General features: G+C 51.9%; 4 protein-coding genes across 5 annotated transcripts; 1 reads left to right on the top strand and 3 right to left on the bottom strand.

The window, feature by feature from the left end:
• Positions 1–4,994: 4,994 nt before the first annotated feature.
• Tarbp1 (TAR (HIV-1) RNA binding protein 1) lies at positions 4,995–42,852 on the top strand. The gene is made up of 30 exons (XM_042686286.1): positions 4,995–5,857; positions 6,754–6,851; positions 7,910–7,979; positions 10,554–10,702; positions 11,660–11,712; positions 13,437–13,534; positions 15,713–15,848; positions 16,542–16,638; positions 18,732–18,821; positions 20,080–20,215; positions 21,065–21,167; positions 22,071–22,243; positions 24,604–24,701; positions 27,332–27,493; positions 28,630–28,841; positions 29,459–29,723; positions 29,812–30,000; positions 31,353–31,543; positions 31,705–31,776; positions 33,667–33,787; positions 34,687–34,797; positions 35,057–35,206; positions 35,689–35,775; positions 36,836–37,032; positions 38,431–38,512; positions 40,011–40,182; positions 40,965–41,153; positions 41,303–41,427; positions 42,122–42,258; positions 42,518–42,852. Exons 1-30 carry the CDS (start codon positions 5,005–5,007, stop codon positions 42,705–42,707), a joined length of 4,806 nt encoding a protein of 1,601 aa, XP_042542220.1. The 5' UTR covers positions 4,995–5,004; the 3' UTR covers positions 42,708–42,852.
• Positions 42,853–44,097: 1,245 nt separating this feature from the next.
• LOC122113164 (cytochrome c oxidase assembly factor 6 homolog) lies at positions 44,098–47,438 on the bottom strand. Its single transcript, XM_042686124.1, has 2 exons — positions 47,087–47,438; positions 44,098–44,435 (listed from the first exon to the last, which is right to left on the bottom strand). Exons 1-2 carry the CDS (start codon positions 47,228–47,230, stop codon positions 44,343–44,345), a joined length of 237 nt encoding a protein of 78 aa, XP_042542058.1. The 5' UTR covers positions 47,231–47,438; the 3' UTR covers positions 44,098–44,342.
• A 16,164-nt stretch (positions 47,439–63,602) lies between these two features.
• On the bottom strand, positions 63,603–203,623 carry Slc35f3 (solute carrier family 35 member F3). Of its 2 annotated transcripts, XM_042686146.1 has the most exons (8): positions 203,571–203,623; positions 203,124–203,350; positions 108,247–108,571; positions 71,820–72,039; positions 67,356–67,481; positions 66,385–66,577; positions 65,782–65,871; positions 63,603–64,303 (listed from the first exon to the last, which is right to left on the bottom strand). In XM_042686146.1, exons 1-8 carry the CDS (start codon positions 203,621–203,623, stop codon positions 64,068–64,070), a joined length of 1,470 nt encoding a protein of 489 aa, XP_042542080.1. In that variant the 3' UTR covers positions 63,603–64,067. The 2 variants fall into 2 exon arrangements, with proteins under 2 accessions (XP_042542080.1, XP_042542081.1); XM_042686147.1 differs by lacking the exons at positions 203,124–203,350; positions 203,571–203,623 and adding an exon at positions 119,797–119,927.
• A 37,382-nt stretch (positions 203,624–241,005) lies between these two features.
• On the bottom strand, positions 241,006–259,707 carry Kcnk1 (potassium two pore domain channel subfamily K member 1). The gene is made up of 3 exons (XM_042686038.1): positions 259,311–259,707; positions 245,114–245,509; positions 241,006–242,245 (listed from the first exon to the last, which is right to left on the bottom strand). The coding sequence occupies exons 1-3, from the start codon at positions 259,663–259,665 to the stop codon at positions 241,986–241,988; spliced, it is 1,011 nt and encodes a 336-aa protein (XP_042541972.1). The 5' UTR covers positions 259,666–259,707; the 3' UTR covers positions 241,006–241,985.
• Positions 259,708–285,156: the final 25,449 nt, after the last annotated feature.

Raw genomic sequence — 285,156 nt, forward strand, 5'->3', positions numbered from 1 at the left:
AGCAGGTTCTCTGAACTCCAAATCTCACTCCCTTTAGGACTCAGACTGTGATCTCTGGTTGCTTTCAGCTTACAAGAATGCTGGAAAAGAGGCCCCCCCACTCTATGCAGGGATTCCTCTAGATGGCTCCTTCGACTCCTTTAACATCTAAGCCAGTAAAACGCTCCCCGCGCCCCTCCTGTGCCGGGGACGGACTCAGGGCTGTGTTTTCTGGGCAGCCATGCTCCTGCCTTAGTTACACTCTAGTCCTGAGCCTGGCCTCTAACTGCGGACACACGGCCGTCTCCAGCTCTTGACCTCTCACAGTAACTAGTTGTGTGACTTCAGGCAAGCTGCTTAACATCTCTGAGCCCAGGCTCCTCATCCGAAAGCCTGCTCCCATGCCAACAGCCAGCTGTTGCCGCCATGCCTGCAAACCACACAGAGAGCGTGGCGCACGGTGGGCGGCCGCTTTAGCGCTGGCTTAGCTGTTCTCTAAGCAAGCCTCTGACGTGTCAAAAATGTAGGTCACAACAAATTTGAATATTGCTCTGTCTTCACTTCCTGGAAAGAAACAGTCACAGTCAGAGCCCCTGGGTGCCCTGGAACGGACTCCCCACTCAGACACTGGCTTATTCATTATTCACTGCAGTTGGAAGCAGAAAGCAGGCCCGGGCTCCGTGCCTGAGACCTGAGCTCGCCGGGAGCAGACCTGCAGCCGTCAGGGCTGGTGCTATCCGGACACAGATGCCATCCACCCCGCGTCTGAGATCTGGGGCCCTGGATGAGAGCCCGGCTTGCATTTACACACACACAGTTCACAGCATGGCCCACTGGAGCGGTGTAGGGCCCTGCGGCTTACTCTAGTGTGCTGGGTCACCACTTTGAAACGCAGGTCTTTCTTTCATGCCCACAGGCCTCAGGCTGGGGTGGTGTGGATGGTAAATGTCCTCTATCCCTCTGTGCTAAGCAGCCCAAACCCTGCAGCAAGTGTCCACCCAGAGGTGGGCTTTCTCCGTGGTGGGTTTTGCAGCCCTGCGCCCCCGGGGGGGGGGAGGACAAATGCACACAGAGGCCGTGCAGGGAGGGCGGAGGGTGGTTCAGCCTCTTCTCAGCAAGGAGGAGCCTCCTGAAGTGCCCTGTGGAAGACAGGAAGACATTTCCCCCGGCCTCCGGGGGCCAGCACTTGCATTGCGGGGTCTGTGCACCATCTGGTGGCCATGAGCTGACATTACATGCACCATTTGGGTTTTTATACCATTGATGAATTCACAGGAGCCTATTTTTCACATTTCCTAGAAGCGATTCGTGGGGTTGGGGTGTTATGAGTGTCACTTTTTTTCCAATTTACCATATTGTTATTATAAAGATGATGTACAGAGGGATTGCAGTTACATAAGCCAGGTAATGAGTACATTTCCTTTGGTACAGTATCATCCCTTCCCTGGCTCTCTCCTAATCCCTCCCTCTGGAATCTACCAGCAGTTGTGTAGTTCACTTTCAACACAGTGTCCAGTGAGCACCACTGCTGCACTTTCTGTGCCCCCCCAAAGATAAACACACAAATAAACCATACAGAAAGAAAAGAGAACAGAAACACCAACCAAACAAGAGATCTCTTGTTTTTGTATGTTGGAGTTTGTTTCAACATATATTATTTTACCTAAACATAAGGAGACATATAAGCATTACACTTTTGTGTTTCTCCCCTAAGAGTATCCTCTTTCAGTTTCACTGTGTCTAGAATCCTGTATAATTTATCATTTCCCCATGTATTTTAGATCTACCTTCTTCATGTGAGACAAAACATACTTTGTCTCTCTGAGCCTGGCTTGCCTCACTTAACATAATTTGTTCTAGGTCCATCCACTTCCCTGAAAATGGCATAATAATGTTCTTTCTGATGGTGGTGTCAAATTCCATTGTGTACAGGTACCGCAGTTTTGGGATCCACTCATCTATTGTAGGGCATCTGATGGTTTCTGTATCTTGGCTGCTGTGAATAGTGCTGAATGTTGCTTCTTATTCAAAGATTGATACTCAGAGCTAAACTTGTCTGCAAGGCATAGACGATGATCTTTCCTTCAGGCCCAGCCTCCTTATGACATCTAGTAACAAGAGTTCTCCGCTCTGTCCCCCTTACCCCTGCTTCACAACATGACCCCAAATGACTGAGCCTTGGAGACTGGGCTCCTCTCTGCCCGGAACACGCATATTTTGTCTTCTCCATTCTTACCAAACGCCACACTTTCTAAGACTCAGCTCATCAAGGTCACCCTTACATCCTTGCAATACCTGCAGTTCTGTTCAAACTCATATTTCCATGGTGAATTTTATTAGTGCATTCTATCTTATGACTCGGAATTAATCAAATTTTGGGAGAAGTGTGAAGTCACAACATTTAACCGTCTTAGATCTCAAGAGTTTCTGAACTGGGTATCAGTGGCTCATGCCCGTAATCCTAGCTACTCAGGAAGCTGAGATCTGGGGAATTGAGGTTTGAAGCCAGTCTGGGTAGAAAGTCTCTGAAACTTTTATTTCTAATTAACTACTACTTCTGGCTAGAAATGGAGATATGGTACAAGTGGTAGTACCAGCCTCAAACAAAAAGAAAAGCTAAAGGACAGTGCCATGCCCTGAGTTGAGGCCCCAAATAAAGAGCCTCTGCTATTTTGGGCAGATGATCTATTCCTGAAGAGACAATCACTGTTGGCTTCCTTTCTAAACACGTTGGGCATTGAACCTTCCTGCCTCATCCCCTTCAGCTAGGTACTGCAATTGATAAGGCAACTGTCCCGCCTGCCTTGATCCACGAAGTCCAGACAGCCCCAAACAACACCTCAGCCGATCTCTGCATGGACAGCTGGATCCAAGGCCCAAGGCACTATGGTGCAAGCTTACGTATGTTTTGGAGGCTCAGTAGCTATGCAGTTTTGCAGGTGCACACACTCACACACGGATGCGTACGTGTGTGCATACACACACACACACACACACACACACACACACACACACAAGGCCAGCTTGACATGATCTTCCTCCAATTGTTTAGGGATCCTCACATTGTGGTGTGGAGACTTGAGCCGCACACCTTGGAGTGGGCAGGGAGGGAAGGCTGTGAGTTTCTTCCAGGTCACTTTGCATAAACATTTGGGAATGGAATTTTCTGCCTGGGTAAGCAAGAAAGGCCACCCTCCCCCTCCCCCCAAAAAGGGCTAGAACTAGGGGAGGGGCTGAGCAGCCAGAGATCTGCTGGGTGGCCCTGTGAGAAGCTCCGCCCCTCAGAGGAGCTGTCTTTCAAAGGGTGCTGCTGTCAACGGCCCAGAATGCTGGGTGTGCAAGGAGCGCTGTGCCCTGCCGTGCCCCTTCCCCCCCCCCACCTTTTGTCCAGAGGGTATTAGTTTGTTATTAGTTTGTGACAGTCAGTCGACTCCATAGTTTAAATGAAGTTATTCAGGGAACATTTACAGAGGAAAGAAGAGTGGAGGTCTGAGGAGGTAACTCCAGGACCAGCAAAAACCCAGCAAGAAAGGCAGCTGGGAAACAGATCTGAAAACAAGGAACGTGAAAGCAGTGTTTCAAGAAAGGAAAGAGCCAGATGAGGTTGCTCATGCCTGTCGTCCTAACTTCTTGAGAGGAAGAGACCAAGAGGATTGTGACTTTGAGATTAGCCAGGGCAAAAAATAAAGATAACCAGACCCCATCCTAACCAACAAGCTGGGCAGTCCATCTCACCCTTAGCATCTCAGCTACACAGGAGGCCTAGGTAGAAAGTTCCAGGTCCAAAGCCATCCCTAACAAAAACACCAGATCCAAAGTAGTGGGTGCTTGCCCACTTTGGTGAGTCAAGAGAAGGGGTGGTTGTGGGAGAAACCCCTGCGAAGACAGCAGTCTGTAGGAGAGGGGAATGCTCTGTGTGCCTAGACCCTGAGCAGCTTCTCGTCTGCCTGACTGCAGCTGGGCACCTGGACTTTATTCTGCAAGGAGAACAAGAACACGGGCCGAAGTTTTCTTTCCGTGGCCATTAAAAAAAAGAGACAGAAATGTACACAGAAAGAAATGCATAGACCCCAAGGATTCAGTCATAGACTATTTCATCATTCAAATAGTCACGTTTCTCCAGAAGCTTCCCTCCAGTCTGGTTCTAGCCAGTCACCCTGGGCGATTACCATGGTCATTCCTATCCCACAGCGTATTCCCGTCTACGCTTGGACTTCATCTAAATGGAAGGGCGAGGATGTAGTTCGGCTTCTTGGGTGTAACAAATGTTTGAGATTTACCTAGTTTTGTTTATAGCTGGTTCCATCATGACATAGATCACGGTGTGAGCATTCGTTACCAGCTTTCTGCCACAGATGGCAAACAGTGCTGCCAAAAACGCCCTACAAGGTTCTCTGCCTCCTGTTTCCAGGCAGATACTTGGGTTGCTTTTGCTTAACCCCAAGTCAGGTTACTGTGACTTTATGAGAAAACAGCCTAGGCAGGACTCATGTCCCCGCCAGCTTTGTGTGAGAGCCTCCACCTGCTCCTCCCTCGGGTGCTCCTCCTCCCGCGGATGCTCTTCCTCCTGGTCCTCCCGCGGGTGCTCCTCCCCCTGTTCCTCCCTCCGGTGCTCCTCCTCGTGATCCTCCCTGGGGGCTCCTCCTCCTGCTCCTCCCTCGGCGACTCCTCCTCGTGGTCTTCCCTCGCGGGTTCCTCCTCCTGGGCCTCCACGCCCGGTGCATCGTTATCTCATTCCTTGGGATGGTGCGGACGTGCAGGCTCCAGGCCTCGAGCGCCGCCGGGTCGGCCGAGGTTTCTCTCCAGAAAACAGGGTGGGGAGGGAGGGCCGAGCCGGGTGCAGGCGGCGTGGGACTCGCGGGGCCGGAGTCCTACGGACGCCAGACGACTCCGCAGCCCGCAGACCGCTCCCCGCGCAAGCGCACACGCGCCCGCCTGCGCGGACCGGCCTGCGCCTGCGCACACGCGCCCGCCCGCGCAAGCGCACTAGCCCCCAGCGCCTCCCCCGGCGCGCACGCGCGGCAAATGGAGTCGGTGCTAGCGGAGCTGCTGCTATCGCAGGACCGGGACCCCCGGGCCGCGCTGGCGGCGCTGTGCCGCGGGGAGGCGTCCGCGGAGCGCGTGGAGACGCTACGCTTCCTCCTGCAGCGGCTGGAGGAGCAGGGCAGCGGCGCGCTCCCCGAGGCGGCGGCGCGGGAGGTGGCGGCGGGGTTCCTGGTGCCGCTGCTGCGCGGGCGCGCGGGCGGCCCCGACGGCCCCGGGCCGCGCCGGCGCGTGCTGCGGGCGGCGGGCGCGGCGCTGCGCTCGTGCGCGCGGCTGGCGGGGACCCCGCCGCTGGCCGCCGCGCTGGCCGAGGAGGCGCTGCGGGAGCTGCGCGCGGGGCGCGGCGCCGAGGCGGCCCTGGAGGTGCTGGCGGCCGTCGGGCCCTGCCTGCGGCCGCACGAGGACGGGCCGCTGCTGGAGCGCGTGGCGCGCGCCGCCGCCGCGCCGGCACTGGCCGGGGACACGCGCCCCGAGGCCGCGGCGGCCGCGCGGCTGCTGGCGGCGCTGGGCCAGGGCGGCGGCGCCGCGCTGCAGGCCGTGTGGGGCGCGCTGGCCGCCGCGGGGCCGCCCCCGGGGCCCGAGCGCCTGGGCCCGGAGCTGCAGGTGCTGAGCGCGCTGGCCGAGCAGCTGCTGCCCGAGCCCGGCGCCCGCCACGCGGGGCCCGACGCACGGTGCTGCGGCCGCTTCTGGAAAACCGTGCGGGACGGACTGGGTCGCGCCGAGGACGCTCTGGCGCGCAGGCGCGCGCGCTTCCTGTTGCGGCGCGCGGTGGAGGTCTCCGCTGCGCCCGGCGCCTCCGACTGCGCCTGCGCCTGCGCCGACCCGGCAGGACCTGGTACGCTGTCGTCCCGCGCCCAGACCCCGGGGACCGGGGCCCTCTGCTTAGTCAGACCAGGAGGCGTCGTGTTAGGTGTCCCGAGGAGCCGGGGAGGGCGCTCTTCTGGAGTCACCTAGAGTGCTTAGCTAGATGTCCTCGGTCCTCCTCTCCTGCCCCTGCGTTATGGGGTCCCTGTGCCAGAGCCCCTGCTCGGTGCCCGCGCCTCCACTGAGGCCCACACGGCCCTAGCACGGTCCCCCGACATTTCTAAAGGTTTTAAAAAGTCCAAAGAAGCATCTGTGCTGAGTGCCAGTGGCTCATGTCTGGAGGCTGAGACCTAAGGATTGTGGCTCAAAGCCAGCCTGGGCAGGAGAAATCCGTGAGATTCCTATCTCCCAGTGAACCACCTAAAAAAACAGAGGTGGAGCTGTGGCTTGAGCGGTAGAATGTTAGCTTTGAGCAAGAAAGCCCAGGGACAGCTCTCCTAGGCCCTGAGCTCAAGCCCCAGGACACACACACCGCACACACACACGTCTGGCAGAATGTTTTTGTTTCTAGCATTTCCATTTGAAATTTTAAAATTGTCTTTCATATCTTAAAATCTCCACCTGCTCATCAGTTTATTCATTCCATTTACCTTTCTGACAATGCCCTGTAGTGTACAATTGTAGTGATTTGCAAGTCTGACCCCTGGACTTGCTAGGACAGCTAAGACTGCTCTCCTTGGAGAGTCCTAGTCTCCCTTTTGTCCCTTGAGCCTTTCCTTCATTACTAAAGCCTGCATTGTGTGGGAGCAGCAGCATTAAGTCTCATTTAAATATTATGGAAGAAAATGGTGAAACTTGCACAAGGAAAAGCTCATTTTCTTTCTCTCTTTCCTTCTTTTTTTCTTTTCTTTTTTTTCTCCCCCTTAGGCCCGAGTCTATTTTGGTGGTCTGAGAAGAAAAATGACCAGCTTCTAAAATTCTGGGAAACTTACATTTTAATTATGGAAACTCTGGAAGGAAATCAGGTAAGTATTCTCCCATTTCGGCAAATGCTTTGATAGATATGATTTCTTTCTCCCATTTTTGGATATTCATGAAGCACAAATACAGAAAGGCTGACTTAGACATAACCTGATACAACTCAAGTACCTTTTGTTTCTGTCACAAATGTCATTTAAAACACGCTAAGTTGTTTCAGGAAGTTAATACTTCAAGAGAACTCAACTTATTCAGAAAAAATGTAATCACATGTCATCTTCCCTTGGTCTTCTTAAACTTTAACATCAGATAAAGCTGACAGCTTGTTACAACTTAGGCAGTGCTGAGTGACACCTTGCTCCAGCAGGGCTGGGGTGGGGCTGGAGAGTTTGGGTTGTGTGCAAGTTCTCAGGTGTTGCCTGGGTTGCGATCCTCCATGTCCCAAGTCCCCATGTGTAAGCTGCAGGCCACCGTGGGGCCCAGCATCTGTGGACTTGGCATGTCAGTCCACGTGTGCAGCACACATGTATTGTGGTAGACAAGTATTCATGTGCAGAGGGTGTAAAATGCAGGAAGAGCAATATAGCATTCTAAGTTCAGATAAACTTCAAGGTTTCTTTGGTCAGTAGACTCACAAAACCCCCATTACTTACTTTAGAGACTTGGGTTTGTGCACGTTTTTGAAGAATTACATCTCTGCCACGTGGGCTCGGTGGCATCAAGAGCATGAGCTCTGCTTCATACCCTGCCACCGTCAGCCATGTGAGTGGCTTGGTAAAACACCAGTGGATTTTTTTTTCCTTTTGGATCTTTTGCATCTTATTAGTTCACCCTATTTCTTGAGTCAGTTGAGGGATTGCATGCATGCCACAACGCAGGCCATTTACCATGTAACTTCTGCACTCTGCTGGTCCTGGGCTATGTTTCTAGACTTGGCCATGCTTGGTCTTACATACCCAAGGCATGCCATGACTCAGTCAAGCTTCTTGCCATAACAATCACACAGGGGTATAAACAGGAAGATTGCTGTTATAGTCATCATTGTCCCTTGAGAGATTTTACAGGTGTGTTTTCATTTCATATGATTTTTTGCTCTTATTTTTAGATACATGTTATAAAGCCAGTCTTACCAAAGCTAAACAATCTGTTTGAATATGCAGTGTCAGAAGAGAATGGTAATGATGATTTTCTTTTTGCTTTAAAAAAAAAATAACATAGTCTGCCCCCCCCCTCCAATTTTATAACTAATTCTGTTGATTACAGAGAGTTTGGGAAGACTATTAAAAGTGTAAGGAGAAAAAGAGGAATGGTCTTGGGGGATGCTTCCACCAGGGAGGGTGGTGGTAAGGCTGTAGATGCTTCCCTCTGGCACCATTGGCACCGTCTCCTCCTAGCAGTGGTGTCCACACCATTCCATTCCAGCAGCCTTTAGTTCTCTTATATAACATAACTTCATGTGGCCTGTAAAGTGCATTGAGGGATGTTATTTGGCTTAACTAAATTTTTGATGACAGGGGTTTCTAATATCTCTAGAAGAGGGGGTACCATCTCCTGAAGATAGATAGAAGATAAGACTCACGCTTTAATGATGGCATGTGCTATGCCTCTCATCATAGCTTTTGATATCAATACCAAATTTCACCTGCTTTCCATCCTTAATATATCTTTCTTTGTATAAATATGTGTATCTTAGCCAGGTGCTGGTGGCTCATGCCTGTAATCCTAGCTACTCAGGCTGAGATCTAGGATCATGGTTCAAAGCCAGCCCCGGCAAGAAAGTCTGTGAGACTCTTTATCTTCAATTAACCACCAGAAAACCAGAAGTGGAATTGTGGCTTAAAGTTGTAGTGCACCATCCCTGAGTAAAAGAACTCAGGGACAGCACCCAGGCCCAGAGTTCAAGCCCCAGGACCAACAACAAAAAATATGTATCTTTTTATTTGTTACACTTTTTGCAGGGAGGTATTAGGCATCTTGGGCTTCTTAGAGAAAGAACATTCCAGAGTGTAGTTTTCAATGCAGTTTCTAAGTCCTCAAGCACTTCTTTGTTATTAGAGCTTTCTAGAAGAAATACAGCAAAGCCAGAGCTTCCTGAAATCGTCTTCTGCAGTTGAGCTTAGATCAGTGAGACAGCTGAAGGCAGGCCGCCAGTGCTCTGTCTCCATCGGGCGACAGGGCTGCTGAGCTGCTGTGTCAGCCTGCAGGTTAGCCACACGCCTACCTGGCAGGTTGCTGAAGCTGTGTTCTGATGTTAGTGGCGTGTGTGTGTGTGTGTGTGTGTGTGTGTGTGTGTCTGTGTGTGTGTGTGTGTGTGTGTCTGTGTGTCTGTGTCTGTGTCTGTGTCTGTGTGTCTGTGGTCCCCCTGGGGCTATGTTTAATTGAATCCCATCGTGACCTCCGCATGCGTGCTTGCTGTTAAAAGCCATGCTCTAATGAGCACGTTTTGCATATAGCTCAGGGCAGGCACAATCAGCAGTGTTTGATTCTGAAAATTTAACTTTTGCTTGATAGTTGAACAAGTAAGTATGTTGGTGTAAATTACAAATAAATAGGCCAATTTGCTCCATAACATCAGGAATTTAGAATGCTGAACATTTTTTTTCTAACAGAGTTAAAGTATATTTCAGGAGTCAGAAGAAAGTATCTCATGTTGTATTTGGTCAGTCATGGGCTCACTTAGTAGCTATTTAGCTAAATAATAGCTAAATAGCTAAATATAAATAGCTATTTATTATTTATAAATAGCTATTTAGTTATTTATGCTAAACACTAGGGACAGGGTTGTGAGACAAGCAGGTTCTTTGCACTTGACGTTGGGCTGTTTTCCATGAAAAAAATTATTTGCTTACAGGTTCTCTCCAGGATGCAGAGAGGGACAAAGGGAGCCCATGGTGAGGGTAGCAGGGAGACCTACTTGGGGGGGCCTGGGCTCATACCATGGGGGCAGCGTGAGCCCCCTGAAAAGTGGCTATGCAGGCGGAGGGGGTGGCAGAGCTGCAGGAGAGCAGAGCGGGTGCGGCAGCCAGGATCAGCCGCCTCCCTTAGGCTAGGTCTCACAGCCAAGGGTTTTAAGCAGAGGAGTGGCAGTTTCAGATTTCTATATGGAAAAAAGGATGGGACTGATACATACCAATAATCGTAGCATTGGGGAGACTGAGGTTGGAAGGACCATCTGACTATACAGCAAAACCCTGCCTTTTAAAAGAGAGAGAAAGAGAATGGGGGTGAAATGTCGTGAGGGAAAGATTGGTTGAAGGGTCCAGGAGGTAGGGTAGTTCAGAGGTACAGCACTTGCCTAGCACGTAAGAGACCCTGGGTTCTAACCCCAGCATCACAAAAATAAATGCATAGCTTACAGATAACAGTAGCATGCTGTGAACCCAGCTGAGACTGAGGCCGGAGGCTCAAGAATTCAAGTCCAGCCCGAGACCCTGTCTCAAAAAAGAAAACAAAATAAAACAACAAAGAACAGGTTGAAACTCCCTCATATATATCTAAAGTTCTCATCTGCATGCATAGAGTAATATTTTACATAGTGTTACTTACAGGCCTAAATAAAACTGTAATTATGAATTGTGAATATTGAATTTTGGTTATTCAGTCAGCACCCCTGGATGTGATGAAAAGCAGCCTTACCTTTGTGGTGCTCTAGTGACATGAATGTATGTGCCTGCACATGTTTGTTTAATCACCATGCAGAGATATAAAGTGAGACCCGAAATTCAGCCTCAGATGTCTTCCTTCCACAGGCTGTTGGCGCTTCCACCCTTCCTGGCACATGTGTATTTATAAAAGAATGTTTGAGAGTGAAAACAAAGTCCTGACCAAAGAAGGCGTTATCCATTTTTTGGAGCTGTTTGAAATGAAGCCTCTTCCGTTTTCCCCAGAGCTTTCTGAGGTATTGACTGTGGTTCCCTTCCTTGTTCTCTGTCCCAGGCAGAGATGATGATGGTGTCACAGACATCTTCGGATTCAGCATCAGCAAGATTTCCTAGACTTGTGTCCCCAAGCCCCTCCTGTATGGAGCATCTCAGCTGTCTTTTTGTGGACAGGCTGAGTGGTATCAGCCTGTCTCGTGGCCACTGAAAAAGTAGCTCCCTGCCCTCATCTTCTGGACCACATGGCTCCAGAGTTAGAAACCTGGTGCTGAAGTTCCCCGGTGTGCCATCCCTGCAGGTCTGGCTGTCTGGAGGGTGCTGGCTTGCAAGGGATGCAGCCGTTCAGGCTGTGGCATTGCTGTCTCTGTCTTGGGGAGAGGATGAGGAGTCCTTCCACCCTGAGTTGGTACACTCCTGTTGTCTCCCAGTTCAGCACTATCTGTTAAAACCGGAGGAGATCTGGAGGATTGCAGCTGGTGTTAAACCTCTAGGTTTAGTATCCCACCTTGTGTTTAGAGGCAAAGCATTTTGATTTTTCTGTCTTGTGCACACAGTTGTAGTGTTTGAGATGTTTGCAGTTTCAGTATCTCCTGTCCTTCTGGCACTTCATATCAGCTTGCTGAGGAATATTTTTAGGATGTAATTTTCCCCTTTTTTCTCCTAGGTATAAGTTCTTACGTGTTCTCTTTAAGGTCTTTTTGTTGTTTTCTATTGCTACCTGTATTTCTCAACATGCATTGATTCCTTTTTATCCCTGACCACACTGAATCTTAGTGTGCCGTGGTGGTTGTGAGGAGGGAAAGTCCAGTGTTTAAGGGATCTTCCTGTGTTAGCCTTCAGTAAGAGACTTGCACTAGTGACCTGCTTTGCTTGTCTGTTCTCTGGTCTCCGTGTGGGGAGAGCCATGGGGGAGCCGGGGCACTCCCACAATTGTGGTTAGAACGTAGCACCACTTACGTGTCCTTCTCTTTTTTCAGTTTATTATTGGCCCCCTAATGGATGCACTTTCAGAGAGTTCTCTGTATGGCAGGTAAGTGGGCCCTGTCACATAGCAGCAGTGTGGATCTGTGTATGTGATCATACATTAGATCTGGGAACAGGGTCACATTGTTTAATGCAGTTAGTGTGTAATCTGGGTTGTTTAGCTTAAAAAACCCCAGTGCCTTTTTCTTGATCAATGTTATTTGTATCACATTTTCTGCTTTCCTTTTTCCTATTTCCTTTGTACCTTGAGCCTCTCTATTTCTGGATTTGGGAAACTATACCTTATGTGGCTTCCATCACCCTGTTATGTTTTCTACCTTTGTGGAAATTGTAGTGGCTTTGCCTGACTAACATTTTGGGCCTTTCTCCCTGCCCTCCTCCCTCCCCCCCAGGGTCTCTCTATGTAGTTCAGGCTGGCCCTGAACTTGTGGTCTTCCTGCCTCAGTATTCTGAGTGCTGGGATTATAGGCATGTACCTCTGTTACTACAGTAGCTCTCTGTTTAACTTTTTATTTTGGCCTAGCCTCACACTTACAGAAAAGTCTCGGGAATAATATAAAGAATTGTTTTTTTTCTGTATTCACCAAATGTTATTGATTAGACATATCCATACCTAGTTTGTTGTTTGTACATCTGTCTATCCATCCATCATTCTATCCATCCATCCACCCACCCACCCATTCATGTTAAGAACCATGAGTTCACACCAATTTTTCCAATTTCTGTCCAGTGCCAGGGTTCTTCCTATTTTTCTTCTTTCCCTAATTCATATAGTATCTACTTACTCCACTTTCCCCTGTGGAAAAGGTCTCAGCGAGGAGTGGCCAGGATTCCACCATAGCCTGTTCTGAGAATTACTTGACTCTCAATTATCTCTTCAAATTTCTCCTGCTTTTAAAATCAGGCTGTCTTTCTAATACTGATTCCCAAAACACATAGCTTTAAGTCTTCTGTTTGGTAGGCCTCTAAATAGGAACCCTTCCCCCCTAACAGTTCCCTTAAAAGTGATTTGATGTTCTAGGCTAGGTTATATTACTGTTGACTTATAATGTCTGTTTAATGAATATCACAAGATATTTTAGGCTAGGTTAGATTACTGTTGACTTATAATGTCTGTTTAATGAAGATCACAAGAGAATGGCGTGTTGCCAGCCTGTGCATTCCAGTTTTCATAAGTGTTCTCTGGTGCGCTGCGCCTGGAAGCCATGAACCCCGCAGCATGGACAGCAGGGAAAGGTGCCTCTGTGCTCTGGGGGCTGATGCCACACTTATCCCCAGGTGCCTTAGATCTCCTGACCTGGCCACACACGTGGCCACTGATGGCCCTGGCAAAGGCCATCGGAGTATGTGTGTCAACAGCTCACTCTCATACAGGTGACTCAGTACTAGCATATCTCTGTTGTGGGGTGATTTCCTGTATTGTAGAGTTAAGGATTTAAGGTCATTGAATTCTTTTGTCAGAAATGATGAAGTGCAGTTTAAAATGAGATCTTTTTTTTTTTTTCATGCTCCTATTTAGCCAGGTTCATGTGTGTGTAAGAGAGAAGGAAAGAGTCCTAGGCAGGTCCCAGGCCTGAGGGCAGGACTGACCACATCATTCTCCCAACAGTCCTGAGTCTTTAACTACATGGGACCTGTAGCTGCACTAGAGACCACGTGCAGGTGTCTCGGCCCTGTGTGCCAAAAGCCTGGGGTGTGTCCCTGGTCTGGCATTGGCCGCTCCTTTGCAAACAGGTTTAAGTAACTCTTTCTCTCCCTCTTTGCCTGTAGGTCCCCAAGCCAGCTGGTAGGAAGTGGTTCTCCATTGGGATTAAAGTTGCAGACGTTTTTAGTCACTTATGTTTCTCTTCTTCCTGAAGATACAAAGAGTATGTGTCAGTAAAGAGGTTTTTATGTTTTTATTTCTCTTTATTTTAAGTGTTAGTATATCTCGGCGTAGGCATCGCCATGAGGGTTTGTCGTCAATGCTCTCTGAGGTCTGACCATGCTGTCAGTCACTTGAGCCATCCGGAGGTGCAGCTCAGGTCTAAAGGTCCTAGGTCCTGGCCTTGGCAGGGCAGGGGTTAAGGAGTGTCGAGAGGCTGCACCTGGCTGATTCATCATGCCTGTCTGGTTCAGGCATCAGTAAGCTAGCGAGGTGGAACACGGACAGCCACAGAGGAAGCAGTGATGGGTCCTTTTAGCCACAGCAAGAAAGAAAGGAGAGGTGCTTCTTTTACATCAGATGTAATCAACCACTTCTTAGGGCAGGCTCTATTTTTCTTCTTGAAGGTGAGCTAGACAGTGGAGAACATAACCACTCACTTGTACTTTTGCTTGCTGAGTGGTTTTCCTAAGTCTCTCTTCACTCTTGCCTTCGTGACCTTGAACACAAAAGTTTTGTTTTTCGTGGGTACTGGGATTTGAATTCAGAGCCCTGAGCTTGCTTGACTGGCTTGCGTGGCTGGCACTTGGCACTTGAGCCACATCTCCAGCCTGGCTTTTTACTAGTTATTTCGCAGATGGAGCCTTATGGACTTTTCTTCCTCGGCTGGCTTTGAATTGTGATCCCATGGATCTGAACATCCTACCAGGTGTGAGCCACCAGTGCCTGCGAGTAATTTTTTCATTTAAAAAAATTTAATCTACAAATAGGGTTGTGAGGTGAGAACTGGTAAAATCTATTCAAAAATCGGGAAAAAATTAGAAGTTTTTGTTTGTTTTTAGTGAGTTATTGGGAAGATAGCTTTAATCGTTCAGTCTGTTGGCTGTGAGCTGCTGGGATGCAGCTGGGCGGGGCGATATGTGGCCAGGCCAGCATGCCTGTCATGACCAGAATTAGGTGACGTGGTTAGGGTTGGCCAGGAAGGGATGATGGGAGCCCTGGAATCTGTCCGTCTTAACTGGGCACAGATCACATTTGGTAAATGTGTTTGTGTAAAAGGGACTGTGGCCATTCCTGTTTTCCCTTGTCCTTGAGTGAGGGCTCAGGCACAGATGAGGTTTGCTGAATTTGAACAGTGCACACAGAAAAGAGAGCAGTGGAGGAAGTGGTGCTGTGGCTCAAGTGGTAGAGTGCTAGCCTTGAGCTGAAGACCTTAGGGACAGCACCCAGGCCCAGAGTTCAAGACCCACAACTGACAAAAAAAAAAGCAATTGAAATGTTTGTGCACAGTTCTTACTGCCTTTTTAGTCACAGATTTGGAGCATGCAGTTAATGCTGCCTACTATGAGAGAAAACACATAACCTTTTAGGAGTTTCTGGAACTTCTTATAAGTCATGCTGTGGTCCTGCTCTGCAATGGAAAGTGTATCCCAGGGCCCCTGTGTATATTCTGGAAAGGGCAGGAACCCTCCGGGAGGAAGGCCTGCCTGCTGTGTGCAGGCATAGGTTTGTCTCTACCAGTACTCCCTGTCCCTCTCCTTAGCATCTCAGAAGAACCCTGCCAGCAGACATTTTTAGTAAATATAGCTGCTTGTTATCTACAGTGCAGTTGAGTATATATCACACTCAGTAGGAACAAAGTGAAATAACATAGGTATTTTAGAACAATTACCTTGTTGGATTTTTTAGGCTTTTCGCGTAAGTGACCCTTTCAGAGTGTTCACCTCAGGAGAGTGTGCACAAAGTCACGGGCACGTTATCTTCACCCCTGAGAGGCCCTGCACCAAGAGCCATGGTTCCTTCTCTTCTCCCCCTGCCTCAACACCCACGTTTTCATCCATTTCATTAATGGAATAATGCCATAGTGGTCATTTAGCTCATGGCTTCCGTCACTTGGCACAGTGTTCAAGAGTCATTAATTCCATTTTTGTGGCTGAATACTGCTCTACAAACGCCACAAAGTGGCGTTTGCAGACATGTGTGCTCTTCCCAGCTTGGGCTTCTGTGGAAGTGTTGCTGTGAATACTCATGGAAAGTTTTTATATGAACTCACATTCCCATCTCTCCTGGGGATAGGCCTACAACTCGTATTGCTGGGTCACATGGTAATTCTATGTGAGATTTTTCTGGGGCATCTTCCAGGGAGCACACTGGCAGGGATAACATTTACTCTGTGTTTCAGGGAGCTTCCTCCTGAAGTTTCTTCAGCGGATGACAGATAGACACTGGTGTGCTGTGCCTATTTTTTTTCTGTCTAAGGCATTGGCAAGCGTCCCTAGATGGAAGGCCCTGGGCATCGAAGGGCTCCTGGCCCTCAGGTACGTCACCCATGCGCATGGCTGGTGGTTTCCCGTGACTTTATATTTGTGTGTTTTGTTTGTCCTTTCATCTATACTGAGTGAATTCAGTTAGTATAATCTTACAAGAGGAAAAAATAAAATACTTGAAAATTAAATACTTGAACTTACTTTGTTATGAATTACTAATTCCTGTGTACCCATGTTTCTGGGCTGTTAGATTTTTTACTTCCTAAAGACTTGTACATTTTGGTATGAAAAGCGTAAACTTACTTTAAAAATGTCTTCAGCTATGGCCTAATTTTCAAAAGAGTTTTGCTTCATATTAAACTTGAAGTGCTGGATGCTAGTAGGCTGAGATCTAAGGATTTCAGTTGGAAGCCAGCCTGGGCAGGAAAGTCCATGAGACTCTTACCTCCAATTAACCACCAGAAAACTGGAAGTGGCACTGTGGCTCAAAGTGGTCAAGTGCTTACCTTGAGCAAAAGAGCTCAGGGACAGTGCCCTCTGAGTTCAAGCCCCATGACTGACAACAAACAAACAACAACTTGAAAGCCAATGGAGGACGTGTGGAAGTCAATATCCCTGAAGTTCTGCTGATGTAGGTGCTGTCAGGAGTTGCAGTGGCAGAGCTGTCCTGCTGATGTAGGTGTTGTCAGGAGTTACGGTGACAGGACTGTCCTAGGAGTATGTATATATTCTGTTTTGCTGCAGGGACGTTATGCAGTGTACCATGATCACGCATCAGACTCTGCTGAGAGGAGCTGCGCAGTGCTATCTTCTTCAGACTGCTATGAATTTGCTGGATGTGGTAAGGTTGTCTTTGGTGCTCCCATTTCTGAGGCCCTCTCAGTGAGGGATGCGGCTGTGGCTTGGGGAGCTTGCATTTGGGGAGGATTTACACCATCCTAGGTGAAAGGAGGAGCCTGCTGTGCAGGAAAGACTTGTACAAGGACTTGGCTCATGGTGACTGCTGTCTCCTCTGGGCCAGAATGAGCTCATGCACAGGGCACAGGCGGTCTGTGCTCTGGGTCTGGCACAGACAACCAGCTTCTCTGGTGGCAGCAGTCCTTGTGCTGTGTCACGGCCTGCAGAGGGTGGCAGTGGGGAGTCAGGAGAGGGAGGGAAGGGTAGAGTGGTGCTCACTTCTGGCTTCCCCCACACCTTCCCTCATCTTCAAGACATGGAGACGTGCGAGCATGTACTGCCCAGAGCAGGGGCACGCACTGTCAGTGAAGGGGCACTATTAGTGAAGGGTCGAATGCTAAACACTCTGGACTTCATGATTGCATGGCCTCGGGTGCAGTGTCTGCATTCCTCCTTGGTACCAGCAGTGGCCTTGGGCGGCTTACAGATAAAAGGGCTTGCTGCATCCCCTTGGGACTCACGAAGGGCTGCGAGTGGTCTTGCTGCCTAGACCTACAGCACAGGACTCACCCTCCTCAGGACGTGGTATACTTTAGCTGATGATTTTTGCAGCCTTGAAAAGAATCACCGTGTGTGGTAATTTTCTTGTACTCAAGTATTTAGGAGACTGAGGTAGAAGGATCTTGAATTTGAGATTAGCCTGAGCTATGTAGTGAGACCTTGCTCAAAACAAAAAACCAAAGTTACCTTTTGATTGAAAGTAATTTCTTCATCCATAAAATTATCATTAAAAGAGACAACAAGAAACACAATCTTTCCCTATAATGGTAACCTCAATTTATTTTAAAAATAAACTTGTGGGCTGGGAAGGTGGCTCAGTGGTAGAGCGCTTGCCTTGCATGCCTGAGGCCCTGGGTTCGATTCCTCAGCAGCACATAAGCAAAAAAAAGCCGGGGGCTGGGAAGGTGGCTCAGTGGTAGAGCACTTGCCTTGCATGCCTGAGGCCCTGGGTTCGATTCCTCAGCACCACATAAGCAAAAAGAAAAAAAGCCGGAAGTGGCGCTGTGGCTCAAGTGGTAGAGTACTAGCCTTGAGCTGAAGAGCTGAGGGACAGCGCCCAGGCCCAGAGTTCAGGCCCCACAACCGGACCCAAAAAAAAAGAAAAAAAAGAAAAAAGCCGGAAGTGGCGCTGTGGCTCATGTGGTAGAACGCCAGCCTTGATCTGAAGAGCTGAGGGACAGCGCCCAGGCCCAGGGTTCAGGCCCCACAACCGGACCAAAAAAATAAATAAAAGTAAACTTTTTTTGTATAATGAAAGATTGCAACAGATATGTTCCAGGTTTTTTTGTTTTGTTTTTGTTTTTTTGCCAGTCCTGGGGTGTCTACTCAGGGCCTGGGCACTGTCTGTGAGCTTCTTTTGAAGACTAGCACTCCACTACTTGAGCCACAGCACCAATTCTGGCTTTTTCTGTTTATGTGGTACTGAAGAATCAAACCCAGGGCTTCATGCTTGCTGGGCAAACACTACCACTGAGCCACATTCCCAGTCATGTTCATTTAAAAAGATTTTTTTTTCTTTTTGCCAGTCTTGGGACTTGAACTCAGGGCATAGGTACTGTCCCTAAGCTGTTTTTTTTTTTTTTTTTTTGCCCAAGTTGTACTATATTCCATTTCTGGCTTTTTTGGTGATGTATTGGAGATGAGAGTCTTAGAGATTTTACTGCCAAGGCTTGCTTAGAACCATGATCCTCAGATCTCATCCCCCAAGTGGATACAGGTGTGTTCATTTTAAAAGTGGACTCTCCTTTTTAAAATATAGGGTTTTTTGGATTTAACTAGTAATATTCTGCTTTAGCCATTTCACTTGTATGCTTCTGCAGAGATGTGACTTTATTAACTGTTTTGGCTGTTGTTCTGAGACAGGGTCTAGCTTAGGGAGTCAGGCTGGCCTTGAGCTCACCACCCCCTGCCTCACCCTCCCAAGAGTTGAGAGTTCAACTAAAAATTCTGAATTCTTTTCTTAAATGTCCTGCTTAGGAGAAAGTGTCACTCTCTGAGGTCTCCACTTTTCTTGTGTCTCTAAGACAAGAGGAGTCTTTGGGACGAGGAACCACGCTGTGGGCAGAGGTGAGAGGGAAAATTGAGTCCTCTAATTTGTAAAAGTTCTGATTGAGCTTTACTGTTTATATAAGACATGATTGCGTGGATGGGAAAGTGGCTCAGTGGTAGAGCGCTTGCCTTGCATGCCTGAGGCCCTGGGTTTGATTCCTCAGCACCACATAAGCAAAAAGAAAAAAGCCGGAAGTGGCGCTGTGGCTCAAGTGGTAGAGTGCTAGCCTTGAGCTGAAGAGCTGTGGGACAGTGCCCAGGCCCAGAGTTCAGGCCCCACCACCAGACCCCCCACCCGCAAAAAAAAAGACATGATTGCTGGAGGCAGGGATGGGAAGGGGAAACAAAGGAGGGGGCAACAATGCTCGATATGAAACGTACTCATTGCCTTGCCCATGTAATTGTAACCCCTCCGTACTGTATTTTCATGCATTTGCTACTCCTGCAGAAATTGTTCAGCATTGTGTATTGGCTTTGAGATGCCTTAATTCAGGCAACTCATGCTTCTGGCAAGAGGGAGGAACTATAGAGGTGGGCCTGCCAAAGAGGAAACAGGCCAGCAAGCAGGTTCTGTTCTGGGTGACCTATGGCAGGAAGAGTCACTGCGTTAGTCTCAGACACTGAGACAGATCTCCTGTTTGTCTGTCTCTTCTCTCAGTTATCTGAGATGCTGCCCAGACAGCTGTTATCTGAGACAGCTGTTCCACTGATTCTTTCTTTTAAAAAAAAGTTAGCATTTACGGATTATACAAAGCAAGTTTTGTTACAATATTTCCGTACACACCCATAGTGTCTCCTGTGATCAGATCCACCCTCTGTGGTCCTGTCCTAACTCTTCTTTATTTTACCAGCATGTCCTCTCTTTCTTGCCTTCAATTCCACAAGAGGGAGGAAGCGTGCAGGACTTGTCTCTCTAAGACTGTATGATGCTCTCTAGTTCTGTCCATTGTCCTACAAAGACATACATGTCTGAATAATACTCCTTTGTGTATAAACACAACATTTATTTAGAACACTATGAAAAGTACACATTTTATTTTACTTAGGAAAATAAAACAAGAGATCATTTATTATTAAGGTTCATAGGCCAGTTCAATGGAAAGAAAAATGTGTATAGACATATAAAGTGACAACTTCCGTAAGGTAATAAATAGCAGACTGTTTAATGGCTTAAATTCAGCCTCTTCAGAAAGAAAGAAGATTGGCTTAGAGAAAGTAGAGCTCCTTTGTTTACTTAGGGTTCTGAAGATGAAATCCTATAACTTTTCTTTTCTAGCTCTGTGAGTGGTTGTGTGCTAATGAGCATTGCTTTAGGCAGTCCTCAGCTGGCTCCGATGAACTCCACGAGACATCTTTAAATGAATTTGTGAAGAGCCTTGTTCATGAGTATGTCAAGTCACCTGCTTGGGAGAGTAAGTCTGAACCATTCTCAGAACCAGAATGTGTCAGAGAGCTCTGCATTAGTTTGGGATTTGGGGTTACACAACTGTATTGTGGTTTACTGAGTTCAGATGTCCTTTTAGTCAAATCAGGTAGCAGTGAAGTGCTGTCTCCTGACTATACTTGGCCTGCTCTAAGATTTGAAATGTTACATGCCTGAAGGAGATGAGCTGAAAGCTTACCAGAGTGAGAACTGGACACAAGTCAATTTATTATTTTTTTTTCTTCTCTTGGGGTTTGAATTCAGGTTCTCAAGCTTGATAGATAGGCACTGTCCCAGTTGAGCCATGCCCTCAGTGTTTTTGTTTTACTTCATTTTCAAATCGCCTCTCCAGCTCCAGCTTTGCCCCAGATGGTCTTGGACCACAAATCTACCATCTGTCTCCTAAGTAGCTGGGGTTCCAGGCATGAAGCATCATCATGTTAGTATATTGTCATGAGCCATCCTCATATTAAGATAATAATATGTTCTGAGGTAGATACGTCAGTGTGTTTGAAATGTGGAAATATGTGGAAGGGAATTAGCTCATCTTTGTTTACAGGAGCTGGTTATATGTGAGCTAATATGAAAAATAATTTTAGAGAAAAAAATCTTGGAAGGATGTTTGCTTTTCTTCCCTTCTACCTCTTCTCTCTTCCCTTTCTTTTTACAAAGCAGTGCTGGGAAATAGAACCTAGGGGCTCTTGCATGCCAGGCCCTCTCACTTTTGTGTGCGTGGACATCCTTCCATTTCCTGGAATTGGTGATCTCTCTGCTGCCAGGACCTGAGAAAGTGTAATCTTTGAAGCATTTAACTAATATGTAAATTTTATTATTGAAGCTGAAGAAAGCTGCTATGTGATGCCTGACTGGTCAGAAGCCAGGCTGACAGCCCTGATGGTCTTGTTGGCTATAGATGTGGAGGGCCTGAGGACATCCTTCAGGTAATTACTGCTTTAATTGAAAAGGAGGGCTAATCATGCCAATGAAGTGACTCAGACTTTCCAGTGATGGGTGTAGAGTTCAATCACTGAACTATTAAAGGTAGAATTAGAGCACTGGTAATATACTATATGTCTTAAATTAACACATAAATAAGCATAGGGTATATTAGCTCTTTCAGAAGAGTAAATTAAATGATAAACAATTTAATATTGATTAGAGAAGGATACAGTAGTCATTGATTTTATTTCAGTGTTAGAAGGATGGATAAAATCCTAGCATAAGATTACATGAGATTAGATAGACACTTTCAGGGTCTAACTCTCCTGAGATTAGATGCACCGTCCAAGACCTAACTCCTTTATAAGCTTAGACAAACATTGCCTGGATCTACTCCTTTGTAAAATTCACTATTTAAAACAAGATTGAGCAACCTCATTTATATTTCCAGAGTGTAAGCAGACCAATTGTTACCAGATTATTGCAGTAAGCAACTTCATTAGATGAATCATGTAATTAATTTGATTCATATCAAATCTCTTAGGTAAAGTTATAATAGTAATGGTTGTGAGTTCTGCATCTTTAGGGTTTTGTGGTGTTTGTGTGTGTGCTTTCACACACCTTGTTTCTGTCTCTGGCATCCGTTTGTCCTTCTACATTGTGGAGGCCGGATCTCAGTAGTGTAATGTGTGTACAAACAAGGTCTTGGCTTTCCCTCCCCCGGTGTGGGAGTTGGACATGGTGGGCTTGCTGGGCTTTCTTCTCTAGCATTAGCCCATGATGCTGGGTGTTTTGGGTGTCCCTAAGATAACTTTGTGTAATTGACTCCATGGCAGATCGTAGCTGGGGAGTAATTCCTTTATGCTGTTGGGATGGTTGACTTAGATGTGTCTTTTGATACCTAGTGAAAAGCGGAGGACCCAGAATGTGTTGAGGATATTCTTAGACCCCCTGCTGGACGCCCTGGGGAAGCTTGGTACCAATGCCTACATGCCCTTGCTCAGGGCAGACCGATGCCTCCAGCTGCTGTTGACACTATTGCACACTTGCACCATGAGAGGTCCCACTTCCCAGGATGGTGAGGATGTCTTGTTAGTGTGGGCGTCTCTTGTAGTATTTGGCTGATATTTACAACGATGAACTCCTGCTCTCAACATTTAAGGAAAAGTTGTTCTTGTAGCCCAGTGTGTAAGCATCTCTGTTGTGCTGGGAATGCAATAGAGGTGCTTTAAATGCATTGATTGCTGTCACGTTTTCAATCATGCTGGCTCATCTCCAGACCATTTATGATAATCGCTGCTGATCACAAGTGTGTAACAGGGTCCAATTTCTGACTGTCATGAGTCAGGATGTTTTAGAATGTTAAAATGTGAGAAAGGCAGCAACTCATGCTTCTCCTTAACTATTCTCATCCCCGAGCTCCTTTGGAGCAGAAGATACTCCAAACAGGAAGTCCAGCAGCTAGAGGGACTCACCAAACTCACTCTTCAACTGAGACTTAAAAACAGCTGAGGCTAGTCCTTAAGGATGAGAATCTGGGGGCAGGGCAGGTCGGGGAAATACACCTTAGTTCTCAGTTTCCTTCTGACCAGTTACATTTGCAGTGTTAAAAATGTTGCCATGTAGGAATTCTAGAGCCTATTGTCACTAAGTCTAGGCCCGGCAGTGCTATTGGTAAGGTTAGAATCCAGTATCTTTATGAAATTCTAAATGTAGCTCCAAATGTGGTACCTTTATAATGGTAGAGAACAGATGGTGTGAACACAACAGAAAAGCATAGAATTTTCTGGTCCCGAGGGGCATTCATGGGGACACATTTGACAGACTATCACTGCTCAGTGTTTTCAGTGCTGGGCCAGGTCCTCTCTGAGTTTAAGAAATGGCATAGCTGGGCACCAGTGCCTTGCACCTATAATCCTAGTTACTCAGGAGGCTGAGATCTGAGGATTGTAGTTCAAAGCCAGCCCAGGAAGGAAAGTCGTGAGACTCTTATCTCCAATAAACTACTCAGAAAAAGCTAGAAGTGGCGCTGTGGCTCAAATGGTAGAGTGCTAACCTTGAGCACAAAGAGGCTCAGGGACAGACCCAGGCCCAGAGTTCAAGCCCCAGGACCAGGAAAAAAGAAGAGGAGGAAGAGAGGAGGAGGAGAAGGATAAGGGATGAGGAGGAATAGGGAAGAGGTAGAAGAGGAAGGAGAAGGAGGAGGAGAGCTGTGAGTACTGAACCTGTACAGCTTGATGAGTTTAGGGATAAGTCTGCACCCACCAAGCCATCACCGCTGTCATGACCTTAGAGGTGTTCCCCCATCCTCACGCTCCCCCATTACCATTCCTGTCACCAGAACGCGTTGCATTTTAGCTGTGCAGCACAGCACCCCAGGGCTCTGCCTTGCTGGTCTCCAGACCTCACTTATTTGCATGATGGATCCTGGGAGCCCTGGACTGTCCCCTGCCCCACCAGTAGTCCTGTTGGCTGCACAGTGTTGTTTGCGCTTTTTCAGTCATGTGTAGAGATTCAGTGCAGAGCCTGAAGTGAGGGAGCTTCATGGCTTCAGGCCTTAGGGTTAAGCCTCTAAGCTATTCCAGTTGACATTTGTGTGTGTTCTCAACAAGGCTCAGGTTCGCTCCTCTGCATGGAGATAAAGCATGTTACAGAAAAGACTCCTTTCTTGTTGAGTGGTCTTGGCACCATTGTGGAAGGTCAGGTGACTGTAGGCATGGGTTTAACAGTGATGTTGAGCTTGCTTTCTTTTTTTTTGCTAGTCCTGGGGCTTCAACTCAGGACCTGAGCACTGTCCCTGAGCTGCTTTTGCTCAAGGCTAGCACTCTACCACTTGAGCCACAGCCCATTTCTAGCTTTTTCTGCATATGTAGTACTGAGGAATTTAACCTAGGGCTTCATGCATGCTAGGCAAGCACTCTACCACCGAGCCCTGTTGTTTACCTTTCTTGCATTTATGGAAATGGTGTGTTACTGTAGGCAGTCTTCTGTGTCCTTTTCCACTCAGACTTTCCAAGGATTAATTGTCCTGAATGAAATCTTGTCAGTCAGCGAGCATGCAGCTTTCCTGTTCTGTTAGTCAGTGAGCACAGGGCTGTCCTAGTCTGTCAGTCAGTGAGCACAGGGCTGTCCTAGTCTGTCAGTCAGTGAGCACACGGCGAGCACTCAGCTGTCCTAGTCTGTCAGTCGCTTCTTGCACATAGCTGCACACACCTTCTGTCAGCCTCATCTTTGTAGCCAGGGAGAAGGGGAGCGGACCAGAGCTTGAGCTGGATGTTTTTAGCCAGTCCCCTGTGTAGTGATGACCACTGTGCTCCTGGAATTCACTTTCATAAGTGATTTGCCCTAGGACCTACCACAGATGTCCCAGAATTTCAGATGTACTTTGTGCCAAAGATGTCTCTTCTGGTGTTCCAGTGAAACACTTTCTCCCCGCAGACGAGGTGCCTACCCTTCTGGAGAACTTCATCCTGCCCGCCACAGAGAGTGTGGCCCAGTTCATTCTCAGGAGACTCACTGTGGATGAGCTGTGGAGTGTAAGTAGCTTCCTTTGTCCTATCAGTCAGTCACTGTATTAGAAAAGAAAGGAAGTGGCACTGTGGCTCAGATGGTAGAGTGCTCACCTTGAACTGAAGATGAAGAGCGCAGGGACAGTGCCCAAGCACAGAGTTCACGACCGACAAAAAGAAAAGAAAAATGACCTTAATGCGATGATGGCTTTAAAAAGAGCTGTCAGCAGTAGAAAGAACCACTGACTTGAGTCTCCTGGTTTTCATTCTACTCTGTAGTTAACTGTGGCCTGGGGAACTACGTGGCTCTTCTGAGTCCATTTCCCTGTCTACAAAGCACAACTGTACGTCTGTCCACTCCCCAGGATTTGGAAGTTTCAGATGACAGGATATACCTGATGCTTTCCTCTTCAGTGCATCTCAGCTCTGTAGACCACAGAGGTTCTGATCAGCAGGCTGGGGACCGGTGTACTTACTGCCCCACCAGTGATTGCTGGGGCGGGAAGGAACGCTAGGTAAACACACAGTGCGCTGCCAGTGGTCTGTCCTCTCTCTCTTGGCATTCCTCACTTGGTTCTTTGCCCAGTGTGAAGAAGGCTTTGAAATAACAGCCTGTGTGTTAATTCAGTTTGTTTGAAGAACTCTAAAGCTCAGAGTGTCAAGAAAGTCATAAGATAAACTTTCCTGAGAAGTTTTGTCTGAAAGCCTGATTACGTGCATTTGTGTGCTCACATAAGCAGGTGTAAAATTTCTGAAAGACTTTTGGCAGTTGGGTAGGGAGACTGACTGACAGCCTTCAGCTGCACCCTGCTTCTCTTCTAGCTTGCAGTCCCATCACACCCACAAACTCTTGTTAGGTTTTGCTCCAAGATCATTTTATTATTCTCAGTATATTATTTTTAGATTGTGGGAAAATACAAAATAAACAGAAGTATAATGAATCCACTTTATAATACACTCAACACAACCCAAATATTTTTGTTCAGAGTATGAAGCAGAGAATTGCTTAAGGAAGTAAACACTTACTGTCACCTAAGGCTTTACAAAGAATATAGAAGAGTAAGCTCAGCCTCTATATGCCACTTTCAAATTGTTGTAAAAATTTGCCCTGATAAGTTCGCTGTGAGAATCCTTAGTGCAGTGAAAGAGTGTGATAGCTTTTAAGAGGAGCCATATTCAATGACTTGCGTTTCTCCAGGAGAATGAGTCCTCGTTTGTCATATGTACTGAAGTCCCTGGCTGTTTTGGGGGTATTGGTGCCAGGCCACTGGGCTGTAGATGGAGGACCTGTCACCTCTGCCGTCCTGACTAGACCAGCATGGGCCTCCCCATCCCTCCCACCCCCTGCCCTGTTCCCAGCAGGCAGTGGCTCCCCCTCCCCCCCTCGTTCCCAGAGAGAACACAACCAGCAGGCAGTAGCCCCGTTTCACGCTGTGTAGTGACCAGAGGCCACCTGGCCCTCAGCCTCCCAGGCCATCCCTGAATGCCACAGCCAGGTGCCTGGCACTATCCCCTGGTCTCATGAGGGCTTCCCCTGCAGGTCATCCACTCTTGCCTGCATGCCCACCTCCTCCTTTTCTCCTGGACTTTCTGATGTGTTTTGAGGCAAGGTCTTGCTGTGTAAGTCAGTCTGGCCTTGAATTCACTATGTAGTCAGGGCTGCCCTTGACTTTAGTGATCCTCCTGTCTCGAACTCCCAGGTTCTGGGGTTGTGGTGAATTCAGTGGTCCTCCTGTCTCAGGCTCCTGGGTGCTGTGGTTACAGTGAATTCCATGGTCCTCCTATCTCAGGCTCTGGGTGCTGGGATTGTGTTGTGCCCCACTATGTCTTAGGAGGCCCACAGTCTGGTAATGATCCATCAACATACCATAGTAATTAGGGTACTTTTTTCCCCCTTAAGTCTTTCAAAATCCTGTGATGGACAGATTATCACTCCATTTTCTTGGTCAGAAATCTGAGGCCCAGAAGAGATTAAGAAGTCACTTGCTCTAGATCCCCAAACTAGTGACTGGTACAGCCACCTGGGCTTATGAGTCACAGCACCTGTGACCAGTTGGTTCTGCCCCTCCCCTCCCGTTAGCGTGGGATATTGGCAGATTGTACTCTTGTTGGGAGGCTGGGCCGCTGTCATCTTGAGGGGCTTGGGGCAGAGGCAGGTGAGTGCTGGGATCGTGATCCAGCCCTGGGCGTCAGAATCGGGGCTGCACACTTCCCGCCACCTCCAGTCTCCTAATGGGTGTGGGGTAGATGATGCGAGTGAGAAATGAACTGTGTGCTGAGAGCAGGGGTGTGAGCACAGGAGGGGCTGTGCAGGGCAGGCCTGACCGCTGTGGAGGTGGCTGTCACCAGTGGCTTCTTTGGGTGGGTAAGGGTTGGACTTGGCCTCTCACTTGCTAGGGCAGGTGCTCTACCATTTGGGCCACAACACCTTTTTTTTGGCCTTGGTTATTTTTCAGAGTGTTTTACATTTTTGCTCAGAGCCAGCCTCAGAATGCAAACCTCTTACCTACATCTCCCAAGTAGCCAGGATTGCACTTGTGAATTCCCGTGCCTGGTTTGTTGGCTCAAACGGGATCTCTTCTAACTTTTGCCCAAACTGGACTGAGCTGTGGAGTCTCTGGCCCATGGCTTGCTCACAGGTTTTTGTGTCTGCCCAGCTTGCAGATCTGGACCGCTGCCAGCTATACCTGCAAGTGTTCACCCGGCTCGCCACCCTCCATGCGAAGGTGGGGTGGAAAAGGGGCAATCCCGTCTGCAGAATTGTTCCTCCTCTGGAGAACGCTTGCATTCGCCATCTTCAGGAGATGGACAGTGGACAGGTAAGCCGCCCATGGCTTTGTCAGGGTATGTGGAGCACATTCTGTTGCCGCACAATACCTTGAAACAATAGAGCACGTTTGTGGAAGTGCTATGTTCAGACACTGCAAGCACTGAGGTGCCTGGCACAGCATATAGCAGCATGTGGAGATCCCACACACCGTCATGCAGACACAGGCAGACTGCCCATGCGGCCCTCTGCCCATGCAGACCTTCTCATGAGCCCAACACCAGTGCCCTCTCTGTGCAGCCCTTGGACGCAGCTTCCGTCCTCATCACCCACCACCCTTCCTCTCAGTACCACAGTGCTCCGTACTGCTCCCAGAACCACTGGGGGACATGGAGGCCCTTACCACAGCCCCCCACCCACTTTTCTCATTGAGCCTCCGTCCTACAGGCCCCACCAGGAGGGCGCTGCCCCTGCCGGGCTCCACAAGACCATGGAGCCCCTCCACAGTGCTCCCTGAATCACGGGAGGCTCTGTTTTCTTGCAGGTCCTTACTTCCTTACTCTGTTCTTCCCACCTAGGTTAGCAGGGTTGACTTCCATTTTCCTTGTGTTGGTGTGTGTGCATGTGTGCTGCCAGAGCTGTGTCAAGGTTCTGTCTAGGTTCTGTGTCTAGGTTCTGCCTTGGTTGCCTCTAGGTTCTGCCTGGGCTGTGTTCTGCTGTCTCTTGCTCTTCTCTGCTTCTGTCTTCACAGTGACCTGTGGTTCTCTATGTGTGGAGTCTGGGCACAGCATGCCTGCACTTGGTGGGGAGCTCCTGCTAGGATTCACACCCAGCTTTTTAAGCCCCAGCTCCATCTCACCCTCTGAGCTTGTGACTGCCAAGAGTACACCCAGCTGGGTGAAGACTTGTTTCTAACCCAGAGCCTTCTTTTCTAAACATGCCTCCATTCTAGGGTAGTATGAACTAGAAGAGGCTGCTCTCTGAACATGCATGAGCTCTAAGGACTAGTCTGTGGTGCTAGTTCTTAGCCCACTTCAAATCCAGTGTGTAGAGTTAACGGTGTGGCGTGTGTCTGGTTTCCTTGTCTCCCCCACGCTCCGTAGCTGGCGGAGGAAGGGGATGCTGGACTGTCAGGTCCCCACCGTGCAGACGTGGTCTGCAGGAAAGCATCTCTCTGTGTCCTCTCAGGAGCCCATGCTCGCTCGTCAGATCCAGAGAGCGGTGAGCATGGCTGCCCTGGCCGCTGTCTGTAAGGCTGCTAACCAGCAGCCTGCACTCCGGCCGGAGTCCCTCGGTGCTGGGCCTGTGGACAGGTTCCTTTCTGCTCTTCCGCTTAACCAGACACTGCAAAAGCCCTGCGTGGAGGAGCAGAGCAGCACGTGCTCCCTAGGAGGCGGCAGGTGGGTGAGGGGCTTCCCTGTGACAAGGTTGGTTTGGTCTTGTTTTGGATTTTGTCATTGCCTCGCAGAGTCTGGGAGGCGGAGTTCTCTGGGATGGGAGCACGATGGCATGCTCTTGTCCAAAGCCTGCTGGCCTGAGCCACATTTGTCAGGTGAAAGCTCCAGTCGCTGGGTAGCTGGAAAAAAGGTTTATGTATTAGTAGATAGAACGTGGTTTTCCATTCTAGAGATAGGAAATCCCCAAAGAAGGGGCTGGCATCTGCTCGGCCCTGTTCACCTCCTGGTGAGGAGACACGGGCAGCAGGCACAGTGGACAGGAGAGGGGCAGCCTGGCCGGCACCAGCCCGCTCCTGTGGGCACTTACCCAGCCTCCAGCCCATTCCTGTGGCTGCCATACCCATCCCCTCCAGAGCAAGAACTCATGGCACTGCCCCAGACCTGCCCCTCCCACCAACCCCTTCCTAGCACTGCCTGCCCAGGAGTGAAGCCCCATGCAGGCCTTGCTGAGGCAGACCATGCAGACCGCAGCACTTTCCTCTTTCTTAGCGTGCTGTGTGTGAAGGAAGGGGAGACAAATGTGGGTAAGTATGGCGTAAACAATTCACTTTTTATTTCAGTTATTCTGAGGAATTCCCTTTATCATCACAAGGATGGGGGAAGATAGTCGCACAGTTTATCCATGACCAGTGGGTCTGCCTCTCCTTCCTGCTCAAGAATCACCACACCCTCATACCTGCCTCAGAATGCGATGTCCCAGAGCCCTCTCTCCCCGCTGTCCAGATGCCAGCTGGGACGCTGCGGGCCGCACTGGATGCGCTGGCGGTCCTGCCTGCTGACCGAGTCTTGCCTGTGTTCTCCTGTATGAAGATGTTAGTTCCCAGGGTGAGAGTGCTGAGTGCAGGCTGGTGCCTGGCACCTTGGGGAAGGGGAGTTCCTGGCATGGAACTAGCACCTCCTGCTCTCCTTGCAGCTCCTGACCTCCTCTGAAGCGCTCTGCGCAGAGTCCTTCGACGTGGCTTGGAAGGTTACGTCATCTTCAAGCAACACTCAGCTGACCTTCTGGCCTAACTTGAAAGCTTTTGTTCAGTTCGTGTTTGATGACAAAGTTCTTACTGCTGCTGCGAAAGTCAAGGGCCGGGCTTACTTGAGAGTAAAGGAGGTGAGTGCCCTTGCTCACACATGTGACCGTGGTCAGCAGCCAGGAGGTGGCCTTGGTGAGGGGCTGCTGCCTGCGCTGTTCAGTCGCCCCGTTCATGCTGGAGGGCATGGAAGGAGGGCATGCGCGGGAGCCTGTCACATACCCACACCAGCATGTTTGGTTCTTGCGGTGTCTAAAACCGTGAGTTGCTGATTGGCAGCTGTGAATTGGCAACTCTGAGTGCAGTTGGCAGCTGTGTGCATACCTGGGTTTCCTCCTGTGGGATCATGGTGTCTGCATGGAGCCGGACTGTGGTGCCCCTGTGCGTGTAGCAGGACCAGTGTCCCCAGAGACTGCACACACCCCTTGCCTGTGCCCTATGAAGCTGAGCTTCATGGTTTTTCTTACATGGAGAAAATATTCAAGGTCAGTCCTCCATATTGACAGATTCAAACAGAAAATCGCATGTGAAAAATGTTTTGTATTCCCTAAACAGTGGGTAATGACTTCTCTAGGCATAGAAAATCATCTTGAGGAGGTTGGAAGTATGAGAAAGGGACTGTGCATGTGTGAAGGCAGCATGCAAATATGCCACATTACCTGAGACTTGAGTTCCTGGATCCACAGCCCCTACCATGGACCCCTCCCTCAGGAGCCTCACCTGGGGGCTCTCGCCTCCTGGGCCAGATGGGGAGATGGAGGTCCAGTCATTCCTCCCAGTAACCCTGCTGCACCGCCTCTCAGGCCCTACCTGCCCCAGGTACCTAGAGACCTGTCCTGCCTGCCTGAGGGAGACAGAGAAAGCCAAGATGTAGCACAGCATGTCCTATTTCCACCCTGCTGCCTTGGCCCTTGCATGGCTTGTGAAGTTCTAGGTGAATATCCACTGTAAATACATCAGTAACATTGTACTTAATGGCACTACTAAGAATTAAAAAAAAAAAATCCATGCTTAGCTGCGCGCCAGTGGCTCATGCTTGTAACCTTAGCTACTCAGGAGGCTGAGATCTTAGGACCATGGTTCAAAGCCAGCCCTCGCAAGAAAGTCTGTGACACACATCTCCAATGAACCACCAGAAAACCAGAAGTGGTGCTGTGGCTCAAGTGGTAGAGTGCTCACCTTGAGCTGAAGGGCTGAGGGACAGTGCCCAAGCCCAGAGTTCAAGCCCCAGGACTGACAAAAAAAAAATCTCTGCTCTGATTATTGATCGTCTTTGCAAAGTTGTGCTCAGTAATGAATTTTACATTTTTAGACCACTTATAGTCACATTGAAACTGTCATTTGAAGCTATTTGAACTGTTTTTAGCAGCATGGAAGTTTTTTGAAAAACTACATTTGTCAAAGGATGACATGATCACTGTACTTATTCTAGATCATGCACAAGGTCATTGAAATGTCAGCTGTGAAAACAGGCGTTTTCAACGTGCTGATAACTCATTGCTGCCGTTCTTGGGCTCTGTCGGCTGCCAGTGCGTCCCGGGGATCTCTGTCGGTGGCCAAAAGTTACTGCGAGCTTGTCCTGGAGGCTTGCGTGTTTGGACCTGTGTTCCGCCGAGATCAAAGGTGAGGTGCTAGTATTACAGTTGTCTCCCTTGGTAAGGGTGGTATCTTTACTTTGTGAGCCCTTCAGTGAGAAGGGCATCAAATGTTAGTTAATTTAACATTGGGATATTCATTGTTTTCTTTCCATACTGATGCTTTTTCATGTTTTTTAAAATGTAAAGACTTATTCAGGATGTCCAGACATTCATAGAAAGCCTGGGACCGGCCTGTGCGGCCAATGTCGTCATGGAAAGGTAAGTGTGGCGTGGCAGTGCTCCCTGTGCCTGGCTGCACCCCTGTATCTGTGTGGAAGAGAGACTCCAGTTCTGACATCACATGGCAGACACTCTGCACTTGTCAGACCTAAGCAGTGTTCACTGGTGACATCTGCAACTATAGCAAACCTTCAAAAGCATATTAAGTAAGAATTATAATCCTTGATAATACCTTTCCTTCATCTCTTTCACTACTAAAATTGAATGAACGTAAAAAAAGAATGCACCAGGTGTGGTCTGTGTACACACCTGGAATCCCAGGTACTTGGAGATGGTGGAGATAGCCAGATCTCAGTTCAAGGCTGGCCCGAGCAAAAGCTCAAAACATTACCTAAAAAGCAAACTACAAATGCAGAAGGATTGGGGCATGGCTCTAGAGCACTGGGTTAGCGATGCTGAGGCCGAGTTTAACCTAAGTACAAAACAAAATGTCGTGCAAGGTCCCATATAAATAAGGCTCTGGCTCTGGAGACCTGAATCCCCACCCTCTTCCTTGGGGAGGAGCTCAGCACAGGCACTTTGTTCCTCAGCCCCTCTACCAGCTGCAGAGTGCACTATGCAGCATTGACATTCAATAACGAACCATGTGCTGCACATGCATATAGCTTCTCCTTGTAGGTAGGTTCTATAGTGTTTGCTTCCCTGCCAGTCCTGACCTGGAGCTTGAACTCAGGTCCTGGTTTCTGTCCCTGAGCTTTTTTGCTCAAGGTTGGCACTCAACCACTTGAGCCATATCTCTCCTTCACACTTTCTGGTGGTTAATTGGAGATAAGAGTCATGGACTTTTCCAGTCCAGGCTGGCTTCGAACCACGATTCTCAGATCTCATCCTACTGAGTAGGTGGGACTATAATAAGCCACCAGCACCTGGTGGTTTTTGTTTTTTAAAACCCCTTTACCGAAGCATGATTGACAGGAAAGGATCCATCTGCAGCCAGTGACTTTGGTGACAGGCTGTAAGGTTTGACTTTGAGGATAGCTTTTTTTTTGCTTTTGGAGCTTGTCTAATAATGTTTTGCTCGTTTTATTTTTTCATCTCAATTTCAAAAGGTGTGTGTGTGTGTGTGTGTGTGTGTGTGTGTGTGTGTGTGTGTTACAAAGAAGATAAAATGAATATTCTGGGCTTAGTGTTTAGGATATTGTATTACTATGTATTCCTGTCACAAAAGCATTTCTTATTCTAAGAATGTGAAATTCTCTGAAATTCATTTAATGTATGCATAATTCTCATTGTTAATTGTGGGGTGTTTTCTTCTTTTGGCTGTTGCAATAAAAATGACAATTTTTTATTGTTATTATAGAAGTGATGTACAGAGAGGTTACAGTTACATAAATCAAGAGTACATTTGTTTTTGGACAATGGCACCCTTTCTTTGAAAAGTGACATTTTGTAGTGGCTGCTTGCCAGAAACTTCAATTTCTGCTGGACAGATAGATGTTCGTAGCTAGATCAAAACATTTCTTTGCATTGTCAGAGTTGAAATAGCAATTAATTGGGTGGGAGAGGGTGCTCCTAGGGAGGGCGTTTGGGAGGAGCATGGAGCTCATTGTGCACCTCCAGCCCCCTAGCAGGGTGGAGCTTGGTCTGCATCCCTAGCCCCCTAGCAAGCAGAGCTCTGCCTGTCTTCTCTGAGCAGTCCTGGAGCTGGGGTCAGAGGCCTGGGCAAGTTTGTGCATTTGCTGCCCACATTCTCCTGTTGTGGGGTTCCTGTCTCCTACATCCAGAATTCCTGTGAAGTGTGATCTGGTTAGTGGTAGACTCTGTGTGTGGGGGGGTGGGGGGGGGGTGGTGCTGTATTTTGAAACTGGTAATCAGTGTGTTTTTTCTTTCTACAATGTACTAACATAGTTTATAATTTTGTATTTTTAGCACCAGAAGAGAAGACTGTTATGTGAGAATTTGTGTTGTCAAATTCTTATGTTTATTGGATGGCTCCAACATTTCCCACAGGTCATTTATGGAAGAGCTTGTAATCAAGTTATTGGATAAAGTAAATATGCTTTGTTTTACTTTAAATTACTTTTGCTTTTAAGAAGTCATTGTCCAGAGCTTGCTTTTTGTGTTGCTAGAAACTGTCAGAAGAAAACATGAATTTGCTGTTCTATATTTTCAGTTATGTCTTAGTAGTAACTATCTACAGTGTCAGATCCTTACAGTTTTGTGTAAGAACTTTAACAGGGCTGACTTCAAACCCCAGTGCTAACAAAACCCAAAAAGAAATAAATCTGGAAGGGTTGGGAAATGGCAGTGTGAGGGCTGCCCTCTAGTTTGGGACTGAGAGCAGCCCACCTGGGGCTTTGCTGCCTGCTGTGCCGTACCACGTGTCATCCCATAAGTGTACTGTCATGGAAGGCTTAAGGATGGTGCTCCCCATTCAGAGGCAACGGGCAACTAGATTTCTTTGAGCCTGCTAAGTCATTTATAAAGGACTTTATGCTGTCTGAAGAGTGAGTTTGTTACATCCTAGTAGAGATGGAAAGGGGGTGAAGCCATGTGTGGCTCTGTTCCCTTTAGTAGGACTTGAAGCTGAGCCTTGAAGGCAGGGTTAGGATGCTGCCATCTGGAGTTTGGAGGTGGCACTGCGCCGCCCACTTGGTGTCTTCCTTCTGCCTGTCAAATTACAAAGGGTATTGCAACCAAATAGGATGGGGGTATACATGGGAAGTCCCTGTGTTGTCTCCCCACCATATCTCTCCCTCCCCCCCCCCATCCCAAGCTTAGGGCTTGGTGTTCTGAAAGATTTTCAAAGTCATCATTCTTTATCTTTTTCTCCTGTGTGAGTGGAGAGAAGGCCTCTGTGCCCAGGTGAAGCCAGTCAGTTTCAAAGTGGTGTTCACTTTGTTCTCACTAGTCATGAATGAGAGTTTAACCCAGCCCCCCTCCCTGTAGGATGAGCTGGTGTCCACGTCCAGAACTCGGTACTATGAGAACTCATTGCAGCACCGGGTGAAGAACCGCATATGGCAGACGCTGCTTGTCCTTCTCCCCAGACTGGACCAGGTAGGAGTCATCCTCCTCACACTTTTGGCATATCTCTTCATACGAACCAACCATGCCATCCAAATTCACATGCTGTCTTAAAAGTAATAGAGTATTCTGCTTAAAAAATTACATTTTTGTGTTTGCCATGGGGCTACTGAGATGTTTTGAGGACCCTGAGCTGGCATTATAGGATGGTTTACATGGTTTCACTTCAGCTAATTTTCACTGAAATCAGTTAAAAATATCCCTAACAATGCATGGATTTTGCTTTTCTTAGAACTTCTTGAGTGGAATTATTGACAAGATTTTCCAGGCTGGCTTCACCAACAATCAGGCTTCCATAAAATACTCTGTGGAATGGGTTATCATATTGCTGCTCCATACATTCCCTCAGTTTCTTCAAAAGTTCTGGGATTGCTTTTCATCTGTAAGTAAGGAAATGGTTGTATTGTTTTGAACTGGGGAATGGTTTTGACTATGTCACTTTAGTAGATGTTCTTGGCTCCTGGTCTGCCTATGTGTTTAACGGAGCCTTACCCTGCTGTCTTGGACCATGCATCCTTGCGCCCTGCCCACTTGCCTTTTATTTGCCTCTGTGCCTTTACTCATCTTGCTGTCTTTCTCCTGTTCCCTCACCACTGGGCCCCCTATTCCCCTCCAGTCACCCCATGGGCTCCCTGAGGAAGCCACAGCCAGGAGATGCACGGGGCTCTTGTGCACTTTGTTGTGTCTGCACTGCTGGGTGCTTCGTGGGCCCCCACTGACTGAGGGGAGCACCTCCTCCTGCTTGCTTTGGTCCCTGCAGATCATGGTTGCCTCAATTGGGCTGCCTCCCGCCCCTGCCTTCCAGAATCCAGCCCCGGGCCTCAGAAAGTGGCTCGAATTCTTGTCTATCAACTCCTCTTTCAGGGTGAAGAAAAACTGAAAACAAGCGTTTGTACATTTTTATCTGTCCTGTCACATTTGGGCATCATCATTCAGAATATTCCAGAAAAGGTAAGTTTGGAATGTGCAGGGTGTTCGTTATATTTTTTGTGATTTGTTTTTCCTCTCTTCTGGCCATGATGCACCTCCGACACAAACACACGGTGACATCAGCACTGCCTGCATGTCAGTCTGCCCGAGTTTGTGGACTCGTGGGTTCACCATGTCCTGCACGTGGTACTGGGATCTTCAGGACTTGTCTTACTGGGCCCAGTGGTGAGGTGGGTGTCATCTCACCCTTTTCCACAGGGGAGCGGTCTGGAGAGAACCCTTCCTCCCCTGGAGGTGACAGGAGGCCTGGGCCCGAGGGGTGGGTGAGCAACCGGGCCGCGCCTAAGGGCAGTTTGGCCCAGGCAAGAGTTCCCCTGGCAGAGCCGGGGCCGGGGCACAGCACAGGAGGCCAGCTGGTACACTGCCTCGGGACAGGCATCCTCTTGCCTCGGTGCTCAAGCTGGCCTCCCTCCCTGTTAGGGAGTAGATGGATCATTGGAAGGACAAACCCATGCTGTCAAACCGTGCAGATTGAAAGTAGTGTAGGTGAAATGCCGTGCTTGGCCCTTGGGGCACAGCAAAGGTCCTGAGTGGTAGGCACTGGTGAAGAGGTCACGTGTGTGCTGCAGAGCTCTCTGAAGGGCCCTCCCGTCCATCCTCTAGGCTTCAGGGACCAGGGTTCCAGGAGGGGACCCAGGGATACTGCCTCACTGTCTGTGGCCCCATGACCGCTGACAAGGACAGGAGGAGCTCAGAATCAAGGATGAGGGTGGGGTGGTGGGGTGGGTCTTGCGTGGTGACCTTGAGATGACCACAAGGTCACCAAAAGCTGGGTCTCTCCGGGACATTGCTAACGCTGGCAGCCCAGGGTTGGCACTGAGAGATGGAGGAGGTTGGCACTGGCTCCACTCAGGCCTGTCCAAGGGGCTGACCCAGGAGTGCTGAGAAGAGGCTCAGACCTGAGAGCCAGTCTGCAGGAGGGAGCATGGGAGCCCTCCGCCTCATCAGCAGGCTATCGCTGGCGCAGCCCGCGGTTGGATCCATCTTGGTCCTTGGTGACACAGAGACGCTTTCTCTCCAGAAGCCCGCGCTGCGGCAGGCCCTTGCCATCGCCCTGCAGTGGTGTCTCAGCCACAACTTTAGCATCCGGCTGTATGCACTGGTCGCCCTCAAGAAAGTCTGGCAGCTGTGTCGAGCGATGGGTGTGGAGGAGTGTGCCGCGTGGACCTCGGTGATCGAGTGCAGCCTCAGCCAGGCAGAAAGCTTGCATGCTGCAGGGTAGGGATGCCCCAGCCTGGAGGAGTGAGAGGATGCTGGCCTCTCTCCTTCCTGGGCGTCACTGTGCTACGGGCCAGCCCAGTGCCAGCCGCTGTCTTTGGGGTGCAGATTTGTCACAATTCCTGCTCTCTGCCCCCCCCCCCCGATCTGTTGTGAATCTGCCCCTCCCCGTTCCCACGATGACTGCTGGCTTATTGGCAGCCTCTTTGTGCTGCAGCAGGTACTCTCTGCCCCTGGCACCACCGAGCGGCTCCCTGGGCTGCTCTTCTCCTATCATTGGCCACACCACTTCCACTGATGCCTTTTCTTCTCTGGAAAGTTCGTACATACTTATCCAGGAGCTCTGTGCTAAGCAGGCAGAGGCTGCCAGAGGGTTCTGTGCAGTCTCATAGTGTGGGATGCCCGCCCTCCCCCCCAACCCCCCCTCCCCCAAGCCTCTGCTGCCACCTGAACGTACCTTCCTGTCTACAAGGCGTTGTCTCCTACTGCTTATTATGTTAATCGCCTCTCAGGGCTGCTGGAGTTCATGAATTTGAGAATCACATGAATCAATGTCAGATGTTTTTCTCAAGGGGCTCACACAAGCAGCATGTGTTTGTACATACAGACAGGTAGGCAGTGGATGAGTGCGCATGCACACATACAAATGAGCATACCAGGCCTCAGGCTTGAACCCAGGGTCTGGGCGCTGTCCCCCAAGATTTTTTTGCTCAGGGCTACTGCTCTAACACTTGTGCCACAGCTCCATTTCTAGCATGTTTGGTACTTAATTGAAGATAAGTCTTACAGGCTTTCACTGTCTTTGAACCATGATCCTCAGATCTCAGCTTTCTGAGTAGCTAGGACGGACTACAGGCCTGAGCTACCAGCACCTAGCTTAGTTACTTCTGTAATGGCTTTCCCTCTTGGACATAGAGCTCTTCTGACAGGCAGAGCTAGGGACTCCTCCCCAAAGTTTTCCTGGTGTTGGCAGGCCACAGGCTACATCTGCATCTGCATCCCCCACACTGGGTTTTAGTTTCACACCCAGCCAGACAGATGGCTGAGGGAAAGGCTTGCTGAGTTACTGGCTTTTGTGTCTTCAAAACAGTTACTTAATTTCACTTTTCGACTTTGAGTTTCACTTCAAGATGTGAACTTTTCGTGGTTGGGGACTGTGAGCCCCCATGAAGGGCTCCCTGCAGGTGAGGCCTGGGAGGTTGGGGGCTGGGTTTGTCCACAGTTCTCACAAAAGTAAAAATAGTGAAATATTGAAGATATGTGGATATTAGAGACAGGTACAAGCCTAGGGTGAACATCTCTGGAAATGGGGCAGTACCTCATTAGGATGAGAGATTGCGTCCTCCTGCCCAGAGCCCCCACCTCAGCCCAGCTGTCCCTCTGTCCGTCCATCCGCAGGAATGCCAGGAGAAACTGGCAGCGCATCCAGGAGCACTTCTTCTTTGCACGGTTCCACCCGCTGGAGGACTATTGCCTGGAGGTAGGCAAGTGGAGGTCGTGTACAGATTCTCCCGGAGTCCTTGACCCCAGACTTCCCTTCTCCCCCACTGCCCAGAGTCCATGGCCAGCCCCCACCCTCCACCCCCTACATTCCCAGAGCATTGTAAAGTTGGTGAATTTTGTCAAAGTGCTTTCTCACTCCTAAGCACAAAGTTGGCTAGTCATTTCCACTTGGTATTTCTCTGGCAGTGTCTGTAAACCAGAAGGGAAGATTTAACTAACAGACCAGATTGTACAGAACCTTTGTAAAGGGGAGATTTTGTTGTATTGAAGCCCACTGTCAACGGACAGATCGGCCCTTTGTTTAATGGCACATTAGGATCTGGGTGATAAAAATTATGCGGCCAATAACAGCACCTCACCAGCCATAACAGTGTTTACATGACTGAGAGCCGTAACCCTTACTACACCTGATACAAGTTAATTCAGTGTGTACTCACTGAAGTGTGCATGAAGCATAGTGCTTCCTCTCTCACCTCTAGTCACAACAGGCTGCATTTGATCAAGAACTTTCCTGTAAAGAACTTGCACAAAAGCAAGGCTGTGTACACTTGCACCTGGCGCACTCCTAGTTTATCCTCCTGTCCCCCCACAAGTTTAGTTCATTTTCAACGTAGTATCCGTGAGTACTGCTGCTACATTTTTGTTCATCCTTTGTCTCTCAAAGACAGACAAATGAACTAACAAGACAAAAAGAAAACAAGAAAGAAAAAAAAACCTCGTTTCCATTTCCTGGAGTCTATTTTGAAATGTTTTATATGATCAGAGCTTGTGTTTTGTTCTTGCCAGCTGTGCTTCGGTTGGCTCAGACTCCCAGTCTTCCTCCAAGTGGCTGGGATTATAGATGTGCACTTTCATGCTCTCCCAGCTTCTCGTGCTGTTTAATCTTGTTCTATCCTTCCATTAAAAATGAGAGAGTTGAGCTGGAAACAATGGCTCATGCCTATAATCCTAGCTACTGAGGAGGCTCAGATCTAAGGATTGTGGCTCAAAGCCAGCCAAGGCAAGAAAGTGTCTGTGGCCCTGAGTTCAAGTCCAGGATCTCTCACACATACACAGCCAGAAAAGGTTACATGGCTCACCCAGTCACACGGCAAATCGTAAAATTAAGCAAGAACTCAGATTCTGAGTTTTCAGGGTGGTGAGAGGAGCTTGAATGTGAGTGCTCATTGTTCATGGAGATGTTTGGTAGTCTGGCTGTGGGCAAATTTCTTTTAACCCAAATGTGTCCCTCACTAGAAAACGACACATTCCCTTGAGGAGTGAGCTTTACTATATTAGCACAGTGGGGTGTTCCATAAAGGCAAGGTGCCCGCATAGACCCCCGGGGTTCTCAGGACTCCCTGAATGAATCCTCTAGTTCCTTAGAGTTGATGAGGAGTGAGGGGGCACATGTAAGGGAGTGGATGCCATGGCTTGGAAAGAGTCCATAATCATAATTAGCTTGCACCTCATGTTCAGCACAATTCTCTTTGCAGACCATATTTTACACCCTCCCGCGGCTGTCGGGCATGGTGGAGGAGGAGTGGCTATCCCTTGGCAAATTTTGTAGCTTCCCAGACGTGCCATCTGATGCAGGCTCCCAGTGGTACCTCTCCCGGACTCTGCTCCAGGATCTAAGTCCAGGAGACTGCTCTCAGCAGGATACAGGTGAGACGCTCCACTTCAGCGATTTCAGTGACCTAGAATGGTGTTGGTAATTTCACTTTAGCACTGACCTGGACGTGCTGCCTCTGGGTAGAGAGGGGGCAGAAGAGCTCACAGCGTGGCTCGGAGCAGGACTTTTAGTTGTGAGTTAACTTTGCTGCAGAAAGCTTCATAGGGCTGAATCTGCTCTACATAAAACTAACTTCTCCTTCCAATAGGATTATCAATTAGTATTTGTTCTGCTAGGTAGATCTGTAAATTACAAGTTCTCTGAATGGCCAAACTGACACCTGTATGTCCTCAGGAGCAGAGTGGAGCTCTTGGTCGCAGTCGTCTGTCTCCACCTCCATCTCCATCCCCACCTCTGCCTGCCCTGTGCTGTTAACCCTCCCCCTCCTTCCCTTTTTTTTTGGGAGCCCTGGAGGCTTTGCTTGTTAGGCTGGTATTCTACCACTTCACCCATGCTTCTAAGCCATTTGAAGATTAAAAATTACTGTTAAAAATGACACATTGGAACCCAAGTAAAGCTCTTCTGTTAAAATTCAATTAAATCTCATTGAGTTGGGCATGGTAGTGCATGTCTGTAATCTCAGTTATACTGGAGACAGATTGGGAGACCAGTGTAGGCAAAAACACAAGACCTGAAGTTGTGGTTCAAGTAGTAGAGCACCTGCCTAGCAAACATGAGGCCCCGAGTTCAAAGTAATACTTTTCCCCAAAGAAGTCATCTTGTTCTGAGCCACTAAACCTTCTTGCACATTGGTGCTGCTTCCCTTCCCTGCCAGGCTCTCCAGCTGGTGAGGACAGCCAGGTGGAGGGGACCAATGTGCAGAAGAAGATCATCCCATGGAGACTGAGCGCCCTGGATGCAGAGCTGGAAGTTGAGGCCCAGGACCGAGCTGCCCGGCTTGGGAAGGCTGTGGGTAGACTGATTGTGGTGGCCTCTCTCATTGACAAGCCCACCAACTTAGGAGGTGAAGTGGTAGTCTCCAGGAAGCTTGTTTCCCTTCCATCACCCTTTCTGGCTGTGCCCATGCCTCGCCCTCTGGAGAGCTGCAGGGAGAGGGGACACAGCCAGCCTCGCGTGGGTGGGTGCCCGGGGTGACACGGCTGTTCCGGGCAGGGTTGTGCCGGACCTGCGAGGTGTTCGGGGCTGCGGCGCTAGTGGTGGGCAGCCTCCAGTGTGTCCACGACAAACAGTTTCAACACCTCAGCGTATCAGCAGAACAGTGGCTTCCTCTCCTGGAGGTGGGTAGGAAAAGCTTCACTAAATTGTTTGTGACAATACTTGGCATGGTTGCTATCTTTCTAGACCAGGCCTTCTGTAATAATTTTAAGGATTCAGCTTTTTTCTTCTTGCTAGTACTGGGGTTTGAACTCAGGATCTTGAGTTTACTTGGCTTACTTGGCTAATGCTCTACTTGAGCCACACCTCCAGTCTGGCCTTTTGCTGGTTATTTTGGAGATGAAATCTGTTTAGATTTTTCTGTCTGGGCTGGCCGTGAGCTTCAGTTCTCTAGATCTCCTGAATAGCTAGATTACAGGTCTGAGCCAGCAGCACCTGGCTGAGTCAGCCTTCGGTAAATTAAAAATAATACACTACAGGGCTGGCAGAGTGGCTCATCTGCCTGGGAAGTGCAAATCCCAGTACTGCCCCAAAAGTACAGTTTCACTTTGTTCTTGGGTTCCTTTATTGCATTTCTCTTGTATTTTTAGAAACCATCAATCATGTAGCTCTTTTTAAGATAGTAAAATGTGTACTATTATACCTCTATTTAGGCATGATTCTTAGAAATCTTTGATGTTGAGGGAAATTCTTTTGAATAACATTTAGTTCTTGTTTAAACAGTTTAGTTTCTGTTGTCACTGCCCTGGTCTTAGTCCAAACAGCTGTCATGAAAGGGTTTCATTAACGTGCCTCTCCTTTCACACCACTGCCAAGGTGAAGCCAGCACAGCTGGTTGATTATCTGCAGCAGAAAAAGTCAGAAGGCTACACCATCATCGGAGCGGAGCAGACGGCCCAAAGCTCAGGCCTCGACCAGTACTACTTCCCCGAGAAGTCGGTGCTCCTATTAGGGTGAGGCGCTTCCCGGGGCCTGTCCCATGGTGAGACTCCATGTGGTCACCCAGACCAGATGGCCGTTAGTGGAATCTGGTTCTCCTCAGTTCACCGGCAAGCTGCTCTGGTGACAGCCAGGCACGTCAGCCTCTTGCTCTCACACCTCTGGAGCTTAGCTACTTCACCTATCACACTGGTTCTCATTAAAACCTTCCAAGAATAGAAGGGAAGACACTAGCCTGTGGTGTGAGGGAATTGACGGCTTCTTCTTCTACAGAAATGAACGGGAAGGGATCCCGGCTAGGCTGATCCAGCAGCTGGACGTGTGTGTGGAGATCCCGCAGCAGGGTGTGGTCCGGTCCCTGAACGTGCACGTGAGCGCGGCGCTGCTGATCTGGGAGTACACGCGGCAGTGGGCAAGGCAGGCTGGGCATGCCCCTCCCACCCCAGAGCAGAGCGCCAGCTGAGACCGGACTCAGTCTGAGGACAGAATACCAAAGCCTTTCTCGTGCCTTATTTACCTGTGCAAGTCACCCTTTTGGGTGTCAGTCCTGGGGCCAAACTCAGGGCCTGGGCACTGTCCCTGAGCTTTTCTGCTCAAGACTAGAGCTCTACCACAGCTCTACTTCTAGGTTTTTGGTGGTTAGTCTCAGACTTTCCTGCCTAGGCTTGCTTTGAACCTCAGTCCTCCTATCTCAGCCTCCTGAGTGGCTAGGACTGTAAACATAAGCCACTGGTGCCTGTTCTGCCTTTTAATAACACTTAGCAAACTTGGAATGCCTTTTTAGTAGAAATGTTAACTGTGTAAATAAACGTTTTTTTAAAAAAATGTGTCCTTCCTACAAACTAGTTTTGGGCAGACAACTTTTACCCTGAGGGTCCCCAGAGTTAGCAGGGAGGTCCTGAGTGGCTCTCTCAGGGGTCAGCTGTCTCTGGCCCACACTGGTCAGGTCTGGCTGCAGGGCCCAGCTCCATGCTCTGCACTCTTAATTCTCGTCCTGGAAAATCATTTGGCAAAGTGCCAGGCCGGCTCCCTGTAAGGGTTAACGCTTAATTCTAAAGTCATGAAATTTCTCCCACACCTGTGCTCACGAGGGGTCTGATAACAAATAATACCTGTAACGCACACCCAAAGGACCAGAACTGCTCTTACACCTCATTCTTCAAATAGACCCAGGATGCCAGGTGTGTGTCCACCATCTGCAGTTAGCAGTGCCACTCAGCCCAGTCACACAGGGGAGGGAAAGCACCCATTACAGGGAGAGGTAGCAAGGTACTTGGGGTGTCTCAAGACTACCACAGTAATTAGTTACTATTTTAGGGGAGATCCTTGGGACAGATAGAATTCACTGACTTAGGCTTTGTCCTCTGGCTTTCCCATGTGCAGGCACCAGCTATAACAGTGGTGTTCTAATGGTGATACCACCTCACTCATTTCCTCTACACTTGCAAGAATTCTAATGGAAAGATGTGTCCTCACCTATCATTTCGGTAGGGCATGATTTCCTAGCACCTTCTCTCTACATTACACAGTGATGCTCCAAGCTCATCCTGCCTTCTTCCAGGAGCCTTGCTAGATGCCACGAACTGGAGCTGCATGGCTCTCTGCTGCTGCGTTGGCTGCTGCAGTCACTGCAGGCCCTGTGCACACACGGGGTGAGGAGTCCTCATGTCTGTCCCCTCCGCCCATGTACGCCTGTCCACATGGGGTTCTGACACAGAGTTCTAACGCCAATCCAGCACCACTGTTTTTGTTTAAATCCAAACTCCAGCGTACATGACAACCTACCCAGTGTCTTAAGTGTCAACTACAAATATTTGCCTAATTCTTGTTCCCATTCCAGAAAAAGGAAATGATTGTTTTTATAATAGACTTTAATTTTTTTCTTAAATTTCTTACTAGATGACGATTAAGCATATTTATTATTCTTCAGTTCATTTGAAAGATGGGCATCTTCTTTCTGTTCCTTGGTGATCTCAGTTCCCGAGTGCCTTACACAGATCGCAGCGCTGATAGGAATCGAGTCGTGTGACCACTGCTCCAGAATTGGCACCACATCTCTGAATGAGCAGAAAGAATCACTTCAGTCCCCGTGGGAAGTTCACGTTGAAGGTGGTGTTGAAGGCTGGAATTCACCTGCTTCAAATTTTTCCTTAAACTTCAAATAGTCTCTTCTTTTATCAAAGTATTTGATCTATTGAGACAAGATTTGACAGCAGGGTGAGCTATGTGCAGCATAGATAAGTAAAAGCACAAACTTAAGTTCCTTGGTATAAATTACATACGAATAGAAGTGATTTGTGTTCTGGAGCTGCAGGGGCCGCAGATGGGAGCCCAGCCCCAGCTGGCCCTCCTACACCTCCAGTGAACCTGAGGACCAGACTTGTGCGCACACAGGCCTGCCTGTAAGCTAAGTCCACAAAGCTGGGACAGGGAAGCAGACTTCAGATCCAGACACCCAGCTGTTCATGGTCAACACGTCTTGTAATTTATCACTGTGACATCTCTGGTGTCTGTCCTACCCAGAACCCACACAGGAGGACAGACAGATCTCTGGTATCCATGGATGCATGAATCCAAGAAGACCGCCAATGGGGAAAACCATGAAGCTCAGGATGTACAGCCATTACTCAAGTTGACCTATACCATCCATACACACAGGTGTGAGCATCCACAACTTGAGAGACAGCGTGCTGTAGTCTCCACTGCTGTCAACAACTACAGCCATGAATACTGCTCACCAAAATCCAGATCTTATTTCATGTTCCTTTATTTTGAATACTGCAGATGACGTGCTTTTCCCACAATGCCACCCAACTTCTAGAGTGACACCTTTCACTGTATCTCAACATAAGTCACATTCAGTTTTACCTTGCTATGGAGGTGCCATGTGGGAGGCAGACTTTTTCCAGAATTAAGGGCAAGGAAATGCTCAGTGGATCATACAATTTTAACACGTGTTGATAAGTGTTTATATACTTAAAATTATATGTAGGGTTAATTCATGGTAAAACCAGAATATTAAACACTTATTTTTACTTATATCCTATTATCCTAAGGAATTGGAAAAAAAATAGTGTATCTTCATATAAAATCCTAGAAGTAGCAAATCAAAGCCAAGCAAGATGTATATGTGCTAGCCACCACACTGTTGTAGCGTCTCTAATCTGAGCGCCTCACACACAAGGCAAGGGAGGTGCTACACATCTGCACTGAGGGACCAGAGCACTAGATTGTAACACCTGGTAATACTCAGGCTCTAGTCCTTGGCTCTTTCAGTAGGGCTTGGAGAAAAGACAACTTGGGCTGCTGAGATGGTCAGGCCAGAGGCCATGGGAAATGGTGTAGTCAGCATTCTTCCCAGGGCATGCTGTACCCATCCTCCTCTGAATCACTGCTAATCTTTCTTTTTGCCAAATTCAGCACCTCATACTTGCTCTGCATTGCTTACTTGGCCTATCTGCTCTACCACTTGCCTCTAGCCGCACCTCTAGCCTTGCTTTTTACAAGTTATTTCATTCAGTAAGAATGAAACATTCTCAGAAGATCTAAGGGACATTCATAGAGGGGAAGCCTGAACTCCAATGACTTGAAGAATGAGATTTATGACTATGAAATTCAATCTTTAACTTGATGGAACTTCAACTTAGAACCTGGGATCCACTTCTCAGCCCAGAACTGGCCAGGACCTCTTTCTACACAACTATGCATTACTCTAAGGCTGTCAGAACAGTGAGAGCTCCAACCTTCCCTTAAATCCTGTAACACTCGGTGGGAGACCCTCCGTCCCTCTACTGTGTGATCTCCCTGATGACAATTTATTCATCAATCTCAGTGACAGCTGTCACATGAAGGCGCGCACCATGCCCTCATGTTTGCGGCACCTCTAATTGCTTAGTCGACAACTCGAGGTCCTTCCCACACTGGGTTTGGGCTCTGCAGGTGTGCTCCTCAGCCTCCTATACCTGTCCACTCACTGTGCACTGGCTGGCTTTCCCCGCAGTACACCACCCAGGTCCTCAACCCTTCTCATCTGATTACTGTTCACACAGTACTGTCAGAGACCTATTTGTGACATGTGAGTCCCTTCACTGCCTCATCTTGGTCAATGGTTTTGCTTACCTGAGGCCTGGCTCCTATTGCAGAACTATACCCAACAGGACTAAGTGAAAACAAGGGTGGGTGGAGCCCGGCGCCTGCTATCACAGGCATGCACCCTAGGACTCCCCTGTTCCTCACACTGCTACTATGTCCCTGGACCAACTCCAGCCTTTACAGTGTGCCATCTGGGCAAGGATTCCAGGAAGTTGTTACTGGAGAAAACACCACCTGGAATGGTAGGAACAGGGCCCCAGAGCCCCAGGTGTGTGAGGAGAGGGAGGGGGTCGGGGAGGGGTAGGGTATGAGAAGGATGGGAATGTGGGATGGAGTGTGAGGGAGTCTGAGGGGGGGTATGGGGAATATGGGGGCGCAGGAAGGTATGGGGGAACGGCAGGGGTGCGGGAAGGTGTGGGGGGATGGCAGGGGTGCGGGAAGGTATGGGGGGACGGCAGGGGTGCAGGAAGGTGTGGGGGGTCATCAAGGAGAGGGAAGGTGTGGGGGTCGTCAAGGAGGGGGAAAGTGGGGGGGATGTCAGGGAGGGCGGGAAGGTGTGGGGGGACGTCGGGGGGGCTGGAAGGGGCGGGGGACGCTAGGAGGGCGGGAAGGTGTGTGGACGGCAGGAGAGGGGCCGCGCCGTCACACACCAGCTTGGGCCAACAATTCGCAGGTCGCCGTCCCCACCCCGTCCCGGGCGGCGGGCTCCCGGCCCCCGGCCCGCGCCGCCCCTCGAGGGCCCGGACGTACCCACTGCGGCGGGCAGCTAGCCTCGAAGGAGCTCCTCAGCGCCCGGCAGCGGGCAGCGTCCTCGGCGTTCTCGTCCAGGCAGCGCCAGTAGTGGTCGCGGGCTCCCCAGCACGCCTGCCGCTCCTTCATGGTCGGGGCCGCCATGCCCGCGGGGCCGCGCCGGGCACGTCCGCTTCGACCCCGGCGGAGGAGCTGCGGCCGACCCGCCCGCCCCGACGACGCGCGCCGCCGCCACCGACCCCGCCACTACCCCGCCGGGAAAGCCGCACGGCGAGACGGCGGGGATGGACCCTTCCGGGACACCGTTCTCCGGGCCGCGAAAACGAGACTTCCGGCCCCGTCCTCACACATCCGGGCGACTTCCGGGCATCCAGGGCGGGGCTGGCGGCGCGGGGTGTGACGGCGGCGGCGGTGGGCGGGAACCCGCCGCTTTCTCATGACGTCGGCCGTCATGGCCGCGCCCTCTCTCGAGGGCCCGGGCGGCCTGGGGCCTCGCAGGGGACGAGGTTCGCTCCTTCCCCCAGGGCTTCAGCGCCCCCGTGTGCCCGCGCGTCCACGCGGAGCAGCTCGGCTCCGGGGACGAGCGGAGTGCTGACTGGGATACTCGTCGGACTTGCTCGGCGCCACGGGTCGCGACGTCCTGTGACCTCCAGACGACCCCGCAGCCATTGGCGACTGGTGCCGGCCGGCTTTAATTTGCATGCGCCGCTGTGATTGGTGCAGACGATCTCGACCCGTCCCCTTTCTGGCTATCTAAGGAGGCTATTGGCTCACTTTGCGAGGCCGCCAAGAAACGTCCTCCCCTGCTGCCCCCTAGTGTTGCAGTGCTGGCCCATTACAAACGTGCGTCCCTGCTTACCTGAGATGCGCTGCGCCGAGAAGCCGGTCACGTGATCGGTGGGATAAATTATGACGGAGTCAAAATATTGTTTAGCTATATGAAAAAGATCAATACATTAAGCTACGTAAAAACGAATGATTCGCTTACCAAGCAACATCAGATAGTTGAAATGATAGTCCCAACGCAGAAGAAGTTTCCAACTATATATGAATTAGTCCACAGGATTTGTTAAAAAACAATATAGATAGGAAGTTGGAAACCTGATTTGAAACAGCACAAGTCTTAAGTAGCACTGACGAAGACATGTAAATGACCTGTATTTGGAGATACCTCAGTCCTCATTAGTAACCACAGAAATGAACAGAAAAGACCCAATGCAATACTAGTAGACTAGGAGAATCCTAGCTATTTGTGGTAGTGTAAGCTTTCTTAGCTTGGAAGACTGAAGATAGTATTGACATTGACACAGCAGTTCTAAAGCCTGTGGCATATACTTGTCATAGCTTTCACCAGCGTACACCCCAGACTTGGATCTGAAAGACTCAATGAAGGATCCATCACATCCATGCCAGGGGACCACGTGGAGGCAGGCAGGCATAGGAGAAAGATTATTACAAGGTTTATTAGAGGAGCCATATATGCCACAGAGAGAGAGCACATGGCGACCTTGCTATCTAGGTAGCAGCAGGGTCTGGGGGAAGGAAGTGAGGTAGGTGGGAGTTCAAGTGGGTCTTGGCGGAGAGCAATATGATGGGAACTGCAGGGCAGTGATGAGCTCTGGTCTGGGTGGAGCTAAGGACCAAAAGTGGGCATAATGCTTACAGGATCAACAATCAAATGCATAAAAGTAGAATTATACTGTGAAATGGGATACGGCAATGAAAAAGAACAAATCCTCAATGTAATAACACAATGAACCAGATATTGAGTGAACGAAATCAACAAAGAATGAATGTGGCATGCCCTCCAATATAGAGTCCACAACAAACTGACAAGATTCAACTTCAAGACACAGCTATAAGTTTTACTAAAATTATTTTTTTAAAGAAGTAAAGAAGGAGTGATCACAAATGTTTCTCTCTAGGACAAAGAAAGTGAGTGATGTGATCAGGAAGGCCTGGATCTGGATCTGGAAAAGTGTTTGCTTGTAAATTATTATTTAAATAAAGTATATGTCCTATTGACTTTTCTTTTTCTTTTTTTTCTTTTTCTTTTTTCTTTCTTCCTTTCTTTCTTTTTTTTTTTTGCTGGTCATGGGGCCTAAACTCTGGGCCAGGGAGCTGTCCCTCAGCTCTTCAGTTCAAGGCTAGCACTCTACCACTTGAGTCACAGCACCACTTCCGGCTTTTTCTGCTTATGTGGTACTGAGGAATCGAACCCAGGGCCTCATGCATTCAAGGCAAGCATTCTACCATTGAGCCACCTTCCCAGCCCCCTATTGACTTTTCTGTATGAATGTATGCCTTCGTTTTTAATCAAACAGGAGTAATTGGATAAGCAAAGGTATCTTTAGTAGAATTAGACCCACAGAGAGATTTTTTAAAAAGCCATGGTCATACAAAACAGTTTTAGAATGATTATTAAAATTTTGATGAATTTAGCAGCTTACATGCTCTACAAGGTCAAAGGTCAGTAGTTCACCACTTCCAGCTGTTCTGTGGTGGGGCTAAAGTCTAGACGGTAAAGTATTACCAAAGACATTCAGTGGATTGTAGCAAGGCTGCCACCTTCCCTTCAGGAGATTGTGGTTTGCCTATTAGCATCACTAGTTTAACCAACTGATCAAAAACTACCAAAAGAGAGCAATTTTGAGATGTTGTTGATAAGAATTAATGCAAGATAATAATGTCACCAACCATTCCAGGAGTCCAAATTACTTAATCCGCAACTTCCCCACCAATGCACAAAAGGTGTCAAAAAATTAAACAAGGCAAGATGTGACCATAAAGGTGATAGTAAAATGTGGATACTGGGTCTAAGTGGTGCCATCTTGGCATCTTGGTGGCTGAGGGACTTGCCAAAACCTCTTGGAAGTAGAATCCCACCCCCAGATGATGAGCTCCCCTGAATTCCTAGAGGCTAGGGTGGGGATTTGGACAATAGGTTACTGGACCTGCCAGACCTACACCATGAACTCAAGAGACTCTGAACTCTCTCTAGCTCCCTGTGAGCCTGCCACCTGACCATGATCCTATGTAGGCTCCAACCACAGCGGCTGTTGTGCCATGCCTCCTCTATCTGACTCTCCTCTGGTCACCTCCATTAGAGTTGATCTGGTTTGTTGAGATTGTTTTTCTGGTCTTTCTTTACTAACCTCATGGATCAGTTTTCCAACAGTATTAAGTGTATTTGAAGCTGCAAGTTTTGGGGGAGATATGTCCGTCTACAGTCACTAGCTTTCCCATAAAGACTCCAAATTCAACCTCACAAAATATGGCTTCTTTGTATTTCATGATCAAATTCCCATATAACAATGTGGCCACTTGCAGTCACCAGCTGTCTAATAAAGACTCCCAGTTCAACCCCTGAAAATGTGGCTTCTCTGTATCTCATGTTAAAATTCCCATATAACATTAGAAATGTTTATTCAAAGAGAAGGAACAGAAAAGCCCAGTACCTGTGTGCATCTGGGGGAATTCGATCAGCAAGATACAGGGAAGCACCACACTTTGAGAGTTGCATCAGGAGTCTTCATTAGAAAGCCCAAAACCTGCAGTCCCAAATGTGTCTCGCACAGACTTTATAAAGGCAAAAACCACATCAAGGCAGATGTCACATGGTATGTGTAAGGGTTAGAGAAAGGAGACCACCATGCAGTTTAGGCAGAAGAGAGCTTATTAGGAGAACCAAACCACTTGCCTGCACCAGATATAGAGAGGGAACTAACTAATGGAGAGAGAGTATACAGAGGAGGGTGAGAAGGAGGTGTGGCTGTAGCCTATGAGGCTGGGGGACCTTTCACTTCCCAAGGAGGCATGACTGGAGTGGACGAGGAAGCAGCCTCAGCACCTGGGGGACTCCCACTGGCCCTAGGTGTGCCAGTTACCTACATTACAGGTGTTCTGGGGAGGGACTTCTAGGGAGGGCAATGTGTGGTGGTGCAAATAGAAGAGAAGGGGCCATTTCTCCAGATGGACCTAATGGTATGGGGACTAGCAAAGCATGTTTTACTGAAGAAAAGCAAGCCAGTTAAAGGTTATCCAAGAGGCAATCAAGGGCATGTTATTTAGGGGGAACAATCGAGGGCAGTGACTGGCAAGTATTCCCTGAAGCAAGACTTTCCTGGAGTTAAGAACCCAAGGCACAGCTGCAGTTCTGAGAATGACCTATATTGCTGGTTGAGTTCTCGGAAAAGAGTCCTCATCCATTAAGATGTCAAGATGGCGGGCAGGACAAGATGGTGTTACTTAGACCCAGTACCCATATTTCAATCTGATCATATAGAGTGATATTTATTGAAATGAACTCCAGGAAATGGAAAGAGGGTTTTTCCCCCCTTTTTTGCTGTTTTTGTTTTCTTTTTGCTTTGTTTGTTTGTGTACCTGTCTTTGGGAGTGTAAGGGAAGGCACAGAAATGGAGGTACAAAGGGTGAACAAATACAGCAGTGGTACTCACTAAGCTATGTTGAAAATGAACTATAGGGCTGGGAAGGTGGCTCAGTGGTAGAGCACTTGCCTTGCATGCATGAGGCCCTGGGTTCAATTCCTCAGCACCATATAAGCAAAAAGTAAAAAGCCGGAAGTGGTGCTGTGGCTCAAGTGGTAGAGCACTAGCCTTGAGCTGAAGAGCTGAGGGACAGCACGCAGGCCCAGAGTTCAGGCCCCACAACCGGACCCCCCCCCCCCCTCCAAAAAAAAGGAAAATGAACTATATACAACTTGTGGGTGAGGATGGGAGGGAAAACCGGAGAGAGTGAGGGAAGGGGCTACATTGTCCAAAAGGAAATATACCTTTTGTCCGACTTACATAACTGCAATCCTTCTGTTGAATAAAGAAATTTTAGTAGACAAAAAAAGAGAAATATGATCAAGAGAGCACATAGCACTGATATGCCTCATGGAAGTCAGAATTCAGCCGCCATCTGCCATCTTGGTTGTCCACCGTCTTGGGGATCTCCCAGGTCTTCCTTTGTTACAGAGTTAACCTTGGGTTTCCAGGAATGTTGTGTCAGCAAATCCTTCCTTTCCTCCTACTTTGGTCTTCTTACTTTCTCATTCCTCTGTAGCTCCTCCTTCCAGGCCCCCAATTCCACAGGCAGATAGGTCTATCCGACCTGGACCACAAATTCCCCACCTACCTGTCCTTACCACTTTTCCATTCTTTTGTCCTTTCTCCATGTCCTTCCGTGTCCTTGTTCTCTTCCATAGCCTCTGCCTCCACATCCTTGACAGGCAGTTGTTTTTTGGAATATTAGCTTATCTTGCCATCTGCAGTTGCCTGGGCCACGATTCTCTGCCGGCTGATTAACCATGAACCAGAAGCAAGGGGCATCTTCATTCTATACGGTGAAGAATAGGAGCCAATAGATGAACATGGGTGCCATAGGATTAGATCTAGTGTGTTATTGGGCAAAGGAAGAGGGTGAGTTCTTTGTTTTTTTTGGTCAGTCATGGGCCTGAACTCTGGGCCTGGGTGCTGTCCCTCAGTTCTTCAGCTCAAGGCTAGTGCTCGACCACTTGAGCTACAGCACCACTTCCGGCTTTTTCTGCTTATGTGGTGCTGAGGAATTGAACCCAGGGCTTCATGCATGCAAGGCAAGCACTCTACCACTGAGCCACCTTCCCAGCCCCAAGAGGGTGAGTTCTTTAGCGTGGGTTTGCGGTGGAGGAGGCAGAGAGAAGCTAGTGTGGCTGCTGGCGGCCTGGACCCTCAGTGTGGGAGTTCTTCATCTCAACCAAGTAGATCCCAGGTCTTGGTGGGCGGGGCCAGACAGACCCAGTCACGCTGAAACCAATGCGTTGTTTTTCTGTGGCTGCCCACAGACTTTTATTTATAATCTGTACCATTTTACACAGCAGGCATCACAGCCACCCACTCAGGGGCATAGCAGGGGGAAAATTGGTGGTATCTCAGCGCCACGAGGAAGAGCCCCCTCCAGACTCCATGCGGGTCTCTCTCCACATACGGCCTTCCTTCCACGACACCAGGTGTGTCCTGGTGCCCGGCCTGCTCCTTTCTTTGTGAGTAGATCCACTCTCAGGGCTTCAGTGAGCGTGTTTGCCAGAAGGACTTGTGAGACTTCCTTCTAGTTTTGAAAATAATCTCAGTTCCACTTTTCTCTTTCCTGGTCCCTGTTGGACATGTCTGTTTGCACTTTGATCAGTCTAGTAAGTTCCAACTGGACTCAGTATTCCTGCCCAAACAGTGGCTCCTCCAACCAATCAGTGCTAACACAAGTTCCAGCCATCAGAACCCTTCCCAAGCCTGGGGCCTGCTTCACTCCCATGAAGCTGCTTTCCCCAAGGGTATGAGGCTCCAGACTCATAGATAAGGATAGACCTCAGCCCCAGAGATGCTCAGCACAGCAAGGACAGAGATGGAGTGAGGAAGGCTCACACACAAAAAGAAGGGACACAGAGGTCTCAGGGTTCTTGAGCTGGGAAACATTACAGTGTCCAGGGCCAGGTGGCTGGAATCCTCCCTCCCCCAGATCAAGCAGTTTAAAGTCAAGGTGACTCAATGCTCTTCCTCAGCTTTTCCCACTCAAGTCTGGTGCTCTACTACTTGAGCCACAACTTCTGGCTTTTTTGCTGGCTAATTGGAGGTAAAATTCCCACAAGCTTTTCTGTCAAGGCTGGCTCTTCCATCCACAGTCCTCAGATCTCAGCATCCTAAATAGCTGGGATTATAGGTGTGAGCCTTCAGAGCTAGCAGGAGTAGGGTTTTATACACGTTGCTTTCCTAATGACACAAACCTTAGGCTTCATGTTAGAGCTAAACAATCCACACACATCTAATAGAGGCACATCTAAGAGACTTTATCCTTCATCCATCACCCAGCATGAATTAATCAAGCACTTACTATGTGTCAGGCAGCATGTTTGGGCTTGGGAAACTTCAGGAATAACATAGGTGAGAATTTCTGCCTTCATAGGGCACGTGTCCAGCAGGGAGAGGACAGGTGAGCTCCATTAAAACATGCGTCCTGTTGCAGTATACAGGTCATTCCATCGTGGACTTAAAGAAGAAAAGTCATAACCAAAAAACCAGAAGAATATCTCAGCAAATTTAAGATGCATTGATCAGCGAGGTGCTAATGGCTCATACCTGTCATCCTAGCTACTCAGGAGGCTGAGATCTGGGGATTGTGGTTCAAAGCCAGCCCAGGCAGGAAAGTCCATGAGACTGTTATATCCAAGTAACCACTGAAAAAGCTGGAAGTGGAGCTGTGGCTCAAGTGGTAGAATGCTAGCCTTGAGCAGAATAAAAAGCTTAAAGACAGTGTCCAGGCCCTGAGTTCAAGCCCAGGATGGAATGTCTTTGCGTGTACTCACACCACACACACACACACACACACACACACACACACACACACACACACACACACACAATGATCATAAGATGGATCATTATTTTATATGTCACTAAAAAGGAAAAGTTTGTCAAATACAGAACAATGCTTTTAAAAAATTACCTGGGGGGGGGGGGGGCGCGGGTTGGGAAGTTGGCTCAATGGTAGAGCGCTTGCCTTCATGCCTGAGGCCCTGGGTTCGATTCCTCAGCACCACATAAGCAAAAAGAAAAAAGCCAGAAGTGGTGCTGTGGTTCAAGTGGTAAAGAGCTAGCCTTGAACTAAAGAGCTGAGGGACAGCGCCCAGGCCCAAAGTTCAGGTCCCAGGACTGGACCCCCCCAAAAAAAATTACCTGGGATTGTTAAATGTATTCAGCATAGTTATACATATTTGGGCTTGGAATTTTAAAAGTATCACACTTATATATAAGTAAGAAAGAAAATAAAACAGAAATCGACTATGACATTCTCAAACTGTTTCCATTTAGGGTACCATCATCTGAATCACCGATCACTTACCGACAGTATCCTTTTCCCATCTGATAGCTATAACCGTGGCCAGGAGGAGGGCTGGAGTCTGGCACAGCAGCTGGCAGGCCCTCATCCCCAGGCCGCAGGGTGGGTGTGGTGGACAGGGAGGAGCCGCTCCTGCTCACCGAGCCAGGCTCTCCCTGTTCTCGCTCTCCAGGTCTGCTTTCCCCTGTGGAATCCACTTGCAAAGCTTTCACAGATAGACTGGGAGAGGCGGTATTTATCTCCCTGTACCTGACTTATGTCACTGAACAGGCATGAGATAAAACTACTGGCTGTGGCCGGGTGCCGGTGGCTCACACCTGTAATCCTAGCTACTCAAGAGGCTGAGGATCACAGTTCAAAGCCAGCATGGGCAGGGAAGTCCATAAGACACTTATCTCCAATAAACCACTAGAAAACCGGAAGTGGCACTGTGGCTCAAGTGGTAGAGTGCTCACCTTCAGCTGAAGAGCTGAGAAACAGCGCCCAGGCCCAGAGTTCAAGCTCCATGACAGACAAAAAATCAAAACAAAACAAAACAAAACTACTGACTGTGCTCACGTTTCTAATACACGTCTACAAATCATCTACATCTGCTCAGACATAATACTCTCATCCTCACTGGAAACATTCAGCTCCTTTCTGCAGCCCACGGGAAATGGCTATCATTTCCTCTATCCACACCCTGGAGTCACTTCAATGGCTTCTAGAGCAGTTAAGAACATGAAAACTAAAGCTGGGTGCCTGTGGCTCACACCTGTGATCCGAGCAAGTCAGGAGGCTGTGATCTGAGGACTTGGGCTTGAAGCTAGCCCATTGGAAAAGTCTGCCCGGTCCTTTTCTACCTAGTAAACTTCTAAAAAGCCAGAAGTGGAGCTGTGGCTCAAGTGGTAGAGCACTAGAACACTGGCCTTGAGCAGAAAAGCTTAGGAACAGGGCCCAGGCCTAGAATTAAAAAAAAAGAAAAAGAATGTGAAAAGTAAAATATTTTCCTTTGCTTTCATACAAAAAACCATCTGTCGTGAGACATCCAATCTCCTTTTTTACTTACATTGTAGGAGCTACTGAGGTGGAGCAAAACAGAAATGCTTACAGACCACACAGCCGAACCTCCTTGCTGCCCCATCCACTGCGGCCCCGCTGCACCATGCCTGCCTTCGTGGACAACTCCTTCAAGGCTCCCAGAAGCCTGCGTTGCATTGTTTCCCACACATCACTTGAGGCTGCTCCCTCTCCTCTCCAGCCACAGGATGCTAGTTCTCCATCCCTGCAGGTGTGAGACAGGTAGCAGGGCAAAAGTGAGGGGTGACGATCATCACCTGCCTGCACTGGCCCATGTGACAGCGATCCTTTCAGCATTGGCACACCGGAGCCCGGTGGGTGGCATGCCAGGGGCCTCCCACCTGGGATGCCAGAGCTGTCTGTCCGGGGTCTGGAGGTCTGGCCTGTGTTCACATCTCTCTTAGGGGACACCTTATTGGTGCTCACTCTGTTTATAGTCAACCACAGTCCAGCACCTAAGAACCACCTGTCTGGGCGCCTGCTCCTCGGTGCCTAGACGTAATGGCAGATACATGGCTGACTGACTGTTTTGTCAGTATAATTGATGTGGGTTTGTTATTTCAGACCCAGCACCAACGGTATTTGTTAAGCAAAGCTCTTGACACCTCCTGTGGGTTTCTTTAAATCCACCGAAAAGCCAAAGGAAGCACAACTTCTCCTACTTGACAGATCCTCCACGCAGTTTTCAGGCTAATGGAATTCCTTTAAGATCAATCTTGGTGATAGAAAGAGTTGGAGAACTCACAAGATCAATTACAGACTTCATTTTTGCTTGCACATTTTTAGGTAAAAATGAAACGTTTGTAATGCAGCGCAGGAGAGTAACAAAGCAGGGCTTTAACTTAGCCAAGAAGTGTGATTTATTTATTTATCTATTTATGGTCTAAGTAGACCTGCATTTTCTAAAAATTTTAAAATAATGTAACTGCCGCATGCGCCCTCGGTTGCCTAGGCAATAGAGCAGGTTTCCATGGAAACACATGGCTCTGTATCAAAGAAATACCTTGACTTTTTTTTTTAAATGGTATAAAAGAATATCATAGAAAGAAAACAGATGTTCTCGGCCATTTGAAGCCCCGTGGTCAGGAGGTGAGGAGTGGAGGGGGGTGTTAGACAACTGTGACCAGATGTGTTACACGGCAAGGATGTCATCTCTTCATGTGCTAGTGTGTGTAGAGGCCAACATTCAGTCTCATTTCCTCCATACTGTAAGGAAAAAATAAAAAACCAAACAGCAGAAAGGATGAACGTAATCAACCAGAGCTTTTATTCTGGGAATGGCTAGGAAGGGCCTCCAAACCTCCTTCACCTGGCTGAAGGGGAAATGGTGCCGCGCTTACTGCTAAGATGATCGGCCGCCATGTCTACATTGATTTGGGATTGGTCCAAGCTGGCAAGACCCCTGGCTAGGAGGGAAAAAGCCTCCTGCCCTCCATCTTACTCTTTCTCACCAGGTGGCTACTTATTTAGGAACATTCTGGTTACATAAACGAATGCCTGGATGCACTCAAGTCATGTCTCTTCCTGGATTTCAGTTCTGAATTGCAAGTCAGGCTTTCCAGGGGTGATGGGCAGTGCTTGCAAAGAATCTGTCTTCCCGGGGTTTTTAGCCCCGTGGAGTACGTGGCAGGTGACAGGCATGGGCAGACATGAACCCAACACAGGGCTGAGGAACGCAAGGCCCCCGGGGCCTGGCACATGCAGCCCGCGGGGCGACACCCTGGAATCACAGCAGCACTCGGACTTATTCAGCCGAACGATGAACGTCATTGACAAGCTCTAAAGTAGTGAGCGACAGGAAACTCTTCGTGCTTAAGATATCACTTTAGTCCTTGATACTAAGTGTTTAGAACACTCAAGAGTTATCCACAAAGTGAAAAGATGGGTGTGTGAGGCCTTGCAGGCAGGCTGCCCTGCAAGGGTCGACTTCAAGGTCAGCGAAAGGCATGCCGACCCAACGGTGCCACTGTGGGAGCTCGGCCGTGCTTCCTGCAGGCATCTATTATTAATTCTAATGTGAGTAAAGCCCTCCACACGCGGACAGCTCCGACTGCCCATCAAACTTAAAAGAATATCTATTTTTGGTGTTGACTTTTCCGTGTGCTAGCTTTTCATCCAAAATTCACACTGGTCCCTCTCAGGGAGCTGAAATGCCCTGCTTATTGATTCTTTGCCCTGCGCTGTTGCCTGCTTGATTGATCTGGTCAGCTCTCTCTTTCGAAAGCAGCCTGACCTCATTCCATTAGCTATGTCCATGAGCAGCAGTGCCTGGGACTTGTCCCACATGGAGCTCAGGGCCAGCTGCCTCCTCCCCTACCATGCCCCTGGGAAGGGAGGGAGTGTTCAGAGCCCTGCTTCTTCTCAAAGTCCCACCCTCAGAGTCCCAGGGATGTTGGCTCAGGCTTCTGTTGGGAGCAACAGAACAGACCATAACATGAACTGAGGGACCAGGGAAGTTGAGGGGGCCTTGCTGGGTGAGCACTGCCTTCTCTCTGATTTAAATAAATAAATAAAGTTCTGTCAGCTTTCACCTGTCATCCTAGCTACTCAAGAGGCTGAGATCTGAGGACCACAGTTCAAAGCCAGCGTGGGGAAGGAAAGTCCGTCTCCAATTAACCACCAAAAAGCTGGAAGTCACGCTATGGCTTAAGGTGGGGCAATAGCCATGAGCAAAAGAAGCTCAGGGACAGTGCCCAGGCTTTGAGTTCAAGCCCCAGGACTGGAGCTTGAATGAAATATAATTTACTATTATAAATTGAAAGAATGTAGGTAAAAGTAATCTGTGAAAGCAGTAACACCACCAGGTAAGCCAGAGCCGGGGAGCAACTAAAGAGTTAACTGTCCCAATGTGCTCAGGAATTTTAAGCATGGAAAAAGCTCTGAGCTGCCATCCTCAGACCTCAGACTCCTCAGTAGCTATGATTGCAGGTGTGAGTCACCAGTGCCTGACTACAGAGCTGAATTCTAAAAATTCAGTTTTGGCAAGCTCACTGGGTCAAAGACGGAAGGCAGCAGCCCATTGCCCCTTGATGATGACGTCTGTCAACAAATGGTGATTGCTCTAGGAGGATTGGTTTTCATGGGTAACTCATCGAATTGAGCTATTAGACAATAATCTGATGGGCTGGAGAATGAGCTAACCATTGTGGCAGTGACTGAGACCAATGAGCACACAGGTGTGTGATGGGTGTGCACACGTGCACATCTGTCATTGAGGGATTCCAGCACACACAGCCCTCACCATCGAGCAAAACATACGCACTTGCAAAACTCGGGCAAGATGCTGGCTGCCTGGCGGAAGTTCAATGCTCCCACTGGGGGAGGGGGTTGTGGAATGAGATCACAGGGAACGCAAACCCTGGGTGAAGGAGTCCTTCTCAGCAGTGCAGTCCAGTTGATGGTGCACAGAAATGGAGAGAAAAGAGAGCAGAAGAAAAATCAAACTTCTCCTGGAGAAGCAGGTGTCCATGGAAGAAGAACACCACAGCAATGCTCATAGGATTTGTGCCCTGTTCTCCGATGATCAGCAGGATGGTGGGTCTTCCCACTGAGCACTGGTCCAGGCCAGTTAAAGATGGGAGACATGGCAGAGAAGAGCCGCCTGCCCACAGTATGCCTGTGTTAGACGTGACGTGCATGAGCCATTTGGCACCCATGGGTGTGTGCCTGCAGTCCAGGTTCACAAGGTTGGGCCCCTGGCCGCCAGGTTTTCTACCATGTATGTGGACAATAGATTCCTGACAACCAAAGGCTCAGGTGGCAGCCCATCTTCAGTTTCTAGCAGGGAAGAAGCCCAGGTGTCCTGCAAGCCTTGCCATTTGTAGTAAGAACTCTCTCTGCAGCCTGCATCGCTGGTGGAAGTTACCTGGAGTGTCTGTTGGCTCTCCATAACTGTGACAAGCACCCAAGATGACCCACTATGAAGAGGCCAGGTTGCGCTGGGAGGTTCCAGTCCAAGGTCACATGGCTCCCATGGTACGGTTCTGCATCTTAGTGAGAGGTCTGGCACAGTTGCAGCTGCACAGGAAGAAGGAGCTGGGGTCCCACAGTGCCCTGCAGAGACCTAAAGTGCTCTCACGAGGCCCCTTCTAGTGTGAGCAGCTGACAAAGCTCTCAGCACCCTGCCTCACATTCCTGTGCACTGGCCTCTCTGTTACCTTTAAGGAAAAGAAATACCAGGTGTGTTCATTCCTCAGGGAGATGCCTGTGGCCATTTCTGACCAGCTCCTTTCCTGGCCCCACTGTTCTGCTGCCCCTGCTCCATGGTGGGCTGTGCATCATGCACATTTCGAGAGTCTCTGTAGGAAGAGTACACTCTTTTTACAATGAGAGAGAGAGGATAAAAAGAAAGGCTTGACCACAAATTCATCACATGTTGTGATTACATAAAAATCTCATTCCCTCTGAGTCTAATAACCCCAAGGGTTTTGGTTTTTTTTGGAGGGGCAAAGGGGGATTTTTATATGAGAGGAAATGTACTTCTTTTGAAAAGGATTTTTTAAAAGAAGTCTGCAATGCTAAGTTTTGAAAAATGATAATACTATTGCTTAAAACTTCTTCAGAAATACCTTAAGCTCGGGCTGGGAAGGTGGCTCAGTGGTAGAGCGCTTGCCTTGCATGCATGAGGCCCTGGGTTAGATTCCTCAGTACCACATAAGCAGAAAAAAAAAGCCAGAAGTGGCGCTGTGGCTCAAGTGGTAGAGCGCTAGCCTTGAGTTGAAGAGCTGAGTAGCCTTGAGTTGAAGAGCTGAGGAACAGCGCCCAGGCCCATGACCAGACCCCCCCCCCTCCCCCGCAAAAAAAGAGAAATACCTTAAGCTCTCTGTACTTGGAAAAACTCTATACTTACGTTATTGGCACCTCTCTTATGAGTCATTTGTATCCATTTATCAAGGCAGTTTGACCTTGGAACCCTTCTGTAGCCCAGCTCCCCGAAGACAGGAGGGTCTGGCCATGGGGGAGGAGGCCCTGCCTGGCCTCGGATCCCTGGCTTCCTCCCCACGCCATCCACAGCTCTCTACCTCAAGTGGTGGAACTGCTGCCTTGAGCTATTAACAAAGCAGAATTTGCTGGAAGGAACTTTGGGACTGTGTGTGTCCAGAAGATCTGTTTGTAAAGGGCAGGAATCCCAGAGCCCGAAGGTGGAGGTGCAGGGCAGGGCCAGGCTGGACTGGGCTGTCTTCTCGGGCTGCCCCTTAGAGTCCAGAGCTCGCTCCAGTTCCAGCCCTGCGCTCCTCACCTCCACCATGCCGCATCTCTTCCTTTCTGCTTTTGCAAGCAACACACAGCAAGGCGGTGTCTTGGGCACCGTCTGGGAGTTGGTCCACTCACAGCACAGTCTGCCCAACAGGTGCGTGCCTGCGTGTGACGGCTTACAGAGGGAGTGGGACTGCACTCATGTGTTACAATGCTTGTTCTGGATGGAGCTCACATGGTGCTGTCCAGCCGGGCAGGTCAGCACAGTCTGAGCCAGCAGTCAGGGCCGCCTGCCACGGTTAGAACAAGATGAAGAACTCCCTGTTAGCCGGCCTTGGGCGGGGTTGGAGCGAGTTCCACAGGCCCGGTGTCCCTGGCCTTGAGTACCTCCTGCTTCACCCTATCTCCTTAGAGGCACAGGAGGAGAGCAGCCATGGTTCTCAGAGGCAGCCCCCATTTGATGTGGCAGGACAGCTGCCAGCTTGCACCCCTCGGGGCCCAAGCAGTTATGTTCTGAGAGAAAGAGGGGCTGGGGAGGGCTGCGGGAGTTTCTTGCCCCCTCCCCAGTGCCCTGCCCTCCACCCTGAGTTTGGACAGCTGCATTCTGAAGCAACCACCAGACATTCCCCAGTGCTACCCAAAGCCCCTCACCGCCAGAATCTCTTTCCAGAATTGTCTGTGCATGGGTCTCACTAGGTTTGTAGTGGTATACCCCAGTGTGTGTGTGTGTGTGTGTGTGTGTGTGTGTGTCTATATTCCTGTCCCTGAGCCTCTCTGTGTTCAGGGCTAGCACTCTACTACTTAAGCCACAGCACCACTTCCAGGCTTTTCCAAGTAGTTTATTGGGGATAAGAATCTCGTGGACTTTCCTGCCTTGGCTGGCTTCAAACTGTGATCCCCAGATCTCAGCCTCCTGAGTAGCTAGGATTACAGGAATGAGCCACCAGCATCCGGAAAAATTCATTTTTAAAACTATCTTTAAGTAGTTGCACAAAGACCGAGGTGAGCCAGAACAGACGCCCAGGATGGACGCCTCAAGGGGGACAGGAGAGGACCCAGCAGGCGAGGAAGAAGGGAGCAGCTGTCTTGAGACTGGCTCTGCACAAGCTGTGGTTGCTCTGTGCACCGTTTCTGTGAGAGTCCACTCTGCCCCCACCCTTGCTGTACCAGGCGGGTCCACTGGCCCAGCTGGGGCAGGGGCAGAGGCGTGGGGGGCACATAGTCTCCCACAGTCAGCGGGAAGCGACACTACAGCCACCCAGACGGCATGCCATGCTTCTGTTTCAAATATTTTATTAATTGATTTGGCCAAACAGGGAATGGAAACTGAGAATAATAATTTGCTAAAAAGTTTAGGTCATGAATGCCCCTTCTAGCCCCTGCCCCGCCCCCACCCCAAACAAAAGACGCCATTGCCACAGAGTGCACCATTGGCTTATGACAACATTGCAAAATAATGTTTCTGTTTCATATGTAACAATGTAAACTTCAAAAATAGTAAACTCTAACCCCATCCCTCTTTATAGATCTATCACAGATAGAATTTTCTGGCAGACCTAAATTGTGTAAGTAAACAGCCAGGTGCATAAAAGTTTCATAAAAAGGTTTATGGATTCAGTAAATAATTTTTCAGACTGGTGTCGAAGTAAAAGCCACCTGCAGCCCCTCCCCCCAGTCTACCGGATGCCCGCATGGCACGGTACACCAGTCACATTCTAGAGATGCCGGTCGCCGGCTGTGTCAATGCTGAATGCAAACACACACGGATAGTCTTGTTCCTAGAGAAGTCTACATCTAAATGATAAGATAGCGCCAGTGACTTACAATGTCACCTCGCTTCACACAGGTAAAGACGAAAATTCTGTAGAAGGCACTGTAAATTCTCCTGCATGAACTTGTGAAGACACAAGAGAGAAGGCCGGCCAAGGTTGGACTTTTCTTGCCTTTCTGTGACCTGGTACGGGCCTGTCTTCTCATGGTTTTTATGTCCAATGTTCTTTCCTGCTTCATTGTTTCCCATCCCACCCATGCATCTGTTCACCATCTGTCCATCCATCCATCCATCCATCCATCCATCCATTCATCCATCATCTACTCATCCATCCATCCATCCATCCATCTATTCATCCATCCATCCATCCCTCCACTCACCCATCCATCTACCCATCCATCCACCCATTCATCAGTCCATTTATTCAACCATCCATTCATCCATCCATTCATCCATCCACTCACCCATCCATCCATCCATCCACCCACTCACCTATCCATCCACCCATCCATTCATCCATCCATCCATCCACCCACCCATCCATCCGTTCATCTATCCACCCATTCATCTATCCACCTATCTACCCACCCATCCATCCATCTATCCATCCACCCATCAACCCAGTTACCCATTCAGACTGACAGTTATCTTTTGGTTCATTGAAATTCCTTAAAATTAAGAGTACAGCTCTGGTATAAAACAAAATATGACCTACTACAGCTGAAAAATAATCACAGTGTACAATGTCATTTTCAGTTGTTAAGATTCAGGACATGTGCCCTGGCTTGTCCAGCTTGCCTGTCATCCAGACGACCGATGTAAGGCTCATCTGAAATGACTTTACATTCATTGAAGAAGCGCTGAGGAGTTCTTCCATCTTCCGTATGTCATCGGAACCCTTAAGTGGAAGGTCTGATATGGAAAAGTGCAAGCAAATTGGACATGCCAATAAATACCATAGAATTTACCGCAGATTACCAAAACTGTACAGGTATGTACACCTTACCCAACTGAGGGGCCTCTGTCAGGAACAGGCCTCCAAATCCTTACCATGGGGGCATCCCCCAGAGTCCCAGAGGAACAGCCTCAGCGTGCAAAGGACGGGCGAGCTCTTCTGCCCCTGCTCTGGGGGCCAGAGCTCAGGTCCCCGCCGCTCTCTGCCGTCTCCTCCTTCTTCCTCACTTTGAGGCGCGTGAGCAGCGTGATCAGCCAGACATCCCACTCCTCCGGCAGCAGCAGCAGCAGGAAGCCCAGGCCGATGATCACGATGGCAATGACCCTCACGCCATTGAAGACGATCTCACTGGTGTAGTGGTCCACCACTGCGGGAAACAGAGTGAAGTCAGCAGCTGAGCCACAGACCAGGCGGCCGCTGCACTGGGCATGGAGGGTCGGCCAAGAGGGTTGGGGTCCTCCAGGACCCCAGAATCCTCCACCAGGAGTTTGTGCCAGGCAGGCTGGGGCCGCGTGCAGCAAATCATCTTGAAGTTGGTTCTGCGTATCACCTCCAAAATCCAGCACCTGAGTTTAAACATTAATTTTTCGTGTCTGAGAGAAAAACAGCTCAGGAGTAGTTGGGATCTTTATTTAGATGGAAGTGTAGCAAAGTTTAATTCTAGCTGCCTCTTGCTGTCCTATAGGGAAAATGGTACTGATATTTTTAAAGTTCTTTTTTGGGGGGGCGGGGATGGAGGAGTTGGGGTAGGCTGGGTACCAGTGGCTCACACCTGTCATCCTAGCTACTTAGGAGGCTGAGATCTGAAGATCAAGGTTCAAAGCCAGCCCATGGAGAAAAGTCTGTGAGATTCTTCAATTAACCACCAAAAAGCTGGAACTGGAGCTATGGCTCAAGTGATAGGACACCAGCCTTGAGCAAAACAAATAAGAGCTCAGAGGCAGCCTCCAGGCCCTGAGTTCAAGTCCCAGAATCAGCACACACATAAGAAAAAAATTTTTTGGTCCTTTTCACATTGTCTGTAAGGACATACTTTACTTCAATAGTTTAAAAACAGAGTTTCACCTATTTGATTTGAAGAGCAAACTTGACCGGGAGCTGGGGATGAGGTCAGGAGATTCTGCGCAGACAGTCCAGAACTGAAGCCAGCATGAGCCAGGCCGAAGGAGAAGGTAAGGGGCAGGTGGACAAGTTTTGGAAAAGCCGTCCACTGTGTGTGTGTGTGTGTGTGTGTGTGTGTGTGTGTGTGTGTGTGTGTGTGTGTGTGTGTATGTGTGTATGCCCCAGAGCAAGCTAAGTCCTAGCAACCAGGCAATGGTGCCTGGCTTCCTTCTGGGGCAGAGGAACTGGGCTGTCCACGCCTGCTCAGTTCAATGTGCTTCTGCACCGCACCCGACCCAATGTCTCACCAGAAAGTCACTTGCAAAAACCGAAGCATAGTTTTCTGTATCTAATAACACTGAGACTCAGCTCTGCTCTCCTCCGTGATTAAATCGAGACAACTGCAGACTTTCTGTGTCTCGGCAGATCCCCGAGGCTCAGTCCTCCTCAGAGGCACCGTGTATGTAGCGTGCAGCACCATGAACGTGCTCTCTCGGCAGAAGATTAACCACGCTTCATACACCATGGACAACAGGAAATGGTGTGAGTGCAAATGTGAAAATGTGTGTGTGTGGATGTGAGAACATGTGTGAGCGGGGTAAGCCTGCATGTGAGCATGTATGTGTGAGTGGTATGTGTGAGCCTACATGTGAGAGCGTGTATATAAGGCCATCTAAGTGAGCACATGCGTGTGTGAGCTGTGTGTGCACGTCGGTGACAAGCAGGCAGGTGGGCACAGCTTACCCGCATTTACAGGCACACTGAGGACGATCCCGAGGGACATCAGCGTTGGGTACGTCACAGCAATCCCAAAATTTAATACGATATTGAATGCTGAAATGGAGGTTGCGGAACACAGGAGTCATTGGCACCCAGCTTCTCAAGGGGTGAAGTGCCTGGCCCGGGGTGTCAGTCAGGCTCAAGGCAGCTCACTCAGCTGGCCCCCCTCCCCTCCTCCCTGCCTCCTCCTCCCCCTTCCCTGCTGTGGCTGGCCAGGAGGACTTGCTGGGCATGGGGACCGGCCATGGGGACAGGGTCTCCTCCCAGCTGTGCTCCTCTCCTGCTGTCCCATTCTCTGCTCTGGCTTTTCTGCTCAGCAGGTGGCCTTCGTGGAGCCCTGGTGACCTTGTCAGGTGACCAGGGAGATGGAGCCTAGTCAAGGCGGTCTCTATGCCTGACTCTCCTGCTCCCTGTCCAGCTGTGATTTGGGGGACAGGCCTAACACCGTGGCCTGGGCAATCGAGGGGTATTCGAGGGACCCTTTTCCTTTCTCCTTTAGGACATGGCCTCCACACCAGCCTGCCTCTCCCCGGCTTTGCTGGGGGCTCGGGCCAGGGCCCCACTTACTCAACAAGAGAAGGGAAAACCCGCAAAGGTTTCCCCACGGTATGTCGGCGAAGGAGCTCCAGTGCTCCACTTTGGTGAAGTAGAGGACGACGGGGACACAGGTGACAAAGACAGCGTTGAACACGGCCAGGATGGACAGGAAGAGCGCGGCCTCCCCGAACTTGGCGCTGCCCAGCAGCAGCTTGAACAGAACCTGCGGGAGGGGGTGGGGGCAGAGGGCATGAGACCGGCTGGGGTGGGGCGTGAGGCTGCCTGGGCCCCGGCTGACAGAGGTGGGACCTTTCTTTTTCTCTTATTGTTGACAATCACATTTCTATTGTCTTTAGGTAGTTGTACAAAGGGGTAAATATTCCTCAAATCAGTTTATAAGTACAATGCATTATAATCGGTATCACCCCTTCCGTTGCTCTCTCCAGTCCCTCCTAACCCAACCCTTCCCCTCAATTTTCCTAGTTTCACGGGCTAGGTATTAAATATTATGACGGTGTTCTCCCACTTCTTCCTCTCTGAGATGAGACCTTGAAAACTGGGCTGAGCTCCAGAGTAACGAGGACTACAGGTAGGAGCCACTGTACCAACTTCACAAACATTTCAACCCCCATACCATAGCAGCTGTATTTTTGTGTATTCAACCCACAAGAAATGAGTGACTTCCTTGTGGATTCACGCTGGCTGGTGGCCACAAAAATCTGCGTGGCCAAAGATTTACCTGACCAAGCTGCACTAGATATTCTAGTCTCCAACTCTCCTGGGGCGGATGAGAGTTAGGCCAGCGGCTTGAACCCTAAACTCTAACCACTGTGAGGGTGCGTGGCCACTGATGGTGTCAGGGCCCAGGTGGCAGGGCCCAGCACAGATGCTGTCCAGCCCTCTTCAGCCCTTGGTAACGCTCTTCTTCCCACACCCTGGGGCCCGCCAGGAGCTCCCTGGGTGAAGGGCCAGCATGGGCAGCCTTCCCTCCCTGTGTGTACCTTGTACAGGGCTGACATGGAGGCGGAGCCCACCACCAGGGCAATGCCGATGACAGAATGGCTGTGGAAGCCGTCGGCGTAGGTCATCATCACGATGCCGGCAATGGCAAGGATGGCGGCCACAATCTGCAGGGAGGAGGAAGGAAGTGGTGGTGAGGCTGGGGCAGGGAGGCTGCCAGGCTAGAGGTGGGGGGAGGAGGGGAGGGAACGCGGCATCTCGTCCCGGGCCTCCTGTGGGGTCAGCAGAGGTGGCCCTGCGGCCTTCCTGTTACTGTTGAGGGACTTGGCCATGTGCAACATAGCCACGGAACCCAGTGGGTGACGTCGGCAGTGTGGCCCAGCTCTGCCGCTGGCCGCTGTGCCTGACCGTGTGGCCCAGAGCCTGTGACCGTATTCTGGCACCAGCTACTTCCAAAAGTGCACTTGTGTGAGCCTGCCTGCGCATCTCCCACCCACGCTCCCTGGTACCAGGTTGGGACACAGAAAGGGACGCACGCTTTGCGGGGCAGGCGCTCTTCCACCTGAGCCACACACCCACAGCCTTCTGCTTTTATTTATTTACATAACATGTTTGTGTTTGGGCTGATCTGGGATCACAGATCAAAACCTCCACCCCTGGCTGGCTGGTTGAGATGAAGCTTCACTGTTTGCCCGGGCTTGCCTCAAACCAGGATCTTCCCACTCTCCTAACCAGCTGGGATTACAGTCATGAGCCACTGTACCTGCCTGGCTGCTTTTATTTCTGTTTCATTTTGATCTCATCAGGGAATTCAGACCCCCATATTCAGCAGCCCCTGTCCCCATTTCTCATACCACTAGTGGTTGCTGAGCACTGTCTGTCAGTCAGGGCTGCGAATGCCCGGACCCGATAGGGAGTTACCCAGCCTCCCCTCCCACTGGCCCTGTGCTTCCTGGAAGGGGGCATATTGAGATTACAACCCAAGGAGCAAGGGCTCAGCACACACGGCCAGGTCCAATCAGAAGCAGCCACAGAGCTATACCATTCTTGGGGCGGGGGGGGGGGGAGGGCAGGGGGAGGGCTGTGTGCATGTACACGTGTGCATGCATGTGTGCGTGCATGCGTGTGTATGTGTGTATGTATGCACGCATGTGTGCTCAATTCCATTCTTTTCACCTTGTAGGTGGGACAACCAGTCTAAGAGAGGTTAAGTAAGCAGCCTGAAGTCACACAGGTGATGGTGATAGAGAGCCACAGGGCTGGCCGTCTGCGTGCAGCATTGGTACACTATGTAAGGCAAGCATCTCACACACACACACGGAATATATATATATATATAATATTTAGCAGGTAGGCTGCTGCCAGCTGCTGGCTTGAAGGTGCCCGGGGCCTCGGATTGCAGTGCAGTCTTTAGGTTACTAAAAGGTGGGGTGGCTGTGTGCTAATGTCACCCTGTGTCCCAGTCACACACTTCTGGGCACATTTTTGCAGCATTCCTGTAGAATCCTGTATCAACTCAGAGACTGTTACAGTTGTGCATGAAACAGATACCCTGGGCTCAAGCCTGGCCTCCACTGCCCGCCTGTCCTTCTGGCCTAGCAGTCTGCTTGGTGTCAGCGGCGGCCTTGAGCACCTCCCCCCCCCCCCCCCTCCATCTAGCACACACTTCACATTTGAATGCTGAGTGGATAGAGGTAGCTCAACAGGCATGGTCCCCTCTCTGGAGAGTATGACAGGCCCCCGGTGGAAACTGAGGGACATGGGGTAGCTTTGGCCACAGGGACACATGTGGCACAAAGTTGCGGCTCCACTGATGGTCCAGGATTGGGGAGGGTAGGAGCCAACGCTCGCATGCGGGGCTCCAGCCTTCCTTGAACTCAGGAAGTCAGGAAGTGGAGAAGAGCTATCTTCCTGACTTCCAACACCTCATCTCTTCCCTACTAGCTGAACAATGAGTCACTGAGAGCCTGCCCCAGGGCTGGCCGGAGGGGCACCAGAGAGGCCAAAGGGCTGAAGGGGAAGCGAGAGAGAGGATGGCTGCCACCCCACTTCATCACCCCAAGAGACCAGCCCCTGACATCCAAGGAGCTGCAAAGCCTGAGGCCTCACTGCCAGGGGCACCAGAAACATTGCTCCCTGTGGGGCCAGCACAAGTCCTGGGGACTGAGGCTGGCTGTCCGGGCTCCAGCAGTTCTGCTGTGAGGTCAGGTACGTGGGCAGCATCTGCCTCACATACTGGACCCCTTGGAGCAGAGGGCTCAGCCCCAGCAGGGACTGCAAGATCCTGGCCCTGCTAGCTGGCCATGGCCCTCTTCCTTCACACCTGGACAGAGCAAAGCCCACAAGTCCTTGCCGCTGTCCAGCCCACATCCCCCCAAATGCTGGGCCTACGCATGGGGGGGAAGCCCCAGAGCGGAGGCTGAGAGACAGGCCTCGCGCCCAGAGCACATAGTACTCCTGGATCTGGGTACACACGCTGAGATCTGTTAGAGGTGGGGATGGGGCCTTAGGTCCATGGGGTTACCCCCTGGCTGCCTGGCTCCCCCTCAATTCCTCCTCACACTTAAGCCCTCACCACATTGCGGTACATGACCGGCTGAGAGCAATCAGAGGCTGGCGCGCTCTGCCCAGTGTCCCGCCCAGCCCGGCCCTCAGCTCTTCCTGCCCGTCCTGCTACTGCCTCGGACACTGTCAAAAGAATCAGGCTGGTGCATCCACCTCTGTGGATTGACAAGGAACAACACTGAGGAAGGAGAGCAGTGGGCAAGCTCCATAGGCACAGCAGACATCAGCTCAACTAGGGCCAATGCCATCCACACAGAGACCAGGGAAACGAGGCCCCAGGGACAATTAACGTCCTGCAAAGGATCCAGAGCCAAGCTGGGATCACACCTATAATCCTGGCTAGTTGGGAGGCTGAGTTGGGAGGACCACAGTTCAAGGTCCAGGTAAAAAGGTCCATGAGACATAATCTTCATGAAGAAGCCAGGCAAGATGTCTCTCTTACCTATCACCCAAGCTCCCACCATCAATACAAAGTAGGAGGACTGCAGTCCAAATGCATGTCAGAGCAAGAAGCAAGAACAGGGTGGGTGGCACGACGCAGGGTAGAGCACCTTTCTAGCAAGCACAAGGTCCTGAACCCACACCCCAGCTCATGTTGAGAGGACGTCCAGTCCCACAGGCCACTGCCTCTCCTGTCTGCGAGTTCCAACACCCATCACATGCCACAGCCCCCTCGGCACCCACTGGTACCGCGGCCTGCCTAGAACTTCGGTGTGCGGCTGTGAGGTGGACACCCCGAACAGCAGTCTGGGACTCAGGGTGTCCTTCGACTTTCATGCCTCCTTTGCCTAGTGAGCCCCAAAGACACCCTGTCTTCTTCTGCTAAGTAAGTTGCAAACGGACCCCGAGGCTCTTCTCCCCTGTCACAAGCTCTCATGTGGAAAGTTCCACGGATTCTTTTGGCTCTTGGCACCAAAGTAAAGCCGGGAAGGACACCCGGGACGCAGAGACCCCTGGATGGCTGGCCAAGGGTGGGTGGCAGGCGGGGAGCACCTGCCGTCCCCACAGAGACACATTGGATCATTTGTTTACTGAGGGCTTTTCTGGAGAGCAGGTTTTTATCCCAAAATTAACAGCCTCAAAACAATTCTCCCCCTGCTACAAGCTAAAAATACAACCCGACCGTTGAGTCACAGTCCCACGGCTGTGTGAATAACTGGGGGGAGGGGGACGCCCTCCCTCAGGTGATGTGATGGCCCCAAGGAGGTGGCCAGGGCAGACAGGGGGCTTGGGGTCTGCCCCACCCCCCCTCCCTGCCTCGGGGCAGGAGGCCACAGTGCCCTGACCAGCCCTCTCCCTGGTGGATAGTTACAGCTCCCAGCCACCAGGGGGAGCCAGTCAGAACCCCGGCCCCTCCCTCAGGGCTGACCACCACATGCCAGCTGGTGTGTGCTAGGGTTTCTGTCACGCTTCACACATGCCTGTGGCATCTGACTAGCCCTGAGGGAAATGTACTACGTCTCCTGTCACATACAAGGCAGCCCGTGGGAGTCAGGTGACCCATGACCTGCTCAGTTCAAACTCAGCACTCAGACTCACATGGGCCTGGACACCCAGGTCTCAGACGCACCCCGACCAGGAAGCAGCGACATCAGCGGAGAGCTCAGGGCCGTGGGACACAGACAGGGCGCCAGGAGTGACCCCGGGGTCACCGGCACACAGTGGCACGAGGAGTGGAGAGCCAGGCCTCACACCGGCTCCGGAGCAAGCTGGGGGCATGCGTGGGGTGATGAGTGAACACACGCGCGTGAGCGGGGAGCGCAAGGCGGGCTCCGGTTCTGCTGCAAGTTAGAGGCCAGGGGTTAGCAGCTGGTCCTCCCAGCCGAGCCCAGGGAGCCAAGCAAGCCAATGGGTGGGTGCAGGGTTGGGGGTGGGTGGTTGGCGGGGAGGAACAGGGCTGTGAGCCGAGAGAAGGGAGACAGACAGGGAGAGGAACTTACCCTCACTCCCATGAACCTGTCCCTGAGAACGGTCCATGAGAGCAAGAACACAAATGCTTTGTTGCAGCAGAACAACACGGAGACGTCCGTAGTGTTTATTTTCTTTATTGCATGTAAGTACAGGTAGTTTGTCAGAGTCCAGAGAACCCCGAAAGGGGCAGCCTTGGTAAAAAACACCTTCAAAGTCAAGCCATTCTCTCCAAACAGTCCACAGCAGTCCCTAGAACAAGGAGAGAGAGGCAGTGTTATTACACTTGAGGGCTGAGCAGACTGGCTTCCTCTACCGAGTTACTTTATTTTTTGTAGAGAAAATGTAGGAAGGCTCAGGGTCTATTTCTTTATTCTCATTTTAATCAATATCATCAATAAAGACTTTCTGGGAAAGCCCTAAGACCTATTGCTTTTGTCAGCTGAAGGGGCTCACAGCCCAGACATGTGCTTCTGTCGCTCCATGGTACTGGCGCTGATGGCTGTGCAGGGAAGGGCTGTTGGGGCTGTCTGCTCTGAGAGCCAGTGGCTCTGCCCGCGGGCTGAGAAGAGAAGGAAGTCACTAGACTATGGATATAGGCGAAGGGGGATGGGGAAGGATGGACACGTGTGTGTGTGTGTGTGTGTGTGTGTGTGTGTGTGTGTGTGTTTGTGTGTATACCGGGGTTTGAACTCAGTACCTGGGTACTGTCCCTTAGTTTTTTTCTATTCAAGGCTAGCCCAAAGCTCACTTGTGTCAACTGTTCCTGGTGAATTATCTCATGACGCTGCAGGTGTGGTGACATGAGCCAGTAGTTCTAGCTCTTTGGGAGGTGGAAACAAGAGGATCATGAATTTGAGGCTAGCCAGGCAAAGAGAAGAAAGAACACGGTCTCCAAAACAAAGTAAAGGCACAAGAGCTGGGAGTGTGGCTCCAGTAGCAGAGCACTTGCCTAGCATGCTGAAAACATCACGAACCAGTGAAATAGGAGCGAGAAGAGACAGCTGTCTTTCTTTGATCTCCCTATCAAACTTAGGCTGCGAGTGCCCAGGAAGAGTCTGCGGAGGCGTTGAGCTCTGTGAGGCCAGCCCAGGGCAGAACTCTGTCTCTCAGTCTCCTGCCACTGGACAAACACTCCTGTCCCACTGCCCTCTGTGGACTCCTGTGATTTCCAGTCATTTAGTTCAAACCAGTGAACACCTGCTGAGCATGTGCTCCCGGGGTCTCAGTGGGGGAAGGAAGCACACAGCCTTCTCAGATCACAGCCAGGAGCTGTGATGGCCATACCACAGCCTCCCGAGGAGCTAGGATTACAGGTGTACACTGTCAACACCCACCATAAAGTTCAGATTTTATTTTGTTTTTGTTTCTGTTAGTCCTCTAGCTTGAACTCAGGAACTTGGGCTTGCTAGGCACGTGCTTGGCCACGGATCTAGATCTCTAGCCCCTAAAATGACTGAGTCAGTTGTTTTGTACTTAATTCCCAAAAACAGTCTCTGCTCTTGGGAAGTTCATGGCACCATGAAAAGACAAGACTGACATTTTGGCAGAAAGCAGTGCAAAGGTAACTATCAAGCCGTGCTCACTGTACAGACCTAGGTAACTCTCCCCTCCAGGCTTCCTACTCAAGGTGGAGCTGGGTGCTTGGGAAGAAGCTCACGAAAAGATGTTGATTTTGCAGGGCAGGTGAGGCGCATAGGAGAGGAGGAACAGAGGAGAGGAGAAACAGCCTCTGTGAGAGAAGGGCGCATGGCTATCCACAGACATAATCTTGCACACTGACAATAGGATAAAAATGTGAAACTATGAGAGCTGGAGTATAAATAATCTTCCAGAGTGTGACAGAGAGGAGAGCGGGAAAATGAGAAGAGCCAGCCAGAGTGTGTGACCTGGAACTCAGGAAGCCCCACAGAGAGGAAAAATGAGGAAAGATGAGGTGGAGGAATGACCAAGGAAAGAATCCCCGGAAGTTTCTTAGACGGGAAGGACTTGACTGCTCCTGCCTTGAAGATGTGCTGGGGACCAGGGAGAGTTGCCAGCCTGTGCCTTCCCCACGCGCGCGCACCGGCCCATCTCCTGGCCCTCCACCTGTGTCTCCACCTTCCCACCTGACCCGGCCCTCCCAGCCCTCCTTCCCCTGCCCCACACCCTCACTTTCCTGGGTCTCTCCGTGTCCTGTGTTCCCCACCTCTCCCCCTCCTGCTCTCTGCTTCCTGTCTGTCCCCTGCCCCCCTGGAGACCCCAGGCCCACTGCTCAGGACCCCATAGGCATATTTCAGAGGTTTACTTGCTCCAGCAAACCTCCAATTGTGGACCACCCCAGGATCGCCCCCTCTGTGTAACTCAGCCTGCTCCCCCAAGCTCCCTCCCACCTCCCTATCTCCAACTCTTCCCACATCTCCACGGGACATGTCCACTGCTCCCCACAGCTCCCTCCAGCTCCTCTGCCTGCCCTGCGCACCCCAAGTCATCATCAGAGCCTGTCTCAATGCTGGACACCACCTTGGTCATGGACTTTCCTGCACATACACCTTCAGTCACCTGCCCCCATCCTCACAGCCGCGGGTGAGCCTGCACTCTTACCCTGTAACCCTCCCTCCCAGCTCCACCCTTCTCTTGCTCACACATGGGCCAGGCCCTGGTATTTCTCCTAGGCAGGCACCATGGCCTCCAAGCCTGTCTATCCCCTCTGCTACCACCACGGGGTGGGGGTGAAGGGGGCTAGGGAGCCAAATGCTGCAACCCAGACTCCATTTTTCCCCAATAAACAGATTGAGGATCACTGTCAGTCTCTATAAGATCCCCAGCCCCTCACTGGGTTTATGAAGTCCACAGCCCCGGCAACATTTCTTGGTTCCCAATTCCTAAATCATGGCCTAAGGGTCATCCTCCCCATCCCCCCCCCCCCCCCCCCCCCCCGCCCAGCAGCTCAGTGTTGATGCCAACAAGTATGAACACTCACCCAGCACCTGAGACCTAGGCTGTGATGCTTAATTTAAACAGGTGAGTGGGTATTTTATGCATAAGGTATGAGTATACTTAGGTTTTGTTATTACAAATTTGCATGAAAAAACGTGGTAACAGGAACAGACATCTGAATACGCTCACAACTGTCGTTTTACCTCCCAAACCAGCCAAGACACTTTCCGTGCCCAGGTTTCCACGTGTGTATTTTGTGTACAGTCCTGGGCTGGCACGCAAGGGCTCACACTCTCACTCGGTTTTCCACTCAAGGCTGGCACTCTACCACTTGAGCCATAGTTCCACTTCTGTTTTTTGCTGGTTAACTGGAGATAAGAATCTCCCAGACTTTCCTGTCTGAGCTAGCTTCACACCCAAATCCTCAGGTCTCAGTCTCCTGGGTAGCTGAGATTACAGGCATGAGCCACTGGTTAATACACATATTTTTATGATAATTTTTTTTCTTTCTCCTCCAACCCCTGCCCTTCCCCACAAGAAGGAACTGAAGGTTTTTATAGCTCCAGGCAAACTTTTCTCATCATTGCCAGGAAAGTGAGCAAACACGTGGGTCAGGAAGGAACTCTACCCTGGAGACCACACCAACACATCAAGAAATCAGTGGCCTGGCCACCATCTTTTGGAAGTCCTGCCTCAGCTTTGATATGCCCACCCCCTCTTCCCCGGGCCTCCCTATGAAACCTGCCCACTCCCCATCTCTCATGGCCAGCATCATGCTTCCTTTACACTGTGTCTGTGAGCCATGGCCTCTGTGCCCTTCTTCTTGCCAGTGCTATGCTGTTTTGATTTCTTACAATGAAGTCTTCAGCTTTGCTCCTTCTCAACATGGCTGTGGCTATTTGGTGTCCCTCTAAATTTGATAGAAATTTTAAGATGAATTTGCCTACCTAGGATTGAATTAAACCTGAGGATTGCTTTGGATAATATGATATCTTAACAATACTAAGTCTTCCAATCTATGAACACTGGCTATAGTCCAGTTTTTTCTGTCTTCTTTAATTTCTTTCAGACATGTTTGATAGTATGTGAATGTGTGTGTGTGTGTGGGGGGGGGGTGGTTCTGGGTCTGAACCCAGGGCCTCGCGCAGGCAAAGCAAGTTCCCTAGTGCTCTTTCCTTGAGGCCCACTGGCAACCACTGCTCTGTATTTTGTTTCTGAAATGGAGGCATCTTACTAACTTGCCTGGGCTGCTCTGAATCATAATCCTTCCGTCTCTATCTCCTGAAATGTTAGTGTGTTTTGGGCATGTGCCACTCTTTTCTGTGTGTAATGTTTTATAGTTTCTAATATTCAACGTCTTCATCTCCTTAGTCGAGTTTATTCCTAATTATGAGATTATCTTGGTAGTAGTAAATGGAACTATTCACAAGAAATACTAGAGGAAATTTTATATTAGAAGATTTTTTTGGAAGTATAACACACATTTGTTAGAGTGCACAAATTTCTATAAAGCGAAATGACGCATATAACACCACCTCTACCAAGATACAAACTGTCCCAGCACTCTCGAATCTTCCAGTGTGTTCTCTCCAAGTCATTGCTCTTCCCGCCAAATGTAATTATTCTGACTTCTGTCTCATAGTTGATTTTTTTCCTTTATAAATATGGAGCAACACATTATGTACATTTTGTGTCATTTCTTTCATGCCATATGATGCCCAAGAGAGTATCCAAATTGTGTGCATAGCAGGCGCTCACTTTCTTATACAGCATCTGATTACAAATCCAGCACACTTAATTGCCCATTCTATGGTTGGTACTGAGTGCCTTGGATCACAAATAATGCTGTATGGAACATTCTTGAATATATCTTTTAAAGCACATATATAGGCTTTTTGAGGTGTATACCGAAGAGTAGAAATAGGGGATCAGAGAGTATGCACATTTTTAGCTATAGAAAATAGTGCCAGAGATTTCCAATATAGTCCTACCAGTTCATGGGACCATTAATCTCTAAATTAATTTTAGTCCATTTCCATTTAATGTAACCATTGCTATATTTTATCATGTTACTATGTTTTTTACAATTTTTCCCATTGTTACTTACATTTGTTGTGCTGTTGGTCATGAAGCTTGAACTCAGGGCCTGGGCGCTGTCCCCAAGCTCCTTTGCTCAAGGCTAGAGCTCTACCACTTTGAGCCACAGTGCCACTTCCAGTTTTCTGGAGGTTAATAGGAAATAAGTGTCTCACAGATTTTCCATAAGGGCTTTACAGCACTTTAATTCCACCTAGCTCACTTAAAAATATTTATTTTACTATATTTTAGGCTGCTAATGTCCTGAGATGCATTCTACATATTTAAGCACTCTGTGACACTCTATTGTTTTAGATGCCAATACTCATTTACATCTAACCACATGTTTGCTTTTCACAAAGTTCTCCAACCTTTCTGAACTGTTTCCTTCCATCCAGATTTTTTGCTTTTATTTTTTTTTATTATTTTTTTATTTGCCAGAAGTCTATTTAAATATTTCTCATAGTGTGTGTCTGTCTTCACAAAAACATCTTTATTTTCTTCTCGTTCCAAAAGGTGCTTTCAGTTGGAATTCCATGCTTACACCTGCTCCTTGCCCTTGGATGCTCTCTTACCATTGACTCCCAGCTTTCAGCTTTCCTGCTGAAAAGTCATCCAAAATTCTTACTTTTTCTCTTTTGGTGAGTGTGCATCACTTTTCTCTGGCTTCTTTTCAACACTGTATTTTTTTGCCTGGGTAGATTTGCTATGCCTGCCTAGGTAATGTCTCCTCTAGCCAGCGGAGTATCTAAGAAACCTCTTCTATCAGAGGCTGCTTCATTCTTCCATCAGCTTTGGAAAATTCTTGACCAATATATTCTCTCTCATCTGCTCCTGGGCCTCCGCTGATACCAAGATTGGATGTTTCCATTTGCCCCACACATTATTCAGCATTTTGAACAACTTTATTCCTTTTTGATATCTTTTCTCCACCTGAGTATTGGTTGGAAACATGTTTTCCACTTAACAAATCCTCTCCTTTGTTGTGTCTAACCTACTATTAATCCTATGCCGCACTTTCTAAATTTCTGCTATTGTTTTATTTCTAGGGTATCCCTTGATTGTTTTTTTAAAGATCCCAGTTCTCTGCTGAAATCCTTCCCACTTTCGCATGTTCTCTTGAACGTTATCAGAGTTATTTTTACAGTGTCCTTGTGATAACCCCAAAACACAGAACATCTCCAGAAATGTTTTTTCCTTTGTGCAGAACTGGGGATAAAACTCAGGTCTTTTACTTGCTAGACAAGTGCTCTGCAGCTGCCTTTACCGCTTTGGTTATTTTTCACATAGGATCTTTCACTTTTTGCTCCAATGACCTTAGATTTCTATCCTCCTCCCTACACTTTCCAGATAGCTGGGGTTACAGGCATGCACCATCATATCTGGACTGTTTGTTAATATTAGATCTTTTTGCCTGTGCTGAATGCAAACCATCATCCTTTTAATCTCTTCCTCTTAACTAGCAAAGATTATAGGTATGAGCCACTGTAGCTGGCTCTCAGAACACATTTCTAAACCTAATTTTTTTTTGTTAGTCACGGGGCTTGAACTCTGGGCCTGAGTGCTGTCTCTCAGCTCTTCAGCTCGAGCCTAGTGCTCTACCGCTTGAGCCACGCACCACTTCCGGTTTTCTGGTGGCTAATTGGAGATAAGAGTTTCACAGCTTTTCCTGCCTGGGCTGGCTTTGAACCTTGATCCTCAGTTCTCAGCCTCCTGAGTATCTAGGATTACAGGCCTGAGCCACTGGTGCCTGGCCTTAGTTAATTTTTACTTGGCTTCTGGTTCTCTAGTACAGTTCTCTGGCTTTTATAACAAAAGATCAATTATAAAATTTGTGTTGCTCTAGATGATGTTATCTTCTAGTGTCGATTTATTACCAATATCATCATCATCATCATCATCATCATTATCATCATCATCATCATCATCATCACACTCCTCATCGTTTTGACGTGGAGATCACCTTGACTAGTGGATGAGAGTCAGTTCTGTTTTCCCTCCTTACTCTCAGTTCTCCACTTCTCAGTGGGCAACGGAAAGCAGCAGTTGCTTACCAGAGCCTCTCCTGCTGGCTGGTCTGGACTCCAGTTTTCCTCGCAGGACTTGGGGGCCCAGGACATGACACTGTTAGAGTCCTCGCCTTCTTATTCCCTGTGTGACCCGAGCAGCTACAGCCTGCAGGGAGCTGCCCATAGAAGTCAGGCTCACTTCTGTTCTCTTCCTCGGGGTCTTGAACCAGCAGCCTCGAGTCCCTGGTTTTGTCTTCCCGGCCCTGTGAGTGCCACAGGCTTTCTCTCTGCGCTCTGCGGCTGGTTGATCCTGTGCGGCCTGGGGTCTCCTCTGTGAACAGGAGAGCTCTGCAAGAGGAAAAAGCAGCAGCACACGTGAGCCCTCGAGCACTTCCTGGACAACAGGGCCTTGGTGTTCAAGTCCTGGCTGCACTCACTGTTCTCTGCCGCCCTCCAATAAAATTCAGATTTAAACCTTCATGATTCTTCCCAAGGGTGGATCAGTTTGATTTGCTCTGCCACACAAGACTGTCTCCTGGGTTTCGGGGCTTGAAGGAGGCTGAGGAGTGGCCTGGCTCTCGCCAGAAGATGACTCTGGGGCCCTGATCCAGAGACTCCGTCTGCAGTCTGGGAGCAGGGCATGAAGGTCACCAGTTAAAAGATGCTCAGGAGACTGGTGTAACTCCAGGTTTGGAAGGTGTGTCCTCCCCTCCCCCTCCCCCTCTCCAGGGAGCATCCAAGCACTTGTTACCACCTGGCCTAAGCCACCAGTAGAAATTGTGGCTTCCATCTCCCTCCCACTCAGAAACGGTCTAGACTGGGGTCAGTGTTTCTCTCAAGCCCTTTTAACAACTGCCTATTGGAGTCCCAAGAAGCAGAATGTGAGCCTGGAGAAGACGTACACGCGGCCTTCTGTTCAATGGTCAGAGGCAGAGCAGACGTCCAAGGCTGTGCAGATGTCTGAGGCTGCGCAGCTGCCCTCTGTGCATCTGGCTCACCACCAGCACATCCTCCTGCACATCACAGCCCTGTCACCGAATACAGGGTTCATGCCTGGAGTCCCAGCTACTCAGGAGGCTGAGGTCTGAGGATCGAGGTTCAAAGCCAGCCTACCAGGAAAGTCTGTAAAACTTTTATCTCCAATTAATCACCTAAAAGCTAGAAGCTGAGGTGTGGTTCAAGTGGTAGAGCACCACCCTTGTGTGGACGGTGCCCAATCCCTGAGTTCAAGCCTTATTATTGGCATAAAAACACAAAACAAAACCCAAAAACAATAAACTTCTATCTCCAAAGCCCTCTCTTACACCAAAGCCTTCTCTTGCTCTTTGTGAATGGACATTAAATCCAGAAGCCTGCGTTTCTGGTATCAACATCCACCTGACATAGTGATGACAGAAATGAGGGCCGTCCAGAACCAAAAAAGACCCCCAGGGCCCTCAGCTGTGGCATCTCTGTTCGTGGGCCACCTGCCGTGTCTCCTCCTGTGGGTGGCTAATCGTTTGTGGCTTTTGCCAAGGAAGAGGTCAGTGTGTTTAGCTCATGATGAGAAAAAACAGGCTGGTAACCAGCCAATAAGAGATAAACCACATACCCCGAGGCTGGGCTGAGTCTGGTTCCCTGGGATCCAGCATGAAGCTGTGCCCAGCACGGAGTCCCCACAGGCATGGCTGACGGCTCCCCTGTGCTCCCGAGGTCTCCTCTCAAGATGTGTGGCCCCAGCCCAGGCTCCTGCAGAACTCAGGGCAGAGGTCCCTGGCCCTGGGTAGGGCCGTTTCCAGAGAGTTCCTGGCCACAGTGGCCCAGGAGTGTGACCGTGGGGTCATAACACGTGGATTTCAAAAGGCCCAGGCCTGCCTTCAGTTCCTGCCCTGGACCTTCCTCAGCCCAGCCTGAGCCAGGTCTTACTCTGGAGGTCCAACTGCCTACAACTGGCCACAGACACAGAGCATCTATTCTAGAAGCTTCTGCCTTAGCTGGAGCACTTTGCCTCACCACGACCTAAGGCATTTCTTCACAGTGTGCTGAGCTTGGGCTCTGCCATGGCCATGCATCTGCGGGTTTCAGATGCTGGGAGCCAGTAGCAGCTGCCCTCTGCACCCCCTGACCCTCATCTTCACCCTTGGCACCCTGGCCTGGTGGCCTGCCCAGAGTGCTCTGGTCCTCGGTGCTGCAAGTCTGCATGCTCCAAGAGTCGGTTCAGCACCGTCGACACCACTGTCTCTTCCAGCCAACAGCCACCTCGTACTTCGAGAAGGAGCCTGGGTCAGCTCACTCTAGACCCCCAGCAGCCCCAGAGAGAAAGATCAAGTAAAAACTGGAAACTGGCTGATGCTGAGGGCAGGTTTTGCCCCCGCTGGCACATTTGTCCTGCCAGAAAGAGTCACGAGTGGACATCCTAAGCGAGACCCTCAAGGACGGCGTGAAGCATGCCGGCTGAGCTCTGACCGTGCGCCTGGCTCTGCTCCGGTGCTCTGGTAATGCTGGAGGACCTGGAGAGAAGGCAGGAGGTGTGGGTTTTCTGTTTTGTGCCAGTACTGGGGCTTAAACCAGGGCCTCACGCTCTTGCTTGGCAATTTTTTTTTTTTTGCTCCTGGCTAGCCCTCTACCACCAAATCCACATCTCCAGTTCCAGCTTCGTGCAGGTTAGTTGGAGATGAGTCTCTCAGATTTGTTTGCCCATACTGGTTCTGAATTCCGATTCTCACCTCAGCTTCCTGAGTAGTTAGCATTACAGGTGTGAACTACAATGCCCGGCCAGAGTATTTTTTAACTGCGATTGTTTCCAGTATTGAAGAATTCCAAGGAATGGGGTGTGGAGCATTGGAAGACCACTGAAGGTCTAGAGCAAAAGGAGGGCAAGGAACTCTTAGCTGCTCCAGGAGCGAGTGTGTAGGGGACCTAGTGCAAATCCACCAGCGGCCCCAGAAGTCCTCACACGAGGAGTGAAGAGTGCAAGGGAGATGGTCAGAGGGACCGACAGGAGCCGACCCAGAGCAGGTACATTGTGCAGCAGGCACGGTCTTGTGCACATACTTGGAAGTCAGGGTTTGAATCCAGCCCAGATCACTTCCTAGCTATGTGCTCTCTGAGCCTCAGTGTTGGTATGTGTAAAGTGGAGAGAATAAACCTCCATTACAGATTGATCACCAGTGAGCAAAGAGGTGCTGTTGAAAGGTTCCTGATTCACTCCTGCCCATCTGCTGATCAAAACAGCCTCTGGACATTTGCAGGTGCAGAGGTGGCTGTCCTCTTGATACAAGGTCTGGACCCCATGGGTCACCACATCCACCATGGAAGTGGAGCGTGGGCTCATGGTGTGCTGGGGAAGAGCTTTGATGGCTGCAGGCAATCCTGGAGTCTGCAGGCTGGGTCCTTCTTCCTCTGAAGTCACTGCTCTTCTGAGGATCCAGGCTCCAGCCCTCCCCCAGATGCCTCGGCTTTACAGAAGCCACGTACGTGCACTCATCCCGAACCTACCACTCTGCTTCAGAGCAGCTGGCTGGTCCAGGGTTCACTTGATCTGTGGTATTGGTGCATTTTGTGTTCATAAAGCACCAGCAGATTTGAACTCATAGCTCCTGATTAGCAGCCAGTTAATTACACGCTGGTTTATTCATAGGTGTTAATAATGGCGCTGGCCACGGAGTGCTCAGAATATCGTGCATTGTATGTTCTGAAGGGATGGTGTTTGGCCTCCAGTCACGGTCAGTCCTTGCGGGGCAGCCTGGTGGCCATCAGGTACAGAACAGTTGGTGCTCAGGATGTGTGGGTCGGGGCCCTGGACCGGACCACGGGAATGTTCCTGCACTGTCCTCTAGACTCTTTCTGGGTGACAGGAAGCTCCTCTCTCTGCTGATGGAAGAACAGCAGGTCTGGTGTGGTCCCCTGAGCATCTGGAAGCCTTCTCTGGGCTGCAGCCAGCTGCAGGAGGAGCCTGCTCCAGCACCTGTGGTAGCCACGCCCCCCTGCCCCGCCCCCCCCCCCCCCCCCCCCCCCCCATGACTTTGGACTTATAGGAAAAGACAGAAGACATTGCAAAGGGCCTTTCACAGCCCAGGACTCACTGAGCCAGGAATGAGGTCTGGGGGTTTCCGCCAAAGTGGAAGTGGAGCCCCAGAGTCAGCTTTCCAGGGAGTATGTGGGGTGCTAAAGGAGGGGAGCTCAGGGAAGCCCTGACTGTGCCCCCTTCCTCCCTCCGCATGTCACCTGACACGCTTGGGCACCTGAGGCCCCACATGGTAGGGCTTCCTCAGCAAGCAGGGTTCCACCTTGATTCCAGAGCAGCCTGGGTACTGGCTGACGGGCCAGCACAACACCCTCTGATGTCGTAGCCTGGGCAGCAGCTGTCTGAGAAGGAGCAGGGCTACTTCTCTGCAGTAGGGAGTAGCTAACAGGGTGGTACGCATCTGGGCTGAGGACATCAGAAAGAACCGGCCAGGGCCTCGCTCTGCCTGGCAGCTTGCTCTGCAGCTGGGAGACAAGATCCCACTCCACAGTGCTTCAGAGAAACACAAGGGGCTTACGCTCAGCCACAGCTTCATAGCCATAGCCCGCTTCCTGTAAGCGGCGAGCTGGAGCTCTGATTGTAATTCAACATGACACATAATAGACAAGAAAGGCGCCGGCAGGGCCTGCACAATGCCCCATAATCCCGAGGCAGAGGGCATGGGGTGCGCACCAGCGGGCACCGGCAGTGACTCATTCCTTGGGTCTGACAAACTGAGTTTTCTTCCAAGTGAAAGGCTTGGCCCTTCTGAAGGTCATCCGGGGAGATCTGAAGGTCATCTGTGGAGAGACAGATTATTTGACCCCTAATTATGGACCCTTCGTTCAAGAGAAAACTGGAGATGATGACTTTGTTGGCACACATCTAAAGATTCGAGTATCAAGTGCCAGCTAGATGTTCTGGGCACTGTCCCCGAGCTTTTTTGCTCAAGGCTAGCACCACAGCTCCACTTCTGGCTTTTCGGGTAGTTCACTGGAGGTATAAATCTCACAGACTTTCTTGCCCAGGGCTCCGCCATCCCCAGATCTCAGTCTCCTGAGTAACTAGGGTGACGGGTGTGAGCCACGAATATCCAGCCTTTTTTCTGGGCTTTTTGAAATGTGTTTTACCATTCATGTTTTAAGCTCTCCACTGCTGCAGGATGATTTTGAGTCTACAGGGGCAGGTGGTGCAAATAGCTCTCCAGGCAAGGAGGAGACAGTTCAGATTCATGGATCTTGATCCTTGCGGCCTGGGGGGCAGACAGCAGACATTTCATTGCTCTGGAGTCTGGGAGCTGGAAGTCTCAGACTGAGATGTCCGCAGGGCTGGCTGTGCTTGGCTCTTTCTGTGCTCACAGGTGACAGCTCCCTCCTCTCCACCGCCCCCCCCCCCCCCCAGCCTCACATCTTTCTGCATTCTCATCTCCTGTTCTTATAAAGACTAAAGGCACCCTGGGACCTCTTAGTTCTGTTTTCATTTAATTTGAATTTTGTGAGCATGCAAGGCGTGCTCGGTGCTGCAGACCCACACTGCCAGCCCACTCCTGGACTTCGTTACTTCTCATCTCCGAGTACACACTAGGGCCTGGGGCCTTTGTGTATGGGCTAGGGGCAAAGGTAAGGCCTCCTTTGCCCGGGAAGGCACTGCCGTGTGCACTGCCCCTGCTCACGCAGTCTGAGGAGGGCAGAGCCCCACGCACAGGCCGCCCACAGGGTGTGCAGGTCTTCGATGGAGCCCCAGAGCCTGGCCATCAGAGACAGAGCCCGCAGTCTGGCTAGAATGAGCACGGGGACACAGATGCCCCCATGGTGTGGGGGCCTCGTGTTGACACGAAGTCCCACCGGGGCCTCATCACACTGCTTTCTCTTTCTTCAATTCAGCTCTACTAAGCCATGTTTTTCCTTTGCATTTTTAATTCTTTGAGATTTGACTTGACATGCGTTCACGGGGTGCAGTGTGATATTCCAATGCATGTGCTCAGTGGGCGCTGACCACAGGGGAGGACGAGGCCAGGCACTGGGGACAAAGTCTGGCTGGCTGGGAAGACCAGTACTAGTGTTAGCCAGCTCAACGCAGTGACGATGATTGACAGCACTCACTGTGTGTCTCAGTAGAGCCGAGGGACTGGACTCTGCATGTTCTGGGTACTCAGCCCTCCCCATGTTCCGATGCCGTCCCTCTCAGAAAGCTGAATAGCACCATTAATTCCACTTCCCGGTCACCAGCATTCCCTAGCTATTCTCCTCTACCCTGGCTTATAATAAACACAGCAAATACATTCACCAAGAAAGTTAAAGCTTGGCCATCCTCTGCTCTCAGTGTGGCCCTTCTTCCCAGCTGAGGGGCCAGTCACTGGGTGGGTGGAGAGCTGTGTGGTGCCAGTCACTGGACAGGTGGATGGAAGGTTCTGGATGGAGTTGGAGCAGGCTGCTCTGAGGTGGCCCTTGAGCTACCCAAAGCGATTTGGTGGGCCTCCTGTTTTGGTGAAGTCACAGCCCGAGAAGTAGCAGGAGCCCTTTCCTTGAATGGACAGCGGAGGCTGCTCAGGTCTGCCTGTGCAATACTGGAGAGGTTCCGGGGCAAAGCTGGGCCCTGCGTGACCCCTCAGTAAGATCCCAGGCCGGGGTGGGAGGGACGCAGATCTCTTTCACCCAGGATGGAGGCCACTCATGGGCTCCAGGCTGTCGCCTGCTCAGCTCTCATCCAGCCAGGATGGACAACGTCCACTGCCCAACTCATCTGGGGAAGTGGAGCTAATGAGCCTGGGAAAGGAAAACAGCTCCATGTTGACACAGCTCTGGCCTCAGAGCAGGACAGACAATGGGAACAGCTCACATCTGCGCCACCAGGCTTCTGCTACGGTCCTTCCTCTGCTTCTAGACCCACCTTCAAGGGACGGGCAACCCAGATCCCTCTGCAGGCAGCCCGGTGACTCCCTGGCTGGGCCTGCGGGCTGGGCCTGGGCTGCCGCTGCCTCCTAGTCTCCCTGTGTGACCCTGGGTATGAAGTGGACAGCCCGGTTAAACTCTTGTCCTAACTCTGCTTCTCCTTTAAAGCAAGAGACAGAGCCCTTAGTGGCAAAACTAGTTGAAACCAGCTAGCGCCAAGATGGCCACCAACCAGACCCGTAATGGCCTCTGTTCCCACGGTATCCTCTCTGTGGGTGGAGTGGCACCCCCCCTCCCCCCGTGGCATGACATTGACAACTGCCATCACAGCAAGGGGGACTGCAAGGATGACAGGTGGCTCTGAAGACCCAGAAGGCGCGGCCATCTCCGGAAAACAAGCACATCTCTCCCTCTCCCTGTCTATCTCTCTCCCCATTCCTCTTCCACCTGCAGCTTCCCGGCTCCGGCAGACGGGCGGAGATGACTTGTGCATCTCTGTTTCTCCGCTGAACAGATGTGGCCCTGGCGTTCCGTTCTGGCTCCATCACCCTGCTTCCTGATGCAGTCGGACAAACCATTCTTCAGGAGAGGGAGGAGGAGGGGACCCCTCCCTTCCAGGGGGACCCAGGGTCTGTGGGCATCATCTAGATGCATGGATGCTCTTCTCTGACCTGCCAAGCACCCAGTGCCTGCTTTCAGACTTGCCCCCGGCCCTGGCCTCACGTCCATCTTCCCTCTCCAAATTTGCCGGGCTGATGTCTGTGTCCACGTTCATATGTGAAATCTAAGCACAGTGTGAGTGGGTTGGACACGGGCCATGGTGACAGGTGTCCTAAGGATGAGCCCCGCACATCGGAAGCAGAGGTGGAGAGCTGCACGCTCTCTCTCCCCCCTTCGTGTCTCTCTCCTCATCCTCTGCGGAGGCAGTAAGTAGGCGAGAACAGGGGTTTGCAATCTGAAGAACAGATCTCACCGCAACCCGGATCTGCTGTGGTCTTGCCCTGGACCTCAGTCTCCACACCTGTGAGAAACCCACACTTAACCCTTGAGACATTCTATCTGGGGTCATTCATCATAGCAGCTCATGCTGTGAGGGCCCACCCAAGCCCCACTCACAGCCACCTTGGTCACTGAACAAGACAAGGCTACGGAGCTTGAAGACACCCCGAAACTATGAGCTTACAATATTATCCAAGGCCCAACCTCAGCGGCTTTAACATGAAAAAGCTGAGGGCCGGGTTTTTATGGTTAAGCCAGGCACCTATGGTGCACACCTATAATCCTAGCTACTCAGGAAGGTGAGATCTGAGGGTCACAGTTCGAAGCCAGCCTGGGCAGAAAAGTCCTCAATTAACCACTCCAAAAAAAAAAAAAAAAAAAGCCACAGCAGTGGTGCTATGGCTCGAAGTGGTGGAGTGCTGGTCTTGAGCAAAAGAGCTCAGGGACAGCACCCAGGCCCTGAGTTCGAGCCCCACAATAACCAAAAAATAAAACATACTATATAACAAATAGTATGTAAAGTACTGTAGCCTCCTGTCCATTTCCCCACTTGTCTCCAAGTATTTCACCAAGCACAGCACTGTCCACAGAAGGTAATGGAAGGGCTACTGCTTCTATTTTGTAAGAGGAAGCAACGCTGAGCCAGAGAAAGTCCTTGACTAGTCATGAACCTATGGGGACTGGCTTGGAGGCATTTCCAGTGAGTGCTAGCATTCCACAAGACCACAATAGCACATATTTCAAGGATGTTGTGACACTAAGGAGATGGTGAAGGCTGCCACCGCCCCCCAGGGCTGTGCTCAGGCTGGGGGCTGGGGGCCTCTCTGCCTGCCTGGGCAGCTGGACAGTGGCTGGGGTGAGAGCAACAAGACCATACGCTGGGCCATGCAGACCATGTTCCCCCCGCCTTTAACTTTACAGCTAGCCTCCCGCAACTATTTTAGGAAGCCTATGATTTGGACTCCGTCCAGTTTTTAATTTTGCAATACAATTCCCCAGGCAATGGGCACACCGTGTATTGAAGAAGGGCACACCGGGCTCCGGCCTACAAGAGATTGTGCTGCCGGCCGCAGCGGCAGCAGAGCTGTTGAGAGAGGGCTGCACCCTGGATAGGTGTCCACGCATGCTGACTGGACACCGGCAGGCGCGACTGGAGTGTTCCAGCAGCTTCTCCGGGCTGCCACTGCACCTGCCTCTACCTTCCCAAGCCACGCAAGACAAAGGCCTCAAGTGACTCCCAGACATCCTACATAAACATCTCTGTGTCTAATATATGCACAATATGGGTTGGGTTTTATTGGGGGAGGGAGGGTGATACGGAGGCTTGAACTTGGGGTATCACACATTCTAGACAGGCTCTCTACCACTTGAGCCACGCCTCAGCCTTTTGCTATTAGTTTGCTTTCCAGATAGGGTCTGTGCTTTTATATCCTGGGCTGCCTGAGATTCTTGGACCTGTGCCACTGTGGGTGGCTTGTGTTTCAGAGAGGGTCTCTCTAACTCTGCCTGGGCTGGCTTTGAACTGTGATTCTCCTGTCTCTGCCTCCCGAGTAGCTGGGATTACAGGGGTGTCCCCTGACCCGCATGCTTTCTTTTGAATACAGAAAACAGACCAGAACATCTCACTCCCCTCTGGAGTCCTCACTCTTGCCTTACTCCTTGGGCACGAAGCACCTCCCTGGCCGCTCATCTGATTCCCTGCCACGTTCTGGGCAGGCAATGACCATTGCTAGTTCTTCTTCTCATCATACCTCCTTCCATCCCATCTCTTGGGGCTGTATTTTGGGTTAAATTCTTCAGCCTAACCTTGAACTTATTAACTTTTCCTCCCCTCACATCCCCCAGGAAAGTATAATCTACTTTTCAATGTGCTTACTGTGTTTTCAACTTCAATTATTGTCATTTTCATTTATAGATTTGGTTTGGTGCTTTTCCAAGTCTGTCCTTTAACATATGTGATATTAGTTTTCTCTTGCTACAAACTGCCATACATACAGCAGCTTAGGCCACATGCGTTTCTTCTCTGCTAGGCCAGGGGTTTGGAAAAGTCCACAGCAGACCCGACGCCCCCGAAGTCATTGCACTCGCAAGCTGTATCCCCTCCCCAAGGTTCTAGGCTAGGCTGCTTTCCCTGTCCAAAGCTGTCCTGAGCACTGAGACCCCACATCTGCTGGGCTGAGCCAGTCCTGGTTCAGAGGCTGACAGAGGCTTCTAGAAGAAGCCAAGTCCCCAGGCAAGGGAGACCTCCTTCTCCTCCTCTGTCCTCTCCTCCCCAGACTCCCCCTTCTTCCGCCTCCTCCTCTTCTTCCTTCTTCTCCTCCTGCTCTTCCTCTTCCTCCTTCTAATCCCTCTCTTCTTCCTTCTCCTCCTCCTTCCCTTCCTCCTCTTCCTCTCCGTCCTCTGTCCTCTCCTCTCCAGACTCCCTCCTCTTCCTCTTTCCCCTGCATTCCCCGGCATGTTCTCCCAGCCCCATGGTCCTGAGTGATTACGAACAGCTAGAGTCTGGCAGGCATGGAGTGGGACATGGCCCCCGTGTGGTAGCTCACAGAAACCGGTGAGGTCATCTCAGCTCGCGTGGTTTTCCTTGTGGTGAGGGCCCTGTGTCCTCCTCGATCTCCTCAGACATTAAGTGCACTGATGTTGGGGTTATTTTGTATAGAAAATAACATTTTGTGTTGGGCTGGGAAGGTGGCTCAGTGGTAGAGCGCTTGCCTTGCATGCATGAGGCCCTGAGTTTGATTCCTCAGCACCACATAAGCAAAAAGAAAAAAGCCGGAAGTGGTGCTGTGGCTCAAGTGATAGAGTGCTAGCCTTGAGCTGAAGAGCTGAGGGACAGCACCCAGGCCCAGAGTTCAGGCCCTACGACCAGACCCCCCCCCCAAAAAAAGAAAATAACACCTTGTGTGTGTGTGTGTGTGTGTGTGTGTGTGTGTGTGTGTGTGTGTGTGTGTGTGTGCGCGCGCATGCGCGTGCGTGCACCAGTCCTGGGGCTTGAACTCAAGGCTTGGGCACTCTCCCTGAGCTTTATCGCTCAAGGTTGTTGGCATTCTATCACTAACTAAAAATCTAGGTTGGCTTCGAACTGTGATCCTCAGCTCTCAGCCTCCTGAATAGCTGGGATCACTGGCACGAGACACCGGTGCCTGGCAACTTTTCATAACTGTTAAAATTCTTATCAGATATCACTGTCCTTCAGAATTCTTCCCAGTTAGCCTGGGCCATTGGCCTCTTATGATTCTTCCTCTGTCTTCTAAGCTCCCTGTCCCCAGCGGCCCCAGACCTGGCCGGAGCCCAGAGCTTCTCCTCCCTTCTTCCATGCTTCCTCTCCTTTGCTGGCATTAGGCTTGGCCTGGCTCTGCTGGCAGCGCCCGCTTTGCGGGGGGCAGGGTCAGTTGCTTGCATGGTTGTATTAACAGCCCTTCCTTTGTTGACAACTGTGTGTGTGCATGTGTGTGCACATGCATCTGTGCGTGCACATGTGTGTGCACACACACGCAGGGTACCCATGTGCAAAGCTGCACGACCAAGGCCGCACCTGCTCCAGCCACACTGCAGACCAGCACAGTGGCAACTCGGGAATGTACCCCGTCAATCCCTGCGCCACGGCCAAAGCCAACAGGCTGTTTCCTGGATACAGACTCGGCTGTGAGGCAGAGCGAGGCAGGCAGTCCTGGGCCCCCATGACCCCGCCAGGGGCTGGGTGGGGAGTGGAGGGCAGGGTGCCCTGCTGGGCAGTGCAAGGGTTCTCAACACCGTCCTGAGCTCACAACTGGACCAGGTCTGGCTGGGGCAGTGCCTGGGACCCTGGAGGGACAGCCGAGAGGCTTCACAGTACACAGTACACGTCGGCCCTCGTTCAGCCAAAGTCAGACAGCAGAGGAGCTGGGCCAGGGGGTGAGGGACAGCGGAGGAGCTGGGGTTGGGGACAGCGGAGGCAGAAAGAACCGGAGCTACTTCCTCCGTCCATAAGAAGAGCCAGCCTTGGGCCACCACCACCTCTGAGATGGCCCCTGAGCGCCAGCCCCGCTAGGCCCTGGTGAGGAGCGCACATGGACTTCCTATTGCTGCCTTTGTCCTCAAGCGATTTCAGATTCACAAATCCCTCCTGAGAGGTCAGAAACAGGGAGGCTTAGAAGAGTGGATGTCTGATCCAGAGCCCCAGCTGGTGAGCGGAGGCCGCAGAGCTTCCCACCCTCCACCATGGGCCTTCTTCTCACCTGTGCTTAATGTTTTCCTCTACTCAGTTCTCGAGCACACCTGTAAGCTACAAGAGAGAGAGGGAGGGAGGAAGGGCGGCCTTAATGTTTTCCTCTACTCAGTTCTCATGCACACCTGTGAGCTACAAGGGAGGGAGGCCCCAGAAGACTGCGTACCTTGTTCTTGCCTTTGGGTGGCTGCAGTGCAGGAGAGGAGGTGGAGCTTCTCTCCCGAGTTAAGTGCTCACTACAAAACGCTGCTCCCCTCCACACACCCGAGAGTTGTCATTCTTCACAGAAATGGAAAAAAAAACCCACCCAGGATGTTTGTTCAGTAACACAAGAGACGCTGAATAGCCAAAACCATCTTGAACAAAAAGAACAAAGTTGAACATGTCACAACTACTTGACTTAAATACACGCTAAAACTATTCAGTCACTCAAACAGCACAGCCCTGGTGTACAAACAGATGCACGGGCCACTGAGAGAGAAGAGAGGGCCCAGGAATAACCACACACATTTGCAGCCAATTGGGTTTTAACAAAGGAGCCAAGAATGCACAACGGGGCAAGTGCGGTCTCTGGAACAAATGGAGCCGAGAAAGCTGGATGTGCACATGCAGAAGCATGGAGTAGGGAGCAGTTAGCAAGGCCGCCACCTTCACAGGGGAAGGCCTGCACAGAGGTGTCTTCCTTTTCTTCCAGCTAAAGCTTTCTGGAGAAAGCAGAGCCTGCCTAGAGGCACTCCTGGCCTCCATCTTCACCCAAGCTAAGCAAGCCCAAAGAGGCTTTTCTCCACCATCTTTGTGACACAAGCTGAGTGATCCCAGGCGGGGCTATCCACCATTTCCACTGTTCAGATTTGTGCTCCATTACCTAGACATATGCCCACCACCTTTCCTTCTTGAATTCTAATATTAAAGCAAGCACGCTCAGAAACACACTCCGTAATCAAGTGTGCCCAGGAAGGTACTTCTGAAAGAATGCGTTTAAACTCCCCGAATAGAGAATCCACACTTCCTTTTTGTTGTGTTGGTCTTTGGGCTTGAACTCAGGGCACAGGTGCTATCCCTCACATTTTCAGTCAAGACAAGAGTTCTACCTCATGAGCCAACCTTGAGATGTAGCCTCCATAGTAGAATGATGCAAATTTAGGGTGATTACTTTAACATAATAATTACCCAATGTATACATGGATAAAAAAAACACCGTATCCCATAAATATTACCATTACTCTATAGCTAATCAAGAGCATTTCATAAATGACTGGTTCCCTCTATAGCTCAGAACATTGTACCGAATGTCTATAATCCAGGTGTTCAAATCCCGAGTCCCTGGAGGCAGCGTTGATCCCTGGGCCTGGCCTTGCTCACAGCCCAGAGAGGTAGGTAAGTTCCTCCCACAGCAGCCTTGGAACTGCTAGGGATTCACATGGAGCCAGCCTGGCCCACGGTTCGCCCCAGACTTTTGCTGACTCCCTGAATCACACCATAGACTTTGCTTCCATTCAGCAACGATGTAAGAGGAAGTGGCACTGTGGCTCAAATGGTAGAGTGCTAGCCTTGAGCTCGAAGAGGCTCAGGGACAGTGCTAGGCCCTGAGTTCAAGCCCCATAACCAACAATAAAATAAAATAAAATAGTGATTCTTTAAAAAAATGTAAGAAAGAGCTGGAGCAGATTTCTGCCTTTGAACCAGAGCAAAGCCACTGCCAGGCTCTCTCATAACAAACGCTTAGCCCTGGGCTACTCTGGGAAGGAGGCATCAGAAAGCCTCGAGCTGAGCCTCAAAATCAGCATTCAGCCAGTCCCTGGGGGCTCTCCCCACACTTGGCGCTGGGAGCTGAGTCTGCTCTACAGAAGAGGGAATATTTAGTTATCAGACCAACTCACTTCAAGCAGAAGATGCTACAACATGATCCCAGGCTTGCGTCTGACTGGAGGCTAAACAGCCCACCCCAAACCTCGCAGCCAATATCCATTTCCCTGGCAAACTTTCCCAAGAGTCTCAAGGACGCTGCCCACCAGTCGCTCCCTACGAGCGCTCCCAATGGAGTGAATGGGTGTGATTTAGTGAACTTGTCACTGTGGTCTCGCTCGTTCCTGGCATCGGCATCCCAACGGACAGACAGACAACTGCCAGCAGCCCCGAGGTCCAGCAGAGGCCACCAGCCCGCGCAGACCGCGGTGCCAGGGCAAATGGGGAGGTGGCTCCAGCCCGAGCACCCCAGCCCCCCTGGAGGGGCAACTTGAAACCGCTCATTGGTTCAGGTGCACACACAGCTCTGACTGCATAAGAGCTTTCTTTGCCCTCCACCTTGCCCTGGGCTTTGATTTGTTCTTAGGGAGGTAGGAGGCAATTACATCACTGATGGATGTCAGTGACAGGCTTCTGTTTCAGTTGCCTGCAGAACTCCGGGGGGGGGGGGGGAGCGGGGGGGGGGAGCGGGGGGGGGTAGAGGAAGAGTGTGGCAGAGGACTACCTTCTTTTACTTTTTTTTTTGTGGTACTGGGATTTGAACTCAGGGCCTCTCACTTGCTTTGCTTGCACACCACCAATGCTGTACCACTTAAACCATACCTCCAGTCCTACTTTTTGCTGGTTATTTTGTAGATAAAGTCTAATGAACTTTTGTGCATGGGCTGGCCTTCAACTTGGATCCTCCAGATCACAGCCTTCTAAGCACCTCCGATTACAAGTATGAGCCACCGGCACCTGTTTAGAATGCCTTTTGAAGTAAAGAACACAAGAGCAGCATTAAAATCTTCCAAGGAGAAGGACTTTCAGAGGCCACCTTATTCAAGAGAAAATGCTAGAATGCTTCTCTTCTAGCTTGAAGGCCTGAGGATGGCAGCTCTTCTCTAGCTCTACTTCCTCCAGAATCAACCGTCTCAGGGCTCGCTGCCCTTCTGCAGATGCAGGGGCCCTCCGTCTCTCTCCCCAGTTATGCTGCATGTGTTCCGTGGGGCTCGTGTTTGCCAGCGCCCTTGTGAGAGCTCAGAGAAACACCTGGCATTGCCAGTGGAGAGCCAGCGTGGCCCCGGTCCCTACTAAGGAACAACGTGGCCCTTAGTTAACCCAGACAAGAATGGTGACAGCTCAGGTTTGATGTGGGCTCTTCTTGGTCTGGACAGGAACTTGAACAAGGTGTGTTCTGCCAGCACTCAGACAAGTTGCAGGCCTGGGCTGCCTACACATGTGTCAGTAGCATTTTAGTCTTGAACAACCTATTATTCGCAGTCACCTGCAAAGGGAATGCTTGCTAAACCTCCCTTCTCTGGTTCAGACCCAGCTCCTTAAGGTCGACTTGGGTCCTCACCATGGTGCCTCCTCTATTAGCCGTCAGTACAGCCTCGTTTCCTTTATACAGTTGATACTCAGAAGGCTCTGTCTCTAAATAATCCTTATACCTTCACAATAGCACTCTCTGTCATTGTATAGGAAAGTCATCCTTGCATGAAATGGTTTTCTAATTGCAGCCACAGCATGATATAAAAGTATTTTCAAGCTGGGCATGGTGGCTCATGTCTGTAATTCTAGCCACTCAGAAAGAACTGTGGTTCTTCCTGGGTTTCTTCCAGCCCAGGGAAGAATAGCTCTGAGACTTCTTCTCCACCAGCAGCTCCCAGGGTGTGCATGTTGGCCAGTCTAGCTGTGTGGAGTGGGAGGGTCATTTTGCCCATGCCGACCTGGACAGAAAAACACATGCAACTCCTCGACATCTCAACAGAAGAAGGTGGACGTCGTGATACACACTGGCCATCCCAGCCATGGTGGGAGGTATAAAATCGGAGGTGTGTACTACGTAAGGTCCGAGCTGGCCGAGGAGATGTCCACACCAGTGAGTTTCAGAGTAGCTTATTCAACCGCAACACAGAGCAGAGGAACCATTTGGAATCTCAGGGTGAGTTGAAGTGTCAGCTGGGATTTATGCACGTCCATAATCTCTCTCTTCCGGAGTGCCAAAGAGAAGTAGTGCAGGGGCTGAGGCTGGGTGGGGTGTGTTTCACTCTCACGAACACGCAGAGGTGAGAGGCGGGCCTCCCTGTGCTCATTGCAGACGAATTTCCAAACAAAAATATCTCGGAACCACACCGCTTCAGATCTCAGCACATCCTCTCTGACCACAAAGGCGAGAAGCTCCCAAACTGCCACCCACGCGGGAGATCTTCCTCCCACCCCCCACCCCTCCCCCTGCCCTGCACCCCACCCGATAGATACAGGGAGGAGGGAGAGGTGCCAGGACTGGAGGAGGGCCACAAGCCAGACCGCTACAATCCCTGGCTTTGTGCTGTTAAAACGCGGCCACTTCCTACAGAAATACCTTCCTTAAAACATTATATTCAAAATGAAAAAAAAAAAAACCACGGAAGTTGCATGGAGGATTCTGGGCCAAGGGATTTCTGGTACACATGCCTGAGGTAGGTTCTCGGTTTGACGGCAAGCAGAGGTTGGAAGAATGGAATGATGTTTAGTGTGATGTCTGCTGCATGTCAGGCTCCCAACCTCTCACTGTTACAGGCGGTCAGGGGACACTTTCACTCCTGCGGATTCTTCTTCCAACATCTGTCAGAAGACCTGAGGATCCTGTGAGTGAATCAGGATGGTGGTAAGGGGAGGACGGCAGTGCCACCTGCTTCTTTCCTGGCATGCCTGGCACTGGGCCTCCCCGGAGAAGCTCCTGATATGCAGTGATCCCCCCGCCCCATGGCTGGAGAAGCTGGGGTCTTGGCTGCTGGCTCCACCCCTGCCTCAGGAGGCCCTGCTTTGTACCCACTGGACCCCAGCATCCTGTACTCCCGACACTTGGGGGTGGGGGGGAGTGTTGCCCAGGACTTCCTGACAGCTCCAGCTCTTTTCTGGAGAGGATCTATCACACTTTGCACATCTAGGGGAAAAAGAAAATAAGCCTCTGCAAAATGCACATGTTCCAGGACTGGTTCTGCCTGTCTCGTCCATGCCCCTTCACTAGGAGGGACGCAGGGCGCTCCCTGAGGGCTCAGACACACAAACTTCCACTCCGCCTCAGTAAAACCAGATGCTGGAGTACTACACAGCCAGCGAGCTCGAGGGAGACTTGTTCCACATCGCTACCATGAACTGTCGTCCGCCTGGCCCCAACTGTTGGTGAAACAGAGTAAAATCTTTCTGTGAAAGAATTATGTGCTTTTTCTCCTCTAGAGAAATGAGTAGGAAACAACGCTAATGCTTCTAACAACAAGGGAGCTTTCGTTTCCCCAGTGCTTTTAATTTGCCCTATGGTATAAATTAATAATGTATGTATGATTGAGAGTAACTCATTAAACGTAAGCATTATAAAATAAGGCACTCAGGAAAGAAAAGCGCAAAACCATCCCAATGCATTTCTAAATGTTGCATTAAGTACATAAATCACATTTGTTTTTCTCTTTGCCTGAAGCAGGAAATGGCCAGAGAGATACTAACGTAATTGCTCTAATTCTATTTCAAAAGGTACAGAAAGCACAAGAATAGGATTTGCATCAACATCAGAAAAGCAAATTATTTTGGCCAATCAGATTCTTTGTTTCTAGTGGTAACCACAGGTCAGTGTGCACTGGTAGTCACCTAGGGAATTTGGAGGCTAAGCTTGTGGGCACTGACATGGGGAACGCTTGCGAAGTGGGGGTCTGATGCCCCGCACCCGGTGATCTGGGCTGAAGGGTGCATCCAGGGATGCTATGTGGAAACCCAGCCTCCTCATCTCTCAGGAATAGCCGTGAAGCCCCTGGGGGAGCCCCTAGGGGAGGACCAGCACCAGGGGTCTGTGCTCTATCATCCCCAGGTGGTGCTCACAGTAGGTGCAGCTGTGGCCTGGGATCACTGCGATTCTGAGTCCCTTGGTTCAGACACTGGCTATTAGAGGACTTGGTTAAACTTTGCTTTTTTAAAAAAATCAAGCCTAGTGAGAAAATTACCGTGGGAAGATTGGGGTGATTGGAGTGACCCATCAACAAGCCAGCAGCCCCAGACTGTGGTAATCACACACAGGCCCCTGCAGGTTTCCCTGCCTGTATCTTGATTTGGGACTCCTAGCTCGAGCTCAGTGAAATAGCGTACATTTCTATTGTCTTAAGGCATGGAAGAGGCAGTCAGCAAGCCTCAGTGATTGCTTTCCCACTGGCTCCAGACTTCCCTACTGAGCAGAGTGGAAAGCATAACAAAAATGTCGGGGAAGAAGGCCACTGTGAGTCTGTTCCTTTGCTCTGTGGCCCAACGAGTTCATTAAAACCAGAGAGTACGGTGGGCACCAAGAGGCCAACAAGGGAGAGACTACAAGGGAGCGGTGCCAGCAGCCAGTAGCAAGGACTTGTGGTCTAGCGGCAGGAGGATGGTGACCACCACCTACTCTGCAAGGTGCTTCGTACCCCAAGCCCTATGAGGGGCTTTCCTGCCCCCACTCAGATAGGAGAAGTCTGAAGATAAAGGAGCACTCGGCATGAGCTTACCACGAGCACACAGAGACCGCGAGTGGGGGTCTGAGGATCTGAGTCAGCTCCCCTCCCTCCACACCCGGCCTCCTCCTCTGCCACCCTGGGGCCTGCGTGAGCGCCACACTTGCACTGCGACAGGGCTGCTCGGGACAGGAATTAGGCTGGCATCAGTGGGCGCCACCATGGTAGCGTCTGCTCCTGGGGCAGCCTGGGCTGGGGGGGGAGGGGAACGGGGAATATGGACAGAAAGACGGATAAGGGACAGGTCTACTCTGCCCCAGCATGGCGGCAGATTTCTTCCCTTTAAAAAAAAATGTGTATTGGAGATTTCCGAAAATAAAATGCACTGCAAGGGCTTGACAGCATCCCTTCCTGGACCCGCGAACCCCCATGGGCTTCAATGGGCCCCATTCCCCTCAGAGCTGCCTCAAAACTCAGCGCCACATCCCCCAACCAAGGCAGCCTGAAATAAAATAAACACACAGATGCATCTTCACGGGGACGAGGACAATCGTCCAGCCTGTCATCACCATCAACCAAACGAATCATCGCCGTCACCGCCACCAAGGGGTGTCCGTGCATGGCCGGCTTTGTCCTGTCCCCTGCCTGGTGACCCGAATGGGGCTCATGGAACCCAGCAGAGTCTGGGTGAGCCCTGCATGCCACTGGGCTCTGGGAGGGGGAGCGGAGGGCGGCAGCACCACTGGATGCGGGTGAGGTTGGACAATCCTCGGGCGCCATTACACCAGGCCACGGCATGGGAATAAGGAACAAAGAGCCCGTGAGCCACGGGGCAGGGGATGCCAGGCAGCCAATGGCACAGACGAAACAGGCTCCAGCCTGAGGTTAAATCCCAGCCCCAAGCACCCCAATTCCATCTTTGCCCAGCTGGGTGCCACAGGCCACATCTGACTACTTGTCTGGTGCCTTTCCACAAGGATGGAGACTGTCACCACCCTGGGGTTGGTAGGGGATTTGGGGGGGGGGGGGGAATGACAGCCAGAGGAGGAGCCCTGATAGCTTGTGTTCCAAGGAGCTCTGCCCTCTGAAGAAAGCCTGTGGATAGGAAGCCATGGCTGGCACACGTCCAGGGCTCAGTGGAAGAAAGTGGTGTGGGAAGTCAGTGTAGGCATGCACGTAAGGCCTACTTGCGGCGAGGGCGGGGGCATAGATGGTCACCGCTGCCCAGGCCCTATTGGCATTCACCGCGGTGCCTGGCACGCTTGCACAAAATGCTCCCTGGAAAGAATGTCCTCCATCTTCACAAGCTGGAGTTAGGTGACTTGGGAGGATTAACACGATTTCTACCCTCACAAGTGTTCGCCGCCGTAGGCGACGTGGAGGCTGCCGGTGCAGAGCAGGAGACCCACAAGCCTTCCAGATTCGCACTTGAACTTCTCGCTGCAGCTCGGGAACACCCCCCCAGACACCTGACAGTCATCCCACCTCCAACAGAAGTGGGAACATATGCTGCACCCGGTTACATAATAAACTCCAAAGCCTCACTCTCAAAAGCTGCTCTGACCATAGGGACTCTCTGCTCAAAGACTGGGCTGTCCATCACCTGGGGAAGAACCCCACCCGGGACTGTGGCCAATGCTGGTCTCCTCCAGGCCTCTGCCGGACTGCAGAGCCTACCGCCCGCTCTGTGGATGCCACACAGTGAGCTCCCACTCCAGCCATTGCCTGCCTCCTCCCACTCTACCCCGTAATTTCATGGGCCCCTCTCCCACTCAGCTGGGAGTCTCCTGGGGTCCGGAACCCTGGCTGCATCATCCCCGGTGCCCTGGGCACACAGACATCCGGGGTGGTTGGTGAACTGCGCTGACCCGTGGCTGGTGCCATCCGTCCTACTGTCCACAGTTTGCGGGCCGGGCCCGGCTCAAGACTCAGCCTGCCTGTCCCGGGAGGGTGCGGGCCTGATCTGTGCTGAGGCTGAACAACCTCTGCACGGTGCGAGCCTCTCATCTTACCCCAAGAGCCCCCAACATGGGCCGCTTACACTCAGAAGCAGCTCCCCAGACCCCATGCTCTTAGCCTTCCCAGAAGGCCCTTCACCCCAGCCCTCAACACCTGGAGAGCCATCTACCCGCTCAGGCTCATTTCCTCTTTGAAACCCTTCCACTGTGGCCTGGAACATGTGCTCTGAGCATGTGCTCTGTCCCCTTGCCTCACCGGCTATCTACCAGGCTTAGGAATCCTCGAAGGCAAACCCCAGGGCCTTCCCTAGACAACACACACACCCACTGTTTCCAGACACCTACAGATCACAGCAGCTCCCTTGCTCCGTCCCAGCAAAGTGCAGCTGCGGTGTAATCCAGGACTGCCCCCTGCATGTAGTTGTGTGTCCACACCAGATGTGTGTGCAGCTGCAAATCCACACCAGACCCTGTGCATATCTAGGTAGCCACACCAGACCCTGTGTATGCTGCGTATTCACACCAGACCCTGTGCACACCTGGGTAGCCACACCAGACCCTGTGCACGGTAGGTATCCACGCAAGACCCTGTGCACATCTGTGTATCCACACCAGACCCTGTGCACATCTGTGTATCCACACCAGACCCTGTGCACATCTGTGTAGCCACGCCAGACCCTGTGCACATCTGTGTTTCCACGCCAGACCCTGTGCACATCTGTGTATCCACACCAGACCCTGTGCACATCTGTGTATCCACACCAGACCCTATGCACGGCTGTGTATCCACACCAGACACTGTGCATGGCTGGGTATCCACACCAGACACTGTGCACATCTGGGTAGCCACACCAGACCCTGTGCACGGTAGGTATCCACGCCAGACCCTGTGCACATCTGTGTTTCCACGCCAGACCCTGTGCACATCTGTGTATCCACACCAGACCCTGTGCACATCTGGGTATCCATTCCAGACCCTGTGCACATCTGTGTATCCACACCAGACCCTGTGCACATCTGTGTATCCACACCAGACCCTGTGCACATCTGTGTATCCACACCAGACACTGTGCATGGCTGGGTATCCACACCAGACACTGTGCACATCTGTGTAGCCACGCCAGACCCTATGCACGGCTGTGTATCCACACCAGACACTGTGCATGGCTGGGTATCCACACCAGACACTGTGCACATCTGGGTAGCCACACCAGACCCTGTGCATGGTAGGTATCCACACCAGACCCTGTGTATGGCTGGGTATCCACACCAGACCCTGTGCATGGCTGGGTATCCACACCAGACCCTGTGCACATCTGGGTAGCCACACCAGACCCTGTGCATGTCTGTGTAGCCACGCCAGACCCTATGCACGACTGTGTATTCACACCAGACCCTGTGCACGGCTGGGTATCCACACCAGACCCTGTGCATGGCTGGGTATCCACACTAGACCCTGTGCATATCTGTGTAGCCACACCAGACCCTGTGCACATCTGTGTATCCACACCAGACCCTGTGCACGGCTGGGTATCCACACCAAACCCTGTGCACGGCTGGGTATCCACACCAAACCCTGTGCACGGCTGGGTATCCACACCAGACCCTGTGCACGGCTGGGTATCCACACCAGACCCTGTGCACGGCTGGGTATCCACACCAGACCCTGTGCATGGCTGGGTATCCACACTAGACCCTGTGCATATCTGTGTAGCCACACCAAACCCTGTGCACGGCTGGGTATCCACACCAGACCCTGTGCATGGCTGGGTATCCACACCAGACCCTGTGCACGGCTGGGTATCCACACCAGACCCTGTGCATGGCTGGGTATCCACACCAGACCCTGTGCATGGCTGGGTATCCACACCAGACCGTGTGCACATCTGGGTAGCCACACCAGACCCTGTGCATGTCTGTGTAGCCACGCCAGACCCTATGCACGACTGTGTATTCACACCAGACCCTGTGCACGGCTGGGTATCCACACCAGACCCTGTGCATGGCTGGGTATCCACACTAGACCCTGTGCATATCTGTGTAGCCACACCAGACCCTGTGCACATCTGTGTATCCACACCAGACCCTGTGCACGGCTGGGTATCCACACCAAACCCTGTGCACGGCTGGGTATCCACACCAAACCCTGTGCACGGCTGGGTATCCACACCAGACCCTGTGCACGGCTGGGTATCCACACCAGACCCTGTGCACGGCTGGGTATCCACACCAGACCCTGTGCATGGCTGGGTATCCACACTAGACCCTGTGCATATCTGTGTAGCCACACCAAACCCTGTGCACGGCTGGGTATCCACACCAGACCCTGTGCATGGCTGGGTATCCACACCAGACCCTGTGCACGGCTGGGTATCCACACCAGACCCTGTGCATGGCTGGGTATCCACACTAGACCCTGTGCATATCTGTGTAGCCACACCAAACCCTGTGCACGGCTGGGTATCCACACCAGACCCTGTGCACGGCTGGGTATCCACACCAGACCCTGTGCACGGCTGGGTATCCACACCAGACCCTGTGCATGGCTGGGTATCCACACCAGACCCTGTGCATGGCTGGGTATCCACACCAGACCCTGTGCACATCTGGGTAGCCACACCAGACCCTGTGCATGTCTGTGTAGCCACGCCAGACCCTATGCACGACTGTGTATTCACACCAGACCCTGTGCACGGCTGGGTATCCACACCAGACCCTGTGCATGGCTGGGTATCCACACTAGACCCTGTGCATATCTGTGTAGCCACACCAGACCCTGTGCACATCTGTGTATCCACACCAGACCCTGTGCACGGCTGGGTATCCACACCAAACCCTGTGCACGGCTGGGTATCCACACCAAACCCTGTGCACGGCTGGGTATCCACACCAGACCCTGTGCACGGCTGGGTATCCACACCAGACCCTGTGCACGGCTGGGTATCCACACCAGACCCTGTGCATGGCTGGGTATCCACACTAGACCCTGTGCATATCTGTGTAGCCACACCAAACCCTGTCCACGGCTGGGTATCCACACCAGACCCTGTGCACGGCTGGGTATCCACACCAGACCCTGTGCACGGCTGGGTATCCACACCAGACCCTGTGCATGGCTGGGTATCCACACTAGACCCTGTGCATATCTGTGTAGCCACACCAAACCCTGTGCACGGCTGGGTATCCACACCAGACCCTGTGCACGGCTGGGTATCCACACCAGACCCTGTGCACGGCTGGGTATCCACACCAAACCCTGTGCACGGCTGGGTATCCACACCAGACCCTGTGCACGGCTGGGTATCCACACCAGACCCTGTGCACGGCTGGGTATCCACACCAGACCCTGTGCATGGCTGGGTATCCACACCAGACCTTGTGTGCAGGAATCCCCAGTGGCCCTAGCCCTTTCTGGCTCTGAACATAGCTCCAAGAGGAGCAACAGAATCAATGTCTGAGGAAAATATCCGTTAAAACATCTGTCGACACCCTTCCCCACTGCTGGCAGCAGGTCCCAACATTTGCTTTTGGAAGCAGGTCATTGTGTCAGCAATTCCTGGCAGGTTGGCCAATTAGATCACAAATGCCCCTTCGACTCCAGCTTGGTTTCTGCCAAACACAGCCACCTCTCAGGTCCAGGAAGCACATCTTCCTGGCCCAGGGTGGGAAGAGCTGGGGTGTGCTGTTGCCTAGCCCTGGACAGTGTCTCCAAGCTCCCTGCTGTACTGCACCTGTACCTGCTGTGTGTGCAGGAGCCTGGGTTCATCACATCACTGCCCCGAGCTCTGGGAGCCGCTTCCTTAGGGTACCACAGCCGCCCTTCTGGGCATCCTGGTTGGGAAGACCCAAAGGCAAAGGCTGAGCCCCCAGGCTGGTCGAGCCAAGGCTGGTTCATGCAGGCTCCAGGTCCCAGCCACCTGATCTGACCGTGAGAACCTGCTGGGTGCTCTAGGACTACGCCGGGTCTGCAGGCTGATTTCTCCACAACGAGCGCTCACGTGGCATCTCCCTGGTCAGCTCTCCTGCAGGCTCAATAGTCCTCCGCATGACAGCCAGTGCCCAGAACCCAGGCCACCTCCTCCTGTGTCGCCCTCTGTGGTCCACCATACAGGCTCTGTCCTGCACTTGGGCATCAAGCCACCTGTGTGGAGGATTTCAAGGTGCTTTCCTGTACATGTCCTCCCCCCCCATGCACAGTGATCTCTCGTGCAAGATGCCGTGCACACCATCCACTTACGAACGTGCATCTGAGTCTCCCGACACACCTTGTCTCACAGGTGAGAGGGGAAGGGGCTGGGCTCTGAGATGATGTGCAGCCAGGGTATCCTGGTTCCTACACAGGACTAGACTCAACAGCACTTTGAAAACCTGTCGATGAGCGTCAACAACCATAAACCATGTGTGCTCACGGCACAGCCCATAGGCCGGCGGCAGCTCCAGGCTCCCCACATGCTGGGCATGCTCTTAGAAAACCAGGCACGGCTCTGTATGGCGCCATATGCCTGAGCCTCCCCAGGAGCTGGGAGAGGACACTTCCGTTCATGGTTCCAGGCCAGCATGCTGCCCCAAGCTGTCCAGACTTTCTCTCTGAGCAATGGCCTCTGCTTCCATCCAGGCCCCGGCTCCCTGCTGAGGCACCTGGCCCAGAGACCCTTCTCTGTGGCCTGGGATGCTGGGTCTGGCTTTGATTTTGATTAAAGCACAAAGATGAAAGATGTGATCTTGGTTCTCCTCCATCCTGGGAATCCTCAAGTCTGTTTATCAAACACTCTCCATCTGAGCCCTTGTGACTCCTCTAGGGAAGTCTGTGATCTCTTTTTGCGCAACCCTCCCGGGGTGGGGGGCTGGCTTCACCCCTCAGGGGAGAGCTGGGCTTCGCTGGAAACCAGAGGCCCGGTTCAGCCACAGGACCCACTAGCTTATAGCCAGGAAGGTGTCCCTTAAGAAGCAGAGCAACGCTTTGTGATTGAAATGTGTAATCAGGGTGTGAACTTGATTACAAATCAGAATTGTCCTTCCTCCCCCATCACCCCCATTTGCACGGCAGCGAGCAGATCACTTTCTCAGTTCTTCTTGGACGTAAAAAAACAACAGACTGACATCGGGGTGCCAGTGATTTGTGTGTGTGTGAGGACTCCCCTCGAGTGGACTTCCATTTGGCCCATGCTGACCATTTCTTATTCTTTCCCAGAGGTTCTTCTTTTGGGGGAGGTCATACTGGGGCTTGAACTCAGAGCCTGTGCATGTGAGGTGGTGATTCTGCCACCTGTCCAGCCCTTGTGAATTTACTTTTTCAGACCGAGTCTCACACTAACTTTGAGCTCATGCTGTCTTCTGTTCCCATTGTACAAACTGCAATCCTCCTGCCTTGGTCTCCTGAGTAGCTGGGATTACAGGTGTACACAACTGTACCATCCAACCCTCTTCTAGTAATTCTTTATCAAGAAAAGCACATACCTCAATTTTGGTCCTTTGTTAGAGGTGGCAAGGCACTGTTGGAGTTGGATGAAAGAAAGGCAAACTCCTAATTATACCCCAGGCACACTGAGAGCCAATACATGTCCAGTACATCCTTTACCAAATCTCTGCATTTCTCTTGACTCAAAGCAGACCACTGTCCCTTCTGTCTTTGGTGGTATCTTGGATCCTGCCCTGCGTCCTAACTCTATTCACTCCCTCTATTTGGCTGCTGTCCAGCAGTGTGTTAAGGGCCATTTCTGACTGGCCCATGAGCCATTGGCTTAGGGGCTGTGCCAGGCTGGACCTCTGGGGTCTACACCCACAGCTTCTTTACTGAGGGGACATGAGAGGCTGGCTGGGATGCTCAGGCCAGCTCACATGGGGCCCTCCTAGAATCCATGCCTGGCTTTACAAGTCCACCTTTCACGAAGCCAGGTTATGTCCATCTGAGCATCCTCAACGCTGACTCTGCAGGGATGGTGGGGGAGGGGATGGCGTCCCCAGAGAAAGTACGTCTCCGGCCTCACTTCCTCCCCCAGGCCTCACTTCCATCCCCGGGCCTCCCCGCCGTCCCCCGGCGTCTTTCCTCCCCGGCACAGTCTTGCTCTTAGCTACCTCCTGACTCGTAAGGGGTGTGTCAGCGGGACCTGGCAACCCCATGAGGACCTGGGCCATGCAGTTGTGTGGTGGTGTGGGGTATGGTAGGGTGTGGTGGTGTGTGGTGGTGTGGTGGTATGGAGTGGTGTGGTGTGTGATGGTGTGGAGTGGTGTGGTATATGGTGGTGTGTGGTGGTGTGTGGTGGTGTATGGTGTGTTGATGTGTGTTGGTATGTGGTGGTGTGGTGTGTGGTGGTATGGAGTGGTGTGGTATGTAGTGTATGGTGGTGTGGGGTGTGGTAGGGTGTGGTGGGGTGTGGTGGGGTGGTGGTATGTGGTATGTGGTGGTGTGGTGTGTGGTGGTATGGAGTGGTGTGGTATGTGGTGTGTGGTGGTGTGGGGTATGTTGGTGTGTGGGGTGTGTTGGTGTGTGGTGGTGTGGTGTGTGGTGGTATGGAGTGGTGTGGTATGTGGTGTGTGATGGTGTGGAGTGAGGTGAAGTGGTATGTGGTATGTGGTGGTGTGTGGTGTGTTGGTGTGTGGTGGTGTGGGGTGTGTTGGTGTGTAGAGTGTGTTGGTGTGTGGTGATGTGGGGTGTGGTGGTATGGAGTGGTGTGGTATGTGGTGTGTGGTGGTGTGGGGTGAGGTGGTATGTGGTGTGTGGTGGTGTGGTGTGTGGTGGTATGGAGTGGTGTGGTATGTGGTGTGTGGTGGTGTGTGGTATGTTGGTGTGTGGTGGTGTGGGGTGTGGTGGTATGGAGTGGTGTGGTATGTGGTGTGTGGTGGTGTGGGGTGAGGTGGTATGTGATGTGTGGTGGTGTGGTGTGTGGTGGTATGGAGTGGTGTGGTATGTGGTGTGTGGTGGTGTGTGGTATGTTGGTGTGTGGTGGTGTGGGGTGTGGTGGTATGGAGTGGTGTGGTATGTGGTGTGTGGTGGTGTGGGGTGAGGTGGTATGTGGTGTGTGGTGGTGTGGTGTGTGGTGGTATGGAGTGGTGTGGTATGTGGTGTGTGGTGGTGTGGGGTATGTTGGTGTGTGGTGGTGTGTGGTGGTGTGGGGTGTGGTGGTATGGAGTGGTGTGGTATGTGGTGTGTGGTGGTGTGGGGTGTGTTGGTGTGTGGAGTGTGTTGGTGTGTGGTGGTGTGGTGTGTGGTGGTATGGAGTGGTGTGGTATGTGGTGTGTGGTGGTGTGTGGTATGTTGGTGTGTGGTGGTGTGGGGTGTGGTGGTATGGAGTGGTGTGGTATGTGGTGTGTGGTGGTGTGGGGTGAGGTGGTATGTGATGTGTGGTGGTGTGGTGTGTGGTGGTATGGAGTGGTGTGGTATGTGGTGTGTGGTGGTGTGGGGTATGTTGGTGTGTGGTGGTGTGTGGTGGTGTGGGGTGTGGTGGTATGGAGTGGTGTGGTATGTGGTGTGTGGTGGTGTGGGGTGTGTTGGTGTGTGGTGTGTTGGTGTGTGGTGGTGTGGTGTGTGGTGGTATGGAGTGGTGTGGTATGTGGTGTGTGGTGGTGTGGGGTATGTTGGTGTGTGGTGGTGTGTGGTGGTGTGGGGTGTGGTGGTATGGAGTGGTGTGGTATGTGGTGTGTGGTGGTGTGGGGTGTGTTGGTGTGTGGTGTGTTGGTGTGTGGTGGTGTGGTGTGTGGTGGTATGGAGTGGTGTGGTATGTGGTGTGTGGTGGTGTGGGGAGAGGTGGAGTGGGTGTGGTGGGGTGGAATGGGGAGAGGGCAGTGGATGAGCAAAGTGGCTTCAGCTTTCTCACTGTGTCACCTATGGGGGGGTCTCTGTGTCACCTGTGAGGTTTCCCTGTGACACCTCCGGGGTCTGTGTCACCTCTGGGGTCTCTCTGTGTCACCTCTGGGGTCTCTCTGTGTCACCTCCGGGGTCTCTCTGTCTCCTCCAGGGTCTCTCTGTCACCTGTGGGGTCTCTCTGTCACCTGTGGGGTCTCTCTGTCACCTGTGGGGTCTCTGTGTCACCTGTGGGGTCTCCCTGTGTCACCTCCGAGGTCTGTGTCACCTCCGAGGTCTCTCTGTCTCCTCTGGGGTCTCTGTGGGTCACCTGTGGGGTCTCCCTGTGTCACCTGTGGGGTCTCACCATGTCACCTCCGAGGTCTCTCTGTCTCCTCTGGGGTCTCTCTGGGTCTCCTCCGGGGTCTTTCTGTGTCACTTGGGGGGTCTCACCATGTCACCTCCGAGGTCTCTCTGTCTCCTCCGGGGTCTCTCTGTGTCACCTGTGGGGTCTCTGTGTCACCTCCGGGGTCTCTCTGTGTCTCCTCTGGGGTCTCCCTGTGTCACCTCTGGGGTCTCACCTGGGTACCTTCCTAGGGTCTGCCGGGATCACTCAGCAGCAGTCTTTCTTGCTTTTCCTGATAAGGCGGATTTGGGCAGTCCTGGACACAGCCCATGTGGCCCCAGGGTGCACTGTGGTCAGCACCAGTGTGGTCTTCGGGCTGGGGAGGGGAGCTGGGGTGCCCCGCCGCACACTGGGGTGGCAGCTGGGGTCAGGGAAAGGGATCGCCTTCCTGGGTGAAAAGAAGTGGCTCATGACCACCACCCCTGCCAGGTCCTGAGGCTGGGCACTCACACGGAGAGGAAATGGGAGAGGAAGCGGAAGAGGAAGTAAGCCACAGGCAGTATGAAGCCACCCGGCTCTGGCGACTCCTGGTCCTGCAGTTCTTGTGTGAACCACACCTCTGTGCTTCCTGGGTCCCCCACAGGGCGTGTCTGGAGGAGCCTGCCCACCTGCCTGCCCTTTCTGACAGGTGGCTGGGGCAGGGGCTGGAGTGAGGGCTGGAGGTATCATCGCTCAGAGTAGAAAGCGTCCATCTCACCCCACAAGAGAGCGTCCCTGCGCAGAGCCACCAACCCGGCTGCCCACCCAGTGCTGGCTTCACGTCCAGCCCCGGGGCCCCAGCCTGGGGGTGCAGGCCCTGGGGCCGCGCCAGCCATCTGCAGGCCCTACCTGTATCTCTGCTTCACAGACTGCTTCTCCGTGGACTTGCACACACGCCCCGCGTAGTACAACGGGAAGAATAAAAAGTTCCAGTTGGTGGCAAACCAGGTCAACGTGAAGGGTGCATCGAATGTCCTGAAGGTGAGTCTGGCAAGCTGCGTGGAACCCGCCCAGGAGGCGCACACGCACAGCACCACGGCCACGCCCCACAACGTCTTCTTGAGCCGAGCCCGTGAGCAAGTCCAGCGTGGCCGGCTCGTCTTCCCACCGGCCTCCACCCCGGCCGGAGCCTGGACCTCTGCCGGGCCCGGGGGGTCCCGGGGACGCTCCTCCCCTGGGGGAAGAGAAAGAGGTTAGCTGGGCCTGCAGACCTCGGAGTTCATGGGGTAGCTGGGCAGGGGTGAAAAGAAGGGGACTCGGGGCAGCCCCTGGACAGCTGGCTGTACTGGTGTGCCATGAAAGTGGTCATGGGCCTTCAGGTGTGGCCCGCAGCAAGGCCACAGTAGGGCCTGCAGCAAGGCCACAGTAGAGCCGGCCCTCTTCCCACAGCCTCTTGTGAATGGAGTCTCAGACCCCACCCAGCCCCGGAGCCAGACCCTGGCAAAGTGACTCCACATATCCGGCTGGGAACCCTTTCTCAGAGCAGTCGGGTCCCCACTGCCACCAGCTCACGCCTGCTGACTGCTCATGTGCAGGCCCTCCCTCACTAGAGGCCGGGACTCCCACCTCTGGAGGCAGGCAGGTCTTGGCCTCTAGAAGGCCCAGGATCTTGACCGGCAGGTGCTCTTCCCCACGGAAGCCAAGGCCCTGGGTCTCTCGCACTGCCCGCTGAGCAAGAACAGCCTACCTTTTCCCATTCCCTCTGCTCCAGTTCACTTCCTGCCCTGGTCTCCAGCCCTGTGTTGAAGCATTGCTTATAAGACCACAACTCCTGGCATGTATGTGTGTGTGTGTGTGTGTGTGTGTGTGGCCACAGGCAGACTCTGCATTGTGGAGCTGGCTGTGGCCGGAGCCAGGGTCTGCCACTGCGTTCGTGCAGACTGCACAGGGGAAAGTGATATTTTCCAGTGTTTGCTTTTCATTCATTATTGTGTGTGCACTAGGCAGCTGGAAACTTAAACAGAGCTCCAAACCTGTGTTCTATAGCTGCGGACAGAGGCGGCCCATGTCCTGTGGCTGTGGACAGAGGCAGCCCAAGTTCTCCCTCAGCTCCAGGGCAGGTAGCTGGGAAGGCCATAATGCCCTGTGGAAGCCACCTCTGTCCAAGGGCTGAAGGTGTCCACTTCACCAGTATGATGGGTGCTAACTTAAATAACTGTCATCATCTCAAACCACGGTCTGCATGCTTTCCTAGACGCAGCACTCTATGTGGCAAACCTGAGGGGAAGTGGCATGCCGTGCAGGTCTAAGTGAGTCCTGCCATTCACCAGCAATCCCGGACTGTATCTATTTTAAAAAGAGCAACCGACATGTTTTGTGGATTGTCAAAGAGCCATGCAAAACCTCTCTGCTGGGAATGGAGGCACACACCTGTAATCTCACCACTGGGGAGGGGGAGGAAGGAGGAAGGAGAAGGTGAGGCCAGCCAGGGCTACACAGTGATGCCAGCCTGAGCATCACAGCAAGACCTTGTCTCAAGAAAAAAGAAAGGAGAAAAAAACAACCTCAAATGTGCTTCCCTACCCAATGTGCTAACACTGAACTCATGATCTCCTCCTCTTTCCTTCCACATGTTTATGAGTCCCCACGCCGCTGCCCGAAGAGCCCCTGGAAACATGAAGGTTTACTTCCCACTCTCCCCTGCTTCTGACCAGTGTCTGTTCTGCAAGGGCTGGGGGGAGGGGGATGCGTGGAGAAGGGGGAGGATGAAGCAGAAGCCAGAGCCTCAGCCTTCACTTCCTCTTCCCACAGCGGCTCCTGGGGCCTTCCCACCTTCCCACCTTTGCACCTGCAGCCAGAAGCATGGTCACCGTGCATGCTTGCACACTGTGCACACACCTGCCCTGTTTGCTTGGCCTCTGTGAGTCTTGTCATGGGGATAATTGGGGGTGCGGTGGGGTCTGGGCTGTCCCTCACTCCCACCTCACTCCTGTAAGAAAACCACAGCTCTGGAGCCAGAGCCTCCAGCTTGGGCGGGGGGTGAAGGGGTGGGGATTAATGGGGGGGAGGATGCACACATGGAGGCCCAGGCTGGTATTTTGCCTTGAAGCCAGCTCGGCGTCACAACTTGGGGAGCCAGGCAACCCACATGGCATCCACCACATTGCCCGATGATCCCACGGCTCTGATTCAAATGGCCGTCCCTAACTTTGGAGCCGGTCTGGACAGAGAGCTGGAACAACTCACCCACTAATCAGAGCACACAAGGAAACAACCCGCATGAGACAAAAAACATGTTTCCCAAAGTACAGACATCATAATTAAAAAGGGTTCCATGGCTGAGCAAGTTTGGAAAGGGCAAGGTAGACACCATGGACAGGTGCCCGCCTACTCAAGAGTTTAATTGTGGTGGGGGCTGGTGTGCCACGGGGCACACTTTGGAAACACTGGAGGAGCCCCACGAAGAGCAGCGGATGGCTAAACCGAATTCACTACAAACCCATCATTCTGCTGTAGCAAATCTCTTGGGAGTCATCGCCGCATCAATCTCCTCACCTCGTCCTCAATGCCTCCCACTGCACGGAAGAGAAAGATGTGCTGAGGGGCAAAAGTGAACAGCAATCTATAATAACCTGAGCACCAGAGCAGCCGCTGCATTTCCTGGGGTCTCATTTGTGCCGCCATTGTGCGTGCATGCGTACATGCACATGCACTCACATGTTCTTCTGCCACACGCAGAGACACAGTCTAGAGCCACACTGTGCTGGGTGCAGTGTTTCGTGAGTCATCCAAGACTGGAACTCAAACTCAGACTCTGATGCATTTGCTCACTGGCTGGTGCTCCCACCTGAGCCACGCCCTCTACCCTTCGTGTGATGATTTGTCCCATATCTACATAACCTAATACATCGCGGCGTGGACCTCGAATGCGTCTCTGGGTGAATGGTGTCCGGTGATATTCCATCTGGCCAGGGTGCTCCACAGAGGGTCAAGGGTCCTGCCTGAGTCCGGTGCTCCCCTGGTCTGCGACCATGCATTTTGGAGCAGTTCCCGCTCTCCCGGAGTCTTGGGGATCACAGGGAGGGCTCATCGAAGGACTGCAGAGCTTACCTGTGGAGGGGAAGCACCCCCACCATGATTGAAGTGGCAGTCTGAAGACAGCCATGCGCTGGGACATTCCTTGTAGAACCAGAGCAGGTCAGCGGCTGGGGCAGGGCCCTGCAGAATGGTGCAGAGCTCTAAGCGCTGAGATCTAAAGCCCTCGGTCACCCCCAGCATGCTGCAGGGGAGGGGCCGGGCTGCCAGGGGCCCTGAGCACATCCTGAGTCAGGGGACGTCCTTTGTTCAGCACTCATTCAACGGAGAGAACGCTGTGCGGACCGTGAAGTGGGTGGGTGGGGGCACTCTGGGGCTCGACGCACCCACACACTGGGGGAGGCTCTGAGCCTTCCCCAGCTCACATTCACACAGACCTTGAACCCGAGATCCACACTGAAGAGAGCACCATCCGAGCCTTTCACATCTTCAAGTACAGGGAATGTTCTCCAACTTTCTGCCAGGCGAGCCACGCCTGGCTCGGATTTCAGAGCCACCAGGCCCAGCCTGGGATTATCTCCTGCTTGGACCCTGGGACGGCAAGAAGCACACAACGACTCCTCTTCCTCACCTGTACCCCGGCTCTCCTGCACCCCTCTCTGTGGCCAGTCCCAACGCTAATCGCTTCCTTGGCCACCAAAGGATACTTGGCACATGGCAGGCAGTCTGGAGAGTGGAGCTGGGCTCTGCCCAGAGACTGTGCGGCGGATGCTGCCCTTGGGGTGTGGGTAGCTCCCCGTGGGGGGGTTACTTTCAGCCTCTGGGCCACGGAAGTGGCACTGCTGCAGCGGGGAGCATCTGCAGAACCAGGGCTGGCGCGGCTTCCATTGAGCGCTTGGGAGGAGGGTGTGTGTGTGTGTGTGTGTGTGTGTGTGTGTGTGTGTGTGTGTGTGTGTGTGTGTGTGTGTGTGTGTGTGTGTGTGTGTATGCACGTGCGCACATGCGCGCGCACGTCCACATGGCCTGCTTCCTGCCTGAGACTTGTGAGAAATTCTTCTCTGAACACTCACAGGTCTTTGTGGACATGAGTGTACACTTCTCCTGGGCAGGCTGGGTGAGCGTTAACACCATGCATTTACAAATCTTCACTGATCCCCTAATTTGGGGTCGAATGATAGACACAAGCCTTCCCAGTGTAGCGGGGTCTGTGTGAGTGGTGGTGTTTGGAGCGCCACAGCTTAGAGAGGGAATCGTCCTGATTCTCTCGGACCAGAACTCTGCAGAGTGCTGCTCCTGGGAGCCAGCTCTCTCCACTCACCTCCCCTGTGCTACCCAGTGGAAGAGAGTCCTGGTGAGTCCTTCCCTGTACTGCCTGGTAAGGGAAGCATCACCCAGGGCCTGGCCACCAAAGCAAAGACATGCCTTTTGCCAAGGGAGGAGACCTTTACTTCATGGCTGGTGTAACTTCCCTCACCGTCCCCCGGTGCATTGTGGGCTGTGAGAATCTCTGCTCGTGGAATACTCTTACACGGTGAATTCTATGTGGCTATGTTTTATTTTGGCAGCCATGTGGGAGATGGTATAGTTGGGGGGGGGGGGAGAGAATGACCAGAGCTTGCTCCAGATGTCCTGAACACACATCTCCTCAGCCCATGTGTACCATGTGTACTGCTGGTCTGTGAGTTGCTATTCACACACAGCACACAGCCACTCCTCCTACCCCTCCCCTGCTAGCCCTGCTCCCAGCAAAGCCCGGCCTTTACGGACAGCACAGGCTGCATACTGACCCTGTGCAGAGGAGAGAAGAGGGTGTGGAGGCACGAGGAGCCTGAGATGCATAAGGACTCATGGTATACTACATGTCGTACTCTGCTGGAAGATGCCTGCACGATCCTGACCTAGCCTCGTTCACAGACCTGACAACCAGTCTCCACGAGCCGCCATCTCAAGGTCACAGTTAGGATCTCAAGATCTCAAGGTCAAGGGTGAGTGGCTGGGACACACCTCCCTCCCAGGTCAGGCCGACTCCAAAGCATGCTGGGAAAGGAGGTGCTTCTTCCCTCTCCCCTTGGGCTGCGCTCGCTCTGTGGTGCGGAGGGTTCCATCTGGGTTTGCAGATCGCAGACCTGGCTTCTTCCTTCACTTGGAAGAGCGTGAGCATGTGTGCGTGTGTGTGTGTGTGGGGGGGGGGGCCCTGGGCGAGATCTGCTCTCTTGGAAGGAGGGTGTTGAGGACTGCACGGAGGTTTGACTCCCCTCATGTTTGTGGGGCGAAGCCTTTCCCCCGCCGCAGAGGGGCTGTGGGAGGAGGGGGAATGAAGGGTGGGGGGGGGGATGGGGCCTCCGCACCAGTCACTAAGGTTAAATGAGCCGTCGGGGTGGGGCTCCATCTAACAGGATTAGCATTCTCAGCAGAAGACTCAGAACACTGGGGCGCCCTCCCACTCAGCACACATTCGGGAAAGGGCCAGGTGGGGACACGCGAGGAGGCGGCCACCCGCAAGCCAGCCTGCCCACATCAGAAACCAAATTTGAGATGAGTGCCGTTGTTCGTGCCTATCACCCAGCTGCAGAGAACCGGAAGCTTGGGGTACAAGGTAGCCTGGGCCAAAAAAGTTTGAAAGCTCCCCCTCTCAGCCGACAAGTAGCTGGACATGGGGGCACAGGTCTGTCATCCCAACCCCACTAGGTAAGGATAAATAGGAAGCTAGAGTCCAGGCCTGCCTGGGGAAAAAGGGAGTGAGACCTTATCTGGGCTCAGGTTTCTACCCCACCCGCCCCAGCCTGAGTGGCCCCTGCCTCTTCACTGTGCCTCTCACACAGTAGGCGCTCAGCAGCTGCAGATCTAGAAGCAGTCTGGCACTACTGCTAACCTTACCGCAGGCCCAGACAAGCACCTTCCTCCCTCAGCTCTGAAGGTTCCCAGGGAGTGAGTATCTCCGGATTCTCGGCTTTTGTATAGACTGGAGTTCTGCCCACTGGACCTCCTGGGGCAATTGTGGTTTTGCAAGAGGGTAGATCATATTCAGAACTGCCCCTCCAGGAACAGGCTGCCTCCCTTGCAGTCCCTGGGCCCTTCCGGAAGTGGCTGAAGTGGCTTCTGTCCCCACTAAACTCAGCATGGCCGTGTGGGGTGGCTGCCAGGCAGGGCCGAACCTCCAGCCCTCTGACGCTGGCTGGCGCAGCATTTGATGAAAATGAGCTAAAGAGACAACGCTAAGCTGGGGGTGTGAGCTACTGCACGCTTTGTTTTGAAGGAGAATCACTTTTCTAAAGCAGACTGCACTTCTCGGTAGAGTCTGTGTACAAGGCAGGACCGGGCCTGCTGGGTGGCAGAGGGAAGGGGTGGTCAGGCAGCCTGCTGGCAAGGACCTGACCCAGCATGATCTCCTACCCTGCCTGTCCTGAGCACAGAGGGTTTACCACAAAAATACCAGGGCTGCCCCTGCAGGGCTGGCAAGTCCAGCGGCTGCCCAGAGATCTCTGCCTCATCCCCTAGGGTCCCACCTCGGTCCCCTCTTGTGCCCAGTGGCTTCCTGATGCTGAAGATTGGCTGAGCGAGGGGTTCCGGGTAGCTAGAGCTCCACTTCCAGCTCTGGTATCAAGACTACACCCCCGAAAGTACCTGTGCTCAGGCCTGTGCTCAGGCACAGCCCCTCCACTGCCCTGGGCCTCCGAGCTTCAGTGTGCTTCTCTGAGCAGGTAAGGGCAGAATCAGATGCATCGACCCAGCTCCCAAGTAAGTCACTGGGCGGGCTGCACGCTTTGCCGTTCAGATGCAAGTTCTACTCCGATCTCTACTCTCCAGGAGGTGAGGTGGCCAGCCTGCTGTGCTCATTTGCTACAGGTTCCGACATCTAGAACTCTTCCTTCTAGATTATTCCCTCCAGCCACAAGAGGTCTTAACCAGTGGGAAAGCATCACTCGCCAAAAAGGCTTTTAAGAATTAAATCTCTTCTTGGCTCTCCCAGCAGAGCTCCTCAGAACCCTTCCCCCACCTCTCCAAGCCTTCACGCCCATCCATCATGTGCGGTGGACAGTTCCACTTCCTGCCTCGCAAAGATCTAGCATCCGGGCGAATCGCTGGGCTGCCCGGCGGAGGCGATCGAGCTGGGCTGGGCTGTGTGAGCACCTCCCTGGTCCTCTCCCACCATCCCACCCCTTCCTCTCACCCTGTTCTTCTACTGGGCAGGGATGCTGTAGGTCAAGCATGGGCTATGGCATGCAAGAAGCCAGTGTGAGGACTTCACTGAGCCCATCAGCCTGTTCCAGGGCCTCTAACCACGCTGCTCCGCTCCACTAGATCCTGTCCAGCAGGAGCTCTCAAACCTTCCTACTGCACATTCAACACTGCGCGCGCGTGCGCGCACACGCGCGCGCGCACACACACACACACGATAAAGGAACTACCTGTGGCTCTCATGACATGGGATAGACTTTGTATCCTAAGTGGCCTGATAAGAAGTACTTCCTGTGGCTGACGAATCAGAGCTCAAGTGCCACTCTGAGCATACCTTCTTTCTTCCCTTCTCTGACTCCCTCCTGGACTCTGGCAGCCTCTTTCCTATAGGAGCCCAGCATTCAAGATGCCTCCATGGTCTGCCTTGGCTCCCACACCCGCTCCAGCACCTGTGGGAAACTTGAGCTCCACCCCACAGCCACGGGGAGCTGTCCAGTGAGCACCCCACCCCTTCCTGGTGCTGTTCCTAATGTGTCCTTCTGCCGGCAACTCTGACTTACACCTCCCACCCATGACGAGGCACAGCACGGCTCCTGTCTGGTGCCTTCCTGACCCCTCCACCAAACACAATACCGACGCTTGAGCCTGGAGAGGAGAAGGAGCCAGAGGATGCGGGGCCGCACCGGACTCTGCAGGAAAGCATCACTCTGGCCAAGGCGCCAGCAAGGGTGGCAGGATGGCAGCCTCGTGGCACCTGAGCCACAGCCAGAGGGTTTGCCCTCTGCACCGCCTCGTGCACATAGTCCCCAGAGCTAAGGAAATCACCCGGCAGTGGGTGTCCCTGTGTGAATTTTTGCTGTCCCTTTGTCTGGAATCCCAAGGGGTCAAGTGTCACGTGATTCCTCACGGAATCGCTCCACGTGTCTGCTTCATTCTCTTGCACGTGATGGAACGACTCGTGAGTACCGTTGGTCACACAGGCCTCAGGTCTAGGAGGGGCCAGCCAGGGGTGCGTCTTCAGGAGTCTTGCATCTTGTCTTCCTCAGGACTCCTCTGAGAGTGGACTGGCTACCAGCTGTAAGGTCTGAGCCTTGTCAGACAAGCCCAGCAGAGGAGATGGGCTAGATAGATAGATCTGCTCCACGTGCTGCTCGGGCCACCTGGCCCCCCAGGAGCAGAGGGGCTGAGTATCAGCAGCAGCCAGGCTCCTGTGAACCTTGGCAGGATCCAGACCACTGTGCCACAGTAGGGGAGTCCCAGAGGGAAAAGCTGGGGACCCACAGGAGCCTGGAGTGTCCCTCACTGTCTCCTCCCCAAGAGAGGCGTGTGAACAGGTCTCTGAGTTCCAGACCCAGGCAGATTTGGGTGTGAAGCCAGGAACCTGTGTCCTAACTCTATGACTGAAAGGTAATGATTTTTCTGAGCCTCAATCTCTTTATCTGTAAGTTGGGGCAACAATATCTGGCTCTGCTTTGGAGGCACAGAGCCCACATGACCTGTAGCGTGGCAGGCCTTCGTTAGCAGGAATGATCAACCTCAGTTTTAAGAGGAATATGCCATTGACCTACTGTCGTATGAGAGAAAGGGTTCCAGAGACCTTCAGCTGTTATCCTGGTCCCTCCGCACACAGGCGCTGAGCTCATCCATCGGTGTGCACTCCTCCCCGCCGCACCCTCCCTTCCCCTGGCTCTCCAGCCATACTCTCCGCCAGCCTCTTGGGGGAATTCGGTGTGCTGTTCTCAACTATTAATTCTCATTGACTATAATTGTATTGGACATAAATTAGCTGATCGGGAATTCAGGAGATCCTAACAAATGGTTCACTTGGAGAGCCATGCTCCCCGTCAATCGTCAGTGTGTGCCTGTTTCTGCTAAGAAAGCCGAGACAAGGACGAGAACGCAAGACGCGTGGGGAAGGTGGGAGCGTGAAGCTGGCCAGAAGCCACTTTTTAGCTTCAGCCCCTCCTGGAGGCCCGGCCCACTCTCCTGGTGCTGTGGGGCAGGGCTGGGCCTGGGCACACACAGTCTACCCTCTTGAAAGAGCCTCTCCTTCCTCTGGGCCTGACATGGTTTCTTCCACCCAGCCTCAGGGCCGACCCCTCCACCTCTCAGAAAGGCCTCTCCCTCAGATGGGCTTCTGCTCAGAAAGGCCTCCACCTCAAGCAGCCTCCACCCCAGCCAGGCCCCTCCTCGGCAGCCTTCTCCTCAGAAACACCTCCTCAGATCGCTCAATCTTCCATCTCCCTGTGACCATGAGCGCTGTACCAGAACTTTCTACCTTTTATTTGTTTATCCATCTCTACGTCTCTTTCCTACTTGACTGAAATTTCCATAAGATAATGAAGTCATCCTTGATTGCACTTCCAGGGCCTGGCTGGAAGTTCACGGGGCACAGAGTCTGGACTGATGAGGCATTTTGGGGAGTTAAGGTACTCCCCTTGCCCATCTTCCTGGGCTTGAGTTCAAACACTGCATTTTCTATTTCTAGTTTTTATATGTACCTCATGCCTCCCTTCTATGACACACTCCACTCGCTAATGAGTGTTTCTTGCTGGCTGCAGTCCATCCCTGTGGTCTGCCTGCCACTGGCTTGTATACACACACACACACACACACACACACACACACACAGCCACAGCCACAGGACCCAGGCCACCTTGCCCGGTACATCCAAAGCAAAATAAAGTGAGTCAACACTTCCAAAATAAGCAGCAAGGATGCAAATAGCTCTAGAAAAATAGACCCCAAACCAAACGGAACACAAACACCAAGGAGAAAGCCACACAGAGAGGGAGGGCACTGTGTGGTCCTGGGCACACAAACAACTGGTTTTAGCAGAAAGGCCCTGACCTGTGCACTTGGGCTGATATACAGGATTCACATACAGAGAGGGGTGGGGGGGGTGGGGGGGGGCCTTGAACTTGCCAGTAATGGGCGGGTGCTTCTACCTACTGCCCTCTGCTGTGAGCAGAAGGGTTGCTGAGCCAGCCTGTTTGTGACGGGCTGCCAGGTGTTCACCAAGTACCCATTCCATGCTGGACAGGTGCTGGCCGCACCACCACACCCAGTGCTTGGTGGAGGCAGCTGGCTGTCCCCCTTCTTGGTGGAGGCTCACAGTTTACACAAATCGCATGGTCTAAGGGTGGAGCTGGGTTCTCCACTTGTCGGTACCCTTGGACGTGTACGTGGAAATGCCCGACCCACAGACCAAGCCTGAGGGAAGGCAGTTGCCCCAGGCTGCTGGATGTGAAGGGGGCTGGGTCCTTGCTACCCTTCCTTCAAAGCCGCTCCAGGAGGAGCCTGGGGCTGCTCGAGGCTGGGAAGCTGGACCAAGCAGCCTCACCTCCTGGAGCTAGCAAGTGCAGCCCTGTCCTGCCCTGGTGGACAGCCCTCCCTCGGGGATGCCCTGCTACTAAACCGGAGAGCCAGAGGCCTTAGGGGCAGGGAAAGGGTGTGATTACCATGGAGCCAGACCCCAGCTCTTCCTTTCCCTACCTCACTGGAGCTAGCTAGTGGTGGGTAGGTCGTCTGAAAGGAAGCTGAGAACTACGCATGCCAGCAGGGCACCCATGGCTCACGCCTGCAGTCCTAGCCACTCAGGAGGCTGAGATCAGAGGATCGCGGTTCAAAGCCAGTTTGGGCAGACAAATGCAACAGAACCCTGCCTCCAGTGAACCAGCACAAAGTGGAGGTGACCGGAACCCGGCTTATCCCGACCGGAGCCCGGGAGGAGACAGACACGGGGAGAAACAGGGGTTACCTCCTCAAGATGGGGACCGGGGAGCGCAGGGCTATGGCGAATTCCGAAGGAGCATGTGCTGAAGGCCTCTGCCCCACCGGCCCGGCCCTCACCGGCCCCGCAGGAGCCCGCACAGGGCCCCCAGGCCCAGCCATCGGCCTGAGCCAGGGGTCCCCACACCCGGCCCGGGGCTGAGCACGGCTCCGAGGGAGGCTGGGCTCCGCCGAGCAGAGCAGCGCGCCCAGCCGGGGCCCCAGGCAGCGTGGGACACGGGCCGAGCTTGGGGCCGGCCCGGGGCTCACAGCGCCCCCACCACGCCTGGCCCGGACCGTGTTTCCGGCACCTGCCCGCCCCGGCGGCCCCGCGGCTGGCGTGCCAGGGACAGCGCCCCAACCCGGCACCTGGGCCCCCGCGACCCCCGGCGCGGGGTGGGTGCGGGGCCGGGCACGGGGCACCGCGCTGCACTGCGGACCGCGTCCCGCCAGCCCCCGCGCCCCGCGCGTTACCTTCCACTTTGGTGAGGGTCAGGACCGGACTGTTGCAGGCGCTGAGCGGGGCCACCCGGGCCGAGTGCTTCTTCATGGTGAGCCGGCCGCCTGCAGAGCGCGCCGCCGCCGCCTACATCCTGGGGCCGGGCCGCGGCCTCCCGCCCGCCCCGCGCCGCCCCGCGCCGCGCCGCGCCCGTCCCCGCTCCGCTCCGCGCCTCACTGCGGCGGCCGCCCCGCCGAGCTCATCGTCGGCCGCGCCGCGCTCCCCACGCGCGCAGCCTCCCACTGCCGGCCAACTCCAACGTCACGGCCCAGGGCGCTCCCCACGCCCACGGCTCCCCTGCTCCGCCCCGCGCCCGGGCGGCCCCGCACCCCGCCCGCTCCCCGCCGGGGCGCCCGGGACGCCCTGCACGCCCCGCACCCCGCCAGTGCATCCTGGACTCCTTGCACCTCACGGCCCACCAGTGCCTTGGAAAGGAGACCTTGGCCAGCCCCAGCCCCAGGGCTGCGCAAGTTTGCTGGGGACGACTGCCCCCTGCGCCCTCCTGCCTGGCTGGCCAAGCAGTAAAGCTCCCTTCAGCTGGGGCTGTTTGGGGGGCCAGAGGTGCATTGTTCTGCTCAGGAAAGGAGATGTGAAAAACCCCAGAAGCAAGGCAGGCACAAGGGAAAGGAAGATAAAGTCTTGGGGTGCTGGGCCCCGGGGGAGGCCTGAGTCCTGGGAAGGGGGCCCAGCTCACACCTGTCATCCTAGCTACTCAGGAGACTGAGATCTTAGAATCACGGTTCAAAGCCAACCTGGGCAGAAAAGTTCCCATGAGACTCTTATCTCCAATGAACCACCAGAAATCAGAAAGTGGCTGTGGCTCAAGTGAGAGTGTTCACCTTGAGCTGAAGAGCTGAGGGACAGCACCCAGGCCCAGAGTTCAAGCCCCATGACCAACAAAAGAAAAAAAGACAGTGGTTAGGCAGAACCTAAGGGGCAGCCTGGTCAGGTAGGGGTGGTGTTTGCATCACTGTTGTTAAGGCCTGATGGTATACCGTGACAGGACCCTGCCATCACCCGCAGAAGGGACCCAGAGTCTGACCTGTGACCCCAGGGAGGGTGTCTGAGGGCGGTGGCACAGGTGCAGTGACCCTGGACCAGCAGAGCTTCCCTGGCATGGCCCCTCGCGGCTACTTGTGGTACTGCCTGCCCTCATAGCCTGGGGTCTGGCAGCAGTGGTTCCTAGAAGTTTCTCTGCTTTAGGACTTTTGCTCTTGAACACCTAGGACAGAGAGAAAGGCGCTTGGAGGCACCCATCCCCGCAGCGCCCTCTGGTGGAGCCCTCCCAGGAGACCAACGCCAGCCCTCAGAGAGGGGTCTGTGGAGAAGCTATTTCCTTCTGGGGAAGAGTAACTCTAAAGCAAAAGGAATCTCAGACCATCGATCACAACATAGTATTTCTCTGGGTTGCTAGTCAATAAGTGATTGTCATCGACATTCTAACTAACTCAGAGATCACCTGGGAACTTTACCCCTTCTGAGTATTTGCCAAGTGATGTATATTTCAGAAAATGTTCCTTTAAAATTTTTTTTTTTTTAAATCGTTTCACAGGTATCATGACCACATTGTACAGAAGGGGACACCAAGGCTAAGAGAAGGTAAAGGAAATACCTCGGGCACAGTTAGATGTTCACTATTTAGAAGCCTGCACATGTGCCCATGATGCGATTCTCTCCCATACCGTACTTCATATGAAGTGCAAAAGAGCCACACGGACCCATTTTGAGGCAGGAAGGGACACATGTCCAGCCGGCCAGAGCCCATGTCCTTGCACTTCAATGTGGCTGGTTGTATGTGCTCTGGTGTTCACGCACACTCCGAGGATGCTTCATTTGTGTGCTCCGCAGTACATCTCACTGGCCCTGCATCCTCGTTCCACTGTGCTCAACCAAGACTCCCTGCTTATTGTATTGTGTTGTTCTGCGTAAGTCAAATCACTAACCACCAAACATTGCCAACCCCCCCCCCACCGCTAACTTCCCTTATTAAATAATTGTTGAGTGTCTTCTTTTTTCTTTTCCTTTCCCACAACCCGCCCCCCCCCCCTTCCCCAGCCCCTTGGAAGCTGTCTCTTTCTAATGTCTGCTCCGCAAAGCTCTGCTTTCTGACGGTCGGCTCATCTGTCCACCCACCTCTTGTTTTTCTTTGTGGCGGAGGTGGGTTTTGAACTCAAGGTTTCATGCAGGTGTTCTGCCATTTGAGCGGTGCCTCTGGCCCTCCACCTCTTCTAAACCCTGCTGCCTCCAGTGTACGAGTAATTTCACGTCCACACTCATCAGCCCATGTGTGTGCAACTTGTGTTTGAACCAGAAACCTCCCCCCATCTACCCCTCCCCCCTGCTAAACGTGTCCCCCTTGGTTCTCAGGTGCAGAGCTTTCTGCAGGTCTGGCTATGTAAACATGGATGTGACAGAGACCCACAATTAAAAACACAGACAACCAAGCAAGCAGCGCCCCGACACACACAAGACTACACTGGCATTAGAGGGTTCCAATAGCTGAGCATGGTTTGGGGCTAGGCTGCAGCGGCCTAACTCAGCACTTCATGCAATGCTGCCCTAGCTGTCCAAGTGAGAATCCATATTGCAAATGGAGGGGGAAAAAAAAGCATGGATGATCCTAAGAGAGCACGATGGGATTTCTGTGGCCGTGGGATGTGGGATGTGTGTGAGCCAGGCTCCGAAGGCCGTGGCGGAGCTTCAAGTCTTCAAGTCAGCATCAGCAGTTACCGTGGAGAGCTGGGGCAGCCGGCCAGGTCCCCCCGTGCAGAGTCCTCCCTGCGAGCTCCTCCCTGCCGGCTTTGAGGGCACAGTGCAGCCGTTTGCCCATCAGAGCCTGGCAGCACTGGCTCTGCTCCGTGGGAGACAGTGCAGCTCCCGCTCCTTGTCACGGAGCCTGCTGTTCCATCTGTCCCGCTCTTCATCAGCATGGGCCACCGGTGGATGGAGTAGCTCGTGACGGTTTAAGGGAGCTGGTGTGTGTGGCAGGCTTGTGGCGGTGCTGGCACTGTTCACAGCACTGCTGACTGGACAGGGAAGGGGACACAGGGCCGTGTGCAGGGTGGAGTGCCTTGCCTTGGGTGTGGGGTCATGAGCATTGAGTTTTCCTTGTAGCCTGCCCCTGCTACTCCCAGGCAGAGAAGGGAAGTCCCACCACTGGGGACACCAGAAATAGCCCCAAGCAAGGCCCAGCTCTGGTCCTCATGCCCTGGATGCCGAGCTGGGCTGTTGGACAGCCTCAAGAGAGAAATAGAGACTGTGGCGTATTTACATAAAAAACATAAAATACATTACCTCAGAACACAGGGAGCAGCTCATGGGAGAAACATGACACATTCCCTTCACATGTAGGTCACGGTACATATGTGTGTGTGTGTGCACGCACACACAAACACACACACGTGCACACACCTGGCATGCATACTGTCTCTGCCCATTTACTTTGCAACCAGAACAAATTGAACAGACTACTGCTTTTTTGGGGGGGGGTCCAGTCATGGGGCTTGAACTCTGGGCCTGGGTGCTATCCCTCAGCTCTTCAGCTCAAGGTTAACGCTCCACCACTTGAGCCACAGCACCACTTCTGGCTTTTTTTTTTTTCTGCTTATGTGGTACTGAGGAATTGAACCCAGGGCCTCATGCATGCAAGGCAAGCGCTCTACCACTGAGCCACCTTCCCAGCCCCAGGCTACTGCTTTTGTCTCTTTAATATTTGTGGTTTCTAGTTACCAGGAAAACCCGTGAGTCTGTCGTTTTGTCCCGAGAGTGCAGTGAGGCCCGGGCCCTGGCTGGAGAGCTCAGCTCCCTGAGGAGGGGTGAGGCCGGGGCCCTGGCTGGGAGCTCAACTCCCTGAGGCTAGGCCAGGCTCTGCACAGGAGCTTGGGGCAGCAGATACAAAGGCAGACAAGCAGGAAGTGTCTTCAGCACGGGCGGACACAGGTGCAGGACAGGACTGTCTTCCCCTGGCAACAAGACCACTGCTGTTCTTTTCAACTCAGTGGTCTCATGGCCTTCGAGCATTTCTGGCTGCTGATGTTCTTGGAGCACAGCGACAAAGACACTTGGAGGTGCATGAGGAAGACGCGGGACAGGTGCAGAGACGGAGGGATGCCTCCGGAGCTCGGAGAGGGACATGTCCATGGGGCCATTGCTCCCCTACGGCTGCAGCTGTCCATTGGGGTCAGGAGGAGTGGTGGCCAGCTTCCTCTTCCTGCTGCTCTGCAGGTGTCCGGCCTTCCCCAGGCTCCCCTCCTCTCCCTCTCTGCTCGGCTGAGGCAAGGTTTTGGCTTTGCCTTTCAGACTGTATGAGTGGAGAGGTGACATGCCACCCTGTTTTGTTCTGGGCCCCTGGGGGCTGGACGTTTGAAGGCATGTGCAGGAGCCCAGAAAGGGGGTGGGGTGGGGAGGGAGAGCGGGGATAGGAGGGAGCATGGCAGACACTGTGCTGGCACTCTGGGCTCCTTTCTTTGGCTTTCTGGTGTTTGAACACAGGGCTACTGACTGGCCAGGCAAATGTTCTACATATGAGCCATGCCCCAGCATTTTATTTCCCTTTAGTCCATTTCAAGTAGGGTCTTGTGTTTTCACCCAGTGCTGGCTAGACTGTGATCCTCCTGTTGACATTTCTTCTGTGGCTGAGATGACAGGAGGCTACACCTACACTCAGCTTATTGGTGGAAGCAGAGGTCTCTAACTTTTTGCTTAGGTTAGCCTCCAACCCTGGTCCCCCTAATCTCTGCCTCCCAAGTAGCTAGAATTTCAGATGTAAATATGCACTACTGGTGTGGATACAGCTCTTATGCATGGGTTTTCAGTTAAGACCCCGAATCCTCTCAGAGTACATATATTCGGCGTGATAGTATAAAATCCAAATGGACAAATGGATATACTTCCATGCCTGCCCTTTTCCCAAATTGATTTGCTCATCACCATCGAAAACATGCCTCTGTCTGTCCCTTCACACACTCTTAGCTCCTTCTTTCGACCGATTCTTCATGTTAAACACCATCATTGGAAGCCACCACCCAGTGCCACTCTTGGGACTCGTGTCCCAGCTCTAGCCCTCAAGTGCTGGGACCACGCTGGGCTGTGGACAGCCGAGCTGTGGGCTGCGCTGAGCTGTGGACAGCTGAGCTGTGGGCCATGCTGAGCTGTGGGCTGCACACACAGAAGCAGCTTGTGAGTTCTGCTCTAACCTCCAGGTCTACTTCCACCGAGCAGGCATCCAGTGCCACCTGAGCAGCGGGTTGTAACTTAGGAGCGAGTGAGAGAGGACATCTAAGACAGGAAGGAAGGACACCTGCATGGGTCCCTGTACCCCTCACAATCCAGGACCCAGTTCCCCCATGACTGTGGAAGTGAAGAGGGCTACAAGCCATCCTCAAAGCTGAGTAACACCACAAACACATGAAGTGAATGGTTTGTTCACATCGCCGGACTCAACAATCACTCCCACTGGGGAAGTCCATCTGCAAGTCTGTCTTGAAGTCGTCCAGGTAATCGCAGTCCATCCGGACAGAGGATGCGGATCTAGGGGCTGTGGTAGTGGGGATGAGACCGCCCACACAGCCCCACCGATCACAGCTGTGGCTCTGGCGCCCTGGGGTCTGGGGACAGCTGCAGGAGGGGCACAGACATGGGGAGGGAAGGGTTTCAGAAACCATCTCGTATGTCACGCTCCATTTGGGGCAGGAAGGGAACAAGATGAAGAGGACGATTGAGAAACCCAACACAAGGGCTATTCTGGGAGCACTAAATAGACGCAGCCTAAATATACCTCTGAGCTCCGGTCGTGAGAAGGATGGGCGCGGGGCGCCGGCAGCTGCAGCGGCCCTGAGCCAGCAGCATTGGAGGTCCATAGGCCCCGCCACCTCTCCTGGGCGTGAGGGTGGGTGGGGGAGCCGCCCCTGCTCCTCCGACTGCACTGTTCAACTCTGGACAAGAGTCAGGAACGGGAAATCCAGAGTGCCTTTAAAGTGGCTGCCTTTGTGATGGAGAGAATTGTGCCTCTGGGGGAAAAGAAACCAGGTGATGCTAAGGCCTGGGAGGTGGGGCAAGGGGACTTAGGACTCTGGGCAGGGCTGTGAGGATACCTGTGGAAGGACATGGAGGTTGTGAGGATACACAGCAGGCTCAGGACTCTCTCTCCTTCACACATGGAGCAATCTGCATCCACAATGTACAAGAACTTCATTAGGAAGCAGCCCCCAGCGCAGCAGGGATCCATTCAACCATTTTATAGAGGAGGCTGACAGCAGTGGCGAGTAAGCCCAGGGAAGACACACAGCTTCCCCAGGCACTAGGGAAATGCGACACGTACCAACACCACAGCGAACATTGTTATTACTGTTAAGTAGTTGTACAAAGGAGTTGCCATTCAGCAAAGCAGTTTATGCACATAACACATCTTGATCAAATGCCACCCTCTCAGAATTCTCACCCATCCCTCCCCTGCCCATCTTCCCCCCGCAACCCCCACCTTGTAATTTTGTAGGATATATATCAGATTCTTGTCTGCATCTTCCTCCTCTTCTCCTCTTCATTCATCTACCCCCTTTTCCCTTGACTCTAACCCTACCCCCTTTCAAGAACCTGCTTCCTGGTGTTTTATTTTTGCTGAACTTTGATTTTTGGCTTTCCAAAGAATTACGCTATTTGAGATTTCCCTTGAATCTAATGTATTTCAGTTAATATATTTGTGCACACTTGCATACCACCCAATGTATTTATTTATGAGCTTGTAAGCTAAATCTACCTTCCACATATAAGGGAAAACATGCATCTTTTGTCTTTCTGGGCCTGACTTACTTCACTTAACGTAATTGCTTTCAAGTCTTTCCATTTCTTTACAAATGGTACAGTATCATTGCTTCTAATGGATAACTAAAATTCCACTGTGTACATATACCACATTTTCTTGATCTATTTGTCCACTGAGGATCATCTGGGCTGATTCCATACCTTGGCTATGGTGAATAGTGCTGCAGTGAACATGGTTGTGCCAGTGGCTTTACTCGATCCTGATTTGTAATATTTTGGGTAAATGCCCAGGAGTGGAATTGCTGGATCTAATAGAGCCGGTTAACAGTAATATTGCTTTGTAGTTTTAATTTGTATTTCCCTGATGATTAACGATGCTGAGTCTATCCCGTGGTTATTTGTCTGCTTTCTTTGGAGAAACATCTCTTGCAGGCCTTCCTATTGCATTGAGTGTCTTACAGTTGGGGGTAGCTACGCTAATCACTTCTTGCACTTTCCAGGAAATGAGACTCTCCTGCTTTGTGGGCAACCCAGGTTGTTTTTCCGTCCATCAACTTCCCGGGAATGGTGCAGGGTTTGTGGAAATCCGGTGCCAGGGGACCCATATGGAAATGACCCAAAGGCATTGTAGGAGCCAATCACTCCCATGATCACAGGTGCTCATCAGCATGTGGGGACACTGCTGATGGCTGTCCTAGATGTCTCCTTCCTCCTCCCTTGTATTTATGCCACACCTCAGGGGAGGGACACCGGGTGAGGGTGCTGCCCCAAAGGGTTTCTTAGGCTTATGCTGCTCTGTAACTGTGGGAAGAGTAAGCTATTTGATCTCCGTAGGAATGGAAATTGTGGGCATCTCCAGGTGCTTCTGTTTTCCTGGTGGGTGTTTCAGCACCACAGATGTGTTTTTGCTCCAAACATGGTCACATTGTTACCTGAGGCTGGCATTGGGCACATTTCTGTTCTCTCCAGTCAATCACATGGAGTTAAAGTCAACAAAGGTCAAGAGGCAGATCTGCCACCTTGTCCTGAGCAACCTGTGACTGTGAGAATGCTCACCTCCTGTGTGCTCCTCCCATGCCAGGCCTAGCCCAAGGCCCTTCACTTTCCTCTCCTCCCCTCTGTTTTGCACAGATTCTGGTCATACTTGCTATGGACAGGCACTAGCCTGAGACAGACCAACACTTTCTCCCTGACTGAACCCTAGCCCCACTCCTGAGAGCCCTGCCTCATCACTGGCCTACAAAGACTTGAACAAACACTGGCATTGTCTCCATCAGCTCAGAGGTGACTCCACCTCCACCCCCTCCCACCCCATATTGTGCCTACTTGAAAAACCCCAGCTGCCTGAAGAAGCTGGAAGCTCCGAGTTCCATGATCAGCACTATAAAACAACAGCAAGTGTACAGGAAGTGACGCGGAGGGTGGGGGAAGGTGTCTGATCAGAACTGTCCGCAGCTAGGTCCCTCCACGCCTCTTCTTGCCACCTCCGGGGCTCAGGGCAGACGCCACTCACACAGACAGGGCTTGGACCCACTCTGCTGGTCTCATAGCTGGAGCTAAGCCAGCCTGAGCTCCGGGCTTGCCGGGATCCTCTGAGACCCGGCACTGTTTCCCCACAGAGACTCCGCCTGCCAGCCAAGGCATAAGCCACAGAGCTGGCCGGTTCTGGCAGCTCTCCGTGCTGACAGGTGACCCTGGCGTGGGCGGCAGCACTGCCGAAGGCTGACTCGGCACAGAACCCTGCTGCCCCCTGCCAAGGCGACACTCACGTCTTCGCTGTCCTTGCTGGGTGACTCACACGCATGCGTGAGAATCCAGACTAACCATGCACTCAGCACTGTTCACACCACACCCACCACCTCTGTGGCACCTGCTACACAAGAGGCTTTGCCCAAAGTCCTGCCTCCTGTTACTGGACTTGAAACCACCAGGACGGAGTTGCTTGAGAGCCACAGAGGATGAGAAGAGCTAGCACTGGAGTTTCAAGGGTGTGTGTGTGTGTGTGTGTGTGTGTGTGTGTGTGTGTGTGTGTGTGTGTGTGTGTGTGTGTGTGTGTGCGCGCGCGCGCGCGCATTCCTTCTCTCCTACTGTAGCTGGGGAGTATATGGACATCCAATACGCATTTGAATTGAATGTCTCTTTTGTTATATCTGATATATCTTTTGTGTGTGTGTGCCAGTCATGGGAATTGAACTCAGGGCCTGGGCTCTGTTCCTGAGCTGTTTTGCTCAAGGCTAGTGCTCTACCACTTGAGCCACAGCTCCACTTCTGGCTTTTTGGCAGTTAGAGATAAGAGTGATGAATTTTACTGTCTGGGATGGCTTTGAACTGTGATCCTCAGATCTTAGCCTCTTGAGTAGCTAGGATTATAGGCATGGCCACCAGTGCCCAGCTGATATACCTTTTGATATGTAAATGTAGGTTAACAAATAAATAAAAATGAATCATTGTGAAAAGTTTTGCTTGTGCCCAGCATACACTACACATTCATCAGAGGAACAGGCACTAAACAACAGAGTGAGCGGAGGGACAGAAAAAGGACAGAAAGGAGCTGGGAAGGTGGCTTAGTGGTAGAGTGCTTGCGTAGTATGCCTGAAGTCCTGGGTTCGATTCCTCAGTACCACACACACAGAAAAAGCTGGAAGTGTTGCTGTGGCTCAAGTAGTAGAGCACTAGCCTTGAGCAAAAGAAGCTCAAGGACAGTGCCTAGGTCCTGAGTTCAAGCCTCAGGACTGGGGAAAAAAAGAAAAAGAACAGAAAAGGTGCGAACCTGCACTCTGAGGACTGTGTGAATGTGCACAGCTTGGTGGTTTTTACTTGAATTGTCAGCTTCAGAATATAAGTCAAAACCAGACTTAGGCTCATGGTCACCATTATTCGACAGATGGTCCCCATTCCCTTCCCCCACACCCCCGGCTGAAGGTGAGGGCTCCCAGCCACTGGGGGTAGGAAGGCAGGGATGGTGATGGGGGAGGGAGAGGTCCACCACTAGCTTGGTGGGGGGCCATCACACCAACTCTATCAAAATTTCATGCTGTACAACCCGAACGTGTGTGCTCTTCCTTTGCCAATGACACCAAAATGGGGTCGAAAACCAGATTAGGAACTGTCAATGTCCTGGTTTGGGAGGCCAGCGGGACACTGCTGTTTTTATAAAGCGGCTCCCCTCCGGCCACCATGCGGCCCACACACATGTACCCACCACGCCTACCCCTGCAGACCACGTCCCACCGGTGCCTGGCTTCTTCGGATCTCCACACAGAATACATTTCCTTAGCAGAAGGTTTTCCCTTGAGTTTCAGAGAAAATCAGAAACCAGTCAATAAAGGTGTTTACATTTAAGGTGTTCATCAAAGTAAAGATGCAATAAAATTAGGAAAAATTTATAGATCATAACTCAAAGAGTTAATTTCTCTAACATCGAAAAGGCTGTGAAAATAGAGAAACAAAATCATCTATCTTTGGGGGCTGGGAAGGTGGCTCAGTGGTACAGCGCTTGCCTTGCATGCATGAGGCCCTGGGTTTGATTCCTCAGCACCACATAAGCAAAAAGAAAAAACCCGGAAGTGGCCCTGTGGCTCAAGTGGTAGAGTGCTAGCCTTGAGCTGAAGAGCTGAGGGACAGCGCCCAGGCCCAGAGTTCAGGCCCCACAACCAGACCCCCCCCCCCACAAAAAAAATCATCTATCTTGTAGGGATGTGGTCAGATGTCAAGCTGCCTGCAGGAACAGAAATTCAAACAACACCTAGCCATCAGCTCGCTTGCATGGACAGTAGAACTGAAAGAAGACCAGAGATCGGAGGCTGCCCTGCGGTCGGCAGAGCTTCGAGGAGGGTGAGCTCTCACTCATGGCTGGTGGGAGCTAGGAAGGGGTTGGTAGGAACCCCCTAGAGAGGAGCGTGGCACTGTCCAGCAAGGCCTCCTGCTCCAGCTGTAAGTGTGCTTCAGGAAATCCATGTGAAGAAACACAGAGGACAGACGCACAGGCTGGTTCCATGCCACACAAATGCCCCACGGGAAGGGCGGTAACCCAAGGCATGGCCTTGGGGGTGCTCTCCTGGCACCTGGAATGGGGGTCTCTAAACATCACACAGGACTCACTGGAAAAAATACGACACAGAGCTCCTTAGAAAGATGGCCACGTATGGGTCAATCCCAGAACATGTCATTATATGAGTGGAGGGGGGAAGGTTAAAGAAATCAGGCCACAAAAGAAGCAAGATTCAACTTTATGAAGCTCATGGACAACTGGAATATCATCAGGGCCAATAACTATGGCGAATTCCAACCTACAGAATTTGTTTACTTATGATTTGTTTACTTATTTACTTATGCCTGCATGTTTGTAACCAAGGCTTGAACTCAGGGCCAAGGTTCTCTTGGCATTTTTCATATTCAAGGCTGGTGCTCTACTAGCTACAGATCCACTTCTAGCTCTTTTGCTGGCTAATTGGAGATAAGAATACCACAAACTTTCCTGTCTGGGCTGGTTTCCAATCATGATTCTCAGATCTCAGCTTCTTGGACTAGCTGGGTTTACAGGCATGAGCCACCAGTGCCTAGCAACAGAGCACATTTAAGTCGATGAATTAACATGAGATTAGGAAACATTTTATTGCTTACCTTTTGCCATAAACACACAAGTTAACTAATATTGAAAAGTAAATACGTGTAGAAATGTTTCAAAGGCAGTGATGATGTCCGGGCTTTTTCTTGAAGGCATCTGCTGGGCCAGGGAGAGGCAGGAGGAGGGGAGAGGGCACGGGAGGGCATGAGATGCTCACGGCTGCATCTGATGACCGGCATGTGATTCCCTTTCTACTGTGCACATACCCCGTTCCCTGTGCACAACAGAACAACTACTCGGTGTAGCATGCCACAGAAGAACAGTTGTTCTGTGTCTGCCTTTCCTCTGCCTGGTGCGTGGCGGTTGTTTTTATTTCTGAGTCTCTGAGCTCTGAGGATGCTGTAAACTTGGGGGCAGGGGATTCACATCAGGCCTCAGGGGTCTTAGTGGTAGCGGTGGCTGGTGGAGGAAGTGAGAAGAGGTGAATAAAGACCTCGACTTCAGAGAGATGATGAGGATTAGGGATGTAAACTCAGCACTGGCAGCTCTACCCACCGGACAGCTGGAATGGGGTAACGGGTGTGTGTGTGTGTGCAAGTGTGTGCACGTGAGCCTGTGTGTTAAGTGTGTATGTGCGTGCACACTGAAATATCCTCACGGGACGGGGGTTTCCTGCTTGTCTCCAGCCAGGCTGCACTCATGCTGTGACCATGATGCTCCCCTCCTGCCCGCTCCACCTCAGAAAGGGGATTTAAGCAGACCCGGCCGTCCAGCAGCTTCCCCCACCCCTGCCTCAATAAGCTCTAAGTGGACACCGACACCCCCTTGTGCAGAGTCGGCTCCCCCTTCTAGAAAGGGAGTGGGAGAGACAGCAGGGCTGAGCTGAGCCCAGAGCTGGCCTCCAGAGCTGAAAACACACCCGGGGAGAGCCACAGACCAAGGCTTCCAAACCACGAGCGTGCGCCCATGTGCCTCGCCCTCCCCACCCAGAGGTCGAGAGTGGGTTAGGAAAGTCCCTGCACAGAAATCAAGTCCACACTGGGTTGGGCACAGGGACAGGAGCAAGAGCCCTGGTGAGGCTGGGACTCAAGGTCACAGCACTCCGAGGCCAGGCCCTTCCCCGGTCCATTCTCTACGTTTTTAAGGACGGTTGCTATAGAGGGGAGGCCCGGAGGAGTCACCTTCATGCAGGTCAGGTCCTTTGTCATTCTGAGCCTGCGCCAGGTTCTGCCCTACCTCTGCCCCCACTCCCATCGCACACCGCCAGCCTTCCTTCTATCCTTTTCTCGAATTTGATCCAAATTGAGAAGTCACTTTCAGCACCCTGGGTAATAATTCAAGAGCCACTGCCATGCCCTTGGGCTCTTAAAAACCCTGCTTTCTCCCGGCTGCTGAGCTTTCACTCAGTGCTGATAACGCCAGGTGTCACCCATGGAATTCGTTCCTTCCCAAGAGGGCTGCTTCGCTGTATCCTTTCTGTTTGCCTTGGTTTGAAAATGTTTCCAGGATCCATCTGGGGGTCTCTCTGAGGGCAGTGAACACGTTTCCCCAGACTCCAGCAGGAGGGAGCATGGCCGGCACGACTTCCCAGACCCCCCACTGCAGCTCTGACCCCCCCACCGCAGCTCTGTCCCCCACCGCAGCTCTGACCCCCCCACCGCAGCTCTGTCCCCCCCACCGCAGCTCTGACCCCCCACCGCAGCTCTAACCCCCCCACCGCAGCTCTGACCCCCCACCACAGCTCTGTCCCCCCCCAGCTCTGTCCCCCCACCGCAGCTCTGTCCCCCCCACAGCTCTGTCCCCCCACCGCAGCTCTGTCCCCCCACCGCAGCTCTAACCCCCCCCACCGCAGCTCTGACCCCCCACCACAGCTCTGTCCCCCCCCAGCTCTGTCCCCCCACCGCAGCTCTAATCCCCCCACCGCAGCTCTGACCCCCCACCACAGCTCTGTCCCCCCCCCAGCTCTGACCCCCCACCACAGCTCTGTCCCCCCCCCAGCTCTGTCCCCCCACCACAGCTCTGTCCCCCCCCCAGCTCTGTCCCCCCACCGCAGCTCTGTCCCCCCACCGCAGCTCTGTCCCCCCACCGCAGCTCTGTCCCCCACCACAGCTCTAACCCCCCCACCGCAGCTCTGTCCCCCCACCACAGCTCTAACCCCCCACCGCAGCTCTGACCCCCCACCACAGCTCTGTCCCCCCCCCAGCTCTGTCCCCCCACCGCAGCTCTGACCCCCCACCACAGCTCTAACCCCCCACCACAGCTCTAACCCCCCCACCGCAGCTCTGTCCCCCCACCGCAGCTCTGACCCCCCCACCGCAGCTCTGTCCCCCCCACAGCTCTGTTCCCCCCACAGCTCTGTCCCCCACCGCAGCTCTGTCCCCCCCACCGCAGCTCTGTTCCCCCCACCGCAGCTCTGTCCCCCCCACCGCAGCTCTGTTCCCCCCACAGCTCTGTCCCCCACCGCAGCTCTGTCCCCCCCACCGCAGCTCTGTTCCCCCCACAGCTCTGTCCCCCACCGCAGCTCTGTCCCCCACCGCAGCTCTGTCCCCCCCACCGCAGCTCTGTCCCCCCCACAGCTCTGTCCCCCACCGCAGCTCTGTCCCCCCCACCACAGCTCTAACCCCCCCACCGCAGCTCTGTCCCCCCACCACAGCTCTAACCCCCCCACCGCAGCTCTGTCCCCCCACCACAGCTCTAACCCCCCCACCGCAGCTCTGTCCCCCCACCACAGCTCTAACCCCCCCACCGCAGCTCTGTCCCCCATTACAGCTCTGTGCCCTCACCGCAGCTCTGTCCCCCCCCACAGCTCTGTCCCTCCACCACCACTGAAGCTCTGTCCCCCCCACAGCTCTGTCCTCCCCCCACAGCTCTGTCCCCCCACCGCAGCTCTGACCCCCCACCGCAGCTCTGTCCCTACCACCACCACTGCAGCTCTGTCCACACCACCACCGCAGCTCTGTCCACACCACCACCACAGCTCTGTCCCTACCACCACCACAGCTCTGTCCTCACCACCACCGCAGCTCTGTCCCTACCACCACCACTGCAGCTCTGTCCACACCACCACCGCAGCTCTGTCCACACCACCACTGCAGCTCTATCCCCCTCACCACAGCTCTGTCCCTACCACACCACAGCTCTGTCCACACCACCACAGCTCTGTCCCCAAGGTTTGGAAGCTCCACAGTGGAGGTGGAGCTCAGCAGGGCCAGATGGGAACAGAAATGGAGGAGAGGAGTGCTCAGAGGCGAGGCCTATGGGAGCCCCAGGCCAGTGATGGAGGGGGGACCCAGAGCGGAGCCCCTCACACCAGAGATGGAGGGGTAGGGAGGGTGGGGCTGGGAGAAGAGGTCTGGGGTTCTATGGAAACTTTTCTGCCCCGTTTTTCTCTGGACCCCAAACTACCCTGTGAAAGCACTGTTTGAAAGGAAAAGGGTAGAAGGCGTTCAAAACCCGAATGACTATAACTCTGGCTGGAAAGCCCAGGTGTTGGTGAAGGAAGGCAGAGCAGGGCCCCTGTCTGAGGATGAAGGCCTCGGCGGGATAGGCGTGGTAGCAGGTGCAGGGTGGGTGCTGTCCTTGTCACATGCACCATCACCCCAACATCCCAAGGCCCCAAGGACAGCTCTCACTCCAACAAAAACACTTCCAGCTTGGCAGTCATTTTGGTGCTGGGAAAATCTTACTCAGAACCTTCTAGCAGATTCAGTGTTTAGGAAGCCAGGGGCCAGCCACAGGGGAAGAAGTTGGTGCTAAGCAAACACATCTCCTCCTTTTCCTGACCAAAGGGGAGAGAAACGGCGCGTCTCGTCTGCTGTCTACAAAGGAGAACAAAGACAGCATTCAGCAGAGAGAAATGTGAAGATGAACTGTCCGCCCGAGGCAGTCACGCTCTGATCTGGGGACCCCGTGCCCCACAGGGGTATGTCAGTACCCCAACCTCAATCCAGACACAAGAAGCAACTCCCTCTTCGAGGTGACAGCCAGCCTTGTCCCCAGACGTCACTGCTGAGTGCCCTGGAGGGGCCCGGTCGCTTCCCTCCCCGGGAAGAACATGGCCTGGGCCCCTGAGGGTACCAGTCACCTGTTGTGGGCAGAGGCTAGAATGGTGACATCCCAGGCTCCTTGCCCAAAGATTTGTTTCCTTGGGGTTGTGTCTAACCATCATCCAGGTGTTGGCCAGCTGCGGAGACCCGGGAACGGTGCCCCATGGCAATGTGGTGGCCCCTAACACTGTGACAGAAATGACGGTCCTCGGGTCCACTCCGTGTCCCAGGTTAGATGTTTTGGGGAAAGGCAGGGGTTCCATGAGCATCCAGGGGCTCTGATGCAGCACAGACCTGCCCTGGCCATGGGCCCCGAGGCCTGGTCCCAGGAGGTGACAGTCTGGAGGGACTTCATCATGGGGTACACGTGAAGCACGGCTGCTGAGGGATAAAGTGCCAGGACCGCCTTCTGGGGGGCCACGTACTGGTTTTGACTTGAGCAGGGCTCGAGGAAGACAGTGAGGGGCGGCCTGCCCAGCGAGCAGGTGTCTTCCCAGCCCACCTCTTGGACCCTGGCCACCGGATGCCCGGCATCCAAGAGTCTTCCTGGCCACTCTACAGAGACCATCACACTTGAGAACCAAGCTCCTGCAGGCAGGACTTGGATGCTGGGCAATCTTGACACTTCCTGTCTTGGCTGGGAAGGTTCTAAGTAACTTGAAATGTCGTAGGAAGAAGAAAAGTCAGGAACAGGCTGGTAAAGGTGGTAGGAGCCCTGTGTTTGTTGTGGCTACATCCGTAGGCATTGCCAGGAGACAGCGGTCTCTGGCCTGCAGGCCGAGTCAGTGCGCATCCAATCAGGGACGCCCCATTTCCAGCACACAGGTGAGGGCCTGGTTCCACCATCATCTTCCCAGGAGCTAAGCTTCCCCATGCCAGGAATACCACATGTCACAGGGATCGGGTGGGGCCAGGCAGCTTCCTCCTCCACAGGGGACTTCTGGGAGAACCGGCCCTGCCTATACCCTGGTCTCAGGCTGGTCCAGCAAGGGAACAGGTGTCTGCTGCTTGGAGCTTTGTTACTGTGGGCCCCACCGGCCATCATGGTGTGTGTGAGAGAGAGAGCCATGTTCCTGTGCAATCTCACAGTGCAGCTGAAGAGGTGGCAGTGTGGAGGAATGAACTCATGGTCCAGGACCATGAGGCTGGAAGCATGACCAGAGCCTCGGACTTCTGGCTGACCAGGCCGGAATCTTTCCCTAAGTGACCTAATGGTGAGTCTGCAAATTAAATTTCCTAACTGCACTTTTGGCTTCACCCACAAAGACGGCTTGGCTCGCCAAGATCCTGAGAGGCAGACTGTCCCCATGGCCCAGCCACGTCTGCATGGCCTGGGATGGAATGAAATGGCTTTGGTGCCGCTGGGAAGATGATGTAGGCCAGCTGCTCCAGCCACTTCCCAAGGTTGGGTGGGGTGACCTGTGTGTGTTCTGAGGGCCGGGACGTGCTCAGGGCTAGAGAGGGCAGGGCGAGGTCACCAAGATGAGGTGTTTGCTCTGTGTCCAAGAAGATGGCATCAAGAGAGGACAGCATGTGCTTGGTGCCCAGGAAGCGAGGGGCTCTTGGACCAGGGTCACCTCTGGCCTCACCAGTCACCTGGGACTATCTTAGTTGGAATGGTCATTCTACCTCTCGGGGTCTACCTGTCAGTAGGTGATTGACACCCAGGAGCCCTTTAAGGAGGTCGACCCACATGTGCGCTACAGCGGGAGGTTTCTATGCATGCTGGCCACTGGACCCCTCTACTTCTGTGGCAGGATGGCTTGGCTATCCACATTAAGCCCAGGTTTCTTTTCTTCCTCTACTAGTAGGTGCTCTGACCTCTCAGCCCCTCTGCATGGGAAGCGGCCCCCTGCCCACCCTACGGCTCCAGTCAGAACAAAGACAACAGAGGCAGTGCCCAGCACGGGGCTCCCTGGCTAGCCGCTCTCTCCACCTGTCTCTGGGCGATGCAGATTTACAGTAAGTACCTTTTTCTCCTTCAGTATGGAACCCGGGGGCTCTGTGTCCACCCCCTGCCCACGAAAAGGTGAGTAGCCTTTGTAGAGCCTGGCTGGCCCTGAAGCAGGGCGGCAGACTTACGTTTAAGGAAGCCCCATGAATGGCAAGGTGCTCACAGACCCGCCAGCATCCCTCTGGCTGTGTGCTGTGGGAGAACTGCAGAATGCCAGGGCTCGGGGGAAGCTGGCAGGGAAACTGAGGCCACGTCACTGCTGTGGAACTGGGGGAGGAGCCCATCCCTACATGGTGACGGTACCTCTCCGGGGTCAGCTTGATGAGGCAGAGGTTCACTGAGAGCTGAAACTCTGTTTCTGAGTGTATTTGTGAAGATGCTTCCAGAAGAGAGCATTTGCATCCATGGGCAGAGACCAGCTTCAGCAATGTGGGGACCAGCGTCTGACCCTCCAGGGCCTGCAAAAAAACAGGGGCAGAGGAGGAAAGAGCTGCTTCCTTCTCCTGACCCAGAATGGCTCCACCGTCTCCTGACCTTGGCCAGTGTAGCTCCAGGCTCCTGAGCAACCTTGGAGCTGAGGTTGTGGTTCTCAAATGAACGCCAGGCTGGGTTTCTGGCTTCTTAGCTTGCAGACAGCAGACCCTGGCACTGTGTAAGGGACTCTAGAACCCGGGTGCTGCAGTCCTTCCTCCTGAGCCGGGGCCGGCCGGGAGACACCGCTCCCTTGGGTGATAGCTGGGGGGGGGGGCGGGGAGGGAGCTGGAGGTGACTCCCACCCCAACGACCACAGCAGGCAGGAGAGGGACTTTGGGCCTTGTGTCTGCTCCAGCTCCTCAGGAACGTCTCACAATCGGGTTCCCTGGTCTGGAGGTCCTGCCTCACAGGTCTGTCCCCCGCTGGGCATGGCTGACCAGCTTGGCCCCGCCCCTGTGCTTCTGGCCGGCAGTCAGCAGCTGTCACAGAAGCCAAAAGCCATTAACAGCCACTGCTGTAAATAACAGTGACCCCCTGGCCGGCTGCCCAGCCCTACCCAGCTTGGGAGGCTGCTCAGAGACACTGCAGCAAGGAGACGCGTGGGATGAGGGGTGCAGCCTTGACACCTGCTCCCCCCTCTCACCGAGGGAGAGGGGAGCAGGGGCTCCCAGGCCAACAGAGAGGGACAGGCATCTTTACGGCTGGGTGCGGGGAGAGGTGCACCTGCTGGATAGAGATCTGGGAGCCAGGGACACACAGACCCTGGGGAACTGCCCTGGCCAGCATGGGTCAGTATGGACCTCAAGAGGCATCTGAAGGTGGCAGTTCAGCCCTCAAGTGCAGGTAGGGTGCTGGCTCCGGGCTGAGTACAAAAGCCTTTGATCCCAGAGACCAGGGCAGAGCTGGCAGACCCAGTGCAACCAGGCCTGGCCACTGTAGCCCCTCCCCCCCCCGGGCGACTCCTCCAACCCTGCCTGACCCGTTCCTGCAGGTGTGGCCTATATGACTTCAGTGCCAGGAAGCTGGCCCTCCAAGCCAGGCGGTGATAGTGGGGCCCGTGGCCCTGAGGTGAGATACACCTGCCCCTTCCAGAAAGAGCTGGGACCAGGGGACCAAACATGGACCCAGAGGCCAGGCAGCTGCTCTGGGAACCTGAGGCAAATAGGCCTGGCAGGGCCTCCCAGTGCCCGGCCCTCCTCTGCATGATGACAATGCCCGAACATACTGCGTGGGGACAAAGCAACGCGTTTCCATGGTGACCACAAGGCTGGGACTTAATGGCCTTCCCAGCTGGCCCAGGTCCGGTGAGTCTCTGACACTAGGCATGACTGCAAACCAGTTGATGGTACTTGGTAGTAGTAAGACCCCATGGCAAGCACACTCGTGCTGAGAACTCAGGCACAGCTGGCCAGGGGTGGTGGGCCTTGTGCCTTGGATTGCTGGGGGTGGGCCCCCGGCCCCTTTCCCGATGAGACATGCTGAGGACAGCCACCCTCCGAGGAGGGGCGGAGGCGGCAGTGTGGGTGGGACTTCCTGGGTTCTCTTCCATTGCAATCCAGGCTTCTCATGACGACGCCACGGTGGTCAGATATGGGGCCATCGCAGGTCAGTCCAAACCCACAGGCATCCACTGCTAGTGTGGCCATCCCATGGATGACACCAAACACTCTCCAGGCCTGGAAGATAGGTTTAACATGAATGCCTTCCATCGAGGCGGGAACCAACGCATCTGCACCCTCCTGAGTGTCCATGGGCAAAGGTCTCACACACACAGAACAGAGGCAGCCGCTCTGCTCTGCCCAGCCTCCACGGCTCATGCTCGCCCCTCTGGGGGCAGACACCACTCGGGAGTCTCCCTGAATGTCTCTCACGGGGGCCACACCCATTCATGGCTGCTCCCGCCATGTCTGATTCCCACCGGCGTCTTGTATCCCCACCAAGCCACACGTCACGGCTCTGTTTAGTCTTTCCTAACTCCATAAGAAGGGAGAAAAGCCACCTCCATTTCTGTTCTATTTCTTTGGTTCATTGCTCATTTAAAGTATATTCCGAGGTTCATTTGGGCTGTGGTAACCTTGTCTCACAAAAGGAGCACGTTGATGTCTATTGTTGAGTTATTGAACTAGAGTCGATTTCCTGATGCAAACCACCTCTTGCATCTTTGCATTAAGCCTTCTCACTGTTGTCTTGCTGAGTCTGTCTGCTGGCTGCGGTGTAGAGTCTGCACACCTGTCTACCCTGGGTTGTGTGCAATTCTCCCTGCAGGTCTGGGGCATCTGGTCGCGGCCTGGGCCCTGCTTTCTGCGGCTGCCTCATCTGCAGCCCTGGAGTGGGGGTGTTGAGAGCCACATCTCGAGCTTCAGTGCCATAGTGGGGCCTGTCACTTTGAATGCTCTCGCTTCCCATCCACGAGAGGAGAGGGGGAGACTAATTTCTCAAAGCATCCTGAGGAGGGACTGGAACGTGCCTTCAATTGGAAGCCTTGATGGCAGGTAGCTCGTAGGAGTTGGAGCGATCCAAGCAGGCCCAGAAAACCCACACGGGGGACTTCATGAAGACTCCAAGGAGGGAGCAAGAAATTAATCCAAGAGGAGCCATGATCCACCGATCCGTCCACAGGTAGTGCTTTTCCCCCTCAGAGAGAGCTGTCTTCGCTTAAGGATGCCAGGCAGGAGGCTGGCTCTCCTGGTCTCTGGCGCTGGCCTACTTCTCCCTCTGGTGGAATTTTTGTGTCATTACACCAGATGGGAGTCCTGCCCCTTCCTGTCCTGCACTAGTGGCTCACACCTGTAACCCTAGATACCAAGGAAGCTGAGGTCTGACGACTGTGGTTCAAAACCAGCCCCGGCAGACAAATCTGAGAGACTCTTGTCTCCAATTACCCAGTAAGAAGCCCCAAGTGGAGTGACACCCAAACCAGCTTGTTGAACAGTAACTTCTTTGTACAACTACTTAAAGCAATAAAAATATAATCTGAAAAGAACCTGCTGGAGTGAAGAAGCCACAAGTAGAGGTGTGGTTCAAGTGGTAGAGAGACAGCCTTGAGTGAACAAGCCAAGCAGGAGTGTGAGGTCCTGAGTTCAAGCCCCAGCACCTGCACAAACCAACAAATAAACGCTTTCCTCCTTTTAAAGTTCATATTTTTGAGTATTTGTTCTAGCAACAGAATTCGAACCGAGGCAAAGCAGAAGAGGAAGCAGTGGCCTTCATGGAACAATGACTGCATTGGTTACTTTTTCCCTGCATGTGGAGCAGGCCCAGGTGAACTCAGCACAGCCACGTCAGCGTCTGAGGTCCCAAAGCCTCCTATCAATTGGAAAAGTTCATCCATAAAGAAAAATAATGTCCAAAAACCCACGAAGAGGTTCTAAATGATATGGAAATACTTAAATCACAGGCCTGTGTTCCCTTCACCAAACAGAAAGGAGGTGGGATCTCAGCACACAGGATATCCTGTCCAGCCAACGACCCGGGAACCATCTCAGCTAAAGGCTGCCCTGCCAATGGCCCAGGTGCAAGAGCACCGTGTCCACACACTGGCTTAACAAACGAATCGCAGGGGTACAAGGAAAGCTTGCCAGGGCTGGCTTTCAGCAGCAAAATCTTGTAAACAAGCTAAATATACAACAAAAGGACACAATGTAAATTAGATGATCACGCCGTGGTGAGGAAGGGTGTTGGGGTGGTGTGCTCTTTAACATGAGAAGTGTGGAAGACATTTGTCCTGGTAGACAAGCAATCAGAAGACAGAATGCACACAAAGAAACTCTGAAACTAAGCAAGTATGAACAGGAAGAGATGGGGGGGGGGGGGAGAAGGGGAGCCAACAGGGCTCTCTGGGAACAAGGAGGAGGGAAGTGCAATGTTTTGTTTGTTGTTTTCACATTCCCTCCACTGGTTTTGAATAAACAAACAGTTTGAGAGTAAAGGCAGAAAGGAAGAGAGGGAAGGTGGGTGAGAATCAGAGCTGAGAATCTCAGTAAAGGAGAGAAGAGGTAGCAGAGGAGGAGGAAAAAGAAAAGAGGAGGAGGAGGAGGGAGGAAGAAGAGGTGGAGAAGGAAGAAGAGGGGGAAGGAAGAAGAGGGGGAAGAAAGAGAGGAAGAGGAGAAAGGAGAGAAAGAAGGACAGGAGGAAGAGGAGAAGGAAGAAGTGGAGAAAAAAGAGGAGGAAGAGGAAAAGCATAAGGAGGAGGAGAAAGGAGAAGAGGAGGGAGGAGGTGGAGGAGACTCGTTCTGACTTTGCCCTGGGACAGGCGTTGCGTGCATGCCTCCTACCCCTCCCGAAGCCCATGTTTGCTCTCTCCCCACTGCGGGAGCAGCAGGGCGCCGTGCCCCCACCCATCCACGCATAGTCTAGAATACACAAAAACCGTTTCCACTGGAGAACCCTATCATTATCGCTTATTTGCTGAGCATCAACAGCTCTTTATAAAGAGAGATGGGCGATCTGTGCTAAACCAGGCCTTGTAACAGGCACCTGGCTCCTGGGAGCACAGCCGCCTGCCAAACGCTTCCTAGTCTGGGGTCTGTTCAAGGCAAGCCCCCTCCTGTGTCCTGCTCCAGCGAGGCCCAGGCTGGACTCCCTCCCCTCCCCCAAGCCTTCCCTGGACACCACGCTGGCTAGGAACTGCTCTCCAACAAAGACAGGGATGTGGAGTGCTTCCTTCCCTCTGTCCCACTGGGAGCGGGGACCACACGAAGGGCGTGGCTAACCCTCATGCTTTGCTCTTGACCTTGGCTTCAGTGACTCAACAACTCATAAACACTTACAATGCCAGCAGGAGAGCGCTGCTCCTGAGGCAGGACTGGGGTGGGAAGCTGGATCACACCAGCTGGCTGTGTGGAGCTGCTGAAATGCTCCAGCTTTTCCACAACCTTCAGACCTACAGCTCCAAGGTCAAGGTGTTTTCACGGTTGTAAAGAAACAGAAACATGCAAATCCTCAGTTATTTTCCATATTCCAAAATCTTAAAAGTCTTCTTTCCTTTCTTCTTCGTCTTCCCTTCATCTTCGTCTTTTTTCCCCTCCTCCTTTTTGTTTATTCTGTGGTACTGGGAATGTAGTCCAGGACCTCACACCCTACAGCACCCTGCCTTTGAGCTCTGCCCTCGGCACTCTTGTTTCTGTTTTGTTTTTGAGTCCCGCTAACTTTACCTGGACTTGCCTGACGTCACAATCATCAGCCTTCACTCACAAAGTGGCTGGGATTACAGGCATGTACTACTGTGGCTGCCTTTGAGCAGTTCTCAAGAAGGTATTAGTGACAACATTTTGGCGAACTTTTTATTGCAATGTAACATGCACCTAGAAAACTGACAAGTCATAAACACAGCAAGGTGCAGACGGTCACCAGGATTCCAGAAGCTAGAAGCTCACCCGTGTTCCCTCTCACACTCCTGCCTTCTTTACAGAGTTAACCTATATCTGGACTTCTTTTGCCATAGATTAGCTATGCCTGGTTTTGAACTTTTAAAAATGAAATTGTATAGGCTGGATGCTGGTGTCTCATGCCTGTCATCCTAGCTACTCAGGAGGCTGAGATCTGAGGATCGTGGTTCAAAGCCAGCCAGGGCAGGGAAGTTCATGGGGGGTTTTATCTCCAATAAACTACTCAGAAAAAGCCAGAAATGGTATTGTGACCTAAGTGGTAGAGCACTAGCCTTAAGCAAAAACAAACTCAAGGTCAAGGCCTAGGCCCTGAGTTCAAGCCCTAGGACTGGCAAAAGAAAAAGAAAAATTGTATGGAGTGTTTTGTAGGAGGTGGCACCCCGCCATCCTGACTGGAAAATGAAAAACCTAAGCAATTCCATTTTACTTAAGACCCCATCTCAGTTCTGCGACTTAACTTGTGGCCCACTTTAGCCACAATGCTAGGAATTTATGACAGAAAGCCATGCATAATTCTTGGAGCCATAGATGGCGTTTGCTTAAGGCAGGTGTTGCCCCCCAGTGACCTAGGGCTAAGAGTTTCAGTTTCGATAATTTTCTGACCAATCGGTTCTTCAGAGCCCAGGGGGAGACATGCCATGCATTCTATTGGTCCAGGTGTGACTCATAACCATTTTTGGTCAAGATATGGACCAAGGACATTTTTCTGTAAAGCTCAACCAATCATATTTGCCCAGCTTAGCTTGCTTTAAATGTTAACCAATCATGTAATTTCTTATGTAAAAGTTCCTTAAAGTTGTTTGTTTAATACTATAAAAACTGCTGATTCTATGCTCAGGGCCTCTTAGCGTCACCGGTTACCGAGTGCGTGGAGGACCAAGCTCAAGCTTGCAATAAAAGACTCTTTGCTGTTTGCATTGATCGTGGTCTCTGGTGGTCTGTGAGGGGGCATCTGAAAACGGGGTATGGGGCACTTCATGACCAGAACCCCTCTCCTTCCACGTGGTGCTGTGCCGCATGTATCTCACAGCAGAGGTCATTTACCCACCTGTCATTGCTCACACCGAGCACCTCCCTCCCACGCTAGCTGTTACACAGCTGGGACATCTCGTCTGTATTTTTGGTCCACATGGTGCCTTCATTCTCGCGGTAGCATGTCCTTCCTTACGGAGTTCCTGGTTTTTGTTGTTGTTTTCCATGTGTTTTTCTGTGAGTATATTCAAGCTCCAGAGCGCTGTCGCACAGTGTGTTGATTTTTACGAAGGGGTTGTGGGAAATGACGGTCGGCCTGTGTTGGGTGGAGTTTCATTTGTACCACATCCTCACCCACACCTGATAACCATGAGTTTCAGAATGTGAAGTTAAGCCTGTTGGGGTGGTTTACGCCTGTAATCTGGGCTCTCAGAAAGTTCACCTGGCCAGGACAGAACTTCCAGGTTAGTCCCAGCAAGAAGTGTGCAAGACCCCATCTCAACCACTGAAGAGCTGGTGGTACGAACATGCCTGCCATTCCAGCACTGTGGGGACATAAACAGGAGGATGGTGGTTTAGGCCAGCCAGGGAATGAATGTGAGACCCTATTAGAAAAATAACTAAATTGAAAAGGGCTGGGTGGGGAATGACTTGAGAGATAGCCTGTCTAATAAGTGGAGAGCTCTGAGTTCAAACTGCTAGAGGCTTTGTACTTTCAGCTCTCAGCTCTTGTCGGACAATTGAGAAGTGTTGGGTGTGGTTGGAGTGGGGGAGGCACCATCAAGGGGAGGAAGCATGTGGGAGAGGTGGGTGAATATGAGCGACAAGGGCAGGAAAGGAAAGGGCGATCCTAGCAGACACAATGGCTCTGAGGTCAGAGTTTCACATCCATGACGGAAGTACTAACATAGACATTTGTCTTGCTGTTCCAACAGGGCCTTTCGCCTCCAGAGAGCTTGGTGAGAGGCAGAGCGGCTCATAAATGCAAAGGAGGAAGGCGGACACCTGGGCCTGGACTCGGCCCCCGGCCTAGGGCTGACACCCCCACCCAACCTGCTGTGTCGGTCTCCATGGAACCAGGTCACACTCCACAGGAGCCTTCTCAGGTAACCGATGTGTCTCATTATGATTAGGTTTGACTAATCCCTGGCATGCCTGGGTTCCTCCAAAAACATTCCAGCTTGCACTACATGCAGAAAGTAATAACTTTCTACAACTAGAAGTTAAAAATCATGTGCCTTGGGCCGGGAAGGTGGCACAGTGGCAGAGTGCTTGCCGCGCATGCATGAGGCTCTGGGTTCCATTCTTCAGCACCACATAAGCAGAAAAAGCCAAAAGTAGCGCTGTGGCTCACGTGGCAGACCGCTCGCCTTGAGCTGAAGAGCTGAGGGACAGTGCCCAGGCCCAGAGACATTTATCACCAATTTTAACTAGCAAAAGCCCAAAGTGCAGTTGTGGTCCAAGAGGTAGAGCACCGACTACACACACACAGATATGACATCTCAAGGTCTTTTTCCAAGGTGTTAGTAGAATTATGAGATTTAGCAAATATTAGATGCAGTAAAGACCCAGCAGACCTGGGATTAGAAGCACAGTGATGAGAACTTTCAGTAGGACCAAGCAGGGAAGACATGAGCAGATGTGAGTTTCCAGTAGGCCACAGGTGTGGCTCACCCGGGAGGTGGGATTCTGCCCATCTCTAGCATAGGGAAGGAGTCTGGTGTTAACTTCAGGGTCCAAGCCCTTTGCTCTGCCAGGGGGGCCTGGTGTATCCTGCCCTGCGTGGGAGGGGCCTGTGGCTTCAGGCATGCTTAGTGAGGCTCTGCAGGGGCCCAGCTCACCCCCTCTCCCTCCCGGGCAGAGGCTGCAGGTGCTGGTTCCCTGTGCCCCCGCAGCCTCCATCCCCCCTCCCCTGGCCCCTGGCGCTCTAGCTCTGCCTCTGAGCCCAGCCAGCCTGCGCCCACCTCATCACCCTGAGTAGAAATGAAGAAAAGGAGGCAGGAATCAACACACTCCAAAGCCAGTCCTTTAGCACCATCTTGTGTCTGACAAAAATTCCTCGCCCACTCTCCCCAAACAGCACTCACAGGTGGGCAGACTCCTGCTCAGGCCGCCCCTCTGCCCGGCAGCATCTGTGGCTCTTGTCCCGAGCCGGCATCTTATTTTTGCACAAAAACATCAAGTCGATGTCCTTAGCGAGGACACAGGAGCCTTGTTTTCAATGCTCACTGGAGGTGAATCCGAGGATCATGTATGGTTCTGTCCAAGCAAGGCCAAATCAGCCAGCCTTGCCAATAATGATCGCATGATATTTTGTGACCCCTCCTAGGAATCCTCCTTTGAAACAGAAACTCTCAAATACACCTGCTTACGATTAGAGGGGTCCTACCGAATAGATGGTTTCAATTTCTTCATCTTATTTACATCTGAAAGACCTAAAATAAGCAATTGAAAAACAAAAACAGCCAGTGGCTCAGTGCCATAATCCTATTCAGGAGGCTGAGATTTGAGGATCACAATCCCTGCCCACCCAGGCAGAACTGTCCAGGAGACTCTTACTTCCAATCACCAAAAGGCCAGAGGTGGAGCTGTGGCTCAAGTGGGAGAGCACAAGCCTTATATAAGCTCAGAGATGGTGTAGGCTCCTTGTTCAAGCCCCAGGACCAGCACAAACACACAAGCACACAATCAAAACCTTCAAGGCATGATAACTAAGCCTTTCACAGAAACTCGAGTGCCTATTTGTCCGATTTGTTCTCCTTTCCGAACTCAAGCAAAATTGCACATATTTCCATCAGCAACAGATATTCCGATACAGGCTCCCCATGAACAGCGGGGGCGGGGGAGGGGTCTGACACTGCTCCAGGGCCTTGCGGGGGAGACAGCCTGACTTGGCTTAGAGCATGTGCACCGCTGCCCAGCATTGTACGGGGCATTCGATCAGCAGTTGGAAACCAGCGGTGGACCAGAGCATCTGTGCTATGAAACTGGGAGGGAAACCAGGCCTCCCCCCTCCCTGAGAGAGCCAGGTGTTCAACATTTGCTCTCGCAACTGCACAGGCAGGTGAATGGACAGACACCTGTACTGTCTTTCCTTAGCAAGAAGCATCTCACCTGCCCACTGGGCTACGAACCAAACCTGTGACAGGAAGACAGCCCATAACTAAACGACTAAACATCTTCAATCATCAGTACGCCCTCAGACACTGTGTTTACACAGACCGCTTCCTTTCTTTCTTAGCATCTTTTCTTAAAATAATCTCGTAAATGGAGAGACCATAAATGCTGGGCCTCTGGCCTAAAACAAACTTTCTGGAAAAAAGAGCAAGAAGCAGATGTTCTGGGGAGCTTCAGGCCCTGGCCCAGCCTTGCAGGCTCCAGCCTGATTTCATTATGTTCTGGCCCGAAGGCCGAGGTCCTATTCTGATGACTGCGATACACGACTCTGCAGTGGGGCAGAGGGTACAGCGCAGGACTCCACCGCAGAGGCTGCGGGCCTTCTTTGCCTCCCGAGAACTGTAAGTATGTCAGAGACAGCTGCTCCTGGACCCAGCCACTGGGGATGCCAATACTGACCCTTCCCAAAGGGTCAGGTAAAATTTCTAGATACGGAGCTGGGCACGGTGAGGGACACCTGCCATCCCTGCACACCTGAAAATCCCAGCACTCGGGAGTGTTTGAGTTTGAGGTCGGCTTGGGCAATAGAGTGAGACTCTGTCTTCAGGATCAAAACACAAACAAGCAAATAAAACCCCCCAAATACAATGCAGAAGAGCGGTAGTGTGTGGCCTGGGGTTCCTTTAGGATTCGGGGCAGAGGAGAAGCTCTGATCTGTGTCGCCGGAGAGTGAGCGGTGATGTCGCGTTTCTGGGGAGAGCCGGGGCAGGCCTGGCGGCAATGTGCATGGAACGGCTGGAGTGTAAGCACACTTCCCCGCAGAGCAGAGCTGGACGCACAGAAGTCCGCAGTACTGGAAAGGGTGTCTAGTGCATGTTTCTTTCCCCACAATCTTACGGGGATCCCCAGAGACAAGGGGGACAGGGCCAGCCCCTCTAAATGTGTTCCTGCACCTTAAACCCTCCCATCTTATCATCACCTCTTTTCCTAAAACGAGTCTTTTGGTTTTCTTTCCCAGCAGTAGTTCTCACTTTCCGCTGGCCTGGGCGTGGAGGCCTCTGTCCTCCACAGCAGCCCCAGTGGGAACGGACCCCTGGCCTCTGGATGGAGGGACTGGGCCGTCGCTGCCTCCTACGGCCGACAGAGGGCGCACAGAGCCCACACGTGTGGACGGTTCTGCAAGTTCCACTACATCTACCCCTTCAGTTACTGGACCCATGTCCTCATGCTAGAACCTGCTATACACTTCTCAGAGGCTTCTTCTCCCCTCCACCTTGTCCTCAACTCCTTACCCTGCGCTCTGATCGCAGAAAGGTGAGGACAGGGAACAGCGATTGCCAGAAATGTCCAAGTTCCAGGGTGGGGGGTCCTAGGCCAGCTGTCCCCCCGTCCCTCCCCAGCCATGTGGACAGGGACGGAGCAGGCTGAAGGTCCACTTGCTGTCCCAGAGCCAGGCGGGTAGTGAAAGGATGGTCACGATGTCATGACCTGTTGTTACAACCATGACCCCAGCACCTCCACCATTATACTACTTGTAATGACGTCCATCACCATCTCCACCATGTCCAACAACGCCCCCTAACCACCTCTACCCTCCAGCGTCACCACCACAACACCACCACCATCCATACCTTCACTTGTCAAGTGTCTGGGCTCTCTTCATCTCTTTCACTGCTGCAAATGACCTCCACCCAAAGTATATTTCCTGAGATGGCTCCATTTGCCACCTGGGCTGTGACTCCCCATTCGGGAGCAAACCCTGGATCCTCCAGACTCCGTTCCCCATGCCTTCGTCCACCTCAAGTGGAGTCAGCATGCCCGCCGTTGCTGCCCCTCCTCGTGCTCCCCTGTGCGGTGTTTCAGCTCGAGCCTGGGATTCCCCTGCAGGGTCGGGAGGCCCACTGTGGTAGGTGGTGTGCAGCGAGGGGACAGGTGTGTGTCTGGGCTTTGGTTCAAGCCCCAGCTCTGGCCCTGTGCTCCCTGCTCACTCCCCAACCCCAGGACTCTCTGTGAATGGGGCATGGGGCACAGTGCCCCCCCCCCCCCCCCCCCCGTCGGCTCAGCCTCCTGCCGTGTAAGTAGTGCTGGTGAGAGCTCACCCCAGGAGTGACCACTCCTTCTCAGTGGCTCGTCTCCCCACCCCCACCCAGGCACCGACCCCGAGACTGGGCAGCCTCCCCAGTGCCCACTCAGACTGTGGTCTGGGACCTCCTAAGCCTCCAGTTTTGCTCCCACCACTACTCTTGGGCTCTTTGTTCAAGCCGTGCAGAGCGCTTTATGGTTCTCCGAACGCCTATAAAGACATTCACACGCTGTTGTGGAGAGATGAAACATATCAAAACAGAACCGAGCCACATCCCGGCACGCTCGGCAAGAAACACGTCGAGCACTGCTGAGGGACCGTCCATCGGGTCCATCCTCCAGGGAGGGGCGGGGCCCTGGCTTGCTCCCGCGGGAGGAGGAGAAGGCTGGGACGAGAGGATTGGTGAAAAGAGAGACGGACATCTTGCCAATGTTTTCTGATTTCTTCAGAGACAAAGTTCATGAAGGACCTAAAGGCTCTGTGGGTAAGGGAATCTCCTGAGAAGAAAGGAAATGGTCACAGAACAGAGAGCGCCAAGGACAGGTTCAGAGACAAGAAGAGATGCGGAAGCCACGCTTTGGCAGACGGACACAGGGTCTGCACGTGCTAAGCATAGATTTTCTTCGTTCTTCGTCAACACAAACATATACATGTCGGCACCTGAGGTCTACAACTTGAAAACCCATATGCTCTGATGGACAGAATGTGTTGGGCCTTGACAGGATGCTGGACATGGGGAGTTCCACGCATTGCCCCATGTAGCTGGGGCAATCAAACCCCAGACCCTGAAAATATCCTCTGGAATCTCCTCAGGTCTGGAAGGTACAGATGATGCCCGAGTGAACTGCGTGGTGTAATGTGGGACCACCCCCAAAGTCTCCCATACACACACAAGTGTGTATTAAAAATTCCGGAATCCCAAACCGTCCAATCCATATTCGACTTAGAGTGGTGTGACTGATTTGTGGAACGGTCCCCCCTCCACCGAGAACCCTTCATGTTTAGCACTGGTGCTCACACCCCTTTCACACTGGATTTCCATTCTCATCCAGCGTGGCCCACATGGCTCACCACTACCGGCATGGCCTTGGGTACCCTCCCCCACAGGCTCACCTAGCAAAACCCAAACTCCAGCCAAGCCAGGCATCCTCCCCCCCCCCCCCCCCGCCCTGCCAGCCCCATCTGGCTCCACTTTAAGCCAGAGAGCACCATTAGCTTCTTGTGGTCCTGGCGCTCTTTAGCCATCCCACGTTTTCCCCATTAGCTTTCCTTCCTCTCCAGAGGACTTCTATGTAGGTATAGCGGGAGAAATTAGTGGGGGAAAGATGGCAGCCTAAAGCAGGGAACATCATGGGTGAGATGTAGCTCTGCCACCCCTCCTTCCAGTTAAGATGTGGGAAGAACAGGAGTAGCAAACAGGACTTTGTGACTAGTAGCCAAGTGAGGATGGCAGGACTTTTTTTTTTCTATTGTGTGTGCGCATTAGTTTTGTAGGTGTAAATGTATGTAGATGGATCCACACGTGGAGAGAGAGAGAGAGAGAGAGAGAGAGAGAGAGAGAGAGAGGCACACACACACAATGGGTCACTGACTATTTCAAGCCATACTTGCCATTCCATCCTCTGGGGCTGGTGCTCCCCTTCCATGGGGGCTCTCAGAGTTCTCTGAGCCTCCTCACTCTGCTCATCCCTCCATTCTCCCAGACTAGCAGGAAGTTCAGAGGAGATGGAAGAGTTTGAAAATCAAGGCCTTAAGACCGGGGGCTGGGGGTCAGCTCGCCACGGCTCATGGTTGGTCAGCCCTGGGCTAGGACACAAGCTGTCAATCACATGCTGTCCCCATGGAAACCTTTCAGAAAAAGACTCACGGAAACCATCTGCCTGAACTGGGAACTGCCTGAGGCACCAAGTGACCTCTCTGATGGCAATGTGCCACTCCACGGACGCGGGCTTCACGGGAGAAACTGCCCCAAGCATGGAGTTCTCTGGCTACAGGGAGCCCTGCTTCCAACAGCTCGTTATGGGGAATGTGCAGTTGGCGGGTTTAGGCAACAAATCAATTTCCTCCCGTCCCAGTTGGGCCAGGAATCCAAGTGTTGTGGCGTTGGTTCCTCTCCAGAGCAACAGGCGGCATGGGAAGCCTGGACAGACTCTTCTGTCTTGCAGGTAGCAGGCTTCCAAGTCTCTCTCTGAATTGCAGTGAGCGGTAGAACGGAATCAAATTCTGGGCAAGGCCCAGAGGCAAAGGCAGGCTGGCCCAGGAAGGCAGACTCTCAGGGCCTGACCAGACACCTGGGCTCTGTGGACCAGCTGGCCCCGTGGTGGTCTCTGCTTGGAGTGAGTCCCCTCCAGGGCCAGAACATCTACTGAACCCCCTCTCCCCCAGAGCTGAAGGCACCCCACCCCCGGGGCTCTTGCTTGTCCCAACCTATTTCTATCTATCTGTCACCATGCGTGCGGGCAGTGGCATGGCAGAGAGGAGCTGGCCTTTGTGTCTGCCCAGAAAGTAGTCAAGAGCTGCTCTGAGCTGGGTGCAGGTGCACAGGCTGGGCTTGGGGCTGCAGAGACCAGGACAGACAGACCTCTGAGCCTGGTCTCCCAGGCCTCACCCAAGAGCTCGGGTGGGGGTGTTGAGGCGGACGCAGGGAGAGTCTGGGCTGTTAGAAGGGCCATATCATAGATGAAACGATGTTTGTCCTCTCTCTGTGAAAAGACTGATTCTAAGCGGAGATCAATGCTGGACAGTCAGAGCCCTGAGGCAGGGCTGTGCGGGAGCTGAGGAAGGACCAGACTGGGCGAAATCTCCTGGCTGACATTTTGTACACTGCTCCATTTGCAAAACGGAGGGAGGTTTTGCAGGGGTGGGAGGTTCTCCAATGCCCAGACCCACGATCTCATCCACAGGAGGTGGGCAGGACAAGTTGGGCATGTTGTCTGAAAGCAGAAAAGCCCAATGTGAGCCTCATCATGCCTCGTGTGCCCAAACACACATTCGGAAAGCACGAGCACCTTGGTAGGGAGGCTGCGTGTTACAAGCCAATGTCACCCTGTCCCTGCTAATCACAAGGCTGTTCTCTGTGGCACATGAGGGCAGACAGACACACAGCTGCACTCACTGAAGAGCTGAGAAACTTCACAGAAACTGAGGCCCAAAGACATTGAATGAGCTCCCACCCACCCATTTGGAAACTCTAAGGGAAAAGGCAGGACAGGGCTCTATCCCCAGAAAGAGCCCTCACATGGGGAAAGGATTCACCAAAAAGTATACACGGATGCAGCCCAGCCCACTGAGCTGGGGGAGTGGAGGCCTGGCCGTGGCAGGCACTCTGTCTCTCCTGGACGAGCATGTGTTTCAGCTGCTGCGCTCTGAATAGGCAAGGTCAAGCATGCCACAGTCTAACTGCAGGTTATAAGTCTGCAGACCAGGCCAGCTCTGAGCAGAGCTGTGTGTCCTCCACTGAGCTGTGCGTCTGCTTACCACTGCACATGGACATTCTCAAATGACACTCGTCCACCTTGGCACTCATCAGCATTCCTGGCTGATGTGACAGGCGGGAAAGTTTCGGTGGTGACAGCTAATCACGCCTAATCATCTCCCACAGGTGTGTGGACACAGACATCTTCTATTACCTATAAATGCATCCCAGCAATCAGGCAATCTGCAATTATTAATCACGGGTAATCAAGCTTATACTGTGCTTCAAGGATGATTTTTGTAGGTTTGACTGCAGATAAATTCTCCCTTTCCTTGAGACACACACTCCTTTCTTTTCAGTAGTAGCATCCTGTCCACCAAACGAAGAACACAGGCTTTCTTGCTCCCAAAAGAATACAGGCATGTTCAGCTAACAAAACCTAGCTGAGTTTCTGTTTCTAATTCTAGAATTAAACAGCACCTGAAAGGCCACAGAGGCTGGTTGGAATCAACACAGGCTGAAAGGGAGTCCAAGCACCCAGACAACCTCCCCCAGGACCACGGCACCACCCCAAAGAGTAACAGCTGCTGAAGTCTCTGAGCTGTCAGGAGGGGAGAAGGGAATGTCCTTGCATGTGATTTTAAACCCTGGAAAGAAAGGCGAATCTGTGAAGGGCAGGCACAGTGTACAGAGGTGTAGATATAAGGAAGCCCAGATAGGAATCGCTCCTTCTATGGTCTCAAAGGTAAGTCACAGCAACCATGTGTCATTCCAATTAAAACCAGGGGGAAAGAGAGGGCCTTATACAATGATTGTTCAGGGAACTTCGATCTTCACACCTGACCGCTCAGAAATCTGAATAGGACTTAGAAAACAAGAGCTAAGTCTTGGTGGCCCAAGCTAACCACAAAGGCCTGAGCACGGGGAATGCCTGCTGCAATGGCTGGTGCGGAACACCCATGGCTGCCTCCTGGTGTCCCGTGTATATCCTCTCGCAGGCCACAAGGCTTTCCTCCACTCAGACTCACTGGGCTGCCAACCAACGCCCTGGGCAGCCAGGAAGAGCCTCGCTTTGAGCCCAGAGTTGGGAATCTTTCACAGGACAAAGCCCAGAACACCCCTGGTGTTCTAGACTCTTCTCTGCTTTCTGTCTACCCTCCAGATGCAATTGAGGTACGCTTCTGCTCCCATCGCCCCTTCCTCCCCCACCCTTCTCAGAGCCAAGAACCCCACATGCAGACAGGCTGGGCATTTCCCCAGTCCGAAGGCAGCCTCGTGGTGTTCGGTATGGCAGGGCTGGGGCCAGGCCAGGGGGAGCACTGTTTATGAAATGCATTTCCCACTTAATTTCCCTGTTCCCAGGAACAGGACAGGCGATTTCATATCCCAATACCTGGAGTGTGCAGGCCGGAGCCGGTCTGCAAGCTAGGTCTTCTCTGATAATTTTATTGCCACAATCACACTGAACTGGTCTCTGCCACCTCCCTGTTCATTTCTTTTTCTTCTTTTTTTTTCTTGTGCCAGTCCTGGGCTTGAACTCAGGGCTTGGGCACTGTCCCTGAGCTGCTTTTTGCTCAAGGCTAATGCTCTACTACTTGAGCCACAGCACCACTTCCAACTTTTTCTGTGTATGTGGTACTGAGGAATTGAACCCAGGTCTTCATGCATGCTAGGTGAGCACTCTACCACTGAGCCACCTTCCCAGCCCGCCCCCATTCATTTCTTAAGAGTAATTTCTTTTCTTTTTGGGAGATGGTAGTATGATGCTGAGGTTTGAACTCAGAATCTCCTGCTTGCCAGACAGGAGACTTTTATTTTTTTGAACATGGGGGTCCTATGACCTAGAACCACGATCTTCCCAATCTCCTGCCCCTGAGGAGCTGGGATTGCAGGCGTGAGCTGTGGGCCCCTGCTTGGAATCATTGAGAGGCATTCTATGCTGTACTTCCAAACACCTTGGGCTGCAGGAGTTAGCTGTTTCTGAGCGCGGGAAACATATTTTTCACTGTGCAACCTGTACTTTCTGGACCTGAGGACTGTACTTCAGACTGCCTGGCTCATAATGACTTGGCGAGCTGCACGTAATTACCCAGGGACGCTGGCCTACCCTCCCACACAGGCACACGGCAATCTCCACGGCAGAGCCGCTCGTGGAAGCAGGCCCGCTCCACCGCCCACACACTCTTTCTTCTCACGGTCCCCCGCGTTGCTTACGACCGGCAGCTGGAGGAACGCCTTGTGACAGCGCCAGTCACTCACTTCAAATGTTGTTTGTACCAGGAAGCCACTTCATCTCCTCCCACGGCTCAGTGCTTGCAAACGGCAGGAAGTTCAGAACAGGGGCGATTTAGGTGACCTGAGCATGGGCTGGGAACAAAGTGGGATGTGGAGGAGGCATTTCTAGGAAGAAGACGGAATCTCATTCGGGCTTTCACAAGAAACAACTGGAAAGGCGATGGCGGTCACCTCGTAAGCACGCTGGAGCAAAGACGGCAAGGTGACGAGGGCACCTGGATGTGGCCCAGGCCCTGAGCCAGCCAGTCTGGGTTAGTGACTTTGCTCTGTGCACAGGGGCGTGGCTGATGGGACAGTCCCACAGGCAGCCGGCCAGGTCCAAAGCTGGTGAAGAACGTCACAGAATTCTGTGGGGCCCAACCCGAGATCAGCCCAGAAAAAGAAAAGGAGGTACAGAGAGAAGGAAAAAGCCTCCAACTCCTCTGTTCTTCCCAGTAACAGCTGACCTGCGTGCAAAAAAAAAAAAAAAATCCATCGGTCCTCTTCCAAGGCTGGGAAGTGTGGGTGGGCAGCCCACAGTGTGACCAAACCGACAGTGGCCCGCAACAGGCCAGTTAGCCCTGCCATCGATGGGCATCCCTGACACAGGTGACCAAGCAACGCCATGGAATGGACTTCAGAATACAACAGAAATGCAAACAAGTGGCATGGCACCTAGTTCAGGAGAGGGCTCTGTGGCATGGATAGTTTTAGCTCTAGGCACGCAGTGGACTGGGAACGTGGTCTGACCATGCGTGGACCAGGAGTATTCACGAGAGTTCTCGTTTATACATAGCATCATCTAGAATCATCTGTACGCTTCTTGGAGAAGTTGCCTATGGCGTAAGATTATGGAGGAGCCGGAGGGGAGAGACAGAGCCACCTGCAGGCCAGGTCTTCTTTTGCTGTCTGCCATGGGCATCACAGGTTTGCTTTGTACATGAAAGCAGAGACTGCTGGACAGGGAGGGTCCAAGGTCCCAGCCTGCTCTCAGTGGGAGAGGTCTGGACATCAGGAGACTTCACGGTGTGGACAAAACAAGGGCAGAGAGCGTGGTGAGAAGCAACAGGACATGGAAGTATGCAGCAAAGTGAGGACCCAAGCAGAACAGAGAGCTCCAGACAAACGGGGTAAGGGACTACAGCAGAAGGGAGTCTGCCCATCCAGGGACTCAGAGTGGCCAGCTGAGCCCTGCCTCAGGACCTGACGGGACCCAGAAACCAACACCAGCAGCCTGGATGGAGCCCAAGAACTGTCGGTTACCACCCAGCTTATTTCCCACAAGAAAACTGACCTGTGATGACCAGATTCTCCTGTGCCATTAGAACGAGCCACCGGTTATAGGAAGATTCAATACACAATTGCAAGTTGCCTGCAAATTCAACCACCACCTAGAATCCAGCATTCTGCCTCTGGCCACAGCCAGGCAGATCACTAACAAACATTTCTCTGCCTGTACACCATTTCTAAATTGGTCGCCACCAGTCATGTTGAGCTGGGCTCACACGATGTTTAAGAACTCTGGGCAGGGCAAAGATGGGAGGTAGAGGAGTTAAATATCACTCGCAAGGTCTTTTCTGCTGTTTCGTTCTTTTTTTTGCTTTTCAGTACCAGTGTTTGTGTTCAGGGCTTTGCACTAGCTGGGCGGGGGCTCTACCACTTGAGACAAGCCTCTAATCATGTTTTTTGCATTTTTCAAATGGCAATTGAAATCCTCATTTGAAAAGATAGACAACTAAGTATCACATATTCACAATACCGTGCAACCATCGCTGTTACCCTTTGTCCCCCCCCAGTTCGTTTGGCTTCCCCCCGCCCCGACCTGTCAGCACTCACCTGTAACTCCTCTTTGCCCATCTCTACGTGACTTGCCCATTCCTGCCTCCCCTGTCTATAGGATCATGGAGACCGTAGCTTTCTTTGCTGAGCACAAAGGTGGCAGGCCCCACCCACGTTATTGCATGTGTCGTTTCCAGTTCCCCTAACGTTGGAACAATAACTACCCCATTCCCCCGGTTCATCCATTCATCACTGGAGTTACGTCTGAGATTAGCTATTGTGAGCGTTGTATGAGTCTTCGTGTGTACATTCCTCTGTGAACAAGCTTTCGGTTCTCTGGAGTAGATGCCAAGGGGAACCACTGGGTTCTGCCCTGACGCCACATGTAACTCTTGGAGGAAACTTCTGTGATGTTGTGAGACAATGAAAAGTGTTGATGACAAAAGTCAGGGGGTGTCTGTGTCTGGGCGCCCCACCCCCGCCAGCACGAACTGGGTGTGTGCGTCCATCTGGAAGCTCTCAGGAGACTGCATTTTGGGGCTGTGCTGGAGATGCCACGTGTGGTGTGAACTTCCTCTCCGTCTCCATCTCCCCACCCTCCCTCCCATGGCCTCACTACCTGCTCCTCCACCTCTCAACCAACCCCTCATGGCAGCTGCTGCTTCCCCTGATAGGTGATGGTAAGCCTCAAGTTCAATCATTGTTAACTGATGACAGATTGAAGAGAAGAACATGCTTTCCATACAGAAGAAGGAAGAAGGTCCAGAGAGATGATGGGACCAGTGGGGACAGAAGTGGGCCAGCCATCAGGGCACACGCCACCGTCCAGCTATGTGAGCTTGGCCATCTGACCATGTGACCTAAGCCAACATCATCAATGGGCACTTGCATTCTGGTAGGAAAGTGTGAGCATGCACACTGCTCTGTGGAAGACACTCTGAGCACCCATGGCACGTGAGCAGCAGTGGTCAGTCCCCCGCAGGTCAGAGGCCAGTCACCCACTGGGACCAGGAGCCCTCCCCGCTCCCATACTCACTCCCCTAGGTCGGGGGAAGGCTCTCAGGCCCTTCCCACTCCCAGGGACCATCTCCAAGGGCAACCTTGCAAATCAAGGGGCTGAAAGGAGCACTGATCAGTGACAGAGCATCACTAAAATGAACTGATGGGTCATGACCTAAGTGACAAGGGTACCAGACACTTACAGACACAGAGGAGGTCTGTACATCTGAAAGTGGTAATGATGCTCACCAGTGTGGATTTGGAAACGATGCCCTGGGCCCAGCTGGGTAACAAGTGCACCTGGGCCTGATGGAGAAAGTTAATTAGGAAGAAGCCAGGGACACAGCAATACACCATTACGTTTGCCTGAAGCAGAGAGGAATGCTGTGGGAAATGGGAAACACACTTGCCAACCAGGAACCAGTCAGCATGCCTGAAAGCAGGACAAAGTATGTGAAATACAGGAGTTCCCTCCTAAAATCCCAGCTGCCCTGGGCGGTGAGTGAAAAAATATCCACTCAAGTCCAGCCAACCCCAAGGACAAAATCGCAAGTTCCTGTCTGGAAAATGAGCAGCTGAGGGGGTGGCTGGAGTGGGGGGGGCTCCCCTAGCAAACATGTTCAACCCCCAGTATCACCAAACAAACTGGAGTAATGAGCAGTTATACTCAGGGAGAACTTCAGGAAATGACTACTGTCCTTAAAACCTGTTGGCTCACAGCTGTAATCCCAGGCACATGGGAGGCAGAAAAATGAGGAGGATCATGACTGGAGGCCAGCATGGGAAAAAATTGGTAAAGCCTCATCTCAATCAATAAGCCAGGTATGGTGATGTGAACCTGTGGTTCTAGCACCCAAGGGACAAAGAGGGAGGATTTGTGGTCCAGGTTTGCTCACGTTAATGAGACCCTATCCAAAAAACTAAAGCAAAATATCCAAAAAACTAAAGCAAAATGATTTGGGGAATGGCTAAAGTGGCAAGGAGTCTGCCTAGCAAATACAAGGTCCTGTGTTCAATTCACAATACTACCAGAAGAAAGAGAGAGACAGACAGACAGACACACGACAGACACAGAGAGAGATAAAGACAGAGAGACCAACAGAAAGAGAGACAGACAGAGAGGGACAGAGAGAGACAAAGAGAGACAGAGACAGATAGACAGAGACAGAGAAACAGAAGGACAAAGAGAGGAAAGAGAGAAAGTGAGAAGGAAGAAAGGAAGGAAGGAAGAAAGGAAGGAAGGAAAGAAGGAAGGAAAGAAAAAGGAAGGAAATGAAGAAGGAAGGAAAGAAGGAAGAAAAGGAGGAAGGACGGAAGGAGATAACTGCTGATCAGGGGTGCTAAAGCCAGAACTAGCTCATTGAAAAAAGGCTGTATTGGGCCGTTGCTATGTGAAGCCCATCAGAGATGATGTATCTGTTTTTCTCCTAGCATTCATTCGGTTTCATATATTATGATGTAGAAACTTCATTATCAAAACAACAACAATGAAAGCAAAAATGTATAAATGTCAGTTTTCCATTTCCAAGCCTTAAATCTTCTTAGATCTAAAGACGTAAATGTCAATCCAAAAGCCAATTTCTGTTTAACAATAAATAAATAACTGCTTTTTTTGGGAAAATGTCCCATCTTCTCTCACCATTGAGTACTGTGATTACTTAATAATCTGCTAGAGACATGGGCCAGCCATGCCGCCTCCCTCCTCCCCCACAGGTATTCTCTATTCTTCCCTGCTTTCTTGTAAAGTTATTGAAAAACACAACAGAATTTTCTGTTCTTTGATTCTGAATTATCTAAAACTTTCACACTGGTCACCTTTGAGTCTGGTGCCTACACTGGCATCTGCAAAGCAGTGATCCTGAGCTGCCAGGAGTCACCGTTGGGGAAGAAGAACTCTGGCACCAGCCAGTCTTCGCACCAAGACACTGTGATGATGGAAGGACTCAGGAACTCTGCTTGGATGGACATCTGAGGCAGTTCAACAATGGTCATCTTGTAACTTGATAGAACGGCATACACTAAATGGCAATTTTCATCATGTGATTATGTGTGTCAGAGTGAGCCAAGGCCCCTGCAGGGGAGTGTGCAGTTGTGTGACATGAACCCTGGCTTTGCTTGTCATCTTGGAGTAGAATTATGGGGCTAAATGGTGGAATATTCAGGATCATAACAGAGCTTAGAGGAATTTTTGACAACCCTGCAAAATAAATGAAAATTGAAACAGGGTACCTTTTTCTGGCTTATTAAACTATTAAAGTAACCCTACAGCCAAGGGCTCTTATTCTCACATTTACAGACCAATTTCTGAGAGCCAATTTCTCACTGGAAATACTCACTGGGAAACAAAGTGCAGAGGGGCCAGCCATTCCTTCCTCAGAGGTGGGCATGGGACAGCAGGAGAGAAGGGGGCTGGGTTTATAAACAGAAAAGTAAAGTTGGGTGTGGTCATACACCTCTGAAATCCCAGCACTTGAGAGGCTGAGCTGGGAGGATCACAGTCCAAGCTAGCTTAGACTATATAGCACCAACTTATCTCAACATAAATAAATATATAAATATCAGCAACTATTCTTCCCATTTCAAATCAGTAACCTAATATCTCTACCATCGTGCACTGTACAAAGAGCAAAGCAAAACTTGAACAAGCAGCAAGAAGGAGAAAATATTACTTTCTTGATAGAATAGAAAATAATAAAGTCAGAAACCAAAGTTATTTCTTTGTAGAAACCTACTCGATTGACACACCTGTAGCTAGACTGACTAGGGGATGAGAAAGAAGACTATAATCATAGGTAACAGAAGCCTGGATGCACAGCTCAAATGGTAGAGTGCTTACCCAGCAAGTACAAGGTCCTAAGTTCAAGCCCCAGAACTGTCAGAAAAGAAGGAAGAGGGTTGGGAAGGTGGCTCAGTGGTAGAGTGCTTACTTTGCATGCATGAGGCCCTGGGTTCAATTCTTCAGCACCACATAAGCATAAAAATCTGGAAGTGGTGCAGTGGCTCAAGTGGTAGAGCACTAGCCTTCAGCTGAAGAGCTGAGGGACAGTGCCCAGGCCCAGAGTTCAGGCCACAACCAACAACAACAACAAAAAAAAGGAAGAGAATAAAAAAAGAAAGAACAGAAGAGAAAGAGGGACATTGAAATTAACCTGACAGAAATAAAATGGATTACAAAGGACCTCTACCTCTGTCAAAGCTACATGTCAATAACCCAGATAAAGATGAAATGGAGAAATTTCTAGGAAGACACAAACTCCTGACACTGACTAAAGAAGAAATAGACCCTTTTGGATAGATGTATAATGACTAATGAGAGTTAATTAGCAAGACAAACAAATATTCAAAACACTGCCTACAAATGAAAACCCAGGACAGATGGCTTCATGGCTGAGCTCTACTGAACATTTTGACATTAATGCACTCATGCACAACCTCTTCCAAAATCTAAAGAACACAACTTATTGTATTATACCAGCACCCCCAATACCAAAAATAGATGAAGATATCACAGGAAAAGTACAGAGCTCAAAAAATCCTCAATAAAACATTAAAAACTCAAATGTAAGAACACACACACACACACACACACACACACACACACACACACACACACACACATTGGGCTATATTATAGGAATGCAAGGTTGGTTCATTCCCCCCTAAATTAATTAACGTAATAAACATATATGAAATACAAAAATTCCATAGTTACCTCAATGAATGCAGCAAAATTTATACAAACACAATAAAAATATTTGACAATATCCAACATTATGTAATGACAAAACAATAAGCAAAGTAGGGATAACCATGAACTTCATCACTGTAACAAAGCATCTGAAAGACCCCACAGTAACTGTCCTGTTTCTGTGGAGTACAGAAAGAGGACCCAGTGTCTTCTCACACCACCGCTTTCAGCATTGGGCCACAGTCTTTGTTCAGGGAAAGTAAGCAACCAGGCAACCAGGTGAGAAAAGAAGAGGCACAGCTGTCTCTAAGCACAGATGTGTGGTCTAGTGTCCAGGAAGTCCTAATCAACCCACTGAAGAAAAAATTCGAACTGACAAGTCCAGCCAGTCTGTAGGACACACCGTGTATATGTGAAATGACTTGCGTTTCTATACATCAGCAATGAACGGTCCAAAACTGAAATTAAAAAAAAGTAAAAAACAATTCTTTTTACCATGGCCTAAGAAAATGGTATATTCAAAGAATGAAGTGTGAGAGTTATGTTTTGAAAACTGTAAGGTGTTGCTGAAATAAATCTCATCAGATGTAAGGCAATGGGAATGCATCAGCTACAGTGCGGGTCTGCAGGCCCAAGGGTTAAAGGCTCAGATCCCTGAGGCTGGGCTGACAGGGAGGTCTTCCATCCTCTGGAGTGTGCCTTGAAGAGCACATGGGACCCTCCAGACTCTTCCTCTCTTTCTTGCTTGGCCATAAGGTTACAGATCTCTTCCATCTCATGTTTTCACCACAAGGAGCCACCTCACACAGGCCCCAGAGAAATAATCTTTGGGTTGTTGTTGGGTGCTTGTTTTGGCAATGGAAAGGTTTCTAAAGGCTCCACCGCCTCCCATACCACGTGTACCATCAGAATGCACAGGGCCACATGAGCCCACCCCCACAGGACAACTCAGTTGGAAAGCAGAAAGACACACAAGGCCTCTGTTCACAAAGGGTGCGTCTCAGGGGCCCACAGCCCACAAAAAGCCCTCCAGAAAGCAGGAAGTCACCTGTTAAAGCAACAAAACACACCATCAATTTCATGAGTGTAAGTTTAGGAAAAAAAATACTCTAAATCTTTTATACCAGATGCCTGTAAGGATCTGGAATAATGAGCTTTATATTCGGCCTATCCATTCCCAGGGTAAATGTAACTGACATATATTCTGGTGTACTATTTAGCAGTATCTCTGCAACCCTAAATCTGCTCATAACTCTAACCACAAAACTCAACTTTTCCATGCACGCTCTGCAGAAAATTATTCATGCACAGACAGATGCATAAAATGCTTCCTGCGGGGCCCCTTTACTTAACAAAACACTGGAAATAAACTAAATGTCCACTGACAGGAAACCGACACAGAGCCAAGTCATCCATCTACAGCAGGGCAGAGTATCTCACAGCAGAAGAAAAGCTTAGTGATGCATCCTCACGAAGTAATGCAATGACGGTGTTCACGGCACAGGATGGCACTGAAAGTGAGCACAATTCATGGCATTAATTTTGAGGACACACACGCTAAGGCTGTGCAATTTTAGTGGATAATTCTAATGTGCTCTCTTGCAAATGGAGCAAGTCTGAACTGTGTCTGCAGTATTCTAGCTCACCAAGAACACCTGCAAGTCAAAGTACAGCAGAGATGGTTCTGGTGCTGGGTAGTGAGTTCTGTGCCCTTCCTGGGTTTCTGTTCTTTCTCCTTTAACCTGTTTTAGGGGAACAGCTACAACAGGTGGAGTACCTGCCTCTTGGTGGGGAATCTTGGGTCTTGCACACAATGACTGAATTGACTTTAATGTTCCTAAACTGACCTTCATTTTCTTCATTTGCAATACAAAGGTAATAGCCATAGTCACTTGGGACAGCCATAGTGAATGCTGGATGAGGTAGGTGTAAATTCACAGAGCCCCATGTCTAGCACTCGATCAACTCTCAATAAAGGTGAAGGTGAGCTGTTATTATACTGAGAACTGAAATATATTATAAATGGTAATTAAAAAAAAGAACCAAGATGTAGAATGGGCGCATTTTATTCAATCAATGTACAGTTGATGTTATAGAAAAGCTTACCACTAAGATAGATGCAGGAAAGCATGAACGATGGAATTCTAGAACCTTCAGTGAGCACACTGGGTGCCTCTGGAGATTGTGGGGGGCGGCAGAGAAGGGGATAGGTAATCAGCATTTCAGGTGTCTGCAAAAACAGCTAAGGGTTAAGACGCTGCCCATGCCAGGTACTGTCTCAGTACATGATTCCCGGGAGCACATTCAGGTCCTCAGCTGCCCTGAGCACAGGAAGTCTTGCCGGAGGTTGTCCATGAGCAGATTTTCAATGCAGAAAACTGATGAGGGCATGAGTATTCAGAGGCTATGGCAAAGATTTACAGATCAGAGTGTGAACTTGGTGGGACTGGCTCTGGGGTTAGGCTCTGGTTCTCTCTAGATGCTGCCTCCTTCTAAGTAAATAAAGGTGTACAAAATAGTGATTCTATGACTAACAGGGATTAGAAATAATCACTTATGAAGAGTTCTGACAGACTCATGAGAAAATGGCAAATAATACAACTGAAATAATAGCCGAGCCGAGAGACTGCAGTGATGAGGACAGTTCAATAGTGCCAGTGATCTGAAAGCACATGCTGTATGTAACATTATACCCACAGAGTGGTCCAAAAACGAAGCATCTGAACATGGCAGAGACTCATAAAGGTGTCTGTGCACAGGAGGCCGGTTCTCAAAGGGTCTGTGACTTTTGTTCCTCAAAAATCTGAGACAAGTTAAGGAGCATGTGCATTTGTAGTTGTTAACACTGTAGTTTTGTAGCTCTTGATAGATGTAAAACAATGCATTTTTTAAATTTTTGAATGTATGCAAGTAATTACCAGAAACAGTCACAGCCAAAATAGTGAGGAAGTTTTCAGCAGCGTGGGAGCTGGCTGTGGGCAGTGAGCTGCACATGTGGAAGATAGGGGTTCTGCCCACTGCTCCACCTGTACCATGGCTGTGTCGACAGGGACGCCTACCACAGCCCCACAGAAACAGAACCTCCGAACCAGTCAACAAAGAAACGGGAATGAGTACACGGACGAGGCAAAACGTACAAATGAGGATAAAAATTGAGAAGAAAGATTAAAAAAATAATTGTGTTAGGAGGTGGGATGGTTCATACTGTTTTCCTCTTTTATTTCTACACTTTCTGGGTGTGTCCTCACATTGTTCTACACTATAAAGTTATTTTTAGAGATAGCAGTACATCCAAAAAGACACAAATTACCTTTTCCTCTCAAGGGAAGGCACTGAAGGTGGCTGTCTTTTTTTTTTTTTACGTTTATACTCTTTATACATTTTTAGGTTAGCAGCTGCCAACCATTTTTCCCTTCAGGACTATGATCAAGAGCACTATTTTGTAATCAGAAGAACTCTCTAGAGACCATCACTGAATAATGCAAAGTGGGCCAGGTGTGATGGTACACACTTGTAATCCCCACTGGGAAAGCTGAGACAGGAGGATGGTGAGTTCCAAGCCAGCTTGAATGACACAGTAAGACCTCTTCTCAAAAATAAGCCAACCGAAGCAGGTGTAATGCTGTCAGAATTGGCGGGCCCCCAGACAAATAACTTGGCAATGACCCACGAGGTGGGTCCACTGGATGATTGACGTAGGTCAACTCCTGGCACTCAGGCAGAGTCTGGAGAGAAGGAAATCCTGAAGACCTCTCAGGAGAGGGTGGTACCCGGGTGGCTGGCCAGGCTCTGTGAGCTGAGGTCTGTGTGTGAGTAATGGGGGTGAAGAAGTCCAGAGGGTCAGGGTCTACTTGAAAACCTTGCCCCAAATGTCTGCCTTTACTGCCCAGACAAGGCCACTCCCAACCTCCCACAGCCCCAAGCTGGAGGGGTTGCCCACCCTGGCAGAGGCCCTGGTCTGCTATGGTCGGGAGCTCTGTCCTGGCACCTGGGCCGTGAGCGGGCCCTCGTTTCCTGCACTCACCTTGTATTTCTAGAACCCAAAGCAGCAATTAGACACTCTGGGGCCATCTGCAACATGCTGCCTTTGAAGAGTGAATGGTGGAAGCCTGTGCTCAGCCCAAGGACAGCCCTGAAGACGGCGTAGGGGGTTCCGGGCAGTGGAGGAACCAGAGCCCTGAGCTCAGCCTCTGGGGCTGCTTCCTGGCCTGCGGTCGTGGGCGCTTAGTCTATTCATAAGAACGAACATCATGCACAATGAGAAATTTCAATAGCACACAAAGAATTGCTGCTACCCACAACCTTCTCAAGCTGATGAGAAAGAATGAAAATCAAAAGAACGCAAGCAAATTCTCCCTTTTTCTTTCTTTCCTTCCTTCCTTCCTTTCTTTTTCTAAAAAATACATTCTTATTACCATCAGCTAGTTGCATTAGGGAATCTGGTTTTGGCATGTCACATAGGCATCAAGTGCCTTGGTCAGACCCATCCCCTCCATCATCCCCCTCACCTCTTCCCTCCTCCCAAACCCATCTCAAGACGGGTGCAAGAAGTCCTCCATCATTCATATTCCTTCCCAGGATCTGCTTTAATTCCTGTTCTTCATTCATTGTAGTGTATGCCAATTGTTCAAGGGAGTTTCACCGTGGTATTTCCCGCATGCTCACACAAGGTTTACATTGGATTGCCCCCACCCCCATATATGCTTTCTCCATTCCCAGCTACCCTGCATCCAACAGATCTCAGAGAGCTTCTTTTTTTTGGCCAGTTTCCTTCATACATACAGCCTATTTCAGTATCGTCAAGCTAGCATTCAGTGAGCTAATCCTTCAACTGCAGTTTAGAAAAAAAATATAGTTCCTAAAAACAAATTTTAAATGGGAAGGAAAGGATGGAAAGAGAAAGGAAGGAAAAAAGGAAGCAAGGAAGAGAAGAAGGAAGAGAGGGAGGGAGGGAGAGGCAGAGGGAAGGAAGGAAAGGAAAAAGAGAGGGAGGGAGAGAGAAAGGGAGGTAGGGAGGCAGGAAGGGAAGAAGGGAGGCAGGAAGGGAGGAAGGGGAGGCAAAGAAGTATACTGCCTGAGTTGGCTTTTAGATGTTTAACTCTAGGAAGAACAGGAGTTTATAATAATAAAACAGCTTGCCTATGTCCTGGTTTTATCTTGATTTGTAAGTACAAACAGCAATTTTGTTAGGATGGAAGTACAAATAGATCTTGTTAGGGGATTCATCCAAGGGTGAACAAGTAAGAGCTCCAGAGCAACACGAAATCCTTGAAAGCCAGTGAGTAATGACAGGGACCCCACACAGTAGCAGTGAGTCAGAATGACTAAAGCCACACCGCCAGGCAGGGTCACCCCCGCCTGACAGCTGCCCTCGATCTCCGCCTGCTGCCTGCTGGAGAAGCCATCCGTATGCACTGGGCCACGTGGCTCTGGGGTGGCCCTGAGGCACATCTCGCCCTGTCATCTGACTCACTGGCATCACACAAAACACACATGTTTTCTCTAGAGAGTTTCTTCGAGGGACAAATGCCAGGCGATGGCAAAGCTTCCCTGGCTGGGGGTGGACCAGAGAAGATGCCCTCGGTTTCACACCCCGCCCAGCACCCTCAAGGCAGCAGAAGCGGACAGGACGCTTCCCTGCTCAGCTGGTGCCTGTAGAGTTCACCATGCAGGGGATGCCAGCATTTGACTCTTGTCTAGAGAGGCATCAGAGCCGCAGCCAAGGAGGACGGGACATCGAGGAACAGGAGATGCTTAAGGAAATTCACAGGGAAGTTTAAGAACTTCCCAAAGACACCCTCGACTCATCTCCAAGATGGGCTGTGACAGGGGACTGTTAATAGAAACCAACACTTGCAGAATGAGCCCAGAGAGGCCGGAGCACAGAGAAGTTTCTAGAAATCTGTGGTCTGACTCAGCCATATGGCCGCATGGTCACCGGTTCCTGGCAGCCTGTGGAGCATATGTCTGTCTTATTCCCCTGGTACTCGGGGCTGTGGTTCTGGGAAGAGAAAGACACAGAACGGAGGAAACCAAGTTTCAGAGAGCTCAGTGCTGTGTCCCAGGTAATCGGAGTCAAAGGCAAGAAGGCAATCTTGGACTAGAACGAGCATTTTCAAGAAGATGCTGTGCCCTTCTTGCTGCCCTTCCAGCCACACAGACACAAGCTTCATGGAGTTTAGTACACAGTGCTGGAATTCCACATGAAGGTGAAATAACTTGATAATGAGTGTTCAAGAAAATTAAACTCCACAAGCATCTGCTGGCAGGTACTGGAGAGGTGCTGGCAGGTACAAGCGGCAGATCGCAGCACTTCACAGACTTCCCTTGACAGGTAGAGAAGAGAAAGCCGGTGCCTGCTTCCTGGTCAGCTGCCTCTCCTCTGCACAGCACAGTGTTCTCTGCCTTTACTCAATAGCAGGAATCCGGGGGAAACACAGAGGGGAGCCACCCTGGCTTCCATGATACTTTGGGCACTGACCAAATGAAAGTAGCAAGATGCCTTTTACATTCACTTCATCTAAACCATAGAAGCAGCCTAGAGCGCCAGCCTTCACCTTCCACAAAGGGAAGGAGAAACCTGAGAGTCAGTCTGTGACCCAAAGGAAGGTCTGGCGGCGACCTCACACCTCCCTGTGAATTACAACCTGGGAACGAATCAACTGGGCAGTGCCCAGAAATCTGAAGTGTATGTGGAGATGACCAGGACTAGATGGGAGGAGGGGGCCTTGAGAAGGGCGGGGGGCTGGTGCTTGCCCTCTGGATTGGCTGCAGCTGCCGAGGGCTCCGTGTCTGCGCAGATCGTGGCCTTCCTTAGGTTGGATAAGCAAATACGCCTTGTGGGGGGTGGGGGCGGGGAGACACATGGAACCCATCTGCAGTCCCTGGGGAGCCGGCCGAGGTGAGCCAGGCTAGGGAGGCTTGGCAAGTGTCACTGGCAGGAGGCAGATTCGCACAGAGGAATAAAGCACCTCCTCACCACCAGTCCCGCTTCATTTTAGGACATGTTGCGGGTGTGACCCATGCTTCATTGCCAGAGACTAGTAAGACTCGTCAGCAGTTTGGGCTTGGGTTTGGGGGAGGCTGAAATGGCCTGTTCTCCCGTGGGTTCATCCATCTGGAAGGAAGGATATGCTATATCAATTTTCCTTGAAAATCTGGTTTGGAAGATGCTGGGGTTTTCACTTTTCCTATTTTGCTCTTTTAATTGAGACCAAAACATTTTTAATTTCTTGCTTAGGATTTTTTTCCCCTTCGAGTGCTCTTAAGTTTCTCTTTTCTCTAACAATCATTGCTTCTATGATTAATGAATTTGTACCCTAATGCATATTGAACAAATGGTATATTTGTTACCAAGGAAGGTGACTCAAGAACTAAAAGGCAGAAAAGCAATTGAAAATAAGAAAGAAATGAAAATTATAGTGACGCATGCACTAAGGATATGAAAAAAGGGTTCTTTTATCCGAAAATTACCTGATTTCTAACCAAGAAAGCAATTTTCTCCTTAGAAATAAATCCCAGCTTTTGGAACTTTGACAAACATGGTTAGAAAAACAAGTTACCATTGTTAAGAGCTAGGCTTTTTTTTTCTTTTTCAGTGATTGGGTAAATTCTTTTCTTTCTTCTTAAAATGGATGTTTAGTTTTGCTGTCAATAGAGGAATCTGCTCTACTTACTACAAGTTAAGCATTTCAGAATGCATTCAGAAACTCCGCCTTTAGAAACCTGTTCCCATTTTTAGGGCTATTCTGCACCACTAGCAAGTAATTTTATATCCACATAGAAAATACATTACACTGTCTTGTGCATTTTATTTTATTTTTTGTTTTTGGGTCCGGTCGTGGGCCTGAACTCTGGGCCTGGGCACTGTCCCTCAGCTCTTCAGCTCAAGGCTAGTGCTCTACCACTTCAGCCACAGCGCCACTTCTGGCTTTTTTTCTTTTTGCTTATGTGGTGCTGGGGAATTGAACCCAGGGCCTCAGGCATGCAAGGCAAGCGCTCTACCACTGAGCCACCTTCCCAGCCCGTCTTGTGCATTTTAATCACAGACAGCAATAATAATAACTCACAGTAGTATGTTTCATCATGTGACTTGCTCTTTACAGAAATATTTTTTGGAACACATTCACTGGGGCGAGCTGATCAAAGTAAACAGATTTTACTCCTTTCTTTTGGATGCTATCTAGTTTTTTTTATGACAAGAAGCTTCTATTTTCCTTTCTATAGTTGTAGTTTATTTGGCAGTCCTAGAACTTGCACTCAGAGCCTTGTACTAGCTAAGCAAGCATACCACAGCTCAAGCCACATTCTCAGCCAGAGAGGCTTCTGCCTTTTCTGTGCTCACTTCTCTGTGATGGGCATGTGGGGCGGGGTGTTGATGTTACAATGCTGTAGGGAGCCTTCTTCTTGGCCCTGATCTTGAGGGAAGCACGGTAGCATCTTTCTGGAATACACGTGGGAGCGAAGCGGCGAAGACATGGAGGACCAAGCAGGGAGGAGTCATAACTGTGGAGGCTCTCTCTATAAATCTCCTGCCCTGGCCCTGTACCCTATGGTCAGTGTGTGTGTGTTGCCTTTCTTGACCTTGAAGTGCTTCCCCATGGCCCATCCCCTGATTCCCGGATAATTGTGAAGCCACCTTTCACTCACACTGTAAGTCTCACTCATTACTCACTGGTTACTTGCTCATTGAGTGGATTGGCCATTCTGATTTTCCTGTCTGACCTCCCAAGTGCTTACATTTCTAACTCCCCATTCCTTGATTAGTCTGTGCTGGTGAAGAGGTCTTCCTATAGTCCCCTCCCCACAGAGCAGTCTCAAGTTTGAAATGTCAGTGTCATTACAGTTAACAATATTTTTCTTTTAAGAATTTTGCTGTTGAGTGTGTATCTGTTTAAAAAGCTGTCCCTTCTCTGAACTGTGCAGCTAAATGCCCACATGTTTTTCCAATCAGTTGCTAGTTCTTTTGCATCTGGCTGTTGGCCTGCTGGGCTTGTGTGGGGGTTGTGACCAAGTACAGGCCCCCTTACTGTGTGATCCCATCTTTCAAAGCATCTTAATCTTTTCTAAATGTTGGCAAAGCAATCGACCATATCCTATGCTATGTCATCTGACAGCAGAATCCCAAAACGACCCTGCTTTTCACCTAATGTCTGCAGGCCCAAGGCTCTAAAGGGAAGACTATTTGGACTTGATTAGACAACCTGCAAGCTCCCTATCAGCCTTAATCGACTGAAAGAAAAATATCAATACTTTTCACCTATTATTTTTTATTGCTTTGTTCAAAATGGGAAGATTTACTTGATCTTGTTTTCCAATCTAATCCTGTAGAAAAAGAAACCCAGGCTCTTTGGAGACATGGCTGAATTGTGATCCAGGGCAAGAAACATACAAAACATGCCCAGAGCATCCTGCAGTACTGAGCAAGAAGTGCTCCAAAGGAAGCAAAACAGCAACAAGAAAACCCTACATTGTGATGGATCATTTCAAAGGAACATAGCAGCCAATAGAAAAGCCAATAGAAAGAGCTCCCAGTGGGCAAAACGGCCAATAGAATGAGCTCCTGGTGGATAAGGCAGCCAATGGAAAGAGCTCCCAGAGGGCAAAGCAGCCAATAGAAAGAGCTCCCGTAGGCAAAGCAGCCAATAGAAAGAGATTTTTCTGCAAGAATAGAGTTCTGTTTGTTATTCCTACCTCCTGGATTCAGACATGTTCCCTTTCTTTGTCTTTTCATAAATTAACGTGAGGAGCTCAGTGGGAAAGCCACTGTTACTGCGGAAGAGGGGTGGCTGTCCTCCCCTTATGTCCTGTGAGGCGGCGGCAGCCTGAGGAGGCAGAGTGCACAGTGAATAAAGAAATCAGCTTACCCATAACTCCACACCCACACTGGCCTGGCCCCCACCAGCTCTAACAGAGGCTCACAAGCTCAATAATGTGCTAACTCACTTCTCCACCATATAAATCAGGAACAGCTGGATTGCAACAGTCCCCTTGGCAGCAAATTCAGATTTCGCTTAGCTTCTGTTCCATTACCAGCCTTGGTCACAAAGGAGCACTCAACAGGTGCTTTACAGATTGATCAAGAAACAGACAGCCTTCCTTGTTCAGTGATGGATTATAAAGCCAACACGGCACGGTGCAAGGGGTCAGTCTGTCCTTCTTAATAATTCCCTGCAGCATATGCATCAGGGCATCCAGTGAAGATGCTTCTGACAGCATGCTGGCTAGCAGTTTAGCCCTTGATAATGCCTAAAACAGGAACAGAGTCATGCCATTAGAAAACACCAATGGAAAGCAAAATTAGGGCTGGGGGCATGGCTCAGGTGGAAGAGAGCCTGCCTAGTGGGTTCACAATAAGTATCACCCAAAGTCAATTAAAATTAAAATTAAAAACAGAGCCAAATCCAAGTGAATATAAAAAGCTGAGTCCCAAGAGCTCCTGCTTTGGGTTTTAATCCTGACAAGCCATGTCTGTACTTTATTGAACTGAGCGAACAAAGCTGCTTCTCACTAGCTGAAGGAAACGCAGCCCACATATCTGGCCATTAGCGAACATGAATTCTCAGCTGGGTTAAGAGCTTTGCTGCCCCCACATCCATCCTTACTTTTCAAATATTCAGATGCCTTTGTTATGCAGAAATCTGTGTTTTCATGATTGATAGTTGGCTTTGCTAGGAAAACCACCATATTGTGAATAAGTGACATTCTCATTAGGAAAAAAAAAAAAACTCCGCTAAAGGGAACCCATCCTGAGTGCTAAGATGTCTTTGTTTATTCATTCATTTTACCAAACTTTTGATGTTTATCAAGTGTGGTTTGATGCTAGGAGGGATAAAGTTGGAAAGACTCCATCTCTGTCTTTGTGGATTTTAAAGTCTAGACAGGAAATGCCTGTAAATAAACACACCGTGAGGAAGGCTGCACAAACATAGGGCTAGGAACTGGTGTGGCCAGAGGCACAGAGCTCTCACAGTTGTACAGCACAATGAGTCCTAATGGGGTGCTGAAGTGTTAAGGCCTCAGCGGGAGACAGAGGCTCAAGAGGAGATCACCAGGACAGGCCAGGGCAGGAAGGGCTGGTAGGGCCTGGGTGGTGGTAGACCCTCATGCCTGGGACCCATATGAGAACCGAGGCTTTACCGCTAGGAAGGAGCCCTGGGAGACTTCAGAGCAGCAAAGGATCCAGATGCAGCTACACTTGGGACAAGTACACTAAGGACGGCAGGGGACAGGTGAGTCCTGAAGAGGGGACAGGCGAGAGGCCAGTCCTGAACACCGTGCTAAAGGAGGCTGAGAAGGAATGAGCGATCCAGAGTCTCTGCCACAGATGGCAATGTTGAGGCGACACTGAAGGAGGAGAGCCACAAGCCGGTGGGCGAACAGGGCTCAGGCTGGAAATCACCGCTACCCCAAGCTGCCAGAGGAACAGGGCTGGAATGGAGGCAGCCTGGATGCCCTGTCCCCTCTGTGCGTCCGCCCCAGAGTGGAGGCTAGAAGCGGCGAAGTTGTAGACGCATCCCCAAAGAGCATGTGTAGCAGCAACAGAGGGACGCTGGCTCTCACGAGGACTGGGCAGGAGGGCTTTGCAGGGTTGTCTTATTTAATGAAGCCTGTGCCAGTCCCCCAGAGAAGGCATCGTAGGCCCCGTAGGCTGATGATTGCTTAATGTTAGTAAATTACTCTTGGTGCATAAGTGTCAGAGACTGGGCAAACGCTGAATTTCCACTACCAGCAGATACTAGATATTTCTTGCAATCGTGTCTCTATAACCAACGGAGTAGGCACTGACTACATGTGGCTATTTAAGTTTAAGATCATTACGTTTGTTTTTTAAATTGAAATTTGGTGTCTCCTACAGCGTCATACCGCCAGAGCTAGAGAGCAGACAGGACGCCTCCATTACTAATTAGTCCCTCTGACAGCCCCCGGGAATCAAGCTCAATTTCCTCGGGAAATGATCTCCCAAGTGCCAAATGGCTCCTCCAGTCAGACCAGGCCCAGCACCCACCCTGGCCACATCACCTGTCCACACATAACTATTCCCATCCATTCTACATCAGGTACCTGGCTGTCAGAACACAGAGGAAAGTCAAATGTGACTTCTATCCCTGAGGGCTTCATAGCCGAGGAGAGGCAGAAGGAAGTGTGTTGACGATGATCACATGATATCCTACTTGTAACATGGAGAACAAAGCCCTCTATTCCACACACACAAGACGTTGGTGGGTGGGTGTCAGAGCTGTGGTTCACATCTATAATCCCAGCTACTCATGAGGCAGAGAGTGAAGAGGTTCACAGTTCAAGGCTAGCCTGGACAAAAAAAATTACTAGGTACTGGCACAAAAACAGACCCGAAGACCAATGGAACAGAATAGAAGATCCAGAAATAAATCCACAGGCCTACAGCCAGCTGATATTCGACAAAGGAGCCAAAGACATACAATGGAAGAAACACAGCCTCTTCAACCGCTGGTGCTGGGAAAACTGGGCAGCCACATGCAGAAAACTAAAAGTGGACCCCAGCCTATCACCATGCACCAACATCAACTCAAAATGGATTAAAGACCTTAACATTAAACCTGAATCTTGAAACTACTGCAGGACAGAGTAGGAGAGACACTTGAACTAATAGGCATAGGAAGGAACTTCCTGAACAGAGTCCCAGGGTCACAACAAGTTGGAGAGAGACTTGACAAATGGGACTACCTTAAAATAAAATGCTTCTGCACAGCTAAATCTATCGCAACTAAGCTAGAAAGACAACCAACGAATTGGGAAAAAATATTTACCAGCAATATAACAGACAAGGGGTTAACATCCTGTATATACAGGGAACTCAAGAAACTAATCCCTCCCAAACCTAACAAACCAATTACTAAATGGGCAAGGGAACTAAAGAGGGACTTCTCAAATGAAGAAATAAAAATGGCAAAGAAACACATGAGGAAATGTTCATCATCCCTGGTGGTGAAGGAAATGCAAATAAAGACAACCCTGAGATACCACCTTACCCCAGTCAGAATGTCCCACATCCACAAATCAGCCAACGACAAATGCTGGAGGGGATGTGGAGAAAGAGGAACCTTATTACACTGCTGGTGGGAATGTACACTTATACAACCACTTTGGAAAGCAGTCTGGAGGGTCCTTAGAAAGCTAAAGATTCACCTCCCTTACGACCCAGTCATACCACTTCTAGGCATCTACCCTGAACAACAGGAACCAATACACAAGGACACGTGCACCTCCATGTTTATTGCAGCACTGTTCACAATAGCTAGGATATGGAAACAACCTAGATGCTCCACCACAGATGAATGGATCCAAAAATTGTGGTATCTATACACAATGGAATATTATGCAGCCATTAGAAATGACAAAATAATGGCATTTGCAGAGAAATGGATGGAGCTAGAAGGAATCATGTTGAGCGAGGTTAGCCAAGAACGAGGAGACAAACGGTACATGGTCTCCCTGATAAGGGGATGCTAAATCCAAATTGTTAGGTGATATGACAAAACTAACAGGACTTAAGAAACAAAGAACTCCCACTCATCTGGTTGAACCACTACTAAATATCCCCATGCTGCTGATCACATATATGGTATATAACATGTGAACACCGTTATACATTACAGACTGATAGACAATTTGCTCCAGGAAAGTTAGAATGAACTTGTGACTTTAAATGAGCATCATTATTCCACAATACTGTGAATTTCCGGAAATTATGTAATCACTTAATCACAATCAAAAAAAAAAAAAAAGAACCTCGGGGAAGGGAGCGAGGGAGGGGATGGTAGGGGGAAAACAATGGAGGGGGTAACAATGTTCAAGAGGAAGTGTACTCATTACCTCACTCATGTAACTGTAACCCTCTGTATAGTAGCTTTACAATAAAAAAAAATTACTAAAAAAATTACTAAGACCTTATCTCAACCAATAAAGCTGAGCATGGTGTTTGCCATTCCATTCCAGCTCTGCAGAAAGTATGGTCTGAAAATCCTTGCTCTGAAGTTAGCAAGGGCAAAATGCTAGACCCTTTTTGAGAAATAACCTAAAGCAAAAAGGTGTGGCCCAAGTGGTAGAACACCTGCCTACCCAACTCCAGGCTCCAAGCGCAAACCCCAATACCACCAAAGAGAATCAAAAACAAAGACAAAAAATGAAAAACAAAACAAAACATAATCCACGTAAAAACACGGGAGCAATGAACTGCAGTATGATGCCGCTGAATCTGTGGAACAAGAACTAAATGTACATCGAATATAGAACAATGCGGACCAGCCACAAAATGGAACTACGGAAGAGGCAAACAAAGCTCAGGGCAGTCTTTAGAATCGAAGGTACTAAGGTAAGAATGGCATGTTGACGGGGAATGTGTCTGTCTATAATGCTGTAGTTTAATGTCAGTTCACATGTTAAAATGGTTACAATGCCATTTTAAATTTTAGAAGGTATCTAAGGCAGGATTTTCCTTTTTTAACTGGAAGAGCCTTATAAATCACCCATCCAAGTTTTTTCTAAGCTGGGGCTGTAGCCCTGGGATTCATTTTCCACAGCATCACAAAACCGACCTCCACCTCAGAGATGAGGAATGGGGGCCAGGGGCCATCTTCCACAAACGTGTGCAGATGTTAGCAGTCAAAGTGACTTCTTCAGCTTCCATCAGGCACATTTTTATTTATTTATTTGGTGGTCCTGGTGATCAAACACAGGGGTCACTGCTTTGCCGTTGGAGCTCTTTTTGCTTTGTTTGCTTTTGTCAGGTAGGGTCTCATGACATTGCCAGGGCTGGCCACAGACCCAATCCTCCTAACACCTCAGGAATAGCAGGGATTACAGATGTGGACCACCATACTCAGCCCCCCACCCCCATGCAAACCTATTAAATCAACACCAAGCGTCTCCAGACATTATGATCATGCTGTGAAAGAAGGGGAGAGGAGGATAGAGCAGCCCCGGGAATCCTCAGGGCTGACTGAGTGGTTCAAGAAAACACGGCCGAACCGCTGAACATGTCACAATGGAACCACTGCTCCAGCACTTTGGAACGAGGCAGATTTCCTATGGGAGGGTCAAATGCCACACCCCCACACAATGATCACAAAGAAGGCATTGTGTTAACAGTTCACACTCCACAGTTCTTGCGTGGGCCAGGGGTATTAGGGTGGTCCATGTCTGTGTACTTAACAAAATCTGGTCCAGAGCAAACACTCACAGTTTATATTACTGCTACCCTCTTCCTTGCTGTGTGTGTGTGTGTGTGTGTGTATGCATGCGCCAGTCCTGGGACTTGAACTCAGGACCTTACACTTTCCCTTGGCTTATGTGCAAGGCTAGCACTCTACTACTTGGGCCACCCCTCCACTTCCAGCTTTTTGTTGGTTCATTGGCGATAAGAGTCTCGCAGACTTTTCTGCCCAGGCTGGGCTTGAATTGTGATCCTCAAATCTCAGTAGCCAGGATTTAGGCAAGAGATGTGAGCAAGAGACATGGGCCACCAGCGCTCGGCTGTCCTTTCTGTTCATGGGGTTGTGAACATGCCCCCAGTTCTCTGGCAGGACAAACTCACCGCAAGTAACTAATGTTCCCCTCTGTCAGGGCTGTGGCCTTTGACTCCACTCCTCAGACTTCATGGGGACAATTATGTTCCCTCCCTCTGCAGTCATTTGCAAGCAAATCACTCTGTATTTCTCCCTCTGGTAACCAGGCAACAGCAGCCTTTTTACACGGTGGAAAAGACCATCGAGCCAGCTCCGATTTGTCACTGTGAGCAGCAGGTCGGGCGGCTGAGTCACCGGCGCTCCCTGAGAGTACAATTAGGGACCCCGGGTTCCAGCCATGCACTCAGCCGTGCCCAGGTCTCAGCTGCGCTGAGCACAGAGCAGCTCCTCCCTGACTCGCCAGGAGTGAGCTTTCTGGAAGCCTGGTCAGGACTGCACACGGCCACCTGGGGCCCCAACTTCCTGCCTACCCACCTAGGACAGGCAGACCCACAGGGCCTGCAGCTCTCCCGATCGAAGGCCCCTCTTCTCCAGGGCTCTAAGTACCATCCTCACGAGCTACTTTGTGCATTTACTGAGAGCGATGGACAGATGGTCTTGAGGGAGATAAGCAGAGAAGAGATCCTGCCCCCGGCCAGCCAGTCCAGTGGGTAGGCTCCTCGCACCCTGGTCCTCCAGGGCCAAAAGCCTATTGGGCAGCCAAGGCCTGTTCCCACCCTTGTAGGTCTCTGCGTCCCCTTGTTCCGTGGCCCTGCTTCCTCGAGGCTCCGGCAAAGCCTTGGCGGTCAGCCACTCCACACAGGCGGCCAAGAGGAGCCCCACTGGAGGCTCACCGTGCTCCTAGGCAGTATCGATCACACAGAACCAGGCTGTGGGTGTTCCGTGAAATAGCTCGATTTTTAGATTTGTATTATTTATGAATCCAATTTCTAAACGTAACTGTCACCTCCCTTCTGGAAATGGCGCGCTTGTCCCACAGGCCAGCGGAACAGCATACACTGCCTTGGACTGGGTCAGGCTCTCATCCGGTTTCTTAATGAAGTGAGCTTCGCAAGTGCAAAACAGATCTGAAGTGTGTGTCTGGACGCTGGGAAGCAGAATGGGGCAGAGAGGTGGAGGTACTGGCTCCCAGAGGGAAATACGGGGCCCCACAGAGTCCTTAGCACTACGCATGCCCTTCCTCTCCAAGGACTGCAGATGAGCTCCTGGCCAGAGCAGGGCTGATGGGCAGCTGCTGAGCGGGGGGGGGGGGGGGGAGGGGGGGGAGCCTCGGGGCTTCCCTGCCACGTCCTGTTGCCCCTGACTCCTTATGCCTTGGCACCTGGGCAGGCCGAGGCCTCATGCCACCTCTACTGTCACAGCACCACCTGTCCCTTGTCCTGGCCCTGCTGGATGGCATGAGTAGCGGATGGGGTCCCCTTCCTGCTGCAGGGCTCATAGAAAATACTCACCCAAGCCCATGCTGGGGCTCTGTGGCTACCCTGATGCACACAGGGAGGGCAGGGCTAGCAGGAGGAAGCGAGGTCATTTGAGGTGGGGCCACTGGGGGAACAGGGACCCAAGCGTGCCTCTCCCCAACCTGCTTCCCAGTTGCCATGAGGAAGAGGTCTCCCATGCCACACTGGAACACATGTATTAATTTATTATCTAGTATCATTATCACTGTGAGCATGAGTGTGAGGGAGAAGGCACAAACATCTCATGCGGGAATCCTCAGCCGATTTCAAGCTGAGGAACCGTTGCCTGTCTTTGGTTATGTGCCTTCCCTCCCCTAGCAAGGCCCACAGAAGAACCTCTGAGGGTTCTGGACAGAAGGACCGGCAGCCATCAGGGCAAATGGTCAGAAGACCTGCAAAGTGGGCCCAAAGTATCCCAGACCGGCCTCAAACCCTAGATCCTCCAGCCTCAGCCTCCCAAGTGCTGGGATTACAGACATGGCCACCACACCTGGGTACTGAGGCTTTCGAAGACCAGGTTGCTCACTCCTAAGACCCTAGGACCTAATTCACAATGGGACATATAGTAAGCACAAAGCCAACACCCACTAAGTCAACCCCTGCTGTGTGATAGACCTGTCTGTCTTGTCGCTGAAAGAAGGTAGTAGCAGCCATATCCATCAGACTCGAGTGACAATAACATCATATAATGTATGTGTTCACCACACAGCCTCTTCACCTGGCTCATCCAAGTAACGAATGCAAACAGAGACACAAGAAAGCAACCTCTGTGGCCCACTGTGACCTCTCCCTGAGCCAGCTGTGATCATTATAATGTTGGTGATAATGATAATGACTGCTATTTATCTGACTCACCCGGGCCAGGCTGTGGCCTCTGTGTTGGGAATGAGCCCAACCCCCTGCTCTACACCAGCACATGAGGTTGCTGCTGTCTGCCCTCCCTATTTCTCCAGAAAGGGACCATGTGTGGAAATAGAGCCGGGGCTATTGTGGGGGCTGGGACTTCACCCTGGCTGCATCTTCACAGCCACCTGTCTTTTGACCCCGGCCTGGAGAGGAGGACGGCACACAATTAGAGCTTGTATGCTGGGCGTCTGCAAGTCTCAGGAGCCCTGGCACAAGTTTCATGAGGCATCACGCCACCCCGTGTTCAGATAAGACCCTGGGGAAGCTGGGCACCCCAATGCCAAGGCCGAGCCCCCACCGCCCGGCTCTACTTCCTGAACGAGTCACGGATTCCGAGCCAGCACTGGCAGCAAGTGCCAAGGAGCTTTCCACGTGCCTCCCAGAGCGGGCCGCAGGCACAGAGTGACGGCTGCTTGCCACTGGGACCCCTCAGAACTAAGAGACTGCTTTACACTCATGACTGGTGTGGGGTGAGGCATCTACAGCTGTCAACAGCTGTCCACAGCTCAACTGAGCTGTCATGGGGACAAGATGTGAGGGAATCGCTGGCTCTTTCTGGAACACTCCGGGACCTCCTGGCACCCGGCCAATGCCCAAGCTGACCAGACCTAGCCCAAGATGGTAGCCTACCAGAGATGGGCTGTGGGAGGCACCAGGCAGCCTGTGGCCACTCTCCTGGGGAGCGAGTCCTTCACCTTCTTTTACCACTGCCCCAAGTAGAACACCCACACTTTACCTGCCACCACCCAGCAATGGTTTTTCCCATTCGTACTGCTGCCCTGCTGGCGGCAGATAACCTGTGGCCTAGGAGACAGGACAGAGACTGCCTTCCCCCTGGCATTGGTGCTTCTTGCATGGATTCTCAGCTTGGAGGAGTGGGGTGTGGGACACACTGTCATTGGATTCACAATCAAGTCTGCCCTGGCGGGTGGCGCTGGGCATCGGGCTCTGGGCATGAGAAGGACCATCCCTTGTAGACACCCTGTCCTCCAGACCACAGCTTAGACATGAGACACGAACGTTGAGGCTGGGGTGACACTGCAGGTTTAGGAGTTCGGTTCTCACTGGGGTCTAACGCAGAGCCGAGAGGCCTACCTCTTCAGCTTGGCCCACCTACCGGGAGGGGACACTTGGTGAGACACCAGAGGCTGCTGTCGATGTGCGGAGGGGGCTCAGCAGGAGCAGTCCGCCTCCCCAGCACATCAGGACCACTTTGCCTGCCCAACCTGTCCCGAGAGAGAACCAGAGACGGACGCAGTTCTGGGCTTGACCTTCCGGGGCTGGGGCCGAGTTGCGGTACACATGCACTACTTCACTGCCTTTGGCCTTTCTGTGGCCATTCTTCTTTGAAGAGGCAGGAGAGCTCACCGAGAAAGGCTTTGCACAGCTAATCCTCTGCCCGCTGTCCTACTCATGCTGGGGACAGGGCAGCAGAGGGGCAGGAGGCAGCCCCAGGCAGGCAGCAGGGACCCGGGGAGAAGAAAGGCGAGCGGAAGGGCAAAGCCAGGGCTCCAAGGCACCATGGCAGCATCCCCTGGGGCTGCACCACCTGCCAAAGCGCATTGGCCCTCCATGAATAGCCTCGTGATGACCCGCATGTAAGGAAACACTCGGCCCCAGAGCGCAGGGCAGTGGGGCCCGCAGAAACCCAGGCCTTGCTGCAGCACCTCCAGGCGCAATGGTGCTCAGGGAGGAGAACATTCAGTGGCACACATGTCAAAGAGGCAGGAGGCCACACGTGGAGTGCTCTAAACCTGAGGTGAAATTGCAAGAAGTAGGAACACTAGGCAACACATGTAAATCTTGTGAGGCTGCAGCGTGTCACAGTCTGAACGGTGTCCAGTCCTGGCCCCGAGACCCCACGTATGGCCTTCCCTGGAAACAAGGTCATTACAGCTGTAGTTAGACATGGTCCTGCTAGAGCAGGGGCCTAGTCCAACGTGTCTGATGTCTTAGAATGTAGTGTAAAGATGAGAAGACAGTGGCCAAGCTGGAAACAGGAAATCAGCAAACCAACACCAGAAACCAGGCAACAGTCACAACACTGACTCCAGAAGCTTCTCCCTTACAGCCCCATCCAACCCAGCTGACTCCCTGGCCTTGGAGACAGAGCCTCCCAGCATATGAGACAACAATCTGTATCATTTGAACCTGCAAAAATCATGATACCTTGCTTATGTCAGCTCTAGGAAAGTAATACATCCTATATTCCCCAAACTTCCCACTCAGAGGAGATATTACAGTTTCTGTTCAGATGCACTTCCTCCCCAATCCCCTTTAAATCAAAAACATGAGTTATAATGAAAACATGAAAGAACTTGTGCTCTCTCCAAAAGCAATTAAAGCTCTCTTAGGCCTCTTCAATATGCCTTTCCATGCTGAAGAATGAAAAAATTGATTGAGACATGAACCATTGTTTCTCAGACTAAATTAAACCTACTTTAGAGAAGATTCTTTAAATGAGAAAACAGTTTCTGGCATAAGGTGTCTCTCCATATTGGTAACAATCCACAGAATGCTGCTCTATGGACTAGCCTCTTGGAAGGGAGGCTGCCATATTGAATAGAAGGCAGCCATGTACACACTTCAGTGACCAGTGTCAAAGGCTGTCTTCTCTCTCATTAAGCAGACTGAAGCACGGTTACCATGAGATTCCCACCCTCCAACGCATTGTCCATGAGATTCCCTCAGTCAGTTGGTCCATCTGCAAATACTTTTTCATCCAATACAATAAAACAAAGGCTATGCATGAACCCAGTGTGCTCCCTCCCAAGGAGTCTGGGACTATATCATTAAATAGAAAGAACTATATGGTTAAATCCATCTCCAGTGGATTTCCCACCGAAACACTGCGGTAGGACTGCAGGATGGAGGACAGGAGTCCCGATGAAATGTGGCTTTCCCACCAACAAGGATTTCCTACCCAAGTGTGAGCATGGCCAGTGCTATACTTAACATGTAACTACTGTGAAATTATGCGCTTTTGATAGCTCTGTGTAAGAAATCGTGCACTTTTGATCTGCGATGAAAATGTATCCACTGCTTGTATTGTTCATTGCCAGCACAGGTAGGGATCTGAGCCACAGCCATGAGGAAGTGCCATGGACAAGGCCTCTCACCCAGGGCAGTAGGGCTGCAACACTGTCCACGTCTCCTTCCCAAAGACTACAAGGGAGCCAGAACACAAGGGCGTTCCTCCTAAGGTTCTAACACCACCCATGCCACAATGAGCTGGTGAGAAGGAAGGATTTCTGCAGCTCAGAAAATCACCAGTTTGGGGCTGGGAAGGTGGCTCAGTGGTAGAGCGCTTGCCTTGCATACCTGAGGCCCTGGGTTCGATTCCTCAACACCACGTAAGCAAAAAGAAAAAAGCCGGAAGTGGCGCTGTGGCTCAAGTGGTAGAGCACTTGCCTTGAGCTGAAGAGCTGAGGGACAGCGCCCAGGCCCAGAGTTCAGGCCCCACGACCGGACCCCCCCCCCCAAAAAAAAGAAAATCACCAGTTTGAGATGGGTGAGTGCTCTTTTCCAAAGAAACCCCAGGAGTGGGCACACGTGAGTCCCTCAAGGAAGACCAGCAAGGTGACTTCAACCCTTCAACCACGAAAGGGTTCAGAGTTGTCTGGTCCCAGGCAGGTTTATAGTCCTGGCCTCAGGGAATGTACAGTGAGTAAGTCAGTCCTCAGCAAGCTAGGAGGGCCTGTCCAGAGACACCTGGAAGCTTGAACCCCTACAGCTAAACAGAAATGATGGCAAGTCCCTCAACCTGTTCTGAGTAGAGAAACACTGATCCTGGACATGGGCCACTGTGGACATCCACTGACCTGGTACTAGAAGACCTGGAGTGTCTCCAGCTGCCTAGAGACAGAGACATGTGCAGACAAGGGGCAGCGCCGGGTGGTGGGCATGACTGCCTTTGACATGCGGCAATGCGCACTGATCCAGCCCCACCCTGCACAGAGTCCGCACCTTCACTTCCCCAAATAGCTCAGCAGGAAATGCCTGTGTTACAGAAGTCAACGGCCTCCCTGAAGCTCTCCACAGTAGAGAGGACCAGCCTGGTGACAGGAGAGGAGAAAAGGAAGCTTAGGCTGTCTGAGATGGTGGATTCCACATGCTCAAAGGTGAACTGTCATTGCACCGGCTCCTTTAGAAATGCTGAGTGAAGCCACACGTCCAGGCAGAAAATACACACGAAAAAAATTCACTGGACACAGTACTGGTGCACCAACGCGGAGTTTCCTTGCAAGTTGCCAAAAAGCTCCATCCAGTTCACCAGCGAACGTGCATGAGGAGCCTGTGAGCAACCGAGATTCCACGGGGCTCAATTTTTCAGCACTAGCAAACAGCAGAAGTTCCAGAGGAACTTCTGTGTGCCCAGAGGACCTTGAAAACAGCGATCATTACATCATTACTTATAAGACAACTGGAAATAAGAGGCTCGGGTAAGCCTACTCTATCATAGTGTACGCAAGGCAACAAACCAAAACAACATCACGGTCTCAAAGCACAGGTCAGGAGAGATAAACACTGCTTATAAAATGAAGTCAAAGTGAAGCCAATGTACAAATCCATGTTATATAAGCCTTAGGCTTTTCACAAAACAGTATCTGTGAGGAAATACAGGAAATGGAAAGGTTAGCAATTGTTTGGTTTCTGCACAGTGTAAATACAGATTGTGTCAATGTTCGGACATTCTACTTCTACATGGAACAGAGGTGCTGTGGATTGCTCGCCCCCTCACAGTGAATGAATGGGTGAATTAATACGTGAATGAGTGCCTTCAGAAATGGCTCTCTGGTCACACACGGCTCTGTCCTGTGCAACACCACTGGCTCCTCTGATCCCCACACCTGCAGCTGTTTGCTTCCTTGCTCTGAGTTAGGCGCCATCTCCGCCTGGTTTAGACACACCAAGTTTCCACAGAAGCACGGGGCCCTCCAGGGAGCAGTCCCCTGGCAGGAAGCAGGGCTGCTGGCCTCCTGGGAGGAGACAGGTCTGTCTGCAAGGTTGGGGGACCGGGGGGAGGGAGTCTGAAAGCCAGCCAGCCAGAGATGGGGAGGTGTGGGTTTAAGGGCTGCATTCCTAGCAAGTGCAGGTGGGGCCTGGGTAGCTGCCTTGTGACCAGACACTCGGTCCCCAGAACAGGGTGAAGAGCCTGGGAAGAGACAGCGGTATGAGAGACAGCAATCAGCACTCGCAAGCAGAAGGTAGACAAGAGGAAGGACTTACAAGTCACACTCCCCTTCTGTCTTTTTCCTCTCAGGACCCACATGTCACTCTGTACACATCCGGGGTCCTTCCTGGCTTTTATTTCAGCTGTCCTATCCACAGCCAGCCAACATGAACCAGAAGCCTCACAGGCCGCCAGGGGCTGTTTGAAGGAAGATCTGGGGCGTCTTTCCTGTCTCACAAACACCCTGCACCCCAGAATGCACAGGCAGTCTGGAGTCTGTGACACCCCTAGGCTCAGCACGGTCTGGGGAGGGCGCCCACCTCCATGTAGTTGTTTGGGCTGGGCATGGAGACGAAGAGCTCCTGTGCAGGATGCAGCTGAGGTGCGGAGAGCAGAGGTAGAGGCCAAAGGAATTTAGAACTCTGGAAGCAGCCCATCTCCAAGGGTCTCGCCGTGGCCATTCCAGGGAGGCTGGGCTGGGGCTCCTTCCTGTCACCTTCCTTGAGGAGATGGCGTGTTAATGGCAACACGGGTGGGATTTATATGAGAGGCATGTGCCAGGGAAGGATGAGAACTGATCTAACCCAAGGAGGTGGGCTGACACCTAGCACCACCAGACAGCTGGACGGGCTGGGCTGGAACAGAACGAGCTCGCTCCTCAGTGGGTATCCGGTGAGCGGGGACAGCCATCTGCCACCACGTAGAGAAAAGATCTTTGCTCAGCGGGACACAGAGCCAGATGACAATCTGTAAGGACTTCTCTAAGGCTAAACCCCATGTTTCAAAAGACATAGGGTGAGCTGCCCGGAAAGACAAGCAGAGTTTGGCATTGCAAGAGAAGGGAAACAGAGACCACTGCTTAATTGCCACACCTTCAGACCAAGGGGAGTGTGCTTACTTGCAAGCCTTTTTCCCCCACCCCCACACACACACTAGCCAAGGACAGACCACATCTATGATCTAGATCTCAACAATCGACAATCATGTTCAGTCCTAGCCCCAGAGATGAGTCTGCGAAAAGCAAGAGAATGGAAACATACAATGACCTGAAGAAGGGAGGAGGCCGCCCAGGCCCCCCCCACACAGACGGACCCAGGGGTCCACTGGAGTCCGCCAAGCCGCCCCGCCAGGCCATCCTGGTCAGCTCCCCTAAGCTCCTTGGGGCTCCGCTAAAACTCAGAACCGGGGACAGCACTCCAGCAAGGGATTCAAGGTGCATTGTTCACACAGCTTCCCATCTTAAGGTTTGAGAGGCAGACAGGTCACGTACGGGGATCTAATCACAGAATTCCCTTTGTTTCCTGGTGTGACCTGTTATTTTAAAATATGCCTTTTCCCCCCTTCTTCAATACTGTGTACTGCTAATGTTCCACATCTCTCTTCCCTAAGGCTCAGAGGAAATGAAAGGCCATTGGGTGAGACTTCTAGTGTGCACACTTATTGCTTCTCTTGATTTCTGGAGCTGCTGTAGTGCAGGCAAAAAGCCGTTAAGTATTCTCAAATATCTGGCTGTCCCAGTATTCATTCCTGGAACTACAGATAAACCTAAGCTGCCGTCTTTTTTAAAGAAAAATAAAACAACCAAGTCAGTGATCAGTAACTTTAATCCAGGGCCGCTGTGCACTGCTGTGTATCTGAGAACGAGTTAAACGATTAGAAGCAGCTCCCGAGTTAGTCACAAATGCAAATGTCACTCAAATCTACTCCATCAGCAACTGGAACACTTCCTGCCTTGCCAGGACTCTGGGGGTATCAGGCGTGGAAAATTAATCACATCCCTGGAGGATCCCAGAGTGCTTGCATTATTTGTTCTTTTCTGAGGTACCCAGTCTTGTGTATGGTTTGAAAAGGAAAGGGGCAACAGCACAGATAGTGGCTTGAACAGTTTTCTTATTTTCCACCATGGAAAAAGGGGATGGCTGGGAGCGGCAGCTCACGTCTGCAAAAGGTCGAGCACAACTCCAGCAAGGTCGAAATAACTTCCTCCGGCTTTTCTTCTGCATTCTTCCACTCAGAGCCAAGTTTTACCTCTGCCTCCTACAAAGTCCACAGGGTGAACTTGGACTGAGGCCTGTGGTATAGCCAGCAATTGGGACGAGACAAGCAGCAGCCTGACTGTGGAATTCTGAAAACACTTCCCCTCATCTCCACTCACCACACACTCATACTTCTGCCGTGAGGCTTGTCCTCTCTTGAAAAAGACTACAGACTTCCTGCTGAGGGTCAGCCGCTCGCTCAGGAATGAATGGATTGGTTCATTCGTTTATTTAATGAACATTTATTACCCTGCCTCTGTGTATCCACCTGTCCTTCCAGGAGGAGGAGGAGGAGGAGGAGGCGGCGGCCAAAGAGAGAGAGACTTGTAGGGGACTCCTGCCCACTAGGAAGAGCAAGTACACTCTGAAGGTGCTGATCAGTCCACGCTGTTCCGAGGTCACTCAGGGGGCTAACAGTGGCACCGGCACAGGCTCATGACCAGCAGGGTCTGGCCACCATGGCCCAGTGTGGGAAGGCAGCAATACACAGAACCCCCCGGTGCAGTGCCTGCTTCTGCCTCAGCCTCCTGGAGGTCACTTCCTCTCCTCCCCCTGGGAGCCACAAGGCAACACCTGTGCTATGCAAGGTACTGACCCAAGGATGACGGTGCAGTCATCTGACACAATCACGGAGCGCTCAGCGCTGGCCTTCCCTTGACCACAAGCCCAGGAGAGAGGCGCCACCGCGTCCAGCCAGCCCACAGCCTCTGTGGCATTTGGGCCACTCCACTTTAGCGTGGGTGGTTTCAGACCTATGGAAATGAAACATGCAGGAAACCATGTAATGTTGAATACCAGGGAATCCCGAAAGAAGAGAAAGGGGGTGAGTTGGGGAGGGGTGTGGATCAGAGAGCCTGTCCCACAGGCTCGGACGGCAGAGTGGTGCCCCTCCTGGCCCTTTCTGGCCACCATGCTCTTCTGTGCCACTTAGCCTCTGTTTCCAAACTATTTCATGTCAGTATGCAGAGGCTCCTGCGCTGAGGGGCTGGGCTGTGGCCTGGGGGGTGGCAGCCTGCGGTGGGGCTCTTCCTTGTCCTCCTGCTAGTCTCTCTTAGGGGTCGCCAGGTGGAAGAGGGAGAAGCGAGGTCAGAGGAGCAGAGGCTTGTCACTCCATGGGAACCTGCTGTGCACCGCTGCCTCCGCTGGGCAGTGCTGACTCCCCCACCCAGCATTTGGGTACTAGCCAGATGGTCACCTCCACCTACTCTGTGTGGGAAACCTCAGCTCCAGCCACCCACACAGGCTACTCCAGCGGCCCCCCCACTGCCAATGCTGCCTGTCTTTCTGCCCCGACGGAGGTCCAGTGCCCAGCAGATGTGCACGCTGCCTCTGTGGCTGCTCCTCTCCTCTCCTCTCCTCTGGTACCAGAGGGAGGAGGAAGTACCAGAGGGAGGGAGACAGAGAGAACACAGGTCTCAGCACAAATGTAGCCTCACTCCAAGGGGAAACCCACCATCCACCCGGCACTACCCACCCTCCACCGCCCATCTGCCACGGTCCACCCTCTACTCTCTACCCCCCACTGTCCACCTGCCACCATCCACCTGCCAGGCCTCCCCTATGAGAACTGGAGCCACAGAGCCCAGTTGCGGCCGGACTGCTGCTGACACCTGATTGGTTGCACCTCTGGATAGTGGGGAAAGTCAAGGGAGAGGGGACAATTCTGGAACTTTCTTTAGCATGTCAACGCTGTCACCAATTCCAGGGCAATAGGAAATGTCACACTGAACTTTTAGCTTTTAAACCAAGTGGCTACAGATTCATGAGGCTTTTCAGGAGAGAGGGAGGAGCCGGGTTTCCTCTCTGCAGAGGCCGGGATATCCCAGGCAGTGCAGGAAAGAGGTGGCAGGAGCCTGGACCAGCACAGCTGGAGGAGGGGTGGGAAGGGCAGAGCCGAGGTCCTGTGCCAGATCCATGGCTCACCATAGGTATACAGTTGACCACAGCCCCCCTAATGTCACAGAGGAAACCACACCTGGGTCTCAGTGGCAGAAGGGCAAATCGAAGTCACCAGAGAGCTGGTGGAGACACACACCAGCCCAGGGCGTGAGGTGGCAGGGAGGAGGAGCAGGCTCTGAGAGGAGGAAGGAGAGACGTGCTCTGTGGTGAAGTCTGAATCCATAGAAAAGCCTTGATGGAATTTAAATCTCTCCCATCAATTCAGAATAGTGTAGCTGTCTCCATTCAAAATGAATTCCGCTGCCAACAGCCCTTCTCTATCCTGGCTGCAACAGATAAGGATGCTTTCTCTCCTGTTAAGAAAGGACTAGGAAGCGGGTACAAATGGCTTAGTTCTTTCATCCTCTCTACTGGAAAAGCTGAGTGCTCCAGCTGTTGAGCAAGTACTCGAATTACGTGTCAGGCCTTGAGTTCAAGCCGCGGTCCACCCTCAACATACAGCGGAGCCGTGTGCAAAGCCTGGTGTGTCTGTGGATGGACATCAGCATCCGTGTCTGACTCTGGGGGCCCTTCATGCCCTTTGAGGGGCTCCTCCACGGGCACTGCCCCACGCTGGCACCAGCCCATACCAGGGTTCTATTCTCTTAGCGTCAAAGGATGCTCAGAGTCCAGGCTGCTGCCCCGTGGGGCAGGCGGGAACACGGGTCGGCACCATGGTTCTTCTGTCTTCTGAGCCTCTCTGCAATTCCTGTTGGTGTTCTCCTCTGACACGGCTCTTGGTCCTCACCCAACTTCAGAGCCTCCAACCTTGTCAGAACCTCATCATCTTTCTTTCAAAAGAGCCCAGAGTGGGGTTTGCCACATTGGACGGGGTGGATGACCGGTGGCCTTGGGGTCTGTCATCGAGGGCTGCCTTCCACAATGCAGCTACAACCTCCTGCCGTGGAACCCCTGCCGGTGTGGCTCACATTTCCTGTGGGCCACACACCCCACTAGCACCTTCCCTGCCTCCTGGGCTGGATTCTCAGCCAGGTCTTTGTCTCTCTACCCACTCTGTAAACATCATGGCTCCAAACTCTCTCCTTTCTATGCCATGAAACCATGCATGGCTTCTGCCTGTGCCACATAGTTGACCCCTCCCCTCTCCTTTCCTCTCCTCTCTGCCCCTTCCTGCACTTGGCTTCTGCCAGACAGGTGCTGCCAGCCAAGACAGTAGCACAGGCAGCGGGCACATCCTCTCATCCCGGGCTGGCAGAGCTAGCAGAGCTGTGACGGATGTCCATGCAACTCCTCTTCTCTGAAATGAGGACTGAAGGGCAGGCAGAACTCTCCGCTCGTGGCCGCAGTCTGTCACTTGAAGACAACTGCACAGAGCTCCACCATAACCGCCTTCACACTAACCTTCAAGCTAGCTCTTGAGAGTACAATTATTTCCCTTATCTGAGGTATCAAGCTTCGGCCAAGTCCCTGCAGCTGTTCTACAGCTCTATTAAGCCGTACCCCACTTAAGTTTAAAATGCAAACCACCCCTAAGTCTCAACACTTTCAGGAATTATTGATGTTTCCTTCTTCCATCTTTTCTTCCTTTGGAATCTGATCACCAGTAGCTACTCCGGGGCTATTTCAGGTCATTTTCTCCCACTTGGCTAGCATCATAAGTTTCCAGTGTAACCCCCCTCTCCCTGCCCCGACCCAGACTCTAATCTTCTCCTGTTTTGAACTCAGCCTTCCTTCTAGCCGCAGTACTAATTTCCAAGTTCTCTTTTCATATTGCTCCATTATTCAAGCATTTTCATGGTTATGCGTCACCGGCAGGCTGAAGGTCAAAGTCTTCCATTTTAAAGATGGTGGCAGAAAGTCAATATTTTCCCCTTATCTTCTTGGAAATCATTCAAAGGCAACAAAAAGGAAAGGACTCCATTTGGGGTGAAATGAAGAGTTAAAATCCCCAATTCCCCAAACGAATAGAAAACGTACCACTGATGAATGGTACAGGGCCAGGGGGCCCTGTGGAAAGGGGGGCGCTGGGAACACAGGGACAAAAACAGCACACAGAGCCCACCAAGCCAGTCCTCAAGGTTGGAAGGGTCAAAGGTGCCACCGAGAATGTTCTGTTCACTCCAGGAAGCTCGGGAGCGGGACGATGAGGGAAAGGACCGGGAGAGTCTCGGCAGGATGCTGGCACACGGGTAGGACACAGGCAGGACAAACACCGACAGGACACACACAGACGGGCAGGACAAGGGAAGGACACACACAGGCAGGACCCACATGGCAGAAAGCTGGCCGTCCCTGCGGCGGGGATGGTGGGAGAGTGACGTTCCACTCTGAAACCCACAGCTTTCCCGCTGGCCAGGAAGGGCCCCTTGCCCGTCTGCCTCTGTCCCTGGCCAGTCCGAGGTGAGCAGCCTCTGCCCCAAGCTCCCACTGCTGTGAGCTGTGAATAATCCTCCCTCCTTTTCAGTCCTCCTCTCCATAACCGTCCTGGTGATGAAAAGTCTAAGTAACATGGGGAGGAGGAATTCTGGAAGGGCTCAAGGGAGGGAGGGGGGAGGGAGGGAGAGCTGCAACACTGCTCAGATCATGTTCTGCCTCATTCTTTCTTCCTCCCCCAATGGCTTTCCTTCTGAGAACAGATCAATAGGGTACAAACAGAAGCCTGTCCTCTACATCCCCACACCCATGCCCTGGGCTTCCTGGACACCATGCAGAGGTGTCTGGGAGACTAACAGGGGCCCGCCATCCCCACCCCAGCACAGAGCAGGAAACCTGACATCCTGACCCCAGCCCAGAGTGGGCTCCTGCAATCCTGACCTCTCCTCAGCGATGAGGGTCCCAGAGATCTACTCAAGCCTCGGGCATCACACAGGCTGCCAGTAACGCAGCCCACGCTGCCCAAAGACCGGGGGTGACAGGTGCGGGCAATGGCTGGAGAACCGGAGGGGTCCTCTCCCAGCAGCTTCTCTGCAGCCTCCCCTGTGGCTGGTGGCTTGCTCTGCTGACAGCCAAGTCCTGCAGACATTCTCGCCGGCCACTCAGTTGAGCCATCTTGGGTCCTACAGAGCCCTCCACCCCTGGGAAATAAGAGGGCTCTGGGCTCGTCCTCTCCCAGTCCATCACCGGGGCCTCCTTCACCTTTGCCATGACAACCACGGGTCACAGTCCATAAGCACCACCACTTCTACAAGATTTCTTGCGGCCACTTCTCTGCCCTCAGTTCCCCTATGAGGGGGATGGCGGGAGAGGTGCTGAGCCGGTGTCCATGCGAGGAAGCCCCGCCTGGCAACAACCCCTCTCCCCGCCTCACCTCTGCTCCCACCTCCTAAGTTTTGTCCTGGGGCTGAGCTACTACAGTGCCCTGCCCGCTTGCTTGGGAAAACAGAACCCCCAATCGCAGACCCCAGAGGGCCAGGTGGAGCCCCGGGGTCTCCCCAGAACCAAAGAAGGTGCTGGAGGAGGGGAGGCTTCAATAATGGCCTGCAAAGCCGCGCTGCCTCTCCCTCCATGAGCCATGCATGGGTATGCATTTCCTCTCTCCTCCCTTCCATCCCCGCAGCACGCTTCTCTCAGCTCTTCCCAGGGAGCCTGGGCATAAGCCTGTGGGAAATGTGCTGGCACTCCACACGTCCCCACTCAAGCCACAGCCAATGGAGGAGCCCCTTTTCCATGATTAGGTGTGTGTGAGGCTGGAGCAGACTTTTCAATCCTTGGAAATCTGGAGCCCAGGCCCCAGAGCTTCCAGGGCACAGAATGTTCCTTTGAAAAGCACCTTCTTCAAACTTGAATTCCTTGCAGGTATTAAAATTTGAGCACTTCTTTTTAAACCCAGAAATCTAAATTTTTAACCATCTCTTGAAGAGCTCCAGGCCCTCTCCATGGTACCAGAGCCAGAGCTAGCAGCCACTGCCATGCACGGGCCTTGGTTTCATTGCTGATGTCCTGAAAGGGACACCTGCCCTGGACACCCCGCCCCCCACCCCGCCCTCATCTCCCTACCAAAATTGAAGCCAAATGCTGGTGTCTGCTATAACTGAGTTTCTACTGTCTCTTTTATTAGAATGAGACAAAGAGCAATGTTTCCTTTGCCCGGGACCTAGGAGCCCACACAAAGCAGTATAGCACAGGTTAGTGGGGGATTCCAGACCCCACACCACGGAATGAGAGATGTTTGGTGGAGTGAAAATTATTCTTGCCCAAGAACCACTTCGATTGTGTACTTTGCTTCTCTCTAGGTGACATTTGAAAACTTATTTGCTTAGTACATTATCCACGGCTCCATTTTGCAGGTGTAAAATCAATCAAAGGGGAAGGAACGTGGTGTGGTGGTGGCAGAAATGTCCCTGCGTCAGATCTCACCGCCAGCTCTGGGTGAGCGTGCACTGCCAGCCATCGGTGTTGGGGGACATGGGGACACGTCCCACGGTGACCTCATCCTCACACAGCATGCATGCTCTTCCCCCACAGAGCACCTTGGGGTGGAGTGTCCTGGATCACCAGGCCCAGGGCCACGCAGGGCCACCAGCAAAGGACTTGGCCTTAGGTAAGCTGTTCTGCAAGATTCACCCAAAAACGTGACATCAGAAAGCATACTAAGTGAGTCATAATAATTGTTTCACACTAATGAGAGAGAAGGTGTCAGCAATTCTACTCTGAACACTTGGCTGCCTGCGCCACGCATGCTTAGTATCCTCTTTCCTCCTCTTGCCATATTGCCTCTCTCCTTCCTTCCTTCCTTCCTTCCTTCCTTCTTCTTCCTTTTGTACGTTGCCCCGATGGTATATTCTCTTAATTTTGATTTCTACTCTAGTAGAAGGTCCAGACAGAATTCTAGGCCACTTGCAATGACGTCATGTCATGTCAGCTGGCTCTGCCGGGGATTTCTGGACATGTGACTTAAACACATATCCTGGTTTTTATGGAGCAAGAAAACAAAGCCCACTGAGGCGATCTTTCCTTTGGGAGATGCTCCAGGGACAGAGTGCCAGGGACCTTCGACGGCTGGGGTCCGGGAAGCAGCACCAGGCGAGTCCTATGGTGCCACTTAACTAAAAGGAACGCAGCCACAGTCCTGCTTCCTCTAAGGTCCTAGCAGCGGGCCCATCCCTCACCACACAGCCAGTTTTACAATCTCTGGGCCAGTAGCATCCCTGTGTTTCAGGAAGAGGGCATAGGGCACACTTCTGTAGTCTTCATCTCCTCGCTGCCATCAGCACCAGGGCCATCCCTTTCCCTGTGTTTCCTGGGAGCCATGGGGGTGGGGGGGAGGCATACGAGAAGCAGGAACACTGTTTTAGAAACTGACCACCACCACGCTGCGGGTTTGGTAGATGTGAGGGTCATTGTCATCATGGTAACGGGAGTCTATCCTGCCTCGGTGCCAGCCCTGCCACCCTTTGGTGAGCCAGGCATCCTCAGGCCTCCAGACTTTATATCAGGGAGGCAGCATTACGCAGCAGAGACGAAAAGAAGTGAAAAGTCAGTAGACATGATACCTGGAAAATGACACATACATACACCAACCAAATCTACTCATGTCTCACTAATAAAACACAACTTGTATATTGGTTGCCTGAACTGTAAGGTACAGAATAATGAAGACTATATGAGACTATAGGAAAGTCAGGTAGAATCTTAGTTTTCAAGTTGAAAAAATTTATGACCAAGGTGATGTTCTACTTTTCCCCCTGAAAAATCCCCAAATTCCCTTTGTAATTGAAGGCAAGCTATAGACCACTGTGAGAAGTTCAGCACAGCCAGCTGTCTTCTTATTTTAGAGCAAGGGTGTGCTTTCAGTGGCACAGGACATAGTGAACAGAATGCGTCATTACCAGAATTGCAAGATGGCATTTGGCGATTTCCTAACACAAAACCTAGTGTCTGCTCATTGGGATACCGACTCTGGGTTGTATCCATATCTAGACTGTTATGAATAACAGGAAATCTTGCTGTTTGAGAACATCTGTGAACCTACAGGACATTACAAGGCCTGAAATGTCATGCCCGCAAGGACCAGTACTGTGTGACTCTGTCTACCCGGGAGATGGAAAGTGGCCAAACTCATGGATGCAGAGGGCAGCTCGGTGCTCCCATGCTAATACGTTCTGATTGCCGTACAACACAGGACCTGTGATGAGCAACTCCGCATTTGCACTTAAACACAAGAGAGCAGAGCTTGTGCCATGGGGTTTTGCAATGAAACAAAAGCCAGGAGGCGCGAGGAGCCTGCTGGGGGCCATGCTGCCCAGGTATAGTGCCTGACTGAGGTGATGGCTCCAAAGGCTCTGCCTGTCATTCTCATCAAGCTTCAGACAGTGTGTGTGCGGGCACTGGGCATCGGTCAGGTCTCCATGGTGCAGTGTACAGTGTGCACCTGCCATCCCAACATAGGGGAGGCTTGGCTGGAGGATAGGGAGCTCGAGCATGGTGAGTTGAGATTCTTTGTCTCTCTTTTTTTTGGGGGGGGGGTCCGGTCATGGGGCCTGAACTCTGGGCCTGGGTGCTGTCCCTCAGCTCTTCAGCTCAAGGCTAGCACTCTACCTCTTGAGCCACAGTGCCACTTCTGGCTTTTTTTTTCTGCTTATGTGGTACTGAGGAATCAAACCCAGGGCCTCATGCGTGCAAGGCAAGCGCTCTACCACTGAGCCACCCTCCCAGCCCATTCTGTCTCTCTTTCTCAGTCTCTGTCTCTGTCTCTGTCTGTCTCTCTCTCTCTCTTTCTTTCTCTCTCACACACATGGTATTACAAAGTGACAACTCAATGGAACTAATCAAAACAAAATCAGCTGCAAGGGTGATCAAGTCAAACTACTTCCAAGGAGCATCTCTGAGGAACACTAAGGGAAGGGGCATTCCTTGAAAAGAGCTGTGGGAGAAACACAGCCAGCAGAAGCCCTGTGGACGCCACCAGGGTGGATCCTGGTGTCACTGCCGTGGAGTTACAGCGACTACTGGGGTGTCTACCTGGTTTTTAAAATCTCTTACAACTTCATCTCATTTTTTGGTGATGGATGCCACGAACGAGGCCTGGGCCCAGCCCATGGGTCAGCGATGCTCTAAGGGCCTCGGTAGAGGCGGGCGAGCTGCCCCTGCCTTTCTGGAGGTTTCCATGACTTTCTGGAGGTTTTCTTGCCTTTCTGGAGGTTTCCCCCCTGTGATCATGTAATGACAGCTGTGCTCCAGTAGCTTTAAAGACACATCCTCCAACTCTGTCCAGCAAATCAGCCACAAGGTAATGAATCAGACATGTGGTCCAGTGCAAAGCTCCAAATAAAGACTACCTCAGCTCAGATAAAATGGATTTCTAGAAAAGGGGCTTAATGTCCTGGGTAGAATACCTGAAGTACCAATAGATTCCCATAGGGGCACAAACACCACAGGTACAGAAAGGAGAGATGGGCATGCTCACAGGACCTCGGCACCTCCGCTGCCAGTATTCAGTGGATGGAAAAGGACCCCTGCTGCCCCGCTGCCAACCATAAATGTAAGCTCAGCAGGCCAGCAAGGAAGGGATTCTTAGTGATCACAAGTGGGAGAAAATGAATGATAGGTCTGTGCCTATCCAACACCCGAGGAGCTAGATGTCTCTTGCACAGTGGCCAAGTGTTAGAATGGGAGTATCCTTGCTGCAGGGCATTTTGTAGAGAGACTACTTATCAACAGTACAATATGCACTGACTACCTTATTAATAGTATAATATGCATTCCCCCCTAGACAAATCACATGCTGACAATCTACCTCACAAAAACCTTGTGATGAACGTACAAGGGTGGTTGTTGCTTTCCTCTGCTGTTCGTTATTTTCAAACAGTCGCACAGAAGTCTCCCTTTATGTACATTAATGTGCACAATGAGCCTTGATCTGGGTCACCCCTTCCCTCATTCTCCCTCCGACCCCATCCGTCTCCCTGGGGTTTCCTACTTCCATTTCCACACATGTACAGTGCATGTTGTAACTACACCTGCCCCCCACTTCCACTATCAATTGTCCATGCCCCTCTCCTCAATTCCCACCTTCATCAGACACCTGTCATCTTCCTGGTGTTCACTTGGTTACACCACCTGTGAGCTGTTCATGCCATGGAAACCCACCCTGGCACGTACCAGGCATACCATTCAAAACCTGGAGACAACCACATTGTCCCCAGCAGCAGCAGGCTTAAAGAAATGGCAGTACAACACAGACAGGGAAACACACTGCAACCAATGTATTTGGGGAGGTAAGTCTACTTTCATCAGAAGTATAATTACTTGGATTACCATTTCTTGAGTGAGTCTCAGAGGAAGGACTAGGCTTAGGAGCGGCCTGCAGATTGGGTCACCCCCCAGGCTGCAAACAGAGCCCCCTTTAGCAAGATGGGGATTAAGGACACAGTAGCTAGAGCAGGACAGCTGCGGGACGGGGCGAGGGGGGTGGCAGAACCATTTCCATTTTGTTTCATTCCTGGTCTTTCTCCATGTGCTGTGTACGCTGGAGCATTTCCCTGTGTTTTCGCCTCTCAAGTTGAGAGAGTTAAACAGAAGGAAGTCCTACATTCCTGTGCTGACACGTCACCCCACAACTTAATGATGACTCTGGCATTGAAAGATGTTGAAAGCAATATTACATTGAAAGCAATACTACGTGTGTGCAATTAGATCCATGACAGACAAAACCAGATAACCATAGCCTATCACTTGTATAATTAAGCAAAAACAAAGCAAGCTGCAAAATAATGTGAAAACTTTGATCCGATCCTATCAAGAAATACACGTGTGAATGCTTGAATGTAAATTCCCATAGTAAAACAGGCCAGCCCATACCACACCCATTTATAAACACTGGTCACACCTAGGAGGAGTGTTAGAAGTTGTAGAGGAAACTTTGTCATTACCCTTTGCATCATTTAAATCTGATATCGTAATTTCAACATTGAAAGGTGTCTGAAGATTGGAGGAAAGGACCATCTGTGAGCTTCAACTTTTGCACTCTGGTTTTCTTAACTTCTGAGAACCCCTTTTCCTGTCTGAGCGTGCCACGCTGTGCCTCAGTCCACGAGCCGCTCAGCCAGAGAGAACAATTCACTCATTGGAACACGCCCCGGGATCCGGTCTGGATGCGGTCTCCCAGCTGAGCATGGTGTGCGGCGGCAGGCGTGGACAGGCATCAGCCTGCCAGGACTCCGGGGCCCACGGTCTCATCACTCCTCATGCAAAGCACATGAAGCCACCTTCCCTTATACCGTAGGCCACAAAGATACAGATGCCGTGACCGAAGAGGTGCCCCACTCTCCCGGGACAGCCTCACCAGCCTGAAAGGCATCGAGAAGCCTGGCACCCTGGTGTCCATCCCAGAGGCCCAGACTGCCTGGTGATCACGAGGAGCCAATGTCCCCCCAGCAGCACTGCGCCCTCACTCTAACGGAGAAAAGGGGTGAGGGCCAAGGAAACAGGTCACAAATCAGGAGGCGAGGCCGTGGGAGGGAATGTCCACCAACACCCAGCCTCGGCCTGTCCCGTGACCTGGCCACAGCACTGAGCACACACAGAGAAGTGACCGCAGGACGAATGAAAGCAAGCAACTGCCAGCCAAAACTCCAGGTCTTTCCATCAGCAACGGGAGGGAGGGAAGGTAACAGGATGTTTTGCTTCATATTCATATGAGAAGGTAAAGCAACGCCTCTTCTACTTATGGGAACCGGAAGCTAGTGCTCTTGTGCCCAATGGCCAAGAGAGTGGCTTCCGAGGATCACTTCCCAGAAGCCGGGGAGACTCCACAGGGCAGAGCAGGCATAAGGCAAGGGAGCAGGCGCAGGGGGGAGCTCTACCTGCGTCTCTCAACTCTAGTCCGTGCTATTTCTGCCAGGCCCCTCATCAGAGAAGAAGGAAAGTCTCAGGCAAGCGTCCTTCAGAGCTGGAAAGACAAAACGCCCGCAGCATAACACACTGGGGAAGAAATGTGTTCGTTTAGAAGCTTGGCTCTCCGTAGGCCCATCAAATATCTTCATGGCTGCGTCATTTCAAAGGAAAATTAAAAAGTACTTCATGCCCCAGTTATAGCAGATGAAGAAGTCAAACTCTAACTCCAGCAGCAGAGGCTGTGAAAGGTCATTGTTGGCCCAGGTTACCACCAAGATGTCTAGAAAGAGAAGGACCAAAGATACAGATGGCATGGATTCACGGGAGGGCCTCAAACCAGAAAGGTATGAATGAGGCTGACGTAGCTTAGGAGCCGATGTGTGTGTGTGTGTGTGTGTGTGTGTGTGTGTGTGTGTGTGTATGTGTGTGTGTGTGTGTGTGTGTGTGTGTGTGTGTGTGTGTGTGTGTGTGATCTCCCCACACTGTAACTTCCTAGCAAACAGAAGTGGCACCATCCATTTTGTGGAGCAGTAGACTTGTTCATGACTGAATACGTGAATGGAAGACGAAAGATGGCCAGGTGAGCCAATGAGGGCGCATTCACAGCGGAGGTCACTTGTTCATCTGCCTCAAAAATCATCTCCAGATGAACCCGTCCTCAGTGAGGAGAGTCTGGAACTTCCTTCGGCATGGTTGGAAGCCCATGCCCGGTCCATGGGCTGTCCACATGCATGCACAGTGGTAGCTACCAGTGAAACATGCTCCCTACTTCCTCCTTCCAGCCCCCACCCTGAGACTCCTCAGTGTGCTGTCAGAGAACCAGCTAACTACGAGGCTGCTGGTGACTCAGGCCCACAGACACATGTGCAGCGCTGGGCTGCATGTTGCCTTGCACAACGGACTCCCAGTGGGGCTGTGGTTCCAGCGTGCGTGTGCCCGCCTTGAGTGAAAAAACCCGAGGGGAGCGGGAGGTGCTGAGTTCAAGCCTCGGTACTGGCACAGAACATGACAAATAACTTCTCCTGGCTTATATCTTATTGATGCTGACTTTAAAACCACGCTGCATAAAGTCAGATCGACCTCTGCGAAACCTTTGTGATGAATATTTAATAAGATGGAAGGCTGGCAAAGTCCAAGTGTCTGGACAAGCCCTTGAATGTCTTGCTCGGGGTTCTGCATTTGCACAGGCTTCGAGCTACCTCTTGATCCATTTCTTAAAGAATGAGAGAGGGGCAAGGGCTTGAAGTCACCCCCAGGGCTGCATGTCGATGTACCACGCTCCATGTGGCATGTGAAAAGTGTTTTCCCCGTGACATCATCATTGCAATCATGTTTTGAAAACACAGGTCCTGTTTCACAGCAATTGAAAATAAAGTGGTTATATTTCTTAAGAAAAAAAAAAGAACAGAGTAAAATGGCAGACATCAAGACACACCTTTGTCCTGATGACTGTGAAGGGAATTTCCAGGACACTGACAAACGTCTGTGAGACTCCATAGCTCTGGGCAGATGGTGGAGAAGGACACAAATGACCTCTCATCGATTCTGATCTTGTCAGGCCTTGGCGAAGATGCACAGCAGCTTGACAGGGAGAAAAGCTAAATGCCACAGAAATGCATTTGTCAACCCCAGAAGGGGTTCTGAGAAGTTGCACAGAACAGCTTCCATCTCTGAACCCAAAACAGCCATCACTTCCCCAGTGCAAATCTTGTGGGTGCACGATGTACTTCCCCCATCTCCAACAGCATCAGCTAAAACTGCTCGAAACCACGCAAGAGAAACATCCGTGTTCATGGCCCAGGCCACTGTTTGAAGGCTGCGCCATCTTTACCCCTTGGCCTACCAGGCTCAAAGTGCTCACGCTCCTGTCTAAGCTCCATGGTACTTATAGTACTTTTGCCAAGCTCTGCTCTAGAACAAACATTGGCAACCCGGTCACCCGTCTCTCACTGAGGGTCACTTCCGAGCTGCTGCCCTGACCTTTGGCATTCTCAGGGTCACACAGAACTGTGCACTGTGACATCAGTGGCTGCAGGGGTCAACACTGCCCCTCCGGGGTGGCCACCAGCTGCCTGGGCATATGGCACAGTCCAGTGGCACAGCCAACAGGAAGACCATGCCCCCTCCCCAGCCTCTACACAGAGTGCCAGCAGTGCTGCGGTTCAGGGTGCTGGGCTACCCTAAAACTTATCAGGAATTCCATTCTAGTTAGTCAGGAAGGAAGGAAGGAAGCCATCTAAACTAAGCACAGAGAACATAAAGACGTAGTGATGTGAATCGCAAAGAGAGACGGTCAAAGGTCCACGGCTCCAGAGACCGGAGCTCAAGCAGTGTCCATCCATTCAGCTGGTATTTACTGAGCATGACTGGGCACTAGCATCGCCACTTCTGGGCTGTGGTTACTGATCCAGATCTGCACAGCTGTAGGGACTGTAGGGCTGTCCCCATGGCTGACAGGTGCTCGCAGAACAGCAGCATGCCATTTAGTTTGAGAACACTCAATGGAGAGCCTGAAGACCGGAACTAAGCATTATGAGAGTCGGGGATACAGCCCGCTCATGCCTGCGGGCTTCCTGATTCTCACCAGTGAGCAAAGATCGTTTCTGCACAAAGACTTCATTTATCCAGACATGACGCCAACACAGTTCATAGTTGCTCACTTAGATGATCTCAGCCACTACACAGTGTCTGGTAGTCCCCAAACTTAGTCTGGAAATGGTGACCAGCATTCTCACTAATCAACTACATGCAGGATAACTAAAAGGTGACAACTATGGTTAGGACCCCTGCCCTGGAGACCACAAGCACAACTTTTCCTGCTGCAATTGCTTGTCTTCCCATACGTGCATGCACACACGTACCCGTGCATGTGCATGTGTGTGTGTGTGTGTGTGTGTGTGTGTGTGTGTGTGTGTATGTGTGTGGTTTGATTATTAAGAACAAGCAGTAAGAAATGAGTACCAGACCTCCTTGCAGATGGATGAGCTTGGCCCTGTTTTCTTAGTTGGGGGAAGATGGCAAATGGCTCGAGCACTGCCCTAAAACCTCTTCTGCTCCATGAATAAAACATGAGTGTCTCTAAATTTAAACTTAAAACCAAATTAATTCATCAAAATGTCAGTTGTCACCTACAGCATTTTAGGAGCAGGGAAAATACCTTGGAACACAGAAGAATCCTCACAGGACCAGAGTGGGTGGCATTGAAGGATTTTATCCACATGCTCACAGTTGTCATCCTGTTTTTGCAGCTATTTATCCCTACAGAGAGGCCTGGAGCAGAGGGAGCTTAAAAATCTTGCTGATAGCACAGCAGCTCATTTGTCACGCACCTTTCCCTGGTCTTAATGATAAAGTATGCTCTAAACATGGTCCCGGAGGCCTGGTGACCCTCCAGCAGCCAGAATTACAAACCTTGGTAGTTCTCTTCCCACAGAGCTGGGCACAAACAGAATTACAAAGACAAGCCTTCTGACAGCATCTGGGACTCACAGAAGATGCCACATACAAAGCCTGTGAGTTTGGGGTTTGTTTTTTGAAAAATCATATTCCTAAGTTATAAAGAAAGCAGAGAATGGAAAGAGACTGAGACTTACTTTGTTCTCAGTGAAATTCAAACTCCAGATATCAAAATGGAGTGGTACCCTGGCCATACCTAGGAGAAAACTGGTTTTCTGAGAGTTTCTATTCTTTTCCATCTTACACTCAGCAACACTATTCAACTCCCAAAGAGAATATGGTCCCTTGTTTCTTCTGCTTTCAAAAGTAATCTGAAAGGTTTGTTCTGAGTTAAATGCAATCACCACAGTCCAGGAAAGACAACTCACAGCAGGAAAACTGAACATCCACACCATGATTCTTTTTCTAGCAAACAAAGACTACCAAGCTGGCCGCTGTCCTGCTGACCTCTAGCTCACCACTGCTGACCTTAGGTCCTGTTCCTGAAGGTTTAGGAAATCACTTAAATGCAGGCTGCAGACTTTCAGGAGTCAATGTGACTATGGTACAAAAGCGCAATCTTTGTGCCTGGAGACCCGTAAGTGATGTTGCCTTGAAAGCAAGAAAAACACCAGAGGCACTCAGCTGTAAGTCCAGTCTTTCCTAACAAATGAATGAGCCTGGGGCCTGACCCACCTCCTACATGGACAGAAGCTGCAACCCACAGGGCCTTCCTCTGCATCCAGCTACAGCCAGGAGCCCCTCCATCACCAAACCTCTGCTTTGTGGTGGCCAGCCCTGCCTTCCAAAGGCAGCAGGAGAAATCTCCACTAAGTCAGCCCAGGTGATATCTGTGTGACTAACTCCACAGCCCACCAGCTGAGACCCCTGCAAGCACCTACCGGCCTGGGCCGCACTCCGGGGTACTTGTGCCAGTTTCTAGAACCATTCCTAGGGAAGCGCAAAGCCGGGGAGGCAAAGCGAGGGCGGATGCCAGGAGCAATGGCCCCCCACGCCTGGGAAACGGCCATACCCTAAGCCTGCCTCCTCCGCCATTCTAGCAGGGTGTGAGCCATACCACACATCCGGACCCCAGACAGCCCCACAGCGCTCACCGCTGGAGTCCTAGGAAGGAGGCGGAGGGCTAGCCTGGTGGGAGACGCTGCTGTGGGCCCCCAGCCGCGAGGGGTTCACAGGAGGCTGGACCGACGCTGAACCCAGGGGGTCGGGGCAGGGAGAGGCCCCGTCAGTGTGCCCGTGTGCGCCCGTGTGTGCCTGTGCGTGTTTGCACATGCGCGCGAGTGTGTGCGTGTGCCCTGAGTGCACGTGTGAGTGCACGTGTGAGTGCCCGTGTGTGTGCACATGCGTGCGAGCAGGCGTTTGCACGTGTGCACGCGCGTGTGTTGTGCCCGTGTGTGAGCATGTGTCCATGTGTGCACGCGCATGTTCGCACTGCACGCGCGTGTGCCCTGTGTGAGTGCGTGTGAGTGCGTGTGTGCCCGTGTGTGTGCGCGCGTGCGCGCGGGGCGGGCGCGGCCTTACGTGTGCAGCGGGCTGCCCAGGGCTGGTAGCCGTAGTAGCCGGTGATGCGCAGGATGCGCTCCTCGATGGACGAGAGCCCCGCGGGCGCGCTCAGGTCCTCCACGGAGCGCGACCAGCGCAGGTCCTCCTTGATAGCCTCGTCCACGGCCAGGTACTTGAGCTGGCGCAGCTGGGGGCTGATGTCCGACAGCCTCCGCGGGCTGACGTCCGGGGACCTCCGCATGCCGCTGCGGGACGGGGCCGCGGTGAGGCGCGGACCGGGCGGGGGCGCGGGAGGACGCCGCCAATCCCCGGGGCCGCGCGTCCCTGGGGCGGAGGCCCCGGCCCGGCGGCGACCTTCCGGGCTCAGTCCCGGCTCCCGTCCCGGCGGCCCGCGCGTCCCCGACCCCCGCCCTCCGACCCCCGCACCCCGACTCCCGCTCCCCGACCCCGGCCCGCGGCACTCACGTGGCGATGCCCTTGCCCCGGGGCGCGCCGCCTGGAAACTCTCGGATCCCCATAGGCGACGTCGGCGGTGGAGGTGGCGCGGGGCCCGGGTCGGGGCCGGGGCGCCCGCCAAGGGGCCGCCCGCCCGAGCGCGCCTCCTCGCGGAGACGCCCAGCGGGTCCGCGGCGCCCACCCAGCCCCAGAGCCCCGAGCGCCGAGCGCCGAGCGCCCAGCGCAGCGGGCGCGGGATCGCGAGGGCGCGGGGAGCCGGGGCGCGGGGAGCCGGGACGCGGGGATTGGGAGGGCGCGGGGAGCCGGGGCGCGGGGATCGGGAGACCACGTCCCGCCCAGCCCCAAGATCCGCTCAGCTCTGCTCTGATCCGACTCTGCTCCGCGCGGCGGCGGCGAGGCACCTGGCGGGCGGGGAGGGGCCGGGTCGGAGCACCGGCCAGGCGGGGGCGCTGCGTCCCGCTCCGTGCTCCGAGCCCGGCCCTGTCCCCCGCTCGGCTCTGCTCCGCGCTCTGAGCCCGGCCCCGCTCCCCGCCCGGCTCCGCTCCGCGCCCGGCCCCGCTCCCCGCTCCCCGCCAGGCCCCGCTCCGCGCTCTTCCCCCGCCACCCGACCTCAGGCTGGCCTCGGGCGCGCTCCCCCGTCCACAGGCCGGGCGCTCCGGGACGTCTCGCCGCGCAGACCCGTGGCACGCGCCCTACAGGAGCGCAGCGCCCGGCTGAGGCACCGCACGGCCCGCAGGCCCGCGCGCAGGATCCCGGCGCGGGCGCGCAGAGCACCGACCTGGTGGTGGTCCCGGCAGGGCGGAGCGACCTCCCACTGAACAGAATGGCGGCCTCCCGGGGTCTACCTACCCCAGACACCCCACTCCGCGTAGCCTCTGTGCTTCTTTGTTGGATTTGGGTGTGTTTTTTTAGTTTTTTAGGGGTGTGGGGTTGAGTTTTGTCCCGTCCACAGCCCTTCTCTTCAGTTCTTCTTGTTGTTGGGTGCAAACTAGGAAATACAGAAATATGTGGGAAAAAATACACATTATCCAGCGCCACGGATTTCTAAATGTAGGCCATTCCAATCTTTTCTATAAAACAAAATCCAATTGCACACATTATTATCATTGCTTTTTTGAATTAAAATTGTTACTCAGAATCTGAGGGTAACTTTAACTTGAGAAGGAACATTTACAGTGGGTGGAAGTGTGGCTCAAGTGGTAGAGCATCTACTTTGTGGAATACAAGGCCCTGAGTTTAAATTCCAACACACATACATACACACACATGCATACACACACACAAACACACTCCAGTGGTCTTCCACTGGTGAGAAATGATAACATTTTCCTGCCAGGGATTCCTCCCCGTGGCTCTTTACTGTGAGAAACGATCAATCTCCTGCCAGAGATTCCTCCCATGGCTCTTTTTCAGCATCCAGCTGGGTGCTCCCAGCTATTGAAGTTTGACAAGAAAAGGAATCAAAGTCATGCCAATTGCAAGAGGAAGAAAAGGAAAGAGAGAGCTGACTCCATTATCTTCTGCAGATGACATGACTGTTTATGTGGGGGAAAAAAATCTCAAAGGATGAACCAAAACAAAAACAACTGCAGAACAAATAAACACTTTCAATGAGGAAGGAAGCCTAGTTAATTGATACACAAAACTCAACTGCTTACCAGCAATGACCAGTTGGAATCTGACGCTTGAGACATGATGCTATTTACCTGGGCATGCCTCAAAAGCGAATTATCTAGGTACAAATACCACAAAATGTGCTCAACACCTGGGTGGGGACAATGACAAAGTTCAGGTGAAAGAAATCCAACAGGAACTAAGTACATGGAAAGACATCCCACCTTCATGGAAGGAACAATGCCACATTGTTCCCATGTCAGCAAAGGGTTTTTTTTATTATCATGCTAGCTGATGTCACCACCACCACATCTTCCCCAGTCTTATTAAGGTGTAACTGATGCATAAAAATTCTGCGAGTTGGGGTTGTGGTAGAGTGCTTACCTCACATGCATGAGGCCCTGGGTTCGATTGCTCAACACGTCAGCACCAGCAGAAAAAGCCAGAAGTGGTGCTATGGCTCAAGTGGTAGAGTGCTAGCCTTGAGCTGAAATGCTGAGGGGCAGCACCCAAGCCCAGAGTTCAGGCCCCATGACCAACAGGAAAAAAAAAAAAATCTGTAGGTTTACAGTTTAGAGTGCGATGTTGTGATACACATGAGCGTTGTGAAGTGATTGAAACTAATTAGCACATTTAACACCTCAAATACGTTTGTGGTATGTGGGCGAAGAATGGTTTTAGGGTGCATGGTGCAGACAGGGCATGTAGAGGCTGGCGGGGCCTATAGTCACCACCACCAGTTCCAGGACACTTCCTTCTGGCACACCTGAGCCACTGACCCTTTCAAAGACCAAGGTCAACAGTGCTGATCTCCAGTGAAAAGCTTTCAGTTGCCTCTCGCTGCTGCTTTAAGCCAGAGACCCCAATCCTCACCACAGTGCCACTTGAGCTGCTCCTGCTCTGTGCTCCAGGAAGCCTTGGCCAATCCTTTCTAGAGTAGAGGCACTGCCCCCACAGCCTTGAGTTCAAAGCCTTGCTCTACCACTGAAGACTCCATGAGCCAGGCATGCTTTGCTTTCACTGCGACCCTATGGCCTAAGGAAACTCACAAGTGAGTGTTAAATGAATGCGGGGGGAGGGGGGGCGGGTAGAATGAGGTTTAAACTTTAATGGACACCAAGAGCTGTGGGGAATGAAGCACACAGGTTCCCTGCAAGATTGATTTGGGCTTTCTGCTCCTGTGGGTAATGCAGGACTTTCCCGAAGAGGAGGCAGGGCTGGGGCTACCCCTTTCCTCCCAGCTTCTCTCGCTGTGGCTCCTCTTCTGTCCTCCTGGTTCACCCAGGGCAGGTGGTGGAGCAGCAGATGCTCCTGATTTCTGAGCCAGTCACAGCCCAGACATCCCTTGCTGTTCCCAGAGAGCACCTGCCAGTATTTGCTTCCAAAGATGCAGCTGTGGGGATGTGTGTCTTCAGCACACGTGTGCAAAGTATATGGGTGATGCAGATAGACAGGTGATAAATACACAGGCAGAAAAATGATAAATAAGAGATATCAGATAAGAACATGACAGATAGATAATAGATACAGAGCTTGATAGATGGTAGATAAACAGGGGATAGAAACATATTAGATAGACATATTGAGATAGATAATAGAGGATAGAAATAGGTGGATAGATAATATAGGACAGATAGATGATAGGTATTTAATACATGGCTCTGGCTCTCCTTCACCTTACATCTTGTTCTCTAATAATTCCCGCTGCCGCTGTGTACAGCAATCCTGTGTGTAAAAAGGCTCTGCCTCACGCACCACAGTGCCCCCCATCCCTCCACTGCATCCTCCTCATCCCTCCATAGTGCTCCCCCTCATCCCTCCACAGTGCTCCCCCTCAGTCCTCCATTGTGGAGCAGGACCAGATGCTCCCTGCATTGGCCACTCCATGTTGTACACTGTGGCACCTGGGAGAGTCAGGAGGTGCAGCCACTCATCCCATGCTTCCAGGCTGCTGCATGGAGGAGTTCCAGCTCCCGCCTGCTCAGGTCTGCTCCTTCCAGCCCCTGGGGAATCCCTGGCCCAGCACACACATTCCACACACCTCAGTCCTCCTCGGGGGTATGCTAGTGCTTCTCGCTCAGAGCTGCTGCCTCAGAGAACTGGGTCCCTCCTGGAGAAGCAGGGAAGTACAGGATACACTTACGCGCACATGTATACACACACACACACACACACACACACACGTACAGGTTTGAGAACAGGTACAGGGAACACTGGGACCTCATGGAGATGAGATGCTGCAGTGGCTCCAGCTTCTGTGTTCACCAGAGGCCCCGCACTGAAGGTTTGGTGGCCTGTGTCACTCTTGAGGGTTGTAGCCTCATGGAAAGAAGCAAGGTCACCAGCAGTGGGTGGCAAGGGACACATATGATCTCTTCCACCTCATCCACCTCTTCCCCTCCTCTCCTTCTGCCTGCCAGCTGCCCCAGGGACAGCGATTCTGTCTGCCATGTGGCTCTCAGTTGATAGCTCCCCACCCCCTCAGCCCCAGCACAGAATGAAACCCCTAGGAGACCACAGCTAGCTGGAAGCTAGCAGAACCTTCCGTGCTTAGGAGCATGCATGGTCCAGGCTGGTCACTAACAGAAGAGAGGACAAAGGGCATGGCTTAAGCGGTAGAGCACTTACTGAGCAAACGCAAGGTTCAAACACAACTGCTGAGAAAAAAACAACAGGTCTGATGAATAGTCCGGTAAATCCTGCAGCAGAATGCTGGCAGATAACAGCGTTCAATCTCATCTCCTTCCCTCCTGGCCTGGGAGGCACGCAGGGCAGAGACCAGGCTGCGCAGAGACGTCCAGGACCAGGGCTTGGGTTCCCTCCAGATCTGGGTCAGTGTGTCTGGCACTGTGGAGACTTCCTGGCAAGGACAGGAGACCCATGGCAGGCTGGGCTGGGTGGGGGCACATTTCCCAGCACCTCAGAAGAAGGCTGTGGAGTGCTCACATGGAAGGCAGCGGCTTGGGTGCTTCTGGAAGCTCATGGACCTGAGAAGTTCACTGTGTGCCTTGCAGAGCTGGCAGTTTTGTACAGACAAAGGAGTGAGGGAGAGGCAGGGAGATAGACAGTCAGACAGACAGACGGACAAGGAGACCACAGAACTGGGAGAGCTATGACGTCTCTAAGAGACTGCTGAGGGCAGATCCTTGATGAGGAGTTGAGGACGAAGTAAGTCATTGGTCAGTAGCAATAGCTGCCTTCCGGTGGGTAGGGAGGGGAATGTGGGGGGCAGTAATATGCTCCACAGAGGATACTGGCCCCGCCCACCACCCTATAGCAGGGACCCCAGGAGACTCAGAGAATGCTCCTGAGCTGCAAGCTGGCCACTGCCCTCACAGGCCAGGTACCTCCTTCCAGGGGAAGCGGAAGAGGCACAGACCTCCATAGCCGTGGCTTTAACTCAAAAGGAGACTGCTTCACCAGGAAAGCAGAGGCACCGTTGACCAGAGGGAGGAGAGATCGATACAAATGCCAATTTTCTATGTGCACCTGAGGAAAGAATGGAACCCGAGTGACCCAGTCTGCTAGCTGTCAGGGAAACGATCCAGTGGGAAGAGTGACCAGGACAGCACATAATTCAGGGAGGGACTGTTAGCTGTGGGTATCTGGCACCTTCTGATACACACAAGTGCCCACCACCCCTCAGAAGCAGAGGTTCACTTCAGGATGTCAGAAGACATCAGCACAGAGGTGAAGGCAGAATTCACACTGAGTCTGCCAGTGGATTTGATCCTCATTCTTCTCTACTCAGCATTAATCTTACACAAATGTCTGGAAAATATGAGTCCCATCTAATATCTTCACGGACAGGAGCTGACTTTGTGTTCTGTGTCTGTATGTCCATCTTCACCATGCTGCACCCAAAACAGCTCTTAGAATCCATAGCTCAATTCTTTCTTCCAACGTGGACCATTGTTATTCATGGAGATTGGCTGTGGCTCTGGGAAACAGCCAGAAGTCATTTGGAGCAAACTGTGGTTGATTAAGCTGAAGGAAAATCAATTTCAGTTTTTTTCTTGCCTTTCCTTACCCTCCCAACAACTCTCTCCCGGATAATTGTTAGGAGACAGAAGAAATCAATGGGCAGCCTTTTTTCCTTTGCCCCAGGTCTTAAGCTCTTGAAAAACAGTTTTGGCAAATGGTGTGAGGCGAAGAACAAAGCGGGCGTGAACAGGGCCTGTGTGAGAGGGCGGAACGCCCATTGCCTGTTCTGCCAGGGTGAGGTGATGGGTCACCTGGGCAGCGCCATCTTCTTCTTGATAATTCAGTTCCAGTGTCAGACTAGCATCAAAATGGTAGCTAACACAAGCAAGAAAATCCATGAGACTTTGTGTGTGTGAGTGTGTGTGTGTGTGTGTGTGTGTATGTGTATGTGCATCTGTGTGCCATCCTGCTGCTTGTGTGTGCCATCCTTGAACTTGTGCTGGTTTGTTCAAGGATAGAGCTCTACCACTCCCAGCTTTTCAGTGGTTAATTGGAGGTCATAGTCTCATGGACTTTCCTGCCCAGGCTGGCTTGATTCATGCTAGGCTTTGCCTCAGACTCTTATCTCCAATTAATTGAAAATAGAGACTGTGGAAGACAGTTCTATTTGTTGGGGTCCTCCAGAGAGACAGAACCAATTAATTAACACAGAAATACCAACAGGAAGAGATTTGTTATAAGGACTTTTTGGCTCATGCTATCACAGAGGCTAGTAACCCCACAGTCTGCAGAGCTGACGTCTGAAGGTGGGCAGTGGAGACTTCTCTTTACTTGAGTAAGGTCAGTACTTGGAGCCACATAACACCTTCAACCCATTGGGGAGCCCCCCCCCCCCACACACACACAAAGGAGCGTGCTCTGCTTACTCAGAATCCAGTGGGTTTATGGTAATCTTGTCCCAAACCATCCTTCAAATGGCTCGGTCAGGGGACTATTGCAAGTATCCCCCATCAACCTGGGGTCCTAGGCCTGTCCTTAAGCCATGCTCAATTTCTAACTAGAGCTATGACAAGGTCACACTTGTCCCCAGGTGGTCACACTACCCGTGCACACCTGAAAGTGCACCGCACCTTGCCGAGAGACAGATGCACGGCCTCTTGAACCATGTCCATTTTCCCAACTGCCTGCATCTCACCTACTGTGATGTAAAAGCCAACATCTCCCAAACACTGTTGCAGAGTCAGCTCCTCTGACGCCACAGGGAAAAGGGATAAGAGATGAAGAATATTAAGATATTTGACAGATATTGGTATACACACATATTTGGGACGAAATAAGAAAACAGAGACTTGGGGCAGGTGTGGCCGGCCCGGTCTGTGTCACAGCTCACACACAGGTGCATTCAGAGCCACCAGCCCTCTATCCTTGCCTTCAGTGAGGACCTTGGCTGGAAATGGCTCCTCGCCAGTGGGAAGAGCTGAAACTTTATTGTCGGGGATTCTGGGCCGTTGGGGTCCTGCTGGACAGAGCTGTTAGTTGCAGGCCCTCCTTTGAGGGCAGTGAGCGCGGGAGGCACCGTCAATCTTCAGTCTCCTCATCGCACAGACATGTTCCTTTTCCATGGGCCTGCGTCTTTTATCTATTTTTGTTGCCTTGAGTGTCATTGTTACGATTCATACAATATTTGAATCCATCAGACCGCTGGCATTTTTCACACCTAACAAGGAAGACACAATGAATCCAAGCAAGGCTGTAGCATCTTCTTGAATGTCTCCCAGCCTCGTTGTGGGAATCAAAAACGTTCGCTTGACATTTTTATGGATGCGTATCTCTAATCTGCCAGTGGCCTGCTTGGCAAATCCACTTAACTCGCTACACATCCGATGCGAATTTCTTGCCCCGATGAACAGTTACTCATTTGTACCCTGACACAGGACACCGCGCTCAGGTTTACCCTATTCAAGCCCAAGTGAGTTGCTGGGCCGGCTCCTACATCCATTTGGACTGCAGAGGGAACAATCAAAAGAGGCTGGCTGTGCAAGCCGGCTCACTGCCCATCCTGTGCAGTGGTTGTCAAGGCTGCAGGCCCCACGGCTGGCCCCATGGCTGGTCCCATGGCTGGCCCACAGTCCTCCTGCAAGCTGCCAGCAGGTGCAGGTCCTAGTGTGGGAGAGGGAGCAGGCTCACCGGCACTCACAATGAAGGACATGGGGGACGTCCACGGTGAGCTGGCCAGCTCCTCCTAGTCCCAGAGCACGGCAGAGGCTCCAGAGGGCGGTGCACAGACACACACTCAGGAAGAGCCCCCCTGCTCTCCGTGGGAGGACGGCGTGGGGAAGAGCATGCCTTTCCACCTCCACCCCGAACATCCCAGCAGGTGTCTGCACGTCAGTGTCCAACTGCTTTCTCAGGCTGAAGATGTCAAAGCCACCATCACCTCTGCCTTCATCACTACTGTTATCATCAGCATCCTCACCATCTTCACCACAACCACAACCCAACATCATCACCACCATCACCATCGTCATCTCCATCCCCACCATGACAGCACCACCATCACAACCACCCCCCAAATCCGGATACTCCCTGACCACCATAAATCTACTCCCCGATAATCTTTCCTTGTCAATTTGCAGCCACTTCCTCTCCCTTCCCCTGGTGTCTGGGGCTAAAATGTGTGTGCAATCCTGGTATAAGTCAGACAGTGTGACTGTCCCCACACTAGGGACCAAAGACCTCGCAATGGCTGACCCCCCCAGTTCCTCCTCAGCTCTTCCCTGTGCTCCTGCCACTTCCTGTTGCCCCAGAAGCCCGCACATTCTGGGCGAGAGCAGACGCAAGCTGCTCACACATCTGGGCAGGCTTTCTTCCCACCTCCGTGTTGATGTGTGCAGGAGACACCCCACGCCTGGCCGGGCGTCTGCCAACCCAGACCAGTCTCACCAAGCACAGAAGACCCCTCCTTCACTTCCAGGAGCTCCCACAGGGAGCTGGAGCCCTTCTCCCCACGTTCCCGCCTCAGATTAGCTCCCAGGAAAACTCCACAAACATCACTTGTTTTACTTGAAGAAGCACAGGGTTGGTGATGAGTCCCAGGGGGAGGAGGAAGGAGCCACGGAGCGGCTCTCCCTGCGTAGGTGCCAGGGTGGCACCCTCCACGTGTCCCTAAGGGAACAGAATGCTGTCCAAACCCACCTACCCTTATGCAGGCCGGGCCCGCAGTGGGAGGGAGGAAGCCTTCCCCGGCCTCCGGCTTCTCCTCCATGCAGGCCCCAGGAAGGAGCAATTGACCAGAGGGTGTGGCCTGAGTCACCTGATCCTTGGCACTGCCGAGCACGCCGGTGTCTTCTATGGACATCAGCTTTGGTGCCAAGAGCCCTGGCGCCGTCTCCAGAGGCTGCCGCGATCCCAGATTTTTAGTAGGGCAGAAGCGCCGCAGGAGCACGGCAGGAGCACAGCAGGAGCACCACGAGTGCTCCTCCCAACACCATGGGGGCGTCAGAGGCCAACGGCCCCCTTTGCAAGGGGCAGGAAGGTGGCTTGGGTTCCCTAGGGAGGCCCGTTTCTCTGTAGGCCGCTGGCTAGCATGGGACCAGGGGGCTGGGCATTGTGGGGTGCTGCCAGGCCGTGGCGTGGGAGGGTTTGGTGGATGGGGGGCCGAGCTGGAGAGGTGACAGGCACAGAGGAGAGCCACAGGGAGAGGGCACGCAGCCCACCAGGGCTCCCTGGGTCTTTCTCTACCAGGAGCCTACGGGAGACACCGGGCTCCAGGATTAAACACTTTTCTGTGTACATCGGCACCAGTTTGTTTTTGTTGCTTTGGAACACGAAGTCTAATTAGAAGAACGAGTGGGTGATTCATTTACCACTCCGCTGTGCGATTTTCACTAGGGAGCATGGAGGTGCAGCTGCCTTGGCCACACAGGCCAGGGCTCTGGGCAGGATGAACAGGACGGGAGAAATAGGAGTCAGAGTGGCTGGGGGTGGAGTGACAGGGAATGGCGGGCAGGATGGGCCGGGCTGAAGCCAGGAAGGCCGAGACTGCAGTTTTGGGTGAGGAGAGGACCCTGGCTCCAGAGGACAGAACTGCTGACAGGATCATGCTGGCGGAGTATGCAGGGTGGGTTGGAGGCAGCTGGGCAGAGGGCGGGCAGGGGCAAGGAGAGAGAGCGCAGGCCAGCCGGTACATGCAGGGTCCTGGCGTGGGTGGGGAAGGGGAGAAGCCGGTGGAAGTGGATGGTTTCCAGCACAGCACACACAGGATCAACTTCCTGTGGGTGGAATCTGACATCTGAGAGAAAGAAAGATCGGAGAATGACTCCAAGAACATTGGCCCATGAACACCAGAAGGCCGTTGCCAATGACTGAGATGAGAAAGACCTGTGGAAAAGTTCATAGCTTGTGAGGAAATGAATGGTTGTGTTCTCGCAAGTGAATCCGAAGGTGGCATCAGGTGTCCGTCCAACGGAGATGTTGAGGTAGCCGCCGCGGCAGCAGCTAGGGCTTGGAGTGGAGACAGAGAGCAAGTCCACCTGCACACCACCGGGTGGCTCTCACAGAATGGGATCCCCTGGGAGGGAGACCAGAGGGATGAACCTTCTTCTAAGACCAAAGTGGGTCCTGCTGAGGCCAACAGCATAGGACCCGGGAGCCTGCTCTGCCTGGGGTCAGGCATGTTGGTGGCTGGAATAAAAGTCTGACTGCAGGAAGATAAAGAGAAGCTGTGGTAAAAGGCGAGGCCCAGTTGTGGTGATATTGTGGTGAACTGGTATGCAAAGCAAGTGCGTGAAAAGTATGAAATTCAGCACACACGCCGCATCATCGATGGGGCACCGGTGGTGTGCATCAGCTTTCCAAAGGGAATCAAGTTTGAAGAAAAGCAGTCAGCCAGAGAATCGTGAACTGCAATCCTTACAGAGGGCCGGACAAGCTGTAAACCAAAAACTGCCCAACAACCACATGGGAGCGAGGGCTACAACAGTCAGGAAGGAGGCCGGCACTGGCGGTGAGTTAGCTACACCACACCATGAGCTTCAAAGATGTATTTGAAAACTACCAGGTACCAGGGACTCCTATCTGTCACCATTGCTACTCAGGAGTGGAGATCTGTGCCTTATGGTGAGAAGCCAGCCCAGGCAGGAAAGTCTGTGAGACTCAAATCTTCAACTAATCACCAAAAGCCAGAAGTGGAGCTGTGGCTCAAGTAGTAGAGCACTAGCCTTGAGTGAAAAAGCTTGTGTGGGACAGTGCACAGACCCTGAGTAATGGCATATGCAAACACACGTGTACATGTATACACACGTATGCACACACATGCATACACACAGCATACATGTGCACATGCCAACACAAGGCTGGGGGAACATTTCATATTTAAAATGTCATAATAAATAGTGTACACATAATATTCTTTATTATCTTTTGCATCTTTTTGCCTGACACAAATGTTACAGTGGTTGTGCTTACTCCGTGACTTTAAAAATAATAATTGCAGAACCCCAACAAAGAGGGAATGAGAGGCAGTTTGGAGGTTAGTGACATAATCCTAAATCGATAAAGGATCTCAGATATTGCTTCACCGTGAAACTCCTTACATTACCCTTACTGCATCATTTCCTTTACAAGTATGACGTCTCTTGTGGCCAAAATGAATACAGAAATCTCTGGAAGAACTTGGACCTAAGAGAGCAGAGCATGTGGGCGGGGGGCTGGCAGTGGCGGGGTTGAGAGTGCAGCAGCGAGGCAGGGGTGAGCGGGAGTCCAAGGAGCGCCAGGTGATGTGGGCTATGTGGGGGGGGGGGGGGAGAGGGGAGTGGAGGCCATTGCCCGCAGCTGCCAGGGGCTGAGCAGAGCCTGCTCTGGCCTTAGGAGAACAGGGAAGGGAGATCACTAAGTGCTTTCCAGCAGTATCACACATTAGAACATAGCAGAAGCGTCTGAAAACCTCCAAATGCCTGGGCTTTGGGAACCAAAGCACAGCCAACAAGAAGAACCAGGCCTGCGCTGTGGCGTTTAAAAGCTTTCCAAGAAATTACAACAGGTGCCCAGGGTTGAGAAACAGAGTTCTAGCTCCTGAGGCTTCTGAGTGACTAAAACAGGAAAGCAACATGCTACTCTCACTGATGGTGTCACTTTAGTGCAGTAGAGCAGCAAAATGGAAGGTCCCGGACACAGGGAAACTTGGCAAGCCACCCACTCATTTCATGGGATTCTTTGTCATTGTGCAGGAGGACACGGTCATGTACACATGGAGGACACAGTTGTATACACACGGATGACACAGTTATGCACAAACGGAGGACACAGTCATGTAAACATGGAGGAAACAATCATGTAAACATGGAGGACACAGTCATGTAAACATGGAGGACACAGTCATGTACACATGGAGGACACAGTCATGTACACACAGAGGACACAGTCATGTACACAGAGGACACAGTCATGTACACATGGAGGACACCGTCATGTACACATGGAGGAAACAATCATGTAAACATGGAGGACACAGTCATGTAAACATGGAGGACACCGTCATATACACATGGAGGACACAATCATGTAAACATGGAGGACACAGTCATGTATACACAGAGGACACAGTAATGTACAAATGGAGGACACAGTCATGTACACACTGAGGATACAGTCATGTACACACAGAGGACACAGTCATGTACACACAGAGGACACAGTCGTGTAAATATGGAGGACACGGTCGTGTACACACGGAGGACACAGGCATGTACACACGGAGGACACAGTCATGTACACATGGAGAACACAATCATGTACACACAGGGGACACAGTCATGTACACACGGAGGACACAGTCATGTACACATGGGGGAAACAATTATGTACACACAGAGGACACAGTTATGTACACACAGAGGACACAATCGTGTACACAGAGGACACAGTCATGTACACACAGAGAGTACAGTCCTGTACACACAGAGGACACAGTCATGTACACACAGAGAGTACAGTCCTGTACACACAGAGGACACAGTCATGTACACACAGAGGACACAGTCATGTACACATGGGGGAGACAGTCATGTATACACAGGGGACATCGTCTTGTACACACAGAGGACACAGTCATGTACACACGGAGGACACAGTCATGTACACACGGAGGACACAGTCATGTACACACAGAAGACAGAGGCATGTACACACGGGGGACACAGTCATGTACACACGGAGGACACAGTCATGTACACACAGAGGACACAGTCATGTACACACGGGGGAGACAGTCATGTACACACAAGGGACACCATCATGTACACAGAGTTCACAGTCATGTACACAGAGTTCACAGTCATGTACACACGGAGGACACAGTCATGTACACACAGAAGACAGAGGCATGTACACACGGGGGACACAGTCATGTACACAGAGTTCACAGTCATGTACACAGAGGACATAGTCATGTACACAGAGGACATAATCATGTACACACGGAGGACACAGTAATGTGTACATAGAGGACAAAATCATGTACGCACAGAGGACACAGTCATGTACACACAGAGAACATAGGCATGTACACAGGACACATTCATACACACAACGAGGACGCAGTCATGTACACATGGAGGATACAGTCATGTACACACAGAGAACACAGTCATGTATACACGGGGGACACAATCATGTACACATGGGGGACATGTACACACAGAGGGCACAGTTATGTACACACGGAGGACAAAATCATGTATACATGTGGGACACCATCATATACACACAGGAGGCAATGTCATGTACACACAGAGGACACCATCATGTACACACAGAGGACACAGTCATGTATACATGGGGGACACAGTCATGTGCACACGGGGGACACAGTCATGTGCACACAGAGGACACAGTCATGTACACATGGGGGACACAGTCATGTACACACAGAGGACACAGTCATGTACACACAGAGGACACAGCCATGTACACACAGAGGACACAGTCATGTACACACAGAGGACACAGTCATGTACACATGGGGGACACCGCCATGTACACACGGAGGACACAGTCATGTACACACAGAGAACACAGCCATGTACACACGGAGGACACAGTCATGTACACAGTCATGTACACAGAGGACACAGTCGTGTACACACAGAGGACAAAGTCATGTACAAAAGAGGACACAGTCATGTACACTGAGGACACAGGCATGTACACAGGACATCATCATGTACACACAGAGGACACTGTCATGTACACACGGAGGACACTATCATGTACACACAGAGGACACAGTCATGTACACACTGAGGACACAGTCGTTTACACATGGGGGACACAGTCATGTACACACGGAGGACACAGTCATGGACACACGGAGGACACAGTCATGGACACACGGGGGACACAGTCATATATACATGGGGGACACAGTCATGGACACACGGGGGACACAGTCATGTACACAAGAGGACACAGTCATGTACACACAGAGGACAGAGTCATGTACACAGGACACCCTCATGTACACACGGAGATGGAGGACACAGTCATGTACACATAGAGGACACAATCATGTACACACGGAGGACACAGTCATGTATACATGGGGGACACAGTCTTGTACACATGGAGGACACAGTCATGTACACACAGAGGACACAGTCATGTACACACGGAAGACACAGTCATGTACACACAGAAGACACAATCATGTACACAGTCATGTACACAGAGGACACAGTCGTGTACACACAGAGGACATAGTCATGTACACAGAGGACACAGTCATGTACACACGGTGGACACAGTCATGTATACACAGAGGACAAAGTCATGTACGTACAGAGGACACAGTCATTTACACAGAGGACACAGGCATGTACACAGGACACAGTCATGTACACACGGAGGACACAGTCATGTAAGAACAGAAGATGGTTAATTATACATGGGAGGACAGAGATCTCATGGAGAAAGGAGAGCCAGTGGTTCCCGGGCACGTGGGATGACAAAATGGAACAAGTCTCTAGTTTTCAGTTTCTCCTCCAGCCTGTGGGGCTCACACCTCTTCTCTATAGCAAGTTCTGGGAACCGGAGACATCTTGAAACCATCTATATTGATGGTGTCAAACGTCCACAATGGAGGGCAAAGCTGTCAGAAGAGACAGTGGTAGGTGTGGAGCCCAGTCGTTCGTCCATTTCTTCCTCTCGAAGGTTCTCAAGAGAGCCGTATCTGAGGGTTGTCAAGAGCTGAGGGAGCCCAATGTGGTCTTTAAAACCAGCAGTGGTATGAGCCAGTTGGCCCTGCTAGGCCTGGGGCCTTGTACACCAAACAGCCTTTCTCACTCCCTGAGAAACCACGGTAGCCAGAATGAAGTACATTGAAGCTCTGATTTGAAGATCATTCTGAGTCCAATCCAGTGGTTACAAAACAAGATTCTTCACCTAGCATTCCGGACTTTGCAGACAAAACTACAGCCCTCACAGTTAAATTTAAATCTCACATAATCAGAAGTCATTTTTAGCATGCATCTTTTGCAGTATCTGGGTCACACTTCCGCTTTACAAATTATTCACGATCCATTCCAACTCCAAGTCAGCTGGACATCCAGATTTGATCCAGGAATATGCCGGGCGCTCCTCCAGAGGAAACTGTCCTGTCGCTGACTGACTCCAGTGTCCCCATGCCAGCTCCCACCGCCCTTCCCAAAAGACCACTTGAGAAGATGGAGAGGGATGCGGGATACAGGCAGGATGAAGATGGTTGCCAGCCTGGCCAGGCTAGGATGAGCAGAGAAGCACCTGTGTTTACAGCGCTGACAAGAGCTCTGTGCTACATGGGAAGAAGCCACGGCCGGGGCGGGGCTGGCACCCCTGGCATCGTGGTCCGGCCCTGTCCCTGCCTGGTGTCATCTCAGGGTGGGCGTGTGCCATCTGCCACGCTCACCACCTGGGGGGGGCAGCATCCACACCCATCACAGGTGTTGGCCCGTCAGTCCAAGGTGACCCAGGACAGAATGGATCAGAGAAAAAGCATGTTGGCAGGCAAGATGGAGTCAGAGCGGTCAATGCTCGGTCCTCCTTCAGGTTCAGGACCCAGATGGAGACTTCCAGGCTGTGTTGGGGGAAGCGGGTGTCAGGAAAGCCGGAGTGTGAGTTGCTGGAGTGCTCCTTTCCCACTGGACTCAAGTCTGGTCCTGGTGTGTCTAGCCTCATGCAGGCGAGAAGATAGTGGGTAGCTTCGAGCCGGTGTGAGCACTCCTGAACAATGAACTGGCTGCATGCAGGACAAAGGACACAGATCTGAAGCGAAGGTTCAGATGCCAAGCCTCCATCCTGGTCTTATTGCTGTGTGAGTCAGACCTTCCTGTCACTGCCGCAGATGTCTGCGGGAAGAACGTAGAGGAGAGAAGCTCACTTTGGGGTCAGCAGGCTCCACTGCTTTGGGCCTGAGGTGAGGGAGGGTGGCATGGTGGTGGAGGCCGCTTGGAGGCACCGGAAGCTGAGCCTGGCCATTCCCACACGTCCTCCTTCCCCATTGGCTCTCTCCAGCGTCCAGCCCAGGGCGTGCTGCCACAGACACGCTACCTCTCCCTCCTCCCAATTACCTGTGCAATCGGCCCCACAGACGTCCCGGAGCTCACCCACTTGCCAATGCCAAGATTTACCACCACAGATGGATGTCAGCAGGCCCGAGTGAAGATGCAGCACTCCCAGCAAAGCAGCCTCTGCGCCTAACACCCTGCGCCATGCACACAAGGCTCGAGCCAAGGGAAAAGCCTTTTCAACACGTGTTCTGTGGTGCATTTTGAGTGATTAGAGAATGAAGAAAACACTGGTCAAGAGAAACACGCATGAGCAAGCTACACAGTGGACTTCAGACCTGACGCATCCACGTAAAGTGAGCAGAAACACAAGAAGGCAAGGTCTGGAGCAAAGGGCTCGGTCGTACTTTAGAGATCTCCGTCACCTTGACACCCTGGGGTCCTGAGACTACTGCATCTCCTAAACAGGACCGGCTAGCACCGCTAATGCCGGCTACTCAGGAGGCTGAGATCTGAAGATTGTGGTTCAAAGCCAGCCAGGGCGGGCAAGTCTGTTAGATTCTGATCTCTAATTAACCACCAAAAAGCCAGAAGTGGAGCTGTGGCTCAAGTGGTAGAGCACTAGCCCTGAGCAAAATAGCTCAGGGACAGCGCCCAAGCCCAAGAGTTCCTGTCCTAAGACAAGAAAGAAAAAGTGAGGGGGAGAGGGAGAAGAGGAGAAAGGAGGGAGGGAGGAGGAAGGGAAGAAAGGGAAAGCACTGCTACTCTGGGATAATTGGCACATAACTGTGGATTTTCTTTTACTTTGATCACCAACCCCAGCCAGACCATAGCTAGAGGTGAGCTTGGTGCTTTCTGGAAACTCACCATGTCCTGGTATCCTTTATAAGTATTAAGCATTCAGATCTGGTTGGGCTTTGTTAAGCACCAAGATAACGTATGAAACCAAAGATCTCTCTTTTTTTAATTTTTTTTTTTTTTTTTGGTCGGTCGTGGGGCCTGAACTTTGGGCCTGGTGCTGTCTCTCAGCTCTTCAGCTCAAGGCTAGCACTCTATCACTTGAGCCACAGAGCCACTTCCGGCTTTTTCTCCTTATGTGGTGCTAAGGAAGTAAACTCAGAGCATGCAAGGTAAGCGCTCTACCACTGAGCCACCTTCCCAGCCCTCTTTTTTTTTTAAAACATTTTTATCTTTTGATGATTCTGTCTTCTTTATGTATGGTGTCTTCAAGTGTCTGCTTCAGGAGGGGTAGGGGAGGGCACAGAACTGGAGGGAAAGGGGGTGACAAACACAGCGGTGGAGCGCACTGAGCATGGATCAAGATGAACTGCACAACTCGTGGGTGGAGACGGGAGGGAGGGATGGGGAGAGAGGGAGGGGACAGAGATGCTGTACAAAAGGAAACACACTCATGACCTGACTCAGGTCATTGTACTCCTCTTCACATCACTTCTATCATAGCAATAAAGTAAATTAATTTTTAAAACATAAACATTCACTTAAAAAAAAAAGAAAATCCGGCCATCCCAGGTCTGGCCAAGCTCACCCCTGCTCACGATGCCCGTCCACAGGCTGGCACCTCCGTCGGCCCCGCCCCTTCCTCCCACACTCCCTCCTGGGTGGCGTGGGTCCTGAGCAGACGCTGGCTACCCCAGGCGTGAGAGCACAGGGAAGGGAAGGAACTGTTCCAGGCCTGGATGGTTTACGTGATTCATGTGGATTTCTTCAGAAAGCAGGACTGCCTGCGTGATGTCAGGTGCAGAAAGCGGTGTGCCAGGGAAATCAGAGAGAAGGAAAAGAAAAATCTCCTACTTAAAATGTTTAGTAGAAAGTGTAGGTGTGATACAAAGGAGTCAGAAAAAAAAACTTGCAATACGAGGTAGCAAGAATGTTCCAGCACTTTCTTCAGCTCAGCCCCAATGGGCTCTGGCGGCTGGCAGCTGCAGCAGCAGACGCCGGTTCAAAGACAACCGATGGCCCCTGGCTCTCTCAGATGCCTCAGTGAGGAGGCTGCCAGGGATCTGACCATCACACTGAGTCTCCACAGAGCTTCCTCAGCCTTCTTCCCCAAAACCACACAGAACTGGTTCCCAGTGAAGGATGCAGCTCTCAGGCTGCGATGCAGGGGTGGCCCTGGGCCGGGGGTGCACTCTGCTCTGTCCCTCTGTGTGCAAGGACAGATGCTGCATGATTCAGCCCATCACGCTGCCCCGCAGGTGGCGCACAGACTCATGGGAGCGCGGTGCTGGCAAAATGGCACCTTGGTGGCAGAGACAAGCTGGGCCCATTGCAGAGGAGCAGAGTGCCACGTGCTCCGTCCCTTTGTACTTCCGCTGGTCTCTGGACCTGCAGACAGCACGGGATGGATCTGTGCTCTTGGAGGCCGCCACCTGGATCTCAAGAGGGAAACGGTGAGGATGGGCACACACAGCAAGAAGCCACAGGAGGCTCCGAGAGGGTGATGAGTGAGGCGTGGAGCTGGAGGCCGATGCCGCCACACAGACCCCCGGGAGGCAGAGGTGCCAGGGCATTTAGAGGCCCCCGCGACTCCTTGCAGGACACTAAGGAGCCAGGCAGCACGTGGTGGAGGAGGACAGGCCCAATCCCGTATGTGACTTACCTGCAAGCTGGGAAAGAAGCAAGGCTCATCCTGACACAAATGTCCTCATGACCACCAAAACGAAGGCCACAGGCTGTGGCTCGGCTCACCTGACTCCAGGGCTCCGTCCAGGTGACGCTGTTGGTTCTGCTGGCTGTTGGTTGCATCACTGAGCCATGCGGGGTTGGCAGGGAAGACCCACAATTCCTCACGAAGGATGGCAGGCGTGCGGGGTGCTCAGAAGGGCTGAGGCACAGAGGAACAGGGGCTGGGTCTGCCTCCAAGGGCTAGCGCCAAACGAAGACAGGCTCTGTCACATTAGCCCCGATGATGATGGTGGTGGTGGTGGTGGTGATGATGATGATGATGGTAATTCATTGTCTTTTCTTCATTAATTCAACAGAGGAAGTTCTACCAGTGCCAGCTGGCAGGGCCATGCACACTCTCTTTGTCTTTGGAGAGAAATGACCGGATCGCTGCCAGTTTCAGGGCAGGACTAACTATAGTAGATTATTTGCTGGAATAGCTTGCCAGGTTTTCAAGATAAAACAGTATTTTGAAGGACAGCAGTGAGTCTTCCTAAAGAGTGAGAAAAGGAACGTCCAGCGGCCCTCCCCCTCTCGTGAGGCTCTGTCCTCTCTTGCAAGGTGGGTGTCGTGATTTGGTCTTGGTGTTTAGACGGGTGCCTCAGGGAATGCACAGGAACAAGAACTGTTCTGCCCGTGTCTGTCTGTCATACACAGCAGGAAGAGAAGGAAGCAGTGCGGTCTGAGTCCCCGGTTGGACCGGCCTTGACTACCGTCAGCTGAGGGGAAGGTCGGCTACTCTTACAACTGCATTTGCTCCTTTGTACATGTGATTTTCCCCTGTGTTAATTTCCATTTCCACAGCTCCTGAGTGATGCTATTTTGAAGAACATGGCTTTTTCCCTCAGTATTTCCATATATATATATATATATATATATATATATACATATACATATACATATATATAAATTATCAGGCATGTTTCATATAAGTTGTCTCATTGTCTGATTTCTTGCCCCTCCATTTTACACTAGAAATCCCTCTAAGTTAAATCTCTATGGTGCCAAAAGAGTTTCCAACCTATTACCCTCTCTGGGGAGGGAGCCCGGGGTAAAAACAAATAAAAAGAAGAAAAAAAACTTAAAAGAGTCTGATCATTTAACAAAGGCTTTTTACAAAGAACATCTTCAGTGCAGAGCTCTCTTCATTTCCAGAGTGCTGGTGAATAAAGGTCTTGAGGCGAAAAGAAGTTTTAACGGGGGTTAAAACTGCCCGCAGCAGGGGAATAGATGGAGCTGGAAAAAAGTTGTGTGAGGCAAGTCAGGCTCAGAGAGCCCAACAGCATGTTTATCCTCACATGTGGATGTTAGAGCTAAAATACAAACATGCGTGACAGCCTGCCAGAGCTCTATGCGCGCGCACACACACGCGCACACACACAGACACACAGACACACACACACACACACACACACACACACACACACGAGCTCAGTAAAGGAGGGCACACTCAGGGGACGTGTCCCAGGTGTAACCCTTCTCAATAATGAATGTACTGTTTATCAAAACAAAGTAGAAATGTAGGAATTTTTTTGTAGGGGGGAGGGAGGGCTTAGGGAAGGCCAGGAATGGAGGGAAGAAGGGTGAGCAGATGCAGCCATTACATTCAATGTACATGATGTAGAAAATAAACTGTGTCCCTTGAGAGTAGGGACGAGAGAGGAGGAATGGGAAAGAATGAAGGAAGGGGGAGGCGGTTTAAGAAGCACCGCACTCATAACCTGACTTACAGAACTGTAACCTCCATTCAACGACATAGTTGTTTGTTTGTTTGTTATTGTTGTTTGTTTTACAATTACAGAAACAGTCAGAGGTGTTTAAACAAGAATGCAGGGGTCAAGGCCACTGGTGGAGGACGGATGGACGGATGGACGAACGGCAGCCTGCACAGGACAGGCAGGCCCGGCACTAAGGCTGGCCTCCAGGCCAAACATGCCATTCCCGTGAGCAGCAGGAAGAGGACGCTGGGTTCTTCACCATAGCTAACAGACCAGAATGACAGGAAATACCGACTCAAGAGGCAAAACACCTCTCTCTGAGAGCCAGGAAGTTTTTCTCTGCCTGTGGTGAGTCGTGGTGCTGGGTACATGGGGACCTTGCCACGCTGAGAAGCCACAGGGAATTCTTGCTGCGGGCGCACACACTCACCGGCTGGAGATGAGTTCGGATGGGTGGTATGAGAGGATCTGTGCCTCTGTGCACAGGAAGGACGGATGAGGATTGAGGATCGCGTGATCATGCTTTCTACGGCCAGTCTGTCCACACGCAGGGCTGGGTATACTCCGTCTTCTCGTAGCCTCTCCTTCCCCACTTGCCCCCAAGCCAGACCCTGGCAGCACTGATCCCCGGTCATTCTTCTGGTGTGGTTTGGTTGGTTGGGAGGAAGGGTCTAGCTAAGCAGCTCCTGGCTGACCTTGAACTCCTGACGCCTCCCGAGCAGCACTGTACCCAGCATACATCACTGATCTTCTAAAAGATCCAAGACGGCTGGGCTCTGACCTGGACCCTTCTCTGATGCTAAGTCGTCCCACAGGCTCTTCTGCTGTGGCCTGTGAAATTTGAAGTGGATGACTCTCAAGGGAGACGTGGCACTAACCAAGGACTTCTGCTTTGACCATAGTGCTGTACCCTGAAAGTCCCCTAGAGGGAGCACAGGCGAGCTGTGGCCCAGGGTCCCCGGAACCCCGCCCCAGAGGACCGGGTCTTCAGGAGGGCCCACCAAGCCAGGATCCTGAGGAAACCTGGGTGGTGAGGACCGGGCTCTGCTCCTCAAAGCTGTGCGCTCAGAGCAGATAGCAGGACGCCCCGGCTGCGGGGGAACCTGCGTCCAGCTCCCTTCCAGGGCAGAAGGGCAGGTTTCGGAGTGGACTCCAGACAGCACCAAGGAGGGGCAGGGGCAGCAGGCAACAGGGAGACAGTGGCTGGGAGGGCAGTGGTGGTCACTGGTCACTTCCTCCTGACATCTCTTTCCAGTGGGAAGTACTTCCTGATGGAGGCAGGCGTCTTGGGGGAGGGGGAGGAGAGAAGGGGGCCTTTGCTGCTGCCCTCCAGAGGGAGCGGCACAGCTTCCTCCTCCTCAAGGTTCAGCGTCACCTGCAGGCCACTGAGGTGTGCAGGGGTAGAGACACAGTGCGGAGACTCAGGACGCAGCAGAGAAGCCAGATGGACGAGAGTCAGGACACGGACGGCAGAGTCCCACGCACACAGGGCCTGACCGGATGCCAAAGCACTAGCAGGCAGGTGCCTACTTCCAAGGTGGCGGCTTGTTGCTGTGTGTCTCAGACAGAGGCCACTGGGGAGCCGTGGGATAAGGCTGTCCCCATCGTCCCACGCTCTCAGAAGCTGTTCCTCGGTGTCACTTCCAGAGGCCAGGATGCAGAAGCCTAGCGTTATTGACATTTCCGTTGGGGAAATTTTATACGGACATTGGAAGCGAAGAAATCTTACGTTTCTCAGGCTGAGCTGTGTTCTAGACCTTGAGTCTGAATGGAGGAGGTGTGACACTGCCTAGGAACTAATTTACTCAGTTTTGAGTACTCAAGGCAGTGCAAAAATAACATGATAAAAATCTTCAATGCAGAAAAGTGAGAGTTGAGAATGTTCCGACCTAGAGTAATTCTTAACCCCCTCCCCCCTTTTTTGGCCAGTCCTGAAGCTTGAACTCAGGTTCTGGGGTGCTGTCCCTGAACTTTTGTGCTCAAAGCTAGTGCTCTACCACTTGAGTCACAGCTCTACGTATGGCTTTTTGGTAGTTAATTGGAAATGAGAGTCTCATGGACTTTCCTACCTGGGCTGGCTTTGACCCACTAATCCCCAGATCTCAGCTTCCTGAGAAGCTAGGATTACAGGTGTGAACCACTGGGACCCTTAATTCTTAAAGAATTTACATTTGTATAACGTGTAATTACACCCTTCACTAACAAAAATTTAAATATTATAAGCCATTATTTAACTATTAAAACTATGCGAAAAAAGTAAGCGTAATATTTGTATGCTCTTGGCATAAGGAAAGTGTGAAGGCAAAGATGAAGAAAAGTAATTTAAAAAATAAATTTTCTAGGTTACTAAAATCAACCTTTAAATGTATGTGCTCGCTGAGAAAGAATCTTTGCAACCCATTTGACATTTATACAAATTAGTAATAAAAAAACAATACAAATTAGTAATAGAAATAGACCCTAGGCTGAAAATAAGAATAGGATGTAATTGTTTAAAAGTTATATGTAAGTAATTAATGATCTAAATATAATCAAAGGATGCTGCTGCTTCAACTTTTTTATTTCTACAGTACACACTGTAAAGCACTACAACACTTTATATAAGAGCAATTAAAATATAAAAGCCTGAGCCAGGCACCAGTGGCTCACGCCTGTAATCCTAGCTACTCAGGAGGCTGAGATCTGAGGAGCATGGTTCAAAGCCAGCCCAGGCAGGAAAAGTCCATGAGACTCTTATCTCCAATAAACCACTCAGAAAACTGAAAGTAGTGCTGTAGCTCAAGTGGTAGAGCGCTAGTCTTGAGCTGAAGAGCTGAGGGACAGCGCCCAGGCCCAGAGTTCAAGACCCATGACCAACAAAAAATAAAATAAAAAATAAAAATAAACATAAAAGCCTGCACTTTCCCCTGAGTAACAGCATTCCCAGGCCGGTAGCCCTCCCATGTAAGCCCGTTTAGTATCTACAGTGGTCTCAGCAGCATGGAGGTGCACTGCATCTACGCCACACACACACACACACACACACACACACACACACACACACACACGGCATGGATAACACAGGCACTGCAGGTAAGCCTGCCATGTTTCAGGAAGGCTGGGATGGGTGTGTGCATTAATCACTCTACACTCCCACCAGAGCCTCAAAGGGGTGGGGGGACACCACGCTCTCCCACGGGAGAAACCTACTCCTGGGTGCAGGGAGGAAGATGGCCACATTGGATCTTATTGTAGGTTGTGTTTTCCCGAAGCTCAAATCTGTCCAACCAATTCTTATTTATTCCTCAGTGCTTTCTCATTCCAGAGACACTTGATTTCAATGTCAATACATTTCATTTCTTACCCTGCGGTGGACCTTCAGACTCTGCCTCAGTGGTTCGGTGGCGGCAGAGTGGGCCTGACCCTGAGCGGTGGCCATGTGTGGGTTGGGTACCCCCACCTGGCATGTGAGTCTGCCCATATGGAGCATCAAGTGACCCCCAACCCCAGCACCTTCCCCCAATGTCTCTTCGCCTTGGTAATGCTAGAACAGCTCCCTGGCTAGACTCACTTGTGAAAATGGCTTCAGCCCCATGAATGGAACCATTGTCTCAACCTGGAAAGCGGCGAGTGGGTGTTTGGTAAGAGCTCTGTGGTCCGCAGGGCAGCAGCGGCTGTGACACGCGGCCTGCAGCGGCCCGTGCAAAATGCCGACGGGTCTGCTCCTCTCGTCCCTGGGAGGACGGCCTCTTGAGGGGCAAAGATTGGCTCTGGGCAACAATTTTGGAGAACATTGCTACCGTATCTCCAGTCAAATGTCCCTCTGTTTGCTAACAATAAACTGAATAACCAGACGTAAGCCGTAACACAAGCAGCCAGGATGGCAGTGTCTCTGACTCAGTTTCCATCCACTGGGAGTTTCTGTACTGGCTCACAGCTGACCCAAAACTGGGGTATCACAGGAAGCACCCTGTGAGCTCTCCTCAGACTCCACACTGGTGGGGAGTTCTATAGGGACAAAGGCCAAGGCCAAAGCACTGGCAGGTGAGTGCCCCCTCCAAGATGGCACCTTGTTACTGTGTGCTTTAGAAAGAAGGAAAGCCTGCCACCCCAGCAACGTCAGGAAGCGGCGAGAGAGGCACAAAAGCCCAGGCTAGCCTAGGCAAAACGCCAGAGTCTGTGGCACAAGTAACCAGAATATGAAAGGACTCAGGGAGTGGTGTAAGGCGTAGGACACGTGCCCACCAGGCAAGAAGCCCCAAGTTCAAACCCCAGCACAGCAAAACAGCAGCCACAAAAGTAGATGACACGGGAGGTGACCCCAGTGATGGATGAGTGAAGTGTTCGCTGCCTCCTATGATTCTATTATTGTCCAACAATTGTCCTTACTGTACAGGAGGTGGAAAACATGGAGACCTGTGTCGTAGCAGAGAAGTTGTAGTAATAAGAATGGGGACAAGTTACAGGAAGGATCTCAGGGCCGTGGACTCAGAGCTAAGTGCTCAAACTAGATGGCCGTTGGCTCTGTGCTCCTTCTTGCCCGCTCTGGGCTGGGCTGATGAACTTGAGTTTTCCCCCCAGCTCTGGGAGGCCAGCCTGGGGATTACGTGGTTCCCGACCCCCCTTCTACCTCCCCGCCGCCCCCCTCCGTGTGGGTCTTACAGCTTCCTGCTCTTCCAGGCCTCATCGTCTTCCCAACAGAGTTCTTTTCTTCCCTAGCATCCTGCAGCTCTGGGCAGGCCCAGAGTGAGCAAGCCAGGAGGCGGACTTCAAGATGGATTTATATCACAGAAATCAAAGATGAAGGCTTTGCCCTCTGGTAATTGGTTCTCTCTTCCAAATGAGGTTGTCATTGCTTGGGCCAGAGAGTGTGGTTTTGAAATTAAGCAGTGATCAAGTCCGTTCTCCAGAGAGTTAAGAGCATATGACTCTTCGTGAGTTACGAGAGGGACTGGCGGTGTGGGCTGTGTGTGGAGGTAGAAGTGCTTGCACACAGCAATGCTGCTGAGCTAACATCCTGATGGAATCAACTAGTTCTCAGAGGGTCTGGTCCATGCCCCCGAGCAATAATGCCAGCGATGCCTAGTGATGGAACACCCAACCCAGCAAGCACTACCGAGTCAGAGTCCCAGCTGTTTGCCACCAACATATCAGGATTGAGGAGCAATTGGGAAAGAGGGTAGGACAAGAAACCGCAGGTTGAGAGGAGGCAGTAGGCCCAGTTTTAGGACTCCTGGGGTTACAGGCCTGCACTACTACACTTGGCCCTCTCCCAGTAGCCCTTCAAAGCCTTTCTTCCAGAAGTTGTGTCTTTAATTTCAACTTCTTTCTAACAACTTTTAGTGCCTCGCAAGTGGCATCTCCTGTTTTCCCATTTTGTATTTCATTCGCTTGTCTAGGTGTGTGAGAAGTCACTTAAGCTGTGCCTTGCATTGTTGTGGCATGTGTGTGTGTGTGTGTGTGTGTGTACATAATGAAAAGGAGTGTGCTGTGTACTCCTGTCTAGAAAGTGTCAGGCCCACTGTCTTTGGAGACCTCTATCAGACCAGGAGACGGAGGCTATGTCCTTACCTGCAGGTTGCCTGCCTGAGCACACGGGGGGAGCTATGTAGCCCCACACTTGGGAGACACAGCATCAAGATAGCTGTAAGGAGCCCCACGGGCCCTCGAGCAGTACAGCTGTTAGAATAATCAAGCATGTAAGGATAACCAAGCACAGGAGGATAATCAAGCACAAATCACCAAGCACAGAAGAATAACCAAGCACAAGGGATCACCAAGCACAGGAGGATAACCAAGCACAAGGGATCACCAAGCACAAAAGATAACCAAGCACGAGGGATCACCAAGCACAAAGGATAACCAAGCCCAGAGGGATCACCAAGCCTCAGATGAGTATGGTTATGGGCTATACTGGATTCCAGGGTGCAAGTCTGGCTCATGGACCAGGGCTGTGCTGGATTCATGCCTGTGCCTCACTCCTGTTTGAGGCGCTGTCCTGGAGATGATGATGTCTGTGGATGGACAACCTGACAAGCCCATGAGATTGTGTCACCGATGACGTCTCCTCAGTATTCATTTGTGCAGACTGCGTGATATTCACACGCTGCAGAGGGAGAGCAGAAGCTCTCCCTCGGTTGATCAGCTATGTCTGACACCATCCTGCGATGAGCTTTGGGTTTTATCCAGTCAAGCCACACACAAGGAATTCCATGTGATTCCTATGCAATGTGATTCACATAGGAGCGTCCTCTGTGCTTCCGGTCTTTTCTGACCACAGCTGAAGCTTGCGCGTACTAACATAGTTCACTGCTACTCCCCCAAAAAAAGTGCTTGTCTGGATACAAAAAATCGAAGTCCTCAATTTGGCAGTAAGGTAATAGAATTCAGAAACCTTAATTTGATTCTATCTCAAGAAGTCCATGGTGTATCCAAAGCATGCATCGTTCATTTCTGATGTACTATCAGAAACCTTTGAAGGTTCCTGAATGTTAATTTTGTAGAGAGAATGTTCAATCTACCTCCAACTGAAAACCAGGGAGCAAAGACCCATAAAGGGCTCGACGGAACAATCTTATGATTAATAAGAGGTCTTTGGCAGGCTGCTGTCTATACAATGTCATTTATCTCCAGCGCGGTGAATTAGAACAGGAGCAAGCCGAAGCCCTAGTGAGCCAGGCTCATGTTCTGGAAATCGGTCAGAAAACTCACCAGAGATGCAGCTTCTCCTTTCACAAAAGCAAAAGGTCTTCGCCCTGCAGAGAGGCTGGCGGTCTAGAGGCCATGCTCCCTGGCTCGGGCGCCATGGAGGCCGGTGGTCTGAAGGCCACGCTCCCCAGCTCGGGCGCCGTGAAGGCCAGCGGTGTGTGCATCACCTCCTGGACGCCCTGGAGGATCGTGTCCAGAGGGTAGGGTGGTCTGGACTCAGGTTTTAGCCTCAGGGCCTTGGGTGCTGTAGTGGTGTCCAGGTGGTGCAGAGGCCTCCCTCCTGGAGAGGAGGTGAAGGACTAAGAGCAAAGGGGTGGACCCCCTGACCTCACATGGCTGGAAGTTCCGCCCAGAGCCCACCTCAGCGAGGCCACTGCTTCTTTGGACCTCTCAGTGGTACTGAGCTGGGGACCCAGCCTTCAATACATCCCTCAAAAGTGCAAAGGACCAGGCTGGGAAGGTGGCTCAGTGGTAGAGTGCTTGCCTCGCATGCATGAGGCCCTGGGTTCGATTCCTCAGCACCACATAAGCAGAAAAAGCCAGAAGAGACGCTATGGCTCAGGTGGTAGAGTGCTCTCCTTGAGCTGAAGAGCTGAGGACCAGCGCCCAGGCCCAGAGTTCAGGCCCCACGACCAAAAAAAAAAAAAGTGCAGAGAATCAGGTGCTAAAGCATGTCTTGCATGCAGTGCGGTGTGACTGCTTCCTCCTGTGGGTTCTTCACGGTCTGTCTTTTCTTTACCTCTCCAGGGCAACTCGGAGCACAGGCTGACTATGAGCTGGCAGCCGGCAGGCAGAGTGGGACTGAAGCAGAAGCAGGAGGCTTATCTAGTGATGCAGAGGGGTAGACTCAGGGCTGCTCCCCACAGGCCAGTAAGGGAAACTGAGATTTCTGTGGGGTTTCCCTGGCTGGGAGGTCTCACTGGCAGTAGTCAGGCCGGGAGAGCGTGCCCGCCCTGTCCTCCCTCCGCCCTGCCCCAGGAGATGTCACCTAGAAGCCTGTCAGTTTCTTTTCTGCCTCTGATAGTGAGGGCCTTCCCTGCAGGCCAGCGGGGTGCTGGGTTTGTCTTGAGACAGAATTTCACCACGGAGCCGGTAGTCCTCATGCTTACAATCCTCCCTCTGTCTCCTGAGCTCTGGTCTACTAGCCATGCTCTTTTACGGCAGAAAATTTTAGCTTCATAACTTTGCACACCGCACAAAATAAGTAATGATTTTTTTTTTCAAATAAGTGGGAGAAAGGAAGGGAGGGAGAAAAAGAGGGAGGAAGGGAGAGAGATGAGGAGGGAGGAGAGGAAAGGAAAACAAAAGAAGTCAAAAGCAAGGGGGGGACAAAGGCAAGCTGGACTTGAACCCTGGTGGCGGAGTTTCCCGGCTCTGCGACCTTGGATGAGCCGCAGGGTGTGGGCGATGTGGCTGGGTACGGTGCAGCTGCGAGCTAAATATAGAGCAGCGCATCCCACCCTGCGGGGAGGCTGCCCTGGGAGCCGGGCAGACGGCAGGTCACCGGCAAGGGCAAGAGAGGAGCTGTCCTGGGCTGCGGGAGGATGCAGGGAGCCGCGGGGAGCTGAAGTGCGGTGACAGGCTCGTGGAAGAGCGACCCTACTCATGTGTCACGCTGCTGATTCCAGTGTCACATCCTCACAGCCAGCCCGTGCTGCTCACCTTCTGCGGCAGCCGGGGAGCCACGTGGGCAGCCTTGCTTGATAAAACAGGAACATCCAGCCTGGGCTCCAGGCACTGCCCGGGCTGGACTACGTGCTCACAGATCCTTTAGTCAGCACTCTATAGGAAGAGAAGGGGCTGGGCCTGTCATCCTAGCAACTCGGGAGGCTGAGATCTGAGGATCACAGTTCAAAGCCCGCCCAGGCAGTAAAGTCTGTGAGACTTTTATCTCCAGTTAACCACCAAAGAGCTGGAAGTAAAGCTGTGGCTCAAAGTGGTAGAGTGAACACAAAACCTCAGGGACTGCACCCAGACCCTGAGTTCAAGGCCTTGGACTGGCACGAGAGAGAGAGACAGAGACAGACACAGACACAGACACAGACAGACAGACAGAGACAGAGAGACAGAGAGAGGGGATGGCTGGGCATAGTGACTCATACCTTTATTCCCACCTATTGGAAAGCTATAGATAGGAGGATGGTAGTTCAAGTTCAGGGATAGCCCTACCCCTCCTGCAAAAGACAAGATGGTGTGCTAATCTATGTCTGTAATCCCAGCAACAGGGGAAGTATGTTCACACTCTGAAGCTATCTCCAAGCAAAAAGCAAGACCTATATAAAAAATAGCTGTTGGACTGGGAAGGTGGCTCAGTGGTAGAGTGCTGCTTTGCATGCATGAGGCCCTGGGATCGATTCCTCAGCACCACATAAGCAAAAAGAAAAAAGCCAGAAGTGGCACTGTGGCTCAAGTGGTAGAGGGCTAGCCTTGAGCTGAAGAACTGAGGAACAGCACCCAGGCCCAGAGTTCAGGCCCCACAACCAGACCCCCCCCCAAAAATAAATAAAATAGCTGTAACAAAAAAGGGTTAAGGGCATGGCTCAAGCAGTAGATTGCTTGTCTAACAAGAAGCCCCCAGTTCAAATCTCAGTACTGCCAAAAGAAGACAAGTAGGAGGGAGAGGAGAAACGGCCGTGTCAAGAGAGGCCCCTGTCCTCAGCGGGTGGACAGGGGACGCAGACTGCTGTGCAGAGGTTGACACCAGGGCCTCATGCTTGCTAGCTGGGTGCTTTCCGGCCAAATCACACCCTGCTGTGCTCATAAGAATTCATCAGATCAGATCGTTGCTGAGTGAAGGGGCTCGGGCATGCACAGTATCACCAGAGATAGAAGCATCATCTCCACACCACTGGAAGCTTTCTCTTCCTAGCCAGGAACAAGACTCCACCACCCAAGACCAGGGAAACCTGGTCTCTGGGTCCCAGCCAGAGGGTCTTCCCAGAGGCTCCATAGCCGAACTGGACTTGAGGATTAGGAACCCTGTATGGAAATGCATCCTGCCCAAGCTTCTCTGCCAAACAGTCCGGACACCAAGTGCCGGCAGTCAGCGGTAACCAGCAGCATGGCTTGGTGCTGGGTGTGCAGGGCAGAGCAGTTTTCAGCCCTTATAGTGGCAGAGTTGTTCAGGCGGGGACAGGCATGGAGAGAAGCCCCATCCCCGCTCCCCTGTCACCAGAGGTCAGCTGACCCCGCAGCCCCGGCCTCCCTTGGGCAGCCTGGCCGGGTATGCAGGCCATGGTCCACTGGCCTCCTCCTCTCATGACCTGAGCAGGCGGCTCACGCATTGAACCCTATCTTCCAATACTGGTTCCCACCTCCCAGGGGCTTCAAGAAGGAAGTGGCAGGTAAATGGGTGGCTGCTAAGCTCAGGTGCGTTTGGGGGGCTGAGTGCCCAGGGGGTCAGAGGCAGATGCCAGCCAGGCCTCAGCCAAGTATCACGGGTGTGAGCAGTTTTCATAAGTGTGGTCCCTGTGCTTCTCTCCCGGCTGGAGGCAGGGCTAGGAGTCAGAAAGACCTTGGGGGGCGGGGGAGTGGGTGGGGGTGAACCTAAGTGTGTGGATGAGCCCTTTGACCCTGCCCAGAAGGATAGGGTCAGCTCCTAACCGCCCTGCCCCTTATCTTGGGGGTGGCCTTGCAGTGCTTGTCTGCCGGCCCCCAGGGTGAGTGGAACCTGCTCATCAACCAGAATAGCTCCCACGCACAAGCAGTTGCGGCCATTGAGGACTGGAGAGGGGGAAGCTGGGAAGGGGGGCACAGCTACCAGAGCTGGGAGTACTGTTCCCAATTCCACAGCCCAGGAAGCTGCTGTCCACAGGGTCACCGCAGAATGCGCTCTGAAACCACGCACTGGATGCGGGCAGGACGACCCCTAGCCGCCTGCACCACCAGACTGCTCAACTTCCCGCTGGTGGTGCTGAGAGGGTGATGCGGCGTCATCAATCTTGCTGTGTCATCGTGAGTGGTGTCGGGTGGTGACAGGTGGCATCTCCCGGTCGGCAGAGGGAGAAGGGTGGGGGTACCCGAAGGACTCGGAGGTAAACCCTGCATCCAGTCCCACGAAGGTCAGTTCTGGACCCGAGGTGAGGAACCTCTGGGGGAGGCAAACCAGGACCCATAGAAAACAGGCCAGTGTTCGAGTGGGCATCTCCTTCCCGCCATGTCTTAGTTGGAACTGTCCAACCCATCCAGATCATTAAGCCTGCCTGGGAGGCCGGGCTTGTGTGTGATGGAGCTAGGACAGCCCAGGTTGCTGTCTGCCAGTCTGAGAACCAGGGGCCTCAATGCAGCAACACAGCCCCAGGCAGGAGACAGACGTTCCGACTAAAGGCCGGACTAAAGTCCACCTCCCCTGCTTTTCTGTTCTGTCTGGGCCATCAAAGGATTGGTTGACCACACTGGGTGGGGAGGAACTCAACTCAACTCTCCCAGAAACACCTGCACTGACCACACAGAATGAGCGGCCAGCTGCCTGCTTTCCCAGCCCTGCCCACAAGACCAACGATGACTAGTGGCGCCACCCCTTCTGGAGAGCACCTTGTGTACAGAGATGGGCCGAGCAGGCTTCCAGAGGCTGGAGACACTGAGTGTTCATGTCATATAAGTAGCCTTTGCTTCCACTCTTTCCTCCCCCGTCCACCTGTTGCTGGCTCTGCAGCTTCTTCTGACATTAAAACAAAATGCAATGTTTTTAAAGCTTGGAGGCTGTGTTCTAGCTTGGAAGCAAAGGACTCCGCTGCCCTGGCACAGAAATCAGTCAGGAAGCTGCGATGTCTCCTCCCAGTGGGATGGATGCCCCCACCTCCAATGCCCATCCCTGCGGGGTGTGGTTCATACATGGGCTTCCTGGACTTGGTGATTTTGTGGAGCTTCTCCCTCACTTTGTACTGAGTTGGGAACACACAATACACACAGGAAAGAAAACGGCTTCACCTTCTGAAGCACCATTGAGCAACTCGAAGGCTGTTCTCCCCGGCACACGTGTGCACTGCTGTTCTCCTTGGCACACGTGTGTACCACTGTTCTGGGCACACAGAGTCAGGAAAGAGTGCAGAAATGGAGCAGCTGAGAGCATTCATTAACAAAGAATCCGTGCGCAGTGAGCCATGTGAAGCTACAACTCCACTGGATGGGATTTCCTCTTCCCTTAATGAACCAAAAGGTGCTTGAGCCTGGTGCACAGCCCCAGAGGCTGCTGGGAGCCAGCCATCCCTGTGTGAAAGAGCCAGGAGAGGTTCCTAGTGAACGTGTTTGTTATTCCTAGTCGATCGCCTGTGTCATTGCCTGGACGTGGAGGTCATAAAGGACGGTGCTTAACCGGTGAGGCAGGAGGAGAGCTTGCTTTAAAGCCCTGTAAGGAAAGCATCTCCCCGCCCTTCCTCCCCACCATAGGAAACTGCTCTCATCACAGTGGTCTTTATTCAGACCAGGTCTTCCCCTCCCCCTGTCCCCTAACAAACCCAGACTGAGTGGTGGATTTTTCTGAAGTCTGGGCTCACAGCAAGACTGCCTGGAGTGCAGGCAGTGTCTGCTGGGTAATCTGGGAAAGGAATGCGTGTGACAAGCAACCTCCACTCCCCTCTACATGGGGTAGAAGAACACAAAATATGTCCCATGACATACCATTGTTATAACATAATCCATGGATAGAGCTGGTTCTGTGGCCAGCAACAGGCTACCAAGTTAGCCATCTGAGGTCAAGACTCTAACTGCCTAAGAATAAGACAGAATAGCATTAGATGTCACTTTGAGGTGTGTGTGTGTGTGTGTGTGTGTGTGTGTGTGCAGATGTAACATTTTATACAGGATGCCAACATACTTCAATTATCCAAAGAGTGTGGCAGCAGATGGTACTGGTCTCATGTCCCCTTCCTCTCCCTCCCCTTCCTCTCTCCCTCTCTCCCCCTCTCAGCCCCTGCAGCACCAGGCCCTCACAGGGCCCTCCGGACCCTTCAGCCCTCTGGCCAGAGCACTGGGGGCCCCTGCCAAGTTCTCAGCCCCCCGCAGATCGCTTCCCACACCTGGAGCTTGTTCTGATTAATTCCAGCACACCCGGTGGCCAATACCGTTGTTACTTAATATATGAGCTGAATGGAAAAATTCTTCCATTATTGTGTTGGGAATAATGATCTAACAGCATGGGCAATGATGTTTCATTACCACGCTCCCCTACCCGGCCCCAGTGAGCACATTCCAAGGCACCAGGGAGTCGGGACTGCACAGGTGAGGACGCCAAGCCCCAGCCCCACACCCGGCCCAGGGCCCAGGTTCAGATGCTAGCAGCCTACTCTGAGCACAGAGTTGGTCTCCACCTTGGCTAGGGCTGGCGTGTGTGTGTGTGTGTGTGTGTGTGTGTGTGTGTGTGTGTGTGTGTGTGTGTGTGTGTGTGTGTGTGTGTGTGTGTGTGTGTGTGTGTGTGTGTACGCGAGCGCATGCGCATTTATTTGTACGTGTGCACCAGTACTGGGGTTTAAATTCAGGGCCCCACACTCTGACTTGACTTTTCCCTCCCCAAGGCTGCCCCCACCACTGAAGCTGCAGCTCCACTTACAGCTGTCTGCTAGTTCACTGGAGATGAGTCACAAACTCTCCCGCCCGACTGGCTTCAAACTTCAACCTTCGGTTTTCAGTCTCTTAAGTATCTAGGATTACAGGTATGAGCCACCAGTGCCCGCCAGCCAAGGTAGCCCCTTAAAATGTTCCTCTTCTTAACCTCCAAGGACCAGCTGCCCCCCAAACCTGTACCCACCGTGAGCCTCCCTTCCTGTGAGCTCCCTCTCACCGCTACGACCCTCAGGGCAGCCAGACTTGCCTCAGGGCCTGGGGATTGGATGACAGTGAGAAACTCTGGGTGCACTTACTTTCTCTCTTCCGCCATCTCCCTGTGGAGGGAGCACCTCACCCTTAGGAGCCAGTTTGTTGATTTTGTAACATGGTGGGCAGTCACCGCCTAGAACACAGGAACTCAGGGAGCTCCACGCTCAGATGAACTCACCAGCTCTCTATAAACAGTGTGTCTTTCTGTCTTCTGCCTCCTCCGACGGCCTCGGGCTTTCCCTCCGTCCTCTTCTCATCCCCTCTGCTGGGTGCCACCATGCTCATCAGGATGTCTACCGGGCTCTGTGCATCCAACCAACCTTGTAAGTAAGGAGGCTTCTCTTTGCTTTAGGCAGACAGACAGACATATGCAGAGGTGAGACCCAGGGACAGAACCGGTGTCACCAGGAAAGCAGGAAGCCCATGTGGAGCGCTCATCTCTTTCCTTGGACCCCTCCTCGAAGCCCTGTGTGGTCCTCTCCATTCCCAGAGCTCAGTTGACACCCAGCTCTGCTTACCTGCCCCAGGACGGGGGCCGGGCAGACGCCACCCCCGGTTTCTCTAGACCCAGGGGACCAGCTTTGGGAGAGGGGCCCACACACAGGTGGATCTGCTTGTGGCAGTGGTGAACTGCTGTCTGGCCTGGTCAGCACTGACCCTCGGGAGGGAAGCAGGCCCCAGACCAGCTAAATGTCAATGCACCCCCTCCGACCGGGTACCAGGTGCTTGGCCGGGGGTGCTTAGTGCTCCCTGGAGGGTGCTTAGGACTTACAGGAGGGCACAGGACAGGGCTCTGATCCAAACCAGCACTGGACCCAAAGCAACGGAAAAGAGCAGGCAGGGTTGCACAGGGACCCCACGGCCTCCAAAGGTAAAGAGCAGGCAGGACTGCACAGGACCCCATGGCCTCCAAAGGCATCGGCAGCCGGTGGTCAGCTCAGCTTTCCAGCCACCGCTTAGAAATAGAAATTAAATACAAATTTATATCCGTGAAAGTAGATTTGCATGTTGGAAACAAAAAGTTATCTTGTCCCTTAAAATAACAGAAATATGTTACTTACACAAGTTTGGCAATTGCGTCTGGGTGACAGCAAAGGTACCACCCTTGGGAATATCAGATAACCAGCCTGAGAGAGCTTTCCAGAAAGCGACCAGGATCATGTAATAAACAAAACAAAACAAACAAAACAGCCCTCCCTCTGCCCCCTCCCCCCCAAGCCGATTGCTTCAAATGCTCCTTGGAAGAAACATACACCTTCAATGCACACAGTTTGGTAATAGTGCATCATTGTAATTTCCACTGTTAAGTGTCTGAGGAACTCTCTCAGTGTCCTCTGAACACCTCTGCACCCTCTGTCCCAAAGGGAACCCCCTCCCCAAGAGAAGGCCATGAGCGTAGCAAATGTGAACATTACCAGGGGAAAGGTGGATCGCTATCTTAATTGGCTAATTGAGCACATTTTTCCCCCTCTGAAATCACAAGGAATTTGTTCAGAAAAGAGTTCCCTTTTTCTCCTGCTCATCTACGTCTTCAGCTCCGAAAGGAATCCCTCTGTGAACATGGAGGGTGAGGCTGTGTGATTGCAGGGGGCGGAGCATGCGGGGGGGGGGGGGGGGCGGGCATTGCAGCCTGAGGCAGACCAAGCAAGACACAGTCTGACAAACCCCGCGAATCTCTCACCAGCACTCATTGGTGGTCTGTACCGCCCACATCTGTGACCCGCGTCCGTGGCCCACGCTGTGGCCTGCGTCCAGGGGGCTTCTGGGAGACTGAGAACTCCCACTTCCAGTTAGGTCTGTCCTAACACACATTATGTCTGCTGCTTCAAAATCAGCGACCTTCAAGCCCCGGCTGCCCTGGAAAACGGAGGCTCTGGACCTTGCCATGCACAGGCAGTGGGAACGGCCTGACACACTGGTGCCCGCCGAGGCAGGACCTGCATTGGCACACCCACCTGAAGGCCTGGTCCTCACTGTGGCCTCCGGCTAGCTACCATAGCTCCAGCCCGCTGGGCCCACATGGGCTACATCATAGCTGGACCCCCTCTCCCATGCCCACCTCTCCCCTATCCTCCCTGCCTCCCCCATGCCCGCCTCCCCTGCACCCCTCCCCCTCCATCTATCCCTCCTCCCCCTCCCCCTCCCACCCCTCCCCCTGCCCAGGGCCCCAGCAGTTTCTCTTTTCACAGTGGAGGCACTGTCTCCAGTCTCCTCTGGTGGACCAGCCTCTCCCCCAGGGCACAGGGCAGCACCTGTCTGGCCCCAGGAGGACGCTCCCCCTCCAATGGGGTGTCGGGCACAAAGCTTGCTCCAATACCATCTCATTACACACACGCAGCATGAGCAGCTCACCTCTGTGAGCTGCTGTGATCCCGGATGCCCCAAGCAGGATGGGGAGCAGAACTCAGGAGGCCAGGAGGCTTGTGTTTGGAGGCCAATCCAGGCAACATGTTAATCAGACCCCATCTCAACACACCAAAAAAAAACCAAACAGGCATGATGGTGTACTTCTGTGTTTCCAGTTATTTCAGAGGCACGGATAGGGGGACTGCAGTCCAGGGCTGGCCCCAGGTAAAAGAGAGCCTCTACCAGCCACAAAGGTCAGGTATGACTCAAGGGATAAGCACAAGGCCCCAAGTTCCAACCCCGGTCCCCCAAAACAAACAAGCAGACGGAAGGACTCGCACAGACTCGACGCTTCTAGAATGTGATGCCACTGGGTTACTTATTAATGACAGCCTGACTCAGAAGCTTCCGTGTTTTCTGCACTTTGGACTCTCCTCTGTTAATGGCCTGCAGCTGTGGAAAGCCAGCCATTTTTTTTTTTTTCCTGCCTGCCCCAGGCTGGCCGCTCAGGTGTCTGGGCTCTAAGCCCAGTGGACCCCCAAACCACTCCCGTCCCCACCCCCCAGCAGTGGGTGAGTGCCCAAGGCAGACCTGGCCAGGTCACATAGCACATACCACTCCCGCCGAGTGGCTCCTGCCTCCTCTGAGTCTGTGTCCAGACATGCAGCCCTCCCTCCATCGTGGAGCCCGGCGGCATGGCTCAGGCAGCAGCAGCACCCAAGGTGGGAGTGAAGGGTCGCCCGCCAGGCAGCAGCTCGAGGGCTGTGGAGGGGTGTGACCCCTCATTCACCCACCCAGGGGTGCAGAGGCAGCCCCACACCACGGAGAAGAGCTCAGCTGAGCTGGCATGCACATTGGCAGAAGGCACAGGAGGGAGGGGGCTGCAGCATGTTCCCCTTCCCCCCGTATCACAGCTGCCTGATTGGAGGATGCCACAAGCTATGGGGTGAGGAGGGGCGCGGTGGTCCCCTGGGGCGCTCTGGGATACTGCCAGGTAGCAGCCCACCATCACCGAGGCCCAGTTAGGGGCAGCTGGACAGCGAAGCGTCTACCATTCTCCATCTTGTAGGTATCTGTATTCTGTCCAGGGGGAAGCAGTTGATTTACGAACACGCAGGATTGCAACTGGCCATGGTTTCAATTTATTTCAGCTTCTAAAGTGAGGATGCTCAGAGTGATGTACAGAAACCTGTTCACTTGGCACACCGGTGTCCAAGTTCTGTGCTTTAGTATAGGCGGCTATAAGTTATAACAAACATCTTTGCCTTCCCACAAATCCTGTTTATCGCTTCTCTCCTTCAAAATAATACATAATATATTATATATATATAAAATATATATTTTGGGCATCTGATATTACCCTATCTGCCACAGGTTAGAAGCATTCATTGTAGTAGAACACAAATGGCTATTCACTCTCAAGTTTATCATTCCCCTTACCATAAAAATCCTGGATTCTTCAATAGAAAGAGAGATCAAAAGAAAAACTATCTATACTCCTGGATTAAGAGAGACAAGAAGGCCTGCTGAGCTAAACCAGATGTACAGGTTATAAACATATTTATATGTTCTATGTACATAGTTAGTGGTAACCTATTTGTTATAAATAGTAGGTGGAACTTAGATTCTACAAAAATAATCATTTTCGTTAGGCACATGCAAATCAGGACACTTAAAACCTATTTATAAAACACGTCTATGTGTCTTTTTTGCTTTTAAATATAAATGCTGCTGCTTAGCCACCAGCTAAATGATTCCTATGCAAATACCAGCATCCCCAATGAAAAGTATAAAATCTGCTGTCTTCACCGCAGATATTGCTTCAAGTACTCACCTGCTATTAGTGAAGCAGAGATTATTTTGCCACATGTGAATTAAGAGAACACATCCATCCCCCCAGGGACTGACACCCTTCAGACTCAACATCTCCTCTGCTCTACTTTCTAAATATTGCCAACAGTAAGTATTTCTTAGGACAGCATCGTCTTGGCTTTTGTATTCTCACGGAAATGGATGAGACAGAGGCTCCTCCTCAGGTCCCAGTGCCCGGGATGGAGCAGTGAGGCTCCCTGCGCCCCACCCCCAGCATACCCTGTCCCTCAGTGGTTCACAGAGCCATCGGCATCTGCAGGGGAGGAGGTCGCCACGAAAGGCTCATTCTGCTTCTGGTCCTCCTTCAGGCCAGCCGCCTGGTCGGCGATGGAGGAGAAGGACAGCTGGTCATGCTCCACGATGTGCACCTGGTCCTCATCCTTGTCCTTCTTCACATAGAACATTTTCCTGAACTTCTTCAGCTCGTGGAGCTCACAGAAGGTCTCCAGAACCACTAGCATGGCAATAAGGCCCAGTAGCAGGTAGCCTGTGCGGACGGGACAGGACAGCAGCATCTCAGCACCGCCCAGTCCTGTTGTGGCTGAGTCCAGTACCCAGAGACTCAACCCTAACCCTCTGGACAGGGGGGCTGAGGAGGACAGGGGCGCTGAGGAGAACACGAGGGCAAGTGTTCTGATTTCTAAGGAAGTTTCAAGTGAGAGACAACGCAGGTGAACTTGTACTACATTAACAAGCACACAGAGGGTCCCATCACCCCTTGGGAGACGTAGAAACAGGGGCTCACAGAAACATTGCTGTCCCTCCGCTCTTTCACTCAAGGCTGGTGTTCTACCACTTGAGCCATAGTAACGCTCTTCCAGCTCTTTGCTGGTTAGAGAGAAGAGTCTCATGGATTTCCTGCCTGTACTGGCTTCAAACTGCGACCCTCAGCTCTCGGCCTCCTTGAGCAGCTAGGGTTACAGACATGAGTAACTGGTACCTGGCTGGTTTCTTATGCTTAAAGGAGCACTGCTGCTTCTGACTGCTAGTTCTTACAATTGGCAACAGAATGTGTTAGTTTTAAGTTAGTCTCAACATTCTCAAAACCTCAGCTTCCAAAAACAAATTTTTAAATCATGGTAAAGGACAACTGGTTTGATAGCCACTAAGTTCAACTACAGGTTTGGGTACAAATGCACTGTGCCACTGGCTTCCCTGTGATTTACAAAGTGGTGATCTGCCACATTGCTTCCTCATTGTGTACCTGACTCTGAACAGTGGCAGACATCCCACAGGTTTCTGACAAGAACTTCGGGGTCTCATTGGGGACACTCAGTTGCCGGGCAGCCAAGCTGACCTTGCACTCAGAGCTTAAACCAGCTCCGGGTGCCTTGTCTGGAACAATGTTCCTCTGTGAGAAGTGACAGGGGCCATGCGAGGACTTGGTGTGAGGTAGACAGCAGAGAAGGGTACAGTTGGTCACACACACACACACACACACACACACACGCCACCACACAAGTCACGATAAATGTACAGTTGGCCAGCCAGTCACACACACATACCACTGCCCAAGTCATGATGAAATGTACAGCCGGCTGGCGAGGGGGTCACACACACACACCACCACCTGTCACAATGAAATGCACAGCCGGCCAGCCAGTCACACATGCATAGATCATGAAGTAAGGCACAGCCCGCCAGCACACCCACACCTGCATTCTACTGCCTAAGACATGAAGAAATGGAAGGTGATGGTAAAAACTAAATAATTACCTGCATCCTTAAAAGCAAAAGTAATGTTTATATTGCTGGAATTCACACACAGAAAAACAAACCTACCAACCAAACAATAACAACAAAAAAACCCACCCCATAATTCCTGTGGCTGCCACCACCCCCTGGAAGGAAGGCCAGCCTGGTCACTATGGTGACCGTGACGGCACAGGCCTGCACACATCTGGACGGCCTGGTCACTATGTTCTGTGAGTCACAAAGAGGACAATTCATCTGGGGCCAAGCCATCAACTTCTTGGAAAAATATCAAAGTCCAAAAAGTGGAAACAAGAAGAAAAATAAAAAACCTCCACTCCATATCCCCAAGAGAGAAGGATCTGGTCAGAGGAGGAGTAGGTGGGAGAGAAGCCCACTGGCAAAGACTAGTGTGGATGCTAAAACAATCTTTAGGGACTGGGAGACACACCACTGAAGGCTTCTGAGAAAGGCTTTGTTCCCAGGAACCTGCGCTTGGTGCATATGTGAACATGTACAAGGTCCCACAGAGCCTTCCGACACATGGAGAGGACAGGCCAGGGCCGGGGCTGGAACCTGAGACCTGCGTAACACAGTGGGTCCCGGAAGACTTGGCCTGGGCAGGTGAGTCACAAAGCCAACATCCCTGAGACAGAAGCTCTGTGACCATCAGCACCAGAGGTTCATACACTGCACCCCGGGGAAAACTCACACAGAAAGGAAACTGCGTGCTAGCTACTCAGGAGGCTGGGATTTGAGGATCCTAGTTCAAAGTCAGCCGGGACAGACAGAAAAGTCCATGAGACTCTTAGCTCCATTAACCAGCAAAAAGCCAGGAGCGGAGGTGTGGATCAAGTGGTCAGCCTTGAGTGAGAACGCTAAGCAAGAGAAGAGACCTTGAATTCAAGCCCCACCACCAACATGAGAGAGACAGGAGACAGAGAGAGATTCCTCTTAAATGGAATCCTAAGCTTTGTAAAATGTGTCAAATTAAAAACAAGAATCACTGTAAAGTTACGAATAGCCTGCCATCTAACTTCCATGTTTCTGAATGCACGGAATGCCAGGCAACTGCTCTGAGAAGGGACCGGATGGACACTTAAGACAGCCGAGTGTGGCTAGAATGTCCTGGACAGGTCAAGAACGTGATGGATAGGTGCTGTCTAGATCCAAGGCCTCGTTTTCTTGTGCTCATGATCCCTAACAAAGCAGGGAAGTTCAGTCATGACAGCTGGCCATCAAGCTCTTGCTGCATGAAACAGTTTGCACTGACTTATCTTTTGATTTAGCAATGGATAAGTAATTTTGAGATGAGTGGGGAAAAAATAAGTAATCGAGTTTCTGCAAGAAGGTTTAGTTTTGGATTTTGTGCTACCACTAGGGCTTGAGCTCAGGTAGTAGACGCTGTCCCTTGGCTTTTTTTTTTTTTCCACTTTACCACTTGACCCCAGCTCCACTCCCTGTCCAGGAGGGCTTTGAACTGTGATCCTCAGACCTCAGCCTCCCGATTACAGGTGCCAGCTTGCATGGGAGTTTTGATGGGTCCTAAGAAGGTGTGAGGACAAGGCAGGAGCCTTCTCTAAGAGAAGGCTGCAGCCGGGAGAGGAAGAGAGTGGAGGGGCTGCCGGGAGGGGGCTGGGCAGATTGGGGCCCTGGTACTTACACGTGATCCCGATCTTGTACAGCTCCCTGAACTTCTGGTTGTAACCTTCCCCCGGCACATAGTCACCCAGGCCGATGGTGCTCAAGGAAATGAAGCAGAAATAGAAGGATTCAAGGAAGTTCCAGTCTTCCTCCAGGACGGAGAACACAGCGGCCGGGATGAAGAAGAAGCAGGACACGGTGACGAAGCCCAGCAGTACGGCGTGGACGATGGCCACCAGCTGCTTGGAGAAGCCCCAGCGGATGTGGAAGTAGAGGACGGGTCTGCGGGTGACGTGGACGGTCACGCGCTGGACCACGGCCGTCAGGAAGAGGAGGGTGAAGGGAATGCCGATGACCGAGTAGATGATGCAGAAGGCCTTGCCTCCGTCTGACAAGGGCACGGTGTGGCCATACCCTGAGGGAGAGAAAGCTGAGTGGACAGGAGGCCGGGGCAGCGGGCAGCTCACATGTGGCCTGCAGTCTGGCCTCACTCCTCCCAAAGCAGCAGAGACATGGACTTAGGTCTCATCCTTTGAAGGTGCCTGGATACTGTTGGTAAAATTCAAAAAGTGATACCACGCCTTTGGGAAATCTCTAATCTCCACCTCCCCCCTCCCCCCCCATCCTCTACTGGGGATTGAACCCAGGGCCTTATAGTAGGTACTCTACCATATGAAACACATGCCCAGCTCTTTTGTTTTGAGAAAAGGTCTTTGCCTGAGCTGACCTCTATCCCAAATTCTCCTGTTGCTACCTCCCAAGTATCTGGGATTATAGTCACTTGCTACCACACCTGACTAAATCTACTGTTCTTTATAAACTCTGACCAGCACTTCCTACACAGCAGTCTATGGTGTAGGCTCTGCCCTGAGGCTAATCAAGAAGGCCATTACAAGACAGGTCCACACGTCACACATGAGAAAACTCATCCCAGATGCCCTTTCCCCGGGCCACTCCCTCCCTCCCTCCCCACTCCACCCTAGTGTCTCCCAGCCTCCTCTCCACTGCCAACAGATGACTCAGGAACGTTCCAGGAATCACTGAAAATAAAGGTGTGTGAGGAGAACCAATGGTATGTGTGTGCAGATGGAGGGCGGGCGTGTGTGCAGAGGGCGGAGGGAGAGTGTGTGTGTGTGTGTGTGTGTGCGCGCGCGTGCGCGCGCGGGTGCGCACGCGCGCGCAGAGGGAGGGTACAGCACTGATGTGCACTCAATTATTGCAGGAAGCTCAGTGAGTCACTCAGTGGACCCATCCCTCCTGTGTGTGTGTGTGTGTGTGTGTGTGTGTATGAGTGAGGGTGTATGTATGAGTGTGTGTGTGTGTGTGTGTGGGTGTGAGCGTGTAGGGAAATGTGTGTCTTGGGGCTTGAACAGAGGGCCTGGGCGCTGTCCCTGAGCTTTTTCCACTCAAGGCTAAGCATTCTACCACTTAAGACACAACTCCACTTCTGGCTTTTTGGTTAACTGGAGATAAGTCTCATGGACTTTCCTGCCCGGGCTGGTTTGAACTGGCATCCTCAGATCGCAGCCTCCTGAGTGGCTAGGATTACAGGCATGAGCCACCAGCCCAGTTTAAATGGAAACTACTGACATGGGATCTCAGAAACCCATACAGTTTGTTTTTTTTTCTCCAGACAATCATTTCCAAACATTCAAACATGCCACGAACTCCCCCAAACAAGTATGTAAACCCTTCGGTCTTGGTTTGAGTCCATCGCAAATCCCTTCAAAGGGGTTCTTCATCCAACAAAGGCCAGGAGAGAGAAGCCAGTGGGGCAGGAGGTGTGCCGGCCTTGCCCTCTGTCAAGCCCCATGAATGCCTCCTCTCAGATGTTCTAATAAGCCAGGGCAAGTCAGCTGAAGCGGAAGCCAAGCTCCTGTGTTTCTTAGGAAATCAGATTCCAAGAAAGTGGCAGGCACAAATGTAATTGAACGTTTGTTTCCAAACCGGATCTTGAAAGTGTATCTTGTTTAAAAATAAACTACTCCAAGAATCCCTCCGTGGCAGACCCGAATCCCCAGCTCCATCCCAGGCCCAGGAGTGTGTAGGTAGGAAAGCCTCCCAGCCATGCCAGCACAGAGGGCCACAGCAGGGCTTCTTAGAGGTGCAAAGGTATGTGTCTGTCCACATACGCCACCCTTGAGGGAGCCCAAGGCCAGGGTTCTGGCCCCCAAATCTGACTATTGGTCCTATATCCGTCTGATCCCCACACTCCCCACAGCTCCTGGGATGCCATGGTTAACTTTGAACATGGCATTCAAACACAGACAGTGACAATGTGGCAAATAGCATTCAAGCTGAGAAACCTAGAAGTGGCATGGGACTTGGAATCAGAGCTATGCTCGCCCCAGCTTACTTACTTGGCTGGCACTCTGCCACTTGAGCCAAGCTTCCAACCAGACTTTTTGTTGGTTGTTTTGCAGACGGACTCTCTTAGACTTTTCTGCCCGGGCTGCATGCCCAGGCTGGCTTCGAACTTCCGTCCTCCTAATATCTTCCCCTTGAGTAGCTAAAATAACAGGTGTGAGCCACTGGCAGCAGGTTCAGCAGATGTTACTGGGAAAGCCTCTGATTCCAGCTTCATGCTGATGACTGGAAGTCAGAGACTCTTGGTTTGTCATCCTTGCCCCTGCCCAGGAGAGGCTGGAACATTTCAGATCTCAGCCTCTGGAGTCACTGTGATGACAGGTAGGAGACACTGCCAGGCTTTGTTGTCCCCAGACCTGGGGACAGTGCTTCCCCTAGAGAACACAAGGAGAGCCAGTGCCGGCCACAGAGGGGTGAGGGGTGCAGAAGATACCAGCGGGATAACAGCTGGCCCACTGGCAAGAAAAAACATGAGAGGCAGCTGTTTCCAAGACTAAAGACAACCACTCAGAGTTCCTCTAGCCCCAGGTCTCAGGCTCTGGAGCCCCGGTGAGGGCTCAGCCACCTCACCAGGCCCAATATCATCGCCCTGGGAGACAGGGTCAGGACATCTCTGGCCTGCAGTCCTGGCTCCAGGAGGACAGGACTGAGATGGAGGAGAACTCGTCAAAGCTGGACACTCCATCCCCTCTCTCCACGGCCGAGCATGTCCTGGGACTGCAGGTCCCAGTCACGAGACCGTCTCTGGCCAGGGAACCTCCGTGCTCTGCCAGCTCTTCCTGCAGCCTCAGCTGGGACCAGGATTCCAGGTAAGACACTCACCTGGACCTCTTCCAAGCCCTTGAGCTCCCCTTTGCTGTTCCTGAGTCAAAGTTCCTGAATAAGCGTATCCTCTGCTCAGCAAATAGCAAGGTGGATGGAGCTTCTTCCTCCACCTGGGGGCTGAGCCCACAGAAACCTCTCGAAGGCATCAGCAGCTTTCTGTGGACAGGCTGTGGCAGTGGACACACTCAGACCTCATACCAGCCTGCACACCTGCACCTGCACACACCTGTTCCCTCTGCCTGCCCTTCACCCTGGCACATCTGCAGGAAGAGCTGTCAACAGACCCCAGGACTGGTAACTGCAGAAAACAGTGCAGCTGGAGGGGGGGCATCACAATTCGAATGTCAGCATGCTTCTCCTGTCCTGTTCCTATTGCTTTGGAGCTTGCACGCTGAGGAGAGACGTGAAGGGAGGCCAGGAATCCCTGGAGACAGCAGACCTAGTTCGCCCAAAGCCCCAGCAGCTGGAATCAACACAAAGCAGTGCTCAGCTGCCTGCCTCTTTCCCAGGGCTCCGCTTAGGTTTGACATAATTATCCTGCAGCCATCAGGACTCAGGTTTGCACATTAGGATGTGACAAAGGCTTCCCCGAGGAGTGCAGTGCAGTGCGCGGAGAACAGGGTTTTATCATTCACGCCCCGGGCTTTCCCCCAAGCATGGAAGCTGTGCCAACAACTCAGGACTTAATCTTCTCCCCGGGGAACTCCGCGGGGCAGGTGCCCCATGCACCTGTGTTAGGTGAACCCCACTTCACCATGCCCGCAGCGGTGTCTTCATTTTCCTTTGCTCCATGTGGTGGACGCAAAAGCAAACCATCTCTGGATGACCCAGTGCAGGAAAATAGGACATAAGCCCCGCTCTCAGACCCAGGCAAGAATAGCTCCTCCCACCTGTGTGCAGCCAGCCACCCTGAGGGTCCTCAATAACAGGAAGTGTAGGCCGAAACCTTGCCAGTCCTGTTGCTCTAATTAAAGTAGAATTGTACTTCATTTGCAAGGAAACAAAGAACTACAGACACTAGCCTAGGAGGTGAAAGTCAATTGTTAACCTCAAGGGTATTTCTTTTCTGGAAGAAAACCACTTGTGGCCACAAGCACTCTGTTCTCCACCTTCCTGCGGCTGGCCCATCCCTTCCCCTTCCTGCTCAGAAGTCCTTTCAAGTAACCCAAGATGTGCTCTGTGGCGGGGACAACAGCCCCTCCAGTGTGTCAGCACACAACCCTCTGACAAACCCACCAACTCTTGTCTCCCCTGCAGCGGCTTTGTGAGGAGCAGACTCCAGATAACCACTTCCTGCTCCGGGATTAAATGATTCATTCAATCATGGCTCGTTGGCTGCATCCAGCGGAGGCAGCGCCCACCGAGACGCCAGTGAGGTGAGCTCTGCCGTGGGGAACCTAGCGAACCTTCTCCCCCCTCCCCACGCATGCCCTTTCACATCCGCCTCGGCTCCTGAAGGCAGGGACTTGAGGGCCCAAGTTCCACCAGGCCAGCCGGGGCAGACAAACCCATGAGACTCTACCAGCAAAAAGCCAGAAGCGGAGGTATGTCTCAGGTGCTAGCACACCAGCAGTGAACGAAGGGGCCGCCTGAGACCACGAGCCTCGGAGCTTAATCCCAGCAACAGCATGAAGAGCTAAACAAGAATCATTTCTGTGGGGCCCAGTAGAGAGGAGGGACTGGCTCCCAGGTAGTCCTGAGCAGAGCTCCAGGGCTTTGCTGTGGGTGGCTGGTCTACCCCTGCAGTGTGGGCAGGAATTCCGGGAGGATCCCAGGCTCTTTGCCCAGCAGTGGGGCTGTGGCCCAGGAGCACTTCCTGGTCTCCACTGCTGGACTGAAAACTCGGTCACTCAAGGGAGGTGGAGTGTGGCGAGCCGGGTCACCCTGGGCAAGCGGCGTGCTGACCCTGTTCCTCAAAAGCTAAGCAAGCACGGCGGCTTCCTCCAGTTCAGGGGAAGCCGTCCTTGGCACCCCACTGTGGGTGGCTAGGGGGAGAGGAAGAGAATTAGTGTCCACTATGGTTAGCAGTCTTGATGCTCAGAGGACAGGCTGCAGGCAAAGCTCCCTTCTCGGGGTTAGAGGCGCACACGGCAGACGGCTGGGAGAAAGCAGAGCTGCCGGGAAGGGCCGTGGTGCCTCAGGCCCAGCACTCCAGCTGTCCGGCAGTGTTCTGTGAATCCTGGAAGTCCTGCTTCCCAGTTGTTGCAGGTAAGTTCTGCACCAAGTCTCCTCAGCGCACTAACTCCTCAGAGGGGGCAGTGAACCTGATGGGAGAGGCCCAGACTCACATGGGGCCCTCAGGGCCACAGCCTGTCAGCACCAGGGCTTGCGGAGGCTGGGTGGCGGGTCAGCTCTGCTGCCTCAGTCTCAGACTGGCCCAGGAGCTGTCAAACCAGCCCAGCGCCTGGAGCTTATACCTTCCCAACGAAGTAGCAAAGAGGAAAGTTGCAGATCCAATCCTGCATTTAGCTTTCCTAAAATTCACGGGGCTCAGGGGCCTGGGAAGGCTCTTGGTGACATCCCCAACACCAGAAAAGAATCCCATTAGATAAGACGGAGTAAGATTACAAATGTACTGAGTGTGGTCTCCCCTCCACATCCCTCAGCTCCACTTCTCCTCCACATACCCACAGCTCCCGCTCTGTGGCTCCATCACCCCAGCTCCAGGGCAGTGGGTTTGTGACATCCAGTGACCCTAGACAACCCAAACCTACTAAGAGAAGGAAGAGAAGCAGATGTCCTTGCTCCCAGCACATTGGAGTTACCTTGAATACTGACCAAATGCAAAGAACTTTATTTAGAATGTGGTACTTTGAACAACTGAAGGAAATAGAAACAAAACTGGATGCTGGGTTCCTTTTAAAGGCTAGAGAATAGTGAGACCCATCCAAGTCACACTTCAGCCGCTTAATTAGTGAGCAGGGTGTGGTCGAGGCCTTGCTGTGAGTTGAAGTTATATTATGACAGAACTTACTTATTACTCCCTAGAGACCTGATCCATGAGAGCCTGGGGTGCCACATCTCTCCAGAGGGCCTCAAAGAGCCACGGATGACCCAAGGAAACTGACCAGTCCACCCTCCCCAGAGCCACAGATGACCTGAGGAGACTGACCAGTCCACCCTTCACAGAGCCACAGATGACCCGAGGAAACTGACCAACCAATGAGGCCCTTCTAAGAGCCATGAATGACCCAAGGAGACTGACCCATCCACTGTTCAAAGAGCCACGGATGACCCAAGGCCAGGCCCAGGTCTGGGTGACCCACAGAGGCCTGGGGAGGAGAGCGGACAAAGACCTGGGGTTTGTCCTTGAGTATTCACCACCTGTATCTACACATGTGCACACGCACATGCACACACACACAGCCAAAGCACATTCTCCCATACACAGTGCCAGTGTGGCTGCACATAGCCTTCCTCCAGGTGGTGGGCTGCCGTCTCCAGTTCCCAGAGCCTGAGCTGGAGCTGGAGCTGGAGGCAGAGCCCGGAGCCTGGAGCTCAGGTCCGGGAGCCTGCATTCTGAGGCCCTGGTTTCCTATACCCAGGGCTCTGCGGGCAAAGGTAATTCCCTCCACCTCTCCTGTGCCCCTCACCCCTCACCTCTCCTGTGCCCCTCACCCCTCACCTCTCCTGCGCCCCTCACCCCTCACCTCTCCTGCGCCCCTCACCCCTCACCTCTCCTGCGCCCCTCACCCCTCACCTCTCCTGTGCTGCCCCTCACCTCTCCTCTGCCCCTCACCCCTCCTGTGCCCCTCACCCCTCACTCCTCCTGTGCCCCTCACCCCTCCTGTGCCCCTCACCCCTCACTCCTCCTGTGCCCCTCACCCCTCCTGCGCCCCTCACCCCTCACCTCTCCTGCGCCCCTCACCCCTCACCTCTCCTGCGCCCCTCACCCCTCACCTCTCCTGCGCCCCTCACCCCTCACCTCTCCTGTGCCCCTCACCCCTCCTGCGCCCCTCACCCCTCACCTCTCCTGCGCCCCTCACCCCTCACCTCTCCTGTGCTCCTCACTCCACCTCTCTCAGCCTCCGAAGCCTGCAGGTGGGGCTGGTCTACATGCTCTGTGTACAGGCGCTGCACCCCTGGGCAGGTGTTCTGCATAGATGGTCCCCACCCCAGCTCTCCACACCTTGTTTCCCCAGGGACGCCCCAGCTGGCCAGCTGCACACTGAAGTCATGTGACTGACCCTTCCCCCATCTGGCTCCCCATGAATCCCCAGACAGGGAACCCAATGCTGACTCAAAGAGCCGGGCCACAAGGTTCCAGCTGGGCCAGACCTCTGGCACAGACCTCCTGCACAGAACTCCCAGAGGCCCCGCCTGGGCTCGACAGATCCCTGCCCCAGTTTTGCTGAGGAGGAGGCAGGCTCCAGGCCTCAGCTTGAAGCTCCAACACCTGCTGTCCCCACCTGTGCTTGGTCTACATCACATCCACAGAATAATTCTCCTGAAAGAACTTCACAAGTCTCTATTTGCACAACAGCAGGCTGGGCCTTCTGATGGCACTGATCCTGCTGGAAGTCACTCAGGATGGACACTGCCTGGCAGATACAACCCCACCACACACCCAGACAGTGCAGTGTCCTGTGAAGCGGGCTGGTTCTGGGTGAAGACGCAGGGGCGTCAGGGGGCAGGCCCACTTATTTTGAAAATTTAGCCTTTCCTCCTCCGTGCCATCATGGTGGGTTGGGCCCACAAGCATCATCTGCTTCGAGGCAGTGGGAAGGGAGCTGGAGGCCCCTCCAGCCCACACCATGCCCTCCACAGGGCATCTGCTGGGTGTGTGGCAGGCTGCCTCTGCCAGCTCCCGGCAGGGAGGGGGGCTCACACCCTGAGTGGACCTGGCACGCAGTGACGCGCAGGCAGGCAGCTACAGAGCAGCCTCTCCGGAATCTTTAATTAACTTAATCCATCTAACCGAGGTGTTTAAATAATTGAGCACCTTGTTAACAGCGCTGGAGCACTTGAAGAAGCCCGCTCCCAAGAACGCTGTAACCTTTTCATTCTAGCTGAGAACGCCTCATTTTCCCTCCTCATCCCAAGCCTCAGTCACCAAGGGAGAGGATGCTAGAACCACCTGAGCTGCCGCACTACTGAATGTTCACACCTCTCCTCAAATAGTTAAGTGCATACTTGTCTTTTCATCTCCTATAGTCAGAATCACCCCAGTCCCCTCCCTGCTAACTCCATTGCCTACTCCTAAAACAACGTGCTCAACATATTTACTTGTTGCTATCCTTTGAACTACATAAAATGTGAACTTTGTATGAAAAGACCACATCAAACACTAGATAATACTGCTGCTGACTTGATTAAGCACAAAGCACATGCTTCTCATGTTTCCCCCAGTTTTCCACATAGCCTCTCATATTAACTGGAAAACAATACATAGTCTAGATGTTCCCCTTCAGGACAGAAGGTGACTGAAGACTATTTAGAATGCATCATGCGCCCAGAGAACACACATTCTCACCCTGAAATATCTACCTTTTCCCTTCCTATCTGGTTTTCTTTTCTAATTGTTTATTCATTTTTGTCAGTCACAGGGCTTGAACTCAAGGCCTGGGCAATCTCCCTGAGCTCTTTTTGTCAAGGCTAGCCCTACCACTTTGAGCCATAGCTCCACTGAGTTTTCTGGTGGAGATAGGAGTTTGTGGAATTTCCTGCTTGGGCTGGCTTTGAACTGCAATCCTTAGAGACCAGCCTCCTGAGTAGGGAGGATTACAGGCGTGCACCACCAGCACCTGGCCCTGTTTTTCTTTTAATGCTCAATCTGGGAAGCCTTTCTCCTCCACCATCACACCACAGGTCAGTGGGACATCCTGGGAAACCGCAGGAGACAGGTGGCCCTGGAGCCCCTCACTGAGCAGAGTAACCAGATTAAAGCCTCTGTCCTGTCAGAGATGGCATGCTTACCGTCCCTGGGCTGAGCTCCAGACCCCATGCACAGAGCCTCCTTATTCACAGGAAGTCTGTAGAACCTGTCAGGGACGCGGGCCAGACAGAAGGCTTGGGTTGTTATATCTCACACTCAGCTTATCTGCCAGTCCTGTTGGCTTTGCTACCCATCCATCTGCCATGGCTTCTCACCACACTTCCCGGCCCTACTCCGAGCGGCCCAGACTCTGGGCCTCCACAGCCTTTAGCCCTGCCCTCCCAACCTGCAGCATGAACTGAGTGAAAGACCTGGCAGATTAGGACTCTGCCTGTGCATCCTACGCACGGACAGCAAGCCCGGCCTGCTGTGGTGGCCCTGCCACGCCCACGCCCTCCCACTACACCCATCTCTGTTCCTTGACATTCTTACTGTCTTTGCCCACAGATTCCAGCTTTGGCTGCAGCGCATGGCTCCCACGGTGACTGTGCAAAGCCCCCCCCCCCCGCACCCCCCCCCAACCCACCGCCTCCTCAGCTCCACAGGTGATATACTTACCAAAGCTCTCGGGGGATTGTCTGATCCAGGCCTGCGATCCTGGGGTCACCCATGAGCACTCACAAAGCAGCTCCTACCTCTAACTTCCAGGACTCTACCTGCCCTCCCCTGACATACTGTCCTATGGGGGAGGGGGAGAGACATTGTTTTTCTCCTTCATTCCACTGCCCCCAGGGCCCAGTACAGGGCCAGTGAGCCATCACTGCACTCAAAGAATGGACGCCCATGTCTCCATCCCCAATGCCCAAAGAACAGACACCTCCGTTCCCTGCAGATCACAGAGTACCTCCAGATCACGGAGGGTCCTGACTGCACAGGGTGCACGCACAAGGCCCCAGATTCCACAGTTTTATGTAAATTACGTATGTCCTCTCATGGAGCTGGGCCTTGGTTTCCTCTACCAGACAATGAAATTCTACCTAAGATCTATCAAGAAAAAAAGAAAACTTTTAAAGCCTTCTATATTTTACAAAGATGGACAGACTGACAGATAGGGAGAAGTGTCCTTGTGCTGCTGAGGGCCACAGCGGTTGCAGGTAGTCCGCATCTCACTCAGGGGAACAACGGGGGGACAGGAACACAGGGAGCTTCTATACAAGCTGGCCAGTGCTGTAATGGGAGGCTGGACCTGTCCTCATAGAGCAGTATACCAGACATTATAGGCACCAGCAGGTAGAACAGTCAATGCTAGGAGAAAGGACCAGAAGAGGCAGGGAAAGGACAGAACCTGAATAAAGCCAGCTTCTAAGATGCCTTGTGTGTGGCCCCCAATTCATGACATCCACACTAACCATCCAGTCTTAGGAAGTGGCTGCTGGGGTGAACAGCTGAGCAGCTCAGTTGTTGCAAGGGGAGTGTGCAAAAGGAAGTAAGGTTCCTTCCAAGCAGGTCAGCAAACCTATCCTGTAAAGGATCCAACTGTAAATATTTTATAGATGTTGTGGCTATGTTTGTAGTAGCCATGAATAACTCAGAAATGAGCAAGTGTTGCTGGCAGCTAAAAACACTTTTTAATGGACCGTGAAATTTGACTGCTACAAAACTTCAATGATGGGCAACATCATTTTTCTTCTGATTTTTTTTCCTCCCAGTGGTTTGTAAACATAAAAGCACTGTTAGCTCAAGACAGTCAAAACCCAGCAGTCAGCAGGCCCACAGCCGTGATTTGCCCAGACCTGCTCTGTGCTGGAAGCGCCTTACAACCAGACTCACTGTTGCTAACAACAATACTCTCCTCCGACCGCAACTCTGAGACTAAGGGTGCATCCAGGGTGACCCCTTATTGCCTTCTTTATGAAAACCAGTAACGCTTAGGACGTACCCAACCCACCATGGTGCTCCTGCCTTCTGGAACAGAATGGGAGGCAGGCGGAAAGCCAGGGCAGCTTCCTAAAAATGGAGGGTAGGGCTCCATGTTAGACAGCCTGGGAGATGACTTCAGAAACGCCTCTTGTTCTCATGTACCACGTGGATACCCCAGCCCCCTCCTTGGGGAGCGGGAATCCATATGAGGCATGGAGGAACTCACGTGATCTCATTCACCTGGCTACGCCCCTTTCCTGGAACAGCTCAGAATGTTCTCCTGTGATTCCCTTGTAGATGACCTGCATGTTGAGTTTGAATCAAGGGTGATGGAGTGCACCTCCAAAATAGGGCACCCAACATCTGAAGAAGCAATAGAAGCGGAAAGCCCTTCTTAGCCTCCTCCTCACCCCTCCCTGGCCCCTTGGAGCCACCACTGCAAGGAGCTGGTCCCGTGTCCAGCAGAAAGCCACCCCCCCCTTTCCCCTGCTGAAGGCCTCCAGACCACATAGTTTCTATTAGAAGATGCATGCTCCCTTGCTCACTAGCCTACCTTCTGGGGACAGGCACCTGGGCATGAATCTCATGGTTCCCCCATAATGAGGAGTCAAGGGGCGCTCAGCTGCTAGGAAGACTTCAGTGGAGAACAGGGAGGACATTGCTAAGACTTCTTCCAAACAGGCCATGAAGATCTTCCAACTCTTCCCACAAATGAAGCTTGTGCTTCTGGGGCGGGGGTGGGAGTAGGGGGTGCGTGATTCTGGCCTGAATGCATCATGAACCTGTCACCATGATGGCAGCCCCTGACATCAGGATTCACAAATCCGCTGAGTTAGCAGAAAGGACCACAATCCCCGATTAAGTAGCTGACAATTTACTCAGCTCTTGCTGTCTGCTGGGCTAGAATAGTGGTGGTTGTTGTTTTGTTGTTTTAAGCACATCTACCTAAAAGAGAGGGGTCGTCTGGTGATCTTCCAGAAAATACTTCCCTAAGGCAGCCAGCATTTAGCTGAAACTTACCTGAACTTCTGCCACAAAACCAGTTTTGGCACCACAAGGATATGAAATATGTCTAATAATGGTCCAAGGTAAAACCAAGAGGAGTGAGTGCCCTCGACTTGGAATCATTTATTTATAACAAGAGTGTGTGGACCTACCCATCTGACAAAGTGAGGCACTTTTCCACTTATCCCTGAGTGCCCCTGCACTGATTTCCTAAATGAACCTTTGTTTCGGCTGAATCCAAACTCTCTGAAGAACTATAATGCAATCTGAATACCAATAATAAAACCTCCACTCCCCCTCCTTTTTTTTTTTTACAGGAACTTCCGTGTTTCCTAATTAAAAGCGTTTTGGGGGGAGGAGAATAAGCAAATCCTAAATACATGAATATTCCCCAAGGAAACAAGACAAAAACTAATGGTTGATATGTAATTAAGTTCATATAATATTGAGATCATACATGAGGAAAACCCCACCCAGAAAAGCAAATACATTTTTCCCTCCTAACACCATCCTGTGTCTGAGTACCATTAGAAAAGCTGCCATTCTCACAAAGCTCACCCCGTGCTGTGACCCACATAGCTGCAAGTGTCCTGTAGCCCTGTGGAAAGCCTGAGCTCTGTGGAGAATGAAGGACCATCCCTTAGCACAAATACTATCTAGAAAGAAAAGCCAAGCGGCTTGATTGACTGGAGGAGTAAAAGTAGGTAAAGAAAATGGAGGCGCCCTGAAAAGGGAGGCCAAGCCACAAAGATGTTGGAGAAACAGGCCCTGTCTCTGGCAAGGAGGAGAACAGGTTTGTCTTGTTTAGAGCTACATTCAACACAGTTGTAGGTTGCTGTTGTTTCTTTAATATCACAATACAAGCTAGAATTCCACCACTGCTTACCACAGAATCTTCTCATGTCTGTTCAGTGACTTGCCCCAGACATTTTGATCGTCATATCGGGTGTTGTTATTTAGCCAAGTAATTGCCAAAACAATCGACTGTGTATCAATAACCCAAGGGGGAATGGGGTGCCCACCAGGGGTTGGATGAGGAAGGGTGGGAGTCCCAGGTGAGGCTGAGTCAAGGGCTGGGGCTGAGAGAGAGGCAGCCACACTGCTGTAGGACACAGGGTCACCAGACCCTGCCTCCGGGGTCACCCTGGGAGCTCCCCATGTGACCTTGGGCGGGCTGAGATGGGCTTCTTCAAGACTTGATCAAAGGAGGGGACTGGGCTGCATGCCCTCTGAGATTCTTTCCAGGACCAAATGCAGGTTCCACCTCTACCCCAGTCTAGGCCTTGGAAAAACCAGCCCTCACGAGCCTGATCTAACCGGGGTGCAGCAGCGTAAGGGGGATGGACAGCACGTGTCCTGCGTGTCTGAGGCTGCCCAAGGGGGACCTGGAAGTTGCCTGGCTGGAGTTAAAATAACTGCTGAGCCCGGGTGCCCTGCGGGCAGGGTCGGGAGGGGTGCAGTCCCCTTCCTCCCCTCCTCCCACCTTCCCTGTCCTCTCCAGGTCTCCCGCAGAGCCCAGGGCTGTCCTGGAACAACCTTCCATGCACAAAGGGCCGAGGCATGCGTGCAGCAGGGGCCCGGGGTGGGCCGGGAGGGAGGGAGGGAAGAGTGGCCGTCGTGGCTCCGCGGCCTCGGTCCTCGGGGATGGCGGGGTCAAGAGGAAGGTGAGCTCCCGGGAGCGCCGGCGACTCCAGGACGTACCCGACCCACTCGACCATGTGGCTTGGGGCGTCCCCGAAAAACAGTGCGGGGTCACTGCGGCCTTTTGGGGGTTCGCGCCCCCCTAGGGCGTCACAGCGGGCACCCGAGTCTCCGCGGAAGGGGCCGGGAAGGGCCGGGGGGCGGCGGGCCGGACGCGGGCTGGAGAGAGGTTGCCGGGCGCCGGGCCGGGCACGGGTTGGAGAGGGACGCGGAGCCGGGGCGCGGGGCTTGGCGGGGGTTGGAGAGGTGTCGCCGGGGTCAGGCGCGGGGCCGGGTGCGGTTTGGAGAGGGGTCGCCGGGGCCAGGCACTGGTTGGAGAGGGATCGCCGGGCGCCGGCGCGGGGCCGGGCGCCGGTTGGAGAGGGGTCGCCGGGCGCGGGCGCGGGCGCGGGCGCGGGGCCGGGCGCCGGTTGGAGAGGGATAGCCGGACGCGGGCGCGGGCGCGGGGCCGGACGCCGGTTGGAGAGGGGTCGCCGGGCGCGGGCGCGGGCGCGGGGCCGGGCGCGGGGCCGGGCGCCGGGTTGGAGAGGGGTTGCCTGGGCCAGGCGCGGGTTGGAGAGGGGTCGCCGGGCGCGGGGCCTACCCGTGGTGGAGAGCACGGTGCTGGCGAAGAAGAGCGCGGAGGTGAAGTCCCAGTTCCAGCTGCCCGAGGCGTTGCCCAGCACGGACACGCCGTAATTGCTGGCCTCCAGCACACGGCCCAGGAAGCGCTCGAGCTGCGGCTCGGCCAGGCACTGGTGCTCCTCCAGGAATCGCCGCTTCAGCCGGCGCAGCTCCTGGCGCAGCAGGTCCTCGTAGGGCAGCTCCACCGAGGAGAAGACCACGGCGCCGAACACCAGGTACAGTAGGTAACCGAGCACCAGCAGGCCGAAGCACCAGGCCGAGCGGTGCCGCTCCACCAGGCGCACGCACGAGCTGCCGGCCAGAGACTGCAGCATCTTCCCGGCCGCCGGAGCCGAAGCCCGCGCCGCCGCCAGGCCAAGGCCCAGGCCCGGGCCGCGCGCCGCAGACCCCGCCCCGGCCCGGCCCGGGCCAGCCCAGCGCCGCCCCGAGCCCCGCGCCCCGGCCCGCGATTGGCTGCCGCGCGCCTTCCCGCCCCGCCTCTCCCACCCCCGCAGCGCGGACGGCGGCGGGGAGGTGGCGGTGACGTGGCCGGCTCAGGTAACCGAGCCTGCGGTGGACCCGAGCGGGCGGGGGTCGACGACGCCGGAGCCCGGCACGCAGCCTTGGTGCGGGTCAGGTGGCCGTGGCCGGTGAGTGCGCCGCGCCTGGTGTGTGTGCGTGTGCGCGCTCGCGTGCATGAGTGTGCGCGCACGTGCATCTGTGAGTGTGCGTGTGTATGCGCGCGTGTATATGTGTGTGAGCGCGTGTGCTTGTGTGCGGGCGCGCGTCCTGCAGGGCCCATTCTGGCGTCCCCAGTTCTCCATGTATTTCCGCCTCACCAAAGCCCCCGTCCCCAAGTTGCCCGCGCCTCGAGGCCGCCGGCGCCCCGAGGCCCCACGCCCTCCAGGCCAGCTGCACCGGGTGCTTTTGGAGCCAAAGACAGGAAACCAGCAAAACCTCAGCCAGAGAGGGCACCTGGAGGACCTGGAGGCCCGAGCTTGGGTAGGGGGCTGGGTCTCCAGAGCTCTGGGGTTTTGTTTGTTTGTTTATGTGCCCTTGGGACTTGTGGGTTTAAAAAAGTGAGAAAGTCCAGTGTACCCTTTTCCAGCACAGGCTGAGTTTTCCCAGTGTGTTTTAGTCAGGGGGTGCAGGGCAAGCGTGCCCGCCTCCTGGTGATGGACACAGGGCCAGAACTCAGCCCAAAAGATGGTGGGCTTGGAGGATGCTGAAGTGCACAGTGATTGTCCTCAGGGGGAAAACAGAGAAGAACAGAGACATACATACAAGGCTGACGTGAGCACGGACCACATGTGACACAGTACCATATCTTATGTGAACATGCATCCATCTGCTGTCTCCTATGCACATCTGAAATAGTAAGGAACTAGGGACATCCTGAATGCTCCAAAGAAGGGAAGGGCCAATCAAGTCAGGGCACCGAAACATCGCAATGGCTTTGACCTTGAAAAATCTGCACTGTGACCTCAAAAATATTAACCTGCATCACATCTCAGATACCTAAGATACTGTGTTTTGTATTCTTACAATTGCAGCTACGTGGTGGACTGACTGCCAGGAAAGAAAACTGACTTTCATTTATTATTTTTAAAGCTTTTCAAAATTTTGACATAGTAGAAGGATTTCTCATGGAACACCAGCCCACGCACGTGCTGAAGTTCTAGAGACAAACATGCTTCACGTTGTCATAGAAATGCCTACGTCCTGCTCACTGGTTTTTGACTTACAGTGTATGTTGTCAGGTCCCTCCTGCCTCACTCAGAATGAACCACCCCTCATATCACCGCTCTCTGATTGGAACTCACACCAGGTGGAGGGTGGAAGGTATGCACAGGGACACCTCCCTGCCTCTTAGCCACACCTCCCCACCTGGCCACACCTCTTCCTGTCCCTGGCCTAGATAAGTCCTGGTGCGGAGGTGGGCCGCCCCCTTTCTTTTTAGCCATGCCTTGCCACCATGCATGGCGGGGGCAGCAGTTCGGTAAATAAACTTCTCCTGCCTGAATAGTGTGTGGTATTCTCTTCATCTGCTACCTAATGAAACCTACTTATTTAATATACCTTACACAAGGATCTTTCCATCTGCCCTGAGAACAAACACACAACAAACGTCTTTGTTGTTCAGGTGAAGCTTCAAGCTCAGTGCTGTGTTCTCAGCCTCTGGCACTCTATGCTCAACCAGGACACATTTCTTTGAGGCCTGAAACCTGCATCTCTGCTCGCTCTGGGTCAAACATCCAACAGGCATTGTACCCAGTGTTAGTCCCACCCGGCCTGCCCCGGCCCTTCTTGTCTGATGGACCAAAGCCAATGGACCTGCGGGTTCCTCTTTGCAACTGTGCATCCCTCAGGCCTGGTCCAGGTCACTTTTCTCTCTCCTCATGGGTCACCCTTGGCCTGACCAGTCTCAGGGGAATGTCACTTGACTAGAGAGAGATAAGCAGCTGCCTGAAGCCAATGAGCTGGGGTAATTGCTTATGCGTAGATACATGTCTAGAGCAACCTGCCTGGTCTACCCTGAACTTTAAAAGTCATCAGTAGAAGTTTTCCTCAGGCAAATTTTCCTTCCCCTCCCCATTTAATGTCTCTGGCCAAGACTTGGCTCCAGTTATGAAACTTGAGCCAGAATCAATCTTTTTTTCCCTTTTAGGTTGATTGTCTCAGGTATTGTATAACAGTGAGAGAAAGTTGACTATCACACACCTCCAGAACTGTCAGCTAAATAACCCTTTCTGTCTCTAAAAATATCCCAGCCTAAGTATTCTATCACAGCCATAGGAAACTAAGACAAGAGGTTCCTGATTTTAATGAGAAGAGGAGCAAGCCAGGCACTGGTGGCTCACACCTATAATCCAAGCTACTCAGGAGGCTGAGATCTGAGGATTGCAGTTCAAAGCCAGCCCAGGCAGAAAAGTCCAAGGAATTCTTATCTCCAATACACTACTCGGGGGAAAAAAAAAACTGGAAGTGGTGCTGTGGCTCAAGTGGTCAGGCACTAGCTTTGAGCACAAAGAGGGTCAGGGACAGTGCCCAAGCCCTGGGTTCAAGCCTGGGACTGGCAAGAAGACAAAGACGAAGAGAAAGACAAAGAAGAAGAGGAAGAAGAGGAGGAGGAAAAGAAGCAATTGTTAGGATGCTGATTTTGGGACAGTGAACTCTTGCTCAGCGCTGAGTGCAGGAAAGTGAGCAGCAGAGGGAGGCTGGAATAGGCCAGGAATGCTTGGCTAGGGCAAGTGCAGAGCCCAAGAGTCTTCTGTGACTGGAATAAGGAAGCAAGTGGATTGGCCCTGACAAAAAGAGGCCCAAATGGTAGAGAAGAGCCTTTTACCAGAGAGGGGAACCGTAAGTCCTGCTTGCAGGAGAGAATGGAAGAGAGGACTGCATCCGGAGAGCTTGCACCTGCCTGCCACCTCTGTGGCGATCTTGCTTTGTTTGGCCTGCATGGAGGGGGAGGGGAGGGGGACTCGTGGGGGAAACACCCTGCAGGAAGACTTAGAGGAATTATGCTGCAGGAAAGAATCTGCTGGCTCAAGATCCAGAAGCCCCTGGGGTGCCGCTCAGGGTGGGTACAGAGGCATAGGGACCCTGGGTGCTCCTGGCTTTGGGCCCCCTGTGCAGCCAGCGCCAAGAGCTCTGTTTCTGCCCTTCCCCCACCCCACAGGGCTCCTCTCAGCCTCCTCTGGGCATGCGGGCACAGGGTCACAGGTCACTTTCAGCTTCAAAAGTACTATCAAGCACCGGTGTTTGTCTGTGGTGCCACTGTGGACAGTGTAATGGTGTGTGCACGCGTGTGTGTGTGTGTGTGTGAGCGTTTGTGTGCATATGTGCATCTTCTAGATGAGCCATGACTTTTTCTCAGACTACTTTTTCTCTTAAATTCTTGAAGTTTTCTCCTTGCCTTCTCCCTTTCTAACTTTTGTTTTGTGCTTCCAAGTGTGTAGATGATTTCCACATAACCATTCCATGAGTCATGAGAGTCATTTCCTCACGGTCCGTGTGTGAATGGGCAGGTGTGACCACCCACGCCTCACAGGCCAGGGACGGAGGGCGTGGGTGCCTGGGACGGGCATGCCAGGAGGCAGAAGGCCCTGTCTTTGGAACTGCAAAGTCACAGGGCACACATTATTGATGTCCTCAGCAGTGTATTTAACAATGAGCCCCAAGGGCTGGGCATAATAGCTTCCTGTCAGGTTACTCTGCCGACTTTGAAGGGCTTTGATGTCACTGAGGAGCATATTGGTTTAGTGCAGGCACACAGAGGAGAGTCCCTTGTAATCAATAGTGAGTGTGATTACAAGGGATGATTACAAGTGCCTGGAGCAGTCACTGAACTCGAGCTAGGAATGGGCTTTGCCCAGTAGGCTTCAAGGTTTCCTCATCCTCAGAGCCTGGCCGCCTGGCCAGTCCAATCAAACACAGAAGTCTCCCTGGGGGAGCACCTCTCACAGTGAACTTGGCATTTTCCCACTAAGAGTGGAGGAGGGACACCTTCTTGAGTAGCTGTCAAGGAGAGGTCAAATGCTCAGCTATTTTCAAAAACACATTTCAACAAAGCAGGTACCAAACAAGAATTTGACACAAAAACCACGCAGTCTTGCGCCCTTCTGTATGCCCACGTTTTCCAGTACCTAGCCAAATCAATGGGAATTGCTGTCGTCACAAGGAAAATGATGGCCAGAATGTCAGCAACTTCATGTGGTTCAAGGACATCTTTGACTAAGTGCGAGAGGGTGCAGTCTGCTCTTGAGAGCTACATGCCTTCCTGGAGTTTTTGGTGGGGGGGGAGAGAGGGGCTTTCCCTTTTGCTTCTTTGTCTGTCTTGTTTTTCCAGACAGGTAGCCCTTAAGAGTGTGCCCATTAGCCGAGGTTGGAATCATCATGCAGAAGGAAATGAAGAAGAAAAAACACACTCTTAAAAGGCCTGAAAATCCTAAAGCTGCTCAAGAAATTCTTAATCCAGCTATATGCAAATAACATGGATCTAGATTTATTAGCCATCCCTAATGTAATGATAAATGATAACAATAGTAATTTAAATGACAAACATGAAAACTCGGTCCTCTCATTCCTTTGGCTTGATTATGAGCAAAACCAACAACAACTTGATATTCTCCTCCCCCATTCTTTTACACTCCATTTCAGAAACTTGGGCACAATTTGAAATGCTGCCGATAGATCCGTGGCCATTCTACGTGTGGTTGGAAGATGAGGCAGACATTCTGCTTCCGGGGAGTAAACGATATTGCCACGGAAACCTGGATGCTGTGTTGTAAGTGGAAGATTTCCATTCGTTCAGTGTCCCACCCGGGTGTCGAATAGACTTGGCTGTGGCGTGCCTGGGCGTCTCTTTGGTTTGCTCTGAGTGGTGGTAGCTGACACAATCTCTGATCACTCAGGACAGGAGTGACAGCATTGGAGCGAGTGCCTCCTATGGTGCAACATGCTACACACAGGCATTACCTGTGTGCATGTCACTGCAGTGCCTGGAGACACAGCATCGGCTGGGACCACATGAAACTTCTCCCTGAATCCAGTGTCTCAGGGCCTGGGGTGGGGGTGGGAGGGACACTTGGTTCCTGGGGTAGAGACAGAATAGCCAAAGACTAATCAAGGCCACTGTTGGTGGGTGTTTGTTTGTTTGTTTTTTAAGCCAGGTGATGTAACCTGTAGATATATTCCTTTACTTTCTATCCCCTCTTCTCCTCCTGCATGTCTGAGTGAACTTGCTATCTGAAGTGGAGCTAGGAAGTGGGATTCTCTAAGAAGCCACTGCTGAAGGCACTGATATTATATATCCAGGAAATTAAACTTTGAATTTGTTGCTGTGTCTTGAAACAATTCCCTTATTCTTAACTGCTGACAAATGAGTCATTGTCTTTGTACACAACCACCTTTGCCTGCACAGGAAATTACTTTGCTTTCCACGAATTGCAAACCTGGGAATATTTGCATCCAAACGTGACATCCTGGGTTCATGCTCCACAGCCCCCACCAAGGTGATGGACAACTCCACTGTTCCCTTCTGTAAGAAAAATCCTCGTCGACACACCTGTCATCCCAGCCAGCTCCGTTCTGGAATCAGAAACGGCCCCACGACTGGAGGCGCCAGCAAAAGCAAGTGTTCCTCTGATCTGAGAGCTGCCGCTGGTGTTATTTCCCGGCTCTTGTGACGTGGCTCCCACACTTCATCCCCAGCTCCCCAGCAGAGGATGTGTAGAGGCCGTGGCCTCTCCAGCTGAAGGGCTGCCTCAGGGTGGCAGTGGTAACCTGTTATTGTACCTCCAGCCACGTTTCTGTGATTGGAAATTACACGGCAGTAGTTGTACTGCCAGATAATGAAGCAGAAACAAGGAGGCCCCAGCCAGTTTGCATCGCCATGGCAACCCATCCAAGAGCACGTGGGGGCATCTCACAGGCCCCATGGGGGACCGTGTGTATGGAAATAGGCTTGGTGCATGGGCTGTAGGAAGGATAGCAGAAAACCCAGGCTCAAACACACCATCAAAATGTCACTGAGTGCTCTGTGGGGTAGAGGAGCGGTAGGTGAGGTGAATCACCGGACAAAAGATGGAGTTTGTGTCTATCATTATTATTTGAAAGAACTCCTTTTTTCATGAGCCTTTGTTAAAGTCTGGAGAGCAAAGGATTCAGGAGATGTAGCTGTCTTCCTGCTATGGCTCAGGAGCGCGTGAATCACATTTGTTTTGGTCACGCACATACCTCCAGATTCAGGAAAAGATACACCAAGCTTCTAAAGTGGGGCGAAGATCTATAAAAAGCCTCTCTGCCCTCAGAGCCTGCACAGAAAGTGATATTGATTTTTGAGGATGTAAAATGCGGCCTTTAATATAGCAATCACATTACTCCATGAATTTAATGAAGGACTGGTAGTGATACTGCAAGACCAGCAGTGAGTCCCTGCCCAGGGATATTAGGAAGGTGTTTCATTCCTCCTGCTCCTGCTCCTCCTCCTCCTCATGCACAGAGGGCCCCCAAGAACACAAGCCCTAGAGATCACTAGGACCCCACCCTTGTTCTTCGCTCCTTGCTTCTTGGCTACCATGAGATGAGCAGACTCCTCCGCCTACCACGCCACCAAGATGTCCAGCTCACTGTGAGAAGCACAAATATCCCCCCATCCACACTCAGTGCACGGGCTCACAGACACGAATTATGGGCAATCTTGGGAGATCGGTGTCAGGTGGGGACACCCAGGGCCCCTATGACCAGGGTGATGACTCCCTTCGGGGAGGGCTCCTTGCTCTGTCCCTCATTGGCAGGGTGCTATGGGGTGGACCATCTTCCTGGATGTCACTGGACTTTGTTAGTTTTTACCAGGGATGATGGTGCATGCCCCTCCGGGCACTGGTGGGTATTAGCAGTGGGCTCTGGTGGTCTCTGCATGCTTTTGTTCTCTTGTGGCAGGAAAGCTTTGCTGGGGGAGGGGTGCATTCTGGCACAGAGGCAGATCTATTCTCACTTCAGCATGGTCCATCCTCCCCCAACTGGTTGCCCCGAATGTCCTGTTTGCCCAGAACCTTCCACATCTGCGTAAGCACACTCCCCGTAACTCTACACTCAGGATAGGAGGCCTCGTCTTGAAAATGACTTATTTCCAGCACTCACCACAGAGTCATTTTGCCAGCTGGCATGGATTGGAACCGCTAAAACTATGAGCCAAAATAGCATTCTTCTCTTTTAAAATTGGTTTATTTTAAGTACTTCAATACAGCAGTGGAGAGCCACGGGGCACTGGGAAGGTCAGCTGCCCAGGAGTTGACCGTGGGCCTGAGACAGAGATGGTCAGGATGTCAGGAGAGTCAGCAATGGCTCACAACACACCTACATTGTTGTGATTGCCCAACAACTACAGGCCGACACCAGCGAGGGACCGTGACGGCAGACCACACAGGCATGCATGCCACCTTCCTCTTCCACATCTTCAGATGTCAGCTCATTTCTGCTACTTTCTTTCCACGTGCAAGTGCGCTTCTTTCCAGCACAGCTATGAAATTGAAGTTGGCTCCACACTGGCCATAAGACACACAGTTCTACCAGCCCTTAGCCAAAACTCCTGAGCCTTTTAGCTTTCAGATTCTGGCATCAAGGCCCAAAGCAAACACATTAATGTTTCTTAATAAAAGCACAAGTGGAATAAAGCCCCCAACTGGAATAAAGATTACAAGCAATGTCACCCCGTAACTTCAGGTTAGATTTGCCGCAGAGTTGCTGAGGGGTTGTGGCTAAATTGTGAAGAAAATGTTTAGTTCTCACGTCTTTTGGGTTTGGGAATTGGAAGGGAGAGACCAAAAGCATTCAGCCACTCCTGGCTTTCTTTTTTTTTTTTTTTTCTTTTTTTTTTTTTTTTTTTTTTAATTTTATTTTATTTTATTTGAGAACATACTGTACAGAGGGGTTACAATTACATGGGTAGGATAATGCATACATTTCTTACCAAGCATTGCAGCCTCCTCCTTTGTTTACCCTTCACCTCCCTTCCCAGCCTCCCCCCTCCCTCCCAACCAATCATACCCCCCCTCCCCCCCCCCCACCAACATTGTAAAGCTGGTTTTGACATGACATTTTGTACTTCTCATTGTTGCAACAGGTCCACCTGAATCCTTAAACGACTTGTTTGTCCCCATCTCCTCCACATGTTATACTGACATCAAATATAGTGAAAGCGGGGGTTACACTGTGGGGGAGGGACATACAAAGCAACAAAGAAATAATCTTATAAATGCGTTAGAAACACATGCATGAAAGAAACAAAAACATTAAAATACATATTTCCACTCCTGGCTTTCTACGTAGCCCCAGGGGGACACCCGAGGAGGAATGTTCTAGAGTCCCCCTTGGTCTTCAGAGGAGCACTGGGAAAGGACACCTCTCTTCCATGCAGATCAGAGGTGCAATTATGCTTATAACAGAAGTCAGTGACAAGATGGGGGTCACATGGCCAAGAGTCAGGGAAGAACCTTCCAGAGAGAATACTCTCCCTCCCAAATACAGGGCCAAAGACAGGGTGGTTTTGAGGAATGGTAGCGGTGGGATAGTAGAGCTGGGGCTGAGGAAGGGGACTGAGAAGGGCTGAAACCAAGGACCACTGGGCGCAGGGTGGCGTGAGGAAGACAAAGACAGAGAAGGTTGGCAATGCCGGAGGAAATGCGGGTTATTCTGCAGGACGTTGGGAGCCACTGGTGAGCAGGCAACGCATGTACCCTGCGATGCCCCATGGGCATTAGTAGCCCTGCTGTCATTGACATTACCCTTGGCGGGAAGGGAGAGACCCGGTTCTCTTTGTCAGATTGTCCCCTTTTTTGTTAGCACTGGAATCCAAGGACACGGGGAAATGACGATCGGTGTTGTGAGGAAAAATAATAGCTTGATCAGAAGTGGTAGTCAGATATGCTGATTCATCTCAGAACGTATCACAATCCAGGGGAGGTTGACAATGTGTAGATCACTCACATCTGCTGGGTTCAGCCCTGCTCAGCCCAGGAGGTTCATCTTCTGGCTGGCCTGTCTCTAATTTCTTGTTCCACATCACTATGATAGTTTTTTGGGGGTTGCACAAACTTAAGCCAGCGTGCACTGATGGCTGTGAGATATCCACATGAATGCCAGTTGGGCTGCAGTGATATCTAATCAGGTAATGGTGCCAGGGACACAGTGGAAAACAATCATTGTCCCTCCACTTCCAAACCCTTCCAATTTAAAAGGAAATCTAGGTGATTCCCTAAGTAAGACAAATGCAGAAATCCAAAATTTGCACCAACAGTGGTTAAAGATAATGACATTTGTCTCTGGGTGACTTTTTAAATGGTACAACTTGTCTTGATTTGTCTTTTATATTTGTGTGAGATGAAAAAGAACCGCTGAAGACGAAAAGCATTCATTGAACCAGTTCAAACAATTAAACAACAGGTTTTGTTTCCTGGCAGGGGGAAAGCTCCTTAGATCCTTTCCAGCAAGCTAGAAACATGAGGAAGCAAATCTTCCTTCCCAAATATGGCTAAGCGCTCTTCAGCAAAAATGCCAGTGCCCTTGGTGGAGAAAGCATTTCCAGGGAATGGTGAGGGGAAACGGGTGGTCACTCGTACCAGGAGGAAGGCCAGTCCGTAACTCCCAGTATGTGTGCAAATCACCCCAGAAGTGGACAGAAGACGTTCTGCCTGTGAGGCTTTCCATCCTGGAAGACTTAGGAAATGGCTGCTGTTTGCCAAGTAGACACAGGGTTTAGCTCAGCAGGGGTGGGACAGGAGGGGATTTGGGCAGCAAAGGGGACCTGTGCCTCAGAGGGTTCTGAGTGTGCTGTGTGTGTACAGAAATGCATGTGCAGAAATGCCCCAGTGAGAGCCAAGGAGGAGTGTGGGGAGGAGGAGGAGGTGGGAAGAAGAGGAGGAAGAAGAAATTATCTGTGCACAGAAGTGAGAATAGGGTCTTGAAATGGCAATTTGCCAAAACTGTTTTCCTTATTGAAAACTGTCAGAAAGTGGAATACTAGAAGGATCTGGGAGTAGGTCAACAGAGAATTCACCTTGCTGGTTGTCTGTGAAGGGAAAGAACACGCTGCCAGCCCCCCAGCAGCGCTACCTTCTCTGAAGAAGTCTGGTGCTGCCAGCCCCATGGTCCCCGGAAAGCAGGGGGGCAGGTCGGAGTACAAAGTTCCCCAGCAGGGTTGTTTCTGGTTGGAAGCAGAAAGGGGGTGGCTGGGGCTTCAAGCTCTGTCCCCAGCTCCTCATTAGGACGAGGTGGGAGTGGTAAGGTGCTGACAGGAGAGGAAGCACCAAGCACAACACAGCGCCACAGAACCCCTGTCCGCGCAGTGCAGTTACTTCAGCACCAGGGACCGGATGGCACATTAGATGCTGTCTTGGAGTGTTTGCCTCTCAGTTTATTGTGTAGAATATAACCTTTGCCCACTTCACTGAGCACTGCATATGGGGTCAATGGTGAATGTGGAAAGGAGCTGTGTGCAGACAGGCTGAAGACACTGGTGATTTTGCTTTAAATCAGAATTTGCAGGATGGATTCACAAGATGGAGAGGCACCAGGCCTGGAGGACCCCGCCTGTCTTCCAGCTCTGGTGTGTGAACCCCAAGGGCTCAGGAGATGGGTATGGCGGGCTCAGTCTGCCACCTAGGCACTGGGAGGAGGCAGCCAGTGCTCGGTGGGGTGGAGGGTGGAAGGGCCTAGGTGCCCACGGCCACAGGCAGCACACGAATGTGGAGCCGTGGTGGAGTTAGGGACAGGGAACAAGTGGGGAGTGGCAGGGGCAGTGAAACCCACAGACTGCCACAGCCTCCCTGGTGGCCACATCCCCAGTGCCTTTGCTTTCTGTGGGAGCCATCGGCCCCCAGCAAGGCAGCGTCAGCGCTGGTGGGAGCCATGAGCTCCACCCGACTGCCCAGAGCAGAGACAGGAGAGGAGCAGGCAGGGCCAGAGCAGCCCCACACAGCCCTCACCTGGGACAAAGAGAGCCAGTGACTGCGTTGGCCCTGCCGCATGTGCCTTGCCTGAAAACAAACCTGCACAGAGACAAGGCCTGGTTTCCATCCCCTTCCTCCCCGGTCCTGACCACAGAGCACAGATTCCCCAACACGCCCAGCCCCGTAGGACACTGTGCCCGGCTTCATCTTTAACCAGGCAGGAGGAGAAACCAGTTTTGCAGCCAGGAAAGGGAGCGAGGAATCCTGTGCCCGCAGCACCAGCTTGTCTGCAAAAGCACACCTGCTGTTTGCAAGATTCCCCTCATTGGCTTAGTGGGAGGATGGAAGGATGGAAGGATGGAAGGAGGTTGTTTTTGGCCCCAGGAGCTGAAAACTAACAGGAGTCACAAGAGGGCATCAAAGCCAGGCTCAGAATACCACCCAGCAATGTGGCTGGGGTGCAGGACCTTGCCCAGCCCAGCCAGTGTTCCAGACCTTCGGGTATCCTCAGGCTTGCTTGCCGAGGTGTTGTTAAGTTGTGTCTGTGGTATGAACATCCCATGTGCTTCCATCCAGGCCCGGGTGTGGCCTGCCATCGCTAGTGTCCCTTGCAGGGGCACATGTTAGGGTGATGTCTTTTGTTTTGTGGTTTTTGGATGGTGCTGGAGATTGAGCTCAGGTCCTTACTCATGTGTGTTCTATTGCCCGAGCCCCTTTCCCCCAGTCTTTTTGCTTTTAGTCTGTGTTTCAGATGGCACCTCTCTAACTTGGCCCACACTGCTCTTGAACTACGATGGTCCTGTCCCCACCTCCCCAGTAGCTTGCATTATAGGCATGCCTCGCCTCTCCTGGCCCTGATTCTCTTTATTTCCTAAGGCAACAATCACCTGCATTTTTCTTGATCTAAGGACCGATGATAGGCTGTGTGTGTGTGTGTGTGTGTGTGTGTGTGTGTGTGTGTGTGTGTTTGTGTGTGTGTGTGTGTGTTACTGAGGCTTGAACTAGGAGCCCTGGGCTTGCTAAGAGAAATTAAATTATGACTCCTTTCAATTTTGTGAGACATTTTGAATCCTATTTCACTCAGGAATATGTCCTCACAGTTGCCAGGCGGTTCACTGTGTATCTATAATTGTTTCTTTTCCTGTTGAGTGAGGACTGAGTGTTCCCCCCACCTTGGCTATTAGGAATAAAGAGGCTATGAATATTAGAGTAGGAGATGCTATGAATATTCATGTCTGAGTACATATGCTATAAATATTCACGTATGAGTAAATATCCTATGAATATTCACCAGCATTCTTCTGGTGACATAAATATTTCTTTCTCCTGGAAACGATTTAAATGTCTGAGTCATGGGGTGGGTGCTTGCTGGGTTTATAAGAAACTGCCTAAGAATTAGAAGAAGAGTTGGAACTTTCTGCACAGCCTTGCCAGCAGTCTGCTGGCCTGCTAGTTCTTTGATATGTTTTGCCAGTATTTGCTTTTGTCGGTCATTAGTGTGTACAAATTATATTAATTCACATTGTCCTGAAGATGAATGATGTTTAGACATCTTTTCTTGTGCTTAGTATTTTTCTATCCTTTGTGAAAGTCCTGTTCAGTTTTTTTGCTACTTTAAAAAGTGTGTTTGCCCTTTTAATATTGTGCATGTCACTTCTGCACGTGTGATCTCAAGAGTTGAGGCTATACCTGGGTTCTGTGTCCTATCTTCTACAGATTCCACACAGGCAGCCACAAAGCCAGATGTCTATTACAGATTCCACACAGACAGCCACAAAGCCAGATGTCTAACGCAAGGCTGGGGCAGGAGTTCCTCTTCCAGAGGCGGGGCATCACCTCTCCACCATCCCCCCCTCCCCCGCCTCCCCCTGTGCCCAGCGTCCCTCTGTTTACTGTTGAGCTTTTGCTCACCCACAAGGCATTATCTCTTCCAACTCTTCTGTCCCTAACCTTTGGAGCAGAGCAAGCTGTCAATTTCTGGCTATTGATCGGCCTGGTTTTGTGCCACGAAGACAGAGTGCATTCATGGGATGAAGGTCATGTCTCCTCATTAACAATGGGTAGCAACGCATCTACCCATGTGCCAGCTGCTCACCCATCTGACACGAACACATTAGGTAGAGGCAATGATGTAAAAATACTTGGTTCTAGAATAACGAGGGACAGTCAGACTGTTGGAGTGGAGCCAGAGGAGCAAAAGCCTGGCCCCTGCCTGTGCGGCGGGGCCCTGGTCTGCCTGGGGCTTTCCAGGCAAAGCCAGTCATCTCTCACCCAGAGACTGAACCTTGGGAAGCGAGCTGGAGTCCAGCTGCCCACTGCCATGAAGAAACCCCATCAATGCTACCCTCCTTGCGGCTGGTACAGGAGAGGGGGAGAGGCGGGCATGTTCTTACTCCCAAGAAACCTGGCTAAAACAAAAGAAAGAGAAAACCAAACAGTGACAACTCCCCCCTCCCCTCCCGACTGTGGCCACCCCCTCCCAGCCCCAGCCAGCCTTATCTGGATCTTTTCCGGTCAGGCTCCTGCTTTCTCTTTAACATTTTCTTGGCTCTAAATTCTGATGGAAGCAAAGCTTTCTTCTCTTATGCATACCTGGGGGGCCAGTGTTTGCTTTCCTTTTCTGTCCTCAGGATTTAGCTAAATGCCTTAAGGAATGCTAAGGAACTTCAACAAAGTTCTTTTTTTTTGGGGGGGGGGTCCAGTTGTGGGGCCTGAACTCTGGGCCTGGGCGCTGTCCTTCAGCTCTTCAGCTCAAGGCTAGCGCTCTACCACTTGAGCCACAGTGCCACTTCTGGCTTTTTTCTTTTTGCTTATGTGGCGCTGAGGAATCGAACCCAGGGCTTCATGCATGCAAGGCAAGTGCTCTACCACTGAGCCATCTTCCCAGCCCCAACAAAGTTGGGGCTCTAGGTGTCTGTCTTCTAATCTAAATAAGATTCATTTGCTGAATAAATGTGCAGAGTCCCTTGTTTGAGTCCCAGCCCAGTCTGGAGACCCTGTGGTATACTCTCCTTCCAGCAGCAGCCTGGGAGGGCAGAAGGTGGTGCCAGTTCTCTCATAATATGAGAGGGAGCAAGTGCCTCTCGCAAACCACAAACTCAGTTCTTTTGCTCTTGAGCTAGTTACCAACCACAGCAGCCCAGGCGGTGCGCCGTGTTATGTGTGTAACCAAGGCAACGGGAGGAATTGTGACTTGGGACTTCATACACTTATGAAAATTTATCAGTGAGTATCATCTAGTTCCTTCTAGCATGATAGATTGTGGGACAATTTAACATAAATCACAATAATTATTCACAGAGGAATTGGCATGAAGTATTGTAAAAAAATCTTTAAAATGACATAAAAACAATACTCCCAGATATTCAATGACAATAATTTTTTAAGAATTCTTTCCTTCTCCCCTTCCCTTCCCTGCCTCTCCCTTCCTTCCTTCCTCCTTCCTGTCTTCCCTTTCCCCTTCCTTCCTTCATTCTTTTCTTCCTTCCTTCTCTCCATCCTAACCTTTCATTCCTTCCTCATATTATCCTTTCAATAATCATAAATATGCACTACATGTTTCTCACGCTGTATAGAGAAGGAATTGTAAGGCCAGGGTAGATCAGACGACTTGCCTAGATCCTTGTAGGCTGCAAGCGATGGTGTGAAGCTGCATTAGGCCGGCCTTGAATCCACACCCAGAGCACTAGCTTCTCGTTTTCAGATGAAGGCTGTTGGATAATCTGCAGTGGAGTTCAGCCAAGCAACTTGCCTGTTAAGATAGCACCTGCCAGGAGACCACGACAGAACAAAAGGCCTCCTCACACTACACTCGGCCCTCAGGATGCAACACAAGACATTCCACACGCAAGACATCAGGGAATCGTAGCCCATGCTCCGGAGAGAGGCCCCGACTCAATGGGACACATTTCTTTCTTTCTTTTTTTTTTTTATTGTGAAAATACTGTACAGAGGGGTTACAATTACATGGGCAATGGGACACATTTCTTTCTAAATGTACGACCTCGCTGTGTATCCTGCCTGGTTACAAGATCAAGACAGAGGAACGAGGCATGTGGGAAGGCCTGGGTGCTCTGCAGGCCTCCACTCCCATACTTTACTGGGGTGGGGTGAGGGGCTAAGTCAGGTGCTTGGTGGGGAACTCCAGCACTGCTCCAGTGATGTTTTAATGTGATCCGATATCAAGGGCTTGTCTTCCACCGCTTGCTCTCCTCGTATTGTTCTGCTCGCCTGTCTGAGTTCCAGTTCAATGTTTGCGGGGCACTCTGTGAAGAGAGAAGCTGTTTTTGACAGAACAGGTTGCAGGGTGAGTGCAGTTCCCCTCCCCCTGAGGTGGGGCAGCCTTCTCCTTCTCCCTGCCAGCACACAGCAGGAAGACAACACGAGTGTGAGCATGAGTGTGCTACAGGGGCCCCACCCATGACTCAGGAACCCACCGCAGTGCCTGTCTGCCCCGGCCCTGAGCTCGGACTTCCAGTCTTGGAAACAACTAGCAACAAGTGCCCTGACAACCGCCCAGAGCCAGATGCCTGTGCGTGGTTGCTCTCTCTCTCTCCTCCTTTCTATGTACGTGTGTGTACATGCATGATCAAATATGGGTATATTTTTATTTGGAAAAGACACAGAATATTGGGAATCTATCACAACTTCCAACCTGTCCCCTAATCTCAGCCAGAGGTTTTTACTTGGTGCACAAAGGTCTGACTGTTGGGTTTGCACTGGGACAAGGGTGGCCTGCAAACCAATGTGGCAGGCTGGATGCTGCTTCCATGTCTGGTTTGGGTTGACAGCACTTTGGTAGCACTGACTGATTCCAGGCTCCTCCTGGCAGGCAGTTCTTATCTCTGTGTGGAAGCTGTGGTTCTATAGAAATGTGTCCTAGCTGGGTGCTGGTGGCTCATGCCTGTGATCCGAGCTCCTCTGGAGGCTGAGATTTGAGGATCGAAGTTCAAAGCCAGTCCATTAAGGAAGGTTGGCAACTCTTATCTCCAGTGAATCACCAGAAAGCTGGAAAGGTTCAAGGGGTTGAGCATCAGCCTTGAGCAAAAGAAGCTCAGGGACAGCACCCAGGCTCTGAGTTCAGGATCTAGGACCAGCACAAAGAGAAAAATAAACATAAAAAATCAGTATGTTCTTGTTTGCTGGGAATTGCTCCCCTCCTGTTAGCCTGAGTTTGCATCTCAGCCAGCATATAAGCTGATAGAGGATTTAATTTAAGAGCTTAGCTAATTACATCATTAGCTGCATGAAAAAAAGGCTCGTAATGAGCCAGATATTTTGGATCAGGGAATTCAACAGCGTTTTATGATGCTTTTAATCGGCACAGGGCTGTGGCCTGCATCTCCATGCACGGTAGTGTCCATGTTCACGACAGCACAATACCAGCTGGTAGCCAGGCTGGTGTCCCCTGAGTCACAGAGAAGGTTCCGGACTAAGCAGCTGCTGATCTGTGACCCCCCATTTGCTACATCACCAACTGCCACTCCTCACCTTCCTTCTGAAACCTGGTTCTGAATGGCGGGTGAGGTAGGCACGGAAGGGGAGGAGAGGGGTGCCATGGTTACGGGAGAGACGAACGGCTGCGCGGACGCACGTGCCTTGGTTGTACTTCACAGAGAAGCCAGGCTCACGCTGCATGCACACTGGCTCTGAAAGAATCAGTGGCACTACTGGACGATGAGCGTGACTATCAGGATCAGGAAGTAGGCTTGGGGGAGACCCTCCCTGCCTCCTGACACCCACTCCTGGCTGAGGAAAACTCTAGAAGAGCCAGGGCAGGGCCAGGTCCACCACTGCCCACCAGAACCCGGCGGGGGGGGGAGAAGAAAAGAGCAGCCCAGGTTTCAGAGCCCTGGCCACACTCGGAGAAGCCCAGAGAAAAGCTCCAGACCTGCTGCTGCTGCCCGCAAAGCAGAGCTGGCTCTGTCTTAGTGGAAGCGTGCGGGGAGAGGGAGAGGCCACACTCAGAAGTCAAACCCATCACATTGGCTGATACTTTCTTAGGTGGCCCGGGTGTTCCTGCAGAGGCCCCTCCTGTCTCCTGCCGTGCGTGACTATCCCCCCCCCCCATTTGCACCTCTGCGCTGGAACAGCTCAGGAGACAGAGAAGGGAGCTGTGGCTGTCACCTCGTGGTAACAGACAGGGCTGAAGAGTGCCCAGCCCTCCAGGGGAACCCGCCCTGCCCTTCCTGACCCAGCTGCACCACCGGGCAAGGGCTGGGCAGGGAAGGGGCAGGGGTGCCCCCTGCTGGCAGGTGCTGAGGATGGCGTTGCTGTGAAGCAGGTTGGAGAGGAAGGACATACTCTTGCTGTTGGTGAGTGGATTTGGAGCTGTGCGACCGTGCGACCGCCACCAGCATTTTCATCAACTCCACGTGAACATGGGTCCACTCGTCCCGGTCACTCCCTGTGTCTCTCCAAGCCCCACAGCCACCACTGTCACCTATTCACCCGATTGCCTCCATCCCGCCTGGACAGACTGCCTGTCTGACATCTGCGCTGTTAGAATGCACAGCACACTGAAGACTGCACAGGGCCTGGGCTCCGGTGTCTGCACTGTCCACCGAGCACAGGACCATGGGGCCACCCCGGCAGGACTCACTGCTTCTTCTGCTGTATGTGTGGGCTGCTGCACGGATGTGCCACGTTTTGTTTATCAATCCATCTTCCAGCGCACATGGCTTTTCTACTTTTTGCCTGTTATGAACATGCTAGGATGAACACGTCTCGTGCACAATGTGTACACACTTTTGTGTTGCCATTTTTAAAGGCTGGGAATCTTACTCTGCTTTTAGTAGTACCAGTGATTGAACTTAGGGCCTCACACTTGCTAGGCAGGAGCTCTTCTGTAGAGCCTCCAGCCCTGTAAGCTGTGGTTATTGTTTAGGTAGGGCCTCACTTCCTGGGGCCTAGACAAGCCGTCTGGCTGCATGTGAGGCCCTGTGTGAATTGTAGCAGTAGCATACTGCCTGTTACCTGCTCCTCTCGGCTTCTGGCAGGTGACGCATTCCCCACACTGCTCAGCCTCCAGAGATTCCACTGAAACCAGTGACCACCTCATCTTGGAGAGTCATGAATGAACACATTCTCTCATGTTTTTGTTTATTCTACAAAGGTATGAGATAAAATAAGAACCAGCCAGCCAATGTACATATTTTTGGACACAACGTGATATGATAAAAGCAGGAGAATATGAATGGCTGGTGTGTGAACAGAATTATGCAAACACCCTTGATTTTCTTTTAGCTCAGGCTGGAGGGGTGGGGGGAATTAAATCAGAAGCCTGCTTCATTCTAAGCAAGAAATAAGCTTCAATTAGAGGAAGATAATGAAGGAGGTCTCTGGGTTAAAAAATGGATGATATTGGCTTTTGGCTCCAAGCTGCAGACAACTTTCTTTTGATGTAGAAGAGAAGCTGATGATACAATTCATTTGCCAGCTAGGAAAACAACTGGGTTGAAATGCATTTTGAATCAGGCTAAAATCTGATCCAAGGCTTTTGCTCTCCCCCTGTTTAGTAGCGGGGAAGCGGGGCTCTCCGGTCATGCTGGTGTGGGGAGCTACTGGGTCAGCTGCTGCCTGGCCCCTTGGGGAATCGTGTCATTCTCCGCTCAGCTTCATCATGGTTTTAGTCCTCAGCAACCCATCTTAGTGATGGCATTTTCCTGGGCTGACCTGAATTCCGTGTTCAAGTCCTCCCCATCTGTCATGTGTGTAAAGAGTGGGAACTCCCCCCACACACACCCTGACAGGGAGTTTAGGACAGAAGGATGCAGGATGAGAGCATGCCACGGCTTTCCCAGAGGCCCTTGGGGCTCCCTCTCTTCCCTGTGACCCCGGCTGCCACCGGTGCAGAGCCTGGTCTCCGTGTGAGCTTTGGCTGCTTTGTCCAGATGCCTGCCGGGAACCAGCCCTGACCATGAGAGGAGCGCGGCCATCTGAGGCCATCTGCTCTGAGGAAGGGCGCAAGCTGCCCGCCCCGGGCACGGGGGGCCTGGCACTGAGCAGCGACAGAGGGAAGGCCACCTGGCCCATGCGGGAGACGCCGCTGCAACCAAGAGCACAGCCAGTCCTGCTGTGTGTCCTCCCTGCCCAGGCTATGCATGGGGGCCCACCTCCCGGGGACACCCTCAGCAGACACGTGAGTCCGGGATGTACTCGGCCTGGAGAACCAGCTTCCCATCACAGCGCAGCCTCAGCAGGAGCACAGGCGGCTTGGGCCAGAATGCATGCAGGAGCTCCTGCTGCTTACTCTGACTGACTTCTCCCCTAGACCCCTCCATGTGTGTTCTGAGAGCATGTGCAGGCTCTTTGAAAGCAGATGGACTCCCGTCAAGTGCTCACAGATGGAGCCTGGTGGCAGCCTGGAGGGAGGAGGAATCATGCCAGCATCATGCCATGCCATCACAGGTTCAAGGACCACCTGGACTTCTGGAATGACATTCCAGTGCCTAGTGAGGGATGCTATGATGATAATGGTGATGATGATGGTGGTGATGATGATGGTGGTGTTGATGATGATGTAATGATGATGATGATGGTGGCTGTGATAGTGATGATGGTGATAATTAAAGCAAGGCCTTCCTCATTTCATATTCTCTTCTATTATTAAGTCCTGAAACAATGCTTATGGAGTAGCCCGCAGACATCACTGTGTTGTCCCCAGCATTCCTCTGTCTTCTGTAGGTCCGGACGCCCATCCTGACACAGCCCAGCAGCTTTTCTCCTTCTCGAGCAGCCGGAGAATGAGGCAAAGTAATTCTGAGAAAAGAATGCCACCACCCACCTTCTCCCCCAATGATGTCATGTTTGGATATGCCACCTCCAGAGGGATCCGTGCAGCTCCGTGTCTTTCTGGGCTGAGACTGAGGTTTTTCTCAGGTCAGGTCAGGTGTGGGACTCCAGGTGCGAGGTATCAGCGTTCAGCCAACCGTGGGGCTCGGCAGGTGGAGATGAGCACGCCCCCCATGCAGGCCGGGGTGTACGCTCATTGGGCCCCAGGCAGCAGCTCTCCCCGGGCCTGCTGGACCCTCAGCCCCCTGCGCACCATGCCCATTTGTTCTCGCGTTGCTCGCCTCTCCATCCTAAGAGGGGAAACCGGGCTATTCCTTTTCTGTTTCTGACAGTGGAGGGTTAGCATGTGTGATATCACTGTCCTGACAAGAAAGCAATATATGTTGAAATAAAAAAAAACTAACAAGGAGTGCTCACTTCGGCAGCACGTATACTAAAAACCAACAAGGACCAAAAATAAAATCACATGCCAATTGCCCTGTTGACAATTGTAAAAAGTCCACGTAAAAGCTCATGAAGTCAATGTTGTATCAAGGAATAATGTATCACCAATGATGGGTTTATTGCCATCTTGTGATCATGGCCTAGTATTAGAAATTTTACCAATGCAATTCTCAGATTACCAGGAATAAATAGGAAAAGTGTAATTGTCTTACTGGTGAAGATAAAAATCGTTTTGATAAGCCATCATACTTGCTTGTGAATAAAAAACTATTAACTAAAAGAGCAATTTCCCAATCTAATAAAGAACAGCAACAGAACTTAAATGAGCAAAGACTATCTGGAAAGTGAATTTCTAAGTTTCCCCTGAGATCCAAAGTACTGGGATGGAAAAAAGGCACATCCGTGGACTAGTGTGACCCTGGGGAAAGTTCACACCAAAAGCCGCAAAGGTTGAAGGCCTTTTACTCTGGTAGAGAGTAAAGCATTCTTCTACAAGAGAGGAGGTCTGTGCCCAGGACTGCTTTATGGAATTCTGTCTGATTACATATGTGAAATATGTTGGAGTGTTTGACTCCTAATCTATGTTGTCTTGTTCACAAAAGAGCTTGTTCTTTGAATGGAAGAATTTTACACACCTGCTGGGCCAAGGTATAAATAAATCTTGTGCGTGTATTCGTTGCTGGGGAGGTGATCATAAGTTTCTCACCGTGAAACATGTGGAAAGCTGAAAATAACACAATCCCACATTTGTCGAGAGCACAGGGAGATGCTGAAATGTCAGGACAGGAGCGGAGACAGGTCAATTGGTGAGACTACCTGAAAATAACTGCAAATGCACGAGATTTCTCTCAAGACCAGGAAACAAAGTGCGTTGATAGAGGGGGCAGAAACGGGAAACCGGTTGTCTTTGTGAGCAGGAAACTCAAGCCAGCTGTGCTGGGTCCGCGTCTGGGAGACCATGGTGCACAGCTCCCCCTGGTGGGTAGCATGGAAGGTGGGCCCGTGGATTCCTCCGCTTTCCAGCCAGGGCCTGGCCTTGATATGGCACCTGAGTGATGCCGGTGCTTGCACCACAACCGGGGCTCTAGAGCCACGGACCCAGCCTACAACATCCAGTTTCAACAGCTACTAAAGTCACAACGTAGCAGAAAGGAGGAGCCAGGCACAGGGAGAGCGGAGACAACGGAACGGCTGCGAGAGGCCCCAGATGCCCAGCTTAACAGACTTCAGTTCTGCATTTGTTCAAAGAGCTAAAGAATAACCCCTTTCCAGAAGTAAGAGCCAGATAGGGCAGCTCATGCCTGCAATCCCAGCCCTTGGCGGGGGTGGAGGCAGGAGAAAGATGGATACAGCCCAGGATGTATATGGAGAGATCCCCTCCCAAAATACACAGGACAAACAAAAGCAAAGGAAGGCTGATGGCCACCGCTCAAGGGTGATAGAATGTCAGCACAGAGAGAAAGGGGGAAAAGGGTACAGAAAACATGCAGGTGAAAATGGAAAGTTCACCAGAAGGACTTGGTGGCAAGCTTGAGCCAAAGAAGCAGAGAGCGGATGAGTGGAATACAGATTGTGTAGGGGACAGGAGAGAAGAATGCAAAGGAGCAGCGCTCCAGAAAAACACCAGATACTACATGCGTGCTAACCGTGCGGGCAGGAGCACCAGCAGAGAGAAAAGCAGCAGGAAAAAATACTAGAGGACACACTGACCCAAAACTTCCCAGCCTAGCTGAAAACCATCTCCATGGCCAAGAAATTCAACAGACTCCAAAGAGGATGGATGTTTGCAGGCTGGTCAAAAAAAAGCTGAAACTACAGAAATCACACACACATACATACACACACACAGAACATACCAAGAGGAAAACAACTTATATTCTTCCCACAGCATGGCCTTGCTCAGCCCCCTGAGCCATGGAGGCCCAGGCTTTCTGGGACGCCTGACTGACCCCGCAGGTGCTGCAAATTTGTAGCAACTGGGGGCCCCAGTGGTGTCAGTCCAGGCTGCCCTCATCTCACCTGGGGTCAGAATCCTGGCCCGGTGCAACTGGAAGTGAGAAACGATGAGCTTCAAGATGGCAGCCACAGGGACCTTGGCAGCACTGGAGGCCAGAAAGTGCAGCTGCCTGGGCCATGCACGCACTGCCGCCGCTGTACAGACCGGACAGGCTGGGACTCACTGGTCCTTGCAACCCCCCTCTCTCTCCTCCTCCCCCGTCCGGAGACCCTCCACTTAAGCTTGTCAGCCAGTAGAAACTCCTAAAGTAGACCACACGCTGCAGGGCTGGGGGAGGGCTGGGGTTTGCAGTCACGAGACAACCTGTTGCATGATTTCCGCTGGGATTGTTTCCCCTTCCACACGCTGGCCTTTTCAGAAGGACACAGGCAGCGTAGGCCAAGGTAATTTTATACTTAGACTGCAGTTTTGCTTCAGTGCCTGTATTGGTATTTCAGGGGCTGTCCCTGAGCTTTTATCCCCAAGGCTAGCCTTCTACCACTTGAGCCACAGCTCTACTTCTGTTTTTTTTTTTCTTGGTAGTTGATTGGAGATAAGAATCTCATGGCCTATTCTTTGAACTGTGATCCTCGGATCTCAGCCTCCTGGGAGTAGCAGCTGGGATTACAGGCCTGAGTGATGGGCATGGGGTTTCAATGGCGTTTCCTAAACATGTTTTAACATCTCAGCTCACTTGGGCTGCTACACAAAACACCACAGGACAGTACAGAGAACCAAGAGTCACTCCTCAGGGTCAGGGAAGGAATGGCGGCCTGGGGTGCGGTGAGGGCCACCCCCAGCTCCCCACGGTGTGGCCTCCTGGGCAGGCTGTGGAGGAGCCGGCGTGCTTTCAGGTGCCTCTCTTATAAGAGGTTGGATCTCTTTCCTGCAGAATCCTGGGTGAGAACTTCAGCATGTAATTACGTAGACCCTGGCATTTATAACCCACCACACAGAACGCCCTATTTTTCATGGTTTGATTTGTTGGATATGCCTATTTTAGTCTTCTCATCTCACTTGACACTACTGTACTGGCTGCTATAGCCACCTTAGCATTTTCTTTTGGAATAAGCAGGCAGACATTTCTAGGTCCCAGAATGACCTTCATCTGAAGGTCACTGGACTTCTGGGGTCACTTGCTGCTCCCTTCTGCTGCTGGCTGCTGGCACACAGGCTGGGTGAGAAGTCAGCCAGGCTCCTCTGTGGATTGCATGCCCAACTGCAAGGGCATGCTGGGAGGACAGACTCACAGACGTCAGGGGAGACCCGCCCCGGCCGACGCACCGCCATGCCAGGGCTCACCCTGTGACTCGGGGGTGATGGCATGTATGAAGCCCTGCAACCTGCTTTCCCACCTCCCAAGCTGTAAGCACTTGGCAGGAGTCACTGGGTACTGGGGTGGGAACTCTCTGGAATTCCAGGGGTCCTTGTACGGGTTGGTGGTCTGGATCTCACACGTGAGCGGAGGTCCAGAGCGGGCGGACCCCCAGCGGGCATGGCCAGCCACGACCCACTGAGGCCAGTCGCCCCACCAACCCTAACAGCAGTTTACAATTTAGTGCAGTGTGCCATCTTGTGGCGCAGGGCCATCCATGCAGCGGTGGTGGCCTTCATGAACACATTCTCCTCACCGGATACCAGAACATCACACGGGTTAGGAGCAGAGCGATGCCACTGGATGGACAGACTAGCTACAACTACACTGCATTAGAAACCAGCCAACAATGCAGACCGCTTCCTCAAGTCACAGGCTGTGTGAGTGGCCCATCCAGGTGGGACAGACTTCAATCTCTGCAGTGGAGGGAGGTGGAGGGAAGCCTTCACCAAGGCTCAGTTCCCAGCTGGGCCCATCTTTCAGAAGACCGCGGAGTGTGTATGAATAAGTAACAGGTTTTCCCAGTGTACAACACACAGGAAATGACACCTGCCCAAGGGACCTCATGAGGAGAGACGGAACTTGTGTGTGGTAATGATCATTCTTGTGTAGCTTCTTTTCCAAGTTTACCGTGAGGTTGAGTAAAACAAAGCTTAGAAGGACTGGGACAGAGAGGAACAAGACAGACAGACAGACACACTCCCATGTCTCATTCTGCCTATCTTCTCACTAACACTGACCACAAAGCCATGCATGGAGTACGCACAAAGTACGAAACACACACACATACACAGAGCACCCCCCCCCCCCCCACACACAGTGTGCCCCCCCCAGTGGCTCACTGGAGCCACCCAGACCTGATTTACTTACTTTAAACCTCTGAAACTCCACTTCTGTGCTAACCTTAACCAAGATACAATCTTAGGTAAGATATTAAGCAATCTAGTTTTTCTTATGTGGGAAAAACCTGAATATTTATTATCTGTCTACCGAGTAACCATGCTGTAGTCACAGGGGGGTACTTATTGAGGGTTAAGAAACCCTGGGTGCATGCAGTCAGCTGCCACAAGTGCAGTGGATCATTTGTGATGATAAAAGTGGTCTGCAAACTGAACTGCCCAGAACAGGACACATGCAGCTCAATGCGTTATGACAAAGCAAAATACACATGAACAGGGCCCGGGGGACACAGCCTTCTTGTGCGCCAGGCCCCTCCGCACGCCCTCCAGAGCACACAATGCTGTGTTCACACAAAGTTGGTTACTATCCAGGGAACATCCAGCTGAAAGTTTCAACCCAGTGGTTCCTGACTTGCACAGGAAGGGGCCTGCTACCTGCCTGGACAGTCCTGCTACCAAGTGCTGGACCCACGCCCTGAGCATGAGCTCACTGACTCAGGGCTGGACCCACGTCCTGAGCGGTGCTGTGGCGGCATCTAGTGGCCCCTGTGGGTAAAAGCCACCCTGCCTTTCCTTTTCCTATTCCCTCTGCTCCCCTCCTCCTCTCCCTCCTTCCCTGTCCCTCCCTTGACCAATAACCAGGGCCCTCCGCAGGGCGTCCTGGCACTGGGACCGGTGTGATGCCCGTGGCCTGCATGCATGTGGGAAGTACAGGGCTACCTGGGGGTGAAGGGCGGATGTGGGGCCCTGCACCCAGGGCTCCACTTCAGCTGTCTGTCTGTCCACTGGGTTCAGGCTGGCTGACGGGGCTGGGGACCCGGCTCTGCTCCCCAGGTCAGTCCACTTCGCCCTGGTCCCCAGGCCCCTGT

This window comes from Dipodomys spectabilis, unplaced genomic scaffold (genome assembly GCF_019054845.1).
Source record: "Dipodomys spectabilis isolate Male_0828 unplaced genomic scaffold, ASM1905484v1 ptg000096l, whole genome shotgun sequence".
NCBI lineage: Eukaryota > Metazoa > Chordata > Mammalia > Rodentia > Heteromyidae > Dipodomys > Dipodomys spectabilis.

Coding starts and splice junctions, on each gene's coding strand:
- Kcnk1 (XM_042686038.1), bottom strand. CDS start 259,665: ATGCTGCAGTCTCTGGCCGGCAGCTCGTGCGTGCGCCTGGTGGAGCGG. Junction 245,510..259,310: donor CACCGTGCTCTCCACCACGG/GTAGGCCCCGCG, acceptor TCTCTCCCTCAG/GGTATGGCCACACCGTGCCC. Junction 242,246..245,113: donor GTACAAGATCGGGATCACGT/GTAAGTACCAGG, acceptor CCGTCCGCACAG/GCTACCTGCTACTGGGCCTT.
- Tarbp1 (XM_042686286.1), top strand. CDS start 5,005: ATGGAGTCGGTGCTAGCGGAGCTGCTGCTATCGCAGGACCGGGACCCC. Junction 7,980..10,553: donor TGCAGTGTCAGAAGAGAATG/GTAATGATGATT, acceptor TTCCTTCCACAG/GCTGTTGGCGCTTCCACCCT. Junction 31,777..33,666: donor GCCAATGTCGTCATGGAAAG/GTAAGTGTGGCG, acceptor TTGTATTTTTAG/CACCAGAAGAGAAGACTGTT.
- Slc35f3 (XM_042686146.1), bottom strand. CDS start 203,623: ATGGGGATCCGAGAGTTTCCAGGCGGCGCGCCCCGGGGCAAGGGCATC. Junction 203,351..203,570: donor CGGGGCAAGGGCATCGCCAC/GTGAGTGCCGCG, acceptor CCCGTCCCGCAG/CGGCATGCGGAGGTCCCCGG. Junction 64,304..65,781: donor CAGTGTGCCTGTAAATGCGG/GTAAGCTGTGCC, acceptor TGTTTCCCGCAG/TGGTGGACCACTACACCAGT.
- LOC122113164 (XM_042686124.1), bottom strand. CDS start 47,230: ATGGCGGCCCCGACCATGAAGGAGCGGCAGGCGTGCTGGGGAGCCCGC. Junction 44,436..47,086: donor CTAGCTGCCCGCCGCAGTGG/GTACGTCCGGGC, acceptor TTGTCTCAATAG/ATCAAATACTTTGATAAAAG.